This window comes from Lepus europaeus, chromosome 5 (genome assembly GCF_033115175.1).
Source record: "Lepus europaeus isolate LE1 chromosome 5, mLepTim1.pri, whole genome shotgun sequence".
Classification (NCBI taxonomy): domain Eukaryota; kingdom Metazoa; phylum Chordata; class Mammalia; order Lagomorpha; family Leporidae; genus Lepus; species Lepus europaeus.
This window is the reverse complement of record NC_084831.1, coordinates 151,149,830-151,438,187: the sequence shown is the minus strand read 5'-3', so window position 1 is coordinate 151,438,187 and position 288,358 is coordinate 151,149,830. Positions and strand designations below refer to the sequence as shown.

Genomic DNA, 288,358 nt, shown 5'->3' with positions numbered 1-288,358 from the left:
CACCTAAGCAGGCCTGACAGAGCCACCGTCGGCTGCTTGGCTGCGGCTTCCCCAGTGCCTGCATCTGTATGCCTGGCCCACAGCCGTGCATGGCGTACAAACTCATCCGTGCGCTCCCGGCAACAGACACTAAGGAGCAAGGGTGGCGTTTGGACCAGCAGTGACTTGGGGTCCCCATCGCATAGCAGTGCCGGGGTCCAAGTCCCAGCTCCTGACTCCAGATTCTTCAACGCAGACCCTGGGAGGCAGCGGTGGTAAGACAAGTAGGCAGGTCCCTGGTACCCATGTGAGAGACCCGGATTGAGTTCCTGGCCCCAGCTTCGACTTCGCCTAGTCCCAGCTGTGACAGGCATCTGGGGAGTGAACCAACAAACAAAAATACTTACTAAGCAACTGTAATACAGGGAAATTTGAGAGTGAACGAAGGGACCCGGGCACTTCACAGCGACAGTACCGCCTGTGGGGGCACCTCCTCGGCCACCCCAGGACTCCCAGCGGGCAGGTGGCGTCTGTCCAGCGATCTCGCGTGCTGGTGGTCCGTGGACATTGACAAAGGTTTCTGTCTTACAATTGCACTGATGCCAGGTGTCGCACTGTCCCACCCACTCTTCATCACATTCTACCCTCCCCAGGGCCAGCCACCCGTGTGTGTCTCCACACCTACACGCCAGCTGTGGCTCCCGCCTCCCCAGCCCTCCATCCACTCCAGGCCTGGTGGTCTCCCGCTCCCTGGGCCCTGCTCCACACCTCAACGGTGTGGATCCCCCAGCCTGAGCCTGTGGTGTTGCCCGTGGGCACCCCACCGCAGGGTGGACTAGGAAAACTCCAGGTGCCCTTCCCGCCGGCCACTTTCAGAGAGCCCAGGGCCTGTGAGTGGTGACAGAAGGGTGGTCCCAGGGCAGGGACAATGGGCTCCCCAAAGCCCCCCGCCCCCCTAGCCGAGGACCGGCACTGGCCAGGCCCCGGGTGGAGGTGCTGGGCCGAGCTAATCACCTAAATGGACGCGGGCTGTTGAGAGACAGGCTCTATTCCCTAATAGAATTTGCCCTCAAGTGCAATTTAATTTTCTCTGAGGCGGTCTCCAGCCCCTCTGCTACCCTCCCCCTAGGCAGACCCTCATTCCCCAGGCTTCCAAGGGGGCACAGAGCACCTTCCCGCAGAGGAAAGAACAGAGGGGCTGCCTCGGGCGTCCGCGGCTGCGGCCACGCGGGCCCCAGCGGGGAGGTGGGCCCTGCAGCGCCTGGGCCCCAGCCCGGCCCACACCATGAAGGCACAGCCTCCCCCTGACCTCTGGTGAGTTCGCATGCTTCCAGAATTCTCTTTGTGCGGGGATGCAGGAGGGCGTGGGCGATGCAGTGTTGGGTCCCCACGCTCAGGGACCCCCTGTGGAGGGGCAGGAAGCGGCTCCGAGCCCCCCCTCCCAGTGGGGCCTCTCCTGGGCGGGGTTTCCCTCGGGCACCCTCAAACCCAGACCTCAGAGGACAGGGCCCTGACCGCTGCTGTGGTCACGGGGCGGAAGCCAGGATCTGAGGGGTCATCTCCCGCCATGGCCCCCGTACTCAGGGTCGCCTCCCCTGTCTCTGGGGGCTGCGGGCAGCTCCCCTGCCTGGGCACAGGGGCGGTCTATGCAGGTTCACGCTGCTCATGGGCCTCCCCTTGGGTAGGGATGGGGTGCAGACCACAAAGAGAATCCACGGGAGAGGATAGGAGCTGGGGAGGGGAGCTGCCGAGAGGGGCGGGGCCTGCAGGCCCGCTCAGAGAGCCCAGGAAGCAGTGTGGGCTGGACTTCGGCCATGCGGAGACCTGTCCGTCTCCAGCCCTGTCCTCTTTACCCACTCGCCCTGGGGAGGGAGCGCCGGAATTCCTTTTTCTTTGCCATCAAAGCCTTGAAAAGAGCAGAGGGTGGGCTGGGGCTGACAGGGAATGGATGGGTGGAAGGTCAGGGTCAACTGCAGGGGGGAGAAGGGCATTCCTCAGGCTCCGCCACCTGCTCTCTGCAGCTTTGGCCTCATTGTGTGGGCCGATGCTGGGCGCTAGGTTTGGGGGTGTCCTCTGCGGATGCCCTTCCCTCGGGGCCAGAGTGGTGGGGGTGCTGGAGGAAAGACACCCTGCGTGAGCGCGTTCCGTGTGGTCAGAACCCAGTAGGGGACACCTGCCACGCATGGTGTAATTTTACCTTTTCCAGGAGCCACACTGAAAGGAGAAACGGGTGAAATTAATTTTAATGGACTTTATTTAACCCAACATATGCAAAATACTGCCATTCCAAATATATTGAAATTTTTAACCATCTTCATGAGATATTTTACGTTCTTTTGTTTCTACAAAGCCTTCAAAATCCAATACATAGTTTGCATTTGCAGCACATGGCAGCTCTGTCCAGCGCTGGTCAGTGTGCCATGGCCACACATGGCTGCAGGGCTGCACAGGGGAGTCCCCGAATGTTCCACACAGTAGCCAGCATCTCGGGGTAACACATCAGAAATGTGGAATCTTAGCCCCAATACTTCTGTCACCAAACCCGCAGAGATTACATGCCCCGGGAAGTCTGGGGAGCTGTGTGGAGCAGGGGGAAGAGTGACACCTGGGGCCTCCACTGTGGCACATAGCAGGTAAGGCCACTGCCTGCAGTGCCGGCATCCCATATGGATGCCGGTTCAAGTCCCAGTTGCTCCACTTCCCATCGAGCTCCCTGCTAATGCACCTGAGAAAGCAGTGGAGGATGGCCCAAGTCCTTGGGGCCCTGCACCCACGTAGGAGACCTGAAGGAAGCTCCTGGCCCTGGCTTCTGGCTTCAGCCTGGCTCCACCCTGGCCAATACAGCTGTTTGAAGAGTGACCCAGCTGACGGAGGATCGCTCTCTGTCTCTCCTCCTCTCTGAAACTCTGCCTTTCAAATAAAAAAATCTTTTTAAAAAAATGACATTTCAGGAGCACTTGCCTTGGGAACTTAGGGGAGTGTTAGCAACCCACGTAGACAGGAAAACAGGTTCACCTTCCACGGCCACATAACATGCCCAGGTGTGGATCAGAGCCGGGGTTCCGGTCCCCTGCAGAACACTTGCCCGGGGGAACTCCTGCAGAATTCCGCTGACCCCTGAAGCGCTCAGTATTTTTTCCTTGACTGCCCAAAGTGGCCACAGTCCCAGGGCCGTTCCATGGTCCAGGGAGAGCTCTTGCTTATGATCCAGGGCTGTGACTGCAGGAGGGGCTGAGCAGTGAGACCCAACAGACCCCGCGTGCCCGTCCTTGCACACTAAGAACCGTCCCCACTCTGTGCCAGCCTCGTCCCTCCATTGTCAGTACCATCAGGTAGGAAACGCTCACTCTCACCTTTGTCAACTAGGTCAGTGGGGGCTCGGGGCACGTCCCACTCTGGCAGCCTGCAGCCCGGGCACAGACGCTGCCGTCTGCCCTGGTTCCCAAGTCCAGAGCCTGGCTCTCCTCCTGCGGCCTCTGCCTACACCTGACACTTACGTCTACAGTTTTTGGTTGCATGTGGAACCGCTGAGTTCAGCTCCTGCAGTAAAAGTCTCGCCAAGACGATGACGGGGAGGTTTTATAGATGAGTGTTGCCACCTGCAGCTGTTTGCAGTGGAGCCAGCCCGGGCTTTCCGCCCCTCCTCCGCCCATTTGTAGCATCCTCTGAGGCTTCTGAAAAAAAAAAAAAAAAAATGGATCCTTCAGGTAGGAGCTCAGCATTGGGTCCCTGGGCTGCAGCCCCGTGCAGGCAGCTCTTCCATTCCCTCGGCTGGGAAGAGGTGGGAATTGGCTGTGCCCCCAGCCCTAGGAAGCTTAAACAGAAGAGGGAGAGGATGTGAGGGCACCCAGCACACTGTAAAGCACTAGCAAGATGTCGGCCACCATTCATTCTCTTCTAAATATTTTTATTCATTTAATTTATCTGAAAAGCAGAGAGACAAAGAGGTCCTCCATCTGCTGGTTCACTCCCCAGATGCCCACAGCAGCCAGAGCTGGACTGAGCCAGAAGCTGGGGACTCAGTCTGGGTCTCCCACGTGAGTGGGAGTGATAGACACTCCGATAGGGAGGTGGGCATCCCAGCTGGCCACTTCTGCTGCGACACTCCAGCACCCGCCCCTAAGGTCACTCTTGAAGAGGACGGGAGGGGAGGGGACCAAGGTGCCAGCTTTGTGGCTTCAGGAGTCTTTTTAAATGACCTTGGAGACGAGGTCAAATCAGAACACAAAGACAGCAGTGCTGCCAGGAGGGGCAGGTGGAATGGCCTCTGAGGAGAAGGCCGAGAATCAGCCCAGCACTACCTCCCTGTCCCCTCAGCAGGAACAAGCCCTGGACACGGGGCCTCCTTCCAGGAGCTTTTCACAAGAGCTGCAGCTGCACCTGGGAGCCGTCCTGGCCCAACGACCCCACACATGGCATGTGAAAGCACGAGTCTCCCCCTCCAGAGGAGGACAAAGAGGAGTCCAGTGTGCCTGTGACCATGCCCTTGACGGTGCCCGTGGCTGTGGGGCTCTGTCCCAACCGCTTCCTAGGAAAAAGGAGCCCCTCACTTCTGCTCTTTGCTTGAAAATGTCCAAGAGATGTTCTTGCCCCCTCACATTAATATGAAACACACAAAAGAAAAGAACAGGAAAAGAAAAAAAAAGGCAGGAGTGGGTGCTGTGGTGCTGCAGGTTAGGCCTCTGTTTGGGACGCCCACATCTCATATCAAAGCTCCAGTTCGAGTCCTGGCTGCTCCACTTCCCATCCATCTGGCTGCTCATGTGCCCGGAAGGCAGCAGAGGAAGGTTCAAGTACTCGAGACCCAGATGGAGTTCCAGGTTCCTGGCTTTGGCCTGGTCCAGCCCTAGCCACTGCAGTCACTTGGGGAGTGAACCAGAGGATGGAAGAGCTCTCTCTGTCTCTCTCTCATACTCTGCCATTCAAACAAAGGAAAAAAGAAAAAGGCAAAATACTGCAGGGAGGTACATACAACCATGAAGGCAGGGAACATATCCAGGGGAAGAGCTTGCTGGGTGCTGCGGGTGATGCTGTGGGTGACACTCTGCAGAGAGAACTCAGAGGATGAGGTATCCCCACTCAGCCAGTGAGAGAGGAAGGCAGGCAACTTGCCAACAGTTACCTCAGTTAGGACGCATCCAGGTTGGGGTGTGAACTCAGGTAATCCGAGCCCTGGCCCAAATCACTGCTAACCCGGTTCTCAGACCCCTTCCAAGCCAAGGACGGCAGGTGCACCTGCCGAGACTTGCTGATGTCGCCTCGCAGGATTGCTGCTTGTCCTTGAGCAACATGAGCTTGGCCTCTCTGCACTTGGTGCTCCACAGGGCCCATCATGCCGCGGGCAGACAGTAGGTGCTCAATGAATGCATAGATTAAGGAACGGTCTAAGTGCCCTAGACTTTTTTAAAAAAATTTACTTATTTGTTTATCTGAAAATCAGAGAGTTAGCGAGAGGGAGGGGGAGAGAGAGAGAGAGGGAAGGAGGCAGGGAGAGAGAGACACATAGAGGAAGGGAGAGACACATAGAGAGAGGGAGATGTTTCATTCATTGGTTCAGATGCCCACAATGGCCAGGGCTGGGCCAGGCCACGGCCAGGAGCTTCATGCCAGTCTCCAACATGGGTGGCAGGTGCCCAAACAGTTGGACCATTTTCCACTGCCTTCCCAGGCTGTTAGCAGGGAGCTGGATCAGAAGTGGAGCAGCCAAGACATGAACAGGTCCCCATATGAGATTCTGGCATCTCAGGCAGCGGCTTTACCCACCATGGCACAATGCCAGCCCTACCCTCGATTTGTGATGAAAAATGAAAATAATGAACCCTACAAGTTGAATGAGACCCAGTTAAGTTCCCTGGTTTGTTCTGCAGCTCCCCTGTGCACACAAACCATGGGGTGCGACAGCTGTACAGAGAGATCTCAGGGAGTTGGCCTCACTGGGTCATGTACCCTGCACGGTCCATGGCCAAGCTGCGTCCAGACCTCCCAATCAGAGTTACTTGATGATGCATTCGGGCAAAAAGGGGGCCACACTGCCTGGCCGATGGGCTGCTTCCCCTCTGGGCAGCCTGGGCACAGCACCTGCCCTGCACTCTGCTCATTTGTAAAATGAGAGTAGTAATTGCACCTGCTCTGAAGGAGGGGCAAGGATTAATGAGAAACTCCCGTTGGAGAGCATCAGGACAGGGCAGGTGTGGTCAGCCGGTGCCGCTTCCCCTCCCCTAAATATCCCAGTGCCCTTCTCTCACCCTGAGTCCCAGCCACTCACTGAGTCAGAATCTTGGGAGTCAGATGCCCCAGGGCGGGACCGTCTCTTTGCGTGTCCCTTCAATTCCCGTGTCAAGGACACAGGGTAGGCTTCAGATGAGCAGTGACCAACTTCTGATCAGCACCCTGGTGGGTGAGATCCCTGCAAGGTTCTGGGAAGAGAAGGAGACAAATGACAAAGTGGTGAGCCCACGAGAAGAGCCTGTGACAAATGACCGGGAGGACCGGCTGGACAGATGGGGAAAGCAAAGGCCCCTGTCCTTTTATTGGAGAACTCCTTGTGGCTCCCGGAACAAGACAGTGGCTCCCCAGGGGCTGGGCTGAGGGTTGGTCTCCCTGGTTCTCTCTGCTGGGATGAGTAATATGGACCAGGGCAGGGGGTCTGTATCAATCTAGCCCAGCAGAAAAATGAATGAAAATTGAATTCCCCACGGAGAATCGGGGAGCTGTTATCCAGACAGAGATAAATCAAAGGATGCCACCGAGCCGGGGAGAGCAGGTTTCCAACAGCAGGAGAATAATTAAGGAAACAGTTTCAAAATGCAAATGATGGAAGAGGGTTTGAGAGGGTGAGGACAGGGAGGAGATGATTAGAGGAGGGGCGGTGAGATTTGTTCCTCGCACGAGAGAGGCTGGGGTTCAGGATTCCTGGCATCTGAGGGTGAACTCTCCCACTCTGTGAATCTCACACCGTGAGGGTCAGAAGACACGCAGTGTGCTGTGCAGAGTGGAAGGGGCTGAGAGTCAAAGGCTGGATTTAACTTTCAGCTGGTTCTACAGCTTAGTAGCTGTGTGACCTTAGGCAAACCACTTAACCTCTCTGTTTCCCAATAATCACATCCTAGCCCAAGCAGAATTATGAAGATCAAAGAAGGTAAAATACATGGAGGGAACTGTGTACAATGTAAAGACTTAGGCAAATGCAGGCTATAATCATATTTTTCCTACACTGAATTGCTCCTCTCACAATTGCATCCACTGCCACGTTGGGTTTGGTTCCCAGAAATGTGATGTATAAAGGACTAGTGTTAGATCGGAGGAGAGCCACACTACCACTGGCCCATCCCTGGTACCCGCCATCCTACTGGGTGCTAGCCCCCGGGGCTCAGGGCTGAGGTTGACCGGTTCTGTGGACCATTGTTCTAGGCAGGTTACCTGGCAACTCCCTTCCTCCCCACCCCACCCCAGCCTTGGTAGAAAAGCTTATGGAGTCAGCTCAAAGATTTCAGTCCCCACGGAGGACTTATGTGCTGGGTCACGGTGGGGAAGCATCTGACCTCTCTCAGAGTCAGCTGTTCTTCCAGCCTCCAGCGGGCAGGGACTCTCCTGTTAGCCTTCATTTCTCACATCCACCAAGTGGTATAAGAACGCCACTTGCTAGATCATTGAAATAGATGGACTTGTGTGGGTAGAGCAAATATCTTGACACTGAACTTCCAATAAATGGTGGTGGTTGTTATTACCACCATATGCATTATGTTGCTGTTGTTATGATTACTATTATTATTACCCACAGTAGGCATTTAAAAAAAAACCCTATGTGTTTAGGGGAAGCTCTTCACTTGGGTTTGCTCAGTTGTAGACGGGAAGGCGGAGGCCGCTGGAGGGAAGTGAAATGTGGCAGGTGCAGAGGTTACTGGAAGATCCTGGGAGTGAGACTTCCCTATCAGGAAGCACATGCCTCTTACAAGGGTGAGAACCTTTTTTTTTTTTTTTTTTCTGCCAAGGGCTGTTTAGATATTTATGACATCATTTGGGGGATACACAAAATTATCAACTGAAAAACTTGCCTGCTGTATGTACACTTATTGAATTTTGAGTTCTATCCGTGGTGGGCCTGGCAGGCTGGGTGTTCATCACCCCTGGGAGAAAGTGGATAGGGCTGAGCTGCATTGTATGTGTGCAGGTGCAAGGGAAACTGACATCCGAGTGACTTCCCAGGGCTCTTCTGCCAAGGGATGGGGTGAAACCTGCAGCCCCTGGATCAGCCCTGGGCACAGGCGTCTCCTCCACAGTAATGCTGGTCCACACCCAGTGCCAGCAGAGAGACATACGGTGGGAAGAGGCAGGGCCCCAGGAGGTTCATACCTGGGGAGCAAGAGTGGCAGAGAATATTTTAAAAATATATTTTAAATGATAAAAGGATTGACCACATATGCTGTGCATTTCACCACACAGGTTATCTTTTACTAATATTGCTAGAAAATATATACAAGTTACAGCAAATCTGGGAAAGAGAAAAAAGATTTCCATAATACGTCTCCCTAATATAATTTTTCCTAATATGCTTTTGAGTAATATTTTTATATAGATATATATTTCCTTCTGTTTTTTTCCCAGTGTAACAAAACATTTTTAGTTTTTCCTGCACTATAAAATAATGTGCGTATTGAGAAAACTGAAAAACAAAAGAATAAAATAAAAATAGCCACTGTACAGATAATCAGTCTTCCATTTTAGGATCTTTTCATATGTATCCTTCCTTTTAGAAAAAGACCCTAAACCTCTGTTTCATGTTGCGTTCCCACTTCCTAATAACTGTCAGACATGTTGTTACATTATTGACCGTCCTCTGTTGCTCTATTTCTAATGACTTCATAACGTTCCTCTTGCTCTAATTTCGTTAATAATTTAATTTACTAAATAATCCCCCATTGTCAAATAGTTAGGTTATTCTCTTTTTAAAGTGCTAAGAAACATCCTTGCCACTGCATCTTTATCAACAGCCTTGATTTTTTTCTTGGATAAATTTCTAGATGAGTTGGGTCAAATGCATGACACTTTTAGGTAATAAACCAGATTGTAAAAAATAAATAAATAAATAAAAAATAAACCAGCCCTCAGAAAACATGCCTCTTATTTGCATATCCTTATAGGAAATTGTTCTTTAATAATTTCCCCAGACCCAGCCAACCACCGGCATTATCAGTGCTTTTTTACTGGACTAACATGTTTAGAACCAAACACTACGTGTCCTGCTTTTTAAAATTTCAGTATTCCACCAGCATGCCCATGTTACTAGATTCCAATAGTTTCAATAACTGTGTAACATACTCTGAGCAAATTTAATAGCCTTCTCCAACCCAGTTTTCTTTTGTTTGAAATGTAGGGTTTTCCTTTTCCAAAACATAACACACATCTTCATGCGTGAAACTTAAAAAAAAAAAAAGTCTATAGATTGTTTATTGAAAGTAGGATTCCATGAGCTAAAGTGCATGAAAATTCCTGGGGCTGATCCGTGTGGCCGATTTGCTTTCCATCGGATCCCGAGGGTCCGCCAGCCCAGCAGCCCCGCCTGCGAGAGCACCAGTTTCGGGGACCTCCGTCCAGTCCGCCCCGCCGCTCCGCTGTTTGCTCTCCTGTTGTTTCTGGGGGAGACATTTAGGCAAACACCGAAAGCGTCGCTGTGTTCTCTGCTGTTTGTTTTTCCGCGCATTTTTCCCACCTGGCGCACTGGGATCACCTCGCAGGTACCCGGGGAAGCGACGGTGCCAGCCCGGCCCCAGGACACGTGGAAGTCACTGTGACCGCGCCGGGGACCCACGCCAGGCAGCGCCGGCCGCCCCCACCCACCCCCACGTTCCTCCCTCGCCGGCTGAAAGGTGGGCAGGTGTCCCTCGCTGGGGGACGAGGCCAGGAAAAAGAGGAAGGGGCTCTCTGGAAGGCTGGAGAGGGCGCACAGCCCCTCTTCCCGTGCCAGCTAGGCGCCACGAGGCTGGGAGAACGCGGCTGTCTTCATCCCTGGAACGAAATTGGGGGTGGGAGTGTCGCGGGCGCGGAGACCCCTGGAGGGGTCGGGTCTCCAGGCAGGAGGGGTGGGCTTCCCCGAGGCTCCGAGGCTCCAACCTTAGGCCCTCTGATGCACTTCCGCCGAAAACTCGCGCTGGGCAGCCTATGTTTTACGCGTTTCCACGCACGCCTTGTGTGTATGGGAGTCCGGAGAAGGCGCCCACGAGCAGCAGCCCAGCGCCCCGGCCGGCCGGGGAGCCCGGGGGCTGCGCGCCCGCCGCCGTCCTGCGCGCACGAGGGCTGGCATTGGCCAAGGCGCCCGCGCCTGCAGCCGGCGAGGCGGAGCTGGGCCGACACCCCCCGGGCGGCCGGGGAGGCCCCCCTGCCGGGGGGACGCGGGGTCCCAACTGGGCCGAAAGGGAAATTCAGAGCCCCCGCGGCGGGCAGGGGCGCGCCGGGGAGGACGGCGCCCCGCCACCACCGCGCGCTGCCCCGGCCGCCGCCCGCGCCGTGACTCGCGCGTTCTGGGCCGAGTACGGGCTGTCCCTGGCCCAGCCTCAGCCAGACGCGGGGGAGAGCGAGCAGGGACTGGGGAGTGCCGGCCAGAGAGGAGTTGGCCAGAGAGGAGGAGGAGGAGGACGGATGGAGTCATCCGGTGACGGAGCGCGCCCAGCCCGGCGGCGGAGAGAAGCCGGGGGACCGCGAGCGCGCGAGGGGGAGACGGCCACGCGTTCCTGGCCCGCGGAGGGGCTTCCCCGGCCTGGTTCCGAGCAGGGGGCGGGCAGCACGCGGGTGTCGGGCCGGGAACCACCCCCACCTCCCTCCCCCCGGGGAGGCCGCGCGGAAACCGGCCCGCCCGGACCACCTGCTGCCGCGGCCCGGCTGGCCGCAGTATTTATGCCCGGGGCGCGAGCCCGCACGCGGGCCGCGGGGAGGGTGCCGCGAAGCCCCGCCCCACTCCGCGCGGCCCCGCCCCCCGCACGGCCCGCTCACTTGGGGCGCCGGGGGTGGGGGGGCCCCACTCCGGCCGGGGTCGGCTGCCCGCCGCCGGGTGGGGGCAACTTGGCTGCAGGGCGGGCCTCCCTGCGGAAAGCGACGTCACGGCCGCTCCTGCAGTGTGAATGAATCAAAATGCCCGGGTGACCGCGGCCTCCCGGCGGCCGGCACGCGAAGGGTGGAGGGGGAGGGGGCGCGGCGGGGGGGGGGGGAGGAGGAGGAGGAGGAGGAGGAGGGGAGAAAAGCCAGAGCCGCAGCAACAGCGTCTCCTCTACCCGGGATGTGCACCAACCCCGGAGAGCGAGATCAAAGGCATCCGAACCGGACCGAGCGCGGCCGGGGGGGAGGGGCCGGCCAGCCTGTGGAGTCCTCCCCGAGAGGCCGAGGGCCCCGCGGCCACCGTGACTTCCGCGGCCTGCTCGGGCTTTTTATTATTTTCCAATCTCTGAGTCCAGCCAAGAGCGAGCGAGCGAGCGAGATCTCCGTGGACTGCGCCTGGCTGGCTCTCGCTCCAAGATGATGCAGAGCGCGGCTGTCCCCGCGGAGGGGGCCGTCAAGGGGCTCCCGGAGATGCTCGCTGTGCCGATGCAACGTAAGACACCCCCTTCCGCGCCCGCCGGGCTCGGTCCTCGGACCGCGGGCAGCCTCCGCGGGGCGGGCGGGCTGGGGCGCAGAGGCGGCCGCAGGGCAGGGGCCGCGGCCAGGGCGCCTTCCAAGGGCCTGGCTCTTGGCTCCTTGGGGTCCAATGTGGAAGCCACCTGGGTAGCGCTGGTGGCGGGTCGAGGATGCGCGAGCACCGCACCTCCAATACCTGGTTTCTCTGGGAACGCGGGAGGAGAGCGCTGTCTGGGGACCCCAGCGGGGTGAGCTGCAGGCCACAGGCGTCAGGGCGAGCAAGGGTGGTCTTCCTAATTGTCCCCCCCCTTGGGGGGGGGCACGTTCTGGGCTCACAGGACCGCTGGTGCAACTTCACCCCAGCTGGCGGGAAGTTGAAGAGCCAGTCCCACGCCCCCCAGGGCCGGGGGCGCGGAAGCCCGGGCCGCACGCTCCATCCCCGCGGCCAGTGCGCCCCTGGTGCGTCCCCAGCCGCTGCTGCCAGCGGCGCCCGCCGCTTGAACCTCCGGGAACCGACTGCTCCTGGTGAGGGAACCTGCTCATCACATTCCAGCTGCGAGGGGAATGCGGAGCGGGGAGAAGCACAGGGCCGAAGTTGTGGACTCGGGGGTCAACCCCGGCGCAAACCGCTCAGCGCGGCTCGAGTTTGGAGGGGAGAGACTGTGGTGTGTGTAAGCGTCTCGCCAGCCTGCCCGCTTCTCTCCCGCGCTCGCTCGAAATTAACCAGGCGGCGCGCGCTCCGGGCGGGTGTGTCCCCAGGTCTGTGTGTCTGGAGGGGTGTGCGCGCGCGCAGATATTTTCCCGGAGGGAATCTGTCTCCGTCCCTCACTACTGGAGACTCCGCGAGGGAGAATCCGTGCCGGGCCGGAACAGGTCTCAGAGCTTGGCGTGCGCGCACGCCTGGCGTGCGCAGCCAGAGTCCTGCCGCGTGCCTTGCGCGTCTGGCAGGGCGCTCCTGGGCACCACGGACACCGACGGTTCTCTCGCTCCTGGGCACCGCGGAGAGACCGGTCGGCTGGCCCAGGGGGGCTGTACTTTCTCCTGCAACTCCTTTGGTGGGGCAGTACGCCCTTGGGGTTTAAGGAAGAGCCGGCTCACGAAGGAACAGTGACCACCTACGAACCAGGGCGCACGAGCGCGCCCTCCTGCGCCCTGGCTCTCCACGGCAGGGTTTCTGTCTCGACGACGCCTCGAAGGACGGGCTGGCGAACGCGTGCCGTGGGCGTCCCTGGGAAGTTTTTGAGAAGGCACTACAAAGAGGAGCTTTATTTATCTTATTTAGATCGACCACATCCTACAGTTATTATTTGTGTCTTTCTGTGCCAACCGGTGTAGGACTGCGGCGCGCTTTGGAGAGACCGTGGCTAAGGCTTCGTGTCTAGTGGCCGTGGCCCGCAGGTGGCCTGCCCCTTGGCGCTGGGCTCTGCTCTGCGGGTCTGGGATGCCCGACGCTCTGATGATCTCACTTAGTGTCTCTTACTCAGAGACAGCTTTGGTGTTCGACGGCCGAAACGCACTTGTCGAAAATGCCCAGAACTTGCCTGCAGAGCTGCCGCTCGCCGGGGCTCTGGGTCTGGGTGGAAACTGTGTAAAACTTAATGAGGGAGAAAAAGGCATCACCCCAGGGTAGCCTAGGGAGGCAGTGCAGAACCAAGAGGGGGCGGCCAGTCTAGCCTGGGTTCTTTCGGCTGTGGGAGGAGACACAGGGGCCCCCGGTTGCAGGGACTTTTTACCATCCCCCCCCCCCAACTTTGGGATGTGTTTGTCGCCTTTAGCTTAACCGCCGGCGGCTAAGCTCCTACTGCCTGGAACCCGGGGATAAATGGGCTGGGCACTTTCCCTACAGATACACAAACATTCTCCCTCTTGGGAGTGGGCCCAGGGGTCTGGGGGTGGAGGGAGGGAAACAGCCCTGGGCCTCAGGGAGGAAGAGGGGTAACGGGATGTGGAGCGGGAACAACAGATGGGCCCTCTTTCGGGGGTCCGTCCAGCCCTTTAGCTGGAGGGCCTGGGGTACCCACTGCCCAGCACATACAGGTTCCCCATCTTCATCGCCCTGAGCCGGCGAATGGAGCTCTTGGGGTGGAAGTCTTGGAATTCTCTCAACCCCTGGACCTCTTGCGCTCTAGCCTCCAGGGGCGTTTTAGACGTTCAAACCCAGCTTGTTCCCACAGCAGGGGCTATTCCTTTGCTGTCTTCAGGAGAATGTTGCCAAATAACGTAATTTATGTCCCTTGGGCCCACACCCCTGCGCTCTTCCTTCCGACTTGGTCCGTCTCTGCCGCTGCTGGACCCCTGGGTAGTATGGTCGCCTCCGCCTGCGGTACCACGCAGAAGTCCTGCGGCCCCGGAGCGGTCCTCGAAGCCCCAACAGTCTCCGGACTGCCCCATTCGGCCCCTGCCCGGCCCAGACAAGCTCCGGCAGGCGGCAGGAGGCTGGGGGTGACCCCAGGAGCTGGAAAAGTAGAGCCCCCCCCCTTTAGATCTCGGCTGGACCCGCCGTTCCCTCCTGGGCCTGTGCCTCCGACGCCCACTCCTTGCTCTGGGAGGCTGGGACCGTGGCCAGAGCGTCCTAGGGCCCTTTGGAAGGGTTCGGTTTTTTCAGGGGCCTGGTGGATGGGTTCAGAGACTTCATCCAACACTGGCGGGCTCCTGCGGCTTGGCCAAAGACTTAAGAGTAGCGGGCCTCTCACTACAGGCACAGTCCCGCTCGTCCTGGCCACCTCTGGCGAGGCACTGGGGACCCCGGGGTCCGAGTCCCCACGGTGTCCGATCCGATCCCAGACATCGGTGGGGGGCGGGGAGCGCCTCTCGTGCCGCCTCCGAAATGCTTGTCCGGGGACCCCGCAGTCCCCTGCTCGCCTCTGGGCCCTACAGGGCCCCCTAGTCCGCTACCTAGACCCCGAAGAGTGCGGGGACATCGGGGGATGGGCCGTGTATCCGTGTGCTGCCCCCGGGTTTGACCCGTCTGCTCCGCTGTGAAGGACCAGCGGGCACGGGCGGCCCCCGAGCGCCCCATGGAGAGTGGGCAGCCCCCGCAGCCCGAGCTGCGGTGGAAAAGGGGAGGCAGACCCGGCCGTCTCCCGCCCCCGTGCGAGCTCGGGCGGATTTTCTGTTTGGTAGGGTCTGCGACCGTCTATCCTGTCTCCTCCACCCGGGGCTCCAGATCTCCGCGCCCCCGGGGCCGTCTTTCGTGCAGGCCGTTCCCCAGGGGCGGCGCGGACTGTGTCTCCCCGTTCCTGCACGGCCTCGCTGTGCTAAGGGAGAAGTCCGGATACAAGCGTGTGCGTGTGCGCTTGTCCACGTGCGTGCGTTCGGAGAGAGTCTACCGGATTCCGATACAGAAATTCCGACGGCAGCCCGGGGCGCCGCACAGCTCGGCCTTGCGCAAGTCACAAAAAGCAGCGCCAGGCACGAGCCGGTTTCTACAGGGCAGGCTGGCTCTTCCCACCGGCCGTTTGCGCCTGGCAGGTTGGGGCTTGGATTCCCTGCCCGCTGAGACCCCGCCTCAGCCCGCCCTCCCCGCGCCCGGCCAGGGCTGTGCACTGCCCAGAGGGGAATTTGGAGAAACCGGGGGTGACTGCGGAAGCGCCTCGCTAGCGTGTGCGGGTGGCCGAGGGCGCCCGAGGGGGCCACAGGGCTCCACCTCCTCCCTTCCCTGGCCTCGGTGGACCAGGGAAGCCCGCGGCGCCGCGGTCCGGGCGCGCACGGGGTGCAGAAGTAATGATTAGGTCGCGCCCAGGACCGGGCAGCCGGAGCGGGTGAGGGGCCAGGGTCTGCACGGAGCCGTCCCCAGTGTCCCAGAGGTCGGAAAGTTGGGACAGAGAACGCGGAACCTAACCCGAGTCTGTCGTCTCGCTTGCCCGCGGTTCAAGCTCGCGGACGCCCAGAGTCAGGCGGGACAGAGGGAGTGGAATCCTTGGGTCTGGGAGCGCGACCTGCGTGACCTGGCTGCGGCCACGCTCCAGCCTGGGTGGCCCTGGGGAGCAGAGGCGGAATTCCTCAGCGAGCGTGGCTGCGCCCCTGCGGGCGGCGCGTGGGCGCGTGACCCGCGTTTTGGGGTGGGAGGCTCGCCCGTGGAGGGCCGCCCTCGCGGGACGCCTGGCTTGCGCGCTCTAGCCCGGCAGCCCAGGACCGAGGTCGCGGCCCGGAAGGCGGCAAGGGCAGGGCTGGCTCCGTGGCCGTCGCGCGCCTCGGTCCTCTCCCCGTCCACGCCGCGCTTTGCGCCCTCGGGCTTGGTTCCTGGAGCAGAGCAGTCCCAGACGCGGCCAGCCTGGCACGGGGTTGCGGCCCCGGGGAGAGGCGCGGCAGGCGAGAGCGCACCTGGAGGAGGCCGGGCCGAAACCTCGCTCCCTACCCAGACCCCGCTGCTCGACCGGCGTTTGGGCCGCCTCGATTCTGCCCCGACGCCGACGGCACTGGCTTTTCCGTGACTTTTGAACCCTTGGGAAGCGGCTCCTCCTCCCCGCGTCGGGGGAGGCCGCCGGAGATTCCGCCTTGCCCGCGCGCTCAGGGTCCGCCACCGGTCCTGCCTGCCGGCTCGGGGGGACCTGGACGCGCACTGGACAGATGGCAGGCTCGGGGGAGACGATGGCTCTATCTGGGCGGCCGGTAATGCAAATGAGATTCGACCATAGGAGGCGGGAGTCGGCCACCCCGAGCGCCGGGCTAGGCGAGACGGCGCGGGCCGGGAGTTGCGCGCACCGCGCAGCGGAGAGGCCGCGGCTGGCCTGGCACCCGGCGCGTGCTTCTCCCGGTGATGGCTGCTCTAGGTGAGACCCCCGCCCCCAACAGGGCCGACGTGTTTTTTAAAGGGCCTGAAGGGAACTAACGAAGGAGAAATGGAATACCTAAAAAAGCCAGGGAGCTCAGGCAGTTACACGGGGGTGGGCCTAGGCGAGGTGGACCTCCCCCTCGGACCTGCCGGAAACAAAGGGAGGGCGAGGCAAGAATGCAGCCTGAGCGCCCGGGGATTAGCGCCAGGCAGCCCTCGGGGCTCCTCGGAGGCCCCCCACACGACCAAATCCCGGGGTGGGCGCTCTAAACCCTGCGCTCCTGGAGGGGAGGTGGGGGCGGGGCGGCAGACGCGGACAAAGCGGCGCTTTCCAGGGAGCAGACAAAACCACGGGCCACTGGGGGGCCTCTGAAGAGCGACCCGCTGACCCCGCTGGCCAGGTGTAGACAGCCTCAAGTGCTAAATATTTGCATTGTCCTAACTGCCTATTTGCCTCGGAATTTAGTGGCCTTTCGCCGCGTCGGTCAATTAGCGATCGCTAAGCGCCCGCATTAGCGGAGCCACCCCGGGAGCAGGACACGCGCCCTTCCCGCGGTGCTGCCCAGGTCCCCTCTGGGCCGCCCGTCGGGGTGGATCGGAGGATTTCTCTCTCTCTCCAACATTAGCAATGTGCATGGGAGGGGAAGAAGGGACTTTGGCCGTTTGCTGCTTCAGGAACCAAGCGTGGGAGCGCACGCAGGCTCGGAACCCCATGAGCTGATGATGGGGGCCCACTGTGTGCGTGGCAGCTCCGGACCCACGCCTGCACGGCCTGCAGCCGGCGTGGGGACAAGGCTAGCCTTTTGGTAACAATCTTCCGGCTATTCCCTCTTCCTGCTAGACGTGAGTGACCAGGCTCTGCTACTTCCAGGAAAATTCTACCGTGTGTTTGGGGAGGCTTGACTGCTTCTCCCTTTTGCCTTCCTCCCCCACGCCTACCCTCTGGGGAATTCACAGCACCACCAGGGTTGACTGGAAGTGGGTGTCCAGCAGGCTGCAGAGTGGCCACCCTCTTTGTAGAAGCCCCGGGGCGGAAGCACAGGTGCTGCTGGGTTTAGGTCAGAGGCCACCACCACGGACCTGGGCTCTTCCCTGATGTTTGTGGTAGGAGGAAATCAGCTGAGAACAGATGCTCTTGGGAGGTTGTCACCTTTTGAGGTCGTCAGTTTTGTAGTGACCGTGATCAAAATGGAGCACCAGTCAACCATTTTGAGGCACTGGCTGCTGGCAGCAGGTGCACAGGTGGGTTTAACTGGCAAAATTGAAATGGATTCTCTCCTGGACAATGTGTTTTGGGTTAACCGTATTAGTGACTACGTAGAACGTGGGCTTGGGAGGTGAGTTTGGACTCCTGGGGTTATTGGTGGATTTCCCTCCTGCCATCTCCCCGCCTCCTTCCTTCTGTCAGCCTAGCTCTGGCTGCCGATGTTTTACTGTGGGACCTCACCCCCAAATGCCTTCAAAGGACAATTTGCTTTAATTATATCGTTAGAGGGTTAAGGGATTGATTCTGGGAGTAGCTTAATTGACACAAAACTTGCAGCCAAATTAATCGAAAGTTTCTTCCTATGAGGGCGAGGTTGCCAAACATATGGAACATTGCTACAGAATGAGACATCAGAAAAACACAGGATGGAGACGAAGCGCTGATTAAATGTGAAAATGGAGTGGAGATTGTGATGTGTCTGTGGCAGTTCTGTACATCAACATGGATTTGTTTAATGCAATTTTCTATTTCTTTTGCTTCTACGGAGAATATTCCCTATCCTAGTGGAGGGTACTAATTCTGTGACAGTGTATCATTTGGAAGATAATCCTGTTCCTGCAAATACATATTTTCATTTTCCATTTCATTCACTGCCACGCTGCTTCTATTAAAATGTTACCCACATGACAGCCTTAAACCCGATAGCATCGAAATTGTCTTCAGGATACTTTTGAATTTGCTCTTTTATTGAAGAGGTTACTGTTTTTGAGCTGTCTAAACAGAAAAAGAACAAAGGAGATTTTCAAAGAGACCCAAGCTACCGAGTAAAACAAATAGGACCGGTCGTGGGGGAGGCTCCCGCAGGGAAGTGGTGGGAGGGTCGATTTCAGGTGTGACATTTCCAATATGAGAAGGCCAGCCTGGCTTTTTCTTTCCCCCCAATTGATTGTTAGCCATTTGTCAAGACAAACTACACAAAAAGGGGAAAAAACCTAGAAATTAGGTAGCAAAACACTTGTAGATCGATGTATTTTTTTAGTATGCAAGTGTGAGTATAATTGTGATAGACATTACGATTTATCTTAAAAAGGATGACAATTTTTTGAAATTAGAATTTTCCCAATACAGTAGTCATTGGCCAAGCTACCCATGTTTAGTGCTCCTATTACTATCACAAAATACCAGAGTGCAAAGTGTGTCTTTTTCACTTAAGCTTTAAAGAATTAGTAGTGGAATTTCTGTGTTTCTACTGTGGTGTTCAGGAGGTTATTCTAACGAGGTCATGGAAAACCATTACAAGGGATTTTGGAAAATCATGTCTTGGTCTCTTCCAGATGCATTGGTTTAGAATAAGAAAAAAATGAGAACAATAGACTGTAAATTGCTCAATAAAAGTGATCTGTTTTGAATGACAAATAGAGAGCCAGGAAGGGACAAACCAACACGGTGTGCCTTGGATAACCGGATCCCGGGATCTCGGGTTTGCAGCCGCTGTGTGTGGACATGCGGCTGCAGAATCAGTCCTCGGTTTCTTTGCTCATGACGATCAGGTGACATAGAAGGGGGAGGGCTGTGCCCAGGAAATAGATTTTTATTGTCAGCAGAGACAGTGGCAACTTTGAATTGGAAAATTGCACTTTTATAGTATTTATCCAGGAATGAGTTTAATTGTAGGATACCTCTGTGATCGGTCATGGGCGTGGATTTGTCCGGACTCAGGTGTGAGTTGAGGCAGGTGTGCTGTAACTTGGCAGTCTTTTGTCCCTAATACGCTTTCTAATTAGTCATCCCCAAACTAAAGCTCCCCAGCCCCCCACTGAGAGCATTCCACCCGGCTTGCTTCTTTCTCGCCTGGGGAACCTGAAGCCCTGTAGCACACTGTCTGCCGTCTGCCCCTTAGGTGTGGGAAAGGAGTGGAAAATCCTAAGAGAAATGTTTTGCACGCTATGTCAACTGTATGCATGTTTTGTTAAAGCCCCATTTGACTTCTGTCAGTGAAGACAGTTAAATAAATAATCGTTTTTGGAAACAGAATCAGACAAACAGAGCTCCAAAAACTTCCTGGGGGAGAAGTCAGTGGCAAAAGGATTTGGGGTGAAAGTTCCAGATCCAGGTGGCTTTGGTGAGTGCTCGTGGAAGCTATAGCCTTCGGTCAGTGCCGGAATCTGTCCCCCCAGCAAGGAAAAATCTGAGCCTAGTTCAGCCCCCACCTGTGTCCCAGGAGGAACCCACCTCCTATTCCCTTCATCTTTTAAATGCAGGGGATAACTGCATCCCAGGGTGTGTGGGAGGAGTCTGGGAGCAGGCAGATTTGAAAGTGACTGAGCTGGGAGGGCTGGTGACCTGCAGGCACTCAGAACGCAGGGTCTGGGTGCCCCTGTTGCAGACAGAGCAGCAGGCTGGGGCCCTCCTGGTGTCCCAAGAGGAGTTTCCAGGCCCGATGGGAGTGCCGTGGGGTCTGCGAACTTGAACTTGAACCCTGGTGGCATCTCCAGTGGCCCCTGGCTCCTGGTCTTGAGCAGAGCAAGGACAACTGTCCTAAGGTGTTAGGCTGCCAGGTCCAATCAGGAAACAAAAAAGAGGATTTCTGTCCCTCCAAAAGGCAGTTACAAAGCAGTGCCTCCCAGGGTGGCATGTCAAGTTCAGACTGCACAAAATGCCGATCTGATCTCAGAGCGTGGTTAGGTGGACAGGATCCCTACCAGTACAAAGCAACTTTAGTGCTAAAAGCTGTAAAATAACGCATCCGCCTCCTGGTTCTGGTAGAAATATCTGAAATTGCAATTCATCTCCCCAGCAAGGTTCAGATTTCAGAAGTCATTGTCAAAAACGCTGGTTCTAGTTTCAAACTTCTTAGTAGCATTTCCCCCCACCCTGTTGATCTGCGTGACCAAAGAGGTAGGAAACACCATTTTTCAAAGAATTAAAATCGATCAAGCTAACACAAACCCTCTGGGAGAGGTTTCATGGTGGCCCCCTGGTTCCTTGAGAGCAGTTTCTTGGAAATGAAGCAACGTGAGTGGGGAATAAAAAACGCCTAACACTTGGCAGACCCCGCCAGAGGGGCGTGGCACTGTGGTCGGCCACAGACGGCGTGACACCTTTCCATCATGGCCACTTCCCAGCGTTCCACGGCTTCACCAGTGGAGAACTTGACACTTAAAAACGGAATCCACTTCCTGATGGACCGCTCGGGGAAAATATAGCCCAAGGAGCCCCCTGGCATGGCACTTAAGGTGCTCTGTGGCCTGCCCACCAGGTTGGGCTGTAGAAGCTTCCTTGATGAGAAGTAGACCATGGCTACCAGGCAAGGGGCTGCAGGCATTTCTCATCACAAGTAGCCACTTCTCCTTCTGACGTTTGCATGCCCCTAAGAAAAATGCCAGAAGCCTCCCGTGTTAATCTGAACCCAATCCACTCCCTTCCCTGGATCCGTTACAGCAATGGGGAAGTGAGCAGCTGACCATGGAGCGTGGACAGCAGTGTTAGGGAGGTTGGTGCTCCACACATGATGGCTGATGTGGTCATCACACAGCTGCCCAAGAGACTGGTGTTACTGTCCCCAGGGCTCAAAGTGAGTCATATGTCCAAGATCACATACAGGGTAGAGGGAGGACCTGCACCCAGGTCTGACGCTGATGTAGTTATGGTAAACCATGTGGCAGACCGAAAGAGCTGAAAATGTAAACTCTACAGGGAACTGGAAGCTTTCACACTCACCCACGATGTTGAATCCCCTCCCAAAGGTATTTGGAAACTCGTCCTACTCCCTCCCTGCTGTCTATCACTCATCCCCTGCCCAATCTCTTAGGCTGGACAGCTCCCTGGTTCAGCTGTGACTCCAGACAGCTTCAGGGGGACCGGCTGTTTCCAGAATGGCAGTGTGTGTTGTGTGTGTGTTTGTGTGTGTAGTATGTGGGTACACATCCTGCACGCATGTGTCTTGGAGTGGATGGGACTATGTAACGGTACATGTGGCCATGTGAGTGATGTGTCTGTGTCTCAGTATCTTTCTCTTTTATAAAGATTCATTTTATTGATTTGAAAGGCAGTGAGAGAGAGAGAAAGGGAGAGAGGAAGGAGGGAGATTTTCCATCTGCTTGTTCATTCCCCAAATGGCCACAAGAACCAGAGCTGGGCCAGGTAGAAGCCAGGAGTCTGGAACTCCATCCTCGTCTCCCACTTGGGTGACAGGGGCCCAGGCACTTGGGCCATCCTCTGCTATGCTCCCAGGTGCATTAGCAAGGAGCTGGATCAGATGTGGAGCAGCCGGGACTGGAACAGGCATTCCAATATAGGGTGCCTGTGTTCCAAGTGGCGGCATAACCTGCCGCTCCCAACACTGGCCCCAGGGCTTGCCTTTGTTTATTTGTGATTGTTTCTCTCCATGTGTCACACACATGTCCATGTTAGAACTGCTTGTGTGTATATGTAAGTGAAAAGGCACTTCCAGAAGTTCACAGAATGAAGGCAATTAAAAGATAAGTTTATTTTGGTACCAAAAAGTTGTGAAATCCAGATGGCTTTTTCATAAGACACATTTTCCAGGAGCTTTTTGAAGACTGTGTGTGTGTGGAGTCTGTGACTGGCAGGGCTGTCTGTGAGTATGTGCAGGTGTTACCCTGCTTGTGTCACACTGAGTGTGAGTGTGGGTGGAGTCTGTGACTGCAGGGCTATCTGTGAGTATGTGCAGGTGTTATGCCTATGTCAGTCTGTGAGTGTGAATGTATGAGTGTGTGTATGGAGTCTGTGACTGGCAGAGTTGTCTGTGAGTATGTGCAGGTGTTATCCTGCTTGTGTGTGTGTACATGTGTGTGTATAGAATCTGTGACTGGCAGGGATGTCTGTGAGTATATTATGTCATGTGTTATGCCTGTGTCAGAGTGTGTGAGTGTGTGTGAGTGTGTGTATAGAATCTGTGACTGACAGGGGTGTCTGTGAGTATATTATGTCATGTGTTATGCCTGCGTCAGAGTGTGTGAGTGTGTGTGAGTGTGAGTGTGTGTATAGAATCTGTGACTGACAGGGGTGTCTGTGAGTATATTATGTCATGTGTTATGCCTGCGTCAGAGTGTGTGAGTGTGTGTGAGTGTGAGTGTGTGTATAGAATCTGTGACTGACAGGGGTGTCTGTGAGTATATTATGTCATGTGTTATGCCTGCGTCAGAGTGTGTGAGTGTGTGTGAGTGTGAGTGTGTGTATAGAATCTGTGACTGACAGGGGTGTCTGTGAGTATGAGTATGTGCTTTGTCAGTGTCAGTCTGTGAGAGTGAGTGAGTGTGTGGAGTCTGTGACTGGCAGGGCTGTCTGTGAGTATGTGCAGGTGTTTGTGAGTGTGTGTGGTGAGTGTGAGTGTGTGGCAGGGCTGTCCCTGAGGGCTCAGGTCTGTGCCTTGCACCGTGGCACTCAGCAGAGGGGCCCTGCTGGGGGCCGGTGCTCTGTGCCGAGGCACATCGGACCCTCCCGTGGCTGTCCCGGGGCTCAGCTGGCTTCCCTGCCTGTATGTACCTCTGCAGAGCCCCACCCAGAATGCTCCTGTGCAGTGGGATAAAACCATGCGTCTCCACGGAACGACCCCGCTCCCGGGTCCTGCGTCTGTCCCTCACGTTCTGTGACTCCTGCTCCAGGCGGTGCTGCAGGATTTCCCGACGTGGAACGCTGTGTGACATGTCCCAAGCCTAGCAGGTGTTGTGAGATCCTCTTGCCTTTGAAAATTTTGGTTACAACTTTGTTTCTGATCAGAAACCTGCCTGGTTTGGGCTGTCTCCATTGTCAGTGATAATAGTCCTAACTTACTGTAGGCAAACACCTAGAGCTTAGGTTGTTCCTTGAACATTTTTCAGATGGGTTATGTTTCTCACTAATCTGCTACACGGCGGCTGTGCCCCCTGGAGTGTGGGGTCTGAGTTTGTCCGTCCGTCTGCACCTCCTCACAGGGACAGGCCTGACTTTGACAATGTCATCAACAAGCCAGCCCCTGGCACCTGGGGGCTTCCTGCTCCCAGCGCTCCCCTGGGCATTCGGTGTTCCTTGGCTGTGACACGCGCCCCTTCTGCCTGGAGGACCTGTATTTAAGCCTTAAGCACTTCCATCTGCCCAGCTGAGGGAGCACAAGAGGCCGGCGCCCTGTGTGTTTCCTTGTCTCGTATGAGGGTGCTTCTGGAGGCATGGGACACTGGAATTTAGATCAGTTTATTGTGGTGTCAAAAAAAATGGAAACCCATGCATTTTTTCATGATATAAATTTCTGTGACCTTTCGAAGACCGCAGGTGCACAGAGCAGCTCGTAGACTTCCTGCATCTCCACGTCCCTCTGTGAGATGGCAGGGCCAGGCCAGGTAGGGTGGTGGGTCAGGCCCCTGGGCGCTCAGGGGGGCTCGTCCACCTTAAGGAAAGCAGCAGCCTGGGTTGTCGGTTCAAGGCCCACCGTGGGACCCTGGGCGTGTGGCCCCACCTTCCCAGGCTCAGTTTCCAAATCTGTAAAATGGGCCTGGTAGGTGTCTTGCTCCTAGGGTGGTACACGTTCCTGAGGCAGCCTGTGGCTCCGGGTGCCTGCTCGCACCACCATTGCTGCTCTGTTGTGGCGCTTTTAGGCCATTTCCAAATCATCTTTGAAAGCCACCTTATCTACAGTGGATTGTAGTGGAAAGAATCACTGGTATGTAGCTTGGAACCATTAGTGTGTCCCTGACATTTTTACCAGGCCGGAGGCCTCCCCGGGTGAGGAGTCTGGTGTGGGCAGTGCGGCCGGAGGGGCAGGGGCGTGCCCCTGCTGCTGCCCGGCCCCCGCCTCCTGCACTCGCCGCCGGCCCCTGCATACATTAGCCCTAATGTATTCACCCTTGAATGCTCATCATATTAAGGCGCCGGTAGATACCTTGCTGCAAATAAATTTCATGCGCGAACATCGTCGGCCTGGGCCCTGCGTTTGTGGCAGGGAGGAGAAATACAGCCGTGTCTGGTGGGAGGCAGGCCTACCAACCACAGTTAGGCAGGAACCGGCCCTTCCCTCCCGGGAGCTGCGGAGAGCTGGGCTCACCCCCTGCCCGGGCACTCAGGCCTGCAGAGGCGGTGCCCGGTCGTCCTGGGGCTCGGCGGGCACCCAGCGCTGCGTGGTGACAGGTGCGTGGTGGGCATGCGTGCTACGCAATGCTGCCAGAGCCGACCTCCCGCACGCTGCGCCGCAGGCAGAGGACCCACAGCCTCCTCCTGTGCAGCCCCCCCCCCCCCCCAGCTCAAGGTGTCCCGGCTCGCCGCTGTCTGAGCTGCCCCTGGCTCTGGACACCCCGCCCCCCCAGGCCTCCTCCTCATTTGTCCTGCCCCGCTCAGAGGCCACTCCTCCCCCAGTCCCTAGGCCCCTGGGAATGCCCTGGTGGAGGCCAGCAGGTGCACCCCCAGGTTGTGGCACAGGTGCTGTGCGACCCAGTGCTCTCCTTCCCAGGGGTTACCGCCCTGTCCTGCCTCCTCGCCCCCTTTCACAGGTGCAGGGACCCAGGCAGAGAGGGTTTGAGGCACTGGGTCACCCTGTCCTGCCTCCTCGCCCCCTTTCACAGGTGCGGGGACCCAGGCAGAGAGGGGCTGAGGCACTGGGTCACCCTGTCCTGCCTCCTCGCCCCCTTTCACAGGTGCGGGGACCCAGGCAGAGAGGGGCTGAGGCACTGGGTCACGGTTAGCAGGCAGGCCGGCTGCAGAGCTGTGGTCTTCCGTAAGCTGCGTCCCGCCTGCTCCCTCTAGCCCCCGGGGAGTTCCCCTGGCCATCCTGGGCACTTTGCCGGGTACTTGTGGGTAGGACAGCTTCCTCCTCAAGGAAGAAACCCTTTGGAATAGAAAAAGCCCCACGCGGGCTGACCACGAGCAAGGCGGGGGGGGGGGTACTCAGTGTGACTGCCCACAGCCTGCAGGGTGCAGCCCGAGGAGGGTGTCAGAAGGCGACATTGATGCTGTACGTCAACATTTAAAATTCCATCTCAACCAGCAAACGTGACGGGCATTAAGAAACGTGCCTGCTTGGTCAGGGATTCGGTGTGCCGGAGAAACTAATGAGCTGGTTTTGTTTTTTTTTTTTTAAAAGATTTATTTATTTATTTGAAAGAGTTACATAGAGAGAGGAGAGGCAGAAAGAGAGAGAGGTCTTCCATCCAATGGTTCACTCCCCAGTTGGTTGCAGTGGCTGGAGCTGTGCCAGTCCGAAGCCAAGAGCTTCTTCTGGGTCTCCCATGTGGGTGCAGGGGCCCAAGGACTTGGGCCATCCTCCACTGCTTTCCCAGGCCATAGCAGAGAGCTGGATTGGAAGTGGAGCAGCCAGGCCTCGAACTGGCGCCCCTATGGGATGCCGGCGCTTCAGGCCAGGGCGTTAACCCACTGGGCCACAGTGCTGGCCCCTAATGAGCTGTTTTCAAGTGAGCTTCTCTGCAAGTCCTTGGCCAGCTGTCACTCTCTGCTCAACATCTGTGGGGTTTCCCTTAGGGCCCCTGGGGCCAGTGCTGTGGCCTAATGGGTGAAACTGCCACCTGCAACATAGGCATCCTGTGCAGGCACTGGTTCGAGTCCTGGCTGCTCCACTTCCTGCTAATGGGCCTGGGAAGGCAGCAGAAGATGACCCAAGAGCTTGGACCCCTGCACCCATGTGGGAGACCTGGAAGAAGCTCCTGGATCCTGGCTTCAGTTTGCCCCCGCCCTGGCGTTTTTGCCCATCTAGGGAGTGAACTAATGGATGGAAGACCTCTCCCTCTCTCTCTAATGCTTTCAAGTAAATAATACATCTTAGAAAAGCAGGCAGAGACCGCTCCCACCCCTGGAAGAACCGCCTTAGCATGGGGAGGGCCGTGTGGAGACTGTTAGCAAGAGCGCTGTGTCTCAGGGATGGGAGGCCCGGGGTTGCCCGCCTTGCCAGTGCCACACACTGTCTGTTCTTGTTCTCGTCCTTAATGCTTGCTCGCCTGTTACCTTCCTGCTGGGTGGGGGATGAGGGAGGAAATGGCTAGAGATGCTGGCCCTATTGGTTCATCCAATCGTGGATGCCTGACCGTTTCGTAGATTTTTGGAACAGGCAGTGGCTATCAGATCCCCAGGGGACTCCTTGGTAAAGATGGGTGGCTGACGCAGAGCGTGAACAGAAGTCGCTCGGGACAGGAATAGGGTGGGGCAGTGGTCAGAGTTCAGATGTGGACACAAACTCCACTTTCCCTATTGAAGCAGAATGTGTGGCTTCCCACCCTGGGGCTGGCTGGGGGGAGCTTCCAGGATCCCAGGAGCCCAGCCCCCAGGATCCTGTGGCCTTGGCCTCGGCCCCCAGGGGAGCCACCAGGGTCTCTGTGTTGAATTCAGTTCCCTCCGCCGTGCACCTCATGGGCCGGCTCCAGAAGCTGCAAGGGAGTCTGGAAAAGCCGTCTCCACTCTCCTGTCACGGCGCAGGGAGGCAGGTTCCGAGGGCTGTGGATTCAGCAGATCCGGGATGGCTGAGCAGCCCATTGGCCAATCCGGGACGGCTGGTACAGCCCATTAACCAATCCAGGATGGCTGAGCAGCCCATTAGCCAATCAGGGTTGTCTCCCGGAGCTTCTCCTAGCCACCTCTGTCACCGCTCCCCGCCCCCGTGTCACTGGCTCTCCCAGGCAGGCTTCGCTCGGAACTGGGGTTTTAGCCACCGCCAGTGACAATGTCACGCAAACAGCAGCGAATGCTGTTGGGCCTCTTGGCCGGGGAATCGTGGCTGGCATAGGTAGGGTTAGCTGGTGCTGGTCGTGTGGTGTCCTTAGAAACAGGTGGCCCCCCTGGACCAAAGCCACCACTAGCCACAAAACACAGCCTGGCCAGCAACGCAAGCGTTGAATTTCAGTCCCTACCTGCCTTCTTGGCCCGGCTCCTTTGTGCAGTGCACGACTTGCACAGCTGTGTGCCGCGACCTTGGAGTCTGGGTCACCGTGGTTGCCCCCACAGGCAGTGGGGAGGCGTCGGCACAGAGCCCGGGCTGGCGGAAGGCTCACGCTGCCTCTCTCTGCTCTCCCCCACAGAGATCCCCCAGTGCGCCGGCTGCAACCAGCACATCTTGGACAAGTTCATCCTAAAGGTCCTGGACAGGCACTGGCACAGCTCGTGCCTCAAGTGCGCAGACTGTCAGATGCAGCTGGCCGACAGGTGCTTCTCCAGGGCGGGCAGCTTCTACTGCAAGGAGGACTTCTTCAAGTGAGTCGCCACCCTCGCTCTCCTTGGTTCCTTCCACCCAGTGCGGTGGGGTGGGGAGGCAGCGGGTCCCGGGGATGCGGGGAGCCCCCTGCCGGGCACTGCTTCTGATCGCTGGCCCTGTCTTGGCCTCATCTCAGCTCTGCAGGAGATGAGGGTGGGGACCGGGGGAGGGCGCGGGTCAGCCTTCTCCAGGGCGGCTCACAAGAGCTGTCTTTGTCCCTTCCAAAAGCACTCCCCCCCACCCCCACCCATGCACTGGCCCCGGAGCAGTTGCCCCCTCTCTCTCTCGATGCACTGGCCCCGGAGCACTTGGTCATGCCATCCTGGGGACTTTGAGAACAGGTGCTTTTGTAAAAGCATATTAATTGATTTATTCGAAAGGCAGACATACCTACCCTTCCACTGGTTCACTCCCCAAGTACCTGCAACAGCCAAAGCTGGGAGCTAGGCACCCAGGCCGGGTCTCCCATGTGGGTGGCAGGGACAGAACTGCTTGGGCCACCAGTGGCTGCCTCCAAGGGTCTGTACAAGCAGGAAGCTGGAAGGGGGAGCTGAGCAGGGCCTCCCAAGCAGCCTTGTAACTTGCACCAAATGCTCGGGGATTGTAGGTCTGTGCCTCAGCTTGGGGGCGGTCAGTGTCATCCCTTTGAATGACAACACGATGAAGGTGTGATGGGTGAGACTCTGCCGGGGGCGGGCGTGTGGTTCAGCAGGTTAAGCCGCTCCCCAGGACCCTGGCGTTCACTTCTGGTCCAGCTCCCTGATACTGCACCTGGGAAGGCGGCAGAAGGTGGCCCAACTGTGTGGGTCCCTGCACCCACTTGGGAGGCCCAGATGGAGTTCTAGGCTCCTGGCTTCGGCCTGGCCCAGCCTCAGCCATTGTGGCCATTTGGGGAGTGAACCAGCAGATGGAAGATCTCTCCCCATCCCTCCTTCCCCCTCCTCCTCTCTCTCTGCCTTTCGAATAAATGAAAGTTTTTTTTTTTTTTTTTAAAGACCCTGCCTGGGTTTGGACCAACTTATTGGCTGTGTACTCTTGGGAAAGTTACTTACCTTCTCTGTGACTCAGTTTATTTATCTGTAAAATGGGGCTGCTACAGTATTTCCTGTCTCACTGGGTTGTGACTGCTTTAAACAGGGGCACAGTCTGCGTGAGGGTCTAAGGCGAGTGCCTGGCGCTCAGTGTGGGATCCCAGGACTGTCCTGGGTTTTACTGCTGGGGTCGGGTCCACCAGAAAAACACGTTTGGAGCTGTGGGTCAGGGTGCAGGCACCGCCCGGAATCCGGCTTGCACGGCAGTTGTTCCGAGACCTCTCTGCTAGGAGCCACCCCTGGGTCCTCAGGCCGTGACACTGGGCCCGAGCTTGGCCGCCCCAGACACCCTGCAAGGCCTGGGGACGGTCAGCCCCCGGAGCCAGGGAGGACGGGGGAGGGCTCGGGTCTCAGCGCAGACCCCAGAGCCTTAGCTGATGTTTCTTTCTGAAGGTTCTGCAGCCCCCTCACTGCTGGATGTGCGCCCGGGGGTGCACGCGGAGGGTGGCCCCTCCCTTTGCTTTTCTCCACCTATGCCCCTCGGCTTGTTTCTTTCCCTCTGGTTTTATGCCGGCTGCCCCTCCCACCCACGTCCCTTCTCAGTGGGCACCAAGAGTCGGCCTCTGGCTTCCTCCCTCTGGGGTGCCATGGCCAAGCACCATGGAGCTTGAGGGGAGCCTGGCTGGGGTGATTTTCATTATGTGTGTGTGTGTGTGCACCTGTAACCTTGGACCTGCGTGAATGGCGGGCCTGGGGAAGCATGCAGGAGGGCCTGGCCCTGCAGGTTGGGCGAGCTGTCCCGGCTTCTGGGATGAGGGCACCAGCCTCAGTTTGTCCTTGTCCCCTTGGACAGCTATAACCCTGAGCTCCAGGGCCAAGGCAGGAGGCCCCATCATCTTCTTACCCTTGTGAGGACAGGGCAGGTCTGAGCCCAGGGCCCACTGCGATGCTGGCTGGTCCAGCTGGCAGGTCAGGGCAGCCTGTGGGGACCAGGCAAAGCCTCCCTTAAACCGCAGCATTGCCTCAGGGCCTGTCTGGTGTGTGGGCCCTGATGGGCTGGCTGTGGGTTTGGAGAAGGGAAAGGAGGTGGCACAGAAGGCGATAGCAGCCCTGGGGTCTCCCTGGGCCCAGGAGGGGTCCAGAGCATGGGCATGGGAAGGGAGCGAGTACCACAGACTCACGAGTGGCTATTACAGCTCCTCACCCAGGCTGGGGCTCACCCCACCATGCCCTTCATGTGGGTCCTTTGTGCGGCTTGCTCTGTGGTACCCTCCTGATGGCCCCTCCACCCCCATCACCTCTCAGCAACCCACCAGCCTTCCCGACACATCCTACCTCACAGCTCGCTGCTTCATAGGCTCCCTTCTGCCTGCAGAATGTTCTAGAAACACGAATGCCACCAGAGCACGTCCGGTCCCAGGCTGCCACCTTCCTTGGGCACTCAACTCCCAGTGGCTAGATGCTCCCTGTGCCCAGGCCTGCTCGGCACGTCCCCACCTCTGCGGCCTGGCCCTGGCTGCTTCACCCTCCAGGGACAGTGGCCACTCCCTCCAGGGCTGTGCATCTCACCATGGCTGCCCAGAGTCCGGCTCGCGGTGCTGGGAGTCCCCATGGAGGCATGGTCCCCGCTCGCTTCTCTCTCGGGGTCATCGGCACACTCTGCTCTGTTTTGCTCATGTCTCCTGCACCTGTTTCAGCTCCTTGCTGGCCTGAGGAAAAGGCCTGTGTGTTATTCATGGTTCCGTCCCCTGCGTAAGCACCTGGCCCTGAGCCCTGTGTGCGGGCTGTTGCTGAGTTTGGTGGAACAAGGAGTAAATTACAGAACGAATCTACGAGCGCGTGGGCGGCAGCGTCTGTGTCTTGCTGCCATGCTAGGCCCAGGCCATTCCCCAGGGCTGCCCTGCTTCATAGAGTGGCCTTTCTCAGGGCCCCGCCCTTCCTAGAGGGGGGAGCTGGCCACAGGCTTGGTGCTGAATCCAGGCCGCCAGCCCCTGGCCGGGGCACTGTGTGGGGGAGTGTAAAGCCAAGTGATCGTCCCCGCTGCCCACAGGGGTCAGTCGGCGATGGACAGTGAGTGCCTCTCAAGTCCCCAGTGGGGTCACTGACTTATGGGGACACCCAGCTTCCGAGGCCGTGGCTGTTGGTTCAGGAAGGCACAGCTGCAGGCCCCGACCCAAGTGAGGACAGGGAGGGCTGGCTGTCCAGAGTTGGGGTGGCTGTCCAGGGTTGGAGTGGCCTTGCCTCCCCCATCCCAGGGGTCTTAGGACCCATTGCCCACTCGGAGCTCAGGGGCAGCTGCTTCCCAGTACTGATCATTAAATGTCTCCGGGTACCTGCCTTCAGATGGGACATTGAGAGCCCCCCAGTGGGGGTGCTGTGAGCAGAGGGGGCAGGAGGGGGCGGGAGGAGGCGGCACCATCCCTGGAACCCGTGGTTCTCCCTGGTCTCACGCTCAGCTGTGGAAGCCACCCTCTGGCAGCCAAGGGAGCGGGCCAGCAGGGGCCATATACCAGGGAGTTGCCAAAGGGTTGTGGAAAAACTGAATTGAGAGGAAAGTTCATTTTGGTGCAAAATTTTTTTGAGAATTGTGTATAATCTTTATATAATATGCATTTCCATGAACTTTCTGAAGACTTCTCATGGATTTAAATTTTCAAAAAAGATTTTTTTAATTTGAAAGGCAGAGTTAGAGAGAGAGAGAAAGAGAAAGAGAGAGGGGAATCTTCCATCTAGTGGTTCACTTCCCAAATGGCCAGAACTGCTGCGTCTGGGCCAGGAGCCAGGAGCTTCTTCCGGGTCTCCCATGTGGGTACAGGGTCCCAAGCACTTGGGCCATCTCTCACTGCTTTCCCAGGTACATTAGCAGGGAGCTGCATAGGAAGTGGAGCAGCTGGACTTGAACTGGTGCCCGTATGGGATGTCAGTGTCACAGGCAGTGGTTTTAACCCATTATGCCACCAGGCCAGCCCAGCCCCTCAGTTTTTTTTAAAAAAATATTTATTTATTTGAAAGTCAGAGTTACAGAGAAAGAGAGAGCGAGAGACAAAGCTGGGTAGATCTTCCATCTGCTGATTCATTCCCCAAATAGCCCCAGTGGCCAGGCCGAAGCCAGGTGCTTCATCCGGGTCTGTCACGTGAGTACAGGGGCCCAAACACTGCTGCTTTCCCCAAGTCCTTAGCAGGGAGCTGGGTCAAAAGTGGAGCAGCTGGGACTTGAACCTGCGTCCATATAGGACGTCAGCATCACAGGCTGTGGCTTAACCTGCTCTGCCACAGTGCTGACCCCTCAATATTTTTTTTCCACCAAAATAAACTTTCCTTTCAATTCTGCTTTTCATGAACTCTTTTTCTTTTAAAAATATTTTATTTATTTATTTGAGAGGTAGAATTGCAGAGAGAGAGAGAGAGAGGGAGGAAATCTTCTATCTGCTGGTTCATTCCCCAGGTGGCCACAGTGGTCTCAGAGCTGCACCGATCCGAAGCCAGGAGCCAGGAGCCTCTTCCAGGTCTCCCACGTGGGTGCAGGGGCCCTACCACTTGTGCCATCTTCTACTGTTGCATCATCTTCTACTGCTTTCCCAGACCACAGCAGAGAGCTGGATCGGACGAGGAGCAGCTGGGACGTGAACCAGTGCCCATATGGGATGCCGGTGCTGCAGGCGGAGGCTTAGCCTACCGTGCCATAGCGCCGGCCCCTCCATGAACTCTTTGAAGGAGCCTCCTACCTGCATTGAAAGTTAAAAATGCTCTCAGTTGCAGGGTTGGAGTAACCTGGGTCAGGGCCAGGGAGGACCCCTTCCCCATGCTCCTTGCACGAAAAGGGATGCCCACTCTGTAGCCCTGTTCAGAGGCAGGGGCGGATCAGTTGTGTGGCTCTAAGCTCTTAGCTCTGTATTTTAACCTCTGCTCACAACGAGGGTCAGGCCAACTGCTTTGCACAGCTTGGGGGGCCGTCCCCTGTTGCACGGCGTGTGACTCTTGCAATGTGAAGGGTGCCGCTTGGAAGGGGTGCAGGGAGGCCTAGGGAAAGGAGGAGACGGGGCCTCTCGGAGTTGCCGGGTGGGGAGTGTGGTGATCCTGGTGACTGGCAGCAGGGGGCGGTGTTGGCGTGAGAGAAAGAAGTATTGTTGGGAGGTTGTACGCTGTGGTTGTTGCACGTCCTTTGGGGGCTGCTGGCCTCTGTCGTGCTCAGCACCGTTGACTGCTTTTTGCTGCTGTTCGTTGGTTTTGTTTCGTGGGTGCTTGGCTGGCCTTTCTTTGGAGAAATAAAATTCCCAGGCCCACAGGAGAGGCGTGCGTTGACACCTGCAGGCCAGTGGGCTATGTGTTCTACACCCGCCCTGGGAGGCGCTGAGGCCTCAAGAGAGCCCGCTTCCCATGCAAGGGACGGTCCAACGCCTGACAGAGCTTCAGGTTGCAAGCTAAGGGCCAGCAGCTCCTTGGGATGCATTTGCTGGGCAGGTCCTTTCCATCCGTGTGTGTCCAGCGGGTCCCAGGTCCTGTATCTTGTTGAAAAGGGGGCAGGGTCTGGGTGAGTAGGGTCTGGGAGTGGCCTCCTGGGCCCCTCCTCACCACCACTGAGTTCCTGGGAGGAGTCCTGGCAGCAGCCTTAAAGGCACGGCATGGACAGGACAGGCTCGCTGCTCCCAGAGCTGAGTTTGAGTGCTGGCCGCATCTGTGGCCCGCTGGGTGCCCTCAGGCCAGTTCCTCAACATCTCTGAGCATCCGTGTCCTCGGGAAACGTGGGACTTGCAATTGCACCTGCTGGAGAAGAGGCCTGCCACAGAGGAGCACTTGGCCACAGGAACCACTTGGTGAGCGGGGTGCTTGGTGGAGGCAGACGTCTGTCCTGTGTTTCATGAGTGGTTTATCAGGAGGCAGGCAACGAGGCCTTTCCGAACCCCAGTCACTGGTGGGTCCTTGCAGAAAAAGGAAACAAAGGAAGAGCAGGTTTATTTCTGATGCCCGCTCCATGGCCCTGCTCAGAGGCAGGGGCAGATCAGTTGCGTGGTTCTTAGTTCTTGGCTCTGTATTTTAACCTCTGCCCACAATCAAGGAGCAGGGCCGCGGCTTGGCACAGTTTGGGGCCAGTCCCCCATCGCAGGCTGTGTGACTTCTGCAGTGTGCAGGGTGCCCCCTGGAGGGGGGTGCTGGGAGGCGCAGGGAAACGGGAAAACTCCGGCTCCGTCTCGGAGCTGGGAAGAAGATGATGTGTCCAGTGTGTGCCCAGGGGTTTTGAAAATCTGCATCTTGGGTTTCTGGCCAGATGACCCGCAGCCCCAGAGGGCCAGGCTGGGCGACTTCTCCTGGCCTCCTCCGGTTGCCCAGAGCTGCTCAGTTGGGAGCGGGGAGGCCAGCAGAGGGGGCAGGACAGCAGGTGGCTGCATGGCACGTTAGACACACCGGGTTGATGTGCACAACAATTCGAGGAACAAGCCAGCCATTGACTCTGACATGAAAACAGACAAAGCCAGAGCATCGGAGGCCGGTGTCTGTACAAGTTCTTAGGGTGAAGAGCGCCCCAGGCTTGTGGGGGCTTCCACAGGTCTGCGCTTACGCCTGCCAGTCGGGGTTCTTGGGGCAGAGTCTCGGGCACTCAGAGGTTGCTGCCAGCCAGGGGCTGCCTGTGTGAGATGCTAGGTGTCGCCGTGCCCCCGAGACCCTGGTGGGGTTGGGGGGGAGGCGCCATGTGGCTGGGGAGCTGGGTGGGTCCCTCTCCCCGCCAGCCAGTCTCTAGGCGGCGAGGCTGGCAACCAAGGGCAGGTGGGCAGTGTCCAGGGTAGGGAAGGCAGGCCCGGCCTGCAGAGTGGGCTTCCTCCAGGGGGTGGGCGTTGTGACCCCGGGGCATTAGACCCCGATGGGCCTTGCTCCATCCTCCATGCACCGGGCGTAAAATCATTGGTGTCTCCGTGGTCCTCTGAGGAATGAGCAGCAGGAAGCCAGCGCTTAGCCGCCGTCACCACCGGCCGCTGTTTGGGTTGGGTTGTGGTGATCTGCACACACGCGTGCACATGGACAGGCACACGCACACACATGCACACAGCACGCTCACACACGCACTGCTCTCGCCAGATGTGCTTCAGGAAGCCACGGAGGGCGGGCCTCTCTGATGTGTGACTTCCCATAATTTCCCAGTGCTTTATAGTCCAATTCCCTCGCCAAGCAAAGTCAACCTTTTAAGGTAGCAATCAGAGGGTGTAGACGGTGGGCGTGTTGGGGACATCTGTAAGAGACCCCGCGGCAGGCGGTGGGCCCACACTCATTTGTGCCGGCTGGAATCAGGGCAGTCACTCAGCCGGACACTGAAGAGGCTGTGTGACCTCTGCCCACCCTCTCGGAGCTGGCCCTGGGCGGAGCCCCTGGCCTCCGTGGAGTCCTCATCTCAAGGATTTTCCTGGCTTGGCAGAATCTGTTGGGAGCCTGACAGTTGCAATCAGGCAGAGAATCTGGGCTGTGGGACTGCGGTTACGTAAGGTTGGGGTCCGGTCCTGAGCTGGGAGAGGTGGGCGGCGTTTTCAGCCCGCCCTGGCCACTCAGGCGCCCCGTCCTGGGGATGCCGTCCATGCCGTTGCCGCACCTCTGCACCCCTGGAAGCTCTCACTGCTGTCTTCCTTTCCCTCCCCAGCCAGCATCTCCTTCCCACCAAGCCCATCTCTGCTTGCCGTCCCCTTGGCTGCCGGAGATGTCTGGGCTCAGTGCCCAGGGCCCGTGTTCTAGCTCAGCTTCGTCTCCCACTGGTTAAGGTCAGAGGGAAGACTAAGCCGATCGGCACGGGTGGTATAAATGAGAGACTGCCCATGCAATTGCCCGGTGCATGTTATGTGCACAATGCCTGTTTTGGAAACATGAGGCACAAGACAGGACTCTGCAGAGGCGGCCAGCCCTGCTGGTCCCATTGTCTCTGGGAAGCAGGGGAGACTGGTGGCCAAAGGGGAGGGAGAGTTGGGCCCTGTCCAGTTTTCTGCCACTCAGCTCGCTGTGTGACCTAGGGCAAGTCACTGCCTGTCTCTGGGCCCCAACTTCCTCCTCTGTGGGCCAAAGTCTCTGGTTCTAATACTTTCCCAGTTGCCTTCCCCTCATAATATGGAATGCTCTTTAAAAATAAAAAAGCATCGTGTCTTCAAAAATAGCAAGCAAGTCACAGGTCGCTGCAGGCAGCTCTGAGGGCCAGGGAAGTGTCTGCGTGTTGTGTGCTTGTGACAGGGGGCCATGTCCCCGCTTTCCAAGGCTCCCCTGAGCTCTGACGCACGACCCTGGGGTGCGCGCGTGTGTGTGTGTGTACATGTGCGCGCGCAATGGAAGCCAACCGCTCTCGGCAGAACTTTATGCGCCCGTGACATGGCCGTGGCCTCGGAGTGGGCGGTGATATATGTTGGAAATATTGGTACATACAGTAACAGTAAATATCAGCCACACACCTGTCAAGTGTGGTGATGGATAAAAGAAATACATGTGGGGAGGTGTCAGCCGGGGGGAAATATACAGCCTGCGGTAAATCAGCGCCAAGCAATTAAAGCAGAAAATCAAGTTATGCAGTATTTTGTTTGCTCCGGATGGCTCACGGCGCCGTGGCAGCTCCCAGCCATGGGAGGACGGCACAGGCTTGGGCTGGTCCCCGCCGACTGCCTTCCAGTGACCCCGAGTAAGGGAGGCGGGCAGCCCTGGGAGTACGCACTGGGCTCAGATCCTGGCTGCACGCTTCATGGCTGCAAGGCCTCAGTTTCCCCCTCTAAAAGCGGGGAGCGCGTTAACAGGGGTTATCGGGGTGGGGGGCGATGGGCCACTTGCGTATTTACTCAGGAGTGTTCCCCCGCGTGCACCCCAGGCCCGGCAGTGCTGGAGGTGGGAGCTTCAGCAGTGAGCAGAGATACAAGTCCTGCTGGGGGTGGGGCGGCACCTTCTGGAGAGGGGGCAATGACAGACAAGCAGGGCACGCACTCCGCCCCCGTTGAGAGCATGCTCTGATGGTGGTGGGAGTGGTGATCAAGGAGTGTCCCCCTGAGAAGGTGACATTTGAGGGGACAGGGTAGAGCAGGCAGAAGCGAGCGGTGCAGGGTCCGGGGACAGGAGACAACCAGGGGCCGCTCTCCTGGGGTTGCCATGAGCAGAGCCGAGTGCTAGGAGTGGGCTTAGAAGGGGAGCGAGGGGCTGAAGGCCACAGGGCCCTGTAAGTTGTTCACTGGCCTTGACTCTGATTGAGAGGGCCCCCCAGCAAGCTTTGAGTGGGGGTGTGCAAGGGGGTGGCCGCCGTGTGCGGGACAGACTGTGGGCACAGGGCTGCAGCCAGGAGCCCCGCAGAGGCAGCTGTGGGGGTGTGAGATGTCCGACGCCTGCTATGCTTCTGGGGGAGCTGTTAGGATTCAGACACAGAGATTTGGCGTGAGGTGCAAGATCTTGGCCTGAGCAATTGGCGGAACCAAATGGGCAGCCGGGGGAAGAGGTGTGGGCCAGGGAGAGGCGGCCCCAACCCCAGCAGGAGCTGCACCAGGAGCAGGGCCTGTGGCCTGGAGCCTGTACGGCTGCAAGGTCTGGGCGGGTGGGAACTGATCCTGGGCTTGGTCATGCCCTGGACACGGGTGCGCTGGCCGAGTGCCAGTTGGGTTTGCATTGGCAGGGCTGTGCACCGCCCCCCGGGGGGGGGACAGACACCTGGGAGCCGCCCCCAGGGGCTCTGGTGGCTGGAGGGAGAGGCGCGGTCAAGAGAGGGTGTTTTAAGCGGCAGAAATAGGCTGCCGGGAGCCTATTACTGATGCCGGAGGTGAAGCGGCCGGATGCTGGGAGGATCCGAGTGGGTGAGAAAGGTGTGCTCTGTGACTCGCACTTGGACTTGGACAGGAGCTAGCACCGCAGGGAGCCCAGGGAGGCGCAGGTGCTGGGGCAACAGGAAGCCGGCCGGCCACGAGGCTGGGGGCTGGAGGCAGAAGGTCCAGGAGGCAGTGTGTTGTGATTTCGCCCCCAATTCGTAGCTCCTGGTGACGCCTGGCAGAGAGCGGCTGAGAATTCATGGAGGTGGGGACGCTCAGGAGAGGCGAGGGCCACCAGCCAGGAGCCTGTGTCGCCGAGGACTGAGGGCCATGAGGCTGTGGCCGGGGTCCCTGAGGGCGACTGTTCAGGGAGACACACAGTAGGTGCTTGTGGATCGGAGTGGCCTTCCTGAGTAGCGCCTTGGTGACCAAAGTGTGGTCACCTTACGTGAGTCTGACCTCGGGACAGAACTTAGAGATGTGGCAGACATCGGTGGTGGAGGGTGTATGCTTCTTGAAGCTTCTGTGCCTGCAGGGCCTGCCTGATGCCGTCAAGTTCATCCCCACCCCCGGGGGTGGCCCAGCCAGGCCCGCTGAGGGTAGGTAACAGGACACAGCTCAGGCCGGCTGGAGCAGAGGCTGACGTGGCACCAGGCCTGGCTGCCTCTCGGGAAGCAGGCTGCGATGTCTCAGGCACTGCCCCGGGCCAGCCCGGGGAGCGGGGCAGTGGTGAGCAGGCCCCAGGGGCGGGGGGGACGCTGGGAGAATGCACCTGGGGGTGGGGTTCTCCCTGGGCAAGGCTAGCACTGCAGGCCGGGAGCTCTGTGCCCAGGGGCTCAGAGCCGCTGCAGATGCTTGAGGGGCTCAGGGCCCCTCTAGTCAAGTTCAAGTCTAGGGTGACGAGTGTGACAGTGACATGGGGGGGGGGGCGGACAACTCCACGTTCAGGAAGCAGAGGGTCTCGGTTCCTCCTGGGCCTCAGGTCCCTTCTGAGGTAAGCTCCAGGGGGAGGTGCAGGAGGGCATCGAGCGCCGGTCCTTCCCTCCCCACTCCGGCGCGCGCTGTAACAAGCAGTTTGCTCATTTGCTTCCTGGTTCATTCATTCATTTGGTCTTCTTTTTTTTTTTTTTTTTTTTTTAAGATTATTTATTAGAGAGGCAGAGTTACAGAGAAAGAGAGAGAGGTCTTCCATCTGATGGTTCACTCCCCAAATGGCCGCAATGGCTGGAGCTGGGCTAATCCGATTCCAGGAGCCAGGGGCTTCCTCCAGATCTCCCATGTGGGTGCAGGGGCCCAAGGACTGGGACCATCTTCCACTGCTTTCCCAGGCCATAGCAGAGAGCTGGACAGGAAGTGGAGCAGCCAGGACTGGAACCAGCGCCCATATGGGCTGCCAGCACTGCAGGTGGCCCTCATTCATTGGGTCTTTGTTGCTGCCTGCTATGTATCGGGCAGGGATGGGGAGAATTCTTGGTGGTGGTGTTCAGTGGGGGGGGGGGGGATAACACGGCGCCTGGGCCGGTGCTTCCTGGCAGGTTCCTCGCCGCGTTGGATCAGCTCCAGCTGCCTTCCGGGGGGAGGCTGGCGGTCCCCGGAGTCAGTGGGGGCTCAGTGACAGGTGGAAGGACTGCCGCAGCAGGGAGTCCCTTCCTGGCCAGGGGCCTGTGGCCGTGCTGCTGCTGTTGCCCTGGGGAGCAGCCACGTTCCCGGTCTACTTCCCTGGGACTCAGGCTGGTCTCTGATCTAGGAGCTCAAGGACAGCGTCGTCATCATGTCTACATCGTCCAAGGACAGCTCCCGAAGGGGGTCCCCTGGCTCTGACTGCAGGTGGGGCGGGGGTGCTCCACAGGTCCAGGCCAGGTCGGGGGGACGCCCCATGGGCTTCTGGGGTGCAGGGGGGCCCCCTCGGCCAGGGTCCTGCTGGCCGGGCTCCAGGGGAGAAAGGTAATGAGGAGCGACTTCCACTTACCATCGGTATAAATCCCACAATCAGGAAAATTGCTTCAATTGCTAAGAAACGCTGGTGGGCAAGTCCATTTATTTTTCATTTTTCTTGTGCACTTGCCACCCGCGTGCATGAATCACTGTCGGTCTGCAGATTAAATTTATACCCCGTTATCTTTCATGTCTCTGGTGCTCCGGTGTCTACTGGGCTCCTGGCTTCTCAAAGCTGCATCTGCTTTTAGCGGGGAGAGATGTGGCCCCCTTGTGGGAGGGGCTGCTGGCAGAGGTCTTCGCTCTGTTCCCGGGGTGGGGGTGGGGTCTCCCTTCAAGCCCTCTTGCCTCAATTCTGCACCCCTGTGTTTTGGCCGCCAGGGTAGGGTTTGACTTTTGGGGAAGTCTCTTCTTCTCGAGCCTCTTCCAACCCAGCATCTTGAGCAAAAGGTTAGAACCTGTCCTCGGGATTTGGGTGGTCCCGTGGGAGGGTCTGCAGTGAGCGTGGGGACTTCAGGGTTCCGTTCAGAGACAGGGCATGCTCTCATCTGCTAGTTCCCTGCCCGAATGCCCACGGTAGCTAGAACTGGGCTGGGAGCTGGGAATTCAATCCAGGTGTGCCATGTGAGTGACAGGAACCCATCACCTGCCGCCTCCCAGGGTCTGCTTTAGCACGAAGCTGGAGTCGGAAGTGAAGCCATGGCATGGACCCAAGCTCTCTGATGTAGGATGCAGGCACCTGCACCACTGGGCTAAACACCTGCCATGCGTTGTTTCATTCCAACACTCGCCTGGTGTGTTCGCCAGGACTGGGTAGGAAAAGGCCTTTTGTAAACCTGGCCCGGTAATGCAGACACAGCCTGCCTTTCTCTTTGTTCTCCAAGCACACGCATACACACGCACACAGGCTGGATGGGGTGCCTGCCTCCCTCCCTCTGTGGTACAGGTGATGGGGCGGGGCCGCAGGAGTGGGGAAGCCTGGTTCTCACCGTGCTTTGTTCCACCTTCAGAGTTAACTCTCTCCCTGTGTGCCCTCTGGAAGCGTGCTTCTTTATTCACTGATGTCTTTACTTTTTCTTTATTTGAGAAACAAGGGGAGAGGGAGAGAGAGAGAGAGAAAGAGAGAGAGAGAGAAATCTCCCATCTGGGGCCGGCTCTGTAGTGTCAGCATCCCATATGGGCACTGGTTCGTGTTCTGGCTGCTCCTCTTCCGATCCAGCTCTCTGCTGTGGCCTGGGAAAGCAGTGGAAGATGGCCCAAGTCCTTGGGTCCCTGTACCCACGTGGGAGACCTGGAAGAGGCTCCTGGCTCCTGGCTTTGGATTGGTGCAGCTCCTGCCATTGCGGCCATCTGGGGAGTGAACCAGCAGATGGAAGACCTTTCCCTCTGTCTCTCCCTCTCTCTGTCTGGAACTCTACCTCTCAAGCAAATACATCTTTAAAAAAAATCAGTCTACCATCCAGTGGTTCATTCTCCAAAAGCCTGCAACAACTGTGGCTGGGCCAGGACAAAGCCAGGAGCCAGAAAATCAACCCGAGTTTCCCATATGGGTGGCAGAGACCCAGGAAACCTGAGCCATCTCGCTGCCTCCCATGGCGCACATTAGCAGGAAGCTGGACTTGGAAGTGGAGCTGGCATTGCACCTGCACGCTCCAGGAGGGGATCTGGGAGTCCCAAGCTGTGGCTTAATGCCTGCACCAGATGCCCACCCCGGGGTAGGATTTTGAACAACGTGGCAGGGTGGGGGGGGGTTCACATCCCATCCTGAACCTCAGGCTAAGGACTCCTCCCACACACCCACGCTCCCCCAAGATGGCTCAGCCCCCTCACCCCTCAGCACCTCCTTGTACTCCTAGCAGAAGAAGAGACGCTCCTGGCTCTTCGGAGGGTTACCCATTGTAGACACAAAGGCTCCCCTTTCTCTGGGACCCCGACAGGGGCTCCGGAAGCCCCAGCTGGCCGCGCTCGCCGCGGCCCCCTCCCGCCCTCGGCAGGTATCATTACTGCGTGCAGAGACCCATCATTTGGCATTAATCTGGGATTCATCATGATAGCCGTGACCATAATTAATTTATTTGGTATTAATGTGGATGAAATATGTACTGTCCTTTCAGGGGAAATCAGGCTGCCTATAAGCATTAGTTAAAAGGACCATTAAAATCAAACCGTCCCCAGATCCATTAGGCGAAGTCTTTCATCCTGAAGAAGACAAAGTTCTGCTGTGTGAAATGTCATGAATAATTAGGTTGATTGCTGTTTTAAACTCTGCCCCTGCCTCCCCGGCCTCCGCCTCCCGCCTGGGGCGGGGCGGGGCCCTGCAGCAAGCACCCCTCCCTGCCTGCGCCCCTGTGGCTCCCTGGTTGCCCTCCTGCCTTCTACGGGGTGTCGGGGTGTCCGTGTGGCCACAGTAGGCTTCTAGGCGCCCAACGATCGCTTCCGTTTGTCTGTTTTTCCTTCCTTCCCAGTCTTAGTACTGCTGGCTCCAAGCGCTCTGCGCACTCATGGCCCCCAGGATGTGCAGGGGCGGGGCGCACCCGCACACCTGCCCCGCAGGCCACCTCTTCCTGGGCTGTGCATGGGGGGGGCGCCGTGGGGGGCCCCCTGCAGGGAGAGGCTCAGAAGAGGAAGGCAGGAGAAGAGCCAGGCTCTGCCCACGGAGGGCCTTGACCTTGGCCGTGGGGTGCCGGTGCGGTCAGTGTCAGTGCTGTCTCCTTCCACGCGAGTCCTGGGCCTCTTCCTGTGGGAGCACGTGAAGGGGTGCAGTGGAGGGCGGGGAGCAGCAGGCAGGAGGTGGAGGGTGGGGCCTGCCGCCCTGGGAGCTGCAGGGTGCTTGCCAGGGGGCGGCAGGGCCCTGGGCCGTGAGCTCAGGAGACGCCCTGGCGGCCCTGGTTCTGACCCAGCCCCTCCCGCGTGAGTGGGGAGCCAGCAGGAGGCCCACCTGGTGGGCCCCAGCGGCTGGGGAGTGGCACGGGAGGCCGTCCCCCTGACCCTCTGGTGCTGCCCCCAGGCGCTTCGGCACGAAATGCACGGCCTGCCAGCAGGGCATCCCGCCGACCCAGGTGGTCCGCAAGGCGCAGGACTTCGTCTACCACCTGAACTGCTTCGCCTGCATCATCTGTAGCCGGCAGCTGGCCACGGGCGACGAGTTCTACCTCATGGAGGACGGGCGGCTGGTGTGTAAGGAGGACTACGAGACAGCCAAGCAGAACGGTAAGCGCCCGGTGCACCTGCTGCTGCAGGCCCCGGTGTGGCCCGTGCCCCAGTCCCTGGCCCCTGCCGGCCCACGGCCTCCCCTCCGGAGCTCTGCGGAGAGTTCCTCCTGAAAACTGCTGAGGCCTGGGGCCAGTGTGGGCCCGAGAGTGGCCCGGTCTCCCAGGCTGGAGGCAGTGCTGCGGCAGCCAGGGGCCTCCTCTCCCGCCATCCCCAGCGCTCTGGCCTCCCCGGGTGGACGGAGGCCTTTGCTGGCCTTCCTCCGGACACCCCAGCCTCAGCCAACTCATGCTAAGGCTACTGCCCCCACGTGCTCATCTGCTCTGGCTCCAAGCTGGGGCTCTGGGGTCAGGCATGCTGTCACAGAGAGCAGGTGGACCCCGGTGCTCCCCTCCAGAAACCAAGACGGCGTGGGCTGTCCCGAGCCCTCGGCTGATTCTCACTGTCAGAGACTTCCTTTGCACCCAGAATGCTCTTGGCCTGGTACTTCCTGGTGCTGTAGACAGCTCAGGAGAGAAGGGCGATGAGTGTGGCCTTGGCCTAATCTAGCTGGGGAGGCAGGAGAGACTCCGTGGGCCCCACAGCTGGTAGCGAGGAGAATTTGCACCAGAGCAGAACTCCGAAGGACAAAGGATGCCGGGATTTGGCGTCTGCGGCTCGGTGGGCGTCCCTGAGAACTTGGACATTCCCTGGCGAGCCGTGTGACTGGCTGAGCCGGGGCTGCTCGCTGTGTTTGGGGAGAACATGGGGCTGCCCCCTGGGGTTTGAATAGGGAACCGCCTGTGAAAAGGGTGTCATTTAAGGAAAAGACCCAGTGGGAGAGAAATGCAAACCGGCAGGTGAGGTCAAAGCAGCTGCAGGTGTCTGGTGTGGTCCCCAGGTGCCCCTCCCCCCAACCCCAGCCATCCCTGGCTGGCAGCAGGCCCTCGGTGCTGTAGTGGATGTCTGTCCACATGGGACATTTGTCTGTCCTTTCGTGTTGTCCCAGCTCCTCCTCAGTGCTTTCTCAGTGTCTCGGTTCCTTCCCTTGAGCTAAACAAAGGATCTAATGTCAGCCATTTGCACCTTCGTGGGAATCATTTTGCTCATTATTTCTGTCTCCCTGGGAATTTGCATTTCCAATATAATGAGGTTGCATTTTATGCCAGGGACAAGTTCTTGGAGACCCTGCATAATTCAAAACTAACATCTTTTAAGACTAATTTTCCCACGGGAATTAATGTGAAAAGCCGTGGGGGAGGGGTGTGGTCTGGACGCACATAAACGCGCAGCCGGGGAAGTGCATCTTCGCCATAATGCTTCGTTTTATTTTCTCAGCATTATCTCTCCTACCTGGCAGAAGGCTCTCTCCTAAATTAACAGCCCGGGGCGGCATGGTCGCCGCTGGGCCTTCTTCATAGCGTTTTTATCACATTCCACTTCCGTACCAAGGGTATTGATTTTTGGGTACATTTTTCAGCACGGCACTGCCACCGCTACTTAATGAACACTTGGATGACATTGTTATAGGATATAAAACAGATTTTAAATTATAATAACAGTGAATGTTAAAATAACAGCACGGTAGTCCCCATGATTGCCGGAACGTGCCATGCACGTGATGGCCACCCACCAGGGCGCCGGGTCCTATGCCAGTGGCGCTGCCATCAGCTATGGCGGAAAGAACTTCTAACTCACGAGGCCAACCTGTTTTGAAGTTAGTTGATTATGAATTTCAGCATTTGTGGTGGCTTCAGTATTTCACATTTTACACAGAAAGACTGTGAACCATTTTCTGAAGGGTATGAAGGTACTTCAAGAAGATCCTAGAAGAGCGGGTTTAAAGACCCATTTACTGGGGCCACTGCAGTGGTACAGCAGGTAAAGCCGCTATCTGCAGTGTTGGCATCCCATACGGGTGTCGGTTCAAGTCCCAGCTGCTCCACTTCCCATCCAGCTCTCTGCTAAAAGTCTGGGAATGCAGTGGAAGATGACCCAAGTCCTTGGGCCCCTGCACCCACGTAGAAGACCTGGAAGAAGCTCCTGGCTCCTGGCTTCGGATAGGCACAGCTCTAGCCATCGTGGCCAGTGAGAATGAACCAGCAGATGGAAGACCTCTCTCTCTGCCTCTCCTTCTCTCTCTCTGACTCTGACTTTCAAGTAAATAAATCTTATAAAAAAGATCTTCATTTTGGTGCAGAAATTTTTGAAACCCCTGCAGTTTTTTCATGATACACATTTCCATGAACATTTTTTAAAAGATTTTGAAAGGCAGAGTTACAGAGAAGCAGAGAGAGAGAGAGAGGTCTTGCATCTGCTAGTTCACTCCCCAAATGGCCTCAATGGCTGGAGCTGGGCTGATCTGAAGCCAAGAACCATGAGCCTCTTCCATGTCTCCCATGCAGGTGCAGGGGCCCAAGCATTTGGGCCATCTACTACTTTCCCAAGTCATTAGCAGAGAGCTGGATTGGAAGTGGAGTAGTCGGGACTTGAACTGGTGCCTCTATGGGATGCTGGTGCCACAGGAGGATGCCTAAGCTACTATGCCACAGCGCCAGCCCCTCCATAAACTTTTTGAAGACCCTCCCTCATATGAATGGATTTCTTTTTTGCACCAGAATACATTTATCTTAGAATTCCATTTTCCATGAGCTTTTGAAGTGCCCTCATACGATTTCATATTTGCATAATTCAAATTTGTGCCAAAAGCTGTCCTAATGTAAACTCTCTAAACACAGGCAGAAGGGGTTGATTTCCCCATAATAGAATTTAAAGCATAGCCTTCTGGAGGCGTTCCCTGCCTTTTGGAAGCCATCTCTAGGCAGTGAGCCTCTGCCACCGGGAGACAGGGGTGGCAGGGTCCTGGGATGACAGTGGCTGTGCCAGAGGAGGAAACAGCCCACGGAGGGTGCAGGACTGCCCCGGGTGGCACTGGAGACGCGCGTGTGTGTGTGTGGGGGGAGCGGATGGCGAGCCAGGGAGCAGAGAAGAGGGGCGGGCCCGAGCTCAGACTTTCATAACAGCCTTTCTGAGGGTATGCTGTTGGTGGGCAAAGTGGCCTCTCCCGTTCTGTATGAATTTCCTGCCCAAATTATATTCAAACCAGGGCAGGCATACAGTAAGTGCTTAATAAATGCTGGCTACTCTTTGTTCCTAAGAGTGAGTCTTCTTGAATGTTGAAGAAGCAGAGGTTGAGGAGGAAGGCAGGAATGTAGCAAAGACATTTTATTTTTAAAAAGATTGATTTATTGGGAAAGAGTTACAGAGAGAGGGAGAGACGGAGGTCTTCCATCCGCTGGTTCACTCCCCAGATGGCGAAGCCGGGAGCTTCTCCTTAGTCTCCCACGTGGGTGCAGGGGCCCAAGCACTTGGGCCACCTTCTACTGCTTTCCCAGGCCACAGCAGCGAGCTGGATGGGACTGGAGCAGGTGCCTGTTTTTCCTGCTGTGCCCCAAGCTGAGCGGGAGCTGAGGGACCCAGCTGGCAGCTTGACTGGGTTGGCCGCCAGGAGCACTGCGCAGAGGGGGGAAGTGGCCTCCGTGTGGGCAGAGGCCCCCGCAGGCTGTGAGGTTGGTCGGTGCGGCTGCGCACTCGGTGCCTGCCCCTGAGCAGCGCACACAGCGGAGCCCAAGGCTCGTCTGTTGCGAATCCAGGAAACACTTGGCATCTTTCTTCTTGCTGGTGCCCTGAGGGCCCCCAGACGCTGGTGTTCAGATTCTGACCGTGACCCAGAGGGAGACTCATTTTGCATTTCCGCAGTCCTGCCCACGGCAGAGGCAGGTGGGTGCCGTGGGACAGTACCCGTCCCGGTCTGTTCCTCCTGCTTCCTCTTCGGTTTCCATCCACTCGGTTGACTTCAGAATCCGCCCGCGGGCTCTGGACCAGGGTGTGATCCGCAGACACTGCCTAAGGCCTGCTGAGCGTGCAGCGCACCCAGCTGTGCGCCCAGGACGGTGGGGCAGGGGCTCGGAGGGCGAGGCCTTGTGGGCAAGGGTGCTTGTCCAGGCAGGGCAGTGGGCCCCGCTGGGCGGGGGCGGCCGGAGGAGGCCTGCGGATGGCGACCTGCCCGCTGCCCCAGGGCCCAGGCAGGAGGGCGGGCGGCGCGGTGCGAGGTGCCTCTCCCCGCAGACGACTCGGAGGCCGGGGCCAAGCGGCCGCGCACCACCATCACGGCCAAGCAGCTGGAGACGCTGAAGAACGCCTACAAGAACTCCCCGAAGCCCGCGCGGCACGTGCGCGAGCAGCTGTCCTCGGAGACCGGCCTGGACATGAGGGTCGTGCAGGTGCGCGCCCCGGGGACTCGGGCGGGGGCGCGCGGGGCGGCCGTGGGCGCGGCGGGCGGGCACCCACCCGGCTGCTCTCGCGCGCGCGCGCGCGCGGCGCAGGTCTGGTTCCAGAACCGACGGGCCAAGGAGAAGCGGCTGAAGAAGGACGCGGGCCGGCACCGCTGGGGGCAGTTCTACAAGAGCGTCAAGAGGAGCCGGGCAGGCGGCAAGCAGGAGAAGGAGAGCTCTGCGGAGGACTGTGGGGTCAGTGACAGTGAGCTGAGCTTCCGAGGTGAGCAGGGCCCGAGGCTCCAGGCCGAGGCCCCCGGGGCGCAGCAACCCCCAGGTCCTGGCCGCGCCCGCCGGGGCACAGGCCTTGCCCCAGGACTGGCGGCCAGGGCCGGGGTGGGGGTGGTGGGCAGCCCCTAGGAAGAGCCCTGCCCCTGAGCCGCGAAAGCCGGGCTCCCTGGCCCCCCGGGCGAGGCCGAGGCCTCCCCTCCTCCTTTCCTGCCCACTGGGGCCCCCTCACCGGCCCGCACGGCTGTAGACCTAGGGCTGCATCCCAGCCTCGCCCCCCAGCCTCGCCACAGGCCCCTTCCCCTGGGAACTCAGCAGTGCTGGTGCATGCCAGGTGGGGGGGGGGCTGGCTTCACCTGGGACACCCCTCCCGCCCCACTCGGTCCGCGCAGCGCTCCGCACACCTGCTTTGCAGCATGCGCCACGTTCCCATCCGTGCATCATCGAGATTGCAAAGGACTCCATGTAATTCCTGAGAACTCCCACCTGCTGGGCCCTCCGTGGGGGAGGCCTTCTGCTGGGGGAGGGAAGAGGACCGCCCTGGGGGTGGGGCGGTCAGAAACCTGCTTTCCACGTGGCTCTGTCGGCTTGATTGGCTTCCCTCAAGCCTCAGCTGCCCTGTGTGTTGAGTGGGGAAGAGCACCTCTCTACCCGTCTCCAGGTGCTGCGGGCCACCAGCGGGCGCAGCTGACTGTGGGTGCTTGGGGAAGGGGCCCTGGTTCTATGGGGTGCCAGGCACTGTTTTACTGTGGCCCCGGGCCTTCCCCTTTAGAGGGCGTGAGCCCCGCCCCCATCCAGCTTCAGGAGTGGAATCAGGGGTGGCCTCGGAAAGACAGGGGGCATTGAGGAGGTCTGACCTAGGGACCGACGCACAGGCCTGGGTGGAAGCAGGAGGGGCCATCAGGACAGAGAGGAGGGGGCTGTCCTGGGGGTCAGCTTGCTCTCAGGACACAGGGCCTGGGGATCTGACGCCCCTGCTCTGAAAGCCCCTGGCCTGCTCCGGGCGCCTGCCTCCCATGGGGGAACGCGATTGGAAGCCGGGCCATACAGAACCCCTTGTTTCCTGGACTCCACCTGCTCTCCTCTGGTGGAGAGATGAGTTCCTGCAGGTGGCAGACATTCCATATTTTAGTCCCTTAACGAGAGTCTTTAAGGAACCAGAAGCCGCGTTTGCTTGGAGGCGCTCTTCCGAGTAGACCAGGATTCTGCACACATGGCTGTGAGTGGGTCTCAGCTGCCGACCACAGCCACCTGCTAGGCAGGCAAGCCCTTGTCTCAGCTGGGGAGCTTTCAGAGTGGATCTTGGCCGCCCTGGCTTCCACCTGTGGTGTGTGTCGCTCTTAGCGTGCACACATCACACGGGCCCGGCGTGTCTCCAGCCTCCTGGGCCCCAGGATCTTAGTTCTTGCTGGGGTTTCTCCTGTGGGTCCCCTCGGCCTGGGTTGGTCTCCAGATGCCCGGCTGGCGTGCCGGTGTCTGACCTGAGCTTGGGTGTCTGTCCTGGGCCTGTGCATTCCTAGGTCGCGAATGGCAGGGACCACAGAGTCCCGGCAGTTGACAATAAACCTGCGTTCTTTTGTCCACAGAGGATCAAATTCTCTCAGAACTTGGCCACACCAATAGGATTTATGGCAACGTGGGGGACGTAACAGGCGGACAGTTAATGAATGGGAGTTTCTCCATGGACGGGACACGGCAGCCCTACCAGGACCTGGGAGACGGGAGCCCCTACGGGGTCCCCCAGTCTCCGTCCTCCATCTCCTCCCTGCCCACCCACGCCCCTTTGCTCCACGGGCTGGATTACACGGTGGACAGTAATCTGGGTGTGGTGGCGCCCGCAGGGCAGGGAGTGAACCACGCGCTGAGAGCTATGGCCGGGGGGCCCACCTCCGACATCTCCACGGGGAGCAGTGTAGGCTACCCCGACTTTCCCACCAGCCCGGCCTCGTGGCTCGATGAGATGGATCACCCTCCTTTCTAAACGTCTCCCCGCCCTGCCTGGCCTTTGGGCTCGAGAGAGAGTGTCTTCAAGGATCAAAAGACTTTGCTTTTTCAGGATCAAAAATGCGCCGGTGGGGACTTCCATTATTTTCAATGGATGAGCTCCGCTGAGCCCCAGCAGGCTGGCAGACCTAGCTAGGGCCTGGTTTCTGTGGGGGAGGCGGTGGGCAGGCTGTGGCATCTCCAAACCTGGCCTGGAGCTGGGAAACCCCTCACGCTAGGGCTGCTGGCTTGGCGGCTCGCCTCCCCCACCCCATCCCGCCCACGCACCCCCCCCATCTGGCTTGTAGGCTTTGGCTGCTCAGTGCTTTGGTGGCATGAGGTGACTGTGACAAGGCCACCCTGGCCCCCGGGGACTCTGCTCCAACAGGTGCGTCTCATGCCAATGCCTCCCAACCCAGTGCTTTCACCAGAAATGGAGATTCCTGGGGCAGAGGCCCTGGCGTAGCGTAAAAGCGATTTCTGGAGCAGCCCTCACTTCCAGAATAAACATGCCCACCATTTGGATGGCGACAGTTTGAAACTAAAAACATGCCCCTCTGCGCTTCTCATTGATTTATTTATTTTTCTATGAAAATGCGCCTTTGTTTTTTTTTTTTTTTTCTTACCTGGAAGTACAGTCCAGAGGATATTTGCCTGTATGGGCTTCTCAAGAAATCCCTTCTGTCCCCAAATCCCTGATGGCAAGGATGGTTCTCACGGCAGGTGACTCAGGCTGGAGCCGAGTGCCCGGGGCACCACGCAGGCTGCCCGAGGAGCCCCCTGGGTACACACTGTGCCTTTTCAGTTTGCTCAGATGTTTACTCCACAAGCCAGGCCGTGGGGTGCAAAACGATCAAAGCTAAGCCGTGGAGAGGACAGGACGACAATCAGTGAGAACAGGTGAAGGCGCACCGGGATTCCACGTGTGCAGGCTCCTAGCCCTACGGGCGAGGCCAGGCTCCGAGGCCCCATGCTTTCATAGTGAGATTGACAGTCTGCCGGGAGGGAGTTGCTTTGGGTGAGTTTGCAGGTCAGGTTCCCCCTCTGCTTTGCCGTTTTCACTGGCTCCATTGGAGGACAATCTTGGTTGCTTCCAGGAACAAGGGGCGCTGTTCTGGCCACCTCGGTTGGGAGGAGTCACTGAGGGAGCAGCCTTAGGACTGTCCAAGGGGTTCCAGGTGGTCCGTGGGCTGCCTCTGTCTGGGTGGCTGGCTGGACGTGAGCCTAGGAAGCCAGTGGTGTGCAGGGACTCCTGATTTGAGGTTTGCAGTGCATGTCACAAAGCCTGCAGGGAGGATATGGTCGCCCCGGGAGGCACCAGCTCGGATGGTGCTGCAGCTCCCGCTTCTGGCCACCAGCAAGCTCCCCATGGGCAAACTGGACTGTAACCAACTGGAGTCAGCCCTGCCCTCTTGGGAAACAGTGGTTGGCTGCTTCTAGTCTCTCGTTCTCTTCAACAAGACGGGCACGGCAGGGAGGGTGAGGAGGCGCTGCCGCTCTTTCACATAACGTGATGGGGCCGGAGACCCCGAGACCCCCTTCGTTCTAGGGGCAGGCGGCCCGCAGAGCCGTCGGCACGTGGCAGGCAGGGTAAAGGAGTAATGGCAGGTCCCCGTTGTCTGCTGCGGCTGGACATGAGCCTCTCTGGAATGCCTCATCCGTCCTCAGGCCGCCTTCGCTCTGATCCGTTTTGTAGTGTAGCCGTGACTTTTGGTGTGCTACAGCTGCTGCGGATTTTGCGTGGAGTCTGCAAAGGTAGATCCTTCTTTTGAGGTCCTGCGTTCACGCGACCGGTGTGTTAAGCCCATCCAATTTCTGTGCGACTGGGGAGTGCCCTGGGTGAACCCTGGGCGGGGGAGAGGGATGGAGGCGCAAGTGCAAGGTGACAAACCATGCACGGGAAGAGAAATGCAGCCGTGTCTTCAGAGGGTAGCTTCTTAAACACACTGTCTTATAAGGCAGAACAGCTACCCTGGGCGATGACCTAGCTGCACAGCTGCCCCGGCCGGACCAGCCTCAGCTTGGCTGTATGCCTTAGTGCCTCCTGTTTTTGGTGAGTGGAGGATAGGGTGAGCGAGCAGGCTTTTCCAGGGGGCATCCCCGCTCTGGGTGGCACCGTGTAGCAGCAGCTGACGCTGATTTTTTTTTAAACACTTCATCAGACTCCAAATTCAATGCTGGGAGCCTGGGAGGCTTTGCTTGTTCACACCAACAAAGTAATTCTCTTGCAGAACGGAGTGAGCAGTGTGGCTGGCTGGCTGGCTGGCTGGCAAAGCCCTTGAGAGAGCGCGAGCCAGCAAACCAGGAGGGCTTCCTGTGCCCTGAGCCGCCTCCCCGGAGTGCAGCAAACACTGGTGCCCGTATAGGAGCACAGCCACGGGGGTCTCGGGCTTTACGTGGGCTTCCTTGCAGGTGGGATTTCTGTCTGCAGCACTGGTGCCACAGTGATGAATACAAAACGGATAGCAACCACCATGCTGATAACATCATTCCTGCAAATTCATAGTGGAACATCAGGGAAAGAGCAGAAATCAGACTTCAAAAGAGCATTTGGCTGAGCCTTTTTTTTATTTTCATTTTATTTGAAAGGTAGAGAGGCAGAGATCTTCCATTGGCTGGTTCATTCCCCCAAAGGCCTACCACAGCCAGGACTTGGCCAGGCCGAAGCCAGGAGCCTGGGACTCGTTCTGGGTCTCCTGTGTGGGTGGCAGTGGCCCAAGTACTTGAGCCATCACCTGCTGCCTGCCACGGTGTGCGTTAGCAGGGTGCTGGGACAGAAGTAGAGTAGCCAGGAGAAACCAGTGTAAAACCTAAAATCTAATAAAATACTTGAGTTAGGGCTGCTATATGAAGCTCACCTTGCAAGGAAGTCCAAGACATCTGTAGACCAGCAGACATTCCCCCTGGAAGTGCGCGTTGCTTATTTTGAGCCATCTGTCTCCTGGCTGGAGAGGGCTCGAGGCTCCCGATGGGCAAAAGCCGTGTGCTGGCTGACAGTGCGCTGTCCGGCACCCACCCGCCACCCGCTGCCCCCGACAGCCTGGTTCTAACCTCGGAGATGATGACCACACCTCCTCGGCCTGCAGGGTCTGGAAGGCCTGAGGAGGCTCGTTTGTAACCATTGCACTTTAAAAATTGGAAACTGTGAGATGAAGACAAATTCAATTAAGCGGAAATGAGTTTTGTTTTATTGCCTGCTGCTGAACGGCTCTGGGCATGCTGGAAGCTAAATAAAAAGCACATCCCTGGCTCTCTCTCTCTTGGACTGGTCGCTGGCCCTTGCTACAACTGCTCTGGCACAGTGACCGCAGCCAAAAAGAGAGAGCTCAGCAGTCATCCCATCCACACCCCGCTTGGTAGGACCACACGAAAAGCACAGTTTCATGCTGCTAGCTCTGGTGAGGAGGCAGCGGCGGGCTCGGGAGGTGTGCCAAGCGCTCCTTTGCCAAAGGAGGCAGAGCACAGGTGGCCAGAGCAAGGACACCCCCCCATGCTCCCCCGCTGCCCACCTGGAGACGAGGACCCCCCCCTGTGTACTTTCCCATTTGAGGACTCTGCTGAGCCAAGCAAGCCGGCTCAGGGCTCGGGGGCCCGGCAGCCGCTCTGAGCTCGCGGTCAGACCTCAAGGCCCCGGGGCCCCCGAGCCCTGGACTGCTGCCCTCATCCCTCGCACTGTAAATTTTGTACAGTTGAAGAGAAATGGAGTCTCGTTTCCTGGGCAAAAGAAAGAGGAAAACAAAAGGCCCCACCCGTCTTTATTTATTGCCATGTGACTTTGGAAAACAAGCTGGTGTGTTGTCTGTCTGTGCCTCCTGTGTGTTGGCATGAGATGTGTTCGGTAAGCCTGTAAAATAAACACGACGTTCTTTAGAATGACGGCTCCGGCTTCTCATTTGGTTCTCTGGAAGTCTGTCTGTCTGACGTCAATGGAACACAAAGCTGAGCTGACATGGGATCCTTTTATCCCCACAAGGGGATCAGAAGACTCTGATCAGAAGACTCCGGCTCTGCAGGCCGGAGGGACAAGTACTTCCGGCCAGGAAATGGAAGGGTGCTGGGAGGAGGGGCTCTGGGCTTTTGAGAGCGACTTCTTGGACAGGATTCCCTGCTCCGAGACTAGGCAGCTGGCGGAACAAACACAGACCACGTAACTGGCAGCTATTTATCCTGTTGCATCTTTTAAAAAAAGATTTATTTATTTGAAAGGCAGAGTTACAGAGAGAGGGGAAGAGAGAGAGATCTTCCATCTGCTGGTTCACTCCCCAAATGGCTGCAACGGCTGGGGCTAGGCCAGGCTGAAGCCAGGAGCCACAGCCAGGTCTTCCACACAGGTGCAGGGGCCCAAGCACTTGGGCCATCTGCTGCTGCTTTCTCAGGTGCATTAGAGGGTGTGGACTGGAAGTGGAGCTGCTGGGACTCAAACCAGCATCCATAAGGGACGCTGGTGCTGCAGGTGGTGGCTTAATCCTTTATGCCACAGGGCTGGCCCCTATCCTAGTGCATCTTTAAAGCTGTTCACACTGAAAAATGTTCTCCCTAGAGGCCACCTGCAAACGTGCCTGTTTGGGTGAGGGGGAGAGGGACATCACCTGCTGCCTGCCACAGTGTGCATTAGCAGGGTGCTGGGACGAAGTAAAGTAGCCAGGACCTCAGCGTCACCAGGGCCTCTGCTCATCCAGGGAGCGTTTTCTAGGAAAATCTCTGTCCGGTGTTCTCTCTGCAGCAGGCCCAGCGTGCGGCTGCGGCGGCCGGAGAACGGAGACTTTCAACTAAAGATGACCGTGACGCAGTGTTTCTGTAGGGCTGGGGTTCGGCTGGGCAAACACCAGCGCGCGCCTTCCCCGCCAGCGATAGGACAAGATCCAGATCCGCCCGTGTGGCCCGCTACAGTAGCATGTGTGGAAACGGGACTAACAGTGTCGTTCCGCACACAGCCAGCCAGGCTTCCGGTGCCCGGTAGCGACGTGGCCTGGGGCCACTGCGGACAACGTGGCTGGGACATATTTCTGTGCCGGTGCACGGAGCTGTAGGGTGGAGCTGACGCAGGCTGCCAGGCTGCGCAGGGTAGCTGCTCCTTACGCTGGGTGCCTGGGAAAGGCTCCCGAGTCTCCGCAGCAGTGGCAATGCTAACTTCTCGGCCGTCTGATTTTGCGTGAGTCCCCGTTTTCTCCTTTTCTGGGCACAGACAACTGGAAAAAAAGAGAAAAAGTGCACGCTTCGGTGGAAAGCCGGAGGCTCTGGGCCGTGCTCTCTGTCCAGCGCTGCCACCGGGCTGTTGTGACTTAACGTAAGTCCTAGACCCACTCTGTGCCCCAGTCTTTCAGGGGAGACCCCCAACCCCTGCTGTTCTTGGCTACATCCCCCTGGTGACCTGCCTGGGCTATGTGGCAAGGGAGGAGGGACACGATCAAGCGAGAGGAGGGGTGTTGGCAGGGGACACGGGGCACTGGGCCTCAGGACTACTGTGCTTTGCCAGCTCAGTACCTTAGTGATTGTGGGCACACTGACATGGCTCCCCAGGGCCCTGCTGCTTCCAAATCTGGGTACTCCAAGGGTGCCTGAGGATTCGGGCCACTATGCACTCAGCACCACCTCACTGGGTGGCTGAATTCATCGGGCACTTAGGCCCCTCGTCCCCCAGCCCGCCTGTCTTGAGTCTCCCTTCCCTCCTTCCTGTGTCTTTTCTGAGATTTAGCTGCTCAGAGGAGAGTAAAGGCAGGCCATCCCCGGGCAGAAGGACTCCGGGGCCCACTTGGGAGACTGCAGGGAGGCCCGGCAGGCAGTGTCTCCACCGCTTTCCTGTTCTCTTCGGGCCCAGGGTTCCACTAGGAGCACATCACTGCGGAGAGAGGGGAAAGGCCAGGCAGTGTGGGGTCACCTGTGGTTTGTTGCTGAGCTAGGAGGAAATCGTGAGGATGCCTTGTTGGCGCGTATCTCCTTAGATTTGGGGCTCTGAGGGTCCCCCCAACAGCTAAAGGCCAGCTTCCATGGGCCCTCTGCAGGAGCTGCCCCAGTGTTTCCTTCCAGAGTGCCTGGCACCTTCCCCCAGCGCCGGCCAGGACTTGGCCCAGGGCAGCCGCAGGGGAGCAGCAGCCGCGGCCAGTGCTGCTGCGTGAATGCCCGGAGTTGGGAGGGAGGGAAAATCAGGGTTTATGAAATGGGCCAGGTCCTTAGGATGAGGGAAATGTTTATTATCATCCTTCTGAAAGGAGTAAGGAAAAGAAGCCATCAAACTATTACACAAATAAGCAGGGGTCTTTTAAGTGATTAGCTTCTGTCCTCGAAGAATTAATCAACAATGGTTCAGCGGAAGCAGGTGTGGGCTTTGTATGTGATGCGGGTCTCTGTAAGCCGACCTCGGCACTCATTTTCTTTTCTTCGCCAATGTGATCTCAGGGGTTTCCCTTGGAGAACCCTTTCCTTTCGCTGGCCCTCACACACACACAGACGGGACGTGGGAGTTATATACCAATGGCTATGTTATTTTGTAATTCAATAGAACAGGCCCCAGGCTGGACCTGGCAGGAGCAAACGTTCCCTTCTCCCCACGTGGATGTGCCGTGGAAGCAGCCCTAGGGCGGGGGACAGGCTGCCCTGGGTCTGCCCCGCCGGCAGGTGCCACAGCCACGGCCCCGCCGAGGCCTCATGATGTATTCAAGACTGATCTTTCTCTTGCTCGCCAGCCCTGGCCCACGAGCTCCTGTTGGCTGGGAGGGGCTGGGGATTTGGGGAAGGCTGGGGATTGCTTTCTGAAAGATAAAATATATAGATCCAAAAAAGTGGTCTTGGCACACACTTGAGTTGGAAATAAGCATTTTTTTTAAAGGCCATTAAAATGGTAAATAGGTTTCAACAGATGGCTTCTGCACAGCAGTGGAAAGCCCAGGCAAGGACTTTGGGGTTAAAACTCGTATTTTAGTCACCTGGGACTCGTTTATTATCCCAGAAAAACAAACATCCATAAAGTCGACAGCTCTCCCTCTCAAGTGGAGTCCTTGAAGGCTGCCCGCTCACTGGCCAGCTGATAGTGACCTGGGGAATTCAAAGTCACTTTTCTGACACCTGTCAAATGCGGAGCTTAAAGCTCACTCAGGCTGGAGGGACACAATAACCAAGAAACTCTATTACTGGTGGGCTGGGACTTTACACTCAATATGCGCGCTAGCGGTTGTTTTTTTTCTAAATCATTTTAACATTTAATGCTTCTCAATTAAAGTGATTTCCTGGAGTGGATGCCAAGCTGCGTTTAGAATGCGCATTAACCACTTTCTGTATCAGTAGTTAAAGGCACTGGGGGATTTACACAGCAATCCACGAGTCCGCTCAGTCAAGGTTTGGCGGAATAAAGCAGATTATAAACAATAATATATGTCTTTCTCTTCTTTTTCTGGAAGGGGTCCAAACTCACAAACGGAGCTAAAGTGCTATAAACATGGCCAGGACTAAGCTTTGGGCTCACAAATGTACTCCATGAGAGCCACGCGCACCAGCGGGGCCACTTCTTACCCTGTGCGTGCGTGTGTGTGTGTGTGCGCGCACGCATGTACTTTCAAAGAGCTTTTCATTACAACAGAGGGTGCATCAGCTGAACTTACCTTTCAAACATTAAAATGGAGACCATGATGGCTGCACAAGTGGGAGAACAAGTAAATGCTGGCTGCAGTGTAGACGATGAATCTGTGGCTGCTGCCTGGGGCAGCCCGTGGGAAACCACCTCTTCACCCCTCCGTGCCGTGCCACAAGGGTCCCACCTGCTCTGCCACTGCACTCAATGGCTTTAGGTTCAAGTGGTCATTTTTCCTGCTGTAAAAGAACCCCCCCCCCCCGCCCAGGTGCCTAGTGTTCAGAGGCAAATGCATCTTGGGGGGGGGGGGGCAGCTCCTCCATGTTTCCCATCTGGTTTTTAATCTCTGGGGCTCTTTTGCTGACTCACGCCCACTCCTCCTAAGACAGGAGGAAGAACCCCAGCAGGGAAGAGTCTGTCCTGACACAAACCAGCATGTGCACTGGGACACCTCGTCCTGGTTCTGAGGGCCAGGAAGGTTTCTCTGCATTGTGGGAGGGAGGCCTGCAGAAGTGACCCATGCACACATCCCCAGAGGAGGGAAAACCGTCAAATAATGCCTTTACTTTGTACCTGCATCAAGGAGAAGCTACGTGACAGAACACAGGGAAGGACACTTTGAGACTTCACATACAAAAGTAATATCAAGGAAAAAGCATGTTGATCCATGCAAGGATCATGCCTTTCCGGGAGGACTGTGACAAGAATACTTCAGGGGTAAGTGAATAAAGATTAGGTTAAAGAGCTTCCCTTGGTCAGTCTTTTCAAGTAACGCATATTTGAAAAATTGATCCTACTTGGCACATAATGAACGCTGGCCGCTAAGGAGACCAAGGGGGTTTTTCCCCTTTGAGTCACGCACTACACTTTGACCCCAGACTTTGGTGGTGAAGGAACTGACTGGTTGCTGAAATGACTGAAAGTGTTCAGGGTAAAGCTCCAATGATGGTCACACTCCCCAAGTCACACGCCTACGTGGCACTGCACAAAGGGCTAAGGAGAAACCCAACGGGTGTGTGCAAAGTTCACAGAGACGTGTGGCATTGTGGGTAATGCCGCAGCCTGCAATGCCGGCACCCTGAGGGCGGCACTTCATGTCCAGCTGTTCCACTTCTGATCCAGTCCTTGCTCGTGGCCTGGAAAAAGCAGCAAAAGATGGCCCAAGTGTTTGGGTCCTTGTCATCCACACGGGAGGTGCAGATGAAGCTCCTAGCTCCGGCCAGGGCCCTCATCCACCCTGGCTGTTGTGGCCTTGTGGGGAATGAACCAGTGGATGGAAGAGGTCTCTCTCTGTTTCTCCCTCTCTCTCTGTTTCTGCCTTTCAAATAAATAAATCTTTAAAAAAGAGAAAAATGCCAATTATTTCTACTTTTACTACTATTCCAAAGTTCAATGAATAAAGCCCTGCTGATAATTCATTGAAGCTCACAATGATTGCACTATGTACTATTTATGTATTACTAAGAAAAAAACCCCACTGCCAGTGCAGCTACAATACACCACTGCTTGAAAAAGACATTGAATATTTGATATGTTAAAATCCAGTGCAATAAAAGAAAAAAAATCCTCTACATTTTAGAATTGACCAACTATAGTGTAACTACTATGAAAACATTAACGCAAGTCACCTTTAGAATTGGGATTAGAAAATCATTCATAACAAGATCACCACATTCAAACACTATTCTAATTACTGAGTTGGAGCCAGTGGGTTACGCATCTACTCTGTGATGAGCGTTTATGAAGTAATTTCTTAGGGCTTTGAGGTTTGATAAAAACTTTCATTTTCAACTTGCATGCGAGGTCTGGAGCCTCGCGTTCATCAGTCGCAGCCGTTTTCTCGGACACGAAGCCCTCTGCACCCCAAGCTCAGTTCTGCCAGTCACACACCTTGTTCATTGAGCTCAGAGCTGCTGTGCTGTAAGTGCAGTAACAACCCACAGTCACGCCGACAGCCCTGGCAGGAAGCTACGAAATCCCTATTTAATAGAAAGGTTCGCTGGGTTATAGTGACCTTTTAGCTGGGAAATGCTGACACATGAAAAAAAGATGTAATAGATACAACTGCACATATCACACCTTAGCTGTTACCCTTCTACCTGACGAGCATGAGAGAGAACAACATGCAGCCAGTTGGCTGACTTCTCACATCTTCTTCAGACATAGTTATATTAGGTTTAAAATTCACGACTTTCTATGAGCCTTTTCAAAATATCTCATGTGACATCTTGAGAGGTCACATTTAACTGACGGATCCATGACAATGGGATGAGGCCATGGTAAGCTCTGAAGAAACACCTGTAGGTCGAATGGAGGAAGAGTTTTAAAACTTCAAGAAGTTCTGTGTTCTGACCGAAAGGACTGGAATCGGCAGACTTGCTCCTCGCTGTGGCTCTCTGACGAACTCTGGGGCATCAGGCGATTTTACTAACCTGAAGTTTGGGTCTGGGATTCCTCCTCGTGCGGAGTGTGGCTTTCATGATACCTGCACTATCTACTTTGTGCGGCTGCTGTGGAGGGCTGACGGATTAAGTAATGCCTGGGAGAGCATTCTGAGAAGTCAGACGGGCAGGACACACATAGCCATGCCTCAGCAGTCACAGGGAACCAACAGCGTGGGCTCACTTCTGCCCAGCAGCGGGACTGGAGGTCAAAGGTTGAGGGCCCAGCTTCTTGGCCAGCGCCTCTAATGATTTCCCTCTGCGGGGGTGACCGAGAAGCCGCAGTCCATGTTTTCACTGAAATCTTGACTAATGGTTTTTTAAAAAAAGTGCCTTTCCCATTCCTCCAAACAGGCATGTAACACCCCATCTACATCATGTGGGAGAACTGAAAAACTGGGTTAAAACCATGACAACTGGGTTACTGAGACTGCTCATTCTTCAAACAGCGCGATGAGGAGCAGATAAAGGGCTCTGAATGGACCCACAGAATCGTGGAGGGGCTCTTCAGGGGGACCTGGGAACTCCTCAACATCCCGCGTCCCCTAAGATAGGAGGGGATGGGGCTCACGGTCCCTCCGGGCGACCTGGTGCTCTCCAGGGGTAAAGGATGGTGTGCTGGAAGGAGGACTGCACAAGGGGTCTGGGTTAGCACATTCCGATTCTCTTTTTTGCCTGCATGGTGGATGTTTCTAATTCTCTTATTCCTCACGTTTCACCAGAGTGTGTCACTACTGTGAGAGCAACAGTGACTTCTGGATGAGGGGACCGCGGGGAAAGTAAATGACAAGCAGGAGTCAATATCAAAGACAGAGCGAGGTGCCAGTGGTGTTCTGTAACTTCAGGGATGGAAATGAAGAGAGAAAGCAACAGATCTGCTTTTTGTCCCAAGGACACAGGGAATGGAGCCAGGTTTGTTTCTGTGTGCAGATATACCTCAATGGAGTTGGCTGTCACGACAAGACAATAAAAGAAATACGGCAGCGAGGCAGAGGCTTAACCTACCGCGCCACAGCACCGGCCACAGCAGCTCAATTTTTAAAATGCTCATGAGCACTGAAAACAGAGCCTGAATCAAGGGTGAAATGAAGAATTCCGACTCCAGCACACAGTAAAGGAACTGAACAATTATTTACGTTCTTATTGAACCATAATTGGAAATGAGTCTTCAGAAATGAATTTTCTGTGTTTTCTTTTTTCTCTATTTTTAAAAGATTTATTTGAAAGGCAGAGTTACAGACACACACACACACACACACACAGGTCTTCCATCCACTGGTTCACTCCCCAGATGACTGCAACAGCCAGAGCTGTGCCGATCTGAAGCCAGGAGCCAGGAGCTTCTTCCAGGTCTCCCACGCGGGTGCAGGGGCCCAAGGACTTGGGCTGTCCTCCACTGCTTTCCCAGCTCATAGCAGAGAGCTGGCTCTTTGGAAGTGGAGCAGCGGGACTCGAATCTGCGCCCATATGGGATGCTGGCACTGCAGGTGGCAGCTTTACCTGCTAGGCCACAGCATAGGCCCCAGCATTATTTTTAACAGGGCTTAATTCCCTTTATTTTTCTTGTGTAAAACCTGACGTTGTAGCTGCAGCTGAAGCTTGGGTCCTCAGCACAGAACTCTGGTGTGGGTCACTGACTTCCTGACAGGGAGACTTGGTGAGCTCTTCTCAGAGGTCAGGGGTCAGACAGCTGTGGGTCTGTGACATGGCATCAAAAGCAGCCTTGGCAAAGTTGCCCTACTGTGGCAGTGCGGCCTCAGACTAAAGGTACAGCCATCACCAATGGCAGCCGGCGGCAGCAGCTCCTTGGGGACAGAGTCTAAGGTGGCGGGCGTGAGGCCACAAGCGCAGGGCCACAGCCATCAGGTCACCTCGCAAGGCACAGTGTGGCAATTGCCAATCTTGTTCCCCCAGCAGCCTCTCTACTTGGGCACAAGGGAGAGCTTGGTCAGGATGACGGCCCCACGGATGGCGGTGGCCACCTCTTTGGAGCACTCACACCCGGGCTGAGATGCCCACTGGGGTCCCAGCACAGCTGTTTGGGAGGTGACACAATTTTCAAATACTCATCCTGGGGGCTGATGTTGTGGCATAACGGGTGAAGCCACCTCCTATGATGCCAGCATCCCATATGGGCACTGGCTCAAGTCCTGGCTGCTCCACTTCCGATCCAGCTCTCTGCTATGGCCTGGGAAAGCAGTGGAAGATGGTCCAAGTGCTTGGGCCTCTGCACCTGTGTGGGAAACCTGGAAGAAGCTCCTGGCTCTTGATCAGTACAGCTCTGGCCGTTGCAGCCATTTGGGGAGTGAACCAGTAGATGGGAGATCTCTCTCTCCCTCTCTCTGTTAACTGCCTCTCAAATAAATAAATACATCTAAAAATAAAAAAAAAAATTAAAAATCTAAAAAAAAAAGAGACCAAGATCCAGCATTCTCTGACATTCATGGATGAAACCTTCCTCTTAAGACACAAGTAGATATCACAGATCATTATACAATAGTAAGGTTTTTGAAAATTCAGGTACTGGTGATCAAAGAATAGAGATTTTGAAAACTTATTTTAGAATGCATCTGATGGTTATTTTTAGTGATAGCTTTGAATGTAAAATTTAAACCTTTAAAGTTACTAAAAACCAAAATATATTGTTTAAAACAAAGTTTTAAATGTGGCAAAACAGACAATAAAAAGGGCCAGCGCTGTGGTGTAGTGGGCTAACCCTCCTGTGGCTCCAGCATCCTGTATGGGCACTGTTTGTGTTCTGGCTGCTCCTCTTCCCATCCAGCTCCCTGCTAATGTCCTGGGAAAGCAGTGGAAGATGGCCAAGTACTTGGGCCCCTGCACCCATGTGGGAAACGTGGAAGAAGCTCCTGGCTCCTGGCTTTAGACTGGTCCAGCTCCGGCCACTGCGGCCATCTGGGGAGTGAACCAGCAGATGGAAGACCTTTTTCTCTGTCTCTGACTCTGCCTCTCAAGTAAATAAATAAAATCTTAAAAAAAATTGTTTGAGAAATATCAAAGTCAAATTGTAAAATGGAGATTAAGAAGGAGTTTCTTGATGGCTTCTTGCTTACACAACTACCTTACACATCTGAAATAATTTTTGATTTGCTAATATCCTAAAAGTACATAAGATAATATCAATTAAAAACTGCATGCAGTATCTTGGTCACTGTTACTACAATTAATGCAGAATGCTCCTTAGAAACACATTCAACTGAGCGGAACACGGTAGAGGAGAGCTAGCCAGTAGGCTGCAGTGCAGTTAGGACGGTGGTGAAAGAACAGACAACGAAGAGCAGACTCTTAGAACTGTAGTAACACGCAAATCCCTCCCAAAGATAACTCAGATTACTGAAAAAAATGAGTCTTTGGGAATGGTTTTGGTTTACGTGACAGTAAATAAGTTAGGCGAGAAAATCACAAAATAAGCATTTTTTTTTTTTTTTTTTGACAGGCAGAGTGGACAGGGAGAGAGAGAGAGACAGCGAGAAAGGTCTTCCTTTGCCATTGGTTCACCCTCCAATGGCCGCCGCAGCTGGCGCACCGCGCTGATCCGATGGCAGGAGCCAGGTGCTTATCCTGGTCTCCCATGGGGTGCAGGGTCCAAGCACTTGGACCATCTTCCACTGCCTTCCCGGGCCACAGCAGAGAGCTGGCCTGGAAGAGGGGCAACCGGGACAGAATCCGGCGCCCCGACTGGGACTAGAACCCGGTGTGCCGGTGCCGCAAGGTGGAGGATTAGCCTAGTGAGCCGCGGCGCCGGCTCAAAATAAGCATCATTAAAACATGCCTCATTTCTGTTCCAGAGGGGCTTGTTCCAGAAAGACAGGTCGGCTTAGGCTGATGCAGATCCTGTCCACTGGTGAGGGCCCCACTAGGAAAGTTTACTCCTTGTCGTCCTAATAACAACACTTGCTAGAAAAATTATCTTTTGAATGCTTATCTTTGCATCTCGACTCACTTCTTACTTTAATTCTCTTTAGTGACAACTATCTACTTGCTTTTTAAAAAAGGTTTATTTACTTGAAAGGCAGAGTTGGAGAGAGAAGTAGGGATAGAGAGAGGTCTTCCATGTGCTGGTTCATTCCCCAAATGGCCACATGGCCTGGGGCTAGGTCAGGCTAAAGCCAGGAGCCAAGGAGCTTCATCCAGGTCTCCCAGGTAGGTGCAGGGTCCCAAGCACCTGGGCCATCTTCTGTTGCCTTCCCAGCAGCATTAGCAGGGAGCTGGATAAGGGAGTGGAGCAGCCGGGACTCGAACCAGAGCCGTATGGGATGCCAGCACTGCAGGCAGTGGCTTTACCGTTAGGCCACAGCGCCAGCCCCTCTATCTGCTTTACATAATAAGAAGTGTCATGGAATTCCCCAGATGAAGTTCTTGATGCTTAGAGGGGAAACAAGGGAGTCACTTTCAACAGCAGCATGTTCTTTCAATACTGTGGCATGCTTGTTTGTGTTTCCAAAACAAAATAAAAGCTGTTCTGGTATGAAGCAATATCTTCAGCAACAAACCAGACAGCCCCAGAGAGACCTAACAGCTCAGGCCTGAGCTTCTTCCAGAGATTACGGCGACACACAGCAGGGACACCACAGCCAACTCTGTCAGGGTCCTGGCGAGATTCTGTTCCCGTTTTGAGGAATCCTGTCCCAGCCAACAACGAATTCTCCAGGATCTGTTTTAATCCTAGTGCGAGGCCTCTGAGTAGTATTTTAAAATGCCCAGGGTTTTGAGATTTTCAGTAAATGAGGTTATTGTTCAGATTTCTACACCCCTTATGTGACAAAATCCTGCCTTTTCTTCCGTGTTCTTTTTCTTAACACCCTTCTTTCTTATCTTATCTTCCCAATTCTGTCTGCCGAAAGAATAGACATGGCAGCTACCTATTCAGACCAGCCGCACATAATACTACAGCATCGTTTGATCACCGCCCCATCAAGACTTCATGAAACTTTGCCCAATCATCAGTAACAGCGCTCCTGGTCACATTTGGCTTCTGTGGGATTTTCAGAAGAGCAGCCATGTTTAATGCTGTGAAATACGACCTGTCTCCTCCTGTCTCCACCCTCCGGAGCAGTGATAAATTTCAGAGCATGCTCAGCAGAACTGGATTATATGATGCACGGTGCACATGCTCATCACCAAAACTGTTCTCCGCAATGTATGCACGAGAATGAATTGCTGAGGCTTCAAAAACCCCAGTTCGTCAGAACTGATTTTATTAGCCAACGCACACCAGAGACAGGTGGCAAAGAAGTAGTATTCTCGCAGCTTTCATTCATCACGGAAGCCCGCCCCATTACAGACTGTGCTCTCCCCGTCTTTGATTAGGCCTTGCCAGCTGTGTGCCGCTGCAGCACCGAAGAAACCGCTTTGCAGCCCGTCACCTCTTCCGGCAGGCAGCCGTCCTGGTCTCGGAGAGTGGGGTCAGCGCCAGCCTGGAGCAGCAGCTCCACGATATCCAGAAACTCGCAGGCGGCGGCTGAAAGGAAAAGCAACAGAGAGGGAAGCAGGTTCACCGTGAGCCGGGGAAGAGACTGGCGGGAAGGCAAGTGCCGAGCGGTAAGGAGCGCCTATCTACGGCATTCTGCTGAGGTCTGTGGCGCCATCACACTGGGCCTTCACATCTTAGGAAAACCAAACGTAGCTTTTGGCTGCCTACAAACACACATGAACAGTTTGTTTTTTTTTTTTTTAATTGTGAAGCTTCTTCATTCTCTTCTTTAAGGATAAAGGGAAATTTTTAAAAAAGATTTATTCTTTAAGGATAAAGGAAAATTTTTTAAAAAAAAGATTTATTTATTTATTTGAAAGACAGAGTAATAGAGAGGCAGAGGCAGAGAGAGAGAGAGAGAGAAAGAGAGAGATATCATCTATCTGCTGATTCACACCCCAAGTGGCCACAACTAATCTGTAGCCAGGAGCTTCTTCAGGCTCTCCCACTTGGGTGCAGGGGCCCAGGTACTTGGCCCATCTTTCACTGCTTTCCTAGATTCATTAGCAGGCAGCTGGATGAGAAGTGGAGCAGCCGGGACTTGAACCAGCGTGCCCATATGGGATGCCGGCACTGTAAACGGCAGCTTTACCTGCTACATCACAGCACTGGCCCTGAAAGTTTTTAATTTTTAAAAATCATTTATTTGAGAGGTACACAGAGAGAGACCACTTTCATCCACTGATCTACTCCTTAAATGTCTGAAAGGGCCAGAACGGGGCTGGGCGGAAGCCAGGAGCTCAATCCAGACCTCCCAACCACGTGAGGACATCACTGCTGTTCCCCAGGGCTTCCATTAGCAGGAAGACAGAGTCAGGAGCCAGAGCTGGGTATCGAGCCCAGGCACTGAAATATGGAATGAAATGTCTTAATGGGAGCCTAAAGTGCTAGGTTAAATACCTGCCCCAAGAACCTTTCTAAAACAATAAATAGCACCAACAAGTGTCCCTGATAAATCCTTGGCATAGGAAGGGGTGGTGGTGGTGGAAGGAGCTACAGATATCAAGAGTTATTATTGGGGCTGGCATTGTGGCACAGTGGGTAATGCTGCTACCTGCAACACCAGCATCCCAAATGGCAACTGGTTTGTGTCCCAGCTGCTCCACTTCTGACCCGGCTCCCTGCAAATGCACCTGGGAAAGCAGCAAAGATGGCCCAAGTGCTTGCATCCCCACCACCCCTGTGGGAGACCCGGAAGAAGCTCTTGGTTTCTGACTTTGGCCTGGCCTGTACCTGGCTGTTGCAGCCATTCGGGGAGTGAACCAGCAGATGGAAGATCTCTCTTTTTAATTTTTTTTAAAAGACATCAAGAATTTGGCATGGGATTGCCTCAGGATGTACAAACCACAGGGTTAGCACAGTCACCTATTCTGCAGGTGTATGAATACGTGATTTACGACAAAGCTGGCATCACTGGCCAGTGAGGAAATTAGCTCTAATAATTACATGGTGCTGACACCACTGGACTAAAGGCAAAAACAGGCAACTCGTGGAAGAGGAAACATAACTGGCAATGAACATATGAAGAGGAGCAACCACATGAGCAATCAGGAGATGAAAAGCTCTGAGAATGCCAAGCATTTGGAGGACCAGGGCAAGGCACCCCCAGTCCAGGCTCCTGAGAGTGTTCACTGGTGTGCATACTCTGGACAACCTAGTATTTCAGACTACACAAAGCCTCCAACCCAGAATCCCACTTCTAGTTCCATGCTGTACAGAAAGCTCTGCAGGTGTTCTCCAGGAGGTATTTGCAAGGATGTACACAGCAGTACTGTTCACAATAGGCCCAAATGTTCATTAACACTAACATGTAAAAACAGAACACAGTTCACTTTAAAATGAAATCCCACACAGCACCGAAAACTAATGAACTATAAGTTCACATAAAATGGATTTATCTCTGAAACAATGTTAAAGAAAAAAAAGTCAAAAGAATACACAGGGTATGATTCCTTTTAATTAAAGTTTAAAAATAGACAAAATTAAACACTGTTGTTCAGACTTCCAAGTACGCAGTGAAACTTTAAAGGAATCATTAATATAAAACTTAGAATAGTGATCCAGGACGTGACAGGAGAGCCATGTGCCTGCAGAGCTACATACAGGGGTTTCAAAGATACTACTGAAGAGGTTCTACTTTATTTACTTATTTTAAAAAGATTTATGTATCTGAGAATTAGAGTTACAGAGAAAGAGGGATCTTCCATCTCTGATTCACTTCCCAGATGGCTGCAATGGCCAGGGATGGGGCAGGCTGAAGCCAAGAGCCAGGATCTTCTTCCAGCTATCACACAAGGGTGCAGCAGCCCAAATATTTGGGCCATTCTCCACTGCTTTTCCCAGGTCATTATCAGGGAGCTGGATCAGAAGTGGGGCAGCCAGAACTTGAACTGGCGCTCATTTGGGATGCTGGTGTCGAAGGCGAACGCAGCGGCTTTACCTGCTATGGCACAGCACTGGCCCCTCTATTTTATTTTAAAAATTTGTTTATTTGAAAGGCAGAGTGACAGTTCGTGCCCCAAGTGGCTGGAATGGCCAGGTCTGGGCCTGGCTGAAGCCAGAAATTGCACCTAGGTCTCCCACATGGGTAGCAGTGACCCAAGCCCTAGGGCCACCATCTGCTCAGGCAGGAAGCTGGCCTGCAAGCAGAGCAGCCGGTCTGCAGCTGGTGCTCCTGTCTGGGACGTGGGATGCTGCCATCACAAGCGGCAGCTCAACCCACTGCATGCTGGCCCCAAGGTTTTATTTCTTAGGCACCTTTTTTTAAGGCCACATTTTAAATTCTTCATATAATTTTATATATTCTTTTTTAATGTGATACGACAATAAGAAAGTTCTAAAGAAGGGAAGGAAGGATCTGGACTGGATTCTACAGCCCTTTTACGGAGTGCTCACTGCGCTCTACCGCTAAGGATACAGGGACGATTTCTCTCGAGAACCTATATAAATTTGGAAACAGCCCACTTTAATACAAAAGAATGAGTAAACACTATGGCAGAGACACACACACTGCGAAGGCACTGGAGAAGGCAGAAAATGGGGGCTGAGGAGACGCACACGAGATGGCGTGGAAGCTGAGCTTTGAAGAGCAGTATGAAAGCCTTTTACCACTGCAGCGGCAAAACACCACCAGCAGAAGCAGGAAAGCACGGGGCGTGCTGAAGAAGTATCTGCTGACTCAGGCAGTAAGAGAGAGCAGCAAGCAGACAGGCGAGGCTGGCAGCCTGGCACAGGGCCTGAGCCAGTGTCTTTGGTGCCTGTACCCCATCTGAGCACTGCTTCAAGTCCCGGCTGTTCCACTTCTGATCCAGCTCACTGCTAGTGCACCCGGGAAGGCAGCAGCAGGTGGCCCCAGTGCTTGGGCCCCTGCCACCCGAGTGGGAGACCTAAATGGAGTTGCAGGCTCCTGGCTTGGGGAAGGAACCAGCAGATGGAAGATATCTTTCCATCTCTGTCTCTCCCTCTATCTAACTTTGCCTTTCAAACAAATAAATAAATCTTAAAAAAAAAAAGGAAGGAGAGAGGCTGGATTGAAGTCAAAATCATGTATGGTCTTGACTGCCATACTAAGTTTGGGTTTTACTGAGTGATCCACAGATAGGAACAAGGAGGGAAGTGGCATAATTCAGCCTCTGGGCTAGGATGGTAATTCTATAAAGAGTGACTGAGGGAGCCAAAAAATTTGTGGCAGGTGAGCCAATTAGGAGACCGTGGCAGTCCCTTAGGGTCTTGAAAGTAGCCCATGTCAGCAGGAATATAAAGAAGGGTATGAATAAAGGAGCCATTGAAATTCAAGTAGATAGGACACAGAGCAAAGTACTGGCTGTGCTGCAAGAAGTGAGGGAATCAGAAGAATCAAACGTGACACCCTGTTTCCAGTCTGGGAGACCACGATGTCTGACATTATCTCTAAAATCAGGAACTACGGGCAGTTGTAGTGCAGCTGGTTAAACTGCCGCCTGCAACACTGGCAACCCACATAAGCTCAGTGGTGCCAGGAAACAGCTTTGTTGGATACGCAGTAGGTAAAATGTGAATCTGAAAAACAGCTCACGCCTCACACACTAGTATCTCTACCTGCACTGGGTAATGTGACTTTCTGAAGACCTATCTTTGAGCTCAGAAAATTTAGCAATTTTTCTGGACAGTTTTCTTTCTTATTTATTTTCATTTTATTCGAAAGGCAGAGAGATAGAGATAGACAGACATAGATCTTCCATCTGATGGTTCACTCCCCAAATGCCTGCAATAGCCAGGGGTGGACCAGGTCAAAGCCAGGAGCCTGGAACTCAATCTGGGTCTCCCACATGGGCGGCAGGGACCCAAGGACTTGATCCACCATCTGCTGCCTCCTGGGTGCGCATTAGCAGGAAGCTGGATCAGAAATGGAGTGAGCGCGGCTGGAACCAGGCACTGTGATAGGAGACGCAAGAGTTCCAAGCAGCGACTTAACCACTGTATCACATGCCTGCCCCGCTGTCTGTACAGTTTTTTAAAAACATAGTTATGTTACAGGATCCCGGGCCGAAGTGGTATCCACCTAAGGTGGTCTCCCTCTTCATGCAGCAGGAATGTGTTTGAGAAGAAATATACGGATTACTGAAGCTTCCTGCTGGTGGCCTGTCCCAGCCATGCCTACGCCGCTGGGAAATAACAAGCTTAAGAGGCGGTTACTCAGGTCCCACTTGTATGGCTGGCCACACTTCCCAGCCATCCGTTCTACTGTGTAAAGGAAGAGGGTTTCTCTCCCCCGGCTTACTGAGGCGACATTCACTTTTAAAGAATTCAGTACACTCTGACAGTGTCTACTTGTGTAACTGCCACCGTGGCCACGACAGGACACTGCCATCACCACAGAGCTTCCCTGCTGCCTTGTGTAGTCCTCCAGTTTGTGCTCAGCCACGGCCTCTGGCAACGCTCGACTGTCCCCATGCACTGGCCTTCATAGACCACATAGTTTTTTGTGTCTGGCTTCTTTCACTGAGCAGATTGCTATGGAAATTCACTCAGGTTGCTCCTGCAAGTATCAGTAGTTATTCCCTCTTCACTGCTGAGTATTATTTCATTATGTGGATGGATGCGGGCATCTGGGTTGTTTCCGGCTTTTGGCATTATCAGTAAAGATCTCTGTGTGGACCTGGACATCGTTTGGGTATGTATCTTAGAGTGGAACTGTGGAGTCACACAGCAAGTGAATGTTTATAAGAAACTACAAAATTTTTCCAAAGTCTGCTTATGTGCTAACCATCTTTCTTTCTTTTTAAGATTTATTTATTTATTTGAAAGGCAGAGTTAGGGAGAGGCAGAGGCAAAGAGAGAGAGAGAGAGGTCTTCCATCTGCTGGTTCATTTCCCAAATGGCTGCAGCGGCTGGAGCTGGGCCAATTTGAAGCCAGGAGCCAGAAGTTTCTTCCTGGTCTCCCACGTGGGTGTAGGGGCCCAAGCATTTGGGTCATTTTCCGCTGCTTTCCCAGGCCACAGCAGAGAGCTGGATTGCAAGTGCAGCAACCAGGTCCTGAACTGGCGCCCATATGGGATATGGCATGGCAGGCAGGGGCTTTTCCCACTACGCCACAGTGCTGGCCAGCTGGTCCCCCAACATAATTTTTATCAATACTTTTAAATTTCTGAAGAGTTTTATAAACCATTGTACACCAAATTAGATTCAAATGGAAGATAGTCTCTCATAAAATAGAACAAAGTTAAAGATATACTGCCTAGTAGAAGATGGCCCAAGTGCTTGGGCCCTGCACCCACGTGGGAGACCAGGAGGAAGCACCTGGCTCCTGGCTTCGGATCGGCATAGCTCCGGCTATTGCGGCCATCTGGGGAGTGAACCAACAGGAGGAAGACCTTCCTCTCTGTCTTTCTCTCTCACTGTCTGTAACTCTACCTGTCAAATAAATTAAAAAAAAAAAATCTAAAAAAAAAAAAAAAAGATATACTGCCTAGGGACCAGTGCTGTGGCACAGTGGGTAAACAACGCTGAGGCCTGCAGCGCCACATGGGCACTGGTTCAAGTCTCAGCTTCCAGTCCAGCTCCCTGCTGTGGCTTGGGAAAGCAGTGGAGGATGGCCCAAGTGCTTGGGCTCTGCACCCCTGTGGGAGACCAGGATAAAGCTCCTGGCTCCTGGCTTTGGCTTGGCCCAGCCCTGGTCATTGCAGCCTTTGGGAAGTGAACCAGCGGACAGAAGCTCTCTGTCTCTCCTATCTCTTTGTGACTGCCTCTCAAATACGTAAGTACAACTTAAAAAAAAAAAAAAAAAAAGAGTGTGTTTATCCTGCACATAACTAGCTACATGACTTATTTTGAGCAATAATTATTTAGCCTTTACAGCACAACTAGAGCTTTGACTTATTGTGAGAAACACTTTGTTGGGCTTTAAAACAAGACCTTTCAGCAGTATCAGAGGAAGAAACTTCCTTGTGCTTAACTTGGTGCTACAGGGGCCAGCACCGTGGCAGAGCAGGTTAAGCCACCTTCTGCAGTGCTGGCATCACACACCAATTAGAGTTCTGGCTGCTCCACTGCCAATCCAGCTCCCTGCTAACACATCTAGGAAAGCAGCAAATGGCCCAAGTGCTTGGGCCCCTGCACCCAGGTAGGAGACCTGGAAGTTCCTGGCTTTGGCCTGGCCCAGCCCTGGCCCTTGTGGCCATTTGGGGAGTGAACCAGTGGATGGAAGATCTCTGTCTGTCTCTCCCTCTCTCTATCTGAAAATTCTGATTTTTATATAAATAAATAAACAAATCTTTAAAAACAAAACAAATCTGTACTACAGGATCATCATCACTCTCATCTATCAGATCATACTTCACTCCAATCTAACTCAGCACTAGTATGAAGGTCAGGGCTAAACAGTAGACCACGGCTGAAGACACTACAGAGGGTCATCTCAGACAAAGGGGCGCTGATTTCACGCGTGCCGGATGATGAAATGACCTTTCCAGCAGCCACACAGAATCTAATCTATGGAACAAACCCAGGAATGCAGCATAAAATCTGAAGTTCCGCTCTTAGAGGACTAAAGCCAACCAGAGAAGAAAGACTACCTGGGGTATATAAGTTTCCTAACTGGACCGAAGGGAAAACAACTTTCGTTCAAGTCTAACTATAAAGTGAGATTTAAGTTTGGAGTTTCAGAGTCGCGAAACAATACTTTCTGAGGGAGGGATGTGGTATCCATATGAAGCGAGTTTTATGAATAAATGCTTGGGATTTACTCAGATTCACAGGAGAGTATCAGCAGGAAAGAAGTTGCAGTAGAGAGAAAAAAAGGAAGCGACTGAATGAGTTCTGCTGTGTTTTTAAAAACGCATACATGAAATACACGACGACCGTTCTCTTTAGATAAGTCAGTCAGTAACTATTTTCCTAAAAGGACAAGTCCTTTCACACCACACAGGTGAACCACACTCTGACAGGAGCAAGGCACTCACAGCCTCTTGGAGATGCACTGTTGGGTAGGTGCCCATTATGTTTCTGTTAGCACAGAGCCTGCTCTCACACACAGGTGCCCAAGGAATATGAAGGTACTTCAAAATATCCATGGAAAAGGACATTAAAAAGTTACTGTGACACATAAAAATGCTGAAATCTTGCATAGTATTTTTCTTAATGTGCATTTCTAAGAACTTTCTGAAGATTCCTTTTATTCATGGATTTCAAAATAAACTTACCATTTCAGTTTTTCCATGAACTTTCTGAAGTACCCTGTTAGTTACTGGAAAACACATTTCACACCAGCTAGATGGTGAGCCCCTTGAACATATGCTTTTTCATATTCTCAGTACAGTGCTGAGGTTTTTGCTCGAAATTCATTAGTTAATTGATTTCTCTCTCTGGCATCTCCAGTGAAGCAAGCAGTCGGAGTCGTCTTTCAGAAATGTGTAAGCTGCCCAGCCCTCGAGACAGACAAAGGGAAGGAGGAGGCGAGAGAATGAGCAGCAAAGGGTGCCAGCATTTCACCAAATTATTGAAGGGATCCACTGGCACCCACAATGTGCTGAGAAATACAAAACAGTCATAAGCCCATCTTGGAAAAGCCTGAGCAAGTCCACAGGGATCAGAACAGTTGCTGAATTTATGGCACCCTGGGAACCTCTATTTGTCAAGTGCCATGGAGGCAGCCCTGACACTGGCACAGGTGAAGATGAATTTTCACTCAGAGCAGTGAGCCTTCTGACTCCATTAATCCTCAGGGTTTTGATGATGAATTTCTTTCTTTTTTATTTTATTTATTTTCACTCTAATGCCTCCTCCCACTGCTGAAGAACAGTGTGGCTGGGATAGAACAGATGGTGCTTTACGTGGAAGACCGAGGCTCCTGAGGATACAAAGCCTGCCCACTCTGAAGTCACATGACTCCACGTACAAGGAAAGCCTTGATTTCCCTTGGGAGACACAGATGCAATGATATTAATATTCCCAGTGGAGGAAGAGGAGGGGAAGGCTAACAGGCCATTTATAAGGAAGACCACACTTACACCAATATACTCTTCAGCAAGGACCATAGTTAATCACAAAATAACAGAAGGACCAATATCTGACGATTCAAAAACACCCAGGTAAAACGTAGGCAAATAATGGTTTTGGTATGCCACAGCACAAAGACTGTCTAGAATGAACTGGTAAGCACACACAGTGGTAGAATCCTGGCCTCTAGTTAACCTGTGATTGGCTCTGACCCAGTTTTAATCGGAAGAAGCCAGGATTTACAACCTGCTTAAGGATGGAGTTTGACAACTGCTATAATCAGAAGAGCTGTCAACACAAGGACAGCTGTCAAGCCCAACCGTAATTCATAAAAAATAATAGCTAAGCCCTCAAGCACATCCTCAACACTGCTGGATTTAACCATACTTACAGGTTTATGAAACTTGCAAAAATAGGCTTAGGGCCCTAAAATCAAATCAAACAATAATAAAAAAAGCCACTGAGTGTCCACTAAATAAAAAGGGTTAAATAATATTAAGTAACTAAAAGGACAGAACATGCCCAGCATATTCCCTGGCACAAAATAGGTGCTTAATAAATGGTTATTATTATTATTATTATACACAAGACTGTTTGACTATCTTAAACTCTGGCAAAAAGTCCAGTGACCTAGTTTAAAACACTCTAAATTAAAAACAAATCACTCCAAAAATGATTAAATTTAAAACGTTAATTTTTGGCAGGCACTTGGTGTAGCAGTTTGGCTGCTGCTTGGGATACCTGCCTTCCACATCAGAGTGCCTGGGCTTGAGTCCTGGCTCTACTCCTGATCCCGGAATCTGCTAACATGCACCTGGGGAGGCAAAAGGTAAAGGCTCAAGTAGATCTCTGAGTTCCTGGCTCCTCGCTTCAGCCTGGTCCAGTTCAGCCTTGACTGCTGGGGGCAACTGGGGAGTGAACCAGAAGATGAGAGATCTTTCTTGCACCCTGCCTTTCAAACAAAATACATTTCAATAAGTTTTATGAAACATTACTGAGCTGTCAAAATATTTTAGCTTTATATACTTATAATGCTCAAATTTCTGACCAATGATATTATTTTACTGTTCAATTATTTTAACACATATATTTGTTTTGTTCTTCCCACAAGATTAATATAATCTAAGAGAGAGAAATGAAAGTTGTTTTCCTAGATCAATTTTGAGTCCTATTCCCAAGTCATGGATACTTTTTGTTTATGTCTAAACTCTCAGTGAACAGAAGGAAGGAAATAAAAGTACACGCATGGAGAGAAATCAATGTATGTGTTTATTCACAAGTACAGTTTTGAAAATTAGCCTTGAGCCACTAAGATGACCAGTGATAAAGGTCTTGTCTTTACTTTATTTCTATAGAAGATTATATTTCATAAAATAATGTATGTTTTAAAAAGATCCAGGAAAGTACTTATTTAAGAAATTATGAACAGAGGATTGAATGTGAAAGTGTCTTGGTTCTACTACCTACAACTGGCCTCACTCTGTCAATGACACATCACTTCTCTAGACTCCAGTTTTCTATCTGCAGATGGAGGAAAGCAACACTCAACTCAGCCACTTGTTGGGAAGACTAAAGGAGACTATCAGGGACAGAAGGGGGAGGTGTTTGGTACTGTCTGCGGTGCCCACATCCCACACCCCAGTGCCTGGTTTGGGTCCTGATCCAGCTTCCTGCTAATGTGTACTACAGAAGGCAGATGTTGGCTTAAGGACTTGGGTCCCTGCCATCCACATGGGAGACTGGATGGAGTTCTGGGCTCCTGGCTTCAGCTTGGACCAGCCCTGGGTGTTGCATGCATCTGGGGATGAACTAGTGAATGGAAGATTTCTGTTTCTCTCTTTCTGGTTTTCAAATAAAATCAATAAAAAATTTAAAATATACAGGAACACTACAACTTATTTATCTAGGTTTAGATGTTCTTTGTGTGCAAACTTTTCATGGGAGTATAAAATATACACAGAAGAGTACCAATGTCATATTTGTAAATTTTCTTAAGAGGAACCTATCCATATAACTGGCACACAGATAAAGAATAGATCATTATTAGACTCTCAGAAGCAACACTGCTGTGTTAACCCATTCCATTGCTATCCTACCCACTTCCACCAAGGCAATCATTATCCCATCTACCAACTCTACATGAGTTTTTCTTGGTTTTGACCTTTATATAAAAAAGAATAGCATGCTGTATATGGTCTTCTGTGTCCAGCATTTGAGCTCAACAGTACACTTGTGAGATTCAACCAAGTTGTGACACAGTGTTGTAGTTCATTCTCACTGCTCTATGCCATTCTACTGGTTGAATACTGTGATTATTCTGATATGATCTTGGAATTCTTGAACTTGAAGATCCCAAAGTTTTATCAATCCTGGGAATTACCAGTAAATATCAATTCAAATACGGAATCTCCTCGAATCTCTCCTTCTGGAATGCCTACTACAAATGCTCATTCTTCTCTTAATGCCTCTATTACACTTTCCAAGTCAATCTTTCTGTGCTGTCTCTTTTGGAAATCTCTCTATTTTTCAGCTCACCATTTTCCCCCCACTTGTCCCAATTCTTCACTTTAACCCATACATTATAAAATTTCTGGGGGCCAGTGCTGTGGCACAGAGGGTAAAGTTATTGCCTGCAGTGCCAGCATCCCATCTGGGTGCCAGTTCGTGTCATCCTGGCTGCTCCTCTTCCAATCCAGCTCTTTGCTATGGCCTGGGAATGCAGATGAAGATGGCCCAAGTGCTTGGATCCCTGCACCCACAGGGGAGACCCAGAAGAAGCTCCTCGCTCCTGGTTTCAATTCAGCCCAGCTCTGGCCATTGCAGCCATTTGGAGAGTGAACCAATGGGTGGAAAATCTCTCTCTCTCTCTCAAATAAATCTTTTAAAAATTCTGCATTTTTCCATTTATTTAAGTTCTATTTGGTTCTTTTTCAAATCTGTCTGTTCTTTCCTGGAGTGCCTTGTTCTTGTGCTCTTGGTTCTTTGCCTTTATCCAGACTTCTTGTGATCGTTTCTACCAGTTTTACTGGCATTCCTCAGAGTGGGATCTTGTGGTTTACTGTGTCTGCTGACACTCAAGCGTGTATTGTAATTCAGGGCTGCAAGTTTCCTCTAAATAGGTCTTTTTTTTTTTTTTTTTTTTTTTTTTTTTTTTTTTTTTTTGACAGGCAGAGTGGACAGAGAGAGAGAGACAGAGAGAAAGGTCTTCCTTTGCCATTGGTTCACCCTCCAATGGCCGCCGCGGCCGGCGCGCTGCGGCCAGCGCACTGCACTGATCCGATGGCAGGAGCCAGGTACTTATTCTGGTCTCCCATGGGGTGCAGGGCCCAAGTACTTGGGCCATCCTCCACTGCCTTCCCGGGCCACAGCAGAGAGCTGGCCTGGAAGACAGGCAACCGGGACAGAATCCGGGGCCCCAACCGGGACTAGAACCCGGTGTGCCAGCGCCGCAAGGCGGAGGATTAGCCTGTTAAGCCATGGCCACCACAACTTTATTTTCCGTATCTCAGGCTTTATGGAAATATTCCTACATCCGTAGGAGCATTCACCCATAATGGTTAGCTAAGGATGACGGAGTGATTCACCTGGGTTCCCGGGTGCACATTCAGTCTGGCCTGGCTCCTGACAGAGTTTCTACACAGTAGAGAGAACAGGGAAACACAGCACTGAAAAATGTCAGTGAGTGAATGAAAGACGACATAAGCGCTCACTCAGCAGACTTGCGCGTGCACGGCAGAGGATGTCTTGCCAGCAGAGCAGAGCTCCAGACCTCACAGAAAGTACTCTGGAGCTGGACAAGGTCGTCTGTTGAAGCAAAGGCATCCGAAGGGGCGGCCTTAGCTTGGTGCTGCAGGCCTCAAGGTTACTGTGAAGTTTCCTCTTTCTTCTTTTCTGACTCTCTGTAATGGGTTTCCTTCTGCCTGGTTACCCTAGGTTGCCATCACAGATGCAGGAGTGGACAAGAGGTTTTTCTCTGGGTCAAAAATGAGGGTGTATGGGTTGGGCACTTGGTACGGTGGTTAGGAAGTCACCTGGAACAGCTGCATCCCATATGAGAGGACCTGGCTGTGAGTACTGGCTCTGCTCCTGACTCCAGCTTCCTGCCAATGCACCCTGGGAGGCAGAGGTGATGGCTCAAATAACTGGGTCCCTGCCACCCACGTGGGAGACCCAGACAGAGTTCCTGGCTCCCAGCTTCGGACCGGCACTACCCAGTCCTGGCTATTGTGGGCTACCGGGGAGTGACTCAACATATGGGAAAGCTCTCGCTCTCCTAAATAAATAAATAGAAAGTAAGGTACAGAACACTCAGCTCTCCGTAATTCTGGAGGAGGTACAGGACAGGAGCACCACGTAAACATGTTGAAGTGAGATATGAGCAGTGTGGAAGCAGGGCTGGGAAAGCATCACTTTTTTCTCTTCTTTCCTAGTAAATCTGGAGATACGGGTTTGAGCTCCTGGCTTCCACAAGCGAGTTTATTATAACCCCTTTTGGTTTTGGTTTCCTCATTTATAAAAAGACGGTAACAATAAAGAGCACTGTTTGTAATCAGAAGTCCACAGATTACCTGTACACTATTTAGTATATACAGACTTTAAATGGTTCTTTCAAAGGCGTTTGACAACATAAAGTACATGTGTATGTATAGACATCTAATTTTAATTAACAAATATTTCAAGCATGACATACAATCTAATATAGAGACTAGTAAAACAAAATTTTGGCCATTGTAAATAATGCTACAACAAATGTTTTTTAATCATATCTAATTATATGCATGCTTGGGAGTTTTTATAGTATGTATCTAGAAGTGGAATTGCTGGATTGTAAAGTATGTGTAACTTCAACTTTATCAGATCTTGCCAAGCTCATCACAAAGTGGTCGTAACAGGTGACACTCATCAAGTCTGTGAGAGTTCTTGTTACTTCACGTCCAACACTAGGACTTGTACATGTTTACAAACTGCCAACAGACCACTGTGAAACTGGGTCTAAATACGTGAACCTGCGTTTTCTAATTGTTGGGAGACAATTCTCCAAGGGTCTCTTGTGTTTCTGTACATCTTGTAGACAGAAGTACTGATAGCTTCTATTGCAGACTATCTTTCCAAGGATGTTTATGTATGGACAGACTGGGAGAACAGACACAGTGTTTCCTTCCAGAGCACAGGGGAAGGTTTTTATCTTATTACTGTACAGAATAATAAAGGTAATCTTGCCAGGCAAAAGTTGGGTAGGAGTTGGGTAGGGGGATGGGTGTTGCGTAGGCAGTTAAGTCACTGCTTAGGATGTCCTCATCCCATATCACAGAGCCTGGCGTGAGACTCGGTTACTCCTTTTCTGGTACACCTTCCATCCAATGTGCCTGGAAGGCAGCAGATGACGACTTAGTACTTGGGTCTCTGTCACTCATGTGCAAGATCTGGATGGAGTTCCTGGCTCCTGGTTTTGGCTTGGCCAGCCCCAGCTATTGCAGGCATTTGGGGAATGAACCAATGGATGAAAAAACTGTCACTCTTTCAAATTAATAAATCTTTAAAAAAAAAAAAAAAAAAAAAGCTGGGTAGGTTTGTGTGTAGCTCCTTACCAAACAACGGAGTTCCCTAAGTTTAGGATTCCTAAGCTATGCATAATACCCTATATGTGCAGTATCTAACTGGTCTCTCTGTGTCACTCCCGTGGGGCTTTGGAGGCCAGGAGAAATGACAAAAACATGCAGCTTATGCTGCTTGCTGTGCAGTGTGTAGCAAAGTCTTCTGTCTGATCCAGGAATTCTGTTTCTTTTGCTGTTGAGCACGAAACTACCAGGTGAACTTGTTAGCTTGCAAGTGGGGCACAGTCTCAGACTCTTCTCAGTTAGGCGTGAGGCTGAACGTCAGTCACTATGGTTTGTTAGCTATCTGGCTTTATCCATGTGCACTGGCTACTCCTATTTTTTTGGTCTGTTTTTCTATTGGATTGTCTTTGTTACTAACTGGGTAAGTGTCCATCATATATTCTGAATACTGATCCTATCTAAGTTATTTGCATTTAAATATCTTCTTCCTGTCTAAATCATGTATTTTTATTTTACTTATAATACCTTTTGTTTTAGAAAAGCTTAAATCTGTAACATAGTCAAACTGTCACAATTTAGATTATGGTCTGTTCTTTCTCATGTTTTGTTAAAAAACCATTTCTTACCCCACATATTATCTTAAAAGTTAAAAAAAAATCAGCTTTCGGCTGGCGCCGTGGCTTAACAGGCTAATCCTCCACCTTGCGGTGCCGGCACACTGGGTTCTAGTCCCGGTTGGGGCGCTGGATCCTATCCCGGTTGCCCCTCTTCCAGGCCAGCTCTCTGCTATGGCCCGGGAAGGCAGTGGAGGATGGCCCAAGTGCTTGGGCCCTGCACCCGCATGGGAGACCAGGAGAAGCACCTGGCTCCTGGCTTCGGATCGGCGTGGTACGCCGGCCGCAGCGGCCATTGGAGGGTGAACCAACGGCAAAAAGGAAGACCTTCCTCTCTGTCTCTCTCTCTCTATCCACTCTGCTTGTCAAAAAAAAAAAAAAAAAATCAGCTTTCCCTATTTATACCTGTGATTCATCCTGAACTGATCTAAGTGTGTGGAGTAAGTTGTTTTCGTTATTTATTGCTGTACAATAAAACACCCAAAGCCTAGTAGCTTAAATACAATGATGGCTTATTACTATTATCATTATTATTATTTTGCAAATTTACAGTTGACTAGATGGTAAAGAACCAGTTTTTGGTGTTGTTAATTTTCTCTATTATTTTTCTATCCTCCATTTATTTCTACTCTATTATTTAATCCAATATCTATTATTTCCTTCTGTCTTCTCCAGGTTTAGTTTGCTATTGTCTTTCCAGTGTCTTAGGGAGGATGTTAGCTTATTGATTAGAGATTTCTCTTAACACAGGGTTTACAGAGACACATTTCCATCTAAGTACTGCTTAAGCTAAATCTTGAAGGTTTTGGTGTGTTATGTTCTTCATTCTCGTTTACCCCAAAGTATTCGAATTTCTTTATTTTTCTTCCTTGATCCACTGGCTTTTTAAGAGTGCATTTCAATTCTACATACTTGTGAGTTTCTCATTTTTTTCCTGCTCTTAATATCTAATTTCATTCCACTGTTGTTGGAGAACATACTCTGAATGACTTCTATCATTTTAGATTTACTGAGGTTTGTTTGTTTTTGACAGGCTGAGTTAGACAGTGAGAGAGAGAGAGAGAGAGAGAGAGAGAGAGACAGAGAGAAAGGTCTTCCTTCCATTGGTTCACCCCACAAATGGCCGCTACGGCTGGTGCGCTGTGCCAATCCGAAGCCAGGAGCCAGCTGCTTCTTCCTGGTCTCCCATGCGGGTGCAGGGCCCAAGGACTTGGGCCATCCTCCACTGCTTTCCTGGGCCACAGCAGAGAGCTGGACTGGAAGAGGAGCAGCTGGGACAGAACCAGTGCCCTGACTGGGACTAGAACCCGGGGTGCCCGCACTGCAGGCGGAGGATTAGCCTAGTGAGCCGCAGCGCCGGCCTGAGGTTTGTTTTATGGTCTAGCATATAGTCTATCCTGAAGAATGTTCCATGTGGACTTCATAAAAATATATATTCTGTTATTGTTAGATGGAGCATTTTAAAGATGTCTGCTAGTTGTGGTTGGTTTATGGTGTTGATCAAATTTTCTACTTTCTTGTTTATATTCTGTTTTGTTACACCCATTGTTGAAGGAGAGATTCTAAAGTCTACAACTATTTTTGGGCAATTTTTGTCAGTTTTGCTTCATGTGTTATGGTACTGTTATTACATGTATGATGACTACTGTAGCTTCCTGACAGAATGAGCCACTTCTCACTATAAAATGCCCCTTTATCCAGTACTATTGTTGTCTGTATCAGCATAGTAAACATCGCCCTTCTCAAGGCTGCTGTGTCCATGATGTCTTATTCCAGCCCCTTACCTTCTTTTTGATTTTAAAGATTTATGTATGTATGTACTTGAAAGGGAGGGACGGGGGAGAAGGAGAGAGGGAGAAAAGGGAGAAAGAGAGAGAGAGAGGTCGATCTTCCCTCCACTGGCTCACTACCCAGATGGCTACAACAGCCAGGGCTGGGCCAGTCTGAAACCAGGAGCCAGGAATTCCATCCAGGTCTCCCATATGGGTGGCAGGAACCTGAGTCTTCAGCCACCGTCTGCAGCTGCCCAGGCGCACTGGCAGGGGGCTGGATCAGAAGAGCAGAGTAGCGAGGATTTGATATGAATGTGGCTGTCTCAAGTGGGCAGCTTAACCTGCTATGCCACAACGCCTGCTCCCATCCATTTACGTTCAAACTCTCTTTGAACCTAAAAGGTATCTCCCGTAGACAGCATATACCTAGATAATACCAATCTATGCCATTCTCACTTAATGTTATTATTGATACAGCTGGATTTACATCTGTTGTTTTACTTTTTGTTTTCTATGTAGTTTTCACAGACTGAAACTGACTATGGGTAACTGAAAGTTATAGAAAGCAAAATCATGAATAAAGGCAAACTACTGTAGATCCAGAAAGAATTTCTTACAGGAGACACACTAGACACCGCAGTGACAGTGTCACTGACAGTCCCAAGAGTGAAGTAACGAACGTCAACAGGGGCTTGGAGGAACCCCCATTTCTGTGCATAGAGCAGAAATGCTTAATTTCAATGCAATTCCAATTTTATAGGTTACTGATCTACTTTTTAGATTAACAGCAAAAAATCATGCTATCTCTGCTAGGTGCCAGGTGATTTTCTGAGGGTTGGTTACACAAAGTTGAGGTAACCAGAGAAAATATTCAAGTTTGATTATTTAATAATTTAGAAATAGCTTACCATAATGTAGAGCTGTTTGACCTTCATTGTCCTGTAAAAGAAACAAACATTTTAGAAGTCTAAGTACCTGCAAAAGTATGAAAGCGCACAAACTAAAACAAACGTGTCTGCTACAGCAAAGTTCCACAGGTTTATCAGACCCTGTAAGCCGTCAGCTCTTGGAGGCTAACAGTAACTTCTAACCAAGCTTTTTACCTTGAAGAACAGAATAGAATGGTAACATGTTCAGCACAGTGACAGAAGAACCAGGGCTCACAATGAATCAAGGGAACCCCTTAAAATGTGACCAACTGGTGCCTCAATTAGTGGCAAAATGTATCATTTACATTGGTCAGTATTAGAATGCTTCTTCCTAAGCTTGTTCTCAAATCCAAGGAGTCTATGATTTATAGTAACAGTGGATTTTTTTTAAAGTGGGAATTTATTTGAAATACAACTATTTTAAACCATAAATGACTTAAAAGTTTTGGATCGGGCAGGCACTGTGGCGCAATGGGGTAAGCTGCTGCTTGTGACACTGGCATCCCATACTGGAGTGTTGGCTTGAATTCTGGCTACTCTGCTTCCAATCTGGCTCCCTGCCAACGTGCCTGGAAAGGGGCAGATAATGACTCAAGTACTTGGGTCTCTGTCACCCACGTGGGAGACCCGGATGGAATTCCTGGCTCCTGCCTTTGGGCTGGTCCAGCCTCGGCTGTTCAGCCATTGGGAAATGAACCAGCAGATGGGTAATTTTTCTCTCTGTATCTCTCTCTTTCTGTCACACTGCCTTTCAAACAAAGAAATAAATCTTCAAAAACTTTTATTATCAGATCTAATAAAATAGTTTTGATTAAATGTAGTGGCATCCTCTCTTCCAAATGAGAAATGAGAACTTGTTAAAGAAACATAAATGATTTCTTAAGGAAAATTAAACACTGTTTGCATACAGCTGAGAAGTAGTTATTTAAGCACTCCTAGTACATTAAATAGACAGGATATTCTTAAAACACAAAGGAAGACAATTGGAAAATAAGGATTTTCATCACAGTAAACCTTAGTGGGTAAGACCAGACAGCAGTGTGTGCAACAGGATAAACAAGGACAAGATAGTAGGGTTTTTTTTTTTTTTTTTAAGATTTATGTATTTGAAAGGCAGTTAGAGAGAGAGAGAATCTTCCATCTGCTGATTCACTTGCCAAATGGCTGCAACATCTGGGGCTGGGCCAGGCAGAAGCTGGGAGCCAGAAGCTTTATTTGAATCTCCCACATGGGTGCAGGGTCCCAATCACCTGGACTGTCTTCCACTGCTTTCCCAGGTGCATTAGCAGGAAAATGGATCAGAAGTGGAGCAGCCAGGACTTGAACTGGCAGCCACATGGGATGCCAACTCTGCAGAGGTTTGGCTTAACTTGTTAACTTGTTATACTACAAAGGTGGCTACACCACAATGCTGGCCCCAACTTAGTATTCTTTTAATGTCTTTTCAAAGAATCACAAATTCCAGGCTAATAATGTTGTAGAAGGCTTTGTCTTTTAACTAAACATGTTTCTAACTGAAATGATTAAATTTGTGGTAGAAGCCTTCCCAGGGTCAGAAGAAAAAGGGAGGTATCTGTCTTGGGATTGAAATGTGGTTGTGGCCAGTGCGCGGCTCAATAGGCTAATCCTCTGCCTGTGGCGCTGGCACACCGGGTTCTAGTCCTGGTTGGGGTGCCAGTGCCAGGGTCTGTCCCGGTTGCCCCTCTTCCAGGCCAGCTCTGCTGTGGCCCGGGAGTGCAGTGGAGGATGGCCCAAGTGCTTGGGCCCTGCACCCGCATGGGAGACCAGGAGAAGCACCTGGCTCCTGGCTTCCGATCAGCGCGGTGCGCCAGCCGCAGCGGCCACTGGGGGGTGAACCAACGAAAAAAGGAAGACCTTTCTGTCTCTCTCACTGTCCACTCTTTGCCTGTTCAAAAAAAAAAAAAAAAAAAAAAAAGAAATGAGGTTGTTATTTGCTTGCCTATGAATGCTTCCAACGTAGTCCCTATCTGCTCGGTGTGAGCATTTCAGGTTCTGCTTGCCAGTACAGAGTGATGGTGTTAACCCTCGCCAGACAACTTACTGCTCATGTGTAACTATGTACACATGCACAGCATTGTATCAATGCCTGTGGCCACTACGTAACATAAGAATACTCAATCAAATGTACCCATGTAACCATCTAATGGAGACAAAGAGGCTAAAACCATAGGTAAGGAAATACCCCTCTTTGTTCGGGGCTCAGGCTTTTGGATAAGAAATTCCACCTGGGTCTTATGCCAGCATAATCAAGGCCTTGGTTCCCTATCCAGATACCATAAAGAAATGTGATTCCAAAGCATGCAAAGTTTTAGAAGAAATCCAAAAGTTCCTACAGATTAGGAAATTCCAACTTTTCAGTTATTTAAAAATTTTTATAAAACCAAGATATTCTAATAGAATGTACATGTACTAATTAGAACACAGATGAGAATCTTTCTGCAATGCCACCTCTTAAATTGAGAGCCGCTGATTACATTACATGAGTAGCAATTAGGTAATGGACAGATGAAAAGTAGGCTGTCAGAATTTGAGATGCAGTGCCTAATATGCATGGTTACTACAGTGTCCCTGGTAATTAAGAATACATGCCAAACTGCTCTGATGAGGAACCGGGACAGTGTGATATTATGACTGAAATCAAACTACTCTTGCGTACCCCATATTTGCTTTTCACATTTATTTTCATTTTATTGGTGGGGGGAGGGATGGAAGAGGAGGGATATGTTAAATAGATCATCTATCTGCTGGTTCACTTCCCAATTCCCAAATGCCTGTAATTGGTGAGGCTGGGCCAGCCTGAATCTAGAAGCCAGAGCCCAACCAGGGACTCCCATGTGGATGGCAGGGATCTGACCACTTGACCCATCACCTGCTGCTTCCCCAGGTGCAGTTAGCACTAAGTAGGGACTGAAAGCAGGGCCAGGATTTGATGTAGGTTCAACGTGGGAAGTGGACATCCCAAGCATCATCCTTACTGCTGCACCAAAACCGGAGTCTCCTCTCAGGAGCTAGCGTAGCACAGAGAAGGTCCTTTCCTCTCTGCACACTGGGGAACAACACAAAGAAGACACTATAGTCACACAAGGTATCTATAGCACTCAAATCCATGGAATACTGGTCACCAGGGACCAGCTGAGCAAAGCATGCAGAGTTACTCTGAAGTACTGTTAAGTTATTGCAACAGAGTTGCAGTCTGGGATGGTGGAAAAGTTCTGGAGATAGATGATGGTTGTACAACGATGCTGAATGGACTGAACATCACTGAACTGTACATTTCAAAATGGTTAATACGGTAAAGTCTGTTATGTATATTTCATCATAATAAAAAAGGAAAGCTAAAGAGTTTGAGCCCCAAGCTACAAGAGACATTGTTTTCTATTTCTTGTAGGAGAGGACGAAGCATTCATAAAGAAAACGCGGTGGTGAGAGACTGAAAGAGAATGAGTCTCTGGTTCTTGTATTCCAGCTCTACCCCTGCCTTTCTTGGTTAGGCGAGGCAGCACCAACAAAGCACTCCCCAGACAAATGTACTATCTTTTGTCACTTGCAAATGAAGTCTTGCCTAGTGCGCAATGCACTTCATGACTCAAGCCTTCTCATTTCTCCCCATTCATTCTCCTTCCCGTTTTGTGACGCTAGTTCCTTGTAATGATACCTATCTGGAGAAGCGCATGTAGCCTTAGAGGCTAAGATGTCTGTATCTCATATCAGAGTACCTGGGTTTGATACGTGGCTCTGGCTCCTGACTCCAGCTAATGGAGACCTTGGGAGGTTGTGAAGATGGCTCAGGTAACTAAGTCCCTGCCAGTCCCATGGGAGACTGGCTTGACCAATCTTAGTCATTAGGCCTTTGGGGAGTGCATCAGAGAATGGGAGCTTGCTCTCTAAAATTAACAAATAAATAGATAAACAAAACAAAACAATGGGGGACGGTTTGAGTCCTGGCTGCTCCACTTCTGATCCAGTTCCCTGCTAATGTGCCTGGGAAAGCAGTGGAAGATGACCCAAGTGCTTGGGCCCCTGAACCCACATGGGAGACCTGAAAGAAGCTCTTGGCTTTGGCCTGGCCCAGCCTCTGCTGTTGTGGCCATTTGGGGAGTGAACCAGCTGATGGATGATCTCTGTCTCTCTCTAACTCTGCCTTTCAAATAAATAAAATAAATCTTGGGGATGGTGCTGTGGTGTAGTTGGTAAATCTGCCACCTGCAGTGGTAGCATCCCATATGGGCACTGGTTTGAGTCCCGGCTGCTCCACTTCCGATCCAGCTCTCTGCTGTGGCCTGAGAAAGCAGTAGAAGATGGCTCAAGTTCTTGGGCACCTGCACCCAATTGGCTGTTGCGGCCAACTGGGGAGTGAACCATCGGATGGAAGACCTCTCTCTGTGTAACTCTGACTCTCAAATAAATAAATAAAATCTTAAAAAAAAGTAATAGATTTCCACAGCTGTAAACACTTTGTACTCTGTTTGAAAACTACCATTCAACTTCTTAGAGAGAATGTCTTGCTCTTTTCTTGTGTTCTAAAAGCCCTCTTTCATACACCTGAGTATTGGGACCAGATTTATTTTGTAGTCACTGTATTGTCTGAGTCCAGGGAGGGGAGGGCATGGTGATGCTGTGATGTCTGTTGTGCTGGCTGAGGTTGGTCACTGAAGACTGCTTCCTCTATGCTTCATTATTTTGCACTGTGGGTTCATTATTTGGAAGTCAGGGAGGGGGGGATCTTCCATCTGCTGGCTCACTCCCCAAATGGTTGCAATGGAGAGTGCTGGGCCAGGCCAAAGTCGAGCCAGGAGCTTGATCAGGGTCTCCCACGAGAATGGTAGGAGCCCGAACACCTGGGCCATCTTCTGCTGCTTTCCCCATGCCACTATCAGGGAGCTGGAAGTGGAGCAGGCATAATATGAACCAGCACCCTTATGGGATGCTGGTGGTGCAGATGGCTTTACCTGCTACTGGCCTTCTGTGGGTTCATTTCAAGTGAAATTTTATCAGTGAAAAAAATCTGTGGAATTGGAAACACTTTATTAATAATTACTTCTTTAGGGCTTAGTCTTCTGTTTTCAAATTGGGTGCCCTATCCAATATAATATTCTTTCTATTCCACCAATACCAAATGAGATATTGATGAAAATATTAAATATTTAGCTCAGAATGGATTCATAGAGAACATCTCTTTAACACTAAGCCACTGATAACACTGCTTTTCCTAGGCAAACATAAACTCTGTAGTTTTTTCCCCTGCTGCTAACTGCATCTTATCAAACTTAACCAAGAGTTACATTTCCAGGTCGAGGTTTATATAAATTTTGTGGTCATGGAGATAACACGCTTCTAAGCTGTTAGAAAGCAGAAAATTCTTGAGTGTTACTGCATCTCTTTTCTGTGACCACGGCAATTCTGATGCTGTAGTTCAATCCACACTTGATCCACCAGCTCCAGGAAGGTTAGTTCTAAAGATAAAGAAGCAATGCCGCAGGAGCCACTATGAGAGTAGTGACATTGCTGCACAGAAGGACTGGGCTTTCCTGTGACTGACTAATGAGAAATTTTCTTCTTATCTAGTCATTTGATACCGAAAACATATGACTTTTATTTTAGAAATAGTGTTTTAAGCGAATATATGACAATGGAGGCACTCAAGCAAATTAGTGGAATTAGAAACAGTGATAAAAAATTTGAGTTAGTAATATAGTTCTAGGTAATTTTTAATATTATTTCTAGGCTTGGAATGGAGCGCCTCTTTCTGGGATCTGTGACCACAACATAGGATGATTAAACCAATCTGGCAATTCAGAAGTTTGAAAATGCATTTTATGATTATTTTTTCTAGATATATAGCTTAAGCTTTTAGCAGCAGGTTCCAGGCCTTTCTTTCTTGGAAAAAGAAACACAGGTATGGTTAATACCCCATTTAATTGGCTTCTTTAGAGACCCAGGTGGTTTAGGTCAGCAAACTTTTTCAACAAACTGGAATGTTATTCTTTAAATATCTGAACTTTATTTTTTTTAAAATTTATTTATTTGACAGGTAGAGTTATAGACAGTGAGAGAGACAGAGAGAAAGGTCCTCCCTCCATTGGTTCACTCCCCAAATGGCCGCCATGGCTGGTGCTATGCCGATCGGCAGCCAGAGCCAGGTGCCTCCTCCTGGTCTCCCACGTGGGTACAGGGGCCCAAGCACTTGGGCCATCCTCCACTGCCCTCCCGGGCCATAGCAGAGAGCTGGCCTGGAAGAGGAGCAACCGGGACTAGAACCCAGTGCCCACATAGGATGCTGGCGCCGCAGGCGGAGGATTAACCAAGTGAGCCACAGCGCCGGCCCCAAACATCTGAACTTTAAAAACACTACCCTTATAAATTCCTTTGCTATCATTCTTCCTAAAGCATCCTCCTTCTGCTATCACTCTATGTGGAGAACATGGGATTCAACCTTTTCTGGATGATTCAAAATTAGCACTAAAAACTGATGCACCCCTCAAAATCTGGCACCAAGCAAATGTCTGAGAAATGAGTGAGCAAACACATCGTTAATTGTTGCGCTATAACGTAACTGATGCCTTTGTGGGCGTCAGGTACGTGAGCCCACTAAATGGCCTCACACTACTCTTGTTCTCGCCACGGTTGATTTCAGTCTGTTTCTCTTTCGTTAATAGCTCTTCCTCATAGCATTATCAATTAACCCTTATTATTGTCAGTGTGCCTACCTCTCATCTGCGGAGGACTGGGAATGAGACAAATGAGTCCCTTAAGTTATGTCTACCGTTAGAAAACAGACTCTGAGCGGTGGTGTGGACTGGTCTCCCACCACAACTGGGATCAGCTGTGTCGCAATCTGCATGTTCTATTTTCATGGTGGATTTCGGCCTTATTCTCCATCAATACTTTTCAAATTACAATTATTTTTTATGTCATGGAGTTTTTCTTCAAATGGAATCTGCAGCATCAAGGAAATGAAGTAAATAAAAGAGTGGCACTGCCCTGGCTGAGAAGGGCGGGGCCCGGGCCCCTGCACCTGTGGCATTGCGGCTGCCACACCAGCAGGCCAGCGTATCACCAGAAGGGGCTCCCACCGTGCAGAGCATGAAAAGCTTTGTGGGGTAAGTCAGGTGCCAGCCTCTCTCTGGCTCACTTTCTGCTTCTGGACACTTGTGTAATCCTCCACAAAATAACGGGCCTTGTTAATTTTCTTAATGGTTTTCTCTGAATAAAGAATAGAAAATAACAGGATGTGTGTGTGTGTGTGTATAAACATGTATATAGTAATTCCCAAACTGACAACATAGAGCAAGGTACAAAATATTTGAAGATCTCTGTTAATGGTAAACAACAATTCAAACAACTATTTATTTGAATTCAAAATCTCTAATCAAGTGAAAAATAAGTATTTTCAGCTACACTTTATGCTATCACATTTGTATCTGGATTGCAGCAGTAAAAGTTAAATAGATGGTATGGAAACTGATAAACAGCAATGGAAACACAACAAGCAAATGACTAGGAGGAAAACAAAGGCAGAATCTATTGATCATTCATCCCTTTTAAGGCAACTAAGCAGATTCACGTCTACAAAAATGTTCTGAAAAATAAGTATGCATTGAGAACTGTAGCTCAAATGACTGCACTGACTTTAACATCGTACTAAAACTGCTGGCAAGGTACTGGAATAAAACCGGCACAGTATACATGAGCAGTTGAAACTAGAGAATGGATAACGTGTGTGCTGTGTCCGGAGGTGGTTTTCCTAGGTTCATCTGATCACTGAGACTCGCGAGACTGCCACTGGGCACACTTCGCATCGATTTATTCATAAGGGTTTCAGACGGAAACCATTCAGAACACTGACACACTGGAGCTCTGGCAGTAATCGCACCGGAAACTCGCTCAGCCATCCAGGAGCGTCTCCTCAGGAGCGATGGCTCTGGCAAGGACGGCCATGCCAGTGGATGTGGAATCTATGTTGGTTTAGGTGCCCTGCTGCTTCATTGCAGTCACTGTATCTTGTAATGTTCCCTGTCTCCAGGTTCACACGAAGGATATGCCAGTTACAAGAAACTCAGGCCAGTCCAACGTGCAGTGTCCCCATCAGGTATTTTTATGCCTTTGCAGCTCCTCATTCCAGATTAATTTACCAGTCAGGAGGTCATTTGTATCATAAGTAATGTTTCTTAGTAATAAAATTGGTATCCTTAACCTTATCAGGTCACTAAGAAACATAGACATTTTTACCGAAGGTCAGATCTTCAGAGAGCAGGGGGAAGTGTAGTCAATGTCATAATGCAGTGTTACACATACCCAGCCAGAATTTCCATCCAGAAGCTTAATCTGAAATACTCTGGGGCTATCACAGGACTCTGCCAACTGTGTCTCACTTTGACAGCAAGTTTCTCCTCTATAGCACATGTTCCTTGTTTCGTTTGCCTAACTGTACCTAAGTGAACTGGGCTACAGTATTATATTTTACTACATTTGACTGTTTAAACCAGGGGAATTTGACAGAATAATATTAAAGCAGTATCACTGATGCTAAATCATATCTGGAAGAACAGATACATGAGAACGCTTAAGAAAACGAGGGCCTATAATTCTACTTCTGGGAATTTATCCCCCAAGAAAAATGGTCCTGTCCAATAATAAGTGGCTTATTACTTGGCTATACTATTTACCCAGCTGCTCAAGTCAGAAATGTGAGCTCCACCCTTGAACTTTCTTTCCCTCATTCTCTATATCTAATCTACATGCAAATACAACTGGTTCTATGTCTAAAATATGAGCGAATTTCAAAAAGTTCATGGAAAATAAAAGACTATTTTGGTTCAAAATTTTTTCAAATCCATGCACAGAAGTGTCTTCGAAAAGTTCACAGAAAATGCATATTACATAAAATTGCATATTCAAAAATTTTTGCTTTTAATATATTATTTTTAATTCACACATAGCAATTGTACATGTTTATGGAGTACAGTGTGCCATTTCAGTATGTCTACATATACAACGTGTGGTGATCAGACCAGGTAACTGGCATATCTATCATTTCACACAATTGTTATTTTTTGTGTTGGAACCATTAAAAATGTTATCTAATAACTTTAAAAAATGTTTGGATTAACATGAAATACCTGTATAGTTTTATCGCATACAAGGCAATATCTCAACAGATATATACAGCATAAAGCAATCTGACCAGGCGATTATCTCTTGTATTTCCTTTATTTTTGAGCTACAGTTCCCCTACTGTGCTACACAACACGAGAACCCATGATCTTCACCCATTTTGGTACCTGTTATCCAATCTCCCCCATACCCTAATCCTTTCATTTTTTTTGCACCAAAATAACCTTATCTTTCTTTTTTTAAAGACTTATTTATTTATTTGAAAGTAAGAAATAGAGAGGAAAGATGGAGAGAGAGAGAGAGAGATCTTCCATCCCCTGGCTTACTCCCCAAACAGTCATAATGGCAAGGGCTGGGCCAGGCCAAAGCCAGAAGCAAGGAGCTTCTTCTGGGTCTCCCACGAGGGCCCTCTTCTGCTGCTTTCCCAAGAGCATTGGCAGGGAGGTGGATCGGAAGTGGAGCAGAAGGGACTTGAACCAGAGCCCAAATGGGATGCTGGCACTGCAGGTGGAGGCTCAACCTACCACACTGCAATGATGGCCCCTAAACTTATCTTTTAATTCCAATTTTCCACAAGCCTTTGGAGTGCCCTTGACCTTCACTGTTACAGTTATGGGTTGAAGTGTGTCTCCCAATCGGAGTGATGTGTCTATAAACCAAGGAATGCCAAGGACTGCTGGCAAACACTGGAAGCTCGAAGAGGCAAGGCAGGATTCTCCTCTACAGGTGTAAAAGGGATAATGGCTCGTCCAACAATAAAGTTCTGATGTGTGGTGTGGTGTTACAGCAGATCTTGGGAATGAGCACACCACGCCAGGATACATGTCAATCATTTCTTACCTGACAAATGCAGTTACTTCACATTTACTCCCTTCTCCCCACCTCCCAGCCCACTGCTGGCTCACTCCAACCTATTCTTCAGACAGCAGTTACAGTGAACTTTGCAAAAACTCAATTAGATCACGCTACTATCTTGCTTAAAAATCCTTTCCATTGTTCTTAGAAAAAAAATCCAGGCCGGCGCCGAGGTTCACTTGGTTAATCCTCTGCCTGCGGCGCTGGCGCCCCAGGTTCTAGTCCCGGTTGCTCCTCTTCCAGTCCAGCTCTCTGCTGTGGCCAAGGAAGGCAGTGGAGGATGGCCCAAGTGCTTGAGCCCTGCACCTGCATGGGAGACCAGGAAGAAGCACCTGGCTCCTGGCTCTGGATCAGCGAAGTGCGCCGGCTGTAGCGGCCATTTAGGGAGTGAACCAATGGAAGGAAGACCTTTCTCTCTGCCTCTCTCTCTCACTGTCTAACTCTGCCTTCTTTTTTTTTTTTTTTTTGACAGGCAGAGTGGACAGTGAGAGAGAGATAGAGAGAAAGGTCTTCCTTTTTGCCGTTGGTTCACCCTCCAATGGCTGCCGCGGTAGGCGCGCTGTTACCGGCGCACCGCACTAATCCGATGGCAGGAGCCAGGTGCTTCTCCTGGTCTCCCATGGGGTGCAGGGCCCAAGCACTTGGGCCATCCTCCACTGCACTCCCGGGCCACAGCAGAGAGCTGGCCTGGAAGAGGGGCAACCGGGACAGGATCGGTGCCCCGATGGGGACTAGAACCTGGTGTGCCGGCGTCGCAAGGCGGAGGATTAGCTTAGTGAGCCACAGCGCCGGCCTAACTCTGCCTTCTAATAAAAAAAATAAAAATTTAAAAAAAAAAAAGAAAAAAGAAAAAAAATCCAAAACTCTTACTATGGCCTAGGAGAGCAGTTCATGAACTTTTTGGTGTCAGGATTCTATTATTATTTTTTTAACTTTTATTTAGTAAATATAAATTTCCAAAGTACAGTTTATGGATTACAATGGCTCCCCCCCCAATAATTTCCCTCCCACTCGCACCCCTCCCATCTCCCGCTCCCTCTCTCATTCCATTCACATCAAGATTCATTTTCAATTATCTTTATAAACAGAAGATTGATTTAGTATATATTAAGTAAAGATTTCATCAGTTTGCACCCACACAGAAACACAAAGTGAAAAATACTGTTTCAGTACTAGTTATAGCATTACTTCACATTGGACAACACATTAAGGACAGATCCCACATGAGAAGTAAGTACACAGTGACTCCTGCTGTTGACTTAACAATTTGACACTCTTGTTTATGGCATCAGTAATCTCCCTAGGCTCCAGTCATGAGTTGCCAAGGCTATGGAAGCCTTTAGGGTTCGCCAACTTTGATCTTATTCCGATAGGGTCATAGTCAAAGTGGAAGTTCTCTCCTCCCTTCAGAGAAAGGTACCTCTTCTTTGATGGCCCCATTCTTTCCACTGGGATCTCACTTGTGGAGATCTTTCATTTAGGCCTTCTTCTTTTTTTTTTCCGGAGTGTCTTGGCTTTCCATGCCTAAAATACTCTCATGGACTCTTGAGCCAGATCCGAATGCCTTAAGGGCTGATTCTGAGGCCAGAGTGCTATTTAGGACATCTGCCATTCTATGAGTCTGCTATGTATCCTGCTTCCCATGTTGGATCGTTCTCTCCCTTTTTGATTCTATCAGTATTAGCAGACACTAGTCTTGTTTGTGTGATCCCTTTGACTCTTAGACCTATCAGTGTGACCAATTGTGAACTGAAATTGATCACTTGGACTAGTGAGATGGCATTGGTACATGCCACCTTGATGGGATTGTATTGGAATCCCCTGGCACGTTTCTAACTCCACCATTTGGGGCCAGTCAGCTTGAGCATGTCCCAAATTGTACATCTCCTCCCTCTCTTATTCCCACTCTTGTATTTAACAGGGATCACTTTTCCATTTAAATTTAAACACCTAAGAATAATTGTGTTTAATTACAGAGTTCAACCAATAGTACTAGAACAACAACAAAAAATTCTAAAAGGGATAAAGTATTACATTGTACATCAACAGTCAGGACAAGGGCTGATCAAGTCACCGTTTCTCATAGTGTCCATTTTACTTCAACAGGTTTCCCCTTTGGTGCTCAGTTAGTTGTCGCCGATCAGGGAGAACATATGATATTTGTCCCTTTGGGACTGGCTTAGTTCACTCAGCATAATGTTTTCCAGATTCCTCCATCTTGTTGCAAATGACCAGATTTCATTGTTTTTGACTGCTGTATAGTATTCTATAGAGTACATGTCCCATAATTTCTTTATCCAGCCTACTGTTGATGGGCATTTGGTTGGTTCCAGGTCTTAGCTATTGTGAATTGAGCTGCAATAAACATTAATGTGCAGACAGCTTTTTTGTTTGCCAATTTAATTTTGTTTGAGTAAATTCCAAGGAGTGGTATGGCTGGGTTGTATGGTAGGGTTATATTCAGGTTTCTGAGGAATCTCCAGACTGACTTCCATAGTGGCTTAACCAGTTTGAATTCCCACCAACAGTGGGTTAGTGTCCCTTTTCCCCCACATCCTCTCCAGCATCTATTGTTGGTAGATTTCTGAATGTGAGCCATTCTAACCGGGGTGAGGTGAAACCTCATTGTGGTTTTGATTTGCATTTCCCTGATTGCTAGTGATCTTGAACATTTTCTCATGTGTGTGTTGGCCATTTGGATTTCCTCTTTTGAAAAATGTCTATTGAGGTCCTTGGCCCATCTCTTAAGTGGGTTTTTTGTTTTGATGCTGTCAGGATTCTATTATATGAAGTCTTCAAAATTATCAAGGACCTCCAAGAGCTTTTGTTTATGTAGTTTCAATTTATCAGTATTTACCAATTTAGAGATTAAAGCAGGGAAATTTAAAAGCCATCATATGGTATTATGAGTAGCATAATTTTAAAAACGAAATAAGAAAATATAGAAGAATGGTACTGTTTTGCATTTTTGCAATTCTCTTAATGTCTGGCTAAATAAAAACAATTGGCTCTACAACCTAGTTCTGCATTCCATCTGCTGTGATATTAGATGCAATGTGGTTACTGGAAAATGCTACACTTTTGAGAGAATGAGTGTGAAAAGCGCAAATAATGTCTCAGAATTATTCTGAAACAATTCTTACTTCAAGGACTCTACACACTCAAAAAGTTTTACTAGTGATTCAACTGACCAATCACGGATTTATATAATTATTTTTCTACAAGGATGTTCATTCAACAAATATTCACTGAGTATCTACCACATGCTAGACAATGCTCTAAGGTACACTAAACAAAGACAAAAATCCTTGTCCTAATTAGAGGAGGATGGAATACAGAAAATAAACAAAGTAAAACATACTGTACATTGGATGATGGTTAAGTGACAGGAAAATAAACTAGGGGAGGCAGGGAACACTAGGGGGTGGAGCAGAAAGGAAGCAGGAAGGCAGTCAGGGAAGGCCTTACTGAGTGGCACCGAGGGTGGGAAGAGAAGAAGCTGTATGGACATCCTGGGTCGGGGCAAGAGAGGAGCAAGATGAGCAAGCACAAAGGCCCTGAAATGGTTCCGTGTGTGGCTGGAGCAGTGAAAGCAAGTCAGATCAGCACAGGAGATGAAGTGAGAGAGGCAACAGAGGGCCAGATGGCACAGGGCTTGCAGGGACCAAGTGTACAGGCCCTGTAAGCCACTGGACAGATTCTGGCTTTTATTCTAATTCAATGGGAGGCCACTGCAGGGAGTTATGCAGGGGAGGGGCTTGACTTCACTTGTGGGTGAAGAGGATTACTCTGGCTAGTAGATTGAAAATAGCCCAAAGAGTAGCCGCAAGACTCGGTAGGAAGCTATTTCAACAACCCCAACCCCAACCCCAACCAAAACACCCCAGGTAAAAAATCATCTGGGCTTTAGTGCCAGCAGAGGCAAGGTGGAAAGCGGTCAGCTTCTGGATACACTGTGAAGGCAAAAGGAACATGATTTGCTGGTACAGCTGTGAATGCGACAACAAAAGAGTAGTTAGGGATTCCACTAAGAACCCAGCTTGACCAACAGGGAGACAACTGCCATTAACTCAAATGGAGAAGACTTGGGAAGAGGCAGTTTTTGTAGGTAAGACCAGGAGTTTTTAGGTTTGGGAGGCCTACCAGACATCTGAGAGAGATGGCAAACAGGCAGTTAGAAATATGGATCTGAATTTCAGAGGAGCAGTATGGGCTAGAGATACAAATTTGAGATTTATGAGTATGTATTTAAAGCCCATAAACAGTCTGAAATCACTAATGGGCTGAGCAAAGACAAAAGAACAGACTCAAGCAATGAGCTGTGGGGCATTCCAAAAAAAAAAAAAAAAAAAAGCAAGCGAAAGGGTGCAAGAAAGAATGACTGAAGAATGAGAAAATCGGAGTTAAGACAGCCAGGCAGGTAGGAGGAAAACCACCTAAACCAAAGGTCCTCAAACATTAGGGAATGGTGGTGCTGTTTTTAGAGATGTATTTATTTATTTATTTGAAAGGCAGAGTTACAGACAGAGAGAGAGAGGCAGAAATCTTCCATCTGCTAGTTCACTCTCAAAATGGCTGCAATGACTGGGGCTGGGCCAGGCCAAAGCCAGGAGCCTGGAACTCCATCCATCTGGGTCTCCCATGAGGGTGGCAAAGGCCCAAGTAGTTGGCCAAGCACTTGACAATCTTCTGCTTTCCCAGGACCATTAGCAGGGAGCTGGACTGGAGATGGGGCCGCCAGTAGCTTAATCTGTTGTACCACAACAGTGTTCTAAGAAGGAACAATCAACTGTGGCAAATGCTGCTGACAGTGATACTGACCCTATACAGTACCTTAGATGTTAAGACGCTGGATACCATCAGGCCCTGGTCTCCTCAGGCTACCTTTCTTAGCTTAAAGTTTTCTTGCTCTGCTTTCAGAATTGCAAATCAACCTCTTATTACAATAACTCACTGAAATGAGGGAGGAGTGAGCAGGCCCCACAGGGACCTTGATCACAAGATTCATGAAGTCATTAATCTCCCCTATAGATAACATCTTGATGGTAGGTCTTGTCTTAAGAGGTTTTCCAGGTACCCCAGACCCTATGAACAAGAAATACCTACCACCTGATTGACTGAAACCCACTTTGCCATCATCAAAATTCCCAAAAGAACACCAAATTGCTGACCAAAGAAAGGCCAAGAACACTGTGGACCAACCAGACACCTGGACAGGAGCTGAACTTGAATCTCTTGACCCCAGTTTCAGTCAATGAGAGCCTTTACCCTGAACTCTTAAGGGAGCCCAGGGATTAAGCGATAGCTCCCTGCTCCTTGCTCGGTGCTCTGCAGTAAGTATCTACTGCTTTCTTCCACTACCCATGTCAATGATTGGCTTTCTATGCATTGGGTGAGCAGACCTGGGTTTTGGGGATTCTGCAATGGGTCAATATGGTAAAGACTAAGAAGTAGCCACTGGCTTTAGCAAAGTGGAGGTCACTGGTTTTCCTGACAAGAACAGGTAGAATGGTAGAAGTGAGCACCAGACTTAGGTGGGTTCAAGAGAAAATGGGAAAAGAGGAATTAGAGTATAAACAACTTTTGTATAGAATTTTCTTGTAAAGGGGTAGAGAGAAATCGGGCAGTAGTTGAATGGTCGAACTGTGAGGGTGAAGAGATAGTAGCACATTTATATCCTACACGGCATACACAGAGGAAAGAAAAATCTGATGATGAAAAAAGGACAATACACGGAGGAAGCTCCTTGAGTAGGAGGGCTTGGCCTCAGCGAGAGTACAGATGGCTCACAGACTAGCAGGAGGGAAGGTGGACTATCGGAGCACAGATGCAGGCAGGGAGGTGGGCACAAAGGGTGAGGACTTGTGAAGTCTGGTTTCCTCAGTTAAATGGGAGAGAAGGCCATCAGCAGAGAACAAGGATGAGGAAAGAGGAGTCTCAACTGTGAGGAGAAAAGACAAAGTATGAAAGAATCACCTGACACAGAGGGAGAGTTAGGGGCTGGCGCTGTGGTGCAGCGGGTTAAAGCCCTGGCCTGAAGCGCTGGCATCCCATATGGGCGCTGGTTCTAGTCCCGGCTGCTCCACTTCCGATCCAGCTCTCTACTATGGTCTGGGATAGCAGTAGAGGATGGCCCAAGTCCTTTGGTCCCTGCACCCACGTGGGAGACCTGGAAGAAGCTCCTGGCTCCTGGCTTCGGATCGTCGCAGCTCCGGCCACTGCGGCCAACTGGGGAGTGAACCAGCAGATGGAAGACCTCTCTCTCTCTGCCTGTCCTCTCTCTGTGTGTAATTCTGACTTTCAAATAAATAAATAAATAAATCTTAAAAAAAAAAAAAAAAAAACCAGAGGGAGAGTTAATGGAATATGGCAATGTAGTGTGACTTCAGGGAGGCAGTGAGACCCCACTGGAGATTAGTGGTTACAAATGTGATGTCAGCATGTTTCTGTTTTTCTCCAGTCATGTTTAGCTGCATGGGAAGAGGTACGGAAGAGCTGGAAAATTCATTTAAATACCCAGGTCTGAAAGACCAGGGATACAGTGATAAGCGAGTTACAGCCTTTGCTTTCATTTTTGCAATCTAATTTATATACTGTAAAATAGAAACTATAAAATTCTCAACAGTGGAATGGCTACAACATAATATACTTGTATGAAGGATTACTAGGGAGCCATCAGAAATTATGTTAGAAAGAATATTCATGGCTATGAAAAGACATTAATTATAACTTTTAAAACTATGGGCAGTATGATTTCATTTTTATTTTAAAAATGTGTTTCTAGGCTGGTGCTGTGGCATGACGGGTTGAGCTGCTACCTGCAACACCAGCATCCCATTTTGGGTACTGGTTCCAGTCCTGACTGTTGTACTTCTAATGCAGCTCCCTGTTAATGCACCTACCTGGGAAAGCAGTGGAAGATGGCCCAAGCCCTTGGGCCCCTACAGCCTTGTGGGAGGCCCAGATGAAGCTCCTGGCTTCAACCTGGCCCAGCCTCAGTCGTTGAGGCCATTTGGGGAGTGAACTAGGGGATGGAAGATCGCTCTTTCTCTCTGCCTTTCAAATAAATAAAATAAATCTTAAAAAAAAAATGTTTCTGCCTATAAGGAAAGCATCAGAATGATAACAGGAATTAGTTACCTCAAGAGTAAGATTATAGATGACTTAATTTTTTTTGCTTTATACCTATCTGAATTTTCTAAAACATATTGGTATTACTTTTGCAGTAAGAAAAAAGTTACTGTAAAAATTAATTTGTATTCTCTTTGAATATCTACAACTGATATGTTTACAACCTTACTCAGTGGTTTACTACTTAGCTGTTCCTAATAAACACTGATCAGCTAAAATCATGGTTACTTATAAGTAGTTCTTTGTGGCTATAAGCATGGTAGGCTTATCTACCCACCTCCCAAGCCATTTCTTTTTGCCATGTTCCTTAGATCACCATGCCTAAGTTGAGGCTTTTGTGTTTAGATGTTTGAGCTGAAGTGTTCTAGTGTTAATGTGAAATACTGAGATTTTTGATCTTTCAACTTAAGGCATATCCACGTTGAAATCAATTACAGCATGGACATGAACATAAGCACCAAACTCCAATCACAGAATTGATTGGCAAGTAAGAAACAGAGAGGCAGGAGACCAATCAGGCTATTGTCTAATTCTATTATCTTTTCTATCTCCCAAGAGTTCTATAGGAAACCAGTAGTCTTCAAGGAAGACATCAAAAATTTTCTTCAACTCTGAATCATTTACATGTCTAAGTACCTTTATATGCCTACAGGATAGGTATTCAGGTGAAATAAAGAAAAGACAATTATTGAAAATTATTCTGTAATCCAATTCCAGTCTTTAAGAATTTAATGTAAATTGTTTTCTTATTCATCTTTCCAACACCTAGCAAACAGTAAACACTCAAGAAATAATCCATCGATGAACTTATTTATTTGGAATGATTATAGGTCATTAATATAAAACCTGTTCTCTTTTTAATCATTAATAGTTATTTTAAATTAACTACTATATTATAAATGTTTCCTATTGTAATTGATGATTTAATAAAACACACTATTTTGTATCAGTAAAATGTTTACCTCTGTTATTTCTTTTTGTGTGGTAAGAGGGACTTTGTATTAAAGCATGAGTGAATTCCAAACATTTTTTTTTTTTTTGTGATCTCAGAATAGGATATAGAAATCAAAACCTTGGTCTTTACAAACATTCTGCTTTAAAATATATTACAAAGAATAAATGGAATTGAATGTCAAGAATGAGTAAGTGAAAGCTTTTACTCATCTGGTTTACAACTTATATCAGCTAATTTTTCTAGATTTAAATTGATTAAATTTTTTGGTTGTTTCATTTCAAATGACCACACCAGAAGAGGGTTGTTTGTCATGGTTATTTATGCGTTTCCTTCCTGTTTTAGCTTAAAGGAAACATTCAAATTTAATAAATACGGAGTTGTTATAAAGAGCAGCCAAAACTATTCCAATAAATTAAAATTGGTCATATGTCTGAAACCTCTGTACAGAATTAAACATTAGGGTAAACTAAAAATACTCAGATTAAAATAAACAAACTATAACAGAGTTAAAATGTGAAAAAATTCTACCATACTTAAAATCCAAACTATGAAAGTATAAAAGCATGCAACTCCTACACGTATCTTCCATATTTCCATATTCATTGTTTTCAAATAAGAAAAACTCAACATAAATGAATGACAAAATAAAGGAAGTTGAAAGACCCAGTGTCTCAAATAAGAAAAGAAACCCACTGCCCTCCTAAATGATCCTTTTCCATCTCTTTTAACGGTAGGGAGTCATAGAAGCTGACACCCAGTCGGGCTGGGTTCAAAAACAAGACTGTCTCCTTGGGGGCCAGCGCTGTGGTATAGTGGGTAAAGCTGCCGCCTGAAGTGCTGGCATCCTATATGGGCGCCGGTTCAAGTCTTGGCTGTCCCTCTTCCGATCCAGCTCTCTGCTATGGCCTGGGAGAGCAGTAGAAGACGGCCCAAGCCCTTGGGCCTCTGCAGCCACATGGGAGACTCAGAAAAGGCTCCTGGCTCCTGGCTTTGGATCAGCACAGCTCCAGCCATTGTGCCATCTGGGGAGTGAACCAGCGGATAGAAGACGTCTCTTTTTCTCTGCCTCTCCTTCTCCCTTTGTGTAACTCTGACTTTCAAAATAAATCTTAAAAAAGACTCTCTCTACATTTTTAAGAGGAACACTGACTCTTCAGAATCCTCATGTAGAATTCTCTTTGTCTCACCCCACTGCTATCTTTTCCTGCATCACTCATGAGCACTGTTTTCGGCTCCTTTGAAGGTAAGAACCATGGCATAACTGAGCTTTGTAGACTCCTATTTCCTTCATCCCTTAGCATCAGCATAGGACTCTGGATATAGTAAAAGTTAAAGAAAATAAACTCTTTGGAGGCAAAGCAAAATGGCTTGATTTCTTGATTTCTGGCATTACCTGGAATTGGTCTCAGAGTAGAGGGAAAAAATTGCTAAGGACCACATTAAATATGTTGTGACTGGTTGGCTCACTGTACAGAAGAACTCCTCTAGCTAGTTTGGGAAAGTAATGGAAAGCCAGTCTTTATGAAATACGCACTGCACCAGGAGGCAGCAGAGACATGCAGAGTGAAAAGTGAGGGCAAGCAAGGAGTGCGCTGCGGAAACAGAAGGAGGGCTAGCCGAGCCCGACGGCCGCTAGAAGGGAGAACAGGCAGAACTCAGAGCTGTGCTGGAGCTGGTGCGCTGCAGGCATTTTAGACCCCAGAGAAAGCCAGCCATAAAGAGGACTGGGCTGCACGCCAACCAGTAGATTTTAGCAATCTCAGGAGGGAAAGCGAAGCTTTAGCCTTATCTCACCCCATCTACAAATACACATAGTGCGGTACAACGATTTAAGGGAGCAATGAAGTACAGAATAGATTTCAGGAAAAGCATTTTGTGGACAAACAATTTTAGAAAACAAAGAGCAGAATGTTAACTGTGAGCTATGTGAACCCACGCTAATCCAGAATGTTTTACTTTCCAGAGCGCTAGATGGTTGAGACTACCAGAGGAGGGAAAGACAGCGGAACAAACGGACGAATACCTGCTGTATGTCAGAAGTCTTATAAACACCACTGCTTTTAATTGCTACGACAATCCTCTTATGTGAATACTGTCTTCCCAAATTTCAAACTAATAAGGCTCAAGTGCCCAGTTTCTTCTGATGTCAAAATTCACATTTTCTCAACTATACCAGGCTACTGAAAAAGGGTATAGAGAATCAACACAAATACATACAAGAGGAAATGTGGTTAAAAATTTAACCCAAGATACAGCGTTACATATAGCATGCTTGTGTAAGTCCTTTACCATAATCTCAAAATTGACATATTATACTCAAAGAGTGGATAATCTTACTCAAGACTACACTCATTTTTATTGCTACTTAGCTTTACTGCTGTACTTTCTTTTTCTTTTTTAAAGATTTTATTTATTTATTTGAGAGGTAGAGTTAAGACAGTGAGAGGGAGAGACAGAGAGAAAGGTCTTCCTTCCACTGGTTCACTCTCCAAATGGCCGCAACGGCCGGAACTGTGCCAATCTGAAGCCAGGAGCCAGGAGCTTTTTCTGGGTCTCCCATGTGGGTGCAGGGGCCCAAGCACCCGGGCCATCTTGTACTGCTTTCCCAGGCCATAGCAGAGAGCTGGACTGGAAGAGGAGCAGCCAGGACTAGAACTGGCACCCAAATGGGATGTCAGCACCACAAGTGGAGGATCAACCTACTGCACCACAGTGCTGGCCCCATGTACTTTTTCAAGAACACATGTTTTGACAAGCTGGAGCTTAGTCTCTGTTCCTGTTCCATCACTTTATCTTGGAAATATGTAGCTTGTTTTGGGGTTTACAGGGGTTCAAAGCTGAAAGAGTTGATCTTGAGCCTCAGATGAAATTTGTGACTTCTGAATTAATGCTGGACTAGTTAGGACTTCTGAGTCGCTGGAGACAGACTGACTGTCCTTAGAAACACAGTGCTGGGGGCCAAGGCAGAATGCTATGCTTTTGAAGATGGTTTGTCTCCAAACTCAGGCAGGAGTTTCATCCCTGAAGTCACATGCTAGTGGAGTTAACAGAAAACTTCATCCACCTGTGGCATTTAGGGTTGGGTTCCCACAATTGAATCCTGTCTTATTTAAAAGCATGGGCAAAGAGAGAAGACATGTGAGCTCCCTGTCTTTTGCCATGTGATGCCAATTGCTGCCTTGGGACTCTGTTAGCAAGAAGGGCATCATGAGAACTGAGCTGATGCCAGCACCATGCTCATAAACTTCCAAAACTGTGAGATAAATAGATCTATTTTCCCCATAAAGTTAGCCTGCCTCGGGTATTTTGTTATAGTAATGAAAAATCAATTAATACAGTCTTTTTACATTTCTTATTAATTTTTTTCTTTCTTTTTTTATTGACAGGCAGAGTTAGACAGTAAGAGAGACAGAGAGACAGAGAGAAAGGTCTTCCTTCCATTGGTTCACCCCCAAATGGCTGCTACGGATGGCACGCTGCGCCGATCCAAAGCCAGGAGCCAGGTGCTTCCTCCTGGTCTCCCATGCGGGTGCAGGGCCCAAGCACGTGGGCCATCCTCCACTGCCTTCCCGGGCCACAGCAGAGAGCTGGACTGGAAGAGGGGCAACTGGGACAGAATCCAGCACCCCAACCGGGACTAGAACCCGGTGTGCCGGTGCCGCAGGTGGAGGATTAGTCTGGTGAGCTGTGGCACCGGCCTCAACTTTCACTTTTATGCAAAAATTTTCAAAGTCTGATATGTCCATAAAACAGCTCCCCATTCACGAGGGTGCTATGAAAAAGCGCTTTATCACTGTTGGTAGAACCAGCAGTTAGCATAACTCTGTTAGGAAATGTTCATTTCCTTTGGCTTACTACTTCTAGAATTCTACTCAAAAAAATAAATTATGTAAAAAAAATCCAGTGTGTTTTGTGCAGTGGGTTAAGCTGCCGCCTAGGATACCAGCATTCCATATGAGTGCTGGTTCAAGTCCTGGCTGCTCCACTTCTGATCCAGTTCCCTGCTAATGCACCCGGGAAAGCAGCAGAGGATGGCCCTGTACTTGGGCTCCTGTGGGAGACCTAGATGGAGTTCTAGGCTCCTGGCTACGGCTTGGCCCAGCCCTAGCTGTTGGGCCATTTGGGGAGTGAACCAGTGGATGGAATATCTCTCTCTGTTTCTGTCACTCTGCCCTTCAAATAAATAAATAAATAAAAGAAATATTTATAAAAGCTTTATAAAAGAGTACATTTAGCAAGAAGTTGGAAAAAAAATCCAAATTTTTTTTTTTTTTAATTTGACAGGTAGAGTTACAGACAGTGAGAGAGAGAGAGAGAGACAGAAAGAAAGGTCTTCCCTCCATTGGTTCACTCCCCAAATGGCCGCCACAGCTGGTGCTGCGCAGATCCGAAGCCAGGAGCCACCATGCAGGTGCGAGTGCTCGGGCCATCCTCCACTGCCCTCCTGAGCCACAGCAGAGAGCTGGACTAGAAGAAGGGCAGCTGGGACCAGAACCCAGCGCCCATGAAACAATCTAAGTTAATTACAGGGAAAGCTGAGTAAGTATTATACATCAATTTTAAACAATGGTCATAAAGTATTTACAACTTAGAAAATCATTATAGTATTAGTATAAAGTGCAAGAATCAAAAATGCAAAAATGTATTTATAAATAAGCTTTCAACTATGCATAGCAAGCCAAGAACAAGAAATATTTTATGTGGAAACATGTTTTAAAAATCTACAGCAATGTAAAAAGTGAGTGTAAGTATGTGTTTTTTTTCCTTCTTTATTTCTGCATATTCTAAGATTTCTGTTATGAGCAGGTAGGTGGGTGGGTGGGTGGGGAGAGGTTGAAACTTTCAAGTGCACTGTTCACAGTGTAGCACAGAGTGGCCTGTAGCAGCTCCTGAAAACAAGCCGCATGCCGAAGCCAACAGTTCAGAAACTCAATCCAAGTTGAGAGAAACGCTAAGTCTACTGGGTGAGGAGACAAGTAACAAATGCTAACAGATTAGAACAGCTGAATTTAAGAAGATGAAAGTTATGCGAAGAGAAGCTTTAAAGATGCAAGCAGGCACACTGGCCACCTGTGAACCACCTCTAGACAGTCTTTAGGCACGGAGGGCCTTGGTTCTATGACCACAACTAAATGAACTCTGCCAGCAATCACCATGATACTGGCAGAGAACTCCAAGCTTCAGAAGAGATGCAGCCTTATGAGGCCTTAATCAGACCAAGGAAAGCCTGCCTTAACTCCTGACTAATGGAGACTGTGAGAAAATAAATGTGTGATGTTTTTAAAGCTGCTAACTTTGTGGTAATGTGTTAGGCAGCAATAAAAAACTAATACACCGGCACCGTGGCTCAATAGGCTAATCCTCCACCTTGCAGTACCGGCACACCGGGTTCTAGTCCCAGTTGGGGCTCTGGATTCTGTCCCGGTTGCCCCTCTTCCAGGCCAGCTCTCTGCTGTGGCCCGGGAGTACAGTGGAGGATGGCCCAAGTGCTTGGGCCCTGCACCCCATGGGAGACCAGGATAAGCACCTAGCTCCTGCCATCGGATCAGTGTGGTGCACTGGCCACGGCAGCCATTGGAGGGTGAACCAACGGCAAAGGAAGACCTTTCTCTCTGTCTCTCTCTGTCCACTCTGTCAAAAAAAAAAAAAAAAAAAAAAAAAGTAAGTAAGCAAAAAACTAATACAACGCTACTTTCTAGGTCAGATGATTTCTGCAGCATTAGTAGTAGTAAGCTCTGGGTGAAAAATACTGTAACAGGAATTAATTGGATGGTAAAATAATTTTAAATCATGTATGATAAGAACAAAAATGAAAATATCCAAAAACAGAGGAATTACGTTGCTTCTTAATGGCTATATATTGTAAGTTAGCAAGAGTAGGATAAAATTACAAGGAATCTCATATTTAATTACCTAACAAAAAGATCCTCTTGGATCTAAAAACGTTGCCTTAAAATTCTTTGAATTTCCTATCTGAGAAAGTGCTCAAGGTTAGATGTATGACTGATTAGTAGACATAGTATAAAGACAATCTAAGCATTTCTTGATGGTTCTAATTTAGCAAACTCTCAGACATTTATATCTTTATGTAAATAAAGAAGTGTTTTTTATATATAGTAGGAAAATTTGCAATGCTTGGTACATTGTAGGCAGACAGTAAATATTTGTTGGATGAATAAATGCACAGAATAAAAAGAAAGGTTGAGGATATTAATATGCTAAGGTCTAGTTATCTAATTATCTCTTACTTTTGGGGGGAAAAATTAAAAATAAAATCTTGAGGGTAATGTGGAAGGCAGCAGCTATGTACAAGAGATGGAAAGAGTTCCAGACTGTGCATTTCTGTCTTGGCACCACCATTTTTTAAAAAAATTATCTATTTATCTGAAAGGCAAAGTTACAGAAAAAGAGGAAGATACAGAGAGAGATCTTCCATTAATTGACACTAAAAAATGAAATTGATGCAATAAATGAAATGAAATGATTAATCCTGGGGTTCGGGATGAGTTGGGAGGCAGGTTAAAGGCAGGAAGAGGAACAGGATCAGAATACAGGAAGTGAGAGACAGTAAGAGTTACGGATCTAGAGTAATTTCAGAATTTGAGGCCCTGACAGGAAGCAAGGTCTAAAATGTTCGTGGGTGTAAATGAACACAGACGAGGTGAAGGCCTTCACAACCCGAGAACAGGACTGGCAGGCGTCAGCACAGAAAAGAATGGAGATCCTGTAAGCCTGACCCTTCCATTAATTAAAAAATTCAGTGCAAAAAGTCATCAGATTTTAAACAGTGTAATGTATTTTTTTTTCTGTTTTGAAGATTCACTTATTTGTTTGAAAGGCAGAGTGACAGGGAGGGAGGGAGAGAGCTCTTCTATCCACCGGTTCACTCCCCAAATGGCCACAAATGGGAGGTATGGGTCAGGCTGAAGCCAGCAGCCAGAACGCCATCTGGTCTCCCAAGGATTTGGGCCATCTTCTGCTGCCTTCCCAGGCACATCAGCAGGGAGCTGGGACAGAATACAATGACATCTTCACTGGTATTCCTCCTATTGCTTGTTTCCTTAGTAATTTAGTAGTACACTGTTACTAGATTATCATTCTAAAAATGTCACTGCTGTACTCGTTTTAAACACACACACACACACATCCAAGTTCCTTATCTGAGTACTTACAGCCTCCTGAGTTTTTCTACTACCTTTCCTATTCCCACCTCAGCATCCATCAAGTCCCTGGGCACCTGCACCTATGTGGGAGACCCAGAAGAAGCTCCTGGCTCCTGGCTTCGGATCAGCACAGCTCTGGACGTTGCGGTTAATTGGGGAGTGAACCAGCAGATGGAAAACCTCTGTCTCTACCTCTCTCTGTAACTCTTTCAAATAAATAAAATAAATCTTAAAAACAAAAACAAAAAAGATGGCTGCTTCCCAAAGAACAAAAATAAAAAGTACTGGTGAGGAGATGTGGGGACAGTATGATTATCATTCATTGCTGGTGGGAACGTAAAATGCCACCATGGAAACGCTATGGTAATTCCTCAAAAATTAAAGATTCCAATATGGATCTAGCAATTCTGGATAAATATATACAGAGAAACTGAAAACAATGACTCAGACACATTATTTGTAAACTCATGTTTGGATGAGCATTATTCACAATATCCAAGAAGTGGAACAACTTGAACGTCCATCAATAAAGGAATAAACAATTACAATGCACATACAATGGAATATTATTCGGCCTTAAAAAGAAAAAAAATCTGACACATACCACACCATGTCTGATTCTTAGTGAAACAAGGCAGGCACAGGGCACACACGGCACAATCCCATTCCATGACGTGCACAGAGTTGTCAGACTCACAGAGACAGAAAGCTAAATGGTGGCTGCTCGGAGCTGGCGGCAGGGGTGAATTGTGGGGGGTGGTGGGGAACTAGTGTTTAATGGGTATAGAGCTTCAGTCTGGAAGATGAAAAAGTTCTGGAGATAGGTGGCGGTGATGGTTGCACAATGTGAATATTCTTAATGCGCTGAACTGTTTACTTAAATATGGTTAAAACGATATATTTTTGTTCCATATATTTTACCATAATAAAAATTATCTAATGCTAGAATAATAAAGAATACAAAGGCAGGTGGGCGTCTGGTACAGCAGCTGCCCACATCCCATATGGCAGTGCCCAGTCCAAGTCCCAGCTACTCTGCTTCCAATCCAGCTTCCTGCTAATGTGCTCCCTGGGAGGCAGTGGTGATGGTGAAAGTACATGGGTTCCTGCCACTCACACGGGAGAACCGGAATGAGTTCTGGGCTCCTGGCTTCAGCCTGGCCCAGTCCTGGCTGTTGTGGGTATTTGGGTAATGAACTCGTAGATGTGAGCTCTTTCAAATAAAAAATGAAAACAATAAAAATTTAAAAATTACAAAGTCCCAAACATTCTTTGATGTGATGAATTTGTGAGGCTCCATTCTTACTTTCTATTCCTTCACTAGCAGTAAAACCTTAATAAAATGGCTTTAATTTTTTAACTCTATTCAATAGACCTCTGTGTGTGTGTGTGTGTGTGTATATATATATATATATATATATATATATATATTATTTATTTGAAAAACAGAGAGAGGTACAGAGAGAGGCAGAGACAGAAAGAGAGGTCTTCCATCTACTGGTTCACTCCCCAGATGGCAGCAATGGCCGGAGCTGCGACGATCCGAAGCCAGGAGCCAGGAGCTTCTTCCAGGTCTCTCACGTGGGTGCAAGGGCCCAAGGACTTGGGCCATCCTCTACTGCTATCCCAGGCTACAGCAGAGAGCTGGACTGGAAGAGGAGCAGCTGGGACTAGAACTGGTACCCATATGGGATGCCAGTACTTCAGGCCAGGGCATTAACCCACTGCACCACAGCACCAGCTCTGGCCATTGTATATTTTTGAATGCATATGTTATTGATTACACAATCACAATCAACAGAAGAAACTGATTACAAATTTGGAAAGAAACACAATTTTTATACATTTCATGTATGCCAATTATGTTGGGCATTTTCACATATACGGGTACTGCAATAAATTCCTGGAAAATAGAATTAAAAATGTGTCCCCTTCCTTTATAATTTGAATTTCACAGAAACCACTTAGGTATAAATATTCTAATTGTACAAAATGGAAATAACAGTCAGAGAGATAATGTAATTTGCCTAGGTCACACAATTAATAAGCCATACAACTTGAACTTGTATCTTTGTGACCCAAAAAACAATGTGAACATGTCTGACATTAGTAATATAGATCCAGGGTGTAGAAAACAGTCTGGAGTACAGATAAAGATTTGACAAACTTCAGGGGAGTGTGAATAATTGTAAACACAGGCATTAGCGGGGGTACTCTAAAGACAGCACACGTGTAGAGCGGGAGGTGGGGTCAAGGGAGAATCTGTTTAGTGAGCAGACAAAAGAAAATTAGCCTAATAAATAATGGTACAGAAAAGCAGAACCAAAGTGGTTGGCACTGCTAATGGCAAGGAAGGGAGCGTCCAAAGTGGCCAGCAGCGTTAACAAGTCAAGTAGAATAAGCCAAAGCATCACCTCCTGTGAAGCTTGGAGCAGAAAACAAATCGCTTGCAAGGTTGTGGTGGTCAGATCACTTCTCGTGTACTTCTATTATGCTTGTCTATCATTCCAGGTTGAGGTGAAAGTACACAGTGGTGAGGGCTTAGTCTTTTTGTTATAGCTACCTGCTGGAGCTAGATCACAGCCAAGCCACCGCGAATGCTCCGATGCTTACTGCGTGAGGGGCTTAGGACTGCTGAGAAGGCAGAGGGCCATGACCAGGCTGGCGCTATTTTCCCCTGTATTTTTGAATGCCATATAGAAGCAGTAAATATTCCAATGTTAACTCTGGATACTGAGTGGGTACAGAATATTATTTTACAGGAACGTCACTGAAGTTTTGGTATGACTAGTATGGTAACAATTATACTCATGAGCCTTATTAATTCCAGTGCCATTTTCTCCATTCATACGTGTGTATACAGTGGTAAAACTCAGATTATACAGACTGAGACACACACACACATACTCACACACAGGCACCCTTTCTCTGTTCTATAAGGTAAAAGTTGCTTTAATCTCATTTGTATTAAGAAGTTAGATAATTAGTGCTTCTTTCTAGAAATGTGAATATTTCATGTGAAATCCTAAAGAGTAAGCGAACTTTCTTCAATGAAGCACATCATGTAAAACTGTGAAATGAAAAGGGGGGAGGGGCAGCAGTGTTACAGAGAAAGGTCTTCCATCTGCTGGTTTACCTCAAATGGCCACAATGGCTGGATCTGGGCAGATCCGAAGCCAGGGACCAGGAGCTTCTTCTGGGTTTACATGCGTGTGCAGCGATCCAAGCACCTGGGCCATCTTCTACTGCTTTCTCAGACCACAGCAGAGAGCTGCTGGGACTCAAACCAGTGCCCATATGGGATGCTGGTGCCACAGGTCGAGGCTTAGCCTCTATGCCACAGTGCTGGCCCCAGCATCCCATACTGTTAAGGCAGTTAGATACTAGCCTATGCATGTAAGAGGGGCTAAAGAAAAGGAGAATGAGAAATTTTAAAGCAAACACATTTACGTCCAATGGAACAAGGAAACAGGTCCTGAAAACGGGACCCAGCCTCCTGTCTGTCTCCCCTGGCCCACGGAGCTCACTGAATTGAGGAGTGATGTAGCTTGGCCCTGCTAGACTGAAGGAGTCATGTGCTTCTCCAATAGGTAAGAACTCTGATGGCCAGTACTGTCTGGAGGGGTTTGCTTAGGGAAATTCCACGCAGACGTTCCCAGGAGAGGGAGGAGGGGAGATGCAACGGGACCCATCCTGATGTCCATGGAGACCCCAGGCTGAATGCAGACTGGGCTCTCAGTCCTTACTGAGATGCCCGCCTGGTCTGTCAGCTGTAGCAATTTCTGCCTCTTCACTTTTTTCCATAAACTGTGCTAACATCACCTTCTTGTCTGCTCCTTCATCAGCCACATTTTTCATCATCGACAGAACAAGTTCCTGGGGTTCAAACCAGAGGTCACAATGTGGGTGCCGGTTCATGCCCCTGGTGCTCCACTTCTGATCCAGTTCCCTATGAATGGGCTGGGAAAAACAGCAGAAAATGGCCCAAGTATTTGGGCTGCCACCACCCATGTGGGAGACCTGGATGGTTCTGGCTCAGCCCTGGCCTTGGCCACCTGAGGAGTGAACAAGTAGATGGAATATCTCTCTATCTCTCCCAGTCTCTGTAGCTGACTCATTAAAAAAAAAAAAAATCAATCAATCAATCAATCTTAAAACAAACTCTGAAATGGCATCCTGAGAATTAGAGGTTTGCTTCATTTTATATAAAAGATTTATACCTGAAGATTTGGGTACATATACGGTCATGATCTAAATAAACTGGGAGAATTATGGAACTCACTGAGAAGTCCCCTTTTAAGCATTATCTCTTTTTTTTTTTTTTTAAAGATTTATTTATTTATTTGAAAGGCAGAGTTACAGAGAGGCAGAGAGGTCTTCCATTCGCTGGTTCACTTCCCAGATGGCTGCAATGGCTGGAGTTGGGCTGAAGTCTAGAGCTTCTTCCATATTGGAAGAGCTGGATAGGAAGTGGAATAGCTGGGACTTGAACCGGCGCCCATATAGGATGCCGGCACTGCGGGTGGGAACTTTACCTGCTATGCCACAGCACCAGCTCCTAAGCATTATCTTATTATTGTGTGAATAATTATTCAAATTATCAGTTTGGTAAGACGAAATAGAACAGTACCATGTTCCTCAACCTTTAAATACTTATGCTCCACTCAGATAAACATAAAAATCTCATTTACTTTTTTTTTCCCTTACTGAAGAACTTTAAGGCAAATTCCAGACATTATGTCATTTCCCCCCACATATCTTGGTATCTAAAAAAAAATGAGGGGAGTTTACTTATATAAACACAATGCCAAAATTCCTTGACTGTGTTTAAGAAATGATTTATCTCGATTCATACAAATGAGGATCCAAACAAGGTCCATGCATTACACTGGGTTATTAAACTTCTTCTGTGAAAAACATTTAAGGAAGGAAGGAAAGAAGGGTAGGTAGGAGCTATCTCCTATCCCCTGGTTCACTCCCCACGTGCCTGTAATAGCCAGGGCTGGGCCACACAGAAGCCTGGGGCAGGAACTCCATCCGTATCTCCCAGATGAGTGGCAGGGACCTAGGTACTTACGTCATCATCTGTTGTCTTCCAGGGTATGCATTAGCATGAAGCTAGAATGGAAACTAGAGCAGGGACTTCAACCCAGGCACGGTGACGAGATGTGGCATCCCAAGCAGTGGCCTGCCCAATGCTCACCCTTTACTTTTTTTTTTTTCTTTTTTTAAATGTTACTTACTTCTTATAGAAATAGAGTCAGTTGTTCAGAATACTCCAGGACCTGGATTTGCTGACTTTCTTTTGTTGTCTTTGACATCATTATCACATGTATGTTGTAGAGGTTTGATTAGGTTTTGATTCAACAGTTTTGGTAGAAATATAAGTAGTACTCTCTGCCTCCCACAAGAGTGGATAGCATTTGAAGAGGTGGGAATGGAAGTAGGTGTGACAGAATAAAGGCAAACATTACAGGTAAAGCAAAAGCACAAGCAGAGGCATGGGTGCAAAAGTTGTGAGCTGCTCAAGAGAAAAATTACACTGGCCAGAAACAGGGTTTTGGATACTGTTCAAACCCTTCATACACAGCCTCCATCACACAAGCCCTGCTGAGTCAGCATCTCTCAGGGTGAAGGTTCAGTCACCTGTCTTTTCCTAAGAACACCTTCAAGCCTTAGCAGGTCTGAGACCGACTGGAGGATGCTGTACGTACAGCTTGTTCTTGCTGTTCAAGCTCATTCCCATTTCAGAGGTTTCCGTCACTTAAATCTCACCTTAGTTATCTTCTGTTGGCAAAGTCTGACCTGACCAGTGTTCAAAAGGATCAGCTTATTTTTTAGTACTTACCGGATATATTATCTATTTACTTTTGGTATGTTTTCCTCTAGAATACACGCTCCAAAAAAGGTCGTACCTTGTCTGTCTGTTCACTATAATAATTCAAATGCCTAGAAGAGGCCTGAGTACACACAAGGTCGACACTAAATACATAATGAATGGATGTATTTCACAGCTTTAAGAAATTCTTCTGGGGATGTTCTTACATAATATAAATAGAAAATAATAAAATTATTTTTAAGCCTGTCTTCACAAGATTTGGATATTAAATGCCTTCCTTGAGAATTTCTCTGTGCCATGTTGGCTATTTTACTGCATAGATAGCTCATGTCACAGTATATTGGTTAACCGGAAAAGTTTGGGGCAGTGTTCATAGATGATAACTGTAACTCTGGGCATCTCTCTAACCAGTTCAATAATAATTTCCAAATGTACTTAATGGACTATTAAATCAGTAATTAGAAATCAAATTTTGCTAGGCTGCAAAAGATGTCAAAATTATGTATGCTCAGACTAAGATATTTTAAAATTAAAATTTTATTTAATTAGCATTCCTCAGAGAAACATATTTTAAAATTAAAATCTTATTTAATTAGTGTTTCCATAATCTATATTAAAATTTTATTTGTACCCTGCTGACTTACGAAAATATATGCAGGGCGGGGCAGATGTACAAAAAGCTTGTGGTGGTTAAAAAAAATTCAACGACACAGCCTAGCAAAGGAAATGAGTTAAGGGTTGAGGAGTTAAAAAAAATGTGAATAAAGTGAAAAGACTTTTATATGAGTTGCTTTGTGGGGTGCTGGAAAACATTCCTTCCTTTCACCCACATTTTTGTGAGTTAAAGTTAATGGATTTCTATTGCATTCCTGTTGTCGTTACTGCCAAATGCTTCTGTATGGATGAGCCAGATACCTGGTTATTTAAGGAGCAGGATAAATGGGCCAGGACAGCTTTCCCTATCCCCAATTCACCAGGGAACGTTTGAGAATTCCACCTGACACGAGGACAGCACTGTGCTCTTAAACAATCTGCAGTTTGATCCGATTGTTCCCCAGTGGGGGAGGTAGGCCACAGCTCACTCAAGAGTCATTGATTGGATTAACAGCCTAATTCCCAACAGATGAATAGAATACTGATGTCTTGTCAGCCCAGATCACAAAAGGAAAACACAATCTGCTTCTACAGCTCAGAGATTTAACCCTCTGTTTACCCCGAAGCCACAATTCTGTTTTGAACCTGATTTCTTTAGAATTACTGGCCTATGAGTAATATCACATGTGGTTTTTCTCACCACCCAAAAGCTTCATCTTCCTTTAGGGTAATTTAAAAAATGATAAAAAAAGAGAAAACTTTGTATTTCAATTTGACAGTCCCTCCTGCCTAGATACTTTCCTAGGTTTCCTAAAGAAACGTTAAATAAGCTGCTCTCTTTGTGGCCCTATTGAAATAGAGCATACCTTACAGGAGAAAAGTAATAAAACCCATACATTCAAAGACAAAACTATTTTGAGCTATTTTTCTGGCCTAAGTGATTTTATAAAGGGGAATAAGTGACTGTGGTAAGGGGAACAGTCTCTGTAAGGTTAGCTTTAACTTATTCCTCTGTCCTACCTCCACTTCACAAACCTCCTGTAATTAATAACTTTCATGTACAGATGTACAACTCTGAACCAAATAAAAGCATCTTTTTCTGACATAGGTTCAACAAATACGAACAAATCACTCACGACACTTATAACTTAGAATCCTGTAATAAAGACATATGCATCATCTTCTGTAAGTAGCAAGGCAAAGATGAGTATTCCAGGCAGCTTTAATGTGTACTCTATCTTGTACACCTTTTTGAATATTGAATACTTTCTGCCAATGAAACACACACAGATGGGCTTTCATTAGGTACGAGTAAAAACAATGACAGTGGCCAGTACTGTCTACTGCACTTGACAATTTACAGGTGTTTTGAAATTTAACCTAGGCAATAACTTTATGAAGTAGGTATTAAATTATCTCCTTTCTCAAATGAAGAATCTGAAGCTTAGTCCAAGGTCACATGATTTGCAAGTGGCAGAATCAGAGATTAAAGCAGGTCTCTAACTCCAAAGCTTGCATTATTATACAATACTGGCGTTTCATGGGTTTCTCTGTACATATTATATGGTTTTAAAAATTATTTATTTATTCATTTATTTTTGTATTCTGAGGTGTTAAGAGTCAATCTTCTCTTAAGAGTCAAACATTGTTCTTTTGGGAAAATATCACTACATGCATGAATGTCCTGTACTGGATTTTCTTCTTAAGGATCCATAACAGCCCCTCAAAATTAGTCATGTCAAAAATAACTTATTTTTTTTTCTTTTTTGCCTATAGCTTTGAAGACATATTCAACTTCTAACTCATTTTTCTATGTCTTATACTGTCTTTCATCAAGAGAGGTTGACTGAATTCTTCTGTACTGTAACTCTGATTCTTTTTCTACAGTAACAGACCCTGTCTGGGCCCTAACCTCCTTATCCACTAACTCCTACAAGAGTCTCCCTAATCATTCATTTGCTCTCCTGTCCCTTCTGCAATCAGTCCTCCATATAACACTTTTATTTAAAACTTTGGCATATACTCCAACTGTCTTCAAGTCAGATAAGAATTTTTTTTTTAATTTTTATTTTTTTGACAGGCAGAGTGGACAGAGAGAGAGAGACAGAGAGAAAGGTCTTCCTTTTGCCACCAATGGCCGCCGCGGTAGGCGCGCTGCGGCCGGCGCACCACGCTGATCCAATGGCAGGAGCCAGGTGCTTCTCCTGGTCTCCCATGGGGTGCAGGGCCCAAGCACTTGGGCCATCCTCCACTGCCTTCCCGGGCCATAGCAGAGAGCTGGCCTGGAAGAGGGGCAACCGGGACAGAATCCGGTGCCCCGACCGGGACTAGAACCCGGTGTGCCGGCACCGCAAGGCGGAGGATTAGCCTGTTAAGCCACGGCGCCAGCCCAGATAAGAATTTTTTAAAAAGATTTATTTATTTGAAAGTCAGAATTAGAGAAAGAGAAAATGAATAAATAGATTTTCCATCTGTTGGTTCACTCCCCAAATGGCTGCAATGGTTGGGGATAGGCCGGGCCAAAGTCTGGAGCCTGGAACTTCCATCTGGGTCTCCCACATGGGTGGTAGGGCCCAGTTACTCCGGACATCTTCTGATGCTTTCCTAGGTACACCAGCAGGGAACTAGATAGGAAGTTGAGCAGCTGGGACTTGAACCAGCACTCATGTATCAACTTAACCTGTGTTACAACACCGGCCCCTGGATGAGAATTTTTAACCATAGATCTCCCTAACTTGAATATAATCTGGAAAATTATTATAATTTTTTTAACTTTTATTTAATGAATATAAATTTCCAAAGTACAGCTTATGGATTACAATGGCTCCTCCCACCCCCCACAACTTCCCTCCCACCTGCAACCCTTCCCTTTCCCGCTCCCTCTCCCCTTCCATTCACATCAAGATTCATTTTCAATTCCCTTTATATACAGAAGATCAGTTTAGCACATATCAAGCAAAGATTTCAACAGTTTGCCCCCACATAGCAACACAAAGTGAAAAAACACTGTTGGAGTACTAGTTATAGCATTAAATAACAGTGTACAGCACATTAAAGACAGAGATCCCACATGATATATTTTTTAAAAATTAATTAATTTTCTATGCAATTTCCAATTTAACACCAGGTTTTTTTTTTTCCATTTTCAATTATCTTTATATACAGAAGATCGATTCAGTATATACTAAGTGAAGATTTCATCAGTTTGCACCCACACAGAAACACAAGTGTAAAAATACTGTTTTAGTACTAGTTATAGCATCACTTCACATTGGACAACACATTAAGGACAGATCCCACATGAGAAGTAAGTACACAGTGACTCCTGTTGTTGACTTAACAATTTGACACTCTTGTTTATGGCATCAGTAATCTCCCTAGGCTCTAGTCATGAGTTGCCAAGGCTATGGAAGCCTTTAGGGTTCGCTGACTTTGATCTTATTCCGATAGGGTCATAGTCAAAGTGGAAGTTCTCTCCTCCCTTCAGAGAAAGGTACTTCTTCTTTGATGGCCCCATTCTCTCCACTGGGATCTTACTTGTGGAGATCTTTCATTTAGGCCTTCTTCTTCTTCTTTTTTTTTTTCCCGCGGAGTGTCTTGGCTTTCCATGCCTAAAATACTCTCATGGGCTCTTCAGCCAGATCTGAATGCCTCAAGGGCTGATTCTGAGGCCAGAGTGCTATTTAGGACATCTGCCATTCTATGAGTCTGCTGTGTATAAATTATTATAATTTTTAAAAGTAACATTGCATGTACAGAAAATTTAGATCAGTTCAAATAGAATAATATATTATATAATGATTAGAGATTACTGATATCAAGTATAATATATTAGAGTATAATCCAATTCCTTATGGTTATGCTTTTATTACAGCCATTAAATAAAAGACATTTAAAAAACTAGTAATTACAAGGAAGAATGGATCATTTTGTTTAGAAAGAGATGAGGAAAAAGGTCAACTATTATTAATAAAAAAAAACTTCACAAAACATGGATGGCATAAAAAAATCCTGAATATACTACCTAGCCTCTCATAGATCTTTCTTGGTTCAGACATACTTTTAAGAAAATAAATATTTACATTTGCATACCATTTTACGGAACACTTTCATACATACCAATTTACTTGAAACTAACACCCTAAAGTAGATAGGGTAGGTATTAGCAGCTCTATTTCATAAATAAGGAAACCCAAGTTCCGCAAGGCTAAAGGACTAGTCCAAGGTGAAACAGCAAGCCAAACAGCAGAATTATGTTGTCTACACAAATTGGCAAGTTTTGAGACACTAATTCTCGCTTCTAGAGCCTAACATCATTGAATCTAATAAAACTTGAGTTAACCAAGAAGCCTACCCAAATCTGCCCCAAATATGCTGTCAATGTTCATTTAGTGAAGCAGGAAGAGGACAGTTTTGTTAACTAAAAACAGACAACTTCACGCTGAAATACTCTAAAGCAAGTGTTCAGGAGATACAAACATCACATTCTGAATCAACAAAGTCCTATCAGAGGCCCTCTAGAAGCTGGAAGGATGATGATGCCCAAAGCCTTCCTGTTCTCAGTATCTCAGAGAAGGGACCATGCAGTGCATGAAGAAGTAGACTGCTCCCCTCATTTTAAACTTGGCAACAGGGGCTGGCTCTGTGGTGTAGTAGGCTAAGCCTCTGCCTGCGGTGCCAGCATCCCACGTGGGTACTGGTTTGTGTCCCAGCTGCTCTTCTGATCCGGTTCACTGCTTATGGCCTGGAAGGGCAATGAAGGATGGCCCAAGTGCTTGGGCCCTTTCACCCATGTGGGAGATCTGGAGGAGATTCCTGGTTCCTGGCTTCAGACCAGCTCAGTTCCAGCTATTGGACAATTGGAGAGTGAACCAGAGGATGGAAGACCTCTCTCTCTGTCTCTTCCTCTCTGTTTGTAACTCTGCCTCTCCAATAAATGAATAAATCTTAAAAACAAAAACAAACAAACAGAAAAAAAACAAAAACAAAACCAAACAACCAAACTTGGCAATACTTGCATGGTGGCCAGACAGCTGATGAATCTTAAGAATCGTAAGCCAGGGTCAGCGCCATGGCTTAGTAGGCTAAGCCTCTGCCCACAGCACCAGCATTCCATATGGGGGCTCGTTCATGCCCTGGCTGCTCCTCTTCTGATCCAGCTCTCTGCTAATGGCCTGGGAAAGCTGTGGAAGACGGCCCAAGTCCTTGGACCCTTGCACCCATGTGGGAGACCTAGAAAAAGCTCTTGGCTCCTGGCTTCGGTGTGGCCCAGCTCTGGCTTTTGAGGCCATTTGGGGAGTGAAGCAATGGATGGAAGACCTCTCTCTGTCTCTCCCTGTCTGTAACTCTGCCTCTCAAATAAATAAATTAAAAAAAAAAAAAGAATCATAAGCCTATGTGATTCTTTATTCCTTCACACTGTGTGAACCCTTAATCAGGGAAACTTTTTATAAAACCCAATAACATACGTTTGGTGCGCAGAAACTTTTGTTTTTGACACCCTGGTCAGGCACAAAGTTACCTGAGGATGCTGGAAAGCAAGACTGTATGTCCACTAGCCCATATTTAAAAAATAATAATACCCCAAGTCGCATACTGTTTATGATAATCCCCAGAGGTTTTCACATTCTACATGTCCACAACTTTAGGCTCCTATCATGCAATATACAAACAGTGTTTTGCAGATATTCTAATATAAGTCACATTCACTCTGGTTACCCTTCAAAAACCTGTAATGTTAGTAGTATCATGAAAACACCAAAACAAAAAAAATCCAAAATAAAAACAACTCTCATAGTAAAGAAAGTCACATTCATGGCATTTCCTCCGTGGCAACAGAAGAATACTTGTCAGACTGTGGAAACCAGGTTAAAGATAAGGCTGGGACAGTTGTGTCCTGAAACTAGCAGACTGCAGGTTTTATAAATACATACAGAAATAATTAAAATATAAGGGGTTTAGGGGGATTAATCTCCTTTAAATAATCTCTGCCACAAAGCCTGTAAAGACACTGCTGGCACCAGGCCCACGTCAGACCAGCTGTCGGACATCAGAGCAGCAGAGAGATGAACTGCTCCCACTTCCGCACTGACCTCCCGCGTGCAGTCTGCTCTGGACGCCATCTTCAGTTCTTGCGGCACTACAGGGCAAGTTCGCTTGCTAATGCCTGCGTCAAGATGGAACACTGTCACTGGACTTCACACACCTGCCTTAGCTGAGGCAAAGAGAAACGGGCAAGAAAGATGGTGCTGGAAGGGAATCGCAAGACGTAGGGCTCAGAGGACTCTGGGGAAGGCAAAAGGGCTCCAGCAAAGTGCTGATTACCTGATTCCATTCACTGAACCGCAGCTATTTTAAAGTCATCTGTAATTATTTTCAAACTGCGTTTTAAATAAAGCAGATAGTACCCTTACTCTCAAAGGAAGCACGAAGGATAACTCTGCAAAAACAACTATTTTGCCTCAAAGCTAGCCACAAATTCAACAACTATTTTTAAAATGGGAAAGTACCTATGAATAAATGAGATTATTTATAATAGTATTCTTTCAGTGAGTTTTTTTTTTCCCCCCTCAATATTTCTGTTACAAAGTATTTCTATGACTTAAAAAAAGTAACTTTTGGGGCCAGCACTGTGGCGCAGCAGGTGAAAGCCCTGGCCTGCAGGGCTGGCATCCTGTATGGGTGCCAGCTGTTCTACTTCCAATCCAGCTCTTTGCTAATGAGCCTGGGAAAACAGTGGAAGATGGCCCAAGTCTTGGGCCCTGGACCCATGTGGGAGACCCAGATGAAGTTCCTGGCTTCAGATTGGCTCAGCTCCAGCTGTCGTGGCCATTTCTCTTTGTCTCTACCTCTCTCTGTAACTCTCTCAAATAAATAAAATAAATCTATAAAAAAGAAGTTTTGAGGATAGTATTTTTTTAAAGATTATTTATTTGAAAGGCAGAGTTACAGAGAGGCAGAGGCAGAGGCAGAGAGAGAGACAGATCTTCCATCCACTGGTTCACTCCCCAAATGGCTGCACCAGCTGGAGCTGGGCTGATCCAAAGTCAGGAGCCAGGAGCTTCTTCCAGGTCTCCCACTGGGTGCAAGGGCCCAAGGACTTGGGCCATCTTCTGCTGCTTTCCCAGCCACATTAGCAGAGAGCTGGATAGGAATTGGAGTAGCCAGTACTCAAACTGGCCCCATACAGGATGCCAGCACTGCAGGTGGTGGCTTTACCTGCAATGTCACAGTGCTGGCCCCAAGGATAGTATGTTATCAATGTATGTTATATAGTGGTATACAAATACAAGATGTCCACATTTTATGAAAGAGATGTTAGGATGGAATTTACTTGGACTAATGGAAGAAAACAGAAGAACATTCTGAATCGTTACAAAGAATTTAGACATTGTTAGAATGGATACCAAGGTACTTATTACCATATTGTGAGCATTCAATCTACCAGAAGAAAATGAGACGAGTTGCCAAGCCATCGTCTTTCAGTAGGCTCTATCCAAAGTTTCGAAGCCTCGTTTTTTCTGCTTTGCTATGACTTTTGGAGATGGTTACAAATCTCTTTGCTAGAATTCCTTGAGCAATAATGGTGATGTTTTTGTCTATTATTTATTTCACAAGTGGATTTTAAGAACACATGAATAAAAACTCTAAACACTATAATAAAAGTAGACTACTACATCAATTTTAAGTATTTTGAAGCAAATACTGCAGCTAGAGTTAGAAAGTATAATATTTTGAGTAATATATTTCCTACACAAAAATGACCAATTTTTGAAGAATCAGAGTATCAAACACACTTTTCAATATTTTAAGGAGTAAGAAGTTGCTTCAGGTTTTTACATGGTCAAGGGCAGAAATTCTTGTCAAAAAGAATTTTTTGATATCAGGATATGATAAACACTAGCTTCTCCACTATAATGCAACTGGTCACAGAAAACATGTCCAGTTTCTGTTCTTCTAAATAAAACACAGGGCCCACCCTCTCTCCTGGACATTCCCTAAAATGGAAGTTCTGTCTTCATGTTAGTAGTTCCTTTCAGGCTGGGCTTTGAAAACCGCCAGCGAAGAAGCTAGATGTCAAATACACGCCTGCCTACTCAAGGCTATACTGACAGCCATTAGCACATTTCTCACTCATCAGGGAGCTCTCAGTTGTTAATGATGTCCAGACTCAATGACCTGATTAAAATGTTGATGGCTGATGCAGATACCTATCTCTTTTCACTATCCAGCAGTCCTCCGAGTGCAGGCCTCAGGCCAGCATTATCAGTTTTACCTGGGAATCGGTTAAGAATCTCAGGCTCCACCCCACATCTGCTGAATCAGAAATTCTGAGGGTGGGTCTAGCAGTTTGCTCTAACAAACTCTAGGTGACTTTCCTGCAGCCAACATTGGAACCACAGCCTCTATGCCAGTGTATTCTCTGCAAATGAGCACCATCTTTTGGACAAACAGAAGTAACTATCAGCCCCAACGAAGTAACTGACTGTGACAAAAAGTTTACTAAAATATTATTTTAATTTATCATATTCCTTAATTTTTAAATTTAAACATACTTGACAGGATTTCTTTTCATCTTCAAGTGAGACTGCCCATCAGAGAGTCCATTATAGGCTGGTGCACTGTTTTTATAGTTCTTTAACATAAACTGACATTTATTGGAGCTTCACATAAGACTTTTCCATCAACGGATGTGTTGGAAGAGCAATAACCAAGTATGCTGTGTTGGGCAAATACCTACACATCAGGACACTTTTCAAAGCCATCAGGCAAAGGGGGTCAGTTGAATTTTTTTTACTGCACGGGCTAATGCTTTAAGAGTGTCTTGATGGAATCAAGGAAATTGGATTGTCCCCCCATTTGCTGGGCTAAAACAAGCCTTTTTTATTTATCCCATTAGAGGAACACAAGAGAACGCTTTTAAATGTCACTAAAAATTTCCCCGCACTACAAAACCCAGTCAAAAGGGTTTTAATTTTCTCTGAGAACTCTTAAGTAATGCAGTATGTCAAGGTTTAATAAATTGTAGGTGGGGACAGTTTTTGTTACAAGCAACTTTTTTTTCCCCCACCAAGTGCTTAGACATGCTAGGCTTTTCTGCAGCTATGAGGTCAGGGCACTACCTCCAACAGCGGCAAACTCCACTCAGTCCACAGAACAAACTAAATACATCATTACGGAATCTGTGAAACATCTGAAAATAGTCCTAGGGACACATTTTTAAGAGAAAACGTTTTAAAATGTATTGAAAGGGATGGTTAGCTTTTTTAATAGTAATGTTTCTGTGCTGAACTTCTTAAACAATTTCTTAAGCAATCTGATTTTGAACAAGACCGACCCCAAAGGAGAGCACAAGATTAGGCTTCAAGAGCCTTCAAACAGAAAGAGATCTGCACAGCAAAAACAGATGCCCTGTATTCCCAACCCATGCAGCAAAGGATTAATATCTATAATGAGGAAAATCTCACATTTTACAACTTTTAAAATATGCAAACATCAATTAATGTGCTTACGTGGATTATATATACCCTTAGGAACATAACAACGAGGTGGTCCTTATTTACTGTGTATTATCATGTTCACTTTGGTGTATCTGTTGAATACACAAGTGCCAAACATTCAGTATCTTTGGTTATTTTTTGATTCCTATTCCTCCTCCCCACCTAACCCTTAAAGCACTTCCAACCACAAAACAAAATGTTAGAGAGGGAATATTAGAATGGAAACTTAAAAAAAAAAAATGATGGGTGGTTTCCTTTCTGAATCCTGAATCATCGCCTAAATATTTATGACCATATTATGAGAGACACACACCCTACTCTATGCCCTAACTCCCTACACCAAAGAAAGTGGTGGCGGTGATGGTGGTGAGTAGGCAGAAGAAACCGTGGCAAAGGCAGAGGACAATATATTTATTATTTTGAAATGAAATAATAATTCACATATATCAAGGATGCTTTCTTATTATCTGCTTTTGAAAAATACTTTTAGGGGCCAGCACTGTGGTATAGTGTGCAAGGCCTCTGCCTGTGGTGCCGGCATCCCATGTGGGCACTGGTTCTAGTCCCAGCTGTTCCTCTTCCAATCCAGCTCTATGCTGTGGCCTGGGGAGGCAGTGAAAGATGGCCCAAGTGCTTGGGCCCATGTGTCTGCGTGGGGGGCGGAGGACTGCTCCTGGCTTCAGATCAGCGCAGCTCTGGCCATTGACACAATTTGGGGAGTGAACCAGTGGAGGGAGGACCTTTCTCTCTGTCTCCCCCTCTTACTGTCTGCAACTCTGCTTCTCAAATAAATAAATAAAATCTCAAAAAAAAATACTTTTAGCTCACATTATATCAGGGCCAGATGGCATGGGGGTCAACAATCAGAGAGGGGCTGGCATGGTGGCGAAGTGGGTTAAGTCGCTGCCTGCAGTGCAGGCATCCCAGATGGGCACTGGTTGGAGTCCTGGCTGCTCCACTTTTTTTTTTTTTTTTTGACAGGCAGAGTGGACAGTGAGAGAGAGAGAGAGAGAGAGAGAGAGAGACAGAGAGAAAGGTCTTCCTTTGCCGTTGGTTCACCCTCTAATGGCCGCCGCGGTACGTGCTGCGGCCGGTGCACCGCGCTGTTCCGATGGCAGGAGCCAGGTGCTTATCCTGGTCTCCCATGGGGTGCAGAGCCCAAACACTTGGGCCATCCTCCACTGCACTCCCTGGCCACAGCAGAGAGCTGGCCTGGAAGAGGGGCAACCGGGACAGGATCGGTGCCCCGACCGGGACTAGAACCCGGTGTGCCGGCGCCGCAAGGCGGAGGATTAGCCTGTTGAGCCACGGCGCCGGCCCTGGCTGCTCCACTTCTGATCCAGCTCTCTGCTGTGGCCTGGGAAAGCAGTAGAAGATGGCCCAAGTCCTTGGGCCCTTGCATCTGCGTGGGAGATCCAGAAGAAACTCCTGACTTCTGGCTTCAGATCAGCACAGCTCCAGCTGTTGCAGCCAATTGGGAGAGTGAACCAGTGGATTGAAGACACCTCTCTCTCTCTCTCTGCTTCTCCTTCTCTCTCTGTGTAACTCTGACTTTCATATAAATCAAGTCTTGATAGAGGACCATGGAATTATACCTATCAGGCTAAGTGAATTGCTACTGAAGAGATAATTCTATATTTGCTTATGTCATGAGGTAAGTCAAAACGAAGGTAAGAGATTTTATATGTGTATAAAACCTAAGTACAGAAAATTTTCACATCAAAGTTTTTAATGAGGCAAAGGACTTCACTTTTTGTTTTCTTATTTTGTTTCTCAAAATGTCAAAACTTGATAAAAAGAAGAACAAGAAAAGGTAACTGGAAAAGCAAAGACTAAGAAGGTAGGTGGTGGCCAGGTGCTAGAAGCCAGGGACAGCGGAAAGCATAAAGTGGTGGATCTAATCAAATCACTTGACAAAGCTGCAGCCTCTCAGAGTTAACCCTGCCAATCAGAGCAGACACGAGCAGAAGAGGGAGCATGCCTGTGCACATTAAACTTTACCAGTGTCCTTGAACCTGCGGCACACTTCCTCCTCCCAAAGCAGCTCACCCTTGGAAAGAACCTTGAATTCCATTAGAAAGCTCGACAGCAAGGAGAAACCCTCCGGTGGCAAATTGAACCACACAGACAGCGCTTACCCTTTACTGATATTGCAAGTGAGCTCATGGGATTAAGTCTCCAAGTCCTGAAAAATTAAAAAGTATGCACACACTGACAAAGGCCATTATACCAGCGAGGAAACAAGATGAGTTCAAATCTTCTTCCTTTACATCTTTAAAAAAAGAGATGGTAAATACTTGAAACAATGCTACCTACAATATACACTGGGTAACAAGTCTACAATGGAACTCTGTAACTGGTTTGGTTAAAATCAGACTAAGGGAATAATAGCTACATCTGTATAGTGCTTTGCTATAAAAAATTGCACCCATTTGATGGCTTACCACATTTTACAAAAAACTACATTTTCAAATAAGATGAAGTGTGAAGGTGGATACCTTGTCTTTGGCAGCACATCTTATTATTACAGTTCCACTCTGTTCTGTACAAATCAGAAGACACATTGCCTAATGCAGAGTTTTCAGTATTCCATGTTTAAAAAGGCATAATGATTCAGTGTGGGCAAATACGATGGTGCAACTATTCACTCTGGAGAAAACCAAGCGAAAAAGAGTGGATGTCACATGAAAGGAAGATTTGGATTTTTTTAAAAAAGGTTTATTATTTATTTGAAAGAGTTACAGGGAGGGGGAAAGGGGAAAGGAAGAAGAGGCAGAGGGGGACGGGGAGGGGAAGAGGAAGGAGAAGAAGGAGAAGGAGGAAGAGGAGAGAAGAGAGAGGGAGAGAGAAATAATCTTCCATTCATTGGTTCACTCCCCAGATGGCCACAATGGCTGGGGCTGGGTCAGGCCAAAGCCAGGAGTGAGGCGCTTCCTCTGGGTCTCCCATGTGGGTGGCAGGGGTCCAAACACTTGGGCTATCTTCCACTGCTTTTCCCAGGTCATTAGCAGGGATCACAAGTGGAGCAGCCCGGACATGAACCAGTGGCTACATGGGATGCTGGCACTGCAGGTGGTGGCTTTACCTGCTAAGCCACTATGCTGGTCCCATATTTGGCTATTTGGCTTTTTATATAGTTTTATGAGATGAAAGCCTGACAGCACAGGGCAGTAGCTACTTACAGAGAAATATGTCCAGTTTTGTCAAATTATAGATTTTTCAAGAAAAATATAAAATATCAGTACTTCCATGTGAAATTAATTGGAAGTTAATTACAAATAAGCTGTGGGCTAACTCTACAGGTGTTCAGTAAAAATAAATCTTTAGGTTGCGTATGACCCATGTTCATTTGTGACAGTGAGACTTTCCTCAAAACCCTAATCCCAAACTACTGATTTTCAAAAATCTTCTCTAAATTCCTCAACTGTATCAAGATTTTTTTCTGAAATACAAAAACAGTAAGCTTTATGTGTTGTCAGTTACTATCGAATGATAGCTATGTATGTAAGAGTATTTTGCTCTGGCTTTTATAGATTATGTTCCTAGTAGTGTAATGACAACATGAGTCTGACTTTTGCAAGGTTAACACTACATTGCAGTCTCATTGTTCACCTAGGGTCCACAATAACCATCAAGCCATCTGCTGATGGTATCTGAGCATCATCAATCCCTATACATGTGTATATGGATATGGCTCATAAGTGTAAATGGCCCATAAACATTTGACAGCACTTACTTTATGAAAAAAAAATCACATTTCTTTGAAGAGTCATTTCTTCCTGAATTATATTAACCTCATCTTTCAGGTATTCTTAACCACTCCATGGGTATAACAGTATGATCACTAAAGAAGCCCACTTTTCCACTTCTAGAACAGTGAGCAGGCACGTTTAATATACTTTGAGAGCGTTTGTTACTGTGTAATTCCTTCTTCTTCAAGTCATCTTCATAATATGACGGTTAGAAGGGCAACTTACACTCAGCAGGACTAAGTACACACATATTTTGTACCATGCATACACTTACATAATTAATCTCAGAAATCATCAACGAGCCACTATTTTAACACTCAAACGTTAGTTCTTTCAACACAGTTGATTGATCCATTTTCTGAGTTCAGTGAGGACGAATTATTTGACTTTTATTAAAAGTTACCAAATTTCAGAATTAATCCAATTATGAGTGCATAATAAAGTTTAAAGACAACAAAATGTTGTAAGTCAGGTTTAGGTAGCTAAGATGGTCAGAAACCATCACGGTAAAGAAGGCAGACTGCCAGGAGATAGTAACTGATTCTTTTGTTTCCAAGCTTACACCAACTGCAAGATGCCAACAACTTGTGGTTTATAGCAAGACAGCATGCAGTCAGGGGAGCACTGAGAATGAGAAATTTACTACACTAGGTCAAACTCTTTGACAGTGTCCTACAATTCAGTTAAATGTAAAAATAAGAGGACACTGGGTGTTTTCTGAACTCACAGTAATTTGAACTTGATTCATACTGGATGGTGTGCCGGTTGTTCATTCTCAGATACAAACTTAGCAAAAGAAGTGACTATTCAATACAAAAATGATAAGTTTTTAAAAGAGGAAAAAGCTTGATGAATAAAACAACATCCACATCATGCATTTGATTATAACTAAGAAAACATAAGGACCGTGAAGAACTTATTACTGTAGTCTCATATAATGTATCAGATGGCAGTGGGTATTGAAAGCACCGAGTCAGGAGTGCAACATCAGGGGGAGAGGACGTGGAATCTGCACTCACACTACTGGGGTGTGAATTCTGGTGATCCTACCTGCTGGAGCTTGGTGTTCTCAGGCAACTCAGATAATCTCAGCGCACTTTAGTTTCCTCAGCTGTAAAATAAGACAATGCTACCTAGGCCTCCTGTAAGATAAAAATGAGCTAATACACATACTGACGTAGTTTGTCAAACAGGAAAAATGTTTCAGGAAGTTTGATTTTTAAATACTGGCTTAATTAATCATCTTCGTTCACAATCTTCAGATTTCTTTTGCACTGAAGTTTGTTTTTCTCGATAATCCAGAAAACCTGCCCATGTCTTGGCAGATGTAAAGATTTCTGTGCAGAAGAGCATGAAGCAATTGCTTTATTGGTCAATGCCTCTGGGACTTCAACAATGTCAGAGTCTTCATCCTCAGTAAGACTAGACTTAGTTTCTGCCTTCACAATTACAACCCTCGAAGAATCTGCAATCCATTATACAGAGTTGTTTTTTTTTTTTTTTTTAAATAAGATCTGCTTTAAAAGTTTAATCTGAAAATAGGTAAAAGTGCAAGTAGGGAGGAAAACCTTTTAGGCCCTCTGTGGGGATTTACTGGAAACTACCAGGGTGGTAGTTAGTGCTGGGCTGGGGCAACAAATGAGGGGGTCTACTCCCAGATCTAGTCCATAATCCCAGGGCCCTTGCAAACAAGAGTACAGACACCTCGACTCACATGCTCACTCATCTCAATACAATCCTGCACCTTTCACTGCATTTGGCTATTCAGCAGGCCTAACGCCACATCCACCAGCAGCAGAATCTGCCCTCTGTGGATCCTGGGAGGGAGCTAGGCCATCTGAACCGGTTTCTGCAGAAGCCCACTGCAATCCTGGAGGAAGAGGTGATGTACAAAGAAAGTATGAGCTGGATAGAAGTTTTATATTTGGAGAAAGGGTACATAAAAGAGACATGATTATCCTTATACCTCAGTTCTTTCTTCTTTTTATACATCATAAATTAATACCTTCTGTGATAGTTCTAGGAAATTTCACTTTTTTTTTTGCCAAATTTATAGTTTTGAAAATGTTAAAAAAAGAAATTCCGTTTTGGGGCCAGCACTGTGGCACAGCGGGTTAACACCCTGACCTGAAGCGCTGGCATCCCATATCGGCGCTGGTTGGAGACCCAGCTGCTCCACTTCCAATCCAGCTCTCTGCTATGGCCTGGGAAAACAGTACAAGATGGCCAAAGTCCTTGGGCCCCTGAAGAAGCATCTGGCTCCTGGCTTCGGATTGGCGCAGCTCTGATCGTTGTGACCAATTGGGGAGTGAACCATCGGATGGAGGACCTCTCTCTCTCTCTCTCTCTCTCTCTCTCTCTCTCTCTCTGCCTCTCCTTCTCTCTCTGTAACTCTTTCAAATTAATAAATAAATCTTTTTTAAAAAAAGAAATTCCATTTCTAAAAAATAAAGAACTTGAAAAAAGACCAGTAATAGCTTCATGAAACAAAACTAGTCCTTTGACAGCATTGTGCTGTCAATAATGCATGACCTCCACTTAAGAGTATATCTAATTTATCTTTAGAACAAAGTCTTTAGCATCCACCACCATTCAAGAATGTCCTTGATATATGTGTTGCAGCATGTTTGTTTAGACCTGCCACGTTCAAATAAGTCTCTACAGAACAATTAAACATATTAACCAAATGTGTTTAGAAAGTCATGAAGAATTCAAATAGCCTTAAGACCTACTATTCCTAATCTTAGTTCTTTCCATTATTCTTTATATAAATTTCTAAACATAAATAATTTATAGAATGCATATGATTCTACTCTAAGTCATTATTCAGTTTATCAAACATATCAAGTGATATGACAGGTAATGTGTCAAAAGTTAAAAATAGGGCCGGCGCCGCGGCTCACTAGGCTAATCCTCTGCCTTGCGGCGCCGGCACACCGGGTTCTAGTCCCGGTCGGGGCACCGATCCTGTCCCGGTTGCCCCTCTTCCAGGCCAGCTCTCTGCTGTGGCCAGGGAGTGCAGTGGAGGATGGCCCAAGTCCTTGGGCCCTGCACCCGCATGGGAGACCAGGAGAAGCACCTGGCTCCTGCCATCGGATCAGCGCGGTGCGCCGGCCGCAGCGCGCCAACCGCGGCGGCCATTGGAGGGTGAACCAACGGCAAAAGGAAGACCTTTCTCTCTGACTCTCTCTCTCACTGTCCACTCTGCCTGTCCAAAAAAAAAAAAAAAAAAAAAAAAAAAAAAAAAAAAAAAAAAGTTAAAAATAGAAAAATATCAAGGTCCCTACTCTTTAGTAGCCAAAATCTAAAGAATGGAGAAGATAGTTACAATAAAGATCGATAAATTCCATGCTATGTTGTACAAAATGTATTATAGGAGCTCAAAAGAGGGGCGCTGAAGGAAGGTTGGGGTTGGAGGAGAAGAAGTGGAGCTAGGACAGGGTTCTCCCAAAAGAGATGATGCCTTAGTGAAGATGTAGGGAAAAGCATTTTGTGTTTACGTATGCATGTTCACAAGTGTATGTGTTTCATATGTGTATGTGTGGGGGAGTATTTAACATTTTCAGCATTTTATAATATTTACTTATATACTAAAAGTCAAATATTATCAAAGAGACGAGTAGGAATATCAGAGAAACAGAAAACATAATCCCTGTTCTCAAAGAATTTACAATCTAACTGGAGAATAAATACAAGATGGATAATAAAAGAAATACAATTTACACAATAACATTAGTTTTATCGAACTGTTGGAGAATTTCACGTATAAAATACATACATAAAAACACAAGAGACCCTGAATAGCTAAAGCAATCCTAAATAACAAAAACAAAGCTGGAGGTATCACAATATCAGATTTCAAGACATACTACAGGGGCCGGCACTGTGGCGCAGTGGGCTAACACCCTGGCCTGAAACGCCAGCATCCCATATGGGTGCCGGTTCAAGTCCTGGCTGCTCCACTTCCCATCCAGCTTTCTGCTATGGCCTGGGATAGGAGTAGAAGATGGCCCAAGTCCTTGGGCCCCTGCAACCACGTGGGAGACCCCAAAGAAGCTCCTGGCTTCAGATTGGCGCAGTTTCGGCCGTTGCAGCCAACTGGGGAGAGGACTACTGGATGGAAGACCTCTCTCTCTCTCTCTCTCTCTCTCTTTCTCTCTTTGCCTCTCCTCTCTCTGTAACTCTGACTTTCAAGTAAAAAATAAATAAATCCTTAAAAAAAAAGACATACTACAGGGCAGTTATAATCAATACCACTTGGTACTGGTACAAAAATAGACATATAGATCATTGGAACAGAACAGAAACCCCAGAAATTAATCCACATAGCTATAGTCAACTAATCTTTGACAAAGTAGCTAAAATCACTGCCTGGAGAAAAGACAGTCTCTTCAACAAATGGTACTGGGATGACTGGATCTCCACATGCCGAAGTATGACACAAGAGCCCTACCTTACACCTTATACAAAAATCAACTCATAGTGGATCAAGGCTCTAAATGTATGACATGATATCACCAAATTACTCAAGGAAAACATTGGGGAAACTCTGAAAGACACTGGAACAGGCAAAGACTTCTTGGGTAAGATCCCAGAAGCACAGCCAATAAAAGCAAAAATAGACAAGTGGGATTCCATAAACCTAAGAAGCTTCTGCACTGCAAAGGAAGCATTCAAAAAGTGCAGAGGCAACCAACAAAACGGGAGAAAATGTTTGCAAACTATGCATCTGATAAAGGATTGATATCCAGGACATACAAAGAGCTCAAGAAACTCAACAACAACAAAACAAACAATCTAGTTAAGAAATGGGCAAAGGACATGAACAGGCATTTTTCAAAGGAAGAAATACAAATAGCCAACAGACACATAAGAAAATGTTCAGGATCACTAGCCATTAGGGAAATGAAAATAAAAAGCACAATGAAGTTTCACCTCACTCCAGTTAGGATGATTATTACCCAAAAAAAACAAAACAAAACAAAACAAAACAAAAAAACAATAAATGCTGGTGAAGATGTGGGGAAAAAGGCAACCTAATCCACTGCAGGTAGGATTGTAAACTAGTACAGCCATTGAGGAAGAAAGTATGGAGATTCTTCAGAAATCTGGAAATAGATCTACCATATGACCCAAAGGAAATGAAATCAGCATATGAAAGAGTTATCTGCAACCCCATGTTTATTGAAGCTCAAATCACGACAGCTAAGATATGGACTCAATCCAGTTGTCCATCAACTGATGACTAGATAAAGAAAATGTGCTATTATACACAACACAATATTACTCAGCCATAAAAAAGAATGAAACCATGTCTTTTGCAAAAAAAAATAGATGCAACTGTAGACCACTGTGCTTAGTAAAATAAGCCAGTCCTAAAAAGACAACTGCTATGTTTTCTCTTATGTGGTAGTTATCATAGAATATGAAAAAAACCCAATATAACAGACATCTCATGATTTGATTATTGTTTATAGCCTTTGACTATATTCCTGTGAAACAGTTGTCTTTCTATTTTTTACTTGTTGAACATTATGGCTAATAGTGCATTAAACCTGTGATTATAAAGTGCACTGAAATTATATTATTGAAAAAATTAAAAGAAAACAAAGGAAGGAAGGAGAGGGGATTTAGGAAGGGAGGGAGAGACATATGGTTATCATCTTAGAATTATATCTATGAAATACATGAACTCTGTTCTCTTTAATAAAAATGTAAAAAAGAATAAAAAAATCTGATAGCTCTATTTTATTGAGCTATATAAAATTATAATACTCATTGTGTATGAATTTATGAATCTTCCTGAGAGCTGAGGGTCTTTTTTTTTTTTTTTTGTTAAAGCTTTATTTGAAAGGCAAAGGAGAGTGGGAGAGAAATAGTAAGAGTGAAAGTGAGAGAGACAAAGAGAGAGAGAGAGACAAAGAGAGAGAGATTTTCTATCCACTGGTTCACTCTCTGCAACAGCTGAGGATGGGCCAACTCATCTGTGTCTCCCACATGCATCCATCATCTGTTGCCCTTAGGAGCATTAGCAGGGAGCTGGGTCAGAGGAGGGTAGCTGGGAACCGAATGGCACTCTGAGATGGGATGCGGGCATCACAGTGGTGGCTCAACCACTGCACCACAATACCCCAGATCCTCTCTTTAATTTTAACTTTCTTGGTTAGGAATTTTTCCACCATGCTTTCTTCAACCCAGTTTAGATAGTCTTTGACTACACTTGGCTTCCAAATGATCCATTAGGAAACTCCATTTTTGTTCCCCTGATTTACCATCAGAGAGGAGTTGCTGTTTTATCGTTATTTTGTTGTATATGTGAACTTTACAGAATATATTTAAGTCCTGACATGAACAAACAACAGAAACTTTAAAAAGAAAACATGCTGGACAATGACCTGGTATTGGACTGCCTAGTTTACTTGTTTTGCTTAAAAATACTTCTGAAAAAAAATTTTATTTTTTCACTTCATTTTGACAAAGTAAAATTTACTAGAGATCATTTGTATTAGAAAACATGGATTTAAATCCTGACCATGCAGCAGTTTTAACTCTGGAAAAAATAAGGAAAAATTCCATTTCATAAGATTATCTAAGTAAAGCAAACAAAACAAAAAAAGAACAAATATGTAGACCTAACTTGAGAAATTACTCTCGAGAAATACCAACTGCTCATTCAATCAATTTTATCTAAACTTGCACTTCTCCTTTAATGCTCTATGCAAATGTATATGGGCATTCTAAACAGTCGTGAGTGATTCATCACAGGACTGAATAGTTTAATCTGACTGTCTTTATCCTAACTCCACTTAAGACAGGTATTACTGAAAGACTGGCATGTGAACACAGTATTTTAAATGACAAACCTGGTGCCACAGAATTAGATGTGGCAGTTTTATAATTTTGAGTTTCTCATCTTGTCATCATCCCTACTTCCCCAACTCACCCATTTAGTTATAATTTCTGGATTTGGGCTGTTTTCAAAAAGATCTATAATTGACTCTGGTGATCTAGGTTTGAGAAGTTCTGGCATGTACAAAGTGAGCTCACCAATTTCAACAAAATGAGGAAGACTGAATTAAAAAACCGGAGGGGCCAGCGCTGTGGTGCAGCGGGTTAACACCCTGGCCTAAAGCACCAGCATCCCCTATGGGCGCCGGTTCGAGACCCGACTGCTCCACTTCTGATCCAGCTCTCTGCTATGGCCTGGGAAAGCAGTAGAGGATGTCCCAAGTCCTTGGGCCCCTGCACCCGCGTGGGAGACCTGGAGGAAGCTCCTGGCTTTGGATCGGAGCAGCTTCAGCCATTGCAGCCATCTGGGGAGTGAACCAGCAGATGGAGGACCTCTCTCTCTGTCTCTACCTCTCTCTGTAACTCTGTCTTTCAAATAAATATAATAAAATAAACCTTGGAATTATGACGGTGATGGTGGTGGTAGTAGTGATGATGGGAAATAAACAATATAATGCATGAAAGAAGAGCCAAGCTTTTGAGAGTTCAACAGGAACTTAAAAATGGAACAAAATGGGATAGAGGGAACCCTATCTTACTATGATGGCCTGATGATTCTATGACACTTGGCTCCTGTGTTGTTACTTTTTATTATTTCATATTTATTTATATAGAAAAGTAGAGACTTACTACTCAACTTTGACAATTACTAACATTGGCCATATTAAATAGTTATCCCATTTTTGCTGATGTAAATTAAAGAAATTGTAGACATTAAGACATCTTGTCCTTAAATGTGTCAAATGTACCTAAAACCAACAGAGGCACATTCTCACAAAACCTCAATACCATTATCACATCTGAATGAGTTAGCACTAACTCCTTGAGGTAAATGTAACACGAGCCTCAACTTTTATGTTATATATAAATGAAGACAACACTGGCTCATTGTGTTCCTCTCCCCAAGCAATTCTCTACATTCTTTTTGAATTACTGGCAGGAAAGTTACTTTGCAAGTCCTTTGCATCTTACTGGCCATGTGACAGAAACTCCTCTGTTACTGGAAAAAAAAAAAAAGCATCATCAGAAGAGTCTTCGATGGCAAATAACAAATAGAAGTAACTTGGAATTTCATACGTAGGGTTCCACAAGACTCTGCAGAGTTCTTGAGAGTATAACTCCTTTCCAAGTGTCATGGGTATGGACTGAACATCAGCAAGAACCATGGCACGCTCAAGACTCTGCCCTCAACAGAAACAAGACCTCTGGCCAGTGTCAGATAATCTGTCACTATAAGCCACTTGTATCCAAGCCAGATATTTATTGCTATTGATCCGCCTGGTCCTAGCAAAAGACTTTTGTTCTCCCAGACCGGGACTTTGACCTCAATTAAGTTATGAATTTCAATCCGATAGACTGCTCCACTTACCCTACTGCTCTCCCTGACTGGATTAATTAGAATTAGCTAGGCCGAGAGTCACCCCAAGCTCCTCATGGATCATGTTATTTTAATAATAAATAAAGGAATAGCAGCAATGTACAAGAAGTATTTTGAAAGATTGCTCATCTAGGAACATCATTCAGAACCTGCCAATATCAATTTCTCTGACTTTGATTACCTCATTTACTTTTGGTTTCTTTTAATTCATTGAAATTTCCCTTTAGTTCAGCTTTCTGAACATGTCCTTTACATAAAGAAATCAAAATATGTCCATACCATTTTAACACTTTTGCTGCTAAAGTTTCATTAGAGTAACTCATCAAAGCAATCATTTGCAAATGTGTAACTTAAAACATTTTATAATCTAATAATACCAAGAAAAAGAATACCATCATCTATGGAAAAGAAAATTAGCCTTTAGGTAAATGTATTTTTCCTATAGTTGCTTAATGCATGAAAAACAGACTGTCACCAAGAAGGCAATATTAAAGATTACAAAGAAAAATAATGCGCAAATATATTTATTTTGAATCCATATTCCATTGGGGATAGAGTACATATTAGCCACTGAGAATTCTAAATCATGTTGATTTCAACAATAATTAATGGATCAGGATTTGTTAAATACAAGAGGGCTTCCAAAAGTGCATGCAAATTAGCGTTATCTTTTATATGAATTTTTCCATGAATTTGCAGAGGCTCCCTTGTAAATTTACTGTTCTAACTTTGACTTAACTCCTATACATACAAAAAAAGATTTGTTAAGTGTAAAAAATTAAGACTGTTCACATTCTGAGGTGTTTTGGGTACTGATAATTAAGTTGTACAATTTTTTTAAAGATTTATTTATTTATTTGAAAGTCAGAGTTACAGAGAAGGACAGGCAGAGAGAGAGAGAGAGAGAGAGAGAGAGAGAAAGGGAGAGAATCTTCCATCCACTGGTTCACTCCCCAAATGGCTGCAACAGTCAGGACTGGGCAAGGCCAAAGCCAGGAGGCAGGAGCTTCCAGGTCTCTCACATGAATGCAGGGGCCCAAGGACTTGAGCCATCCACTCCTTTCCCAGGCACACTAGCAGGGAGCTGGACTGGAAGTAGAGCAGCTGGGACTCAAACTGGTACCCATATAGGATGGCAGCGCTGCAGGTGGTGGCTTTTCCTGCTGAGCTACAGCGCCAGCCCCAAAGTTGTACAATTTTTAGAAAGCATAAGAAAAATCCTAAAACCATACTCATGATCCACTGATATTTCTGACACAGTAAAAACTCTTTCACCTCTTAAATTACTGAAATTCTGATTTTTGATGGGCTCTACAGAACATAAAGATTTAATTAGAATGCGTAAGATTTCAATATAAAAAGCATCGCAAAATTAAAGCACAAACTGACTATAAATGCCAAAAACTATGGGTATATCTGAAAGGCACTCAGTACAAGAGATATGCTACAACATAATAAATAAGCATTTCATCAAGCTTTAAAAACTGTTCTTATCAAATAATCTCATAGAAAAGAAACTGGCATGCACAAAAATTATTCCTATGAGGAATAAGACGATTATGTAGTTTTTTAGAGCATAGCTATTGGATTTAATCCTTGTCCTCCTCTCTTCCTCCTCACTACTATGTACACGCTCACTTTGATTCTGCAGAGAACAACTCATTCAAGAGAAGAGTTTTACATTTTCCAATGGAAAGGTGCTATGTTCAAGTGCCAGTAAACATTTCTTCCTCAGTACCTAAGATACATCAGTAATCTGGGAAGAAAGTAAAACTGGTATGAGGAAGGGACTCTTGACAATATATGAGATAAACAAAGAAGAAAATAATTTGAGGCTAACAAAATGTACCTTGCTTTTGGCAGAGTGTCTGTTTTCACACCTGACTCTGATTAATTTGCATATTCTTAAATGGAATTAAAGCAATCTTCTAGCAAAGGTGATTTAACACATTGGCCCAGATTTTTCAAATGACTCCTTAATCAAAGTCACCAGGACAGCACATGAGGGAAAGCAGGAAAATTGAACAGATTTACACCTTTACTTACAGATGAAATTAGTATTACGTAACAGGTATCAAAACTACATTAAAGCAGAGAAAACAGGGATGTAAAAATCTCAAACAATTGTTTGAAAACCGCAGAATCAGTACACAGTCGATAGCAACAAAGAAGGCTAGTACTGAAGCATAAACTTAGGAAGAAATGTGCGGGCGCTGGCGTTTGGGTGCGGCAGGCTGAGTAAGCGGCTGCTAGACACACTGGCATTCCACATCTGAGCACTGGTGAACCCCAGCAGCTTGCTTCTGACCCCACTTCCTGCTAATGTGAAATCCCAATAACTACACTACCAAGCGGACTGGCGTGTGGCTTGCTCTCTCTGACTCAAGTAAGCAAAATAAATAAAAAAAATTTAGGCACAAAAGATCAAAACATCCGATAGAAAAGTTAGGAAAAAAAATGTGAACAACACATCAAAGAAAAAAAAAAGGCTGTAAAAACAGCCCTCAAATGCATGAAAAAAATGTGAGGAGATGTCTGACACAGCAGCTTGAGTTGCTTCTTGGGGCACCTGCATCCCATACTAGAGTGTCCCAGCTCATGTACTTCTGAGCCAGCTTCTGCTAACACACGCACCGAGGGGCAGCAGTAGACGGCTCAAGTATTTGAAAGATTTGTCTTTCAAATGAAATCAAAATAAATAAATTTTGAACACATGAAAAGAAAGTAACAACTCAGTTAAAATTAGAGACATACGAACAAAGCAACCACAGTGGAAAAAGTCTGAAGTAGGAAGGTACCCAAGGCTATAGAGAAACAGCCAGTCTCATATGCTGCTAGCGGTGATAAAAACTAGCAAACCCTTCTGGGGGGACATTTGGCATTAGCTAACAAAAGTACAACTACACTTACCTTGTAACCTAATAATTCTGCTTTTAGGAATCTACACTGAAGGCATATCTCCAACAATATGAAATACACACATAGTTCGTAAATACAAAATATTCAAAATAACCTAAACAGTTTTTAATCATTGTTAATTTACAAATTTGACAATTTTATTATGGTTATGTAAGAAGTTAATTTCAGGGAAAGCTCATGAGGTATACAGAAACTCTACTGCTTTTACAACATTTACAATTTGTCTAAAATTATCTCCAAATAAAAAGTGCTATTTTTAAAAGTCCAGCATCGTGTTAACGGGTTCAAAACAAAAAGCCACCTCACCTTGAAGGTTTAAGATCTCTCTCTCTTACACAAATATGAAATAATGATCATTCCTCTGGTAATGAATATTTTTCTACCAATATGAACTTTTCTCTATTTTTGTGTCATTCTACATTTACAAGAACTTGTTTCAGTATATCATTATAGACATCTTTCTGAAAATATTTTACACGCCAAGTAAAGCCAGCACAATGATGAATGGAACTCAACTGAAGGGACAACATAACCAACAAAAGCCCAAGTTCACTCAAACAAAAGCCGTGGCAACTATACTACTTGTTAACAGTGATTGTAAGATGCATCTCAACTGCAGGATGGTAAAATTAAAGCAAAAATTCATCAACTTGATTAAATGTGACATAATTAATATGTCATTGCAACAAGAATGGCATGGTTTTCAAGGTACTTTATCACTGCAATAATTCTGAGACTCAAATTTCAGCTCTTATGATTTATAACTTCTCTAGATGCATGTCAACTACTTATTTGTAGTGGTTTTATAAATGTGTAAAAGAATTTAAAATTTTTCAAAAAGTAAATAAGTATTTTTGAATAAATTTACAAGAAAGATATATACCTATGTCATATTTTCTTTAATACTACATGCCCAGCAATAGTGTCTACATATATTCACACAACAGAGAACAGGGCAAAAAGGGAGAAGGCAAGCCAAACTTTTTTTTTTTAAGGAAAAACAATATAAGAAAGCACTGCAGAGAGCTCATGACTGGAGCTGATGTAAGTGTGGCTAGCGGCCACCTACAATGCCAGACTGTCAGTTCGAGTGATCGCTTCAGCAGCCCATGTACTAGAACAGAGTGCCAGTTTGAGTCCAAGTGTTCCGCTTCCAAGCTCTCTCTCTCTGCTATGGCTTGGGAAGGCAGTGGGAGATGGCTCGAATGCTGGGGTCCCTGCAACCCACGTGGGAGACCTGGATCGAGTTCCCAGCTCTTGGCTTGCCCCAACCATTGCGGCCAACTGAGAGGTGACCCAGCTGATAGAAGATCTCTAAGGGCCAGCAATGAAGGGGCTTAAGCCACCACCTGTAACAACAGTAACCCATATTGAGTGCTGGCTTGAGTCCCCGCTGCTCCTCTTCTGATCCAGCTCCCTGCTAACGCACCTGGGTAGCAGACAATGGCCCAAGTGCTTGGGCCCCTACTACCCCCGTGAGAGACCCAGGCTCCTGGCTTCATAGCCATTTGTGGAATGCAGCAGAGAATGGAAGATCTCTCTCTCTGACCTTCCCTCTCTGTAACTCTGCCTTTCAAATAAATAAATAAATCTCATGAAAAATAAAATTAAGTTTATTTCTCTCCAAAATTCTTTGATATCCATGAATACAAAGGTCTTCAAAAAGTTCATAGAAAATACATATTATGGGTGGGCCCTAGAAAACCCTGAGCGGCCCTACTGCTGCCACAGGCCCTAGTCACCCCAGGAGGAGCCACGGCTTTTGAGGCCGGCCCTTGTCACCGTCACCGTCACCATCACCATGAGAAGGGAGGCTAAGACCCAGCACAGGGAGCGGTGGCCCAGGCAGCCTCAAGAAAGTCATCACGAGGAAGGTTCTGGGAAGAGCAAAATGGTCCAACGTAAAACACAGATGCAGTTTCATCAACAGGAACGACATGGAAGAGACGTATTTGCACGAGACTGCCATAGAAAGAACAACCCCAGGCAGTGCCTTCACAGTGCAGCAGACGCAGAAGGAGAGACGGTGGCATGGTGCTGCGGAAGAAGCAAAGGGTGCGGAGGCAGCAGACGCTCCCTGTGCCGGCGGTAAACATGCAGCCGACTGCACCACCACAGACGCTCTCCACAGCCACCAGCAGGATTACCAGGCGGCGTTGGGGAAAAGCATGAGCGACAGGTCAGCGCTCCTGAAGGCCGGGTGCAACGTCGCTGGTCCCCAACGTCCTAACATGAGGAGCCCCGTGGGCATCGAGCACAGCATTCCAACCCTCCTGTGCAGGGCAAAGCGCTGGAAGGCGCTGACAACCAGGGTGCAGGACACGGCAGATCAATGAGAAAGAATATGTTTCCGGGTTATAGGTCATGATTCTGCAGGGGTCCTCCCTGCGAGGAAAATCCAGAGGATGAGACCCAAGGTCAGCAGCCACCTTAACATGGGTAGCACCTGCCACAACCCCAGTTACCGGCCCAGACGCCCAGATAGCCCTAAACCACAAGACGGCGGAGACAAGAGCAGGCAGCCCACCTGCAGAGAATCCATCTGCTCCGCTCGGGGCTGAGCAGGGCAGGGTCAAGTGAATGCCGGCTTAGTTTCTCCACCATCACCTCGTCATCCAACAAGAAGTGAATATGCAATTCCAGCAGTAAGAAAGAACACAAGATGGGAGCAGTACTCGCTTTTCGCCCAATGACCAGGTTATTAGAGTTTTTATTATTCTTACCTAAAGATGTTGCTTTTTGGTAATGAAAATTTTTTAAAAAAGTCTCTTTTTCCTCGATATACCTTTAAAGGTTTTAAGTTGTTTGATATCTGATCAAGTAAGATTTTTAAGAACATTATTTTAAATTTGTAATAAAAGTTTACAACTTGATGTTTTTCAGAGGTCAACAAACCACAAGCACCTGCTGACGGCCTTAAATAATAAAAGAGAAAACACACATTAAGAATGTATAAACTTCAAACGTTTCTGAAATAAACTTACCTTTTAATTCTACTTTTCTACTTTCTACTTCTATTTTCCTACTAGCTCTTTGAGGTGCCCTTGTATGTCTACTAAAATTAGAAAATGAGATTGTTTGTGATATCTATGTATTTCAGTACTGAAAAAATATATTTAAGCTAAAACATGTGACTTCTTGAGAAAAAAAATTGTTACAAATAAGAAAAATGGGAGTATCTTAAGTGACTATGCTTTTCAAACTTCTCTGTGTGGCTTCACTGAAATAAAGGTATTTCTTGGGCCTGCACTGTGGTGTAATGGGTAAAGTGTCGTCTGTGGCATTGGCATTCCATATGGGCACTGGTTCGAGTCTCAGATGTTCCACTTCCAATCCAGCTCCCTACTGTTATGCCTGGGAAAGCAGTAGAAGATGGCCCAAGTGCTTGGGTCCCTGCACCCACGTGGGAGACCTGGAATAAACTCCAGGCTCCTGGCTTCAAATTGGCCCAGTTCCAGTTGTTGTGGCCATTTGCGGAGTGAACCAGTAGAAGGAAGATCTCTCGCACTGTTTTTAACTCTGCCTTTCAAATAAATAAATAAATTTTTTGTGTTTGTTTTTACAAAAAAATGATATTTCTTTTATACCTTGTTTCAAAATAATTCATGTGTACTTCACATCCTATTCTACAATTACTTATCTATGTTTGTTAATGTACCAGATGATTTTTTGGAATTATTTTTAAGTTAACTTATCTGCATTCCCCTAACCTTAAAGGAAAATAGGTTCTCCAGGAATATGCATGTTTTTCTTGTGGTTTCTCATAAATTCTTGCATATATCATATATTCTGCTCCTGCCAGGGTTGTAAGTGCACTCAGTTGGAGACGATATGCTAATTACTCTGATTTGATCATTATATATCACAATATACACCTTATAGATATTTTAAATAATTAATTTTTTTAAAAAAGATGTATTTGGCCGGTGCTGCGGCCCAATAGTCTAATCCTCCGTCTGCGGCACCAGCACACCGGGTTCTAGTCCCGGTCGGGGCGCCGGATTCTGTCCCAGTTGCCCCTCTTCCAGGCCAGCTCTCTGCTGTGGCCCGGGAGTGCAGTGGAGGATGGCCCAAGTGCTTGGGCCCTGTACCCGCATGGGAGACCAGGAGAAGCACCTGGCTCCTGGCTTCAGATCAGCGTGGTGCACTGGCTACAGCGCGCTGGCCGCAGCGGCCACTGGAGGGTGAACCAATGGTAAAGGAAGACCTTTCTCTCTCTCTCTCTCTCACTGTCCACTCTACCTGTCAAAAAAATAAAATAAAATAAAAAATATATACATTTATTTATTTGAAATGAGAGGCAGAGGCAGAGAGGAAGAGGTCTTCCATGCACTGGTCCACTCCTCAAATGGCCACAAATGGCCTGAGCTGGGCCAATCCAAAGTCAGGAGCCAGAAGCCTCATCTGGGTCTCCCACATGTGTGCAGGTACCCAAGGACTTGGGCCATCTTCCACTGCTTTCCCAGGCCATAGCAGAGAGCTGGGTCAGAAGTGGAGCAGTAGAGACTTGAACTGGTGCCCATGTGGGATGCCAGCACAGCAAGTGGCAGCTTCATCCACAATGCCACAGTGCTGGCCCCTAAACATTTGTAATTATTATGTATTAATTGCAAATAGATTATTTTTATTTGATGAAGAGTTAGACAGTGAGAGAAAGAGACAGAAAGGTCTTCCTTTTGTTGGTTCACTCCCCAAATGGCCGCTAGAGCCTGCACTGCGCCGATCCGAAGCTAGGAGCCAGGTGCTTCCTCCTGGTCTCCCATGCGGGTGCAGGGCCCAAGGACCTGGGCCATCTTCCACTGCCTTCCCGGGCCACAGCAGAGGGCTGGACTGGAAGAGGAGTAACCGGGACTAGAACCCGGCGCCCATATGGGATGCTGGTGCTGTAGGCGGAAGATTAACCAAGTGAGCCAAGTGAAATTTTAATTCCAAATGCAAAAGAAATGGAACGGACGAAGTCACAGCTTAAAAGTTCCTCCAATGAATGAAAGCCATATAGAAAGTTCAGTGAACAAACAGGGTTAAAAATAAAAACCATACATCGACATTACTGGAAAATGGAATATATAGAAAAATCTTAAGTGTAACCAAAGCAAAAGAGATGTGTTATCTTCAGAGGAACAACAATCAAAATACAGTTGATGTCTAAAAAAAGAAAATCAGAGCTAAAAGACAATGGAATGATAGCTTTATACGGCCTAAAGGAAAAAAAAACTTCAACAAGGAATTCCCTATCAAGCAAAGTTATCTTCCTAAACTGTAAGTGAAAGAGACATTCTTGTACTAATAAAAGCTGAGAGAATTCCTCACATCACTAGAAGTCAATGCCTCAAGAAGTATTAAAGTTCTAGGGCTAAAGACAAATGATTTTAGATACGATCAGGGAAATTTTAGAAGGAATAAAAAGTCTATCAGAAAGGCTAAGCATACTGGGAAAGATAAAATACTACTGACAGCATCCTGTGAGGTTTGTAAAAAACATAAAAGTAAAAATATATCACAACTATACCAGAAACTCAAGAAAAAATAAACCACTTTATGGTTCTTATACTGTTCAGGATGTCACAAAAGTATGTTCATTTAAGATAGACTGTAATAAGTCAAGGGTCTGTTTTTAATTTCTGATGCTAAAAGAATAACTCTAAAAGGTATGGCAAATATCCATAAAGTAAAATACAATCATAAAAATATATTCAATGAACATAAAATAAGTCACAAAGAGAAAAAGGGAAACAAAACAATGTAAGAGGAAAAGAAAATAAACAGCAAGATGGAAAACAAACCCAACAGCAATCAGATTCAGTGTAAATAAACGATACACAGGAATTAAAAGATAAAGATTATCAGACTGAATAAAAACCAAGACCCACCTCATGCTGTTTACAAGAAACACACTTCAAATTTAAAAAGAGTGTTAGGGATGGCCCACAATCCAGTGCATATGTTGAGGCCCTAACCCCCCCAATATGAATGTAATTGGAAAAAGGGCCTTGAAGGAAGTAATTATAGTTAAAGACTGTCATAAAGGTAGAACTTGGGGCTGGTGCTGTGGCAGAGCAGATTAAGCTGCCACCTGCAACACTGGCACCCCATACGTGTGGCCAAGTCCCAGCTGCTCTACTTCTGATCCAGTTTCCTAATGCACCTGGGAAAGCAGCAAGATGGCACAAGTACTTGGGTTCCTGCACCCACACAGCAGACCCAGATCAAACTCCTGGCTCCTGACTTCAGCCTGGCTCAGGCCTAGCCATTGTAGTCATTTGGGGAGTGAACCAGCAGATGTAAGATCTCTGTCTTAACTCTGACCTTTAAATCAATCAATCAACCTTGAAAAACATAAAGGACCATTTCTGTCTGTCTGTCTGTCTCTCTCTCCCCCCGCAAATAGAGGAAAAGCCCTGTGAGGACATAGTATGAAGATGGTGGTTGACAAATTAATTTATTTTTAATTTATATGTATCTCATAAATACAGCATAACGCACACAGTAATTCTTCCCACGGTACCACCATGCCACCCATTCTTCCCCACCTTCCTGCTCCCTCTCCTGTTTAATCTGAGAAAGAAAAACAAAAAGAAAGAAGAAAAAGAAAGAGTAAAGAAAACTAAGGGAAGTGTTCCTCGACAGTCTAGACAAGGGCTGATCTGTGTTGTTGCTTCTTGAAGGCGATTTTGCTTTTTCTTCCTCCTCCTTCTTCTCCCTTCCTTCCTCCCCCTTCTTTCCTTTTAGCAACTTAATTGTCTTTGAAGAACCCAAAGATGATACCTCTTTTGTGAGCTCTTAGACATTATAATATTCTCTGTTTAATACACTAAAAGGAAGTGACTCTTGATTATTATTTACTAATAAATCCCATGATACAACTCTCTGAGGACAGAGGTCCTGCATGAGAAGTTAGTGCACAGTGACTCCTGTTGTTAATGTAACAATTAACACTCTTATGTATGATGCCAAAGATCACCTGAGGCTCTTGTCATGAGCTGCCAAGGCTGTGAAGCCTTTTGGATCCACAAACTCCATCAGTATTTAGATAATGCCATAGCAAAGTGGAAGTTTTCTCCTCCCTTCAGAGAAAATTACACCCTTGTTTGGTGGCTCCTTCTTTCCGCTGGGGTCTCCCCCACAAGGGTCCTTTATGTAGGACATCTTTTGCTGAAGTGTCTTGGCTTTCGATGACTGAAATGCTCCCCTTGGGCTTTCCAGCCGAACTGGAGTGCCTTAAGGGCTGATTCTGAGGTCAGAGTGCTAGACAAGCTAGATTGAGAGGCCTCATCAGAAACCAATCAGCTACTTGATCTTGGATTTGGAGTCTCTAGAACTGTGATAACATAAATGTGTTGTTTAAGCCACTCAGTCTGGCACTTTGATAAGGCGGGCCAAGTTGACTGGCAATTAAATGATAGGCAAATATTATCCAAATATTTTTGTAGAAGGCAAAAATATATAAAGGAAAGATGATTTGACACTGGATAAAGCACATTTATGGCAGTCAGTATTAACTGATATAAAAATAGACAATGATAAAAGGGTCAATTCAACAGGAAGACGAAACTTAAATCTGTATTATCTAACAACATAGTTTCAAAACACACAAAAATTAACAGAGCTAAAAGGAAAAACAGATGAATCTCCAACCATAATTGGAGATTTTAATACAATGTTCTTAATAGCTGATAAATGAGTAGACAAAAAATCAGTAAGAATATGAAACATTTATAGGCCTGCCACCCTTTGCTTCTGATGCCGAGCTTTCTTTTCCTCCTGGTTTGTGTTAAAGCATACCAGAGGATGCAAGTCAAGGGAGTGCCCGTTTCCCATCTCTAATCTTCGGTGGCCTGAACTACAAGTCTATAGTCACAGGCATGTTCTGTAGTAGTTTTTCTAAGGTAGACAATGCCCATGAGGAAAATTATATTCTCACTTTAAAACTTTCTTTCCCTTTGGTCTGAAAGGGAGGTTTTTTCTACTTACTGTATAGGGTGGCAGGCCTATTAATGGCTGATCTGTACAGTGATCTGCCCTCAAGGAGACCCAACAGGCCAGTCCACTGCAGTGGCTTTCAATGTGGTAAGCCTGGGCTTCAGCAGAAGTCAGCTTATGAAGAGCCCTGGCAGCTCTGCCAAGAGTTGGATCACTGGAAATGGACCTGCCCTGGAGTCGAAGGATGCCCAGGTCAGAGCCACAGATCTTATTGGCTCTAAGCTGAAAAGCCCTTCACTCAGCCCAACTTCCAAAGTGACCACTGCAGCTGAGGGGATGGTCAAGTAGGGTCAGCAACATTGCAGGCAGAACTGTAAATTTAGAGATGCCACCTGCCTTTACCTGGCCAGCTCTCCTCCCAGGCCAGCCAAGCAATGAAAGTCAACAGAGTGCCTTCCCCTAGGAGGTTCACACCTCCCTTAGGATATACCCCATGTGAGAGATAGATAGGTCTGGGCCTCTGAATTTACAAGGCCTAAAGCCCACCAGATTATTATCAAGCCCCTTCTATCAGGTTCTATTTGCCTCTCAATCAGAAAACTTAATTGTAGCTTAGACAGCACCTTTCTTAGCTCCTCTAATAATGACTCTGTCCTTTGTTCTAGGCCCTGTCTAGTGCACTTGGGCCTCATTCCTTTGTAATCATAACCTCTACTCTACCACCAATGGCTCTACTCCCAACCTGTGTGTACTGATGGTCCTCTTCCCCACTTAATGCTGTATAATTGTTCAAACCTGGTAAATGCCACTCTTAGGATCATTGGTTACTATCCTCACTCTGTCTTTTATGACCTTGTCTAAATATGATCAGAGTCGGCAAACTTGGAAGGCTTCCATAGCCTTGGCAACTCATGACGACAGCCTAGGATGGTTACTGGCGCCATAAACTAGAGTGTCAATTTGTTGGGTCAACAACAGGAGCCACTGTGCACTTGCTCCCCATGTGGGATCTCTGTCCTTAATGTGCTGTCCATTGTGATTTAATGCTATAACTAGTACTCAAACAGTATGTTTCACTTTGTGTTTCTATGTGGGTGCAAACTGTTGAAATCTTTATACTAAATTGATCTTCTGTATATAAAGAGAATTGAAAATGAATCTTGATGCAAATGGAAGGGGAGAGGGAGCGGGAGAGGGGAGGGTTGCGGGTGGGAGGGAAGTTATGGGGGGGGGAAGCCATTGTAATCCATAAGCTGTACACTGGAAATTTATATTCATTAAATAAAAGTTAAAAAAAATTAAAAAAAAAAGAATATGAAACATTTGACTGATACTATTAATCAATCTCATAAAAATGGTACTTATTGATAACTACATCAAACAATTACAAAATAGTCTTTTCAAAAGAACATACAGTATTCCTTAAAATACATCATTTGATAGGATTTTTTCCAATGTTAGCAACTGCAAAATACTGAAACTAGTACGATGTTCTCTCACCATAGGAGAATCAAATTAGAAATCAATATACTTTATTTTGCAAAGATGGACAAAGTGATCCTAGAATTCAATGAAAATTTAAGGGACCCAGAATAGTCAAAACCCTGAAAAAAAAGTTAAGAGAACCCAGAGTTCTCAATTTTAAAACATATTATTACAAAACTATGGTAATCAAGACTCTCTGGAATTGAATTAAGGATATAGATATGGATCAAAGGAGTAAAGCTGAATATTTAGAAATAAACATTCACGTTTGCAATTGATTTTTGACATGGGTACTGAAAGAATTTAATAGGGGAAAGAGCAGTCTTTTCAACAAATGGAGGCAAACATGTAAAAGAATGAAGTTGGACCACCTGCCTTACACTCTGCAAAATTAATTAAAAATGAATAAAAAATCTAAATGTAAGAGATAACACTACAAAACTTAAAGGAAAAGGTTAATCATCTGTGGCACAGTGGGTTAATGCCCTGGCCTGAAGCTCCGGCATCCCATATGAGTGCTGGTTCTAGTCCTGGCTGCTCCACTTCCGATCCAGTTCTCTGCTATGGCCTGGGAAGACAGTGGAGGATGGCCCAAGTCCTTGGGCCCCTGCACCTGTGTGGGAGACACGGAAGAAGCTCCTGGCTTTGGATCAGCGCAGCTCCAGCTGTTGCAGCCATCTGGGGAGTGAACCAGCGGATGGAAGACCTCTCTGTCTCTACCTCTCTCTTAACTCTTTCAAATAAATAAAATAAATCTTTTAAAAAAAGGTTAATCATCATGATCTTTGATAAGACAATGGTTTCCCAAGATAGTAAAAGTACAAATAAAATTTAAAAATAACTTAGACTCCATCAAAATTTAAAACTTTGTTTCAAAGGACACTATCAAGAAAGTGAAAAAATCCACTGAATGGAAGGAAATATTTACAAATCATGTATCTGAGAATATGTATTCAGAACACATGAATAATCCTACAACTCGATAATAAGAGATAAAAGAGATAAATAGCCTTATTTTAATAATAGGCACAGGCTCTAAGAACAAATGTAGGACTGGCCAATAAGTACATGAAAAGATTTTCTTTTTTTTTATTTTTTATTTTTAAATTCAAAAATTTTTTTTTCTTAATTTTTGACAGGCAGAGTGGATAGTGAGAGAGAGAGAGACAGAGAGAAAGGTCTTCCTTTGCCGTTGGTTCACCCTCCAATGGCCGCCGTGGTAGGTGATCCGCGCTGATCCGATGGCAGGAGCCAGGTGCTTATCCTGGTCTCCCATGGGGTGCAGGGCCCAAGGACTTGGGCCATCCTCCACTGCCCTCCCTGGCCACAGCAGAGAGCTGGCCTGGAAGAGGGGCAACCAGGACAGGATCGGTGCCCCAACCAGGACTAGAACCCGGTGTGCCGGCGCCACAGGTGGAGGATTAGCCTAGTGAGCCGTGGCGCCGGCCAAGATTTTCAATATCCCTAATCATCAAGGAAACAAAAATCAAAACCACAAAGAGGGTTTTTTTGATGTATAATAATTTATTTCTTTTCATAAATACAACTTTAGGAATATTCTTCCCACTGTAGCCACCCTCCCACCAACAACCCCATCACTCTTCCTCCTCCCTGTTCTATTCTCATTTTTACTAAGATCTATTTTCTTTCTTTTTTTTTTTTTTGACAGGCAGAGTGGACAGTGAGAGAGAGAGAGAGACAGAGAGAAAGGTCTTCCCTTGCCGTTGGTTCACCCTCCAATGGCTGGCGCGCTGCGGCCGACACACCGCACTGATCCGAAGCCAGGAGCCAGGTGCTTATCCTGTTCTCCCATGCGGGTGCAGGGCCCAAGCACTTGGGCCATCCTCCACTGCACTCCCGGGCCACAGCAGAGAGCTGGCCTGGAAGAGGGGCAAATGGGACAGAATCCAGTGCCCCGACTGGGACTAGAACCTGGTGTGCTGGCGCCGCAAGGCGGAGGATTAACCTGTTGAGCCACGGCGCCGGCCCAAGATCTATTTTCAATTAATTTTATATACATATGATTAACCATTCCTCATCTCTGCCCACTATATTCTCCAGTCTCTGGTAAGCACCATTATGTATCAAATATCATTTGGTACTCCATAAATATGTCCAATTCTTATGTGTCAGCTAAAAATGTTATTAATAAAAATAACCACAATGAGATGCTACTCTACACACACCAGGGCAGCTGCAGCGAAAAAGAATGATAGCAAGTGTTGGTGAGGATATGGAGGAATCAGAATTCTTAGACACTGCTGTTGGGGATGTAAAATGGTGCAACCTTTTTTTTTTTTTTTTAAAGATTTATTTATTTATTTGAAAGGCAGGGTAAGAGAGAGAGAGAGAGAGAGAGCGATCGATCGATCAATCGATCTACCTTCTTTTTGCTGGTTTACTCCCCAAATGGCTACAATGGCTGGGGCTGAGCTAGGCAGAAACCAGGAGCCTGGAACTCAATTCAGGTTTCCCATGCAGGTGCAGGGGCCCAAACACTCCAGCCATCTTCCACTGCTTTCCCAGGCACATTAGCAGGGAGCTGCAAGGGAAGTGCAGCTGCTGGGACTCTAACCGGCTTAATCTGCTACGCCACAACACTGGCCTCTGCGGTGGTATGACCTCTTTGAAAAATAATAAGCAGTTCCTTCAAAGATTAAACATAGAGTTACCACATGACCCAGTATATTCCTAGCTATATGCCCAAGAGAAATGAAAATATATTTGCATGCTGTCATCCAAGAAGTTTTACAGCTGCCTTATCCGTAATAACCAAAAAGTGAAGGGAAAATCATCTAAGTGTCCATCAGGAGAAGGGATAAACTGCAGAACATGCACACAACAGAATGTCACACAGCAATACAAATAAAGGAGCAACTGAGTTATGTAACAACGTGAACAAGCATCACAAATGCTGAGAGTAATAAGCCCGATATAAAAGAATAATGGATACTAGGAGTAGATGTTTAACCTAGAGTTTAAGACACTGCATCCTGGAGTGCCTGGGTTCAATTCTTGGCTGTGACTCCTGACTACAGCTTTCTGTCATTGCAGGACCCGGGGAAGCAATGGTGATGGCTCAGGTAATTAGGTACCTGCTACCCACATGGGAGACCTGGATTGTGTTCCTAGTGCCTGTCTCTGGCCCCAGCCCAGTCATGATCCAGCCTTGACATGCAAGGCATTAGGGGAAGTGAACCAGAGGATGAGAGCTCTCTCTGTCTGTCTCTCCAGTTTTCCTGTTGGGTCTCTCTATCAAATACATTATCATCTTTTTAAAAACGAATATATATGATTCACAATATTGAATTTGAAGAAGAGTTAGAACTAATCAGTGGTGACAGAAGACAAAATAACAGTTACCTCAGGGTGTAGATACGGGCATTGACAGGATGTAGTTGAAGAAGTAACTTTGAAGAGTTCTGGAAATGCTCTAATTTGATGCAGGTACCAGCTACACAGGTGTACATATACAGAAAATGCTCTAAGATACGTCCTTAATATTTATTTACTACATGTTCCTCAATGAAATTTATTTTATACATTAATAATTTTAAATAATAATTTTAAATATATAAATTTATTTATTTCAAAATCACAGTTACATAGAGAGAGAGAGGAAGAGAGATACAGAGAGATCTTCCATCCACTGGTTCATTTCCCAAATGGCTGTAACGGCCAGAGCTGTGTGAGTCCGAAAGCAAGAGCCAAGAGCTTCTTCTGGGTCTCCCATGGGGGTGCAGGGGCCCAAGGAGCTGGGCCATCTTCCACTGCTTTCTCAGAGCAGAGGGCTGGATTGGAAGTGGAGCAGTTGGGACTCAAACTGGCACCCATTTGGGATGCTGGCACTGCAGGCAGTGGCTTTACCTACTATGCCACAGCACCGGCCCTAATATATATATATGTAAACAGATAAAGACAAGAATGAAATATATTCAAATTTTACAGTGAATATGTTAAGAGCTTGGGCTCTGGAGTCAGAATGACATGTCCAAACCCAAGGCTTGTTACTTTCTTAGCTACGACTTCTCTAAGCACCTGTCTCTTCATCAGTGAAATGCAATCAGTCATATATGTACATTATGGGACTGATGTGATGACTAAAAGAGGAAATGCACATAAAAAGCTTGGCACACAGTAAATACCACAAAGATAGTTCTTATTCTCCCCCTGCCCCATATATACCATGGAATGAGATTATTTATGGCTTCCCACTTCTCTCATGCTTTTGACGTCTTCTACAAGACCAGATAGTTAACAAGGTATTCACGAGAGGGTATGTTGCATGGTGCTGCTCTATAACCACAAATGTACGTAATGTATAAATCATGAAACCCTGAACACTTCCAAACCACTCCAAAAACTGCAATGTGTAACATTCACTGCACAGTGTAGACAACAACACCTCAGATGCTCCTATTCCTACTCCCAACCCTACTTATTTCTTACTTAGGGTTCATTTACTACAAATCCAAGGAAATCCACCAATAACTCTTCAGCATCCCAAAACATACCTTTTGGGAAAATTTTTCTTCTTTCTTTTTTTTCCCCGCTTTTTATTTTTTATTTTTCATCTTTTTTTCAGAGCTTGAAAAATCAGACTCCACAAGGCAAGAACGCTGTATGTAAGAGCAATGTGGTAAGAGCCTAACTTCCAGAGCTGAACTAAAAATCAGTATCAAGTAGAGGAAAAGATAAAACTATGTCCATAATACTAACAGATAACAAACGAAATCTAGAAATGATCTTTCTTAGAAATAAAGTAAAATAAAATTACAAGTTCCAATTCCATCAGAGTCATAGGACATTCAGAAACTTCATGCAATAAAAGAATGTATGAGTACATTGAAGGGTAAAAAATGACAGGAAAACACAAAGTGGACTTTGACATATCCCTAATTACTACTTCGTTTCAGACTAATGGTAAAAATTAGTCTTCAGATAGTTGATAACATCAGCCTGTCTGTGATGGGTTAGTACCAAGGTCTGTGGCCAAGCAAATACTTCTAATAAAATTGATTTTCCTTTTTGGCAACCAATAGGCCAGTCAATAATAATGTTGTTTAAGAAAGACTGAGTCATGAGAGAGATGAACCTTTTCTTCCATTTTTTATGGTTCATTGTCTATATTTGAAAAGAGTTTTCAGTAACGAAACCAAAGAAGAAATTACAAAGGGAAAGCTATTCTGAGAGCTAATCTCCAGGAGCCTTCTTATTTGGAAGCAATGTTAGCAACTCAAACTGACAAAACCAAAGCATTCTCATTACTGAAGTTAAATTGTTGTCTGAATCTGTTTTTCATTACTGTAACAAATACCTGAGGCTGGGTAACTTTATACAGCAAAGAAGTTTACTTAGCACACAGCTCTGGAGACTCGAGGGCCCACATCTGGTGATGGTCTTCTGGCAGAGTCCTGAGGTGGTGCGGGGTAGGACATTGCAAGACAGGGATTATGCATGTGTGTCTCCCTCACTCTTCTTACAAAGCCACCAGTGTTCTATCACAGCGACTCCCTGCAATGATCTCATCTAAACCTAATCACCTCCCAAAGGCCACAGCTCCAAGCATCACAGTTACATTATGTTCATACTCCCTTAAAACCTCACAGTTGGGATTAAATCTCACACACATGAACCCTTGTGGAATACACCCAAACCATATCCAAACCACAGCCATAGTATAAAATGTGAGTGTCAATAATAAAGAAAAAACCAATGCTAGGGCAACAGAAAAACGGCAGTGTGTCTCTGAAGAGGGCAAGGAAAACACTTTCCTAACCGAGCCACCCTAAGAACTTTGTGATGTTTTTCCTTCACATGAAAGCTGGTATTTTGTAAGGAGTGTTCTATAAAGCTACATAAAGCAGATTTGAGGTTACTTATCTTATGCTATCTAAACAAATAGAACATAAGAAATACACAAGGTGAAAGCCTCGGGCAATGCTAGCTTGGTGACATTTCTCTCTAAAACAACCCCAAACACTGCAAACCAAATGAAAGACCCAAATGCATCAACGGCTTGTTTTAACTTAGTGGTGTTAGTGGTTGGGGAAAACAAAGGTTGGTAGGATGACTTCAAGGTTTACACGGAAAAATAAGCAAGAAAGTAAGAAAGACAGAATAAGTAGTAAGGGAAGATGCATGACATGATATTAAAGGATTCTAAAGTATAACAGAGTAGCAGAAAGGAAAAGCAAGCTCAGACTGCATTACACTGAAGAAATGAAAATGTGGTAAAGATACTTCAAACCAATACAGAAAGGGTACTGGATATTCAATAAAGATTATTTGAACTGGCTAATAATCTAGACAAAAATAAAGCTGGCATCATCTGGAAAAATAAATTGCCCAATATAAATATGACAAAATAATTCTAAATGGATCAAAGAAATCACGAGATGATGAAAGTATCAGAAGAAAACATGGGAAAAAAAATTGAACAATTATACCACAAAGAAAGCGCTAATTTTCCTTAATAAACAAAATATTTATATAAATCCAGAAGAAAATCACCATCATTACAATGAAAAATGGCCAAAGCACAGGTGGTTCACAGAAAGTGAAATACAAATAGGGCTCATAAATGTATGAAAAGATGCTCAGTATCTCTTAAGAGAAATGCAGATTAAAACTGTGATACAACATTCTTCATCCATCAGACAACAAAAAAGGCTACCACAAACTATTTTGGTAAGGGTAGAGAAATGAGAATTCTCCCATACATTGCTGGTAAAGAATAAATTCTTAAAGTCCTTTTATATGGTACTAGTTAACTAAATGATGATATATTCTCTATAAAAGAATAATATACAGATCAAAAAGAATAAGGCAGTACTCTAGATACTGACAGAGAATGATCTCCATGATCATTTTATGTTTATTTATTTATTTTAATTTTTGACAGGCAGAGTGGACAGTGAGAGAGAGTCAGAGAGAAAGGTCTTCCTTTTGCCATTGGTTCACCCTCCAATGGCTGCCGCGGTAGGCGCGCTGCGGTAGGCGCGCTGCGGCCGGGGCACCGCGCTGATCCGATGGCAGGAGCCAGGCGCTTATCCTGGTTTCCCATGGGGTGCAGGGCCCAAGGACTTGGGCCATCCTCCACTGCACTCCCGGGCCACAGCAGAGAGCTGGCCTGGAAGAGGGGCAACCGGGACAGGATCAGTGCCCCGACTGGGACTAGAACCCGGTGTGCCGGCGCCACAAGGCGGAGGATTAGCGTAGTGAGCCACGGTGCCGGCCATTATGTTTATTTCTTAAATAAACAAAGCAAGTGGCAAAACACTATCATAGTTCGCTATCATACTGCTACTGAATGTGCTTCCATACATAGCACATACACTGATAACACTCGTAATAGGTTCTGCCTCTGGAGAGAACCAGGTGGCAGGAAAACAAAGTTGGAAGAAAGAGTTTCACATTCTTTTGTACTTTTGAGTGTGTATGTGTGTGTACATAACACTTTTTAAAAAGATGTATTTAGGGGCTGGCGCCATGGCTCACTTGGTTAATCCTCCGCCTGTGGTGCCAGCATTCCATATGGGTGCTGGGTTCTAGTCCCGGTTGCTCCTCTTCCAGTCCAGCTCCCTGCTGTGGCCCGGGAGGGCAGTGGAGGATGGCCCAAGTGCTTGGGTCCCTGCACCCGCATCGCGGACCAGGAGGAAGCACCTGGCTCCTGGCTTCAGATCGGCGCAGCACAGGCTGTAGCAGCCATCTGGGGAGTGAACCAACAGAAGAAGACCTTTCTCTCTCTCTCTCTCACTGTCTATTTTACCTGTCCAAAAAAAAAAAAAAAAAGTATTTAGTAGGCGTTGGCACTGTGGCATAGTAGGTTAATCCTCTGCTTGTGGCGCCGGCATCCCATATGGGTGCCCGTTCTAGTCCTGGCTGCTCCTCTTCCAATCCAGCTCTCTGCAGTGGCCTGGGAAAGCAGAAGATGGCCCAAGTCCTTGGGCCCCCACACCCACATGGGGGACCTGGAAGAAGCACCTGGATCTGGGCTTCAGATTGACGCAGCTCCAGCTGTTGTGGCCATCTGGGGAGTGAACCAATGGAAGGAAGGCCTTTCTCTCTCTGTCTCTCCCGCTCATTGTCTGTATGTAACTCTATCTCTCAAAATAAATAAAATAAAAATCTCTTAAAAAAAACCCATGTATTTAGTTAGCTACTTGAAAGACTGAGAGAGAGAGAGAATCTATCATCCATTAGATCACTCCCCAAATGGCCACAACTGCTGGGCCTGGGCTAGGCTGAAGCTAGGAGCCCAAAAACTCCATCTGGGTCTTCATGTAGGTGGTAGAGACCCAAGAACTGTGCCATCATCTGCTGCCTTACCAAGCACACCAGCTGAGAGCTGCATAGGAAGCAGAGCAGCCAGGAGTGGAACATGAACTCCGACATGGTGCCAGTGTCGCCACGTGGCAGCTTAATCCACTGAGCCACAATGCTGGCCCTGATACTATTTATGTCTTAAAATATCAGTGGACCACACATATTTCAAAGCAAGGTTATAGGCTGAGGCTATGATCTGCCCTTATGACTCAAAGTTATGGAACTGGTCCAAGAAGAAGCTATAGATGTCTAATGGAGAAAGAATTACTTATCCTAGAAGACAACAAGAATGTTTCAAAGGTTCTAGTAGATGCTTAACAAGGCAATTACACTATGCTAACTCTCTGATTAGCTTAAAACAGAGAGCGAGAAGAGATATTGGAGGTGTCTAAACAGAATGAGAGAAGGCTTCCTTGAAGAGATGAAGCTTAGGAAAGAGAACAGAGGAGGGAGAAAACAGAATACAGAAAGTGCAACAGGTGAACCGCATATCCACTTCTTCAGAATGAGTAGAGCGTAGTGTACGGGGCGGCACACGGACAGAAACGTGCTGAGAACTAAGTGGAAGGTAGGGAAGCTCCAGGTCCCGAAGCGCTTTAAGGGGCAAATTAAATTCAGATTTTATCTTACAAACAAACGAGCATTTATAAATCTGCATTTTAGAAAGGCCTAGATGAAATGCAGGGAATATATTGAAAGATGTCAATTTTAGCAGCAGGGATACAGTTCAGAGCTGCTGAGATAATCTGAGGAGCTTTAACTAGTACACTGTCAGTTCTGAACTAGAGAAGTAGGCAGATCTGAGACAAAACTACCTAGGAATCAGAACCTACAGGACTTGAATGGGTGGGAAGACAGGAGAAGAATCAAGGATGACACTTAGCAAGTGGGCTGGGTGACAGTCCCAGTTATGGCAAGAAGGGGCAGGGTAGGCGAGGGCAGACAGGTAAGAGATGACAGGTTCAGTGTTAGACACTGAGCTTTAAGTATCCAAGGAACACTTAAAAAGAGATGTTCAAATGTATCTGCAGCTAATGGCTTCAATCTTGATTAGTGATGCAGATTTCTTCAATTTTGTCTGCAAAGAAGAGATATTCTGCAAATAAGACCAGAAGACACTTCCAATCAAACTTAATAATGGATACTATTGGAGCCGCTGCTGTGGTGCAGTAAGTTAAGCCTCCGCCAGCAGTGCCAGCATCCCATATGGGCACTGGTTCCAGTTCTAGCTGCTCCACTTCTGATCCAGCTCTCTGCTATGGCCTGAGAAAGCAGTGGAAGATGGCCCAAGTGCTTGGAGCCCTGTACCCACATGGGAGACCCAAAGAAGCTCCTGGCTCCAAATTGGCCCAGCTCCGGCTGTTGTACCATTTGGAGAGTGACCAGCAGATAGAAGATCTCTCTGTCTGTCTCTCCCTCTCTCTGTCTGTGATTCTCTCAAATAAATAAATAATCTTTTTTTAAAAAATAAATAATGGATACCATGATTCATCGTAATTTCAGAGTAGTATGAATTTTTTTTCCTAGTTTTACACAGAACCCAGGAGCCAGGCAATTGGATTAATCAGAGATAGAATCTTGCCAGGTGGTTATGAAAGCTGAAAAGCAAGGAATGGGAGTGAGGGTAACAGTGAACAGAAATGAACTCAAATGGGATAAGGCAGTAAGTCAAGGAATAAGTAAAACAAATAAAGTCAAATAAGAGACTTATATTGGAACAAATTAGAGAGTTTAGCTGAAGTGAAAAATTTAAGACGACCATAAAAGATCCATGGTAGGCCATGAGGCATGGCAGGACTGGCGAAAAAGGACATACATAGCAATGAATATCACTTACAGCATCTCATATCTAACATGGAAACTAAAAGGCAAATTCCTGGGACAAGACAAGGATACTTTTGTTTTTTCTTTTTTTATCTATGTGAGAGGTGGCAGGAGGTGGGTGGGGTGGAGGATGAGAGAAACAGCAGCCTGCAGTCCCATCTGCTGGTTCACTGCTCAGACGCCCATCCAGCTGGGGCTGGGCTGGGATCAGCCAGAGCCAGGATCCTGAAACCCAACCCAGGTTTCCCATGTAGGTGATGGGAACTCAACTACTTGAGATGTCACCATTGCCTCCCAGGGTCTGCACCTACAGGAAGCTAGGAGTTGGGAATTGAACCCAGACACTCTGATGTGGGATGTGGGTACCTAAACCACTAGGCTAAATGTCCATTCCAAGGATACCCACTTTCACCCCTTCTATTCAACATAGTACTGGAAGATCTACCTAGAGCAAATAGGCAACAAAACAAAATAAAAGGCATTCAAATCAATCACTGGAAAATAATAAGGTCTGGCAAGAATGTGGAACAATTGGTTCATACATTGCTATCGGGACTGATACACCAATTCCTCAAATAATTAAGCACAGAATTAGCATATAATTCAGTAAATCCACTTGTGGTATATACCAAAGGAAGTGAAAACAGGAACCCAAGCAGACATCTGTATATCTGTGTTCACACTGACATTCATAATAGCCAAAAGGTGAAAGAAAACAAGTGTTAATTACTTGAATAAACAAAATATGATAAATACAGACAATGGAATATTATTGTTTTAATAAGGAAGAAAATTCTGATACCTGCTACTACATGGATGAATCTTGAAGATGCTAAGTGAAAAAGCCAGATGATAAGAGACAAACAGTGCAAGTCCACTTAGAAGAGGTACCCAGAGTTGTCTAATATGTCGGACTAGAAAGTAGAATGGTAGTCACCAAGAGCTGGGGGGAAGGAAAGATGAGGAGTGCATTTTAACAGGTGCAGAGTTTCAGTTGGGGAAGATGAAAAAGTTCTAGAGACAGCTGACATTGATGGCTACATACATGTGACTGTACATTAAAGATGGTCTGAACGGTCCATTTATGTTTATTTTGTCAATATAAATAAGAAAGATAGCTGTATATATTAATGAACTCAGATTTGGCAATGGCTTGTAAGATATGACATCATAACCATAAAGAAAAACTGATAAACTGGATTTCACCAAAATTAAAAATGTTCGCATTTTTATGCTATCAATGAAATGACAAGAAAACATACAAAGGGAGATGATATTAACAAAGTATATCTAATAAGGATTTACTATTCAGAATATATTTTTAAAAAACCTCTTACAACAAAACAGAAAGATAAACAACTCCCTTTAAAAATGAGTAAAAGTGGGGCTAGTACTGTGGCTGCTGCCTGCAGTGCCAGCATCTCACATGGGCACTGGTTTGTGTACTGGCTGCTCCACTTTTGATCTAGTTCCCTGCTAATCCACCTGGGAAAGCAACAGAGGATAGCCCAAGTGTGTGGGCCCCTGCAACCACATGAGAGACCCAGATGAAGCTCCTGGCTTAGGTCTGGCCCAGTCCAGGCCACTGTGGTTACTTGGGGAATGAACCAGCAGATGGAAGACTTTTCTCACTCTCTGCCTCTCCCTCTCTGTTATGCTGCCTTTCAAGTTAATAAATAAATAGCTAGATAAATAAATAAATCTTTTTTAAAAAGTGAGTAAAAAAATTGAACAGACATTTCTCCAAAGAAGATATACAAATAGTCAACAAGTACATGTAAAAATACTCTACATCATTTGTTATCAAGAAAGTGCAAATCAAAAATTTATATCGTGGTGAGGTACAACCTCACATCTAACAGGGTAGCTATTTTTTAAAGAGAGAAAATAACAAGTATTGGTGAAGATGTGGTGAAATCGGAAGCATTACGCATTGTTGATAGGAATGGAAAATGGTGTGACTCCTGTGGAAAACAGATTGGAGGCTCCTCAATAAATTAAAGATCAAATTACCACTGGGTCAGGCAATTCCACTTCTATGTATATAACCAAAACAAATGAAAAGAGATGCTCAAACCAAAAACCATGTACATGAATTGTTCATAGCGGCATTATTCACAATCGCCAAAAACATAGGAACCACACAATTGTACACCAAGTGACAAATAAAATGTAGGATTATTCATATTACTCTGCCATAGAAAGAAACAAGTACTCTCTGTTACATGCTATAACAGGGAAACGCCTGGAAAACATCATGCTAAGTGAAAGAAGCCAGACACAAAAGACCGCATATTTTATGATTCTAATAACTAGCCAGAATAGGCAAATCCACAAAAACAGAAAGCTTATCAGTGGTTGCCAAGGTCTGGGGTACGGGAACTGGGAAGTGACTGCTTAAATGTTTCCTTTTCGGGTAATGACAATATTACAGAACTCTTTAGTAGTGATAATTGTATAACATTGTGAAATATATTAATACCATGAAACTGTACACCTTGAAATGGTGAGTCTGGTAAGCTTTGTTATGTGAATTTCACTGTATCACTCCTACCTGACAGTTAACGTCAGCTTTATACTGTAGGAAGACTGTGACTAGCTCCTTATGTCCTCGGTCACATGCCCAGTGGAGTAGAGCTCTGCCCTGAAAACACAGAAAACGGTATGTGTTAATTCAGTTGTGGGCCATATGTAAGATGTTTTAAGAAACACAAAGAAATATGTAAAATTGTAGGTCATTCTAAGAATGATTGACTTAAACTGTACTACGAGAAATGCAATAGGCAATCAATCTGAAATCCTGAGTTCTACTTCCGCCTTGATTATATACCAGCTCAATGACTTCTTCCCGCTTACTTAGTCTCCTCACATACAGAGTAGTAACAACAACAGTATCAATAATACTTGTTGAATGAATGAGCTAAAAGAAAAACCCTTTAAAAGTACTTTAATAAAGTACTTTATTATGTTCTTCTGGTCAATGAAATCTTATGGATAAAAAAGTACTTAAAGCATAGAAATCAGAATCTAATTATACTATGGTGGGGCTGGCGCTGTGGCGCAGAGGGTTAGAGCCCTGGCCTGAAGTGCTGGCATCCCATATGGGCGCCAGGTCTAGTCCCAGCTGCTCCACTTCTCATCCAGCTCTCTGCTATGGCCTGGGAAAGCACTGGAAGATGGCCCAAGTCCTTGGGCCCCTGCACCCATGTGGGAGGCCCAGAGGAGGCTCCTGGCTCCTTGCTCCTGGCTTTGGGATCGGCACAGCTCCAGATGTTGCAGCCATCTGGGGAGTGAACCAGTGGATGGAGGATTTCTCTCTCTGCCTCTCTCTGTGACTCTTTCAAATAAATAAAATAAATCTTTTAAAAAAATAAAATAAATAAATATACTATGGTTAAATTTCCTTAAATAGTTAAGAATTTTTTTAAGCTCTTTTTTTATTTATTTGCAAGTCAGAGTTACAGCGAGAGAGGGAGAGACAGATCCTCCATCTGCTAGTTCACACCCCAGATAGCTGCAACAGCCTGGGCTGGGCCAGGCTGAAGCAAAGAGCTTCTAGGTCTCCCACATGGGCGGCAGGGGCCCAAACACATGGGAGATCTTCCACATCTTTTCCTTGGCCATCAGCATGGAGTTGGATCCAAAGTGGAGCAGCTGGGGCTTGAATCGGTGCCTAAATAGGATGCTAGAGCCCCAGGCAGCAGTTTTACCTGCTACACCACGATGCTGGCCCCCAAAAGGAAGAATACTTAACCAGTTTGGGAATAAGCATTTCTCCTTAATATTGCCGATTTGCATTCTAAAATATCTCAGAAACACAAGTGGACTCAATTAGTGTGCTCTCATCGGTCAACTGTGAAAACCTATTGTAAAACAGAGTAGATAATTAACTATTAGGAAATGAATTATTAAATAATACTACTTTTAACCCTTGTCTAACAGACTAATAGTTATTTTTTTAGGGGACGAGTTTTTCATTTCTTTTTTTCTTTTTTTTTTTTAAGGTGAATAAATTTCATATATACAGATTTAGGAGCACAGCGTACTTCCCACCCTACACTCTTCCCACACACGCACCCACTCTCCCTATGCCTTCCTTTCTTATTCTTTAATTTTTACAATCATATACTTTCAGCTTATTTTATAGTTATAAGATTGGCCCTCCACTAAGTAAAGAATTCAACAGATAGTAAGAAGAAAAAGAAACCACTGCTCCTCAACAGTAGAGACAAGAGTTGTAAACAATCATCAAATCTCAAAATGCCAATTTTGTTCATATACATCCCATTTTTTATTTTGTAGTCTATTAGTTACCACACACCAGGGAAAACATGATATTTGTCTTTTTGGGAATGGCTTTTTTTCACTAAATATAATGGTGTCCAGTTGCATACATTTTGTTGAGAGATAGGATTTCATTTCTTTATGGCTGAGTAGTATTCCATAATGTATATATACCACATTTTCTTTATCCATCATTGGCTGGTGGGAATCTGGGTTGATTCCATATCTGAGCTATTGTGAATTGAGTTGTAATAATCATGCGGATACAGATAACGCTTTCATATGTTGATTTCATTCCCCTTGGGTAAACTCCCAGGGGTGGGACGGCTGAGTCACATGGTAGATCTAATTTCAGATTTCTGAGGTGTCTTCCACAGTGGCTATACTGGTCTCCATTCTCACTGACAGTGGATTAGGGTTTCCCCCACCTCCTTGCCAGCATTTATTGTTTTCTGTATGAGGCCATTCTAACTGGGGTGAGGTGAAACCTCATTGTGGTTTTGATTTGCTCCTGGCTTTGGCCTGGCTCAGCTCTGAGTGTTGGAGTGAACCAGCAGATAGAACATCTCTTTCTGTCTCTCTTTCTCTGTGTAAAGTTGATTTTCAAATAAATAAATAAATCTTAAAAAAAGCCAAAAAGCCCAGTTTAAAAAAAATGTACTGCTGAGTACTAGAGCAGCATTTTTTACGTTATAATTTCTGTAGCTCTAGTGTAGTGAGCTGTTCTAAGGGCATTAACTTTTTAAAAAATTTTCTATCTGAATGATCAGACATATTAATGAGATTCTTTGAACAAAGACCAATATTTAAAATATTCCATAGCTCAATGTAACTGTTTCATAACTAACATCAAAAGAATCATAACATATCAAAGACTCTCCCATTTTTAGTTCTCACCTTATATTTATGGCTACTAAAGTAACTATTAGTAATTATTATATAGTTAAGATGATATGTAATATATAGAGTACTTATTAGAATCAACTAATAAATAATAAATTATATTAGTTTGTATCTAGTACTTTTTACCACAAGATATATAGATAAATTTTTTAGTTCATTAATTTATTTGAAAGGCAGAGTTATACAGAGAGGGGAGAGGCAGAGAGAGAGGTCTTCCATCTGCTGGTTCACTCCCTAGATGGCCACACGGCCTGAGCTGCGCCGATCTGAAGCCAGGAGCTTCTTCTGGGTCTCTCACGTGGTGCGGAGGTCCAAGAACTTGGGCTATCTTCTACTGCTTTCCCAGCTATAGCAGAGAGCTAGATGGAGCAGCCGGGACTTGAACTGGCGCCCATATGGGATGCTGGCACTGCAGGCGGCAGCTTAACCTGCTATGCCACTGTGCCAGCCCCTAGATAACTTTTAATTCTCAACCAGTTTCCTTACTTCTCCTCAGGTCTGACCCAATAAAGTTATATCAACTAATGCCAAAATATAAATCCTCAGCTGTTTCAATGAGAAGTAGACAAGTAACACATTTTACTGCTAATGGGAATTGTATTTTACATTTTCCATATGTGGTGCCAAGAATTTACTTTAGGGGAGACACCTATGACTGGACCTCAGTAGGGAGCTGCACTATGGACATATTTTCCAGAAGGGGGCACCCGTACAGTAATCTTTAAGAAGGATCACGTGCTCTCAGACATTCACACTACGCAGTTTAACACGATTTTTGACCTGCAATGTAATTAATTTTTGTAACACATTATTTTAATGGTACACTAATTAACCTTGAATTAGAATGAATTCTCTGACAATGACTTTCTATGAAAGTGCTAAAGATACCTATCTACATTAAGACCACCACATAATTAATATTTTCCATAGTATTAAAAAGTGCAAAGACAAGAGTAGGATTAAATATACTTGTAAATACAGATAAAACAAATCAGGTTTTAAAATTTTTACCTTCAAGATGCTCTATATTTAAAAAACAAAGACCAGCACAGTGAGGTATTTGAAAGTGACACTCTATTCCTTCAAGTTATAAAATCCCTAAAAATAAGTTCGCACTTAAAATTATTATTCAAGTAATAACATAACCAGTACTTTGCAGAGATGATCTCATAACTAATAATGACAAAATCAGGAAATCCACACCTGTGGTTTCTTTTGTGTCTGTGTTAACCAAAGTATTAATAGAATACAATTATTAAATTATTTTACATAGTCAATTCTATCTCAGAAGGAAAACCATGAATTAGATGCACATTAACACTTAGTTGCTTAACGACTTTATCCACATATGTGAAAATATTTTACCTATTTGTATACATAACTGTTTTATCTTTTCCCATGAATGATATAATCTCTTACAGATTTTTAAGTTAAATATATTTTTACTCACATAACTCCATTGGAAAAATATCCTAGAAGTATTTACGAGACTGGGGAGGGGGTGTGGGGTGAGGTTATTATTAAAAGGAATCTTTGTTAGGCTACTAGAAGACCACAGACACTGTTTGGAGAGCTTTAGATAAATTCTGAATTCAGGTACAGTGAAACATGGGAGAGGGGTGTGGGGGTGGGGGACACAGGGTGAGGAATGGGTTCTCATCTATTAACTAAGGGTACTCACATTGTCCTACCTCAGACAGACTAATGACTCTAAAGTGCTTTCAAAGTGCAGAGTAGCAACTAACCTATTAAGTGGTATTACTTTCATACTTTCTAGAAAATACTGACAGTGGGTCTTAATATTTTACATGCTTCTTTCATATATTTAATTATTTGTCCTTAAACCATGGAGAATTATTTTTAAAAAAACTTTTCTCTTGGGTATTACAAAATTCAATGAGAAGACATTCCATTATTAAATGAATCCTGGTGTTCTTATGGTATTTTGAGACCAGATACAAAGTATCTGTACGCAATACATGTAGTAGATAAAAAGATGTCAAAGTTAGTATATTTAAATTTCTAAGAGCTGCCACTTGCCTTTGTCAAAGAACAATGTTAAACAATTGAAATACTGCAAACAGGTCAACCTGAATTTCTCTCTGCAAAAATCTGGATTTCAACTTACAACTGTGGTAGAGATTGACTTCAGCTAGCACAACCCTGTAACGTCTCTGTCTCCTCCGTTCTGCCCCTTCCTTCCACCCTTTGCTGCTACTGCTGATAGTATCAGTTGCTCACAGGGGGAACTCCTCCACCTGCAACTACCAGAAACTACACAAGGATTTCTATTTCCACCTCCCTCTCCATAGTGAAGCCAATTGTTTCAGAAACTTAAAGAAGAGTAATACAGGGAGACAGTCCAAGATATCAAGGTAGTCCTAGCACAGAACCCTGGTGGGCTTATTTACCAGCATTAAACACACACACACACACACGTATCTGTGATACACATTTAATTTATTTATTTGACAGGTAGAGTTATAGACAGTGAGTGAGAGAGACAGAAAGGTCTTCCTTCTGTTGGTTCACCCTCCAAATGGCCACCACGGCCGGCGCTGCGCCGATCCGAAGCCAGGAGCCAGGTGCTTCTTCCTGGTCTCCCGTGCGGGTGCAGGGCCCAAGCACTTGGGCCATCTTCCACTGCCTTCCCAGGCCACAGCAGAGAGCTGGACTGGAAGAGGAGCAACCGGGACTAGAACCTGGTGCCCATATGGGATGCCGGCGCTGCAGGCAGAGGATTAACCAAGTGAGCCGTGGTGCCGGCCCCTGTGATACAAATTTAATATCAGTTAAAATCAGCAACTACTTGATCTCTTCCAGTTGTTAAGACCTAGGGTAAGAAGAAATGACGTAGCTAAGCTGTCAGGTAGTTGAAAGGTTAATAAATACCCTTCTTTAAAAAGTCCCCTCACTCCCATTTACTAAGCCACAGTGTTACTGATCTAAGGCTGAATGAATAAACAAGGCAAGCGTTATCTTATCCTGTATAAAATAGGTAATCACACCAATAATGGCAGGAAGTTGCCATGAAGACAGCCCAGGTATCCATCATTAGACAAGGGATATTCACATTATGGAGCATTACTCAGCAATGTACAGGAAAGAAATACTGATCTCCAACAATATGGATGAGTCTCAGAATCATTATGCTGAATGACAGAGGCTTTACACAGAAGAGTGCATTTCTGTGATTCTATTTATAAAACATTCAACAACAAGCAAAGCTAACACGTGGCAGAAGAATATCAGAACAGCAGTTACTTTTCTGGGATTAAGACAAAGGGTTGGCTGGGAAGGGGAGGAGAGAATGCTCTGAGGTGAAAGCAATGTTTTAGGGTTCCCCCCCATTTTATTTATTTGAAATAGAGAAAGTAAGAGCAGAGAACGTGTTCCCCCAGATACTTAACAACAGGCGGGGTTGGGCCAGCCCAAAGCTGGAAGCCTGGAACTCAATCTAGGTCTCCCACGTGTGTGACAGAGACCCTACTACTTGAGTCATCGTTTGCTGCCTTCCAGGGCACAAATTAGCAGGAAATGAAATGCACAGTGGAGCTAAGACTCAAACCCAGGCACTCTGATACAGGATGTGGGCGTCCCAGACACCATCTTAACTGCGAGGTCAAATGCCTACCCCATGTTCTGTATGTCGACAGCAGCTTCACTCACATTCATTGTATGCATTTGTCAAAATTCATCAAGTGATTTGTGCATTTCCTCTGGCCTCAGGATCAGTCCTTAAGGCATTCGGATCTGGCTAAAAAGCCCATGAGAGTTTCGCAGGCATGGAAAGCCAAGACACTGTGCAAAAAAATGACCTGAATGAAAGATCTCTGTGAGTGAGATCCCAGCGGAAAGAATGGGCCATCAAAGAAGGAGGTACCTTTCTCTGAAGGGAGGAGAGAACTTCCACTTTGATTATAGCCTTGTCTAAATAAAGTCGGAGTTTGTGAACTCAAGAGGCTTCCATAGCCTTGGCAGCTCATGACAAGAGCCTCGGGTGATCACTGACATCATAAATAAGAGTGTCAATTGTTAAATCAACAACAGGAGTCACTGTGCACTTATTCCCCATGTAGGATCTCTGTCCTTAATGTGTTGTACTATGAGAATTAACAGTAAAACTAGTCTTCAAACAGTACTTTATACTTTGTGTGTCTATGTGGGTGCAAACTGTTGAAATCTTTACTTAGTATATACTAAGTTGATCTTCTGTATATAATTAAAAAAGAATCTTAATGAAGAATGGGATGGGAGAGGGAGTAGGAGATGGGATGGTTTTTGGGTGGGAGGGTGGTTATGGGGGGAAAATTGCTATAATCCAAAAGCTGTACTTTCAAAATTTATATTTATTAAATAAAAGTTTTAAAAAAGTAAAGATTTGTACATTTCATCATGCTACCTGAAAAGAAAAACTAAACTGCTATTGAACTCTAGTTACAATTATATGCCTGCAAAAGCATTTTAAAAAATGTGCACTGCTGTCTGTGACCTTATTTTGCATCACAAAGTAAGTCTGATGGTTGGATAACTAAGTAGGTGATCAGAATACAGATGTCTATTGTTAAATTCTTCCAAATTTCTGTATGTCCAACATTTTCCAAAATAAGTAAGGGAAGCAGCTGGCTTGGTGGTGCACCAGGTAGAACTGCTGCCTGCCACGCCAACATCCCATACGGGTGCAGTTGCTCCACTTACAGTCCAGCTCCCTGACAATAACCTGGAAAGGCCGGGGAGGACGGCCCCAGTCCCTGGGCCCCTGCACACTGTGGGTGACCCAGAAGCTCCTGGCTTTGGCTGGGTCCAGCTCTGGCCACCGAGGCCATCCAGGGAATGAACCACTGGATCAAAGATCTCTCTCCCATCCCTCTTTGTAACTCTTTCAAAAAACATGTTATATACTTAACATAAATTATTGGAAAAATTCAAACACAATTTGCATAACTGCATTCAAAGTATCATTATTCACAATAGCCAAAAGGTGAAAGCAAACAAAATATCCATCAACAGAGAATTGAATAACAAAATGTCGTAAATGGGGCCGGCGCCAAGGCTCACTTGGTTAATCCTCCGCCTGCGGCACCGGCATCCCATATGGGCGCTGGGTTCTAGTCCTGGTTGTTCCTCTTCCAGTCCAGCTCTCTGCTGTAGCCTGGGAAGGCAGTGGAGGATGGCCCAAGTGCTTGGGCCCCTGAACCTGTATGGGAGACCAGGAGGAGGCATCTGGCTCCTGGCTTCGGATCGGCACAGCTCCAGCTGTTGCGGCCATTTGGGGGTGAACCAACGGAAGGAAGACCTTTCTCTCTGTCTCTCTCTCTCACTGTCTAACTCTGTCAAATGAAAAAAAAAAATGTAGTAAACACAGTCTATGGAAAATTACTCAACCTTAACAAAGAAGAAAATTCTAACACATGCTACAGTGTGAACGAACCTTGAAGATGCTATGTTAAGGGAAATAAGCTAGTCAAAAAGGCACAAATACTTTATGACTCCATTCATGTAAGTGCAGTTGAATTCACAGATAGGAAGGAGAATGGTAGTTGCCAGGGGAAAGTGGAACAAAGAGCTTGTATTTAAAGAGTACAGCTTCATTCAGGAAAGACAAAAATGTTCTGGAGCTGCATGCTGGTGATGGCTGCATAGAATGCGAATACAGACTTAAAAATGTTTCAGATGGTAAATTTTATGTTACATATGCCTTACCACAATAAAAATTCAAAAAAATAAGTTCTAAAACATATAAAAATGATTCTACTTTTACTATCCTCTGATTTTGTACTAAACAGGAGTTTATGATGTAAAGTGTGACCGAGGCCTGATTTGCAAAGGGTGTTGCCTTTGCAAATAATTTCTCCACGTAACCCAAACAGCACTTGTACTCCAACACAGAAAGTTACTTAGGGAGGTACATTTTCTCTTCCTTCCTTTCTCAAATCGTGAATAAAAGCATAAATTTAGTTTCGGTATACTGACCCAGCCTCTAAATCTTTTCTTCTTTGTTAGCTTAATACTGTCAGTTTTCTGCAGTTTTTCAAGCCACAAGCATGTAAATTGTATTCTGGCATGAACCACAGATTTAAAACAAAGCAAGAAGGAAAAGAAATAGGAGTCAAGAGAACCTTCAATGTATTTCAAAGAATTAACAGACATAGAAAATGGCTGATGACAACAATGATACCTTCAAAAGGATAGGTATGAAAGAACTAAGAAGTCCAAGGAAAGGAACTTGGGATGGACATTGGTTAAGAATCTTGCTGGAGGGGTTGGTGGTGGGGAGGTGTGCCTGGTGTTTGTGGCATAATGGGTTAACCTGCTGCCTGTAGTGCTGGCATCCCATATGGGTGCTGGGTAGAGTCCTGGCTCTTCCACTTCCGAACCAGCTCCCTGCTGATGTGCCTGGGAAAGCAGCAAGTTCTTGGGCCCCTGTACCCATGTAGGAGACCTGGATGAAGCTTCTGGCTCCTGGCTTCGGCCTGGCCAAGCCTCAGCTGTTGCAGCCATTTGGGGAGTGAACTAGTGGATAAGAAGATATCTTTCTCACGCCCGCTCCTCAACCCTCTCTCTGTCTCTCCCACCCCTCTTTGTAACTCTACTTTTTAAATAAAAAAATCTTAAAAAAAAAAATCTTGGGAAACCACTGAGTTGTACATGAATGCTTTCAAAGGAACTGTTGACAGCTGCATTAGAATAACAAAATCTATTTTGTTAAAATAACACATTACTACATCTGTTCTCAAATGGAAATTACTGTAAACATTTATAATACTATTTAAATGTCACTTGTAAGCATGTATTTAGTGCTGACTATATATGGCACTAATCTAAGAAATATGTGTGACAAGAATTACACAGATATCATTTGTGCCTGATAGTTGATAAGAAATATTCTGCTCATACCTTAACTATTTTACAAATTATTTATATCTTTTCAAACTCTTAAAAGATATTTTCTTAGAAGAATTACAAATATTTGACATGTGAAGAGCTGTATTAATATGGCTCAAAGATAAAAGCTGAATCATTTAAAAAATAAGTAGGCTTTAAGATCATCACTTTTCATATCCTCTGTGCACCCGAATTTTCAAGCATTTTGTAAATTGTTAAAAATATAATAGAGGCCAGCGTTGTTGCACAGTGGGTTAAAGCCCTGGCCTGAAGTGCTGGCATTCCATATAGGTGCCGGTTCTAGTCCTGGCTGCTCAACAGAGAGATCCAGCTCTCTGTTGTGGCCTAGGATAGCAGTGGAAGATGGCCCAAGTCCTTGGGCCCTTGCACCCGTGTGGGAGACCCGGAGGAAGCTCCTGGCTCCTGGCTTCGGCTCAGTGCAGCTCCGGCTGTTGTGGCCACCTAGGGAGTGAACCAGCGGGATGGAAGACCCCTCTCTCTGTTTCTACCTCTCTCTGTAACTGTCTTTCAAATAAATAAAATAAATCTTTAAAAAAAATAAAAATGTACCAATGCCATCTCACTAGACCAAGTGATCAATTTCAGTTCACAATTGATCATACTGATAGGTCTAAGAGTCAAAGGGATCACATAAACAAGACTAGTGTCTGCTAATACTAACTGATAGAATTAAAAAGGGAGAGAATGATCCAACATGGGAAGTGGGATACACAGCAGACTCATAGAATGGCAGATGTCCTAAACAGCACTCTGGCCTCAGAATCAGCCCTTAAGGCATTCGGATCTGGCTGAAGAGTCCATGAGAGTATTTTAGGCATGGAAAGCCAAGACACTCTGGAAAAACCAAACAACCAAACAAAAAAAAACAAAAACCAACCAACCAACCTAAATGAAAGATCTCTGTGAGGGAGATCCCAGTAGAAAGAAGGGGCCATCAAAGAAGGAGGTACCTTTCTCTGAAGGGAGGAGAGAACTTCCACTTTGACTATGACCTTGTCTAAATAAGATCGAAGTCAGCGAACTCAAAAGGCTTCCATAGCCTTGGCAACTCATGACTAGAGCCTAGGGAGATTACTGATGCCATAAACAAGAGTGTCAATTTGTTAAGTCAACAACAGGAGTCACTGTGCACTTATTCCTCATGTAGGATTTCTGTCCTTAATGTGTTGTTCAATGTGAATTAATGCTATAACTAGTACTGAAACAATATTTTTCACTTTGTGTTTCTGTGTGGGTGCAAACTGATGAAATCTTTACTTAATATATACTAAGTTGATCTTCTGTATATAAAGATAATTGAAAATGAACCTTGATGTGAATGGAACGGAAGAGCGGGAGATGGGAGGGTTGCGGGTAGGAGGGAAGTTATGGGGGAGAAAAAGCCATTGTAATCCATAAACTGTACTCTGGAAATTTATATTTACTAAATAAAAGTTAAAAAAAATAAAACAATAAAAATATAATAAATATAGGGCACCAGTGCTGTGGCGCAGTGGGTTAATCCTCCACTTATGGTGCTGGTATCCCATATGGGTGCCAGTTCGAGTCCCGACTGCTCCTCTCTTTTTTTCTTCTTCTTCTTCTTCTTTTTTTTTGACAGGCAGCGTGGACAGTGAGAGAGAGAGAGAGAGACAGAGAGAAAGGTCTTCCTTTTCCGTTGGTTCATCCCGCAATGGCCGCTACGGCGGGCACACTGCGGCCGGTGCACCATGCTGATCCGAAGCCAGGAGCCAGGTGCTTCTCCTGGTCTCCCATGTGGGTGCATGGACTTGGGCCATCCTCCACTGCACTCCCGGGCCACAGCAGAGAGCTGGACTGGAAGAAGCCGGCTGCGTCTCTTCTGATCCAGCTCTCTGCTATGGCCTGGGAAAGCACTGGAAGATGGCCCGAGTGCTTGGGCCCCTGCACCTGCGTGAGAAACCTGGAGGGAGCTCCTGGTCCCTGCCTTCAGATCAGCTCAGCTCCAACTGTTGCAGCCACTTGGGGAGTGAAACAGCAAATGGAAGACCTTTCTCTCTGTCTTTCCCTCTCACTGTCTGTACACCATCCCTCAAATAAATAAAAATTTTAAAAAATATTGAATATATAATAAATGTTGTAATTTAAACAAATCAGTACATGTAAACATCATATTTATATAAATGTGGACTCTGAAATATATGATACATAGATAGCTTCAGAATACTAAGTAAAACTTCAAAACTTTTTATTTTGTGAAATATAGACACGTTCTAATTTTGTTATATCAGAAAAAATCTCATATGATTCTCTGAAAGTTGAAATATATGCTTAATAATCTTAGTACTTTAATTCAGATGAATTCAAGATATACATGAGGTATTACTCTTATGCATAATAATTTCATTATTAAGTATAAATACATTTTATTTTGGAAGTATTTCATATATATTTGTTCATACATTAGAGTCAGAGCCAAACATACTCATTTCAGGTAACAGCAATAATTTCTAAGTTAAACATTTGTAACACATTAATAATTTATATGTTTATTTCAATGTGTGGGAATGCAAATGTAGCTTATCATTTTATGACTGCAGTTAAATTCCCTTCTATGTTTATAGAGATGTTAAGTACAATAAATATGTAATTTTTTGTCATGTAAAGGCAAAAGTAAAATTGGGTTGAACCTGCTATAAACATTCCAAATAAAAATATACTATCCCAAAGAATCCCAGGCAAGCAGCAGGCGAATATCTCAAGCTCAAAAATCAGATAAACACAAAGAACTGGATATCCTTTCAAAACTACAATTGTTACCCCATTTATAAAAAGGAAATGTCTTTTTATTGATGAAGGGTTAAAAGTATTTAGCTAGAAACTTAATTTTGTGGCTATACACTTTTAGTCCATCATCAAGTTGTATCAAATTACTTTATTTGCTAGAGCTTTAAATGTCATGAAGCCATACCATTTATTTTATTTTAGGATGTTACATTTGATTCTGATTTTAAGCTTCCATTTCCCTTATGTTCTGAAATTAATTCATACAATTCCCTGATTAATAATAAAAGGGCTTGCCATCAGTATTCAAAGCCCAGCCTGAGTTGTCATGGCTGAGAGGGCAGAAATCTGCTTGGAGTAATGAGAGAACCCAACTGAATTCTTGGCGTCTCAGTCTATGAATGTGTAAGCACTTCATCTGTTCAAGGAGACACAATGTTCTGGCAGGCCTGGGGTAGAGGTAGCTGCATGAGTAACAAACTGAAGAGCTGGGAGGCAGGACTGCATCAATGGAACCAAATTGCAGCAGCAACACATTCTGCAGGTCTTCCTTTAATTTTCCCATACAAAAATGTATTATTTAGTGGAAGCTATTTGTGTTCTAGGCACATCTTCCATCCCTATCACAGCTGTTATCTCAGGATCTTTACTGAGGTCACATGTGGAACTGACTTTTAGCACTATATTAAAAAATGTTGCAAATCACACCATAACACAAGCAAGGCCAACTGAAAACTGCTTATCCTTTTCATATCCAGTAGTGAGAATGATACTTTGCCAGACCAAATTTCCACGGAGCAAGTGAGCAGTAAATATCTCTGAACGTTAGTGTCTTGTCTGTAGAATGAAGATAATATCTACCTTAGAGAATTACTGCAAAGATAATATGGTAATAAGCTGAAAGACTGTAAACTATTACACACATTATATAAAACACCATTTGTTATTTGAAAGGTAGAAATATTAAGAGATCACATTGCACAAACATGATACTTGCCAGGGAAAATAAAGTGTCCTTGCAAAGTCAAGCGGCTTTGATTCTTGCACTTCTTCATTAGATTATCATTCTTCATTTATATCATAAAGAGTAATCAAAGTAGCCAAAATGTCTTGAGTGATTACTAGGTGTTTTGTCAGGTACTACTGCTATGTTTTATATATAGTAATTCAATTCTCAAACCTATCCTTAGGGCCGGAGCTGTGGCATAGCGGGTAAAGCTGCCGCCTGCAGTGCCTGCATCCCATATGGGCGCTGATTCAAGTCCCAGCTGCTCCACTTCTGATCCAGCTCTCTGCCATGGCCTGAGAAAGCAGAAGAGGACTTGGGCCCCTGCACCCACGTGGGAGACCTGGGAGAAGCTCCTGGCTCCTGGCTTCAGATCAGCGTAGCTCCGGCCATTGCTGCCAATTGGGGAGTGAACCAGCGGATGGAAGATCTCTCTCCCTCTCTCTTCCAGTCTCTCTGCCTCTCCTTTTCTCCTCTATGTAACTCTTTCAAATAAATAAATAACTATTTAAGAAAACACTATCCTGAGGCAAGCATTCTCATCATCTCCACACTGCACATGAGGAAAGTGAGGCACACAGCTGGGAAGCAACAGCACTGAGGCCTGAAGTCAACAGTGGAGCTCTTCCCCCCCCACTGCGTTCACTCATTCACTCACCAGACACTGAGCACACAGAGGAGCTCTCCCCTACACTGTGTTCACTCATTCACTCACCAGATACTTACTGAGCACACAGCGGAGCTCTCCCCTACACTGTGTTCACTCATTCACTCACCAGATACTTACTGAGCACACAGCGGAGCTCTCCCCCACACTGTGTTCACTCATTCACTCACCAGACACTGAGCACACAGCGGAGCTCTCCCCTACACTGTGTTCACTCATTCACTCACCAGATACTGAGCACACAGAGGAGCTCTCCCCTACACTGTGTTCACTCATTCACTCACCAGATACTTACGGAGCACACAGCGGAGCTCTCCCCCACACTGCGTTCACTCATTCACTCACCAGATACTTACTGAGCACACAGCGGAGCTCTCCCCCACACTGTGTTCACTCATTCACTCACCAGATACTGAGCACACAGCGGAGCTCTCCCCTACACTGTGTTCACTCATTCACTCACCAGACACTGAGCACACAGCGGAGCTCTCCCCTACATTGTGTTCACTCATTCACTCACCAGACACTGAGCACACAGCGGAGCTCTCCCCCACACTGCGTTCACTCATTCACTCACCAGACACTGAGCACACAGCGGAGCTCTCCCCCACACTGCGTTCACTCATTCACTCACCAGACACTGAGCACACAGCGGAGCTCTCCCCTACACTGTGTTCACTCATTCACTCACCAGATACTTACTGAGCACACAGCGGAGCTCTCCCCTACACTGTGTTCACTCATTCACTCACCAGATACTTACTGAGCACACAGCGGAGCTCTCCCCTACACTGTGTTCACTCATTCACTCACCAGACACTGAGCACACAGCGGAGCTCTCCCCTACATTGTGTTCACTCATTCACTCACCAGATACTGAGCACGTGGTATGTGCCAAGAACTCTGACAGAAACATTTCAACAACGATCTCAAAGCAGTCCCCTTCTGCAGGAGCTGACAGAGGAAATGCTCCACAAGACTGGGAAGTGAACAATGACAGTGAAAGTCACTAGAGGAGATAGGACATCGGAACATGGGTGTATAACAGAGCAGTAGACTTCACAGGTGAAGACACGGTCAGAAGACAGTAGCTAGGTGAGGGCGGAAGCTCATTTCCAGGGTGGGGCTGAAGAGAAATCTCAGGATGACATCTGTGCAACAGGTTAGAGCTGAAGATAGACTTTTCCAGAAGGGACACCTCCTAGGAAAATGTGGGACTCATCACGTCACATGTTTGACTACACTGAGAAGAGTTTTACAACTCTAGTGGGTAAGCTGAGCAAAGAATGACTGGAACAGAGAAGACTAAGAAAATGAAAAACCAAAAGAGAGGAAATTATTAATGATAAGAAAAACAAAATATTGTGACACACGATATAGACAGTATTTTTCGTAATTATATACTTATTTGTTCTCTTTCCATCTTTGCCTTGCTTGCCTGGCATACTTTCCTCCACAGTGAATGGGCCTTCGCCTCACGGCTTGTTCTCACCAAAGGAGTAAGAGCAGATGTGACATTCGCAAATTCAAGCAAAAGCATTTAATGTACTTGTGCAGTCTGGCTCTGTCTAGCTTTAGATACTGAGTGTCTATTAATTGAGGTTGTATCTCATAACAAGAACACATGTGCAGTTAAGATGAGCTGAAGCAGCAACAACAACATGGCTAGCAGAATACAGCAGAGCCTCAACTGATCACAACCTCTTTTGAAATAGCATAAAGTAAGAAAGTATGGGCGCCGGGTTCTAGTCCCGGTTGCCCCTCTTCCAGGCCAGCTCTCTGCTGTGGCCAGGGAAGGCAGCGGAGGATGGCCCAAGTGTTTGGACCCTGCACCTGCATGGGAGACCAGGAAGAAGCACCTGGCTCCTGGCTTCGGATTGGTGCAGTGCTGGCCGTGGTGGCTATTTGGGAGGTGAACCAACGGAAGAAAGACTGTTCTCTCTTTCTATAATTCTACCTGTCAAATAAATAAATAGAAAAAAAAATTTAAAAAAAAGAAAGTATGAAATAGCATAAAGAAAGAGCATATTAGAATATTTAAACGAGATACTGTAACCTATAGATGACACAGTGATATAAACAATAAATAATCACTGAAAGTGATTGAAAGTCACTGAAATTTGGGAGTTGTTTGTCAGTGCAGCAACAGTTGACTGATACACACAGTACAGTCCATAGCTTCATATTGAAAAATATTCATGTAGTCAAAACTAACAGTGATTAAATAAGGATCCAATCAGAAAGCTGAAATTAAAAGCTGTGATATAACTACAGGAGGGTCAGAGAAAGAGAGGAAGCCAAATAAAACAGTTAAATCCTAATCCAACATAGAAGGAAATCAATAATGTCAAAGTTGAAAAATCAAGAAATAAAAGTGTATTATTTAGAATTATATATGTAAATTGCAAAAGAAACAATAGAAGAATTGAAAACGTTAGCCTCAAGGGAGCTAGAACCAAACATGAGAAGGATACAGGGCAAGGGAGCACTTCTTTTTGTTATTAGACCAATAGTACTATTTGACTTTTTTTTTTTTTTTTTTGAAAACCAACACCTCTCTTCCTGTAAATGGCCTTAGGTGACCTTGAAAATGGCTCACTACTCACTTGAGCCAGAAAATCCCATGAAATCATGCAAATCAAAGCATTCAAATATTCATATTCCCTTTAAGAACTGAGAAGCTGCCCAGGCCATCAGGGTACATATATCTGAAAAGCCACCGAGTATCTGAAAGCTGTCACATTAAAGAAGCGATCTGTGCTACCTTATAGGTTCGACAGCGGAGTTGATAGGTGAGCCCAGGCCAAACAGTGGAGGTCAGTGGCTCTGAAAGAGTGCCTAAGTTTTGTTGCACATGCTTAAAAATGCAGAGAAAGGTTGAACTTAAGGGTTTGGAGGCAGACTGGTCACTGAACACATCCAGGTGAACAAGGCACCCAAGATGCACCACTGCCTACAGAGCTCAAGGGCAGAGCTCCCCCTGCCACATGGAGATGATCCTCACTGAAAAAAGAAACACACTGTTACACCAGAACAGAAGATGGTACCAAAGATAAGAGATATCCCACGAGAAGGCAAAGAAACAAAAACTTTTACTCTATGAATAATTTAGCATAAAATGTGATTGAAGTAAAAAATGAAACTATTTCCATGTTTAATTTTATAAAAACTTGAGCTTACAAGCCAAAAAAAAAAAAAACAATAAAATCAAAGGAAGTAACTGTGCTTCCTTTCTTTGAAAAAAATAAAATAAAAGTAGGCAAAAAAATAGAACTCTAACTGGAATCAGAAACCTGGCATTATTTTGTCACAGTTTGGCTTCTGCCACATCTTTCTTTGCTCTATTTGTTTCATTACTTAGCACAGAACAGTGTTACCGCCTTCCCTTTACTGTAGTATTATAGTTTTACATTTCGATTCCAGATACCATTGATCACATATTACAGGAAAGATGTTGCCTAATCATAAGGGCTAATATGTATAAGCAGCTCTCACTTATACATAAATTGTTTACTCAACACAATATCTATGATCATTGTGTGCCTTCTTCCTAACAATTACCACTTCTAGGCCATTTCAAAAATTTTTCTAAATCAATGAGAAAAACAATTAAAAGTGAATTGATACATTTTGTTCCTTTGTTAACAACTATACTTCATAAACAGTTTAAGCTCAATATGTGAAGTTTTTTCACAAAACAAATAAATGAAGAAATAGTATATTTTACAAAATAATTTATTTACTATGGGATGCCTTTAAATACTGGGCCAGACTCACTCAAAATTTTACATAGTTTTATAGGCTTATGTTTATTGAGAAATGAACAAAATACACCTTTAAGGTATTATGACAGACAATATTAAAGATATTTATAAAAGAGATTTTGAAATTACCTGCTGGTTCAATTCAACAGTCTCCCTTTATCACCAACAGATGGAAATTATTTGCTGCAAGTTTCAGCTGGTAGCTTCTGTGCTACATGGATAGGACTACACTGAATATAGACACAGAAGCTACCTTAACTGAGTGACGCCATCTCATGGATCTGCGCTCACCATACTGACTTGTAGTTCTTGGCCCTTCCCCTCAGGAAAAGGCACTGGGGCAGAACAACAAAACATAAGAAAACAATTAACAGGGCACGCTTTTCATACCTCTTCATCTTTCATATTCACATCCACATTTTTCGATTTGATGGCTTTGGTTATATGGTCAATGTTGTTTTCCCTGCAGTAATCAAATATGTTTTTGTCTTCTTCCCTAATCAGAGGGGAAAAAAATGCTGTTTGTCTTACAGGATAATATGTAAAAGTTACATATTTTTAACACAACTTACTCGCTGCTGACATATACATTAATGGAACGTGTTCTAAAGAAAAAATTTTATATGAAGAATAAAGAATTTTCAACAGATATAATGTATCCAGCTTCCAAAACACTAAAGTTCTTATAATCCTAGGGAAAAACTGCACCACGTTTGCAAGTTCCAGGTTTTCTCAGTCCCCTTTCTTTCACTTTTGTACACAAAAGGCACATATTTCCCCTGATGAAGAATTTTCCAATTGTGGCATTGTAGTAAGACGGCAGTTCTGGTACAGAAGTATCAGCAGGTCAGGGCTGGGTTCTTGGTGCAGCAGTGAGGATGCCCACATGCCACACTGAAGTGCCTGCATTTTACACTGGGCTCTGTTCCAGATTCCAGCTACCTGTTAATACTCACTCTGGGAAGCAACAGGTGATTAGCTGGGTTCCTGCCACCCATGTGGAAGACCCAGATCATGTTCCTGGCTCCCAGCTTTGGTCTGGCACAGCCCTGGCTGCTGTGGGCATCTAGGGAGTGCACAGCGGGTGCAAGTTATGTCTCTTTCCAGTAAATTTTTAAATAAAGCCCAGGACGTAGCTCATTAGTTGTCTTTTAGGGCAGAAGAACACACTGATTGTTACTCAGGTTTGAAAAGTAAATAGACATAAAATAATCTACTTAAAGGAAACATAATTTATTACAAGAAAGGAAATAGAAAGCTCAGAAATTCTTCTTCTTATTATTATTTTTTTATTTTTGACAGGCAGAGTGGACAGTGAGAGAGAGACAGAGAGAAAGGTCTTCCTTTTGCCGTTGGTTCACCCTCCAATGGCCGCCGCGGTAGGCGCGCTGTGGCTGGCGCACCGCGCTGATCCGATGGCAGGAGCCAGGTGCTTCTCCTGGTCTCCCATGGGGTGCAGGGCCCAAGCACTTGGGCCATCCTCCACTGCACTCCCGGGCCACAGCAGAGAGCTGGCCTGGAAGAGGGGCAACCGGGACAGGATCGGTGCCCCGACCGGGACTAGAACCCGGTGTGCGGGCGCCGCAAAGCGGAGGATTAGCCTAGTGAGCCGCGGCGCCGGCCAGCTCAGAAATTCTTATAAAATAGTGGAGTCAAAGACAGGGAACCAAAGCTGGGAGGAATACTATGCACCCAGCACTATTTACAATACACAGCACTTACTGATTCATTTAATCTTTAATCCAGTAACTTCAGTTTACATCTGAAGAAACAGGGAGAGATTACACATCTGCCTAATGGCACACGGATCAAGCTAGAGTAAGAGCGAGAACTCACTCAGGTGAACTCACTTTGTGTACAGCACATTTATTTTACATCCCGCTGCCTCTTGACTAGCCAGAATCTAAATAGCAGGTCTCAACGTGAGTCCATGAACTCTGAAGTCGTACACAGAATTATCTGTGTAATGCATGTGCATTGTTCTGGGTGCTGTGTGGAATAGCTTCAATCACATTCTCAAAAGGATCAGTGCATGCCCAAAGGATCAGTAATTTGGAAAATTACAACAAAACAGTCTATACATGTGGGGACTGAATTTTATGGAAAGGTATAAAAGAATACATTTTGAGTTCCAAAAATTAAATCAATGTGTTTTATAATCTGCAATGTCAAGGCATCCATTGATCAGAAATCAAACACCTAGCCACTGGCGTCCTTATACCTAAAAGCCAATTTAAATACCCTCTGCCAAATAAAAGTTATTACTAGTCATAGCTAACTATGTTCAAACACACTACTTTGGCATCAACCATCTACTAGAAGGCCTTCCTTAAGCATCTGATGCATTTTGCTGAGCACCTATTATTCACAAGGCACTTGGCAAACTTCTGCTGATAACAGATAGAAAGTTTGCCTTCAAAACACCAACAGTATAGTTGGAATGATAAAAATCTATACCTCATTAATATAAGGTAGAACTTGTTCTTTAAAAAAGACCATAAGAGGCCGGCGCCGTGGCTTGACAGGCTAATCCTCCGCCTTGCAGTGCCGGCACACAGGGTTCTAGTCCCGGTTGGGGAGCCGGACTCTATCCCGGTTGCCTCTCTTCCAGGCCAGCTCTCTGCTATGGCCCGGGAAGGCAGTGGAGGGTGGCCCAAGTCCTTGGGCCCTGCACCTCATGGGAGACCAGGAGAAGCACCTGGCTCCTGGCTTCGGATCAGCACGATGCGCCGGCCGCAGCGGCCATTGGAGGGTGAACCAACGGCAAAAAGGAAGACCTTTCTCTCTGTCTCTCTCTCTCACTATCCACTCTGCCTGTCAAAAAAAAAAAAAAAAAAAAAAAAAGACCATAAGAGTACAGAAGAGAAAGAATCTGCTACCTTCCAGCTATGGAAAATGAGGAGGCTTTTAAACAAGTAATGAGGTTTAACAGGAATATATGGTCACTTGAAAACATCCTGTTTTCTAGAAGCTAAAAAATGGTTTCCAGATCACTCTCTACAGAAATCAGGGGTACCTGAGGCCAAAAGAAGGGTTGCATAAACTTCTACTCTAGCTATACAATGGGGCTTCCAAAAGTGTAGAAGATGGAATTTAAAAAGAATGCGCATTGCCATGAACTTTTTGAAACCTTTTCACATTTACCTATCATCAAAAACACTGTTTCTTTGTGTACACCCAGAGTTCAAATTTAGAAACAAAACCCATTTCATTTGCTCCTACAGTGAGAGCGATCAAGGGCTCTGACACAAGGCAACTCAAGAGGCAACAATTTCAAAAGGATTATGTCATTTTAGATCAAAAAGGAAAATTATGCTATTCGTCAACTGTTTTGAATTTGAAAATAATGGGTACAGGTGGTGAGACACAGAAATTAAAGTAGGAAGACCCCTGAGTTGTGAGCTTCCCACACCTGTTCAAGTTCGGGAGGGTTACACGAGGACAAGCAGATCTTCAGAGTGGTCCCTGTCCTGAACCCAGATTAGAAGCATACATGTATGCTTACATACTACAGCAATAAAAGAGTAAGTACCGTACAAGCATGCTTTTTATTTTGTTTAATGGATTTTCAATATGGTGTTTGCATGCATTATCTCCGTTAATTGTTGTTTTGGTATGCCAATTTTTTTGGAAAGCAGGGGGCATTTGTTTATCTATATACTTTTTATCATATGCAGTTTATCATCACTAAATCAGGTGTATCATGCAGAGATACTTATTAAATATTTCAGCAGAGTAAACAGCTTAAACAAAAAGGTAATTTTAACAAAAATCACCACAGATTTGCTACAAAGCTGGGCGACATATAAAAAAAAAAACTCAAGAGTTACTCTTCAGCTTGTTATGCACAGGTATCTATCTCACACCAAATTTCCATCTTAGCAGCCAGCAACCAAGCTGTCTTAGTACAATGTCACCATCTAGTGGCCACAATGGAGAAATGTCTGGGGTATACCTTACCACATTTTTGTTGTCTGCTAGTGAAATTATGTACACAGTGTACAAATTAAACTTTCTTCCTCTACATTTCCCTATTAATAGCTCAATGCAGTTTTCCATAGAAGATATTTTGCTCTACATCCATACTTATGTTAAATAACATGTGCCACTGAATCCAATTATCAGGAAATACAGTAAATCCTTAAATGTTAGTGCCTGGAGGACAGCACTGTGGGTAGGTAAAGCCGCCGCCTGCAGTCCCCGCAGCTCCACTTCCGATCCAGCTCTCTGCTATGGCCTGGGAAAGCAGGAGATGGCCCAAGTCCTTGGGCCCCTGCACCCGTGTGGGAGACCCAGAGGAAGCTCCTGGCTCCTGGCTTCGGATTGGCACAGCTCTGGCTGTTGCAGCCACTTGGAGAGTGAACCAGCAGATAGAAGACCCCTCTCTCTCTCTCTCTCTCTCTCTCTCTCTCTGCCTCTCTGTAACTCTTTCAAGTAAACAAATAAAATCTTTAATAAATAAATAAATGTTAGTGCCTTTCCACATCTCTTCACTTTATCTGCTTTTCTCTTATGATTTTTAGTTTTCTTTCTCCCTCTCATTGTTGAATGTGAGTCCATAAACTATCACACTCATTCTTTAAAGTATGATGTTCATGATGTCACCCTCAAGGATGTCCCATGCTATTCCTAGTACAAGACAGGAAGTGTTTCTCTGAATTATTCCAAATTGTCTGAATTTGACAGAAAATGTTTATATACCTGAATGAAAAAAAAATCACTGACTTTCTAAGACATTTTTTTATTATTTTTTAAGATTATTTGAAAACCAGAATTACAAAGAGTGGGAGAGACGAACAGACAGGGAGACAAAGCTCTTCCACCTGCTGACTCATTCCCTAAATGGCAGGCCCAAAGCCAGGAGCCAGGAGTTTCATCTGGGTTTCCAAAGTGGGCGCAGAGGCCCAAGTATCTTCTGCTACTTTCCCAGGTTCATTAGCAGGAAGTTACATGGGAAGTGGAGCAGCCAGCACTCAAACTGGTGCCCACATGGGATGCCGGCTTTGAAGGTGGCTGCTTAGTCCAGCGAGCCACAACATCTGCACCTAGAAATTCTCTTGAAATATAAGAACACATTTTTATGGGAAAGAAAGTTAGTGTTTAAGTATGGCTATCTTTCATCCTCACACAATAGGAATGAGCCCTATCCATTACTAAAAATGCCATCTGCACCGTTTCCTACAAGACTGCATTGTCCTATCAAAAGGATATTTCGAACAGTTAGGTTTCATGGCAAGCCACATAAAATCCATTTAATTATCATTTCATCTACCTCATAAAATTTAAAAACACACTTATGGTACTCGCTCAGAAACCCAAGTATTTAATAGGTAAATTCAATAATATTTTAATTCAATTCATATATTTATCAAGCAACTGGAAATTATATGTAAAACACATTAATAATATTTATTGAGAGTGAAAACCCAAAGAAAGCCAGTAGCTAAAAAAAATACAAACCAATGCCATTAATTCCTCAAATGAAGGGCTCTGAAGTACAAAGGCCTTTAAAGGGACATGCAGCTACGGGCAATTTTCACTGCATCAATGCTGCAGCTCTTCAACCTCTGAGGCAATGCTCCCTTCCCATCCTGATCACCCGATGAGGCTCCTGGGGTAAAGAGTTCTCCACCCTTCTTCTTCCACCTTCCTTGCTGAAACACGCCCCTCCTGGTTACAATTTGAAGGTGCACACCTCTCTCTCTGCTTCTAGAAAGCACAGCCAAAAGACTTTACTAAGATTTAGTAAGTGCTATTAATTAAAATTGCTACTACTCTCAAAAGTCCTCTAATACTAGTCCAGTGAAATTGGGGAAGGGATCAATCCTGGGCTACCGTGTTCTAAATACAGAATTGTCCCTGGTACTCCTGCAGGGACCATTCTGGTGAAAAGCTGGCACTGGGAAGCCTCCTGCAACTGAGGCTAGGGGATGGAAGAGATGAATGACATCAACAGAACAGAGCCTTGATGCTAAACTCTGTCTCATTCTAACAAAATTAATATTCATCTGTTTGTTATTATTTTTTTTTTTTGACAGGCAGAGTGGATAGTGAGAGAGAGAGACAGAGAGAAAGGTCTTCCTTTTTGCTGTTGGTTCACCCTCCAATGGCTGCTGCGGCCGGCGCATCGTGCTGATCCAAAGCCAGGAGCCAGGTGCTTCTCCTGGTCTCCCATGCGGGTGCAGGGCCCAAGGACTTGGGCCATCCTCCACTGCCTTCCCGGGCCATAACAGAGTGCTGGCCTGGAAGAGAGGCAACCGGGATAGAGTCCGGCTCCCCAACTGGGACTAGAACCCGGTGTGCCGGCGCCGCAAGGCGGAGGATTAGCCTGTTAAGCCACGGTGCCGGCCTGTTAAACTATTCTTAAAAGCCCCATCTATCTTATTAAGTGACACCTTCTCAATAAACATTTTACTTATGTTTAATAATTATTTAACAAAACTTATAATGTATGTCGTTTTGATAAGCTTCTAGAAGTAGGATTTATAAAGATAACTTTATTGAGTTTCCTCAGAAAATTTGTTTTTTAAACTTTCAATTTATATACATATTATGATAGCACAATGAGACTATAAGAAATATGCTACTTTAAAATGAAATTATATTGAAGTGAAAAAAATGATGTAAAACTTCTAAGTCTTAAAGAATGTTGTCATGGACTTAAAAAATTATCCAAAAAAGGGGAGGGGTCGGCACTGTGGTGTAGTAGGTTAAGCCTTCGCCCGTAGTACCAGCATCCCAATATGGGTGCCTGTTTGTGTCCCAGCTGCTCCACTCCTGATCCAGCTCTCTGCTAACGCAACTGGGAAAGCAGCAGAGGATGGCCCAAGTGCTTGGACCCTTGCACAAACGTGGGAGACCTGGAGGAACATCCTGGCTCCTGGCTTCAGATCAGCCCAGCTTCAGCCATTACAGACATTTGGGGAGTGAACAGCGGATGGAAGACCTCCTTCTTTCTCTCTCCCCTTCTTTGTAACTCTGACTCTCAAATAAATGGATAAAAAAAAAATTGGAGACTGGCATTGTGGTGCAATGGTTAAGCTACTCTGATACCCAAATCTCATATAAGTGCTAGATTGAGTCCCTGCTGCTCCACTTCTTCTTCTTCTTCTTCTTTTTTTTTTTTTTTTTGACAGGCAGAGTGGATAGTGAGAGAGAGAAGACAGAGAAAAAGGTCTTCCTTTTTGCCGTTGGTTCACTCTCCAGTGGCCACTGTGGACGGCGCATCTCGCTGATCCGAAGCCAGGAGCCAGGTGCTTCTCCTGGTCTCCCATGCGGGTGCAGGGCCCAAGGACTTGGGCCATCCTCCACTGCACTCCCGGGCCATAGCAGAGAGCTGGCCTGGAAGAGGAGCAACTGGGATAGAATCCGGTGCCCCAACCGGGACTAGAACCCGGTGTGCCGGAGCCGCAAGGCGGAGGATTAGCCTGTTAAGCCACGGCGCCGGCCAACTGCTTCACTTCTGATGCAGCTCCCTGTTAATGCACCTAGGAAAGCAGCTGAAGATGGTCCAAGGGCTTGCGCCCCTGCCACCCATGTCAGAGACTCAGATGAAACTGCTGGCTTTGGCTTGGTCCAACCCCCGGCTGTTGTGCCCACTTAGGAAGTGAACCAGAGGATGGAAGATCTGTCTCCCTCTGTCCCTACCTAATCTGCCTTTCAAATAAAATAAATGAAACTTTAAAAAAAAATTATCTACCTATTTGAAAGGTGGAGGCCGAGAGACAGAAGGAATCTGCCATCCACTGGTTGTATCCCCAAATGCTGACAACAGCCTGGGTTGAGCCAGGCCAATGCTGAGAGGCTGGAACTCAATCTGGGTCTCCCATGTGGGTTAACAGTGACTCAAGCAGTTGGGTCCCCATCTGCTGCCTCCAAGCAGGCCCATTAGCAGGAAGCTGGACAGGAAGTGGAGGTGGAAGTAGATCCCAGGCACCAACAGGGATGGAGGTGTCCCAAGCTGTGACTTAACCCCCTGCACCACAATTCCTGCCCCTCCATGAACTTTCTGAAGTTCTTTGCACTTTGTTTCCTAAGTTCTTTGGTGAGCTATAGTATCTAGTGTTTTATTTTTGTAAGAGAAAGTTATGCTTTATTTGATGTTAATCACAGTTTTATGTTCCACAAGGTGAAAGAGTTTCAGGAATTTTCATTTGGGAATAAAGAAAAGAACTGCAAAAATCTAAGACACACGCACAGGCTGGAGTGGCTTCTGGTTTGTGTGGAGAGCAAAGGGAAGGCTAGGTGTTTTATTACAACAGAGACATCTATGCAAATTATTTGTAACAAAGTTCAAATATGGCGCTTATGTGACTATAGTTGCTGGCCAGCTCTGACTGGTGTCATAGCAACTGGTCACAGATGACAGTTCCACCATTACCTGCTAAGTAAAAATAAAGATGGGGTAGGCTGTTTCACTGGGATGGTTCTGTGAGATAATAACCTCTTCCCCATGTCCCCCGGATTCTACTTTAGTGGGGAATGGCAGAAATGACTCCATTTTACCTAACAAATTTTCACAAAAGGAAAACTTTTTTTCTTATAAAACCATGTTTTTTAAAAGGACATAAAACAATTATTTTGGAGGCCTGTTTTGTATACTGTATGAATGTAAGATTTATTATTTTTCCACATTTGAAAACATAAAAAACGGTCAGGAATACAAGTAACTACTAAATGCATTTGATTCGGCTTAGGATTCTTGTTGGGCAGCCTTCCTGACTAACATGTATTGCAGATGATGAGTTTAGAGTCCTTTTTAGTATTAATATAAATGTTCTTGAGCCAAGGGCCACTGGGGCAAATTCTGAGCTTCGTCCTGCATTTGTGGTTCTGATCTTTGTTTCCATTCTGTCACAGAAGGTGACACTATAATGCCACAGGTACAAATCTCTGTGTTAATATCCTAGGGCCTTGATACCAAATTTTCACTCTGAAACTACTTATTTTTTTAAAATTTAATTAAAAAAATTTTTTTTGACAGAGTAGACAATGAGAGAGAGAGACAGAGACAGAGAAAAAGGTGTTCCTTTTTCCGTTGATTCACCCCTCAATGGCCGCTGCGGCCGGCGCACCGCACTGATCCGAAGCCAGGAGCCAGGTGCTTCTCCTGGTCTCCCTTGCGGGTGTAGGGCCCAAGGACTTGGGCCATCCTCCACCGCCTTCCCAGGCCACAGCAGAGAGCTGACTGGAAGAGGAGCAACCAGGACAGAATCCGGCGCCCTGACCGGGACTAGAACCCGGGTGCTGGCGCTGCAGGCAGAGGATTAGCCTATTGAGCCGCGGCGCTGGCCTACTCTGAAACTACTTAATTGCTCTGTAACACAAGGGAATCAGCATGAGTCTAAGTACAAAATACTACAGAGGTAGACTGCTAGCATTCAAGGCTGGTTACACCACTTACAGCAGCGTGACTTTGGGTAAATAACTTATCTGTAAAATGAGGACACACATAGGCAACCTAGAACCATATCAGACAAAAAAAAAGTTGTATGGAACTTAGATTTTTTTTTTTTTAAGACTTATTTATTTGAGAGGCAGAGTTACAAAGAGAGGGAGAGAGAGAGAGAGCTGTCTTCCATCTGCTGGCTCACTCCCTAAATGGCCGGAATGGCTGGAGCTGGGCTGATCTGAAGCCAGGAGCCAGGGGTTTCTTTAGGATCTCCCATGTGGGTGCAGGGGCCCAAGCACTTGGGTCATCTTCCACTGCTTTCCCAAGCCATAGCAGAGAGCTGGATCGGAAGAGAAGTGTTGGGACAAGAACCAGCGCCCATTTGGGATGCTGGCACTCACAGGAAGAGGCTTAATCTACTATGGCACAACACTGGCTCCTATAACTTAGATCTTAATCAGTATTGTTACTCAATAAAAGGAATTACCGTTGAGGAGACCAAGAACAAAGCGTTGATATTGGAAATAAAAATCACACTTTGGTATGGTTATAGAATTAAATACCAGTTGTTCACATTGCAAAAGAATATGCAAAACAAGGGACAGCCACTGCTATTTTTGCTGTTTGGAACTATGGAAACAGGAGAGTAACAAACCTAACTCACAGAGTTACCTCCAATCTGAGAACAGTTACTTTTCACTTAAACTGCAGACGGGCAGAAAAAGTGCTGGTTAATCAGCATAGAGCTTTGCAAAGAGTCAGTGGTTCTGCACTACATGTATTGTCACACATAACAAATTGCTTTTGGAGACTGTATACTTAGAAGGCTTGGTCTAGAAGTTGGCACATAAATTGAGAAATTAGGGCAAAAATTAAAAATACAATAAACGAAGAGTGTGCAGTACCTGTCCTACCCTGCAATAACATTTGGTCTTCCCAGCTATATTTTATAGTTTGATGCTTGTAATCTATCAGAATTTTATTAATTCCACTTACACAGGCAGCCATCTGGACCTTCTCTAAGCAAGACCAGACTAGTATACAACTGCAATGATTGATGGGCTCTGGAATTGATTAGTTGTTCTGTGAGACAGATGAAGTGTTTTGGCAAAAAATACCAGAGGTCACTGCTTGTGGTCAAACACAAAAGCCTGCAGAATTTCAAAGAGATGCTTTCATCATCACAAAGTTCTAATTTTTAAAACAAAAATGGATTTTGAAAATATTTAAAAAATATATTTCCTTTGGCTAATGCTCTCTAGTCCTGATTATAAAATACAACAATGTAAGTACACAAATCTAGAATGAAAGTGATTGTTTTACATTTTAATTTTGTATTCTGGGTGAAAATATGAACCAGAAAGACAGTATTATAAAAGCCTGTCACTTACACATAAATTGTACTCAAAAATATCCAGGAAAGATATGGGATTGGAAAACAAAAAGCTATGACATATATGGCTTTATTCAAAGTGATTTTATAAAATCAGATGGTCTAAAATCACATATAGTAATTTATTGAAAGCTTCCTATTTAAAAAAAAACTACTGAAAGACTCTGAAGCTTTAAGAGTACTACATATTAAATGCATATATTATTTTAAAATTTGAATATTTGGAATTTTATGCCTTTATAATTGGCTAAGTCATTGTGGGGCACCACTGTCCCAGTGACACCACGATCTTCAGTACAAAGGCTTCCTTCCATCTGTTTGCACGATGGTGGTATAATCCTTCCCGATTTCACTGGGTTGCCTATGATCAGAACTGTGCTAACACTTTGGTGATAGGTGATAAATTGGATGACATATGTCTTGTTACATTCTGGTTATTCTTCGAGGTCTACATAGTGTGTATAGGCAACTGGGCAACTCCCCCTTGAGAATCTGACTGCTCAGAATGAACTTGAGTTATGGATTTATTCAGCCTGTAAAACCTCAGCTGGCATAAACAATTGAGAAAGCAAAGGTTTGTCTGTGGCGCATACCTCAGGGACTGGAGGCTCCCTTCCTCCTCTCTACCTCTCTTTCTTATGAAAATGATCCCAGTTGCACTCCTAGATAATAACACACCAAGCAATTAAAAGCCATGGGTGGCTGGAGAGAGGAGAAAAGGTTTAGTTAATGAGCTTTTCCTCTTGCAGTGCCCAAGAGGGCCTCAGGAATGACAAGGCGATTAAAGCGAAGAGATAATTATAGATTACGTGGAAATGGGTCCTTTGGGACAGATGGGTCTTGACACAAACAGGAGCTGTTGTAAGAGTCTCCTGGCTCTCATACCCACCCTTCCTAATGTGCTTCATTTAGCTCCTGTGTGCTCAGTGTCAGGACGCCCACCAAGCAGACAAGCACATCCACCTGTTTGCAGATCAACAGCCGTTCCTGAACAAGGGGTCATCCAACAACCAAAACCACAATCCTCTCTTTCCTCTACTTTGTTTTCTCTTTCCTTCTGGTCCCTTTTCTCTTTACTTGCAAAACACTGGGCACTCAGACTTGTTTACAAAGTTGGGTGCGTGTATGTGTGCACAAACAAAGACACACACAGCGATGGGCATAATAGGAGTGTGCACAGTACAAACAACACAAACAAGGCCTCTTGCCATCTCATCTAATACCAGTATTCCCTTCACTCCCTGGTTCATTCTGCTCCAATCACCTTGAATTATCTTTATTTCCTTGAAGGTCTAACTAATATTTGTTACACTGATTGATACTGTTATGTAAGGCTATGAGAAATGCCCCAAGCTTATGGCATATGCTAAATTCTTAAAACAATAACTAATGTTTATTGATCATTTATTATATAGTAGTGAACATAATGTTATATGTTATTTCACTCAATCTTCATAATGACATTAATAAATGTAGATGTTATTAATATTCTAGTCTTGTTTTACAGGTAAGGAAATTAAGATTCAGAGCAGTTAGGTTACCTGCTCAAGGGCACATGGTCAGTAACTCTGCCCTTAATTACCACACTACACTGGTGCCTAAAATGTTTGCAGAGTCACTGTAATTTCTAATTAATGAAACTGAATTTGATAGTTGTGACTATATTTATATACTGAATGTCTACATAAAGTTTAAAAATTAAGTCTCTTTTCCATTTAGTGTTTGAAAAAATGTGCTTCACTGATAAAATCAGAGACACTAGTCTTCCATTTATCAATATACTGATGATGTTTCCTTTGGATTAACTGTTTCATTGATTTCAGACTTACCTTAATGGTTGAGAATGGAACTCCATTCTGTAAAGTCTTTTAAGCAAAGAGTCTATAGATTTTTTTCCAATGTGGCCACTGATTTTCCAGAGATTGATCAGAATGGAACTGTTTTCTCTTGCACTCATTTAAAGTACCAGGATTTTCAGTATAATTTTTTTAGTGTTAAGCAGGTATCAAGAGGTGACAATGAATTTTCAGTAACTGGTGTCTTTAAGAAATCATGGTTGGGGCATAATAATCTAAAACTCTGCCTGTGGCGGGGGCACTGGTTCATGTCCCGGCTGCTCCTCTTCTGATCCAGCTCTCTGCTTATGGCCTGGGAAAGCAGTAGAAGATGACCCAAGTGCTTGGGCCCCTGCACCCATATGGGAGACCAGAAGAAGCTTCTGGCTCAGCTCTGGACACTGTGGACATTTGGGGAGTGAACCAGCAGATGGAAGACCTTTGTCTCTGTCTCTCCCTCTCTCTGTCTGTAACTCTGCCTCTCAAATAAATAAATAAATAAATTTTAAAAAAGAAAAAAGAAAGCATGGTTAACTAACTTTTCCAATGTAAATAATTATCTACAAGAAATCTCTGGATATGGATTTGTCCTTTGCCAATGTTTGCTTGAAAGAATGTAAGAACAATATGAAACATGTAAGTAGTTTTCTTTGAAGGAACACTTACTAACATAAATAATGAACAAATGGCTTTTTCAAGTTATTTATTTATTTGAGAGGCAGAGCTAGAGACACGCAGCATGCCCGCCCCCTGGTTGACTCCTCAAATGTCCGCAAAGGCACCAGCAGAAGCTGGGAGCTGGGAACTCAGTCAGGTCTGCACATGGGGTCAGGAACCCCACTACACAGCTGTTCTGCTGCCTCCCAGAGCGTGCACTAGCAGGAAGCTGGAAACGGGTAGGGAACCCAGCTCTTCCCCTACGGGATGCAGGTGTCCTAACTAGTGATGGGTATCTGAACCCCGTTATAACCAACAGGCCAAATGCCTACCTCATAAATGGAATTTTTAGTTTGAGGGCTTTAGAACTTTCTGGTCCCAGAACTAAGTACACTGCATATCTAATCCAGTCTGAACAGTTATGTGATGATTAAAAAAAAAATGTTGCTATTACCACAGAACAGGAAAGGCAAAAACTAGTCATGTCTTACAGTTGTCTGAAACCAACTGTTTTCCCTGTGGGTGCAAGGACTGTAAATAAATATCTATAAATCCCTCCATTTACTAGTGCACTTGGAACTCTGTATTTCAAACCTACCTTGGACACCACTGGTTTTAAGAGCACCATTATCTAAATATTGCTAAGAAAAACAGTGCCTTCAATTAACTCCAAGATACTGCAGATTTTAAAAGCCATAAGACGTGAAAATATGTAAAGGCTGTTTTAGAATCAATGAAACATGGTAAGTCAGGCAATAGTGCCCAAATGTCTACTTGTCATCTATCTTTCCAAGAATCCTTTTAAGAACAACAAACAACAAACACTTTGCTACGTGCTTTGACCTGAATGCTAGACTGCTTGAACATGGTTTGCTGCTCAACCACGCTTTCCCCTTTCCAGGGTTGACCAAGGTTATTTCAGAAGGAGGTACTACATGCAAGACTGTTATCTGAGGAGCATAACATACAACATCATGCATGGCTTTTGAGACTGACGGTCAAAAGCTGTGTTCTGTCAGGTGAAATAAACATCAAAAATCTTAATTAGCCTTAACCAGTGTTCCGGGTTGGGGAGGAAACCAGATTGCTTCAAGGAGAGAAGTAGCTATAAGTAAAATTAAAACATTCTGTATAATTGCTTCATATTTGTTTCTTATGGGTGACAAGTCTTTTTTAAACACATGCTAAGTTTAGTATCTGAATTAAGTCTTCTTCAGGTATCTCCTCTCATTAGACGCTTCCTCGGTTTGCTTCGGAGGGCAGTCTTAGTTCCCGTTACGCAGGGCTCAGAAGGTGGATAACGACTTTGTCCCCCAGCTAGATTGTTACTTGATGACGACTACCGTTCTACTCATCCTACTGACATCACTGCCCAAAACCCTGCCATAACCGACTGCTTACAGTGCCCCGAACACCTCTCTCCGTTCATGCGTCTTCTTACTCTTCTGTATCCTCCAGTCACCTAATGGGGTTGTGAGTTTCTCCTCTAAGACTAGGCTATAAGTTCAACCTTTGTAATGCATTCTTTGATTATCTTTGTGTATTTTAAAAATTAAATTTATTTTTGATTGACAAATAATAATTATATGTACATATGGGGTACAATGTGATGTCTTGATCTATCTACACATTTAGAAAGACTCAAACAAGCTTATATATCACCTCATCTACCTCATCACATTTATCATTTAAATGCTAAACATCTATTATTTAATAATTTTGTAATACACAGCACTGGTCACCATGCAGTGCAGCAGATCACTGACAGTTCTAGTCTAAGTGAAACTTCTGTACCCTTTGATCAACATCTGACCTTATTCCATCCCTCCCACATTTTGCCCACTCTCTGGTAACCACCTTTCTGCTTCCATGAGGTTGAAGAGTCTACACAGGAATTCACTAAGTTTTTGTCTTTCTGTCGCCTGGCTGATTCCACTTAGCATAACGTCCTCCAGTTCTAATCACATTGTCCCAAATGACAGAATTTCCTGACTTGGTTTTAGACTGTGTACTATCACAGTGTGTGTGTGTGTGCGCGCGCGCCGTATTTTCTTTATCCATTCATTCATTGACAGAACATTTAGGATGATTCTCTATCTTGGCTGTTGTGAATAATGGTGAAATAAACACGGCAGCATAGATAACTTTTGTATGTACCAATTTCCTTTTCCTGGGATATATCAATGGAAGTGGGATTGATGATCATATGGTGCTTCTATTCTTTAAGTTTTTGTGGCCCCCTGCTAGTTTTCCAAAATGACCATATTAATTTAAATTGCCATCGATAATGTACAAGGTTCCCTTTTCTGCACAATTCGCCAGTATATACCATTTATCCTTTTAATAATGGCCATTCTAATGTGCATAACAGATCTCACTGTGGTTTTGACTTGCATTTCTCTGATGATTACAGAGATGATGAGCATTGTATTATGTATGTATGAGCCATTTGTATCTCTTAAGAAATGTCTATTTAGATTCTTCACCATTTTTTAATCAGTTTTTTTTTTTTGCTAATGAGCTGAGTTCCTTATATATTTTTGATATCAGCCCCTTATCAGACATGTGGTTTTATGACTTTGAGCTTTAGCTGACTCCTTGCTTTTATTTTTTTAATATATTTTTATTTATTTATTTGACAGGTAGAGTTATAGAGAGAGACAGAGAGAAAGGTCTTCCTCCCACTGGTTCACTCCCCAAATGGCCTCTACGGCCGGTGCTGCACCGATCCGAAGCCAGGAGCCAGGTGCTTCTTCCTGGTCTCCCATGTGGGTGCAGGGCCCAAGCACTTGAGCCATCCTCCACTGCCCTCCCGGGCCACAACAGAGAGCTGGACTGGAAGAGGAGTAACCGAGACAGAATCCGGCGCCCATATGGAATGCCGGCACTGCAGGCAGAGGATTAACCAAGTGAGCCATGGCGCTGGCCCCGACTCCTTGCTTTTATACTCTACTTTAGATCATACTGGATTAAAGCAGTGTACTCAAATATCTTTTTGTAGCCCCCAAGATAATTTTGGAAAACTATGATCTTTCTTGTATTTTTTTTTTTTTTTTGACAGGCAGAGTTAGACAGTGAGAGAGAAAGACAGAGACATAGAAAAAAAGGTCTTCCTTTTCCGTTGGTTCACCCCTCAAATGGCTGCCACGGCCGGCGCGCTGCGCTGATCCAAAGCCAGGAGCCAGGTGCTTCCTCCTGGTTTCCCATGTGGGTGCAGGGGCCCAAACACTTGGGCCATCCTCCACTGCCCTCCCGGGCCACAGCAGAGAGCTGGACTGGAAGAGGGGCAACCGGGACAGAATCCAGTGCCCCAACCCGGACTAGAACCTGGGGTGTGGCACCGCAGGTGGAGGACCAGCCAAGTAGATAACGTCTAAAATTTTTCATTAAATGTTAAAATAATTACAAAGAACACAATCATAAAAATCACATCTAGATGTGTTTAACAGAATCTAAATAATGTGGGGCCGGCGATGTGATGCAGCAGGTTAACGCCTTGGCCTGAAGTGTTAGCATCCCATATGGGCACTGGTTCGAGTCCCAGCTGCTCCACTTCCGATCCAGCTCTTTGTTATGGCCTGGGAAAGCAGTAGAAGATGGCCCAAGTCCTTGGGCCCCTGCACATGTGTGGGAGACCAGTAAGAAGTTCTTGGTTCCTGGCTCTGGATTGGCGCAGTTCTGGTCATTGCGGCCATCTGGGGAGTGAATCAGGGGATGGAAGACCTCTCTCTCTCTGCCTCTCCTCTCTGTCTAATTCTAACTTTCAAGTAAATAAATAAATCTTTAAAAAAAAGAATCTAAATAATGTAATACTTTATCTTTTAAAAATACACAAACGAGGGCCAGCACTGTGGCATAGTGGGCTAAGGCTCCGCCTGTAGTGCCAGCATCCCATACAGGCACTGGTTTGTGTCCCAGCTGCTCCTCTTCTTATCCAGCTCTCTGCTATGGCTTGGGAAAGCAGAAGATAGTCTAAGTGCTTGGGCCCATGCACCTACATGCAGGAGACCTGGAAGAGGCTCCTGGCTCCTGGCTTCGGAATGGCTCATCTCTGGCCATTGCAGCCATTTGGGGAATGAGCCAGTGATGGAAGATCTCTCTCTCTGTCTCTCCCTCTGTAACTCTGCCTCTCAAATAAATAAATAAATAAATTCTAAAAAAAAAAAAAAAAATACATGAATATGTTATCTGAGGGAAACTGGGCAAAAGAGTATATACAAGGATCTCTACTATTTCTTAAAACTATGGGAATTTTCATATCCTCAAAATAAAAAGTTTAATTAAGATACAATTCTGGGGGCCGACGTTGTGGTGTAGTAGGCTAAGCCTCCTCCTGCAGCGCCTGCATCCTACATGGGTGCCGCTGCATGTCCCAGCTGTTCCAGTTCTGATCCAGCTCTCTGCTTATGGCCTGAGAAGACAACGGAAGACAGCCCAAGTGTTTGGGCCCCTGTACCCACGTGAAAGACCAGGAAGAAGAAGCTCCTGGCTCCTGGCTTCAGATCAGTCCAGATCCAGCCACTGAAGACAACTGGGGAGTGGATCAGCAGATGGAAGGAAGACCTCTCTCTGTCTTTCTCTCTCTCTGTAATTCTTCCTCTCAAATACATAAATCTTAAAAAATAAACACACAGTTCTGATTTTTTTAAAAAAAAGATTTATTTATTTACTTGAAAGAGTTACACACAGAGAGGAGAGGCAGAGAGCAAGAGAGAGGTCTTCCATCTATGGTTCACTCCCCAACTGGCCGCAATGGACAGAGCTGAGCCAATCTGAAGCCAGGAGCCAGGAGCTTCCTCCAGGTCTCCCGCATGGGTGCAGGAGGCCAAGGACTTGGGCCATCTTCTGCTGCTTTCCCAAGCCACAGCAGAGAGCTGGATAGGAAGTGGAGCAGCCAGGCCTAGAACCCATGCCCATATGGGATGTGGCATAGTAGGCGAAGGATTAACCCACTGTGCCACAGTGCCGGCCCCATCCAGTTCTGATCTTAATTAAAACATTTATGGTTATAGACATTTGGATGCCCACGTCGGAGTAGTTAGGTTTGCTATGCTCCCAAATCCAGCTTCCTAATAATGTGCACCCTGGGAAGCAGAAGACAATAGCTCAACTGCTTGAGTCCCTACCACTCATGTGAGTTCTGGCTCCCAGCTTTGGCCTAGCTAAGGTGAAGCTGGTGTGGATATTTGGGGAGGGGTGGGAAATCTTACTTTATCTGTGTCTTTCTGTCACTCCCCCTTTCAAATAAGCAAATCTTTTTATTTTAAAAGTTCATGGGGGCCGGTAAACGTGGAGGTGAATTGTTACGATTGATACAAGTAACTCAAGAGATTCAGTAAAAATAAATTTAGAAGACCTCAGAAAGATGTTGTATTCATTCAGGAAGTTAGTGAAAATCTGTGTGGCTAAGTTCTGTGTTACAGTGGATCAGGAAAATAGAGAAACTCTGGTAGATCATAGAAAAGATCAGCAGGGCCGGCGCCGTGGCTCAATAGGCTAATCCTCCACCTTGCGGCGCCGGCACACTGGGTTCTAGTCCCGGTTGGGGCACCAGATTCTGTCCTGGTTGCCCCTCTTCCAGGCCAGCTCTCTGCTATGGCCCAGGAGTGCAGTGGAGGATGGCCCAAGTCCTTGTGCCCTACACCCGCAAGGGAGGCCAGGAGAAGCACCTGGCTCCTGGCTTCGGATCAGCGCGATGCGCCGGCCGTGGCGGCCATTGGAGGGTGAACCAACGGCAAAAAGGAAGACCTTTCTCTCTGTCTCTCACTATCCAATCTGCCTGTCAAAAAAAAAAAAAAAAAGTTCATGGAGGGGCCAGTGCCGTGGCTCACTTGGTTAATCCTCTGCCTGTGGCGCCGGCATCCCATATTGGCACCAGGTTCTAGTCTCGGTTGCTCCTCTTCTAGTCCAGCTCTCTGCTGTGGCCCGGGAAGGCGGTGGAGGATGGCCCAAGTGCTTGGGCCGTGCACCCACATGGGAGACCAGGAAGAAGCACCTGGCTCCTGGCTTCGGATCGGTGCAGCACCGGCCGTAGAGGCCATTTGGGGAGTGAACCAGTGGAAGGAAGACCTTTCTCTTTCTGTCTTTCTCACTGTCTATAACTTTACCTGTCAAATAAAAAAAAAGTTCATGGAAAATTAAATTAAAAGATTTAGTTTATTTTAGTGTAGAAAATCTGAACTTCAAAAACTTCATGGATGCAAATTATGAAAAAACTATGCATTTATTTCAAAATAAACAATTTCATTTTTCCATGTACTTTCAAGTACACTGTACAAGCAAAATCTGATTACATATTCAGGAAATAGCTTGTCTTCACCACTGCAACTGTACCCTGATACTATTTAAGAAGCCGCTTGGACTACAACTAGTACCTCACTGAATTAATATTTCAGGACATAGGAATTTTTTTGCTATCATGTAATTTGTTATAATGGCATTCCTATTGCACTATAAAATTAATTCTACCAGTATAACAATATAATCAGTTATTGTGATTTCTGATCTGCTATAGTAACAGAATCACTAATGCTAGTAACAATTGAAAGGCCTTCGATGGCTTTCACACAAGCATGCTTCTTACTGTTTCATATCTTAACAATACTTTCCTATGAAGACTGAATTCTTTATCATAAGAAAATTAATACTTTGATGACTTTGAAATAAGGGCAAATCTAACTAGTTGTGCACATAGCAAAGGTCATATTTCAGTTGATTAATATTTATTAAATATATTTACATGAAAATGCCAAAATAATAATAATGTACTATTCAAAGGCAAAGAAGCTGAGAAATACAAATATCCACACTTTTTTTTCTCATTGTAGACTCATAGTAAGTGTGCTGAGTTGAATAAAAACATTTGCTCCATAAAAATAAGCTATACTATTCTTTGCCATTTCCTCATTATCAAATTTCTAAACATTTCTTAAACATTAAATTAAACCTAACAGTCAGTTTTAAGAATTGAGAGTGTCTGGGAGGGAGATTAATCCTTCCATTATAGTCTAACTCTAACTCAGGATCCTCTTATCCATATTTCTACTCTCATTTGATTTGCACACTTGATTTGCTTCATGTTCTGTAGAGGTACTGTGATTAGCTGTGTCATGGGACGTTCCAAAAACCTATATTCAGTGTGTGTAATTTTGAAAAACACTAGAAAAAAACCAGGAAACTGGCACATAAAATAAAGATCAGTATTATTTATAGATAAATGATTGATACTGTTAAGAGAGTTAAGCTTAGGTCAAGAAAGGATTTTATAAATCTATCAAGTTAGGAAGGGAAAATAGCCTGTAAGTTTTTCTTTAATTGCTTTGGGAAAGGCCGGGATGGGCATATCACAGGAAAACCAAGCCATCAGATCTCTCTTAGGGCAGGACCCCTAGGTTAACCCTGTAAGCAAGAGTCACTAATTATCAGCTCCCTGAGAGATGTGGCGTGGATGTATCCCACGTTCAGAGCACTTTTACTGAATAACCACTAGGTACCAGGAACTTCCTTTCTCAGGCAGTAAGAATAGAGATATGGGACTAGTGCTGTGGCGCAGCGGGTTAACGCCCTGGCCTGAAATGCTGGCATCCCATATGGGCACCGGTTCGAGTCCTGGCTGCTCCACTTCCGATCCAGCTCTCTGCTGTGGCCTGGGAAAGCAGTGGAAGATGGCTCAAGTCCTTAGGCCCCTGTGCCCATGTGGGATACCCAGAAGAAGCTCCCGGCTCCTGGCTTCAGATTGGCACAGTTCTGGCTGTTGCAGCCAATTGGGGAGTGAACCAGCAGATGGAAGACCTCTCTCTCTCTGCGTCTCCTCTTTCTCTTGAACTCTTTCAAATAAATAAATAAATCTTTAAAAAAAATACAGATATAGATGAAATATCATCCTTTCCCTCAAAAATTAAGAGTTTAGTGGAAAAGATGAAAGTTTTTTAAAAATTATAATCCGATGTGATAAACGCCACATTTATGTGAAGGTATTAACAATGGATTACAAGGAAACAAGAAATGATAGCTTCCTCTACTACCTAGAAAAATGGCTCTAAATGTTTCCTGACTTGATTTGATTTGAACATTTAATAAATGTTGATTAGCAGCATCAAGGTTCTAAGATGTTATTTTTTAGAAGACTCTAAAGACGAAATAGCAAATTTAGAAACACTCCCTCCCCTAAAATCTCTCTGAATATGTATGGGTTGAGGAAAGAGCTAAACTCTGAAAGTGTTCTTTAAACTATGCTTCCTTAAAGCTTGTATGTACTCCTCAGGTTCTCAACATTCCTCACAGGGATCAGGTGGCAAAGCAAATCCGTAACAGTAGCAACAGTCTTAAAGAGCACCTGTATTCCAGGGCCGGCGCCGTGGCTCACTTGGTTAATCCTCTGCCTGCTGCGCCAGCATCCCACATGGACGCCAGTTCTAATCCCAGTTGCTCCTCTTCCAGTCCAGCTCTCTGCTGTGGCCCGGGAGGCAGTGGAGGCCCCTGCACCTGCATGGGAGACCAGGAAGAAGCACCTGGCTCCTGGCTTCGGATCGGCGCAGCACCGGCTGCAGAGGCCATTTGGGGAGTGAACCAGTGGGAGGAAGACCTTTCTCTCTGTCTCTCTCTCTCTCACTGTCTGTATCTCTACTTGTCAAATAATAAAAGAGTATCTGCATTCCTCCCACTCTCTCACCATTCCCCAATCCCACCTCAAACAAGCGTTTAATCTAAGTAGAAATGTTCATGCCATGCAAATACACTGTGGCCTAGTGTTAACTGTCTGCTTAGTTCACAACTGGGAACTGCGCATTTCAAGTTTTTGATTCCCTGCTATAACGCCACCTGAGAGTTCACATCACTTCTACCTCATATGACAGGTAATATCAATAAACTCTCGTCAAACTCTTTTCTGAAAGAGGGAGGCATATGATTTCGGTATCATTTCCCCTTCATTCTAAGAAGGTAAGTAATTATTTTCAATAAATTGAGGTGAATTCATTCTCTATTTGAAAATTAGAGCTCATTTCAATCATTAATAAGTAAACCAATATTCAGATAAGTAAAAAAAAAAGAAAAAACATTTTTGTTTGTAACCTTTAAGGAATATGTCACATGACTGCTTAAAAGAGTATAGAATCTGATTTACACAAAGTGCTAAAAGACAAAGGCTAGCCAAGAAATTCTGTACGTAACAAAAACTTAAGAGCTTTGTTAAATACTGACATATTTTTAAATTTTAATTGTTAAAAAACATAAAATTTTCCACTTAACCATTCCTACGTATACAGCTCAGTAGTGTTAATACATTCATACTATTGTGCAGTGAATCTCCAGAACTTTCCCATCTCACAACACTGAAGCTGTCCTTACTAAATACCTCCCCACTTCTCCCTCTAGCTCCAGCAGCCACTATTCTCCTTCCTGTTTCTAAGACTTTGACCATCCATGTACAGTACTGGATGTCTTGTGACTGGCTTATTTTACTCAGTGTAATGTCTTCATGTCCTTTCTTTAAGGCTAAATAATATTCCACTGGATGCATAATACATTTTGTTTATCCATTCATCCACCAGTGGCCACCTTGGTTGCTTCTACCTCCTGAATATTATAAATAGTGGGCTGCTATAAACATACTGTGCAAAAATATCTTTGAAACATATTTTGGATACAGATGCAGAAGTGGAATTGCTAGATGATGTGATAATTTCATTTTTAATTTTCTGAGTAACCTTCACCCTGTCTTCCACAGTAGCTATACCATTTTATATTCCAATTAATTTAAAGTTATTAATTTAAAGTAAATTAAAATGACTTTTAATCAGAGTAAGTAACTTATGAAAATTAAAACCCTTAAAAGAAATAATTATTGGCTGGCACTACGATACAGCAGGTTAAGCCACGGCTGGCAATACCAGCATCCCATAGCAGAGTTCCAGTTCAAGTCCTGGCTGCTCTGTTTGCAATACAGCTCTCTATTAATGTGCCTGGGAAGGCAGAAGATGGCCCTAGTATCTGGGGCCCTGTCACCCACGTGGGAGACTCAGATGGAGTTCTTGCCCCCTAATTTCAGCCTGGCCCAGATCGGCTGATCTAGGCATTTGGGGTGGGAACCAGTGCATGGATGACATCTCTCTTTGTCTTTGCCTCTCTGTATCTCCCTCTCTGTTGCTCTGCCTTTCAAAATTAATAATAAAGAAATAATGCTATTTCAAGGAAAATTAACAATAAAAATCCATAGCTTTAGATTGTCTGAGAGATAAACCCTTGCCCTGCCAACTACCTAGGTGGGGATAAAGGCACTGATTCAGATACTTATCATCAACAATCCAAGAATAAGTGGTATCACGTAATTTAGACATATTACCTGGCATCACTTCAGACACACTGACTTTATACACCCCCAAAAATTCTTTCCTGTCATTTTTTTTAATTTTAATTTTTTAATTTTTTGACAGGCAGAGTTAGTGAGAGAGAGAGAGAGAAAGGTCTTCCTTTTTCCATTGGTTCACCCCCCAAATGGCCACCACGGCCGGTGTGCTGCGCCGATCTGAAGCCAGGAGCCAGGTGCTTCCTCCTGGTCTCCCATGCGGGTGCAGGGCCCAAGCACTTGGGCCATCCTCCACCGCCTTCCCGGGCCACAGCAGAGAGCTGGCCTGGAAGAGGGGCAACCAGGACAGAATCTGGTGCCCCAACTGGGACTAGAACCTATCATTTATTATCCTACTATAGTTACCACCAAATCAGTTTCATGTTAAGAAAGAATGCTTCACAAATCGAGATTTTAAGATTAAAAGTATATCTACTCAATCTTTATACTAAATTGATCTTCTGTATATAAAGAGAATTGAAAATGAATCTTGATGCAAATAGAAGGGGAGAGGGAGCGGGAGAGGGGAGGGTTGCGGGTGGGAGGGAAGTTATGGGAGGGGGAAGCCATTGTAATCCATAAGCTGTACACTGGAAATTTATATTCATTAAATAAAAGTTAAAAAAAGTATATCTACTCACACACTCACACACACACACACACACACACTCACTCACCAAGCAAACACACATATGCACATACTACACATACATTCTTATTATCAGAGATCCAAAGATAATTACCTGATGGTTTCTTCATGATATAGAGAACTAACAACTGGTCCACCAAAGCCAGTATTTGCTTCTTTTCCTTTATTTTCTGGTATCTGTTGGGGGAAAAAAAGTAAGAGACTCATAAGTTAAAGCACTATATATTTAAACCAAGTTAAAAATGCTACTTTCCTAAGAAACAGGAAGATTTCAGCTTCGACTGCTTCTTCAAGCGTTAGTAACAAAGCCCAGGCAGTCACAGAAAGGCACCAGGACTGTCAAGTCTGCTCAGGAGTGGAATGGGCACTCACTGACAATCGATGTCATTCTTGTAGTCTTCCCTGAGCCTCCACAATTCCCCTAGCTGACTGTGAGGTGCTGTACAAGCAGAATATGGATACTCATGCGAAAAAGCAAAAAAACCCATGATACATAAATTATCAGACATGAATGTGACCAGGAAAATCACATCTAGATTTACAGTCAAAGTTCCCAAGTGTGGGGCTGGCGCTGTGGCACAGCGGGTTAAGGCCCTGGCCTGAAGCGCCAGCATCCTATATGGTTGCCGGTTCTAGTCCCAGCTGCCCCTCTTCCAATCCAGCTCTCTGCTATGGCCTGGGAAAGCAGTGGAAGATGACCCAAGTCCTTGGGCCCTTGCACCCATCTGGGAGACCCAGAAGAAGCTCCTGGTTCCTGGCTTCGGATTGGTGCAGCTCCGGCCATTGGGGCCAACTGGGGAGTGAAACAACAGATGAAAGACCTCTCTCTCTCTCTTCCTGCTTCTCTCTCTGTATAACTCTGACTTTCAAATAAATAACTAAATCTTTTTTTTAAAAAAAAAAAAGCTCCCAAGTGAAATACAAACTAAACTGTAGTATAACTGCAAAAAAATTTTTTTAAAAATTTATTTATTTTATTTGAAAGGCAGAGTTAGAGAGAGAGAGAAAAGGAGAGATAGAGAGTGCTTTTCCAGTCACTGGTTCACTCCCCAGATGGCCACAAAGGCCGGAGCTAGGCCAATACAAAGCCAGGAGCCAGGAGCTTCTTCCTGTTCTCACACGAGAGTGCAGGGGCCCAAGGACTTGGGCCATCTTCCACTGCTTTCCCAGGTGCATTAGCAGGGAGCTGGATCAGAAATGGAGCAGATGGGACTCAAACCAGCACCTATATGCAGAGCCGGCACTGCAGGCAGCGGCTTTACCCACTATGCCACAGCACCAGCCCCTGTAACTTCAAATTTAATCATAAAAGAAAAAAATTCTTTTACATGGAAAGGAGAAAAGGATAGGAGAAAGCAAAGAAAGGAGGTTTATATCTAAAAGAAAAGAAAAGAGAAGTCAACTGCTTTGGAAACACTTTTTAAAAAAAAATCAAGGGATTTTTTTTGCATTCTCAAAACACACAAGAGTAACATAATTCAGCAATAAGATTTTTCTAAAGCATGCACGATGGAGGCATGAACTTGAGCATTAGTGTCTGGAAGGATTCATGACCTCTGCCAAACCCACATCTTTGGCAACACTTAGCTTTTAGGCCAGGACATCCAGCTAATATTAAACCCTGACTCTGAACACAAATCTTATTTTAGAAGCAAAATTAGATCACTTCATTGAGTGTAAAAAGGCTATTTTCACTAAAAACAAAACAGGTAATTCCCCTGTACAGAATGCACTGAAATCTGTAAACTGTTTTGAGCCTTACTACCACCTTAAAACTAAACCTATCAATCCATGAACACAAATGCAGTTCCATTTATATAGGTCTCTAATTTCTTACAGCAATTTAGTTTTCAGTGTAAAAATCTTTCACCTCCTTGGCTGAAATTATTCCCAGGTGTTTATTCTTTTGGCTGCTATTTTAAGTGGAACTATTTACTCTGTTTCATTTTTTGGAGAGCCTGCTCCAAGTGTATAGAAATACAGCGATTTCTGCATATTGATCTTGTGTCTTACAACTCTGCTGAGTTAATTTATTAGCTCTAGTAGTTTCTTTCTGGATCACTTGTTTCCTATAAAAGGATCTTATCATCGATGAAGAGGGACAGTTTCTATTTCTTCATTTCCCACTTAGATGCTATTTCTTTTTCAGTATGTTTCTACTACTTGGGGTTCAGTGAGCTTCTTGGATGTATGGGTTCATGGCTGTGATTCTCAACCAACCAGGGGTTACTTTTTTTTATCCTCCATCTCATTCTCAGGGTATTTAGCAATGTCTGGGGCAATTTTTTGGTTGCTACAACTAGATGGTGCTGTTCGCACCTAGTGAACAGAAGCAAGAATTACTGCAACATTGCCTACTGTAGCTCTCTACAACAAAGAATCTAAAGAATTGGTTTATGGCTTGGGCATTGTGGTGTAGCAGGTTAAGCTGCCACTTGAGAGGCCTGAATCCTATATGAAGTGCCTGGGTTAGGGTCCTGCATCCACATCTGATCCAGTTTCCTGATAATGTGCCTGGGAAGGCAGCAGAAGATGCTCAAGTACTTGGGCTCCTGAGTCCCTGTGGGAGACTTGGACGGAGTTCCTGGCTCCTGAATTCAGCATGGCCCAGCCTTGGCTGTTAGAGGCACTCAGGGATGAAGCAGTGGACAGGAGATATTTCTCTCTTTCTCTGTGTCTGGCACCCTGACTTTAAAATAAATAAATAAATACTTTGACAAAAGAGAAAAGGTAATAGAAAAGGTAATTAATTTGTCTAGAATATTGAAAGAAGTTCATGGTGGCAACCATGCAAATCATTTTTTAAAAAAGAAAAACTCTGGTTTATAGTTTTCACCAAATATTTACAATTTGAGCCATTTTAAAAAAATTAATCTTTGTTTCTCCTTTTTTAGGACTCCAATTACATGATTTTCCCCATAGTTTACTGAGTTCTATTCATTTTTGCTCAGTGCTTAATTTTTTATTAGTTTCACTTACTACACCTTCACATTCTTTTCTTTTGCAATGTCTAACATGTTAATCCAACTAGTGTATTTTCACTTCACATACCATATTTTACCATCTCTAGAAGTTCCATTTGGGTCTTTTGATTGCTTTCTACATTATGTTCCATTTCTCCCTACTTTCTGAAGATATTTATAACAGGTGTTTTCCTGTCCGTGTCTGGTATTTCATATTCTGTATCATCTGCGCTCTGCCTCCATTAACAAGTTTTTCTACCGGGCCATCTTTTCCTCCCTTTCTGCACGTTCAAAAGACTGTTACTGCGATCCAGCGCTGTAAATGCTACACTCACATCAGCTGGATTTTGTTGTGCTTCTTTGTATTTTGTTGGACTTCACTTCAGCATGCGTCAAGCCACTTGGACAGTGTGATCTCCTTAAGGCTTACTTTTTCTCTTTTTTAACTTCAGGGTTTGTTTTTTAATTTTTAAACAATTTTATTTTATTTAAGAGAGACAGGCAAAGATCTTCCATCTGCTGGTTCACCCCAAATGCCCCAAACAGCCAGAGCTGTGGCAGGCTGAAGCCAGGAGGAGCAAACCCCAGATGACAGAGGCCCAGGACACTGGGGGCTAGCAATGTGGCACAGGCATCCCACACTGGCAACACAGAGCAGAGGACAAGCTTTTATCTGACACTGTATATTTAGGTAATTTTCATTTTTTTCACTTATAAACAACATGATGAATACTGCTACATATAAAGAATAATGTAACCTAATTAAAATCTCCAGTGAAAAACTTGACCCCATAATTTGATTATGGTATATACAAAATATATCCTTTCTTGGGATTAATTCCTCTTTCTACAATGACACAAATATACATGTTAGTTTGCTGGTGACAACTTTTTTTTGAGTGTGTGGGGGGGGGCAAAAAATGATTACATCTTAGGCACAAATAATACTTTAAAAAATAGTCTGCTATTATTAGGCTGAATTTAGAATACAGTTGCCAGAGGTGCCCTGGTGATCCTTTCCATCTACTTCATCTACCAGAAGGAGTTAACTTTACCACTCTGAGGAACTATCTCCCATAGAGGCTTACAAGTTTATCCCATTTCTCTATTCAAAATCCATTAAGTTCCTTCCATGTTACATCAGTGGTTCAAGAAAAAGACTACAATTTGGCAGCCAAGAAAATAAAATGTGCCAATTCTTATACTGCCTCAGACTATATTACTCGAGACAAAGAAATGATCCTTCATTCAAAGGGAAAAGGATTAAGTTGTTGGTTGGATCTTTATCACTTGATTCAGACTCTAAGTCAACTTCAGGATCAAGATTTCCTATTTTATGAAATTTTCTTTTGTATCTGAAAAAGTAACTATGCCAAAGGTTATCAAGCTAATTTAACATGCAAAGAGGAGGCTTTTTTCTTTTTGGACTCTGTCTTACCAGTTTCTCTAACACGAGTATCGGTTTGTTTGCGTATAGGTCTACAGCACTTTGAGCAACTTAATTAAGTTTCAGTTCGAGAGAGTTTCAAACTGAGGTATGGGGCAGACATCTGGTCCAGCGGCTTAAGTCACTCCCTACTTGCAAATTCTGACCCCATACCGAAGCGTCTGGTTCAAGTCCTAGCACTTCTACTTCCAGTCCAGCTTCTTGCTAATGCACCTGGGAAGCAGCAGATGATGGCCCAAATATTTGGCTTCCTGTCACCCACGTGGAAGACCCGGATGGAGTTTCTGGCTCCTGGCTTTGGCCTGGCCAAATCCTAGCTATTGCAAATATTTGGACAATGAACCAGTGGAGACAATCTCTCCTTCTCTGTCTGCCTCTCTTTCAAACAAAATGAAAATAAATAAATTTAAAAAATTTAAAAATAAGCTAAGGTACAAAAAAAATCAGTTATTTCAACATCCAGGTTCCATTTGAAGTGTTTATCTGTTAAATATTTTTTACTCCATTTAATGCTATTTTAAAATGGCTCTCAAGGAAAATTATCTTCAGTTTACTAATTTTAGCAATAAAAATTTAAATTTTCTTTAGAGAATTTTTCTGAACACACGACATACCATACCTGTTCAGGAATAACTTCTTAGATTTTAAGCACCAAAGGAAATCATAAAAGATCAACACATTCACATACTTAAACTAGAATTCTGTGATTTAGCAAAAGTATACAGAAAAAGAAGGAACTGTATTTTAAGCAAGTAAAACAAACAGTAAATATTACAAGTAATATATCCAAGTGATTTCACATGTAAGAAAAACATTAAGACCCAAAGGATAAACAGGACATCTTTATGAGCCCGCAATAATTAGACATCTGAAGTTACTCTGAGGCTACATACATAGACATAAATGTTACACCAATACTTGAGAGAATGTTCAACATTCCTAATAATTTTTCAAATGCAGATTAAAATGAGGAGCGATGCACTTTTAACTAATTTCATTAGGACAACAAAATCAGCCAAACTGGTAAAACTGTTGTGTGAAACAGGTACGAATAGTATGTTAATGGCCCTAATGGTCTTGTAGAATGGTACTATTCTTTTGAGAAGCATAAGGCAATCTCATCAAGACACATAAAAGTACTTTTATTATTTTTACCAATATAGCTTTTGGATATTATAAGAAAAAAATATAATCTTTATTTATAGTAACTATTATGACACCCAACCATAATCATATTACTGCACATCTTTATCTGAAATTAATGTCCTTACAGCTTTAAGATAGAAAGGTAAGTCAGGATAGATTTTGAGATCTCTTATCTCCTTTTTCTGCCCTTTTCATGAAATGTTAACTTTGGACCTGAAATAATATTTTTCTTTAAAATTTATTTATTTATTTGAAAGAGCTACAGAGAGAGAGAGGAAGAGACAGAATCTCCCATCCATTGGTTCACTCCCCAGATGTTCTCAACAGCCAGGGTGGGGTCAGGCCAAAGCCAGTAGCTAGGAGCTTCATTCAGGTCTCTCAAAGTCTTTAAATACCCTCTCCACATGTTAATGGTTTCAAATACTGTGAATCCTAAATTCTGAAAGCAGGATTCTCAAAACTTAATTTCTTCAGACTCCCTTACAATTTTCATATGCAGGCCCTAATCCACAGTCCACTAACTTAGACGCACAAAAATGCCCCTTGGATACAGAATGGAGCAACATGTCACTGACCTACAAGTCACACTTCTCAATTCATGACTTAAACTTTGGTTGATATGGTCCCACAACAAAAGTAGTATCAGTAATTGTAAGTAATGAAATCAAATTTCTATGAATTTGTATTTTAATTAGACAGTGAAAACTAATGCCACCAGAAACTTCACAAGAGGAAGTCAATATTCTCTTAAAGACTGATATCTAATAAAATATACTATCTACTTCTCTGTGATTGCTAAAATATAAATGAAGCAGGTGTTCTGCCACTGTGGGTTAAACCACAATTTGGGACACCCACATCCCATACTGGAGTGTCTGGGGTTGAGTCCTCCTCCACTTCTGACCTAGCATCCTGCTAATGCATACCACAGGTGACTGCAGCTGATGGCCCAAGTCACCCATGTGGGAGACCAAGATGGGAGTTCCAGGCTCTGCACAGTATGAACCAATGGATACAAAAACTTTCTGTCTCTCCTTCTCTCACAGCTACCTTTCAAACAAATAAATATTTTATTGTTTTTATTTTTTATTTATTTGACAGGTAGAGTTACAGCACTGAGAAAGAGAGAGAAAGGTCTTCCTTCCATTGTTCACTCCCCAAATGGCCGCCACGGCCGGCGCGCTGCGCTGATCCAAAGCCAGGAGCCAGGTGCCTCCTCCTGGTCTCCCATGCAGGTGCAGGGGCCCAAGTGCCTGGGCCATCCTCCACTGCCCTCCTGGGCAACAGCAGAGAGCTGGACCAGAAGAGGAGCAACCGGGACTAGAACCTGGAGCCCATGGGATGCCGGCACCGCAGGCAGAGGATTAACCAAGTGAGCCACAGCACTGGCCCCTCAAACTAATAAATATTTTAAAAATAAGTAAATAACAATGTCTATTATGAATGCATCAGATGTGGAAACTCGTGGGATGAAGTCAATTAACAAATATGCAAAGACTAAACCCACCTGACTTGGATGCTTGCTATAGTCTGTTATAAATATTCTTTCTTTCTTTTTTTTTTGACAAGCAGATTTAGACAGTGTGGGAGAGAGAGAGAGAGAGAGAGAGAGAAAGGTCTTCCTTCTGTTGGTTCAACCCCCAAATGGCCACTACAGCCAGCGCTGCGCCAATCCGAAGCCAGGAGCCAGGTGCTTCCTCCTGGTCTCCCATGTGGGTGCACGGCCCAAGCACTTGGGCCATCCTCCACTGCCCTCCGGGCCACAGCAGAAAGCTGGACTGGAAGAGAAGCAACCGGGACAGAATCTCGCGCCCAAACTGGGACTGGAATCCAGAGTACCGGTGCCGCAGGCAGAGGATTAGCCTAGTGAGCTGTGGCACTGGCCTATAAATATTCTTTATCAGATTAAAAAACTTTCTTTCTGTAGATGGTCATTAAGAGTTTTTAAGCTTCCGCCGGCGCCGCGGCTCACTAGGCTAATCCTCCGCCTTGCGGCGCCGGCACACCGGGTTCTAGTCCTGGTCGGGGCGCCGGATTCTGTCCCAGTTGCCCCTCTTCCAGGCCAGCTCTCTGCTGTGGCTAGGGAGTGCAGTGGAGGATGGCCCAAGTCCTTGGGTCCTGCACCCCATGGGAGACCAGGAGAAGCACCTGGCTCCTGCCATCGGAACAGCGCGGTGCGCCGGCCGCAGCGCGCTACCGCGGCGGCCATTGGAGGGTGAACCAACGGCAAAAGGAAGACCTTTCTCTCTCTCTCTCTCACTGTCCACTCTGCCTGTCAAAAAAAAAAAAAAAAAAAAAAAAGAGTTTTTAAGCTTCCATCATGAATGGGTATTGAATTTTGAATTTTATCAAATCATCTTTGTCCTGTCAAAATGATCATTCAATTATTTCTACTATTTTCTGTTAATATGGCAAATTACACTGCTTTTCCAAAATTAAACTATCCTTATCTTCCTGGAATTAATTCTACTTCATCATTTTATGCATTTTTTAAAAGATTTATTTATTTATTTGAAAGTTAGAGTTACACACAGAGAGAGGAGAGGCAGAGAGAGAGAGAGAGAGAGAGAGAGGTCTTCCATTCAATGGTTCACTCCCCAAATAGCTGCAACAGCTGGAGCTGTGCTGATCCAAAGCCAGGAGCCAGGAGCTTCTTCCAGGTCTCCTACGTGGGTGCAGGGGCCCAAGGACTTGAGTCATCTTCTACTGCTTTCCCAGGCCATGGCAGAGAGCTGAATGGGAAGTGGAGCAGCCAGGTCTTGAACCGGCACCCATATGGGATGCCGGCGCTTCAGGCCAGGGCATTAACCTGCTGTGCCACAGCATCAGCCCCCATTTTATGCAGTTTTAAAATTTGTTCCTAGATTGGATTTAGTAATTTCAACTTTTTTTCACCTATTTTAATGAGAACAATTGACCTGTATTTTCCTTTTTTTATATCATTCTTCCCAGACTAGTGTCAAGATTACCTTGCTCTCTTTTTCTATCTTACAAAACAGTTTGTAGAACATTGGTGTTATTTTTTTTTTTCCCCTTAAGTTTGAAGAATATACCAGTGACACTATCTGGACCTGGTTTTCTATATATAGGGTTTTTAATGAAAGACAATTTCCGTAATAGATACAGGACTATTCAGTCTTTCCCTTTTTATTCTTTGGCTTTGGCAAAATGTACTGTGTTGGGAAATTTGTCCATTTTTTGAAAATAACTTATTTGGCTAAGCCTACTGATAAAACTTACTTATTAACTTCTTAATTCCTTAAGATACATGGTTAAAAAAGTGGGGGTGGCACTGTGGAGCAGCAGGGTAAGCTACTAGCTGGCATTTTAGCATCCCATAAGAATGCCAGTTAGAATCTTGACTATTCCATTTACGGTCCAGCTCCCTGCTAATGTGCCTAGGAAAGTAGCCAAAGATGGCTCAAGCTTTGGGCCCCTGCCACCAACATGGGAGACTCAGATGATGTTCCTGGCTCCTGGCTTCTGGCTTCAGCTGGACCAACCCCAACAGTTGCAGCCATTTCAGAAGTGAGCCAGCAGATGAAAGATTGACCTCTCTCTCTCTTTCTCTCACTCTATCTTTCAAACAAATAAATCTAAAAAAAAATGTTATGTGGAAATGGCCATTTTTCCTTATTGATTTGGTTTGTCTTTCTTTATATTCTAATTTTTTGAGAGGCTAGAGAGAGAGAGAGCAAGACCAAAAGTGTCCCCATCTTGGTTCACTTTTCAAATGCACACAATTGTCCCCAAGCCAGGTACTCAATCATCTCCCAGATGGACAGCATGAACCTAGTCACTGGAACCATAAACCTGGTGCCTGTAGCACTACAGTTTTACCAGCCTGTGAGTGACAAATCCTTTCTTTCTTTTTTGACAGGCAGAGTTAGACAGTGAGAGTGAGAGTGAGAGTGAGAGAGAGAGAGAGAGAGAGAAAGGTCTTCCTTCCATTGGTTCACCCCCCAAATGGCCGCCACGGCCAGAGCTGAGCCGATCCGAAGCCAGGAGCCAGGTGCTTCTCCTGGTCTCCCATGCGGGTACAGGGCCCAAGCACTTGGGCCATCCTCCACTGCACTCCTGGGCCACAGCAGAGAGCTGGACTGGAAGAGGAGCAACCGGGACAGAATCTGGCGCCCCAACCGGGACAAGAACCCAGGGTGCCAGAGCCGAGGGTGGAGGATTAGCCTAGTGAGACGTGGCACCGGCCGACAAATTCTTTCAATTTCTGCATGGAAGGTGTTTATTTCCCCTTCACTCATAAATGAAAGCTTTGCAGGGTACAATATTCCACGGTAACAGGTTTTTTTTCTTTTAAGACTCGGACTATGTCTCTTTATTCCCTCCTATCCTGTAGGGTTTCTGATGAGAAGTCAGCTGTGAGTCCAACTGGAGATCCTTTGAAGGTAATCTGGCGTTTCTCTCAGGCACACTTTAGAACCTTTTGTGTTACACTGTATAAAGTTTGACTACAGTGTGTCTGTAGTGAACAATTTTCTGGTCATGTCTGTTAGAACTTCTAAGTGCTTCCTGTGCTTGAATATCCCTTTGTCCAAATCAGGGAAGTTTTCTATTATTATTTCACTGAATAGACCTTCTAACCCACTCTCTTTGCACACCTTTAGGAACTCCAAAGACTCATATGTGTATGGTTGTTTGATAGTATCTCGAGTACTGTTTTTAACTTTTCTAATTTCTTCTGCTTTTTTTTTTTTGGTCTGAGATATATCCTAAGATATGTCTTCTAGCTGGGATATTCTTTAGTCTCCTCACCAATTCTGTTGTTCAGGCTTTCTACCTTTTTTTTTTTTTTTTTTTTTGACATACTGAACTCTTCACTTCTAATATTTCAGCTTTATTTCTCTTCAGAATCTCTTATCTCACAGGAAAATTCTTCATCCATGTCATGTGTAGATTTAACTCATGAATTTGCTTATCACTGCATGAATAATCCTATGATCATTCTTTTGAATTCTTTTTCAGGTATTTCATAAATCTCTTCGTCTTCACCCTCTAATATTGAAATGTTATTGTGTTCCTTTGGGGAGTCATGTCGTCTTCCTCATAATTCTTGTATTTCTGCATTTATTTTTAAGCATTTGTGGAAACACTTATTGTTTTTCTCCATGAATGGTTTTTATCTCTGAACGATGCCTCTGTGGCTTAGTGGAGTACCTGCTCCCTCAGTGAGTACCCAGAGGTGTGTGATGGGTGGTGCCAGGGAGCTCTGGCATGCTCCAGCATGAGGCGAGAATCCAGGGTGACACCCAAGTTGGGCACAGATCTATTGTCAGCAGGGGAGAGGGTATCATCATGTCTGTTGGTGTAATCGCAACCTCACCTCCTCTCTTCCAAGGTGATCAATGCCTAGGGTTAGCCCTCAGTGGGTGCAACCCTCACCCATGCTGGCAAATGAACCACACAAAAGATCTGTGCAGCCCTCAGTGTGAGCATGGAACTCTTTGCAACGACCCCCACCCCAGTCAGTCAGGAAATTGAGCCTCTGGCGCCAGACACAGTGATGGCCCAGAGATCCAGCTATACCCCATGTCCTATCATGTAGTCACAGAATTCCCAGTGGCAGCACGCAAGGCTCCCACAGTAGGGGGGTGCAGAGGATCCCCTCTCAGCCCTGTGAACCTGTCCTGTGCATGGAGAAAGCAGAGACGTTTAGAGCCAGCTGTCTGTGGATGCTCTGCCTTGGCAGTTGGAGCCCCAGAGTCTGTGACAGGTGCAGAGGATGGAAGCAGCTCACAGTCCTGAGTGGGTGTCCAGCCCCCGTCAACCCTCCCGGCCAGACTCAAAGTCAGAGGGAAACATGGATTTTTTTTTTTTCCTTGGGTAACATCCACTTCCCCTGGTTGAGTGCATGAGAGCCACTGCGGCCTCTACTGCTGTCAGGATGGCACGTTCTCCCCGCAGGTTGTCAGGCACCCTTGTGGAGGGATGGGGAGAAAGAAATGTGCTTTTCCTTCACTGGATTAAGTGGGTACTCTGCTCACCAGCTAGGGCTCCAGGTCGGACTCAAAGTCAGTGTGTTCCGCAAGGTTCTCCCTCTTGCAGTATCACCAGTGGCATGGGCTGCCACAGTCTGCCCTCGCCTCACCCTCAGGAGCTGACTTCTCCAGCCCCGCTGTGGGAGTCACGTGGTACCCACGCTGCTCCACGGCACCCTTCTTCTTGCTGTACAATTCCACTGCACACTGCTCTCCAACTCTCCCGGGATACACGTCTTCCGCTTTCCTTCTGCTGTCTCCCCTGCTCACAATCAGCCGTCTTTCCCCTTTTCAGCCATATTGGAATCTCTTCTATTCCTTTTTTTATCAATTTCACCAGAATTTTACAAATCTCTTCAAAGAACCAGTTTTTGGCTTTGCTAATATTTCTCCAGTACATATTTGTTTTCTATTTCATTGGCATTTCTTATCTTTATATGTCCGTTTTCTTAAAATTTCAATTTTCACATTTTTTTATAGCTTCTTACAATGAAAGCTCAAGGCTTTATGTCTTCTCAGGAGTTCTAAATCATTCAAGAAAAACTAAGAAGAAAAAGCCAGAAATACTGTTAACTTTTAATGAATTCCCTGGCTTCCCACTTGAAAAAATATGGAAATGTGTTTTTGTTTTTCATCAAACAGGAAGCTCCTGAGTGGAAAGGAAGGACTCAAAATAAAGATTTCCTTGGTCTACACAAGGCTCTCCTATAGAGTGAAACTGACATTTTGAGATTTGATGCTCATAGCCCTTGTCTCTACAGTTGAGGAAGAGTGTCTTTCTTCTTACTAGTTGTTGAGCTCTTTACGTAGTGTAGGGTTAATCTTATGAGTATAAAATTAATTGAAGATAGTTCTTTATAAGAATTAAGTATGGGAATAGGAGAGTGAGGAGGGAAAAGGTTGGGAGCGTGGGCAGAAGGGAGGGAGGGCAGGCAGTATCACTATGTTCCTGAATCTGTATACAGGAAATAAATGAAACTTGTCTATCTTAAATACAATCTTTAAAAAATAAGGCTCTTCCTCTCATTAGGTTTAAGATAAAAGTTTATCTCAAGATGGCAATATATAAGCATGTGTAAGTAAATAATGAAGCATGTCCCCAGACAGCATTAAATCAGATCCCATGCAATAACTAAAGAGCACTTTAAGTTAACTGTCTCCAGCTCCCACAAATACTGAAGAAGAACCCTGGGAGAGGTGCTCAGGTACCTTTCCTTCCACTTAGCGCAGTATTTACTCCCTTGCCAACTCGGTGTCTACCCAAATGTGGCTCTTCTCCACGCAGCTCACCCTGTACTTCACTCCATTTAAAACTGTAAACCAATTTCCCCTTCTTTCTATACTTCCAATACCCTATGTCTCCGTGTCAGTCTTTTAACTCCATAAAGGCAAGGAATTTTATCTAATTTTGTTCACTGAGTATCTGAGGAACTTAGAACAGTGCCTGGTACACAGAGGCATTTAATAAATATTTATTGAATATATGAATAAATGAATATGAAAAGTAACTTCAAATAAGGTGGACTTCCATCTAACACTGGATTTTATTTATGAATTTTAAAATGAGATAGATTGTGTTCAACTCCTACTCTGCTACTTACAAGCTCTATAACTTCAACTAAACTATTAAATTCACTAAAATTCAGTTTTCTTATTCAGCAAATGTAGTTAACAAGAGTATTTGCCATACCCCCCAAATATGTACAATTACTGTGTGTAAATTAAAAATAAGAACATGGGGCCAGTGCTGTGATGCAGCGGGTTGATGCCCTGGCCTGAGGCGCCGGCATCCCATTTGGGCGCTGGTTCTGGTCCCGGCTGCTTCTCTTCTGATCCAGCTCTCTGCTGTAGCCTGGGTTAGCAGTGGAGGATGGCCCAAGTGCTTGGACCCTGCATCCGCATAGGAGACCCAGAGGAGGCTCCTGGCTTCGGATCAGCGCAGCTCCAGCCATTGCAGCCAACTGGGGAGTGAACCAGTGGATAGAGGACCTCTCTCTGTATCTCTACCTCTCTCTGTAACTCTTTCAAATAAATAAATAATAAAAAAAAAAAAAAAACAGAACATTTTGAAAAACAGTATCTGCTGGGGTTGGCATGGTGGTGTAACTGATGGTAAAGCTGCTACCTGTGACGCTGGAATCCATATGGGTGCAGGATCATGTCCCAGGTGCGCCACTTCTGATTCAGCTCTGTGCTAATGGCCTGAGAAAGCAGCAGAAGTTGACTAAAGTGCTTAGGCTCTTGCCACCCATGGGGAGACCTGGATGAAGCTCCTGGCTCCTGATGGTCAGCTAGGGAGTGAACCAGCAGATGGAAGATCTCTTTCTCTCTCTAAATTTGACTTTCAAGTAAATATATGAATCTTAAAAAAAATAGTATCTACTTTACTGGGTTGTAGTGAGGACTGAATAGGACAACATAGCTAACATATTTAGCACTGCACATAGTTAAGTGTTCTGTAAATAAATCTAATAATTACTTATTAGTGTACCTTAAGCCGCAGGTGGAGGATTAGCCTAGTGAGCCGCGATGCCGGTCTAGAGTTATTTATTTGATAGTCAGAGCTACAGAGAGAGAGAGAGAGAGAGAGAGAGAGAGAGAGAGAGAGAGAGAAAGTCTTTGATCGCATGGTTCACTTCCCAATTGGCCGCAAGGGCGCAGAGCTGTGCCAATCGGAAGCAATGAGCCAGGAGCTTCTTCCAGGTCTCCCACGTAGGTGCAGGGGCCCAAGGAGTTGGGCCATCTTCTACTGCTTTCCCAGGGTATAGCAGAGAGCTGGATTGGAAGTGGAGCAGCTGGAACTCGAACCGGCGCCCATATGGGATGCTGGCACTGCAGGCCAGGGCGTTAACCCACTGTGCCATGGCGCCGGCCCGAGTTTATTTTTGAGGGAAAAGAATATTATAAAAAGGATCCCAGTGATAGCTGTACAACTTTGTGAATATGCTAAAAATCACTGAATTAGTATAATTAGTATAATTGCGGCCAACTGGGGAGTGAACCATTGAATGGAAGACCTCTTTCTCTCTCTGCCTCTCCTCTCTCTGTGTAACTCTGTCTTTCAAATAAATAAATCTTTAAAAAAAAAATAGATGAACACTATGGTAAGTGAATTTTAGCATCTGAATTTTATTTTTTTAATTAAAAAATTATTTTTTTATTACTTGACAGTTACAGAGAGAGAGAGAGTGTGTGTGTTCTTCCACCTGCTGGTTCACTCCCCAAATTAGTATCTCAATTTTAAAAGGACCCAAAAAAGTAGAAAGTTTAGAGACAGTGGGTGAAGGGATAGACAATCTATACCTTCACTAGCCTATAAGCTCATCCCATTTATTATTATAATGATTAGTTAACATAACGATGGTGAAGAAAAGGAAAAAAGGTGCACATTAAACTATGTTTAAAGAAGCAAGGAAGGGCCAGAGCTATGACGGAGGGGGTAAAAGCAGCTGCTTGCTGTGCCGGCATCCCATGTGGGCACCTGTTCGTCTCAGCTACTCCACTTCTGATCCAGCTCTCTGCTATGGCCTGGGAAAGCAGCAGAAGATGGCCCAAGTGCTTGGGCCCCTGCACCCACGTGGGAGATCCTGAAGCTGCTCTTGACTCCTGGTTTCAGATTGACCCAGTTCTGACCATTGCGGCCATTTGGGGAGTGAACCAGCACATGGAAGATATCTCTCTCTCTGTCTGTTCCTCTCTGTTTCTGCCTCTCAAATAAATAAATAAATAAATCTTAAAAAAAAAAAAAAGAAGCAAGGAAATTTGTCATATTAAAAAAACATTCTTCTAAAAATTAAAATAAAGTTAGATATTTAAAAGGGTTGGCTGGGAGAATTCACTTGCATAAAGGAGAAAGGAGACTTTATTGTAACAGGTAATATCACATCTACAATTACAAGATTATAATCTTACCGTATCACTACAACCAAAAAATTGAATTAATTCTAGATTACATGGGAATTTAAATATATAATCATGTGTTAATGAAGGGGATACTTTCTGAGAAAACCTCATTAAGTGATTTCATCATTGTATGAACACCATGGAATGTTCTTACACAAATCTAAATGGTAGAAGTCAATCACCTAAATAAAGAGACACGGTAAACTGGAGATGTATGAGGCTGGTTAACATGGCATTCTATTTTATAGTAAGATTATAGTAGAAACAATATACTCTATAACAAAAAGTATAATACAGTAAATACATAAAGCAGTAACAGTCATTTATTGTCATTATCAAGCATTATGTATTCTATATAACTGTTTATGCTATATTTTTGTATGACTGGAAGCACAGTAGGCTTATTACCACCAACATGACCACAAACACTTGAATAATGTGTTGTGTTATGATATTATGATGTCTGCGGTGTCATGAGGCAGTACAAATTTTCAGCTCCATTATAATCTTCCGGGTCCACTGTCATACAGATGGTTTATCATTGGCCAAAAAGTTATATGGCACATGACTGTCTACACACTTAAAAAATAAGTAACATTAGCTTAGAATTAAATTTCCTGAACCATGGCCAATATGGTATTAATCCATAAAGGAAATATATTCATAATTAATTCTTCAATGAACCTTCAATCATTTCTGTTATTCTTCTCTTATTACCGTCAGATTTACTCAGGTCAGTCTTATAAAAAAAGGCAATATAATTTTAGTTTCAAATTCTCAAAGTAGACAAGTTTATAAACAAAACTCTCACACAGTTTTTAAAAACCTTCTTGTCATTTTCTAATTCTGTATCAGGGCATGAACATAACTGCCTCCAGGGAAAGAAACGTGGGCAGACAGCAACTGTACTCACAGCAGCAATTACATGCAAGGCTGGAGCTTAGAGGACCGCTAATGTTGTAGAGTAATTGCTCTGGTATTCGCTGTTACTACTGAGGGTCAGTTAGCAGAGAAGCCATGGGAACTTCACCTAGGATACAGCTGCTCCAGGAACTTCACGGTAAGAAAGCCCATGAATACTGAACACACTGAGCACAGGCACAGCGGACACACACACACTGCTTTGATGACAGACTGAAAAGAGTACGAAACAGGGAAAACTAATACCAAGTCCTGAAAGTATTTCCAACCTGCTATTACCTATGAAGAATATCAGAAACACACACACAATGAATATTACTAAATGCTGTTTTATAGCAAGAGTACAAATAAATTATATTTTAAACATCACACTGCAACAAAAGCTTACACAGTATGCACAATTATATTGAATAAAGGGCCTTGGAAAGCTGGAAACCTCAGAAAGACAGTGGCAATTTTTTCCTTAAAAAAACAGGAAGATGGTAGATTAGCAAAATACCCCTCAATCTCTCTCCCCAGTATGGCTATACATTGGAACAACTCAAAAATTAAACAAGCCTGGAAAAAATCGTGGGTGTACCTGAAGGGAAAACATGTAGGAGGAGCAAGAAATTCACAGGGCTTAAGGTGGGGACAGAAATCTACCGGAGCAGTAAAATGTAAATCCTCAGAGGCCCAACCACCTGGTGGAGAGATTCCCTTGCAAGTAGGGGAGGCTAGCCTGCCATATGCTGCACTTGTGACTGGTTCTTACATACGGTGAATCCTGCTTACTCTGGCAATCCTAAACCACACTGTAGTCTATCCCCAACCTGCGTCTTGGAGAGGGATCTATACTTTCTCAGCATTTACCTGGAGAGTCCCAAGAAAAGAAAGGTCTTTCTTACTTCAACTCACCTTGTCTAAGTAGTGATCAGAGGTTGCTAGCTCATTGTCTCATTAGAGTAGAAAAAATTACATTTTATGTCAATCTATTATAGCTCAAAAGATCTCAGATCTCAAAAGCCAGACCTATTGCTAGGGAAGCCTACAATCAATAAGCAGAGAAAAATCACAAAATTTAAGGACAGCAAGAAGCTAAGATGAACTTGAATAAGTGGCTTCATTTGAGGGAGGCAAAATTTGATTGAGGAAACAGAAGAGAATTCTTATACAAAATGTAAACATATACAAGTGTATACAAACACTGAATCATTATTCCATAAAAGTATACTCTATCACTAAAATTAACTTCTGTTGACAATGTAATCCTAGTTTAATACATCTCTCCTAAAACATGACTCAAAATAACCCTTCAATGAATAAGCACCATTCAGCAACTAGGAAGCTTTCAAAAGGACAATGAAAATAATGCATATTGGTTAGAACCACCAAAAAGCACACTTGACATTTTATGAGGCATAATTTATGTTCATAAATATCTCTAACTTACTTCAGTTCAACTCCAGTGAGCACAGTAAGTACTTTCAAGCACTAACTTTCTTAAACACTAGCATATCACTGGAAGATATTTTAGTTTATTTAAAATTTATTTGAAAGTTGGAGTTACACAGAGAGAGGCAGAGGCAGAGGCACAGAGAGAGAGGGGTCTTGCATCTGCTGGTTCACTCCCCAATTGGCCACAACGGCCAGAGCTGCACCAATCAAAGCCAGGAGCCAGGAGCTTCTTCTGGGTCTCCCACATGGGTGCATGGTCCATCTTCTATTGCTTTCCAAGGCCATAGCAGAGAGCTGGATTGGAAGTGGAGCACCGGGACTCAAACCAGCACCCATATGGGATGCTGGTACTGTAGGTGGCGGCTTTACCTGCTATGCCACAGCATCGGCCCCTGGAAGGTATTTTAATCAAGGTACTTGCTATCCAGACATTTAGTATTATCAGGGATTTAGGATACTATTATATTATACCATGTAAAAGAGTTAAAAATCAATATATGACATATATGATTAAATTATAATGTGTGCCATGAATGATAGATTTGATTTGCAGAAAAGGAGAAATTAGTATGGATTGGAGACTTCATAGCATATATAGGAATTAACAAGACTTTTGGAAACAGTAAATAAGATATTTAAACAGTGTAAGTGAAAATAAAAAGGCATAATAAATCCACCATATCTGAGGGGCAATGAAGAGGCATTTGCATCAAATTATTGTATGCAAAGTTAAGGTTAAGTCTGGATTCAAAATGTTGGAGAGAGAAATACACATTACATGGGACTTTGAAAGTAAGAATTAAAAATTTAGATTTCTAAGTTAATGGTTCCTAAAAATTTGGAATGAAACTATTTTTTTGCATTTTCTTGTTACTTTCAGTATAAAGAACAATGTATGTTCCAGTATAAAAGTGATTCATCTCCATTTCTAACATTTAGAACATACCAAATTCTTAAACATGGTTTCGAAGTTTTACTGAAAGTTTCATTAGAAATTCAAAGTGTTCATAAAAGTAATAACATATTTCAGAATCTCAGTGGTGTAAAATACTAAAAATAATTCATTTTACAGAATATTAAAATTATTTATAACATTAACATACCCAAACTGACAAGTTCATTAGGCAATAGGTAGTCTGACAAATATTTTTTCTAGTTTTTCAAGAAAAATCTCTAATATTTTAATAATTTGGCTCAACCCACCCTGACATATCTAATTTTGAAACCATGGTCAATAATTCAACTTCTTGGGGCAGGCACTTGGCCTCACATGTAAGATCTGCTTGGGATGCTCACATCCCATATTAGAATGCTTGAGTTTGAGTCCTGGCTCTGCTTCTGATTCCAGCTTCCTGCGGATGTGCACCTGAGGAAGGAGCAGGTGATGGCTCAGTAGCTGGGTCCCTGACACCCACGTGGACAACTTGGATGGAGTTCTGGGTTCCTGGCTTTGGACTGACCCAGCCCAGCTATCGTGGGGCATCTGGCATATTCAGTCCTAGATTAGCTAAGGAGACTCAGCTCAGGTTAGCCAGACTCACAGCTCGCCAACAGCTACTGCACACCTTGATGACAACAGGCAAATGAGAACACTGGCCCTTTATTACTATTCTATTCTCAATACAAAGGTATGATAACTGGGGACTAGGGCTCTCACTAACAGCTATTCAAACATAAGGTCTCATTTGCTTTAATGTAACTGTAATACACACGGTAAGAGGAATTTGATACTCTATCTGGCAATATATACGCATTACTAAGTCTCTTGAGTTCCATGGCGAAGATGAAAACTTAATGTCAATTTGCAGTTTAATTCATTATTCCTCTTAACTGGATCTATTTAGTTACAGATGCTTGTATAGGGAAAGGACAGTTAAACACCTACAGTATTTATACAACATTCTTAAATTTTACAAAGGAAAAAATCAAACACACAGGAACCGAATAAAACCTTTTAAAGGTAGTAAACTAAATTTATTTGCTTAAGATACTACTTTGAGGTAAAGGTTTAATAGCTTTGACTCAAATATAAAAGCAAACTATTAGCATGCTATTTGTTCCATTCAATTCTAAAGCAATAAGCCAACAAAATAAAATTAAAAGGCAAAGACAGCATACGCAAGAGGGATTTCCTGGGGTGGGCATTGTGGAGCGGATTGGTCCCCTGCATTCCATACTGGAGAACCTGTGATTGAGTCCTCTATCCACATCCAATCCAGCTTTCTGCTAATGTGCACCCTAGGAGGCAGTGGATGATGGCCCAGGTACTTGGGCTCCTGTCACCGACACGGGAGGCCCAGATGGAGTTCCTGGCTCCTGGCTTCGACCTTACCCTTGTCTGGCTCAGCCCTCCCTGTTGCAAGCCTTTCAGAAGTCAATCAGCAGGTAAAGAACTCTCTCCCTCTCCTTCTCTGTCATTCTGTCTTTCAAATAAATAAATAAGTAAAACTCAATAAAGTCTTATATCTTTAAAAAGAACATAAAGGCTCTCTAGAAACCTCCAGTAGGTGCAGATTTCTTGTGGTTAGGACTTCATTAAGAAAAAAAAAAAAAAAAAAAGAGGGATTTTCTGACACTGTTTATGACCAAGTATTTACTTTTTGAAGATGTCTTAGCAGTTTGATTATAATGTCTATTCAACAAATACCTAACACCTTCCCAAAACTTGCTGGGGATTTCTTGATTCAAGGTAGAAAAATAAAATTAATGATGCATAATTGAGTGTAAATTTTAAAAACACTTTATTTAAAAATTATGATATTCATGAAAAATTTACTTAATAGCCTATGTACAAAATGATCATTAAATAGCTCATGGATGCCAAAAATTAAGATACTTTCTAATGGTCTGGAAACCTTGCTGCTTTTAAGTGACTCATGTCTTTTCTAGTAGTTACAATCAAGATTATTTAGGTTTTATTACTGAAAGATGAACGCTGTAACGCCCATACAGAGAATACCAATGTTAACTTAGAACAATAATCAGCATAAAAGAGGTAACAACCCTCTGAGAAAATGAAGAACCATGCCATCTATTTTATAGGTATTCTTTACTTCCAACCCTATCTAATTACTCATGGTCCTAAGCTAGTCATTAATATGTTGGCTAAAGTAACCAGTAAATACTCCTTTGGGGCATGTCATTTGTAATAGTGATTTACTGGACTGCTGTTTCCCAGTATAGGTCTGACCCTGAGTTTACAATTAGGACACATAATGTGGAAATAGAATGAGGATTCATTATCTTATTTTATGAAATAATCTGGATTTATGAAATGGTATAGTTTCATTAAATTGAGCAATGTTGATTTTCCCTATGTAGTTTTGAAACCATTTTCAGCATCATAATATATCAAAAAAGTATGGTAGTTATGATTTTATAAACAACCCAGGAAACAGATTCCAATGCTTTGTTTCATATATTATTTCCCATTTACTAAATACTTTAACTTATATTTACTGCTCCCCAACTAGGAGTACAATGGTAACCCAAATAAATGTTTTTCTTAATCCTTTGGAGCTTAAAATCTAAAGCAGAAAAGGGACACATGGTCAATACAATGAAAGTAGGTGAATATAGTACAAAGGAAAAGTATAAGCTGTCTAGCTTTAAAGTTAAATTTCATTATTTTCTTCTGAATCCTATGGGGTAAAATTCTCATGTATTTATTTCCTTTCTTTACTGCGAAACAAACTCTGACTCAGTCTGCAGTCACAGACTTACCTACAGGAAAGTTCTGACTTAGCAACATGGCGCCATGTTTCACAGTTGGTGTTTAGTATCCACTGTGAGTATTCAGTATTTATGAATCATTAACAAAAAGTCACAGGTGCCAAATAATGCACTGCTCAGTGAGTCTAAATCATCAATAACTGAAACTATAAAATCTGGTCACTGATTGTGAAGAATTCATCCTGAAGAAATAATTAGAAAAATATATGAAAATATAGGTCAAAAGATGCTTATTGCAGCATAACTGCTAAGAGAAGAAAAATGAAAACAACTAAACTTCCCCACATGAAACACTGCCTAAATTAAATAGGGTTCATCCATACAATAGAATGCTATGCAGTCCTTAGCAATGATATATATCTAGATATAGTGACATGGAAAAATTACTGTGATAATTGGGAAGTAAAGCAGATTTTTTTTTTTTTTGAAAATCACCTTAGTAGTATGGTCCCATTTGGTGGGGAAACAAATTTGTACCTAATGTGTGAATGCACACATAAAAATTTCAAAAACTAAACAAAATATTAACGGTGGTTATTTTTAATTCCCATTACAAAAACTACTCAGTGTTGTCTGAAAGTTCCTACAAAAGTTATTATTACTCTTACAATCAGAAAAAACAAAAGTGCTATTTCCATTTTAGGGACCAAAAAGTGTCTTCCCACTCACCAAAGACAAAACTTGGCTGTCTAGTAGCTATGTAGATAGCTTTACAATCAGGTCACACACAGGTTGTGATACTAGGTGTCAAAGAACTTAACTGGGTAGAAGCATTTTGGCTGGAAACTCAGGGTCTGGAGTAAAGCACAACTGGATTAATTTTCTAATTATCAACACTAAATCTCTGACATCAGACTTGGTTTTGCTTAAAAGATTTCTAGGCCTCAGGTTCCTCTTCTGTAAAAAAGGAAAAACAGCAGTACCTCCCTTTGAGTTATTGTGACCAACAAACAAAATGATACCATAAAGCACTGTGAATAATGCCTAGACTATAGGCACATATATGCATGTGTGTATACACCTACACATATACACATTTATAATAAATCATCCCTAAAGATCAATACTGGATAAACTAAATACTCTCTACTAAACCAATTGTTCGTAATTTTAATAATTTTCTCACTTCCTGTGTCATTTAAGTATCAAATTCTTTTTTTTTTGATAATTTATGTTTTGTTGAAATCTCTTTTTTTTTAAGATTTATTTATTTATTTGAAAGTCAGAGTTACACAGAGAGGAGAGGCAGAGAGAGAGAGAGAGAGAGAAAGAGAGAGAGAGGTCTTCCATTCGCTGATTCACTCCCCAATTGGCCACAACGGCTAGAGCTGTGCCGATCGGAAGCCAGGAGCCAGGAGCTTCTTCTGGGTCTCCCACTTGGGTACAGGGGCCCAAGGACTTGGGCCATCTTCTACTGCTTTCCCAGGCCACAGCAGAGAGCTGGATCAGAAGTGGAGCAGCCGAGTCTTGAACCGGTGCCCATATGGTATGCCAGCGCTTCAGGCCAGGGCGTTAACCAGCTGCACCACAGCGCTGGCCCTGTAAGTAGCAAATTCTTTTCCATTTTTTTTTTTATCAAATGTTCAGTGTAAAATAATTTTTAAGATTATATTCGTATATAAAGTAAAAAGTAAAAATCCTTCTATTGACTTTCCTCCCCAACCCTACATTATTCCTTTTGAAACTGTGCCTATGTACACACACAACCTTGCCTGATTTGTTAAGGGGCTGTATTTCTTAAAATGGGACCACACTAAGCACACTGACTTCACTCTGTTTATCTCACTCATTGTACCATGGACAACTTTCCATAACATACTGGATAGTATTCAACTATATATTATTATTTTTTTTTTGACAGGCAGAGTGGACAGTGAGAGAGAGACAGAGAGAAAGGTCTTCCTTTTTTCCACTGGTTCACCCCCCAATGGCTGCTACGGCTGGCGCACCATGCAGATCCGAAGCCAGAAGCCAGGTGCTTCTCCTGGTCTCCCATGCGGGTGCAGGGCCCAAGCACTTGGGCCATCCTCCACTGCCTTCCCGGGCCACAGCAGAGAGCTGGACAGGAAGAGGAGCAACCGGGACAGAATCCGGCGCCCCGACCGGGACTAGAACCTGGTGTGCCAGCGCCGCAGGCGGAGGATTAGCCTATTGAGCTGCAGCGCTGGCCTATATGATATATTATTAACCATTTCCCTATGGAGGATCATTTAGAATGCTCCTAATTTTTCTTTTTTTTAAAGATTTATTAATTTTATTTCAAAGGCAGAGTTACAAAGAGGTAGAGACTGAGAAAAAGATCTCTCATCCACTGGTTCACTCCCCAGATGGCCACAACAGCCAGAGATGCACCAATCCAAAGCCTGGAGTGTCTTCTTGAGTCTCCCATGTGGGTGCAGGGGCCCAAGGACTTGAGCCATCCTCCACTGCTTTCCCAGGCCATAGCAGAGAGCTGGATTTGAAGTGGAGCAGCCGGGACTCAAACCAGCACCCATATGGGATACCGGCACTGCATGGGCGGCAGCTTTACTCGCTATGCCACAGCACTGCTCCCCCCCCCCCCCAATTTTTCAATAATACAATATTGCAAAGAACATCCAGGTCCATGTATCTCCTTGCACTTGAAAATATTTTTACAGAATAATCCTAGAATATCAGTCTAGATTCGCTAAACAACAGAACCTGAGGCAAAGCTAAGGAATATTTAGAAAGTGAAATTTCAGTATATGAAGGATAAAGGCAAAAGGAAGCGAGGTACAAAAGGAAGAATAGCAAACAAAAGAGAGTACTATTAGGAAGCTGGTCTGTCTGATCCAGGTCACAAAGGATGCTTTCCAGACTGCAGTCCACTGTATCTCAGAACCAGAAAGGAAATGCAACTACAGGGGCCGGTGGCATGGCAGGTAAAGCCTCCACCTGCAGTGCCGGCATCCCATATGGGCACCGGTTTGAGTTCCAGCTGCTCCACTTCTGATCCAGCTCTCTGCTATGGCCTGGGAAGGCAGTGGAAGATGGCCCAGATCCTTGGGCCCCTGCACCCGCGTTGGAGAACCGGAAGAAGCACCTGGCTTCAGATCGTCGCAGCTCCGGCCGGTGTGGCCAGCTGGGGAGTGGAAGTCTCTCTCTGTCACTCTGCCTTTCATTCTCCTTGTAACTCTGACTTTCAAATATATAAATAAATCTTTTTTAAAAAACAACTAATGCTTAAAAAAAGAAAGAAAGAAATGCAACTACATGCCAATTATTTCCTATCTCCCCTCTTCTGTTGGTCAAAGTTTGCCCAGCGGACTTCTACATTGCTACCTAATCCCTTCAGTCAACGGAGTTGGAGCTTCTGCCACCACCCCACAATCCCCTGAGTCCCAAAGTAGCAGGCATCCAACCTCCCACAAGTCTGGGTAGCTGAGTGGTGCTGCTGAAGCTTGCCCTCTCACTGAAGCAGGCTACCAGGCAGGCGGTTAAAGGAGGGACAGAAACCATACTCCAGAAGACTAGGCCAGTTCACACTCCACTAGAAGTACATGAGTTTACCCACAAACTTCCTCACTCAATCTGTCAGAACAGCAGTAAGAAACACTATTTGGCCGGCGCCATGGCTTAACAGGCTAATCCTCCACCTTGCGGCGCCAGCACACCAGGTTCTAGTCCCGGTCAGGGCGCCAGATTCTATCCCGGTTGCCCCTCTTCCAGGCCAGCTCTCTGCTATGGCCCGGGAAGGCAGTGGAGGATGGCCCAAGTGCTTGGGCCCTGCACCCGCATGGGAGACCAGGAGAGGCACCTGGCTCTAAGCTTCGGATCAGCGAGATGCGCCGGCCACAGCGGCCTTTGGAGGGTGAACCAACGGCAAAAAGGAAGACCTTTCTCTCTGTCTCTCTCTCTCTCACTATCCACTCTGCCTGTCCAAAAAAAAAAAAAAAAAAAAAAAAGAAACACTATTTATGTCACACGTCTTCCTGGTTAGTGAGGCTGTTCATCTTCCCTGTTTAATGCACTTGCTGCTACTTGTGGAGAGGGCTTATTCTTGTGAACTGCTGGTGTATTTTCTCACTCTTGCATTATGAGTCTACAGTTAAACTACTAAGATTCCGTTACTCTCAGTTCTGTCCTACTTCCTAAAATTACTTCAGATTATCTATAAATCAATGTTTAAGACCATCAAGTAGCTTAAATATAGTACCATAAAATCTTGGATGCTTATTCTGTTCACAGACTAACAGAAGAGGACAAAATAAACATGACAACTGTCTTAGCCCAGTTTCCAGATTACATTTTGCAGGGTGAAAGATATTGCTATATAAGAAAAACATACATTCCCACTCAATTTTCCACATGTCTCTTGACTTCCGGACAGAATGCTTCACTATCACAAAGAACAATGACACCTGCTTATCATCACCTTTGTCTATCAGTCAACTAAGCTGGCTGCCAGCATTCAATTCAAATGTCTTCTTATCCTTCTAGGGGTCTGACCATAAGATATCCATCCTTAACAATACAGAACTTTTTTCCATGTTTAGCGCAGAAAGGAGAACTTCAGACTCCAATCTGTGACAACACCTTCTCTGTCTCCTCTCACCTTCTTTTCTCCTTTCAAGAATTACCCTGCTTGCTTTTCAGATCTTCTTTTTACATTGTACCTAAGAGAACCCATCAACTGACTCTCTTTATCTTTGCTAGATTCTAAAAATTGAAAGTCCAACAAACATATGATACGACTGTAAAGTCAGTAATATATTTGAAAAAAAATTTGGCCTCAAAATAGAAATTTTATCAAATACCCATTAGTCTTACTTCACATGCATTGCAAAGTAAATAAAACTACACTGCCACCAGACGAGAGATACTCTTTAGTGAGCCAGAAAACAATACAGCATTCTTAAAAAAAAAAAAAAAGTTTCTAAAAAATTTTATGTGAAAGGAAGAGATAGACAGAACACCTACTCACTGTGCCACTCCCAAATACCCATAATGGCCAGGGCTGAGCTGGGTGAAGAATCGATCCAGGGCTCCCATGTGGGAGGCAGAGACCCAACTACAGTATACCCTGGCAGAAAGCCAGAGTGGAGAGTGCTGCCAGGACTCAGAGCTTAGGTATTCCAACATGGGGATCCCAACTAGCAGTCCAACAACCACTAGGCCAAACACTAACCCCATGAAAACAATATTCTTTAAAAATTCTTTTTCAGGGGCCGGCGCTGTGGCTCACTTGGTTAATCCTCCGCCTATGGTGCCAGCATCCCATTTGGGCATTGGGTTCTAGTCCCGGTTGCTCCTCTTCCAGTCCAGCTCTCTGCTGTGGCCCGGGAGGGCAGTGGAGGATGGTGCAAGTGCTTGGACCCTGCACCCAGATGGGAGACCAGGAAGAAGCACCTGGCTCCTGGCTTTGGATCGGCACAGTGCCAGCCATAGCGGCCACTTGGGGAGTGAACCAATGGAAGGAAGACCTTTTCCTCTGTCTTTCTCTCTCACTGTCTATAACTCTACCTCTCAAATAAATAAATTTTAAAAAATCTTTTTTTTTCATTTATTAATTCAAAAGGCAGAGAATGAGACGGACAGAAAGACACAAAAATCTTCCATTAGCTGGCTCATTCCCTATCCACAACAGCTGGGGTTGGGCTATAGGTTTCCTATAGTACAACCACACAAAAAAATCGATTAACTTTTCCTTCTGAATAATTCCTTTATAATCTCAACCTGGCCACTTATTCAACATAGCCCTCCATACGCCATTTTATCACTCACCATCCCCCCTGCAATACAACATTGCTTCCCATTTATTTTTTGGCAGCATATTAATAAAATTCTTGCCTCTGTTAAATATATTTCATATAATAACAAAACTTATATTTGTACTTCACTCTATAATCTACAAATGTTTTTACATAAATAATTTCAATGAATTATAATCTTGCTTTCCAACTTTAACATACAATATACTACAAATCTCCAAAAGCACATTATGTCAAATATCACTAAGATTTCAACAACTGAAATCATTAGAAATATAAAGAAACTAACCTACGTTCCCTTTTTGCCTTGCTCCAAAACAGCTCTACATTACCATGTCAGTTCATTTTCCCAAATTAAGCCTTTAAAAAATGCATACTAAATTTCCCTATATTGTATTTCAATCAATCGCCTAAGCTGAGGCTACAATGTCATAAATAAAGCAGCTGATCATAAATTTCTCAAAAGACATAAAATCAAAGACACCCAACATCTACAAATTAAATGAAAAAAAAAAAAAAAGCTCATGAACTAAACAATGAAAAGAAATTATATAAAATTCCAGCTGACTAGCTAGTTAACTGGTTTATTCTGAATAGACTTTTAGTCCTTATCCTCTACAATGAAAGCAAGATTATGACCATTTTTCAAAATCATCTTGGTCTAGTCTTTTCATTATTTGTTTTCTTATAAATTACGGAGGTATGGGGAAAAGTCAATCACCTTTCATATATCTGACTGCAAAAGCACCATTTAGATTAGCAATGATTGAGACTTTAGATACAAGACTCTACATGAGATGAGGGCTACCTGTAAAACAGCGCTCAGTTAAACTGGGGTATATATTTATTTCATTTCAGATACCTAGAAGATTGCGAGCAACCCAGGATTCTGTATTCATACAGCTGTTGAGGAACTCCAGTATACAGAAGTGTTTAAAAAGCCTACGAAAAACAGTAACACAGATTTTACTGTTTTCATGATAAATAAGCCCTACACCAACCTCTCAGGCATGCAGAGGTCATTTTGCCTGTGTTTATCATAAAGTATTTTTAAAGAATATATATAATGAAGTTGAAATGATTTTTAAAGTCCATGATTAAAATGGCAATTAAAACCAAAAGCCACTGTGAGATGATAGGTAAAAATATTTACTACTTAATTTTCTGTTAAAATAATTTTTAAAGTGTTATTTGAATAAAAGTATATTTTCAGTTGTCTAAAATTTCACAACAGTTTGCATTAACCTGTGAATGTAAATTAAACAGAAATTTGAAACTTAATAATTTGCGGCTCGTGGCACAGCAGGTTGGGCCACCACCTGCAATGCCAGCCTCGCATATGAGTTCTAGTCCCAGCTGCTGAATTTCTGATCCAGCTCCTCACTAACGTGCCTGGGAAAGGACTTGGGCCCCTGCCACCCACATGGGAGCTCTGGATGTTGTTCCTGGCTCCTGGCTTCAACCTGGCCCACCCCCCGCCATTACAGCTATTAGGGGAGTGAACCCACAGATTCAGGATTCCTCTTTTTGTCTCTCCTTCTTTCTTTGAAATTCTGCCTTTCAAATACATAAGACAAATCTTTAAAACCAAACAAGCAAACCAAGAATCTGCTGCTTTGGGGCAGGCATTTGACGCAGCGGCTGAGATGCCACTTGGCACACCCACATCCCAGGTCAGAGTGCATGGCTTCAATCCTGGCTCCTCCACTACTAATCTAGCAGATGGCGACTCAAGTACTTGAGTCCCTGAAGCCTACAAGGGAGACCCAAATTCAGTTCTGGACTCCTGGCTTTGACCTGGCCCAGCCCTGGCTGTTGCAGGTATTTGAGGAGGGAACCAGCAGACAGAAGATGTGTCTCTCTACTTTTCAAATAAAACTGAAAATAAATGAGAAAATTAAAAAAAAAAAAAAAACTTGTTATCCCATTCATTTTGTGGTTATCTCATTGTTCCTAAATGATAAAAACAATTAAAAATGAATATGTCAACTTGGAAGGATATAACTGACATGCCATTGTTTTCCAACAGTCGTACATAATGAATAAAAGACTGCAGATTTTATTTAAGCGTTAAAATGATCAAATGAAAAACATGTTTGGTTGGCATAGCAAATTATTCAAAATAATCTTCTGTCTCAGAAGTTTATACCAATGCATTTATTTTTAAAAACCTCTCTCACACATGCACACATAAAAAGTTATACATTGAATGATACTATTTCTCATGCACAGAGATTTTAGGAACACATATACACATGGGGCAAGGCCTGACGGAGAAGTTCCAAAATATGTTTATTTTATCTTTCTTGGCCAATCCCACTATAGCATCAAACCCCTGCTTTTAGGGTAAGCTCGGCTGGGTCATTTGAATACCAAACACAAGGGTACTTCATAAATGTGGTAAAAGTCAAATTAAAAGACAAATCCATGTATGGATTTCAAAATTTTATGCACCAAAATAAACTTGCCTTTAAATTATATTTTCCATGAACTTTCTGAAGTATCCTTATATATATATTTTTTAAAGATTTATTTTTATTTATTTGAAAAAGAGTTAGAGAGAGAGAGAGAGGTCTTACATCCGGTGGTTCACCCCCCAGATGGCCGCAATGGCAGGAGCTGTGCCGATCCGAAGCCAGGAGCCAGGTGCTTCTTCTAGGTCTCCGATGTGGGTGCAGGGGCCCAAGGACTTGGGCCATCCTCCACTGCTTTCCCAGGCCATAGCAGAGAGCTGGATCGGAAGTGAAGTAGCTGGGTCTTGAACTGGTGCCCATATGGGATGCCAATGCCTCAGGCCAGGGCCTTAGCCCACTGCACCACAGCGCCGGCGCAAATATCCTTATATTTTAACTCTTCTATCACTGCATTACTCAAAGAGCTGATTTATATGGTTAGGTGACATCTGGCAAAAAGCTAGACTATAAAAGATGGCGCATACCTTACTGACAATGACTCAATATCAGAAGACAACAGCATTAGGACTTCACGTAGATTCAGCTGACATATTCTATCAGGCATTCCTGAAAACTCTAGATGATGGTCAAAGGAACTTAACTTTTGGTCTAAAGAAAAACTTCCAAATTTAAATTCCATGAAAGATAAGACAAACCCAAAAGGTTGTGTGTGTGTGTGTACATGTGTGTATGTACTCATCAATAACTTAAAAAAAAAACATAAAATCTTCTAATTCAGTTTTTCGAACCAGAGGTCAATGATACAGTAATCAGATGATTTCATGATTTTATATTGATCAGCAGAAATACTAGAGAAAGGAGCTAAAGCTCAGTAATTGAGCTTACGGGGGGAAATCACATTCCAAAGTACATTAATTCTTTGAAATTTTCAGAAGACAATATATAACTAATCATTATTATTATAAGATTTCAGCAGGATTACAGCATTAATTTATGCTAAGTAGTGTAGCCTGAAGAGGTTCAATAAATATTACCTGAATTGAATATCTCAAAGGACAAATTAAGTCACCCTCAATTTTACAATACAAACAGACATAAAACCGAAGACCACAGAGTACTTGAAAAGTACAGAAATCTAGTAGAGTAATGGAGTAATAAATAAGGATACAGAATAATTTGACAAAATAAAATATATGCAAGGGAACTGATTTGTAGACTAAAAATATACAGAAAAAGCACAAAGAAAAAAGTAGTGATTAAAATGACTTAATGGCTATTGCACAAACATTAGACATTTTAAACATTCAGTCTCTTAATATATAATACTTTTACAGATGAACCAAATTTGGTAGAGGGCAGGACTGCAGGGAGGGAAGTCAATTAATATCCCAAAATGTTAAAAATTTAAAAAAAAATTTAAAGGGAGATACACTGAACTGTTCAAGCATTTTAAAAAATTTAAGCAATACAAGGCTGACATTTTGGCCTAGTAGGTAAAGCTGCCGTCTGCAATGCCAGCATCGCATATGGGCACTGGTTCATGTTCCAGCTGCTCCATTTCCAATCGAGTTCCCTGCTAATGGCCTAGGAAAAACAGAAGAGGATGACCCAGGTGCTTAGGCCTCTACTGCCTATGTGGGAGACCTGAAAGAAGCTCCTGGCTCCTAGCTCTGGCTTGATCCAGCCCTGGCAGTTGCGCCCATCTCTGGTGAGGTGAACCAGCAGATGGAAGATCTCTGAGGTTCTTTCAAATAAATAATTTTTTTTTTAAATGTAAGCAATAGGGGCTGGCGCTGTGGTGCAGTAGGTTAATCTTCCACCTGTGGCACTGGCATCCCATATGGGTGCCAGTTCTAATCCTGGCTGCTCCTCTTCCAATCCAGCTCTTTGCTGTGGCCTGGGAAAGCAATGGAAGATGGCCCAACTCCCTGGGACCCTGCACCCACATGGGAGACTGGGAAGAAGCACCCGCTCCTGGCTTCGGAACGGCAAAGCTCTGGCTATTGCGGCCATTTGGGGAGTGAACGAATGGACGGAAGACCTTTCTCTCTGTCTCTCCTTCTCATTGTCTAACTCTACCTCTCAAATAAATAAGTAAAATCTTTAAAAACAAAAGAAAAAATAAAAGCAACAGAGATAAGGCCATTTGTGATGCAATGTTAATGACATGTAGGCACAGGGGCTGGCACTGTGGCTCACTTGGTTAATCCTCTGCCTGCAGCGGCAGCATCCCATTTGGGCACCAGGTTCTAGTCCCGGTTGCTCCTCTTCCAGTCCAGCTCTCTGCTGTGGCCAGGGAAGGCAGTAGAGGATGGCCCAAGTGCTTGGGCTCCTGCACCCGCATGGGAGACCAGGAGGAAGCACCTGGCTCCTGGTTTCGGATAGGCGCAGCTCCGGCCATAGTGGCCACTTGGGGAGTGAACCAAGGGAAGGAAGACCTTTCTCTCTGTCTCTCTCTCTCACTGTGTATAACTCTGTCAAATAAATAAATAAATAAAAAGATTTATTTAAAAAAATAACATGTAGGCACAATTTATTACTTTGGGGGTTTTAATATACCTAATTTCCTAGTAACAACATCAAACCCTCTTTGTTATCATTGACATTAAATGCTATATGACAGTGAACAGTATGAAAGAGATTAAATATACACACACACACACACAAACACAAACTGCTGCAGTTTAGATGCTGAAATATAACTAAAGACCTGGTCCCCAAGGTGGGCCTACTGGGGATGGTGGAATCTTTAGGAGCTGAGGCTAGTGGAAGGTTCTTTGGCTACTAGGGGCATACCCTTAGGAAGGCAGTACTCTCAAGCGGATTGTTCTAAGAGCCTAGGCTTGGTCCCAGTCAGTCTCTGCTCCAGTTTGAGATGTGACCACTTACTCCTACATGCACTCTACCATCTGCCATGGGGCTTTCACCAGAACAAGCAGCATACCGTTTGGACTTCCAGTCTTCAAAACTGTGAGCCTTTCTTTCCCATACAATTGCTTCTCTTGGATTTTTGTTTTAATAATAAGAAGCTAACCAGTATGTACATATATACAAACACAAACACACACACAAATTAATAAAATACCATCACCACCAAAATAAAAGTACCAGATTTGCTTGATTAAAATATTTCTTACCTTTTCCTTCTGCTAAAAAAGCTAAGTAACGTCCATATTAATATCCACTCATATATTCATGAACATATCTATCCTCACAGTCCTTTGTATTTAAGGTAAAAATTACAAATTATCACATCCATGCCATGTTGAGATAGTCTCTTTGTAAACCTAAATATAAAAGTAATACCTCTAAATACTTCACAAGTACCCTACATTTCTATTCCTTCATAATTTCCAACTTCCTAATGATTCTGCTAGCATTCACTTGTATCTAGTGAGCAATTCAGGGAAATAATATTGTGTTGTCAAGGCAGAGTACAAAGCTATACAGCTATCTTAAAACACCTGCAGTAAATTTCTCCTTTAAAAATATAAAGTAATAAGGATATTAGAACAAAACAGGTGAAATTTATACCTGTTTTTAAAAGAGTAGGCAATCCTAGAAAAGAATATCAGGTTCCAACACAATAAGCCAAACACCTGATGATATTTAAGGAGATATAGCCTGAAACATACCACCAACCTGAAAAACTGAAAAAAATGTCGTGAGCAATGTGGTGTAGGGAAAATAGTGCAGGAGTCTAAGTCAGGCAAGTGCAGCTCTATCAGCTGGTGACCCAACCTCCAGGATAAATTTCCTAATCTCTCTGATCCTTAGTGGCCTCATCTTTTGTAAGAGGGGAATAATTATGTCTACCATACAGGATTGTTAAAAGGACTAACTGAGATTACTAAAACTCTGAATTTTAAATACACACATACAAGGCCACAGCATATATGGATGTTAAGACAGTAAGATGTTCTTTTCTGAAATTATCTTAACCAATCATTAAAATGTTAAGCATAGATTTAAGGTTTGAATTTCTAACATTATAATTATTTGTGTAAGAGAAACAAACAAAATAAACACAAGCATATTTATTTTCACAGAAAAATCAGTTACTTTAAATTATGAAACACTGCCCTCTACAGTCCACTCAATTAAAAGACAATTCATTTTACTTAAATCACAATAGGATCCCTCCCAGGAACTTCGGATTATCTTGCCTTGTTCCTGAAACAAAATTCTTCTGCCCAAAAAAACTTTACAAACAATCCCCTGCCACCTCCTCCCTCCAAAAAAAGCTTTATACTAGAGAAACAGCTACTTAAAAATATTCTTCAATCTCATTTAAAGTCTTCCTTTTGGGTTTACCCAACACTAAATTTGCAGTTAAATATAGCACTAACTTTCACGTTCCTGCATAAAGATTATAGTACTTTTAAATATTTACTTTCTGTTTATTTGAAAGTTAGAGTTACAGAGAGAGAGGGAGAGAGACAGAGATAGAGATCTTTCATTCGCTGGTTCTCTCTCCAAATGGCCGTAACAGCAGGGACTGCACCAGGCTGAAGCCAGGAGCCAAGAGCTTCATCTAGGTCTCCCTCCTCGTGGCAGGGGTCCAAGGACCTGGGCCACCCTCGCCTGATTTCCCAGGCCACAGCTGAGAGCTGGATCGGAAGTGGAGCAGCCCAGACTTGAACCAGCACCTATACAGAATGCCAGCACTATAGATAGCAGCTTAACCCGCTGCACCACAGAACTAGTCCTTGTATTCAGCTTCTTACCGTTATTTCCCCTTAACATGGCTCTGTTCTAACTGGGAAAGTTACATAAAGCAAAAACAAGCAGAAGTCTAGAAAATTAAGCTATGAAAAACCGCATTTCTGGCTGTATGGACTCAAACTCTTCTTCAACTTTTCCCCTGCACCATACAACACAATTACCAGCTAAGTTCAGTTTAGTTCAACATCTCCTGACAATCTTCCATGTTTTAGGCACTATGCCGGCACAAGGAATATACACATGAATAAGATATAATAATATTAATTCTGGAAATGTTTTCCGTACAAGGCAGAGAAAGGTCATTTCAATTCAAAGTAGTTAAGTACAAAGCACTGACCACAGAGAAGAAGAATTTTGCCTACTTCAGTATGGTTCAGGGAGTAAAGACAAGATTTCTGGAGTTGAAAATACCCTGAACTGGGTATGACATTGTGGCATAGCGGGTTAAGCCACCATCTGCCTGACACTGACATCCCATATCACAGCACCAGTTGGGAGTCGCAGATGCTCCATTTTCCAGTCAGCTCCCTGCTAATATACCTGGGAAAGCAGCAGAAGGTTGCCCAAGTGTTTGGGCCTCTGCCACCCATGTGGAGTTCCAGGCTCTAGTGAACCAAATGGATAGAAGACTTTTCTCCATTTGTCTCTCTCTGTCTGTCACCCTGCTTTTCAAACAAATAAACAAATGAAATACTTATTTTTAAAAAAGATAGCAGTAGCTGGTTGGGCAGTTACTCAGGAAAAAGAAAATACCCTGAACTGAATCTTAAAAGTTTTCCAGATAGAAGACAATTGAACTAAGATCAAAAGATGTGAAACTGCTGGAGCCAGCGCTGTGGAGTAGCGAGTAAACCCGCCACCTGCAGTGCCAGCATCCCATACAGGCGTCAGTTTGAGTCCTGGCTGCTCCACTTCTAATCCACCTCTCTGCTATGGCCTGGGAAAGCAGTAGAAGATGACCCAAGTGCTTGGGCCCCTGCACCCACATGGGAAACCCAAAAGAAGTTCCTGGCTCCTGGCTTTTGATCGGCGCAGCTCCGGCCATTGCGGCCATCTGGGGAGTGAACCAGTGGATGGAAGGCCTCTCTCTCTCTCTCTCCTCTCTCTGTGTAACTCCGACTTTCAAGTAAATAAATAAATCTTAAAAAAAAAAAAAAAGTGAAACTGCAAGATGTAGCATAGTGGATATTGACAGTTCTAGAAAACCAGAAAACCAGATGCCTGGGCTTTGCTCCAGTAAATGTGAAGCAAACCTGAAGTGTGAGCATCTCTTTTCTTTTTTTTTAAAGTGTGTGTTTTAATTTGAAAGGCAGAGAGAAAGAGAGAGAGAGAGAGAGAGAGATCTTCCATCTGCTGATTCACTCCCCAAACGCCCAAGGCAACAAGCGCTGGGCTAGGTTGAAGCCACAAACTCAATCTGGATCTCCCATGTGGGTGGCAGGGCCCCAAGTACCTGAGCCGTCATTGCTGCCTCCCGGGGTGCACATAAATAGGAAGCTGGAATTTTAAGTGGAGCCAAGATGCATCCCCAGGCATTTCAATATAGTATGTGGCTGTCCCCAGCAGTCTGCTAACCACTGTGCCAAAGGACCGTCCCCAGCATCTGTAGTTTCAAAGTTCCCTATAGAGAACTGTGATACATGGCCACGAGAGTGAACAACACTGAAAAGAAATACAAGCACAAGCAGTGTGACAGTACTGGAATCTAAAATAAAAGATGAGGAGAGGTAATAGGTGGGACTCAAGTATGGACACAGACCAGATTATAGAGGACTTTGTATGGCATACTAATTTAGCCTACAGGTAAAAGGGAATCCATTTTAAACAAGGAAAATTCGTTCAAATATATATTTACATAAGCCATTTTAGAAGCAATGTGGATAACAGAATTTAGAAGGACTAGACTCAAAACAAGGAGAACATTTAGGAGATAATTTCAGCAGTTTAGATAAGAGATGATGATAGGGGCATGGCAGGTGAGAGCTGCCACCTGCAATGCCAGCATCCTGTGTGGGCACCGGTACAAGACTCGGCTGCTCCACCTCCAATCCAGCTCTCTGCTGTGGCCTGGGAAAGCAGAAGATGGCCCAAGTGCTTGGGCCCCTGCATCCTTGTGGGAGACCTGGAAGAAGCTTCTGGCTCCTGGCTTCAGATCAGCCCAGCTCCGGCCATTGCAGCTGTTTGGGGACTGAGCCAGAGGATGGAAGATATTGTGCACTCTCTCTCTCTATTTCTCTGCCTGTGCCTCTCCGTAACTCTTTCAAATAAATAAATAAATCTTTAAGAAAAGAAAGACAGATGATGATATACTAAGAAAGAAATGCTAGGGATAGAAATAAAGTGGAGGTTTTAGAATATTTAGAAGGTAAAATTAGTGAGATTTGGTAACTAACTAAATGAGCCAGTAAGAAGTAGTACAAGGGGCCGACGCTGTGGTGTAGCAGATAAAGCCGCTGCCTGTGACGCTGGCATCCCTGCCTTATGGGCACTGGTTCATGTCCCAACTGTTCCTCTTCCAATCCAGCTCTCTGCTGTGGCCTGGGAAAGCAGCAGAAGATGGTCCAAGTGCTTGGAATCCCTGCACCTGAGAAGGAGACCTAGCAGAAACTTCTGGCTCCTGGCTTTGGATTGGCACAACTCCGGTCGCTGTGGCCATTTGGGGAGTAAACCAGCAGATGGAAGACCTTTCTCTCTGTCTCTTCTCTCTGTAACTCTATTTCTCAAATAAATAAATAAAATCTTCAAAAGAAAAAGAGGATTACTTTATTTAATTCCACTAAGCTTTATCAAGCATGTAGATACGCAGGATTTTATTTTAATACTTCCATTTAAGAACTACCTGGAAATAGAGAAGTTAGCACTTAAGATTAAATACTAACAATGTTGGTTAAGAGATTATAATGTACACATGGGAAAGTCTAAGTTTTGAATTATTGTGTGAGTGTAAAGGTCACTTTTAGAGCGACAGGAATATTTTTAGATGTGCTATCAACATGATTAGTGTTTTGCCCCAGGGTTCACTCTATGTTAAGGGTTCCTGGAGCTGTGTTTCTGTCATTCTAGCACTTTCAAACACAACCTATGTTGACTCCAAATTTAAAGCCCTATTCATTTTGGTGTTCTGGAAAAAGGCTTAGGATTTTAAGACCAGAGTCACAGAAAAGATTTTTTCAAAAAGTCTAATGACTTCAAGCAGGCTATTAACATAAATAAATGAAGCACGGGTCAGAATTTATACACAGAGCGTCATGGGACTGCGGTTGATAGTGAAGTGTGTCCCGCATCAGAGGAGGGGAACTGGACCTTAGCTCCAACCAGTCATTACTGGAAGTGCCCGGTAATGCCAGATCTGATATGAAATCTCAATTTTTATGTGAAATCTGGCTTTTAAATATCAGCTATGAGATTTTTTTTTTTCCTTCAAAGCAAGAATAATGTGAGCTGAATCAAGCACATCTGTAGGCTACTACAACCTGAAAAGCTCTACCTTTCTGACTTTGCTATGCTCAAGTGCCTGCTAATCAGCATGTCTTAGTGTTGTGGTGGCATGTCAGATTCAGCACCCCGGGCTGGCGCTGTGGCGCAGTGGGTTAACGCCCTGGCCTGAAGTGCCAGCATCCCTTATGGGTGCCGGTTCTAGTCCCGGATGCTCCACCTCTGATCCAGCTCTCTGCTGTGGCCTGGGAAAGCAGAAGAAGATGGCCCAAGTCCTTGGGCCTCTGCAACCGCGTCGGACACCTGGAAGAAGCTCCTGGCTCCTGGCTTTGGATCGGCACAGCTCTGGCCATTGTGGCCAGTTGGAGAGTGAACCATTGGATAGAAGACCTCTCTTTCTTCCTCTCCTCTCGAATAAATCTTTAAAAAAAAATTCAGCATCCCAAGAAAACTCATCAACTTTCCATCCTCTTGCTCTACCTTCAGTTGTTTTTTCCATCTTTATTCCTTATTTAACTAAATGGTAGGTACTTGCCATATGCCTAATTTATTCAACTGAGAAAGCTAGGAGTAATTCCCAAATCTTTTCACACTACTTTTTTTAAAATTTTATTTATTTATTTGAGAGGCAGAGTTACAGACACCTCCTACTGCTTTCCCAGTCCATAGCAGAGAGCTGGATAGGAAGAGGAGCAGCCAGGACACAAACCAGCACCTACATGGGATGCCAGTATGGCACTGCAGGTGGAGGCTTAGCCTATTGCACCATAGTCCCAGCCCCAACAATTCTCTTATACTGAGCATAAACTATGCCCCTGAACTTGAAGAAACCAGAGCTAAAAGAGGGTTAGAAGTATACCCTAAGGGTGAAATGTAAAGGGATTTGTGTTATTTATCCAGGAAAACAGAATGAGAAAGAAATCAAAATAATCTAAGAACTACTAAGTACTCTATGGCATGGCCCTGTGCTAAACTGTTGAATCAGCACGGTGGGAATACAAAGTGGGAATACATGGTCCTCTAGGCTGAACGTAGAGCTACCAAGTGCCACAGCTGAGGAGATTCTTTCTGAGATGACAGTTTTAATATATGAGAAAATATAATCTGAAGAATGATTCTAAGGCGTAAGGCAATCAGAAAAATTCAATTTAATACTAACACCTGACAATCAACAAAAATTAAATATAAATGACAAGAAAAAAATCAAGGAAGGTAAATTTTTGGCAAAGGTAAAGGTATCTGACAATGTTTTACATATAAATTCCAAAAGTTGTGACTATCATTTTGGGTAAATATATGCTTGCTATATGAACAAATTTATTTATTCTTTCAAAGAATTTTTATAAATTAAAGTAAACAGATGATGCTATAAAAACCACTGATGAACAAGCAGCAAGCTTGCAAAGGCTAGATGGCTTCTGGACATAACCACTTATTTGGCTACTGGAACAAAGGAGGACAGTATCAGTCCTCCCATCCATGCCATTTAACCTCATGGACAATACACAAATATAACCCAACGGATCATCTAAAAGTCATCAGACCACTGAAATGAAGAAAATAAAGTTACTAATAAGATCACAACTAAACATAAAACTAAAGATATAAGGAGTAAAAAGAGCAAGGGAACAGATGGCCAGTGAGAATCAAGAAATCAAGCAAATAATATTGCTGAGGAGCCAGTGTTGAGGCACAGTAGGTTAAGCTGCTGGCCTGTAACATCAGCATCTCATTTGAGCATTGGGTGGAGTCCCGGCTGCTCCACTTCCCATCAGGTTCCTTGCTAATTCACCTGGGAAAGCAATAGAAGATGGACCAGTACTTGGGTCCCTGCCAACCCATGTGAGAGACCAAGATGAAGCTCCTGCTTCAGCCTGAACCAGCCCTGCCACTGTGGTCTTTTGGGGAGTAAAACAGCAGATATAAGGGCTCTCTCTGTCTCTCCATCTCCCTATATATATAAAACTCTGCTTTTCAAATAAAAAAAAATCTTTTTAGAAAATAATATTGCTGAAATGCACAGAAAGCACTAAAAACACCTGAGAATAAAATCTTATTTTATCCATAATGAACCTTTGCTCCCTCTGGTGGTCACAAGAGGTTTTAATAGATGTAAGTAGGAACAGAGATAAACAAAATTGTAGGAACTGTCCAGGCTAACCCATATGTCAAACATAAATATTGCAACTATAAATATTTTTTAAAAGAAAGAATTGAGAGTCAAATGTTATGGAGGCATACCGCAGAATTACAAACAGTCACAAGTAGAAAGATAACTACTAGAGAACAGGACATATTGAATGTAAGGGGCTTTTTAAAGTTTCAGTTTATACTCTTCCATGCTATTTGAATGTTTATTTCCATGTGCCTGTACTTCTTCCATTAAACCATTACTTACTGTGGCGCAGATACTGTGGCCATCCACATCCCATACTGGAATTCCCTACTAATACACAGTTCTGGGAAGCAGCAGACAATGGCCCAAGCACATGAGTTCCTGCCACCCATGTGGGAGACCCAGATGGAGTTCCTGGGTCCTGGTTTTGCTCTGGCCCATACCTGGCTGATGCAGGCATTTGAAGCGTGAACCAGCAGATGGAAAAACGCTCTCATTCTCTTTCTCTCTGTCACTCAGTCTTTCACCTTTTTAGAAGTTTCAAGCCAGAAAACATTTCCCTTCTTATTCAGAGTAAAAGCCATAATCCTCACAAAATACTGCACCATGTGCCTAATCCTGCACCTCATTTTTTCTCTCCCCCTCATCCCCACGTATACATAATTCAGTTTTCCTTGCAGTTTCTAGAGCACATCAGGCATGCTCCTGCCTTAGAACCTTGCGCCTGCTGTTCCTTCTATAGCGTGGTAAAGGGCCTTTTGCATAACATCATTCACGGCCCATACAAAGTTATCAACTTAAAAACTGGCCTTCTATACATTTATTGAGTTTCAAGTCCTGCCTGAGGTTGCCTTTGCAAGGCCAGACCAATTGATTTCATGAGCTTTTTTTCTTCTTTTAAAGATTGATTTAATTACTTGAAAGAGTTACAGGGAAAAGGTGAGAGAACAGGTCTTCCATCCCCTGGTTCACTCCCCAAATGGCCTCAACAGCCAGGGATGGGCCAGCCTGAAGCTAGGAGCAAGGAGCTTCCTCCAGGTCTCCCACATGGGTGCAGGGGCCCAAATACTTGGGCCATCCTCTGCTGTTTTCCCAGGTGCATTAGCAGGGAGCTGGATTAGAAGTGGAGCAGCCAGGACTGGAACCAGAGCCCATATGGGATGCCGGCCCTGCAGATAGCAGTTTAACCTGCCATGCCACAGTACTGTCTCATTTTGTGGGCCTTATATGGCCTGTGGGCTGGATGTCCCCCTGCCCTGCTCTATAGTATACAGAATATTCTTCCTCCTAAATGGCTCATTCTTTCACTTTCTTCATGCTCAATGTAACCTTTTCAGCGAGTCTCCCTTGACCATCTTATTCAAAAACGGAACCCTCTCCCCACTGCTTTCTTTGCAAGGTACAAAATCACCTTCTAGGACACTATGATATGCATTAATAGAATATTTACCTATATATCTTACTCTTTATCCTTCCTAAGACTAGGGATTGCTCTGTTATCTTCACTGCTGTATCTCTTGTCCTGTAACGTGTACACAGTAAGTGTACAATTAATGTGTGGAATGAATGACCGACAGGTATCAATGATACCTTAACAAATGTCAGAAAAAAAGAACAGCATGACTCATTTTATAGTTGGCTGACATAAAACAGTATAGTTAAGGATAAATTTTAATTACAAATACAAAATAAAACATATTTAGTCTAATCAGTGAGATCTGGAAAGAGATCATTAATATCATCAACGTGCAGCCTTTTTTGTGCGTATTTTCCTTTGATTATGACCAAGATATAAAATAAACTCAAATTCAATCATTCAGCTATTTGTACTCAAAAGCCTTTGTATAGGATTCAAAAGAAACAGTTCTCACCATACTATGTACCTTAGAACAAGAATCTTCTCAAAAGCAGTATGGAAAATATCAGGTATAATCTAGGAATTATGAAGAAATACCTAATTTTTAAACTTGGAACTGCTGATATTTATCAGTACTTTTTGGAATGGAAAATACTTTAAAATCACTACAGAAATTAACAGTTTGGGGGTCCTGCTGCACATATGAATGTTACTTACTTACAAACAAGGCAGTCACTTCAGAATAGGGTTACTTTATGGTTAAAGTATTCATATTAAGGCTGTGGCGCAGTGGGTTAACGCCCTGGCCTGAAGCACCGGCATCCCATATGGGCGCCGGTTTGAGTCCTGGTTGCTCCACTTCCGATCCAGCTCTCTGCTATGGCCTGGGAAAGCAGTAGAAGATGGCCCAAGTCCTTGGGCCCCTGCATCCACGTGGGAGACCCGAAAGAAGCTCTGGCTTAGGATCGGCGCAGCTCTGGCTGTTGTGGCCAACTGGGGAGTGAATCATCACATGGAAGACCCCCCCCCCCCCAACTCTGACTTTCAAAAAAATAAATAAATATTTTTTAAAAAGTATTCACACTAAAAAGAATCTTCATCTCACAAATGACCACTGAGTCAGTAAAGTTACACTCAGAAACAAAAAGGAACCAGGATGCAATTCTTTTTCAATTTCTCTGAAGTTTTTATAAAAGCGCCCTGCATATTTCACTGCATTATACACTTAAACAAAATTCCTTTGAACATAGAACTTAGTACGTTTGCTTTTCACAGTGCCATGGGTTCGCAATTCTGAAACTACTTTTTGTATGTCCTAGACTTCAGCAAATAAGTAAGTAGAGTGAGGATCCTGGAAGCAGAGTTCTACTGGAGAAAGAAGTTACAATGTGAAAAGAGGGAAGACTGGAATATACCATGTAGTGCTAGGGTTGGAATTAAAAATATCTATATAAATGTGGCTTTTAAGATAAGTAGATCAATATGAATATATATTGATATAAAGATACATGTATTAGAAAGCTATATGGCCGGCGCTACAGCTCAATAGGCTAATCCTCCGCCTGTGGCGCCAGCACACTGGGTTCTAGTCCTGGTCAGGGCACCGGATTCTGTCCTGGTTGCCCCTCTTCCAGGCCAGCTCTCTGCTGTGGCCAGGGAGTGCAGGGGAGGATGGCCCAAGTCCTTGGGCCCTGCACCCCATGGGAGACCAGGAGAAGCACCTGGCTCCTGGCTTCAGATCAGCGTGGTGCACAGGCCACAGCAGCCATTGGAGGGTGAACCAACAGCAAAGGAAGACCTTTCTCTCTGTCTCTCTCTCTCACTGTCCACTCTGCCTGTCAAAAAAAAAAAAAAGCTATATAAGTATGTGCAAATACACATCTGTGCCTTTGAGCGTATATACATATGTGTATATATGAATACACAGGTAGGAATGTCTGTGTAATAGCTACAAACACATAGGTACATTTGAATGCATTATTTAGGTCTGTATGAGAGTGGGCCTAGAAGCAATGACACCCCAATAGCAACACCCAGTCCTTGACTCCTATATTCCTAAACCATCTCTACTAAAAGGAACCAGAGGGAAACAGCTGATTCCAGAGTTGGGGAAGGAAAGCATCAGGTGAGCCTATGAGGTGGGCTGAATTGTGATCTCCCCTTAAAAAGATATGCCCATGTCTTAACCCCAGATACCTGTGAATAAGACCTCATTTAGAATTAGGGTCTCAAAACTAAACTAAGACGAGGTCATCCCAGATTGGGCCAAGCCCTAAATCCAGTGACTGATGCCTTTCAAAACAGAAAAGGGAAGGAGATAGAAAGACACAGGGAAGGAGGCCATGGGAAGACGGAGGCAGAGACTGGCGCTAGGCTCCCACAAGCCTGCGAGCCCCAAAGCTGGAAGAAGCAAGGCAGCTTTCTTTCCTACAAACTTCAAAGGGGGCTTAGTTCTGCTAGTAACTTTTTTTCCAGACTCTCAGCCTCCAGAACTGTAAGAGAATAGATTTCCACTGGTTTAAGCCACAAGGTACCAGGAGCCTAAGGAAGCTAATACAGCTTGGAACATCCTGGGCCAAAATGTAAGCAAATGCCCAAAGAACGATGGGGACGTGAGAGCCTTAGGGGACCGGGCACTATTCTGGGGCTCAGTAGCCAAATAATGATTTAATGGATTATACCCCCACCAGTGCAACAGATACACAAAAATCAGTACTGTGCAAGGCAGCTCACCGTGGGCCCCCAGTGTCCCTGTTCAGTACACCAGGCCCTGACTATTCGTTACTTGGGCTATTTTTTAGGATTGTGGACACAGTAATCACCTTCAGGAATGTGGTAACATCCCTCTAACCTCTGATGAGCAGCAGGCTTGCTTCCAAATGTTGTAAAATAGCTCAGATGTTACTTTCCTAAAATAGCACAACTCACTCCACATGGAGGAATCTAGCTAGGCTCATTTGTGTCATCTCAGTGGGGCTTTGAGGGAAACGGATGCAAACCAAATACAGCTCAGGCAGTCTGTCACACCACAAATAACAAAGTCCTAAGGCTCTCACTCAGAGATTATGCCTCTACCACCATCTAAGAACGGTAAAAAGCCAATTTATTTATTTATTTATTTTGACAGGCGGAGTGGATAGTGAGAGAGAGACAGAGAGAAAGGTCGTCCTTTGCCGTTGGTTCACCCTCGAATGGCCGCTGCAGCCAGCACACCGTGCTGATCAGAAGCCAGGAGCTAGGTTCTTCTCCTGGTCTCCCATGCGGGTGCAGGGCCCAAGCACTTGGGCCATCCTCCACTGCCTTCCCGGGCCATAGCCTGGAAGAGGGGCAACCGGGATAGAATCCGGCGCCCCGACCGGGACTAGAACCCGGTGTGCCGGCGCCACAAGGGAGGATTAGCCTGTTAAGCCACGGCGCCGGCCAAAAAAAGCCAATTTATTACCTTGCAATTAGGGTAAAATCTCAGACCTCTCAGTTCTTGACAACAAGTAAATAATTAAATGGAAGAAAGGCCATTTTTACATTGGAATGCTAAATAATAAATACAGAAGAAATGATGAAGCTAGAAGATCACTAAGGAATGCCAAAGCTAGTGGTGAAATCTGATTAGGAAAGTGTCTCCACAAAGGGGAGTGTCTCCGCAAAATTGCTCACAAAGAGAAAAATGGAACTTCACAGTAGAGAGATCTGGGACATCATTTTAACAAAGTGATCAAAGTTAACATCAATGCTGGGATAATTCTATCATGTACTTCTTGCTATAAGGCAGTGAAAAGGATATAATTTTGTGATATTCCAAATAGGAATGTATAATCTGAATCTAATTAAGGAAACAATATACCAATTCAACATGAGGCACATTCTACAAAAGAATTGGTTTGCATTCTTCAAAAATATCAAAGGCAAGAAAGAAAAAAAGACTGGGAAACTTCCAGAATAAGGGAAACTAACAAGACATCATGATTAAATTCCATGGATGATTCTGGATTAGGTAACATTAGAATTTTAGGAAATAACTATGAAGGACACCATTAAGATAAATTATAAATTTCAATATGGGTTGTAGACTCAACAGTACGGAGTCAGTGCTAAAATTCCTAATTTTGATAATAAAGTGTAGTTATATAAGAGAAGGTTCTAGGAAACAAACACTGAAGTACTTTATGGTAAAGGGATGATGTCTACAACTTACCTCATGGGCTTAGAAAAAGATTCATACATGTGTGCATTCTATGTGTGTTTGTGTGTGTGCAAACACTGATAAAGTAAAACATAACAACCAGTGAATCTAGATAAAGGCTATATGGAATTCTTTGTACTACTCATGAAACCATTTTTTTTTTTTTGAAAGACAGGAATGGAGGAGGGAAGGAGAGAGACAGACAGAGATATCCCTAATGCTCACAACAGTAGGGACTGGACCACAGCTAAAACTGGGTGCCAGGAATTCAACCCAAGTTTATCGCATGGATGTCAGGGATCCAAATACTTGAGTTACTAACCGTTGCTTCCCAGGGTATGTATTAGCAAGAAGCCAGAATATGGACCAGAGCCAGAACTCAAATAAAGGCACTCTGATATGGAATCTAAGTAGTGTATTAACCACCATATCAAATGGTCATTCTTACTCTTGAAACTTTTGGAAAACCCTATCAAAATAAAAATCAACATGCTCCAAAATAGCAGACATATAAAACAATTGCCTTGATTATATGAGGGTACTTCAAAACTTCATGGAAGGGGCCGGTGCTGTGGCATAGTGGGTAAAGCTGCCGCTTACAGTGCCAGCATCCCATATGGGTGCCAGCTTTGAGTCCCAGCTGCTCTACTTCCAATCCAGCTCTCTGCACTGGCCTGGGAAAGCAGTAGAAGATGGCCCAAGTCCTTGGGCCCCTGTACCTGCATGGGAGACCCAGAAGAAGCTCTTGGTTCCTGGCTCCATTGTGGCCATTTGGAGAGTGAACCAATGGAAGGAAGACCTTTCTCTCTCTCCCACTCCCTCTGCTTCTCTGTAACTCTGCCTTTCAAATAAATAAGTAAATCTCTTAAAAAACAAAAACAAAACAAAACAAAAAAACCATTACTCATTTTGTACATCAAGGCACCATGTAACTGGCTCTCCTTCTCTCTCTGTGTAACTGTGACTTTCAAGTAAAATAAATAAATCTTTAAAAAAATATTACTTTTACTTGAATTTTGATAGTCTACACAACTGTAAGTTTACATGTTATATATTTTCCAACATTTTTAGCTAGTTTTATGTAAGTTACTAAACCTCTCTGAAATTGTTCATTTAAAAAATGCAAACAATAATTAAGATTTTTGTGAGGACTCCAAAAGACAATACATAAACAAAACACATTCAGAATGAGTGTTCTTACTTCACTTTTTAGAAACAACTATCAAAAGAAAACTATTTTTATTTAAATTTTTAAATTTATATAAATGGAACAAATTTCACTTATCTCATACATAGGTTTTAAGTACATAATGACACCTCTCACCCCATCCTTCCTCCACCCCCACTCCCACCCTTCCTCCTACTTCCTTTCTTATTTTTCTTTTAATTTTTGCGACAATATGCTTTTTTTTTCTTTGAGAACAAGTTTTATCATTAATCAAAGAAGCACCTAAGGAAACAGGTAATGGAGTTGGGCACTTAGGCTAATCTAAAACTTATGGGACATAAGAATATCCTTCACTTAATATACCAAAACTAAGTAAATCTTTGAGAAAAGTATTACCATTAACTCTCATAATACCACTCTTTGAGGACAGAGGTCCTGTATGGGAAGTTAGTGCACAGTGACTCCTGTTGTTAATTTAACAATTAACACTCTTTTTTTTTTTTTTTTTTTTTTTGACAGGCAGAGTGGATAGTGAGAGAGAGAGAGACAGAGAGAAAGGTCTTCCTTTGCCGTTGGTTCACCCTCCAATGGCCGCCGCGTCGTGCTGATCCGAAGCCAGGAGCCAGGTGCTTCTCCTGGTCTCCCATGCGGGTGCAGGGCCCAAGCACTTGGGCCATCCTCCACTGCACTCCTGGGCCATAGCAGAGAGCTGGCCTGGAAGAGGGACAACCGTGATAGAATCCGGCGCCCTAACCGAGATTAGAACCAGGTGTGCCGGTGCTGCAAGGCGGAGGATTAGCCTGTTAAGCCACGGCGCCGGCCAATTAGCACTCTTACATATGACGCCAGTGATCACCCGAGGCTCTTGACATGAGCTGCCTAGGCTATGGAAGCTTAAGAAAAGTATTCTTTAACCGAAAAGATGATGAACAGAATGCCTTATCTCTTCCAATATTGAGGTTATAATCTACTTCTTACCAATTTAAAAAACAAAGCTATGAATCAAAGGGATGAACTCAAGAATATTTAAACATCAAAATGTAAATGAAATAAAATTTATTTTCCAATTAATTTTAATGTTAAATATTTTTAAAATGTATTAAAGAATGTTATAATATTTATGTGTTAAACAAGATATTATTATTTATAACTAAGTCATTAAAAAATGAAAGTACCTTTAGTTCTGTTTCGTTTACTCAAGTGCATGTACAATAGGTAAAATTCAGATATTTCTAAAAAGCATCCTTTGGGCTTCCATCAGGAAGAACTACCTAACCACATGGGATCTGTGAGCATTTTAGGGCACACTAATTTTACTGAGTAATTAAGATACTGCAGGTAGGAAATCATAAGTTCTGTCATTTATCAGAATTTATAAACCAAAATGTCTAAACTAAAATAGGCAAGGCTTTAGAAACAGCCAAGCATGAACCAATGACTGGTCCTGAAAAGCACTCTACCTAAAGCTTTTCCCAGTCAAGTTTTGCTTCATTTTTTAAACCCTATGTCACATTTATTTAGGTTGACTTCTGCTCAGAGGGTACCTGTTTTGACTAATGAATTTCAGATTTTAATGAATTTCAGATCTTAATGATACACACATTAAATTTTTTTCCATTTTAAAGATAAACAGAGAGAAACAGAGATCTTCCATCTGCTGGTTCATTCCCCAAATGTCCTTAACAGTAATCCAAAAGCCCAGAATTCAACATGGGTCTCCCACATAGGTACCAAGGACCCAAAATCTTGCATTACTACCTGCTGTCTCCCTGGGTGTGCATCAACAGGAAGCTGGAATCTAAGACGGAGCCGAGACTTGAACTCAGGCACTCAGATACGGGATGTGGGCATCCTAAGCAGCAGCTTAACCACCGCACCAAACACCTGCCCCTGTGATATAAAACTTGTGGGCATACTTGGAGTTCCATGAAAGAAAATAAAATGAAAATTTTCTGAGAATGAATACTAATACACATCAAAAATAATGGGATGGGGGGAGGCCGGTGCTGTGCTGTAGTGATAAAACCACTGCCTGCAGGGCCGGCATCCCATACGGGAGCCGGTTCAAGACCCGGCTGCTCTACTTCCGACCTAGCTCTCTGCTATGGCCTGGGAAAGCAGAAGACAGCCCAAGTCCTTGGGCCCCTACACCTGCATGGGAGACCCAGAGGAATTCCTGGCTCCTGGCTTCAGATCGACCCAGTTCCAGCCATTGAGGCCATCCGGGGAGTGAACCAGTGGATGAAAGAATTCTTTCCCTGTCTCTGCCTCTGCCTGTCTATAACCCTACCTTTCAAATAAATAAATATATCTTAAAAAAAAAAAAAAAGAATTTGTAGTTTTAACAACTTAAAAAAAATATATGAAATTGTTCAATGACTTCCAAAAGACAATCACATCATAAAAGATATCCTAAGTTGATTATCTTGTCCCCTTTGGGTTCTTAAGATATGCTTTTATATGTTTAAGGCTCCTAACTATGCTGAGATTTTTAAGATTCCATGATGGGGCTTGAGCTGTGGCATAGTGAGTAAAGCCACTGCCTGCGATGCTGGCATCCCATATGGACACCAGTTTGAGTCCCATCTCCTCTATTTCTAATCCAGCTCTCTGCTAATATACCTATGAAAGCAGCAGAGGATGGCCCAAGTGCTTGGGCCCCTGCACTCATGTGGGAGACTTGGAAGAAGGTCCTGGGTCCTGGCTTCAGATCAGCCCATCTCCAGCTGTTGTGACCATTTGGGGAATAAAACAGCAGATGTAAAAATCTCTCTTTGTTGGAGCCAGTCCTGTGGTGTAGTGGGGAAAGCCGTTGCCATATGGGAGCTGGTTTGAGTCTCAACTGCTCCACTTCTGATCCAACCCTCTGCTATGGCCTGGGAAAGCAGTGGAAGATGGCCTCTGCACCCACATGGGAGACCCGGAAGAAGCTGCTGACTACTGACTTTGGCCTGGCCCAGTTCTAGCCATTGCAGCCATTTGGAAGTGAAGCAGCAGATAGATGATCCCTCTCACTCTCTCTCTCTGACTTACAAATAAATAAATCTTTAAAAATAAATAAATAAATCTTAAAAAAAAAAAACAAAAAAAGACAGATAGACATGGATTAATATTTAAAAAAAAAAAAAAAAAAAGGTGGGGCGGGTTCAAGTCCCAGCTGCTCCACTTCTGATCCAGCTCCCTGCAAATGCACCTGGGAAAGCAGAAGAAGACAGCTCAAGTTGTACCCACATGGGAGACCCAGAAGAAGCTCCTAGTTCCTGGCTCCTGGCTTTGGATCAGCTCAGCTCTGGCTGGTGCAATCATCTGGGGAGTAAATCAGTGAATGGAAGGCCTCTCTCTGTCTCTACCTCTCTGTGTAATGCTGTCTTTCAAATAAATAAAAATAAAATCTTAAAAAAAAAAGCAGGTTCCATGATTGATGGAACAAAATTCCTTCCTACTGGTATCAACTATGGCTCCATGATTTAAAAAAATAGTTCATTTAGTGGTAATATATATTTTATAATAAAATTTTAGTAAAACACTGACAAATGATAAACTATTTATGTAAAAATCATGTTATAGCAGGAAAAACTAATTAGGAAATTCATAGTTCACAAAAGTACATATATTTTGTTGACACATTTGAGATTATCAAAAGTTTAAGGTACAGAACAGAATTCCCAGTCAGACTTGACACTCAGAACTAGATTATACACTGGATCCACTGATATTTTTGCTAATAAGGTGCATTTGAAATCATAGATTTGGTGCATTGTTTTATTGTATAACCAAGGGCTATTATTTTTACATCCAATAATTATTTCACAAATAGTTAAAATAACAGACATCTAGCTGAAAACACAATTCACATATACCTTTATCAAGATGATTAAAATAAAAAGCACTGGCAGCTTTGATTTCCACTTTCATGAATATATACAAGATAAATCTATATTTTACATTTAAAATTTGTATAAAAGTCCTGAAATATTTTTCAAGAAAAATTCTGATTTTAAAACTTCATTTTAAAAAAGAGGTACCATATTGAACTGCTGCACCACTTATATTATAAATGAAATTTAGATTTATATATATAACATTATTTTGCCATTCTAGAGTCTAATTTATAAAACTCACACAATGCTAAAGCTGGGAAGTCATTAAAACATAATGGTACCAGCCAGCACCATGGCTCTCTTGGCTAATCCTCCACCTGCAGCGCCAGCACCCTGGGTGCTAGTCCCAGTTGGGGCACTGGTTCTGTCCTGGTTGTTCTTCTTCCAGTCCAGCCCTCGGCTGTGGCCCGGGAAAGCAGTGGAGGATGGTCCAAGTGCTTGGCCTCCTGCACCTGCATGGGAGACCAGGAGGAAGCACCTGGCTCCTGGCTTCAGATCAACGCTGTGCACCCACCACAGCGCGCCGGCTGCAGCAGCCATTTGAGGGGTGAACCAATGGAAAAGGAAGACCTTTCTCTTTGTCTCTCTCTCTAACTCTGCCTGTCAAAAACAAACAAACAAACAAAAAAAACACATAGTGGTACCTAAGTTGATGAACTTCAGTGAATTCAACAAAACATATTTTGTACTACACAATGCTTGGCAGTCAGTCAATAGTTTACTGAGAATATGTTTAGTGGTAATGTTTTGAATAAAATACACTGAAGTATTTTGAGTCATGTCATCTGCATTTCATCAAGACTTTACTACTTCATATATTTTACCATATAGCACCTGAGATACTTTATTATAAAACATATATTATGAAAATGTTTGGCCTAAATATTGATGAAAATAATTCAATCTGCACTTTTTTTTTTTTTTTTTTTTTGACAGCCAGAGTTAGACAGTGAGAAAAAGAGACAGAAAGAAAGGTCTTCCAGCCAGCGCTGTGGCTCAATAGGCTAATCCTCCACCTAGCGGAGCCGGCACATTGGGTTCTAGTCCCGATTGGGGTGCCGGATTCTGTCCCGGTTGCCCCTCTTCCAGGCCAGCTCTCTGCTGTGGCCCGGGAGTGCAGTGGAGGATGGCCCAAGTGCTTGGGCCCTGCACCCGCATGGGAGACCAGGAGAAGCACCTGGCTCCTGCCTTCAGATCAGCGCGGTGCGCCAGCCGCAGTGCGCTGGCCACGGCGGCCATTAGAGGGTGAACCAACGGCAAAAGGAAGACCTTTCTCTCTGTCTCTCTCTCTCACTGTCCACTCTGCCTGTCAAAAAGTAAAAAAAAAAAAAAGAAAGGTCTTCCTTTTCCGTTGGTTCACCCTCCCAAATGGCTGCTGCGGCTGGCACAGCTGCGCCGATCCAAAGCCAGGAGCCTGGTGCTTCCCCCTGGTCTCCCATGCGGTGCAGGGCCCAAGCACTTGGGCCATCCTCCACTGCACTCCCAGGCCACAGCAGAGAGCTGGGCTGGAAGAGGAGCAACCGGGATACAACCTGGCGCCCCAACCAGGACTAGCACCCGGGGTGCCGGCGCCGCAGGCAGAGGATTAGCCAAGTGAGCCGTGGCGCCAGCCCAATCTGCGCTTTTAACAAGCTGTGGTAGAGCCTCTATTGCATTGAAAGACCTGTTAGCCACGTTTTAAAGAAGATTTTTAAATAGATTAGCACCCTCTTTAGTAAGTTCTTTCTAGATGTTCTCCAATAAGTATAACAGAAAAACAAGGTATACTTAACTACACAATAGCCAATGCTTCCAAATTCCAAAGTAATCTCTTCTTCCACTAGACTCCTTGCCATGTGCATTATTATTTTACAGTACTAAGCATCTATTGGTATATTTTATTGTCTCTGTAATTCATGTTCATAATGACAGAAATCATGTCTTATTCATCTTTTATCCCTGTCAATAAGTACATTGTACTTGCACAGAAGGTGCTCATAAAAAACCTGACAAACTTTCTCTTCCCAAGATTACAATGACGATCTCAAACTCTTTCAAACTCTGAAATGAACTGAGTTCATGCGTTTGTTTATTTTTAAGCAATAGTATATTAGGTAAATATGAAAACAACTGCATAATCTTTTGAGAAAGTAAAACTCAAGAATGTTACTTCAGCCTATGTTTCCTTTTAAACATATATTTGAGAGAAAGAAAGTAAGTTTTGGGGAAGTGTTAGTAACAATTATTAATCTTACCTGAGGATGCCAACCTGGGTCTAACTGTTTAACTACTGCAATATATTCCTGCATTGCTTGACTGGGGCTTGAATCTCCAAGAGCCTTCCATGCTTCCCTACAGCACAGAATATGCAAAATGAGCAGTCATTAAGTATGCGAATAGTACAAACAACATGCTTCTCATTCGTAAACACCTGCACACACATTTCAAGGTCTGGGGATGGGCTGTGACGATGAGCTACGCAGGGAGGAGGAGCGGAGGAGCTTCGCTTCTGCACTGACGTCTGCAGCGTTAGAGTCTACTACCTACCTAAGGGGCCTCTGTAGATGTTCTTTCCTAACCACCTTCCCCTGGGGAATTTTAGTAACACAGATATACTACTTATCTGTCGGGTTTTGGAAGACTACAGACCACTGTGATGTAAGATTTTGTCATACCCCAAACCCCAACTTTCACCCTTGTTGAGAGAATGTACGATCTACAGACAAACAGAGATAGTTCCTAAGTTATGAATTAACTGCGCTCAGGGCATTTTGGTAGAACAGAAACCATCATCACGTAAGAAACAACATTCCGAGGGAGATCTTCAAACGTCAGAAATCCACCCTCCCCTTTGGCTGTCACCTCTTCTATAACAACTAGTACTCAATCATGAGGCCTCAGTGAAGGACTTCAAAACCAAGGGACAATGGGACAGAAATGAGGACCACACCACGAGTAACATTTCAGCCCTGAGCCCCCTTCTCGGTCATCCCTTTCTTTTTTTCTGCAGGCTGCCAGGATAGGTCTCCTTGGCTTTCCCTGCTGATCTTTTCTTTTTATTTTTTTCTTTATTTATTTTTAATTTTTTTGACAGGCAGAGTGGATAATGAGAGAGAGAGAGAGAGAGACAGAGAGAAAGGTCTTCCTTTGCTGTTGGTTCACCCTCCAATGGCCGCTGCGGCCGGCGCACCGCGCTGATCCGAACCCAGGAGCCAGGTGCTTCTCCTGGTCTCCCATGGGGTGCAGGGCCCAAGCACTTGGGCCATCCTCCACTGCACTCCCAGGCCACAGCAGAGAGCTGGCCTGGAAGAGGGGCGACCGGGACAGAATCCGGCGCCCCGACCGGGACTAGAACCTAGTGAGCCGCGGCGCCGGCCCTGCTGATCTTTTCTATGATCTACCAGAGTTTCTCTATTTTCCTGATCCACTGTAACACAGAACTTAGCCACACAGATTTTCACTAACTTCCTGAATGAATACAACATCTTTCTGAGGTCTTCTAAATTTATTTTTACTGAATCTCTTGAGTTACTTGTATCAATCGTAACAATTCAACTCCACGTTTATCGGCTTATCGAAAACTCAGGAAATTTACCATCAATACTTTAACACAGAGACTATACATTCAGAATTCCTTAATCATTCCAGCAATCTTTTATGACTCTTCTCAGACCATGAGCTACACAAGATTCACACACAGCACTGAGTTTCATATACCTTTAGCTTTCTGTCTTCCAGATTGATTTTTAGGTGGTTTCTTCATACAATATCCCTCAATTTGAATTTCTCTGTTTACCCATTTACACCATACTCTCACCAAAAATGATTAATCGTAATTAGAATCAGGTTAAGTATTTCACCAAGAGCAATGCAGAGTGAGGCCAGTGTTGTGGCATGGTGGGTAATGCTGCTGCCTGCAACACCGGCATCTCATATGGGTGCCAGTTTGTGAACCAGCTGCTCCACTTCTGATCCAGCTCCCTGCCTAGGAAAAAGCAGCAGAGGATGGCCCAAGTGTTGGGCCCCTGCCACCCAGTGGGAGACCTGGATAAAGCTCCTGACTACTGGATTTGGCCTGGTTCATCCCTGGCCATTGTGGCCATCTGAGGAGTAAACAAGTGGATGCAAGATCTCTCTCTCCCTCTCTCTAACTCTTCAATAAACATATCATAAAGAAAAAAAATACAGAAATGACATGTGCTCTACAATGCATGACACTGGGGTTACATTATGTCAGTTGTTTTTATCACCAGTAAGACTGACTAGGTAAGGTGAATATCTGCCAGTTTTTTCCTTCATAATAACCTGGGTCAGACTGTACAAATATTACCTTTCCCCAACAGTTTTTCAACTAATGTTTTTGCATTGATAAATTCTTGTCTGAATTCATTATTACTATAATGGCTATAAAATATAAACGTTTTTAAATTGTTAAAAACAATAGAGAAACAAGTCAAGCATGGGGAAACAAATAATGGTGAAGTTATAAAATTTCATAAACTGAAACAAGTAAATTACAATACAAGTTATACCAGATAGCCTCTAGAACAGTAATAAAATGCCAGTCAGAGAATTATCATCAGCAGAGAATGCAAATAGAAGCCTTGCTTTCCTCAGTGGGAATGTCCTATACAAAAAAAAAGTCCGCTGAACTAAACATGACGGTTGGCTACAAAGTACTGCTGGCAACAGTTTGCAGACAGGCCATTTATCCAGTCCTGTGTAGGACTGCTTTAGAACCTGAAGTCAGAATTCAACTTTTAGCATTTCCTCTCTCTACAACCATCCTTGTGAAAACAACTCTACCCAGTAACTTTTTTAATATACATTTTTACTTACTTACTTTTATTTTTGTTTGAAAGGCCGAGAAACACAGGGAAAGCACTTCCATTTACTGATTTAACCTCCAAATGCCCAAAATAGCCAGATGGAGGCCAGGTGGAAGCCAGAAAACTGAAATCTGGGCCTCCCACGTGGGTGACAAGAACCCAAGTACTTGGCCATCACTCCCACGTGGGATGTGGGCATCCCAAGCACATTTCTGTTGCACCAGATTCCTGCCCCCATACACTTCTGTAACTCCAGGGCTGATGCTGCAACGTCTTTCCTTTTAAAACTAAGCTTCCTTATTGTATGCAATTCCTCATTTTTCACTCAGAAGAGATGAGAAAAGATAAGGCCTTATAAATAAGAGGGACTTTCTGAATAATCTTTTAAAAATTGGGAGGGTATAATCTTTCCTATGAATTCAGAGAAGTGGATTCAGCATTTTGTCTTGGTTTTTGCTCCCTTTCTTTCCCAGAGATTAATTTAATATACACACTTCTTTACTGTGGTGTGAGTCCAAGGGACAGAAAAATACAAGACAAAGACACACGGAGCAGGGAGGAGAAGAGTAAAACACGGGGCTCACCCTGCTCTTCTCCTTTACCATTTTCCTGACCTTCTACCCAAGGGGAAAGACCCGTCAGGAAAGGAAAACCTCAAGCAATAGCTCTTACGGTTACATCTCTTCCATATTCATAGGTAAGGAATGTCTGTCTGTTGTGAACTATTTATACACCAACATCAACGCAAAGGAATCCTTTGACGACTTAGCTGAAATCAGATTCTTATAATCCCCTCTCCCGACTGCCTGTTGTTAGCAGTCTTCAGCAGAGAGATTAATATGAAAGTAATTCTTTAATCTGCTCACTACTTTCTAATTCCTACAAACTAAATCGGGGCTGGCGCTGTGGCACAGTGGGTTAGGCCAGACTGCAAAGCTAGCACGCCACATCAAAGTGCTGCTTTGAGTCCCATTCCTCTGCTTCTGGCCCAGCTTCCAGCAAATGCTGGGAAAGCAGCAGAAGATGACCCAAGTACTTGGGTCCTTGCCACTAATGTGGGAGACCTGGATGGAGTTCCCGGCTCTTGATGTTGGCCTGGCCCAGCCCTGGCTATTGTAGGCATTTGGGAAGTGAACCAGCAGACAGAAGATACCTCTCTATCAACCTCTCTCTCAATCCCTGTCTCTGACACTCTGTCTTTCCAATAAATAACTTTTTAAAAGAAACAATTTTAAAAAGGAAACATCTAAATCATTTCCATAGCTGCATTAAAGAATCGGGGAATTTCTTACCATTTTTGCTTTCCTTCAAAATCAAAAAAGCTTGGTTTAGGAGTATTGCAATTTCCAACTTTGACCTAAACAAGGAAGGAAAAAATCAAAAGCTTATTTTTCAAAGAAATATCTGAGAAATTGTTTCAAGTATATCAAATATATTTAGTAACAATAGGTTAGAAAATAGTTTAAAATATTGACATTTCCATAGAGTTAACAAAATTTAACATTCATTGCAAAAGCAAACAAAAACTCAAACATATCAAACTTCAAACACAAGCTGCTTTAGTTTACTACATAAAACAACTGTATTGCAGAAAAAATGAGTGACAAATAATTGCATTCCTAAATTACACTTAATTATATAAGACAAATTACAGATTTAGTTTGTGTAATCTTTATTATCATTTATAACACAGAACTTTTAAAGATGAAATTAACAGCTTTTAAAGTTCAGCTTATCAGAATTCATAATACTGGTTTCTTTTACACTGATTAGAACATTATTAAAATTTTATCTCTTTCAAATAAAAAGTACTATTTTTAAAAATGTCCTATTATGAAACTCATTGATACAAATTTAGATGCTTAAAGCCATGCAAAAAAGCCTCAGGGGTTTTCAATAACAATATTAATTCCATCCGTCCCACAATAATCTTCTCTTGTTTGTGGCCACAGAAGTGCAGAACTCACTACACAGCCTCTGATTCCCACTTCCAGAAGTTATCTCCCTTACGAATTTTTAGGCATCCACTCTATGTACCTCTTATGGCATTTTCTATTTTTTCTACCTTGTGACATGAAGTTTTGGATCAGAAGTGGAACAGTCAGGACTTAAACTGGCACCCATAGGGAAAACCAGTGTCACAGGTGGAAGCTTAACCCAGTATGGTACAGCGCTGCCCCCATAAATCTCTTTAATGTCTGGTTTAGTAGAATGCAGTTGTATTTTCATATCAGTTCTACATCTAATCTATTGTTATATGTTGCTTTGTTTCAAATAAAGGAAGAAAACTCAGTTTCACATAGGTTATTACAAAAGCATTTTCAGATAACTGTCGATATTCTTTTTTGATAATATGTCAATACTCAACAAGTGGTAGTTTTTTAAGGTTAGGTGCAATGCAGAATCTGAACTTCTATCAATGGACTTTTCACACTGTTACACTGGAAACCACTGGCCTGACCTGTATTTTGAATGGATCTTTTACCCACGCAATTTGTAACACCACCCAGAAATATTTAGAAAATACGGTTTAGTGGCTTCTATAGATTTTCAAAATGCTGACAAACTGCATTATACAATAGCAAAAGTCCATGTCCACTGTTGTTACTACTGGGAGCTGGCAAGCTCATGATGCAGACAACAGATTTTCCAAACCTCTGATTTTCAGATGAAGGCTCCAGCCTTTATCATTGGAAACTCAGAAACTAATTTTAGTTGTTGTTCTTGAAGTGATAAGCTTATTTCATTCATTTTCATGGAACCATCTGCCAAATACCCAAATTTAAGCATAATTTATTTGTGAGTTTTCCTGTTAAGCAAAAATAATGTTCTATGGAAAAAAGTGGATAGTTCAGTTTGCAACTCGGAGATTACCTGAGTTTTTCCTCAAAAGAGCCAACACAATTCAGTATGCGGCAGAAGTGCCTTGTGTGTTCCTCATATTTCATAATATCCATTATTAAAGATGTATTAGTAAAGGGTTACTACTGAACCAATTTCTTCTGCTTCATCAAATACATTTTTAAGTGAAACTGGCATTTACTATTGTTACTCAATACATGATGGTTAAACAATATTAATACAGTTTGCTACCACTGCCTTGATTCATGCTAAGACCCTAGCAGTTTTACCCAAGATGACAGCCCAGAAAAAAAGGCAAACAGTGTCTCCATATTATTACGAAAACTGTTTTGACCTTATGGACCCCCAGTTTCGGGATTCACAGGGATCCACGGAATTTCTGCCTTCAGGGATGGCTGAGCTATAAAACAGAAGTAGCCGAGGCTCCTGGACGACCTCAGAAAGCAGTCACCCACCACCTGAGATCACCCACCTCCACAGCACGTGAAATGAAATGAAGGTCAGCAGCTGACCCTAAATCCAGACACAGAAACTTCTGTCATTCTCAAATTCAAAGAACAGTTTCAGATCCTGAAAAGACTGGGAAAATACAACTACAAGATTCTAGGACACTAAAATGAACAGCTATGAAACAGAGGCATACCGCGTACCACTCTAACAGAGCATCTCACCTCTGATGCTCTCGGATTTACATTTACAAATAACAGGTACACACAGATGAGATATAGCCAGTGCCCTTGAAACAACAATCTCACCAGAGGCAGCCAGCGGCAGATGCCAATGAATCAAGTGTATCCAGGCTAAAGTAGGAGGGCATGCTGAGTACCCTAAAGGCTCTGTAAAATGAAGCCCACAGGAATTTGAAATTTTCAAATAAATAAATCTTAAAAAAAAAAAACAAAAACAAAACAGGAGTCTCTGCCACTCTCCCTTTCATATAAATAAACTAACTTAACATGGGGGCAGGAGGCAGCATTGTGGTGCAGCAGGTCAAACCCATAACGGAATGCTCATGCTCAAGTCCCACCACTGCTTCCAATCCTGCTTTCTGCTGATGCACACCCTGGGATGCAGCAAACCATGGCTCAAGTACTTGGGTCCCTGCAAGCCACGCCAGATGGAGCTTCCGGTGCCCAGCCTGGCCCAGCCCCAGGACTGCTGCCGTTTGGGGAAGAGAACAATCAGTCTGTGTCTGTCTCTCTCTTTCCCAGTCTTTCAATTAGATAAACTTAAAAAGAAAAGAAAAATACAGGGAACCCCCCCGCACACACACACACACAAACAACTATTTTTTTTTAACAATTAGAGGGGAGGGGCCGGCACTGTGGAGCAGCAGGTTAAAGCCCTGGCCTGAAGCGCTGGCATCCCATATGGGTACCGGTTCTAGTCCTGGCTGCTCCTCTTCTGATCCAGCTTTCTGCTGTGGCCTGGGAAAGCAGTGAAAGATGGCCCAAGTCCTTGGGCCCCTGCAGCCGCGTGGGAGACCGGGAAAAAGCTCCTGGCTCCTGGCACAGTTTCAGCCGTTGTGGCCATCTGGGGAGTGAACCAGCGGATGGAAGACCTCTCTGTCTCTCCTCTCTCTGAAACTCTGTCTTTCAAATAAATAAAATAAATCTTTTTAAAAAAACAATTAGAGGGGAAAAGATGCAAATATAATCTAGAATTTCATTTCCTCCAGTGTCCCAAAGAGTTGGAGTTTTCCTGAACTATTTAACACCTATCTTGCCAGTAAAGTTTCAGCTGTTTATATCTAGAGACTCCTCAAGTACTTAGTAAGGCTCCTAAGGGCAAATGTTATGGAGCTTTTGCTTCTTCCAACCTCTATAGGTATAACATCAAGTTTTTTACACATAAAAAATGTGGAACAAATATTTGTTGATTGTGATGAAAACTGTTTTTCCTTCTGGTACCTACCCAATGACTGAAAGATAAACATGTCTTGTGTGACTATCTCAGACATTTCCATTATTTCCAGGTAAAGTTCAGAGCCTTGGACAGAGCCAGAAGCTACACCTGGTTCTGACCGAAGTATGTGCCTGACCTGAGACAATCTGCCTACTTCCCTTGGGCTTAGGTTTTCTTTTTTGTAGAAGAAGGGGGTTACTTGTGAGAGACCTGGATGAAGCTCCTGGCTCCGGGTTTTGGGCTTTGGATCGGAGAGTGAACCGGGTTCCGGGCTTCGGATCCGCCCAGCTCCGGCTGTTGAGGCCATTTGGGGAGTGAACCAGCAGATGGAAGACCCCCCTCTGTAACTCTGCTTCCCAAATAAATCTTTTTTTAAAAGGCGGTGGTGGTATTTCACCTGGTGTTCACTAGATCTGAAACTTTTTACGATTATGTAACAGAAACACACGGAGCCAAAATATAAGTCGGAGACAGTTAGGGTTTAACCAAATCGCCATGATAAAAGCAGTACTACTGTAGTCTGCATTGTGTCACCTTACTGATCACCACATTAACTCTCGTGGAGCTCAAAATCTGTAGAAACATTACCACAGTCCCTCGCTATGAGCAAATGAATGACACATCTGGTTTTTACCGCCCTCGTTTTTGCACAGGTTCGGGGGCTTCAGTAAAGCGCAAAGTCACGGAGGTAAGTCGCGGGAAACAGAGTCCGGCTAACTGATTCCCAGGATAGCAGGTCCAGCGGTCCACCACCGCAGCACTCACGCACAGCTTCAGCCCAGCCAGCCTCCAAGCACGCACGTCGGGGACCCGCGCCCGTCCCCGCCGCCTTACCTGCTTGTACCTGGCGTACAGGTACAGGAGCTGCTCCCGGCTGGCCACCCGCAGCAGGCCTGGCAGGTGCGCGGCAGCCTGCTCGAACAGCTCGGCCAGGCCGCGGGGCGCCTCCGCAGCCGCGGGGTCGTCGCCGGAGCTCAGCTCGCCCCCGCTGTCTCCCGTGGTGGCTCCCGAGGGCAGGAGCGGGGAAGCCATGTCTGCCCGCGCGGGCCGGCCGCCGCCGGCTGGGCGACGCGCGCCCCTCAGGCGCCCCTCAGGCGCCCCTCAGGCTCCGCTCAGGCTCCCCTCAGGCTCCCCTCAGCCGCCTCACGCCCCGCGCTCCCGCGGCCTCCGCCCACTTCCAGCTCCCGGGGCGCGCACGCCAGGCGCGCGGCCCGCGTTCTCAGGCTTCCGCCACGGCGAGCGGCGCGCGGCGGGGCCGCAACCAAGGACGCCGGCCTGCGAGGCTGGGACGGGCTTGGGCCTGCCCGGCGCCGCCGGCGCTACAGGGGACGGCGGCGGACAGCGGGGCCGGGGTGCCGGCCGCCACGGCCTGCAGAACGCGGGGTCGGGCCGGGGACGCCGTCGGTTGGGCAGTGTAGCGGTGTGAGCAGCACCGCGGGAAACCGGAGCCCGGCACCAAAGTTCCGCCGGCCCCCGGCGGGTGCGCTTCCGGCGGGGAGGCGCCCCTCTCCTGGAGAAGAGGCTGGCGAGGGGAAACCGACGGAGCTGTGCGCTGCCGGGTCAGATGAGTCCTCTGCACCCGGGCGGAAGTCCGGACAACGGCCTTGGAGGCGGCCCCGGGCCTGCGCCCGCCACGTGCGAAATGGAAGCCGAGTTCCACGCGGCTCTGCCCTCGGAGGGTTGGAGCACGCGGTGTGGCAGTGGTTAACCCTCCCCGAGCCCTAAATACTGTACAGGGGGCCGGGGAAGGAAGGAGCGCCCTGTGGCCGCCTGTGGTGAACACCGTGTGAACGTTCTGGAGAAGAATGGCGGTCCATCGGCCAGCGCTGGGCCTGAGCCAGCACAGGGACGAGAAGGCTTGGCCGGGTCCCTCCCGCGCGTCCCGCCTCGGCCGCCACTCTCCGGGCTGCCGGCGGTCACGTGGCGCCAGGCAATTGGCCCAGCGGTCACGTGGCTCCAGGCAATTGGCCAGGTGGTCACGTGGCTCCAGGGGCTTGACCCGGTGGTCACGTGGCTCCAGGATGGTCGAGGACTAGCCCCAGGCCGGAGGGTCAGTGGAGGAGCAAGGAGGAAGCCACCCCTGGTCAGGCAGGTGAGCCCGCGTGCGCTAGGGACAGGCGATGGCCCTGGGGAGAGCGGCCGTCGTAGCCCTCGCTTCTAGAATCTGTATTAGCGGAAATTGAGTATCAGCTGCTTTTTGACAGCGGTGGGGATATCTGCTTTTTCTCCTTTAATCCTGGAAAGGAATTAGAGGAATAGAGCTTCTCTTTTAATGAATTATATTAATATCTAAATTAATAGGAGTTTAAGCGATTAATGGGAATTTAAAACATTTATAAATCAATAGGAGTTTTAGTGTGTTATAATAATAGACCTGGTTCTGAAGGAGGCTTGTATTCTTGGAATAAGCCCATTTCGGCCCTGCCCTTTTTTTTTTTTTTCCTTTTTAATATTTATAGGCTTACTTTGCTATATATTCAATATCTTTACATCTATGTTTAAAGGCAACATTGATAGATAGTTTTCCTTTTTCTTAACGGTTTATTTTAATTACTTGAAAGAGAGAGAGGAGAGACACACACAGAGAGAAATCTTCCATCCACTGGTTCACTCCTCAAATGGCTATAGTAGCCAGGGGTGGGCCAGGCTGAAGCCAGGAGTCAGGAGCTTCTTCCAGGTCCCCCATGTGGGTGCGGGATTCCAAGCACTGGGCCATCTGCTGCCTTTCCATGCGCTTTAGCAGGGAGCTGGATCAGAAGTGGAGCAGCCGAGACACAAACCAGCACCCATATGGGATGCTGGCATCTCAGTCAGTGGCTTTACCTGTTACACCACAATGCCCCTCCTTCATTTTTGTTCTATATTTTTTCAATTTTGTGTCAAGGTAGTAGTAATCATGTAGGATGCGCTCAGAAGTTCTGCTCTTTTTCTGTCTTCTGGAACAGTTTAAATAACCTGGGAAATAGAACAAGCAGCCGGTGAGAGTGTGAATTGGTCCTGTGGAAAAATGTTTGTCACTGTCTTTAAAGCCGAAAATAAACATACAGTTCTGTTCCTGTGCAGCAGGAGTACATACACATGGTCACCAGCAGACAGGCCGGAGAACAGTCATGGAAGCACTGTCCCAGTGCTGGACTACTCCCAAACATCCATGTGCAGTAGGGTGGGTAAACTGGGGTGTTCGATGATGGAACACTGTTCAGTGACAAGAATGAACTAATCGAAACAACTTGAATGAACCTCATAAAAATAATTCAGATTCCAGAAGCTGGACCCAAAAATGTACATCCTGTATAATTCTGTTTATATAAAAAGCAAAATCAGACAAAACTAATCTGTGGCATTCAGAATCAGATAGTACTGGGTAGCCCTGAGGTTAGGAACCTGAAGGAGTCATAGAGGGACCTCTAGATATTGGTGATGTTTGGTTCATGTACTGAACCCACACACTTTAAGAAAATTCACTTCTATATGTGAGTTATATATGAGTGAGAAAAATTAAAATGTCATGAGGAACAAAACGGAAGAACAACCTTTGACTTTCAGAAACTGACCTGACACAACTCGGTCATCCAATTGTCTAATTAGACAGAAATAATCTCACAAAAGACCAGGTCACTCTGAAACTGTGATAAAGCAGAGCACATTGTTTAAATTTAAGCGCAAAGACAAGGTCAGTCTGTCAGCTACAAAATTCCAGCACCCTTTCTCTTGGCCAAAATGAATGGCTACTAATTCTTACAGTCACAGCGACAGTCTCAGGCTAGTGTCCTCTTCCTGTAGATGAGCTGAATTGAGATGCTAGTCACAGAATGTGCTCAGCCTTGTGGCAGCTCCAAACTACAGCAAATGCCCATTTCTTCAAACTCTTCCTCGAATACCAAGGGCATTAGCTTTTGTTACTTTAACTAAAATGCTTGGCAGAGAAGCAACTTACAAAGCAAGAAGCTTTAGGCCATTCTACAGTTTTGGAGGATCACAGTCTGAGGTCAGGGAACCTCACTGAGTCGGGCGGAGGATAGTGGAGAGAGGATCACAAGGTATGCCAGGAAGCACACTCAGCTCATAGAATCAGCCCTTTAAGGGCACCCCCCCACCACCACCGTGGTCTAATGACCTCCACTGGGCCCACTTCCCAAATACCATAATTAGACCAAGTCTCTACCCTTAATCCATTAACCATGAACAGAAGACAATTGGGATCAAGCTCCCAGTACACCAAAACTATTATGCAAACCATAACACCAGCCAGAGCTTAATCCCATTTTCACTCCCCAAATGGCCACGTTGGCTAGGCACAAGCCAGGAGCCAGGATCTTCATCTGGGTCTCCCACAGGGTGGCAGGAGCCCAAACACGTGGGCCATCTTCTGCTTTTTCCAGGCCGTTAGCAGGGAGCCAGATAAGAAGTGGAGCAGCCACCTGTGTGGGAGACCTGGAAGAAGCTCCTGGCTCCTGGCTTTGGATTGGCACAGCTGTGGCCATTGTGGCCATCTGGGGGAGTGAACCAACAGGTGGAAGACTTTCTCTTTCTGTCTCTGCCTCTCTCTAACTCTGCCTTCAAATAAATAAATAAATCTTTAAAAAGAAGAAGCAGTAGTGAAGCAGCCAGGACACAAACTGGTACCCATATGGGTTGCCTGCATCTTAGGCAGCAGCTTTACCCACTAGGCCACTGCCCACCTTAACACCTTTTTACCAAGACGCTCCCTGATTCCCCATGGTATGTGTTCCTGCTCGCTACAACAAATAATGATTCCAGCTTGGTAGGCTATAGATGTATTTCTGGAGATCTCTGGCTGCAGGGCATTGATACTTGGAGAACATTATATTTCTTGAAATTTCAAATAAAACCCAAAAGCTATCAGGATCTGGTGACTTTGAGGTGATAGATCTTTTATAATTAGTGTTTCCATTTAGACAGTTTTGGGAAAAGATGCATGTTTTTCTGAATCTCAGGAAATCAGGAAGCCAGAAGGAAATATGTTTCCTACTAGAATTAATAACGTAGAGAGGTTACAGATTCAAATGAATCCAGCGACAAATCCAAAGCTACTGCAGGAAATGTTAACGTATGGTCTAAAGGGGACCGGAGACAGGAGCAGGCAAGTGACAAGTGGCCTAGATCTCAGCAGTGTGGCCTGTGGTGCTTGCTATGTGTGTTCATGGTCCCATTTCCTGCTATCCGAGAGTCACTCTTTATAAGTAAAGTGAGTTTGATAATGGAGAAGAAAATGGGAGAGGGAATGGGAGGTGGGAAGGGAGCAGGGTGGGGGACATGAGGGAAAGAACTACTGTATTCCTAAAGTTGTATCTATGTAAAACTGCATTCATTAAATAAATAAAACAGGAGATATACATAATAATGCACTTTAAACAAAGTTCTCTGTGTGGTATTCTTAGAAAAGTTTGGAAGCAAAAATAAGTTCTTAAACTGGCAATTTCTACAAGTGATTCTGAATAGGGCAGTTAACCTTGCTAGGAGAGCTGAATTGTCTACTACAATGTCTGCTAGCATTTTCCAGTGTTGCTAGTCACTGGAGGCACCAATTCTAATTTCTTTACCAGAAAAAAAAAATGCAAAGAGAAAAAGATATGAATATTGTTGTGATATGCTTCCAACATGACATCCCAAACTAATCTAAGAATCTGAATTAACAAAAATCATATCTGGTCATATGTCTCAATGGCAAAAGTGACTAGACTGGATTTAGTGCAATTCAGGTTTTTTTTTGAGTATCGACAACATGTCTTACATTACCACCAAAACCATTAATTAATTCATTAAGAATATATTAATTCTTCATAGCAGACACAGTGCTAAACTGTAAAGAAACCACGGTTCTGGGTCGGAGTTTCAACCGTGGCAGAGAAGCACCCTCGCTGTGATCTATTGAAAGTCAGCCCTCGACACACACACACATAAAATAAAAAATAAAAATAAAGAGAGCAAGGTCAACAAAATTATTCTCTCACTCCTGCTATGTGGGCCTTCTGACTCTTCTACAAACCGAGCATCAAACATAGTCTCCTTCTAGTGACTTGCGGTTGCTAATCCCTCTTTCTGGAACATTTACACCCAGATACCCACAGGATTTGCTTTCACCTCTTAGGTCTTTCTCAAATGTCCCATCCGTCCAAACTCCTTTGACCACCTTAATCCCACCCCAACCCACACTCTTTTATTTCACTTCTTTAGCATTTGTGGTCATTTACCATGTGATATATTTTACTCATTGATTACATCTAATCTCTATAAGTTCTATGAGGGCAGACATTTTTATAACTTTTTTTTAAAATTATTTCTGTATTTTCCAGTGTTGGCACAGAGCTAAATCTGTATTGAATAAGTAAATGAGTGAATGCAGAAAAGTTCCAGTCCTTGTACCTTCTGGCTTCCCAGACGGTAAATGAGTAAGGGCAATAAAACATTGCAAATGCCGCAGAGACGGGCACACCAGGCGGAAAGAGTTACACGGGGGCCAGCGCCGCAGTTCGTGGGCTAAGCCTCCAACCTGCGGCATCAGCATCCTATATGGGCATTGTTTTGTGTCCCTGCTCCTCTTCTTTTGACCCAGCTCCCTGTTTATGGCCTGGGAAAGCAGTGGAAGATGGTCTGCATGTAGCCAGATGGGAGACCCAGAAGAAGCTCTTGGTTCCTCACTTTGGATGGGCCCAGCTCCGGCCATTATGGCCATTTGGGGAGTGAACCAGCGGATGGAAGACCTCTCTCTCTCTCTACGCAACTCTACTTCTCGAACAAATAAGTAAAATCTTTAAAAAAAAAAAAAAAGTGACAGGCACAGCAGAGTAAAAACAGCAAGCAGTGTTTTTGGTTTTCACTTAATTAAGATTGAGTAAACAAACAGCAGAAATGTAGTTAGCTACTTGGTTTTCCGCTCTTCCCCAGCATAATCGAAGATTTGGAACATATGCTTACCTCCTTCTAACAGGAGGAGCCCGGCTGAGCAAAGACTGCGCTATTTTGCAAATGTTTAGAAGAACAGAGTTGTTTTAGATCAGTGGCTTCACTTTGCATCACTTGATCAAATTGGCGATATTTACTTAGGACATAATCTAGGAAATCCACCCACAGCCTTTAATCCAACTCTTTAAGCATATTAGCAGGACTCCAGCATACAGGCGGATAAGCAGGTAGAGATAGTAGTCGTTAATTTGCATAATCGTGTAGTTCATCTGATCACCTTCAAATATAATAGCAGAATTGTATTAAATGCACAGAAAAACTCAGCCTGTTATGTTGGAGTCTGTGCAGTCTGCATAACAAACTTAGTGGGGGAAAAAAGATCACATCTTCAAGTTCTCAGGAATAATTAGATGTTTCCTATTGAAAAATTAGGGGAAAATCAAAAAAGAACTACTTCTGGAACCGCCTCAGCAAGGGTTGTTCGGTAATAATGGACAACTTAACCCAGCACAAATAACAGAGTCTTCTAGGGGGTGGGTTTGTGGGTGTGGAAGCTGACTCCACCATAGAATCTGACATAGTATTGCTTAACATTACATGGATACACAAGAAGGGAAATCATAAATCAAAATCTTAGACACCAATCCTGAAGAGATTCCATTTAACTTGCTAATGTGAGTCCACTGAACAGGACTGAAAACCAGTGGACTCAACTGAGCACAGTGCCAGCTGGCCTCTCCCCACGTTTGGCACATTTTTATTTATTGTTATTAATACAGTAGCCGCTATATTAATATTATTATTAATATTATTAATATAGTAATGTTATTAATTATTAATATATTGTTAATATATCAATATTATTCATAAATATAAAACACTTTCAATTTTTCATATTGTTGTGGCATGCTAAAAATTGAGCAACGTATTAAATGCAACCAGCCTTTTAAAAAAAACGTATTTTATAGAATTACAGAGAGAAAGGGAGGATGTGAGGGCGATCTGGCTGCAACATCTGTCACTCCATTGGCCGCCAGGGTTGATTCGGCTGATCTGGCTGGCTAGGCGGGTGTCCCCGTCCTCCCTCACCGCTCCATGTGTGTCCCTCCTGAAGCTGCGTGCTCGGTCAAAGAGGGCAACCTTCCCTGCTAGAGGAAGACCGGTCTTCAGTCAAGGGTGTACGAGTAGCTGTGCTCCCCTGCGAGAACCTCCAAACAAGCTCAGAGGGAAAGGGAGGGAGACAAAGAGATCTATCCACAGGTTCACTCCCCGAACGGTTTCACAATCAGGACTGAACCAGGCCAAAGCCAGGATCCTGGAACTCCACCTGGAACTCTCCCACGTGGGTGGCAGAAGCCCAAGCACTTGGGCCATCTTCTGCTGCTTTCCCAGGCACATTAACAGGGAGCTGGATAGGAAGTGGAGCATCTGGGACTCAAACCATCACTTGTATGGGATGCCAGTGTCACAGATGGCAGCTTACCCCATTGTACCACAGTGTCAGGCTCCCAATGTAGTCTTTCAGGAGATGTAATACAGTGCACAGGCTAGAGTCTGTATCCCCCTAGCCCTGAAGAAACTTAAAATTTTAGTTGGAGACATGATTAGTGCTTATGAAACAATCAGAAAACAAGACAGTAACAGTAAGTGCTAAAGCTTGTGGTACACACTGAAGTCAAACAGTCATAGGATTTTTTAACCGTTGACCTCCCCATCCAAGTCCAAGTTGAGTCCCGTTCGCTTCCACAAGAGGACCCTGAGTGGCTTGCCCTGGGCCTTACATTTCAGTCAGTGACCAAGTGGCTCTAACCCGCAGTTCTTCTAAGCATTCTGGACCTTTTATATTTACTAAAACAATCTGTTCAGCAGTCATTACATGGAAAGGGAGCCTCCAGCCAAACAGCTGATGGTAACGCGCCTTGGAATTAAAGATCCTTTTTTTAAAGTTATCTATTTTTGAAAGAGTTACTGAGGGAGATCTTCTGTCTGCTGGTTCACTCCCCAGATGACCACAAAGGCCAGGGGTTGGTTAGGTAGAAGCCAGGAGCCAGGAGCTGCTTCTGGATCTCCCACATGGGTGATAGGGGCCCAGGGACTTGGGCCATCTTGTGCTGCTTTCCCAGGCACATTAGCAGGGAGCTGGATCGGTGCTGGACAAGAACCAGCATCCACATGGGATGCCACCGTGTCAGGCAGCGGCTTTACCTGCTCCAATGTCTGCCCCAGAAGTAAAGATATGTAATCTGTTACTTATTTCTGGTTTCAATTACTGGCTTGAAGAAAAATGGGTCTACAAAGTAAAAGCACACATAACACATTTTGCCTTCATAAAATATGATTTCTTGGGGTGAAAAATGAGTCCTGTGAGTTTTTGTGGAGGGGGGTTTGAGGAGAGGGGGTCCAAAGTTCCAGAGAACTCCATCCGCTAGTGGAGTGGAAGTGTAGTATGCATTTTGACCAGATGATGGCACCATAGAGCTAGGTTTGTGTTGCTCTGGGGTGAAGGGTTGAGTTCTCTTTGTCCTTTGGGCCCTTGTGCTTAGGAAAGACACAGCCCTTAAGTGTCCTGTGGCACAAGGGATGGAACAGTTGTTTATGTAATTATATCTTTATGCTAAACAGCAGCCGAATCCTAATTCTGTTACTTCTTCAGACAGAACCCAAGAGCTGAGAATAAAGAGGAAAACAGGCTTTGTTAAAATGTGCTTGATTAAAAAAAAGTTTGACAACCGCACTTGCTATTCTGAATGTCACAATATGAAATAGAGGTCAGACAGTGTAGACTGAGATAAATTTAGCTCTGAATCTGCGTCATCAACCCCCTTTGATTGTTGTTTTTGCTTTGGTTTGGATTGGATTTTCTTATTCATAAATTAACATTTCTGCCATTCTCAAGTTCCTGTGTCTCACTCTCTCCTGCAAAATATTTTGGGGAAATTTAAATTTAAAATTGACATTCTAAAATACACAATAAAAGATAAAGTGTTTAGCTTGTATATCTTGACATATGCTTGTTAAAGTTTAAAAGACGTAGCAAATGACAATGTGCTCAAATTAGAATTTTTCATCTGCTGCATTTTCTTTACATTTACAGTCATCAAAATAGCCCTTCTGTGTGGCTATTAGTGTCTGCAGCTGAGCATTATCCTGCAAGAAATCATGACTTAGAAGATTTCTGTGGCGTTGTATGTGCCTGAAAGGGTTGGTCAGACATCAGTAGTTGAAAGCCAGGAAGTGCTTTCTCTCATCAAGAAAATCTGATCAGGAAGGCACAACCAAATATCAGCAGTTTCATTTAGATTACCCTGAAAATAGGAAGTAACGTTCGAATAATCTTGCAGGTAGTAATTTTTTTCAAAAATATCATTAGATCAAAAATGAAATTATCCATTTATTTTTCTGGTTGAAATTTGATTATAAAGTCCTTAACTTCCAATTCTTCAAATGTCAATTCACCGTGAATGCCTGCAGGCCATTATTTTGGCTGTGGAATTAAACCTCTCCCCCTTCATCCTCCAAAGGAGTCAGGAAAATAGTAACATTTATTTTGAGTGCATCAAACATGCCTCTGAAATAACAACACTAAACCTTACAGAGACACCATCAAACACTCACACATACACACGGCAACACAGGGAACCCTGGCTGTTCTAATTGGCCTGAATATTGGTGTTCCTGCTTCTGGGCTTGTTTTATAACTGCTTTTTTTTTTTAATCAACTTTTTATAATGAACATTTTCAAATGTACATAAAAGTAAATAATCATTTGAATAGCTACCTCTTGGATCAAACAACTGTTAAGATTTTGCCATTTTAACTCTGTTTAGCTATACTTTTTTTTAGAGAAGAATACATTTTATTTTTAAAATGTATTTAATTCATTGAAAAGGTAGAGGAGAAAAAGAGAGACTTTCCATGTATGGGTTCACTCTGCAAATGCCTACAACAGCCAGGGTTGGACCAGGCTAGCGCCAGGAGCTGATGACTCAGTCTGGATCTCTCACATGTGTGGCAGCAAACCCAGCTAGTTGAGCTGTCCCCTGCTGCCTCTCGGGGTGCACGTTAGTTGGAAGCTGGAATGAGAAGCAGGGCTGGGATTCAAACCCGGGCACTCCTTTATGGAATGCTGATGTCCTACGTGGCAACGTAACTGCTATTCCGAACACCTGTCCCAAGCCATACTTTTGATTGAGCCATTTAGAAGTAAGTTGCAGATATCATATTTCAACTCTGAATATGTACTTCAGTCTGTGTCTTCTAAAACTAAACAAAATCTATTTAAAACCATAATGCCATTATCACATCAAAAATTTTTTAAAGATCACCTAGTATATATTCCTCTATATTGAAATTTCCTGTTTTTCAAAAAATATTTTAATCACACACACACATGCACATAAATCATGTAATACTAAATGCCTGGATATATATACAGTATAAGTGAAAATTAACATAAAACCCATAGCTCAAATTAATCAAAAAACTGAGACCACTTTGTAAGGAAAATGAATAATCAGCAAGAACTTACTTGTAATTGACCACATGCTAATTTTTTTAAAAGATTTATTTTATTTATTAGAAAGAGTTTCAGAGAGAGGTAGAGACAGAGAAAGAGGTCTTCCATCCGCTGGTTCACCCCCCAGATGGCCGCAATGGCTGGAGCTGTGCCGATCCGAAGCCAGGAGCCAGGAGCTTCTTCCAGGTCTCCCGTGTGGGTTCAGGGGCCCAAGGACTTGGGCCATCTTCTGCTCTCCCAGGCCGTACCAGAGAGCTGGATAGGAAGAGGAACAGCCAGGACTAGAACCGGCGCCCAGATGGGATGCTGGCACTTCAGGCCAGGGCATTAACCCGCTGCGCCACGGTGCCGGCCCCAACCACTTGCTAATTAACATGTCTGTATAGAAGTATCAAAGATACTGAGCCTACATTTGTGCTTGGTATAACAAGAAGCATAGCCGGCGCTGTGGCTCAACAGGCTAATCCTCCGCCTTGCGGCGCCGGCACACCAGGTTCTAGTCCCAGTCAGGGCGCCAGATTCTGTCCCAGTTGCCCCCCTTCCAGGCCAGCTTTCTGCTGTGGCCAGGGAGTGCAGTGGCAGATGGCCCAAGTGCTTGGGCCCTGCACCCCATGGGAGACCAGGAGAAGCACCTGGCTCCTGCCTTCGGATCAGCGCGGTGCGCTGGCTGCAGCGGCCATTGGAGGGTGAACCAACGGCAAAAGGAAGACCTTTCTCTCTCACTGTCCACTCTGCCTGTCAAACAAACAAACAAGAAGCATAACAGAAGGCTCCCAAAATTTCTTCAAAAGAATTAATCCTTTTTATTTGAAAGGCCAGGGTGTGTGTTGGGGGGGAATCCTTCATCTGCTGGTTCATTCCCCAAATGCCTACAACATGAAACTGAGTGAGACTGACTCCAGGAACCTGGAACTCAATTAAGGTCTCTTATGTGGTTGGCAGGGCCCCAGGCATTTGAGCTACCACCTGCCTCTTCCCAGGGGTGTGCATTAGCAGGAATCTGGATTAGAAGCAGAATGGGGACTCGAACTATGCACTCCGGTAGAGGATAAAGGTGTCGCAAGTGCTGTCTTAACTGCTGTGCCCAATGCCTACCCCCATTTCTTTTTAAACACCATGTTAAAACATACAAAGCATCCAGAAGATAGAAATGGTATATACCTGTGATATTTTTACCTTATGTAGTTTGTCCCTTTCTAACTTTTTTTTTGACAGGCAGAGTGGACAGTGAGAGAGAGAGACAGAGAGAAAGGTCTTCCTTTTTGCCGTTGGTTCACCCTCCAATGGCCGCCGCGGCCAGCACGCTGCCGCCGGCGCACCGCGCTGATCTGAAGGCAGGAGCCAGGTGCTTCTCCTGGTCTCCCATGCGGGTGCAGGGCCCAAGCACTTGGGCCATCCTCCACTGCACTTCCTGGCCACAGCAGAGAGCTGGACTGGAAGAGGGGCAACTGGGACAGAATCCGGCGCCCCAACCGGGACTAGAACCCGGTGTGCCGGCGCCGCAAGGCAGAAGATTAGCCTACTGAGCTGCGGCGCCAGCCCTTTTCTAACTTTTAAATAGTGAAATAATTTCCATATGATAGCCATTTTCCATAGATCTTACTTTTATGAAAAAGCATATTATCCATCATAAGGCAAGGTAATATTTAAGTTATTCTGGGTATATTAAATTGTCATGTTCTTTTGCTTTTTTATTTTTTAAAAAAAAGGTTTCTTTAAGATTTATTTATTTGAGAGGCAGAGTTACAGACAGTGAAAGGGAGAGACAGAGAAAAAGCTCTTCCATCCACTGGTTCACTCCCCAAGTGGTTGCAGTGGCCGGAGCTGAGCCGATCCGAAGCCAGGAGCCAGGAGCTTCATCTGGATCTCCCGCTCAGGTGCAGGGGCCCAAACACTTGGGCCATCTTCCACTGCTTTCCCAGGCCACGGCAGAACAGGTGCCCAAATGGGATGCTGGCGCCACAGGTGGAGGTTTAGCTTACTGTGCCACAGCATCAGGGCTGGCATTAAGCCATAGCTTGTGGCACCTGGCATCCCGTATTGAAGTGCTTGTTCATGTCCAGGCTGCTCTGCTTCCAACCCAGCTCCTTGTTAATGTGCCTGGGAAAGCAGCAAAACATGTCCCAAGTACTCAAAACATATCCCAAGTACTTGGGTCCCTACCAACCACGTGAGAGACCCAGATGTAGATCCTGGCTCTGGGCTTCCGCCTGGCCCAGTCCTGGCTGTTGAGGCCATCTGGAGAGTGAACTAGGACATAGAAGCATTCCTTCTTCCACTCTGTGTGTGTGTGTGTGGGTGTGGGTGTGTGTGTGTATGAACGTGTCTCCAGGTGTCTACCTCACTCTGTCATTCTACCTTTCAAATCAATCAATCAATCTTTTTCTGGTGCATGGTGCAGGGTGAATTGATTGTTCATGAAGAGACAAAGCAGAGAAAGAAATAATAGAAGAATAGAAATCTTGAGTTAAGTGCAGGCCCCTGCAGTGATGGGGAAGAGGCCTGACACACACGTAGGAGGGTGTGTGAACTACTGTGTGTATAATTCAGCACTGAATAATGTGTTACATCACTGCTGTAGGAACTCAGGACTGGAGTCGAGTGGGAGGCCCCAGTGCTCCTTGGAGGTGGAAGCTGAGCCTTGAGCAACCGTCAGACTGGAACTGGAAACAGGCAGAGAAAGGGACGTGGCAGGTGAGTGGACCCATGCAAGAAAAGCCATCGTTGCAAGACAGTGGTTTGGTGTTGAAGGGAATTGATTGGGAAAGGGGGGAGTGAAACTAAAAATAAGGGTGATAAACTAAAAATAAGGTGATAAAGCTATGGTGGAGGAAGCCTCGCGTTTTCCTAGGATAAAGGAATAGTCTGGGGCCGGCGCCGTGGCTCACTTGGTTAATCCTCTGCCTGTGGCACCAGCATCCCATATGGGCACCGGGTTCTAGTCCCAGTTCCTCCTCTTCCAGTCCAGCTCTCTGCTGTGGCCCGGGAGGGTAGTGGAGGATGGCCCAAGTGCTTGGGCCCTGCACCCGTATGGGAGACCAGGAGGAAGCACCTGGCTCCTGGCTTTGGATTGGCAGAGTGCCTGCCACTTCTCAAATGCTTGCAACAGCCAGGGCTGAGCTGGGCCAAAGCCAGGAACTGGAATTGCAATTAGCTCCCCTACATGTGTGACAGGCACCCCACTGTGTGAGCCATCACTGCTGGCTCCCAGGGTCTGCATCGGCAGGAAGCTGGAGACAGGAGCCAGAGCTGGGAATTGAACTAAAAACACTCTGATGTGGGATGCAGAGAGCTTAACCACTAGGCTGAAAGACCCCATTCTCTGCCTTCTTTCTATTTACTTCAATCCCTTTGCTCTCCATAATATACTTGGGATCTCATTGCTGAATATTGACTAAAATTATTAATTTTATCATGCTGCAGTCTTACATAGCTTTTCACGGCATCTATTACAACTGAGGAGTTGGGAAAAATGTATTCCAGAGGCCAGGGTGGTGGTGCAGTGGGCTAAACTGCCACTTGTGACGCCAGCAATCCGTATTGTACTGCTGGTTTAAATGAACCAGCTGCTCTGCTGTGACCCAGCTTCCTGCTAATGCACCTGGGAATGCAATGAAAGATGGCCCAAGTACTTGAGTCTCTGCCACCCATGTGGGAGACGAGGATGGAATTCTTGGCTCCTGGTTTTAGCCTGGCTCAGATCTGGCCATTGCAGTCATTTAGGAACTGAAGCAGCATATAGAAGGTCTCTCTTTCTCTCTCTCTCTCTCTCTCTCTCTCTCTCTCTCTCTCTCTCCTTTTCAAATAAATACATAAATCTTTTAAAATAGTAAAAATTAAAAATGTATTCTAGGGACTGGTGCTGTGGCACAGTGGGTTAAAGCCCTGGCCTGCAGTGCCAGCATCCCACATGGACACCAGTTCAAGTCCTGGCTGCTCCACTTCCAATCTAGCTTCCTGCTAATGCGCCTAGGAAAGCAGCAGAGGATGGGCCAAGTCCTTGGTCCCTGCACCCGTGTGAAAGACCTGGAAGAAGCTCCTGGCTCCTGGTTTCGGATCAGCACAGCTGTGGCCATTGCGTACATTTGGGGAGTGAACCAGTGGATGGAAGATCTCATTCTTTCTCTCTGTCTCTCTTTCTCTGTAACTCTCTGCATTTCAGAGAGTTTTCTTTTCTTTTCTTTTTTTTTTTTTTTTTTAAAGACAATGGCTTTATCTCACAAATCTTGGATTCTCTGGTGCCCTCCTCATGAGTCACTCAGGGCCCCCTGCTGTCAGGACCCTGTATTGGGTACCTACATGCACAACTTCTAGGCCAGCAGTAGAGGAGAAGGCCACTGATTGCCCATTGTCTGTTAATTAAAGCTTTCGGTCAGAGTGGCTCAGGTCGGTCCTGTACCACACACACGTCATCAGTCAAGTAATACTGACTCCAAAGGGGCAGTCCTGGAAAGAGAGGACGCCCAGGCTACTTGTGGACATCCTCACAATATCACACTAACTTATTCTTTTCTCCTTCCTTCTTCCTTACTTTTTATGAAGAGTTTCATGGAAAACTCCCTACCAGGACAGACTCACGTTGCTAAATGATAAGAGGTAAGAGTTACTTCATGCACATTAATTCTTTGAAAGGAAATGTCATGCAGTATTTTACAGGACTACAACACACAATTTCTGCAAATATGGTCCAATTCAGAAACTATTTGTAGTTTATGGAAAGTATTAAGTTCAGTGACTGCAATTGCACTGAGTCATGTGTCAACAGCACCCTCCTTTCCAAGGAAACATGAGACATTTTGCAATTTATCAACAGTAAAATTACAGTTGAAGGCTTGCTTCCGACATATTTGCTGGGCCAGGTGCAGCCGAGTTATTACCGATGCATGAGAGAAGCAGCTTCATCTCTTGAACTTCAGCTGCTGATTGAGTCCTGGGCTGTGTGTTATGTTGCCACTTTCCAACAGGGGTCACTTGAGGGTTTTCCATTTCCGTTAGGGGAATGGCGAGCATGTGCTAGTGGTTTGGAGGAGTTAGTTATCTGATACCATAAAGGGCACTGGCCTTGACATTGGAAGAGCTTAGCACAGGATTGCCACCTATGGGGGAAGAAGGGGTACTTATTTTCCACTTTTAAAACTATTTCCTGTTTTGCTTTGCAATTTTCTCACCCATGGTCAACATTGACCTTGCGGTTCCTCCTGAACGTTAAGATGTTGATAGGAAATGACATGACGGGGGACTAATAAGACCATGCTTTGAGTCATTTTTCCAGGGGGTGGAAGTCACGCCTGTCTTGGTTGCCACTGAATTCCTATTTCTTGGGATGGTTTTTGGCACATGGTGCTCAGTAGATATCATATTAATAAATGAATGAATGACAGGTGGAACAGACATGATTGGCTCACTTGCGTGGTAGTTCTCTGTTTTTCTTTGTCTTTTTCTTTTGACCAACGGCAAAAAATTGTAAATTACTAGACTGGAACAAGAGATGCAGAGACCCTCGCCATGTTGAACTTGGCTATTAAGCCCATCGTTTTTCTCTCCAGTTATTTTAGATGCTAGACTGTTTTCCTGTCCACCATTCCCTAGTCACACCCAGCTTTCCAGTCAACTGATCTACTGGCCATTCTCAGAAGTGACACTCTCCTTGTTATGGGTTGAATTGTGTGTCCCCCACCCCCTCCCCTAAGATATGCATGTTGACGTCCTGGTAGTCAGGACTTCAGAATGTGACCTTGAATGGAGATAGGGCCAGTGCGGAGGGCAGACTGGAGGTGGGGTGAGCCCTGAAGCCAATGTGACTGGTGTCCTTTTCTTTTTTTTTTTTCCCCCCAGAGGAACAAAGACCTTTATTTAAATACATTTCTACCTGAAATAACATAAGAAGCAGATACAATATACCAAATGATAGTTTTCACACATTAGGTATTGGGATGGAAAATGATTTATGAGAGAAGAGAAACCAAAAGTTTAGATCCAGTGATAATGCCAACAGTCCAGAATAGCCATAGAACAAGCAGGAGAACCCAAGCTGAAACCAGAGTTCTCCCTGAGCAAAAGTAATGAAGATTGGGGGATACATTGGTAAGGCAATTTTTTTTTTTTTTTAGAAAGCTTTTATTTAATGAATGCAAATTTCATAGGGATGGCTTTAGGATATAGTGCTTCTTCCCCCCGCCCCCACTCCCATCCCACCTCCTACTTCCTCTCCCATCCCATTCTTCATTAAGATTCATTTTTATTGACTTCATATACAGAATACCAACTGTATACTAAGTAAAGATTTCAACAATTTGCACCCCCCCCACACACAAAGTATAAAGTACTATTTAAGAACAAGTTTTACAGTTAATTTGCATGGTATAACTCATTAAGGACAGAGGTCCTACATGGGGAGCAAGTGCACAGTGACTCCTGTTGTTGATTTAACAATTGACACTCTTATTTATGACATCAGTGATCACCCGAGGCTCTTGTCATGAGCTGACAAGGCTATGGAAGCCTCTTGAGTCCACAAACTCCGTCAGTGACTGGTGTCCTTGAAAGAAGACAGCCATGCCAAGGGAACACCATGTGACAGTGCAGGCCGAGACTGAAGTGATGGCACCACAAGCCAGGGAATGCTAAAGGCTGCAGAAGACCACCGATAGTTAGAACGGGCAAGGACTGTCTCTGGCAGGTTGCAGAGGGAGCATGGCTCTCCCAACACCTTGACTGTGGAGCTGCAGCCTTCAGAACTGTAAGACGATACGTTTCCGACGTTTGAGCCACTGTTTGTGCTGCTGTGTGACAGCAGCCTGAGGAGATGAATCCCCTCCTTGAGCTCCTGTGCTTTGCTTCCCCCGCTGCTGTCCACTCTATTGTCCACCTAAGCAACAAGCTCCTTATTGTGATGCGGCAGGCATAGCTCTTCTTGGGGAAGACCTCTAACTCCAGACCAGAGACACAGGCGAGGATAGGAAAATAGAGGGACGGGCAGCAGGAAGGCTGCGGGCAGGGCTGCAGTGCCCAGGTGAGAGCCACCCCGCCGGGATGCTCCGCCACATGCTCACCAGACTCTCAGGAGAAAACTGCTTGCCACGGAAGCAGCATAATTAAAGACAGAGCCATAAATGGCCCTAACGTTCCACGTGATTCAAAGGAAGATCTGGCGAGGAGTTTGGGGGGGGGGGGGTTGCGGCAAAGAATGAGGTCGTTAGATAAGGATTTGGCGGTGTGCAAAGAGAGTAAGCTCATGGTTTATGCACTTTGATAAAAAAGAAATAAACTGAGAAGGGGGAGACAGAGGGGAGGGAGGCAGGCCAGGACAGAGAGGAAGGTCCTCTGGGCTTGCCTGTTGTGTCTCTCATGGCCTTTGGGCAAGTCAATTAGATAATAAATTATGCGTAGTGATTTCTACTGGCATTCAGACGTTTGCAGTGAGAAGTGATGGCTGTCCCAGTGACCTGTGTGTATTTGCTTGGGTGCGGGACAATTGTCTCAGTCTGTTGCTTAAATTGCTGTCCGGTCCTTAGTGGTACCCAGGAGGGTTGCTCCTGGCTAGAGGAGGGAGTGACCGACAGGCAGCCCAACCCGTAGCTCTAGCGCAGCATCCATCCTGGGTGTTTTAGTCATCTTTGCTGCAAAGCCATCAGCATCAGTTGTCCTCAATTCAAGGAGAGTGAATTGAAGAGACAAAACAGATACACACTCCCTGGGTAGATGGGAAGAGAGAAAAGCAGGAGATCTGCTGGAGGAAAGGAGCTAGAAGCAAGGTATGTGGTGAGACTACAAGCTGGGCGGACCCCCTCACTGCGCAAGGAAGGCTGAACAAGGCACGCACGGCTGGCTCACCCTCGCAGGCCCCTGTGGCTCTGCAGAGCCTGGGCTAGGGAGAAGCAGGTGGGCGTCACTGCTCTGTAGACTAAGCACAGGCGTTCGCACAAGCAGTGCAGGCCGCCTGAGTATTTGGGCAGGAGGAGCACCTGACAATTCCAAAAAAAGCTATTTAAATGATAATCATTTGGTTTGTTGGAGTTCGTATGAGGGTAGTTCAAAAAGTTCATGGAAAATGGAATTCCATGATTAGTTGATTTTGGTATGAAAGTTTTTTTTTTTTTTAAGATTTATTTATTTACTTGAAAAGCGGAACTACAAAGAGAGAGAAGGAGAGAGAGAGAGAGAAAGAAAGAGAGAGAGAGAGAAAGATGCCTTTCATTTGTTGGTTCATTCCTCAAAGTGCTGCACAGCCAGGACTGGACCAGGCAGAAGTCTGAAACCTGGAACTCCATCCAGGTCTCCCATGTGGGTGGCAGGGGCCCAGTACTTGGACCATCCTTCATTGCCTTCCCGTGCGCATTAGCAGGGAGCTGGACTGGTTGTGGACCAGCTGGGACTTGAACCAGCACACATATGGGATGCCGGTTTTGCAGGCAGCAGCTTAACCTGCTGCACCACAGTGCTGGCCCCACAAAAAAATTTGATCTTGAAGTACATAAGAGCTCTCCAAAATGTTCATGGAAAAATGCTTATTAAAGACACACGATGTATATATTTCAAATTCTTGTGTCAAAACAAACACCTTTTGATTTCATTTTCCTTGCACTTTTTTTAAGTATCCTGATATAATTTAAAATGCATCCTTTGCATATTTCTCGTTGCATGGAGTTTCCAAGGTTTTAGCACAGCCCTGGATGTTTAAGTTGAGGAAAACCGAGACTCGGCCTAAAGGGGCGCTGGAACTGATGCCAGAGGCATCAGTTTCCTTATCAAGGATGGAAGCTGAGGTGTGGATTGGAAATTGGGGAGGGGCACAAGTCAAAGGGGGCAGTCACTGCCAGAAAGCTCCAGACAGCAAGCAAGTAGCAAAGAGAGCACATGGGGGTGATCTGGAGCCATTCGAGACACTTAGGACAGGGGCCTGCGGCGGCGTCCAAGCCACATGTGACGGTGGCCGAGGTTTGTGGAAGGAAGTGGAACATGCCAAAGGGCGGCAGCACAGCTCTTGCCCTTGGCCGAGCTGCGTCCCTTCAAGAGGACATCCTAGTGCAGTGCGGGGACACCGAAGTCAGAGGCTGAGGCCAGCAGGGGCTCTGCTGCCGTCTCTCGTGAAGGCCCTGGGCAAGAGAAGCCTGTGTGCATGGGGGCACTGCCAAGACGCAAGCCCCTAGCAGGGGGGTGGCCACGTGGCTGGTGCAGCAGCCCAGGGTTTTCGGGAATGACTGCATTGGCAGGTGCTGGAGCAGCCAGCCGTGGAGTCACTGCAGCTAGGGCAGTTGTGTGCCGTCCCGGAAATCCTTTCCCATGTCGTGGCACACCATTTTAGTGTAGCCTGCCCAGCCTGGAGGTGGTGACCTGGGGACACGTAACTGTCACACACAGGAGGATGAGTGCCTGGAGTAGTGGCTGGCCAGCGAGGCTGGCTTTGTAAACTGAACGGCTGCAGACTAATTAGAGTGTGCTAGAGCTGCTCCAGGTGAGTCATCTACTGTAATCAGTGGGTTTGATAAACTACCCCTGGGCCAGGGCCTAAGAAAGCCTACTTATCAATGCTCAGCTGTGGTCTGATTAGTTAAATAACCAAAGGTGACTCCCGGTTGTGACAGCCGTGAATCTGCTAGGGTCACAGCGGGAGGGAACGTTTTTTCAGTCAGGGCCATTTGGATATTTATAACATCACTCACGGGCCATACAAATGATCAGCTTAGAAATCAGCCTGCCATAGATGTGTTGAACTTTGAGTCCTGCCTGTGGTTGCCTTAGCAAGGCCAGACCAAGTGACTTGGGGGGCCTTTTATGGCCCATAGGCTGGAGTCCTCTCCGCTCCCATGAGCGTCGCCTGCATGTCCCCAGGTCGTCTCCCTTCTGAGGCCTCCTGCTCTTGCAAATGACTGTGGACACAATCTGCCCACCCTAAGGCATCCACTGCGTCTTGCTGTGAGTCCTGCTTCCTGCTTGGGCCTTGCTACTTGCTCAGTCTTGCCTCTGAATGGCCCAGCACAGACGCAGCCTGTCTCCTCCGTGCTGCACAGCACCACTAACACAGAGCAGTCGCTCGTAACCGACTTCCATGAAGATGTTGTGGCTAATGAGAACAGACAGAGCCATTACAGCCTGTGGCAGGAGACAATTTCAAATGCAACATCACAGATGGCTGGGCCTAGAAATGCACCGGTCAGTCCTTCCAGGAGGGCTTTGTCTCTGTCTCTGTCCCTCCTTGACACTACGAGGACACTCCAAAGACAGAGGTGTCTAAAAAGAGATCAAGAAATCTAGGGCTGACGCTGTGGCGAAGTGGGTTAAAGCCCTGGCCTTCAGTGCCGCCATCCCATATGGGTGCTGGGTCATGTCCCGGCTATTCCACTTCTGATCCAGCTCTCTGCTATGGCCTGGGAAAGCAGTGGAAGATGGCCCAAGTGCTTGGACCCCTGCACCCGCATGGGAGACCCAGAAGAAGCTCCTGGCTCCTGGGTTCAGCTCCAGCCGTTGCAGCCATTTGGGAAGTAAACCAGCGGATGGAAGATTATCTCTCTCTCTCTCTCTCTGTACTTCTCTCTGTACTTCTTTCAAATAAATAAAATAAATCTTTAAAAAAAGAAAAGAAATCTTCCGTCCTCCTGTCTGGATGGTCCTTCCGCGCACTGAGCGCCAGGGGCCGCGTTCCTTGATGCTCTTTGCCATGCTCCGCGGCAGATCCACCTCCTTTGGCAGGTGAGGAGCGCTAAGTCTCAGAACCAGGAACCTGGCCAGGGACACGCGGCTGAGATTTCAGCCCAGCTCCTTCTTCTCCGAGCCCAGGCTCCCCTCTGCTGTCCTTGCTGCCTCCCTGTGAGCCAGAGCCTTCACACACGCCTTGGGTCATCAGGATTCCTGTCCGTCTCTTCCCTCTCACTCAGCAGAGCTTTCTGAGGATCAGGTCAGAATCCCCCTGAGAGCTTCTCCCATGCAATTGAGTCCTGAACAAAGCGGGCCCCGTCCCTGACACAGTGTCGAGTCCTCGCTGACGGCCTTCCTCCTGCCCCACTCCTCCTCGCTTACTCTCCTGGCTGGCTTCCGCCGTCTCCACGTCCTGCTCCCCCTTTTCTCTACCAGCTCTTCTGAGAGCCTCCGTTAAAGCTGGCAACCAGGGTCCGTCCGCCCCCCCACCGCTCCTGAGGCAGGTGACTCCAGCCCCACGCACAAGGCGACAACAGGACGTTTGGCTCCACACTCACCTTCTCGGTGTTTTCTCCGGTGCCTGTGAGGTGGAAGAATGGTGAATCGCGCCCAGCCAGCAAGTCAACCTACAGCCCTCCTGAACCCTCATCTTTCTTTTTTCTCAAGATTTTATTTATTTATTTGAGAGGCAGAGTTATAGAGAGAGGGAGGGAAGAGGTCTTCCATCCACTGACTCACTCCCCAAATGGTCGCGACAGCTGTAGCTGGGCCGATCTAAAGCCAGGATCCAGGAGCTTCTTCTGAGTCTCCCGTGTGGGTGCAGGGGCCCGAGCACTTGGGCCATCCCCTGCTGCATTCCCAGGCTGTTGCAGAGAGCTGGAGCACAAGAGGAGCAGCTGGGACTAGGACAGGCGCCTGTATGGGATGCACCTTAGGCAGAGACTATGGGAGGCACCCTACGCAGAGGCTTAGCCTACTGTGCCATAGTGCCTGCCCCTCTCATCTTTCTTAACGAGCTTCCTTCTCCTAGTGGGGCTCACAGCCATGTGTGAGAAGCAGCGGACACACAGAGGAGTTAGAAAGTGAATGCCGTGGTTCTCTGCCCTGCTCTTGACCCCAGACACGGTAACACTACCAATCCACCAGCCAAGAGACCCTCTACCAGGCCACAGGGAGAAACAGCCGCTCTGGGACCCCACCTAACACATAGTGCTATCTCCAGGCACCAAGAGATTATGAGTAATGACCCAATCCATAGATTTTTTTTTTAAAGTGTTTGGTACAAAGTACCCTATCAGGAAAATTTGAGAAGGAAGGAGGGAGGGAGAGAGAGAGAGAGAGAGGAAAAAGGAGGAGAAAGGGAAGGAAAGAAGGAAGAGAGGGAGGGAGGAAGGGAGGGAGGAAGAAATGCTTACGCTGCCGGAACTTAGAGCGCATTTCCTGAGAATGGGTATAGAAGATAAACTCTCCATCCAGAGCTGTGAGTGATTTTTTAGATTTCCCAAAGAACAGAATCCTCAACCCCAGCATGAAATAAATGGAGCTTCCTGCAAAGGAGGGATAGAACTTGATCAGGGTTCAGGCTCACCTTGTCCTTGGGAAATCTCACCTTCTCGGGGTCCCTGAACACTGATGTCACAGGCAAATTGCCCATGCCAGGTTGTGAATGTGTGGGGCATACAAGGATGGCTCCTGTTGGGGCTGGCGCTGTGGTGCAGCAGGTTGACGTCCTGGCCTGAAGCACCAGCATCCCGTATGGGCCCTGGTTCAAGACCCAGCTGCTCCACTTCTGATCCAGCTCTCTGCTATGGCCTGGGAAAGCAGTGGAGGATGACCCAGATCCTTGGGCCCCTGCACCTGCATGGGAGACCTGGAGGAAGTTCCTGGCTCCTGGCTTTGGATTGGTGCAGCTCTGGCCATTGCAGCCATCTGGGGAGTGAGCCAGCAGATGGAGGACCTCTCTTTCTGCCTCTCCTCTCTCTGTGTAACTCTGATTTTTAAATAAATTAATAAATCTTTAAAAAACAAACAAACAAAAAGACAAGGAAGGCTCCCGGAACTTCAGTGAGAGGGACGCCACTGCTCCGGGGAAGGCAGACACGTCTTTCAGCCGAGAGGAGGCTTGCACGTGGCCAGCGTTCCGGGAAAGGGCGCCCAGGGGCAGGGTGCAGCGTGGGGAATGCCACGGCCACGGCTAAGGTGCGCGGCCCGAATGTGAATGACAATGAGTCATCCACTTGGCTGTCTTTACAGCTGCCACATAACAGTGGGTACAGAACCGGTTATTATTTTGTTCTTTTTTTTTTAAAACCTCAAAAATAAAGCCAGAGACCCAGATTCTTAATTTAGAAAACACACTTGTGACATCAGCGCTCAATGATCCTTAACAGGTGAGAATTCTTAAGCCCAAGGTGAACTTGAACCCTGACCAAATTCTCTCCCTTGTTGCAGGAAATTCCATTTATTCAATGCTGTGATTCAGGATTGTGTTCTTTGGGTAACCTAAAAATAACCTGGTCAGATCTTACCTCCATTACTAAGCACCGCGTCAGCAATTATTTTGACTTTGTCATAACTGATCACCAAGTTTCCCACTGTTTGAAAGTACTTCAAAGCTGTCTGGAGCCGGGGAGTGTCTCTGAGGACAGTAGCCCTGGTAACGTCGCTGCCCAAATGTCTGCATGATTCCCGTGAGCAGGCCTTGTGGCGTTTGTGTTTGGAGGTTACATTTCCTGAGGATTAAGGCACCGCTTGTGGTGAGGCTGCCCTGAGATTCTGAATTTCCCGGGGGCGGGGGGGGGCGTGGGTAGCAGTGGAGGGGACGGTCAGGGTGGGCCCCCCGCACTGCTGAGGCAGCCCCAGCTCTCCCACAGCAGCAGGAAGATATTTTTTGCATCACTGGCTTTTTTTGTTTTCCACTGCGCGTTTCTACTGAGTATTTCTACTTGGCATTTCCTCTTCAGCTGCTTCAGACTCAGAACACATTGGCAGCTCTCCTTTACTTATCATCTTTGAAGACTGGTTTGAAGCCACCTACCTTGCCTAAGTGGTTACTCTATATTTCCAGTGTGCTTAAAGAGGAAATGCACTCTTACTGCACGGTTGTAGCCAAGCAAACAGTATCAGAGACCTGCAGGAACCACTGCTTGAGACACTGTGTTCTCTTAGTCATAGGCACATACTAGGAAAAATTCAACTAAGCCGCACTTGGGCGTATTAAAATAGCCTTTTTCCCCGCTCAGAATCACATTTCAAAGGGTGCCTAGGTGCAAAGCTAAGCCAAGTATAACCTAGCCACAAAGCAGTGCCAAGGGTGATGCGCTGTTTTCCATCTTTGCTCTAAACACCAGAACGCAGCGTGGAGCTGTGACTGCACTGAACTGGTAGACAGCAGACCTGAGCTGCAGGGGCTGGGTGGCCTCGTGCATCGCCTAACCTCTCTGGGCACCTTCAGAAGAAGAGCGACCTTCAGCCGTTGTGCCTTACGCACGACCTTCAGCCATTGTGCCTTATGCATGTGTAAGGACCACATGAGAAAACGTATTCAGTAGCACTTTGTAAAATGCAGGGGTTTTTTCCTACAACATTTAAAGGACTCATAGTGGTGATGATTTGGGGAAAATAGATATGTGTGAAGTTTCTTTTAAGAAACCCATTTAATACCTTCCATTTTATGTGATTTAAATTCAGCCATTAGAGCGTCATTAATTAATACCCTCAAAAAATTGTTATGCTATTTCTGTCTTCCAAATGAACCATTTCTCTTTTCACTGTCAGTTGGAATCCTCT

At 45.5% G+C, this 288,358-nt stretch overlaps 2 protein-coding genes across 3 annotated transcripts; one reads left to right on the top strand and one right to left on the bottom strand.

The window, feature by feature from the left end:
* The first annotated feature begins 11,484 nt into the window (after positions 1-11,484).
* On the top strand, positions 11,485-49,192 carry LHX4 (LIM homeobox 4). Its single transcript, XM_062193829.1, has 6 exons — positions 11,485-11,560; positions 27,578-27,749; positions 42,468-42,670; positions 46,778-46,932; positions 47,035-47,206; positions 48,798-49,192. The coding sequence occupies exons 1-6, from the start codon at positions 11,485-11,487 to the stop codon at positions 49,190-49,192; spliced, it is 1,173 nt and encodes a 390-aa protein (XP_062049813.1).
* A 15,192-nt stretch (positions 49,193-64,384) lies between these two features.
* ACBD6 (acyl-CoA binding domain containing 6) lies at positions 64,385-263,588 on the bottom strand. 2 transcript variants are annotated; one of them, XM_062193826.1, is made up of 8 exons: positions 263,326-263,584; positions 259,017-259,081; positions 255,151-255,247; positions 202,461-202,543; positions 178,487-178,592; positions 160,379-160,468; positions 82,018-82,048; positions 64,385-64,678 (listed from the first exon to the last, which is right to left on the bottom strand). In XM_062193826.1, exons 1-8 carry the CDS (start codon positions 263,521-263,523, stop codon positions 64,524-64,526), a joined length of 825 nt encoding a protein of 274 aa, XP_062049810.1. In that variant the 5' UTR covers positions 263,524-263,584; the 3' UTR covers positions 64,385-64,523. The 2 variants fall into 2 exon arrangements, with proteins under 2 accessions (XP_062049810.1, XP_062049811.1); XM_062193827.1 differs by lacking the exon at positions 160,379-160,468 and having other exon boundaries at positions 263,326-263,588.
* Positions 263,589-288,358: the final 24,770 nt, after the last annotated feature.

Bases quoted from the DNA above. Each gene is read 5' to 3' on its own strand.
- LHX4 (XM_062193829.1), top strand. From the start codon at position 11,485: ATGATGCAGAGCGCGGCTGTCCCCGCGGAGGGGGCCGTCAAGGGGCTC. The intron at 46,933-47,034 runs GTGCGCGCCCCG...CGCGCGGCGCAG, and splicing joins TGGACATGAGGGTCGTGCAG to GTCTGGTTCCAGAACCGACG. The intron at 47,207-48,797 runs GTGAGCAGGGCC...TTTTGTCCACAG, and splicing joins CAGTGAGCTGAGCTTCCGAG to AGGATCAAATTCTCTCAGAA.
- ACBD6 (XM_062193826.1), bottom strand. From the start codon at position 263,523: ATGGCTTCCCCGCTCCTGCCCTCGGGAGCCACCACGGGAGACAGCGGG. The intron at 255,248-259,016 runs GTAAGAAATTCC...TCTGTGCTGTAG, and splicing joins TTTGAAGGAAAGCAAAAATG to GGAAGCATGGAAGGCTCTTG. The intron at 82,049-160,378 runs GTAGGAGTGATA...TTTCTTTTACAG, and splicing joins AAGCTGACGTTAACTGTCAG to GACAATGAAGGTCAAACAGC.